This window comes from Lissotriton vulgaris, chromosome 10 (assembly GCF_964263255.1).
Source record: "Lissotriton vulgaris chromosome 10, aLisVul1.2, whole genome shotgun sequence".
Classification (NCBI taxonomy): Eukaryota; Metazoa; Chordata; class Amphibia; order Caudata; family Salamandridae; genus Lissotriton; species Lissotriton vulgaris.
Genome location: NC_141698.1, coordinates 514,511,413 through 514,799,770, shown reverse-complemented (window position 1 = coordinate 514,799,770; position 288,358 = coordinate 514,511,413).

Here is a 288,358-nt window from a genome sequence, read left to right as displayed (position 1 = left end):
AAAAGGAAATATAGACACCCCCAAGTTTGAAGAGGATAGCATGCCTGCTTTACTTTTCACCGACGACACTCTCCTAATCTTACACACACCTATGGGATAACAGCAATTTTCAGACAATTTTAATTCTTCCTGTGTGGCTATGGCTCTTGAGATTAACATTTCAAAAAAACAATTTATGGTAGTCAGACCGAACAGATCATTTAAAAACACCATAGTCTTAGGTAAGGCAGGTTTTTAGATTCAAATATTTGAGCATTATGCTAGATAGTAGGGTTTCATGGTCTTCTCACATCCAGAAGAGAAGGGCGGTGCTCCAACATCAGACATCAATTATCTTTAAAAAAAACATATCATGGGACAAAGTCAAGGGCCCTACTCCCGGCAATGGAGTTATACAGACTAAAAGTCTATTCCGCCTGCTTATATGGCACCAAACATTGAGGCCACATGAATACAGACTCTCTTACTCTTATGAAAATAAATTCCTGTGAATGTTCCTTCATCTCCCCAAGAATAATCTCTTAATACCTATGTTTCTTGACGTGGCTCCCAAACAGGTGGGAGATATTGCCAACCCAGGCTCCTTATGTACAGAGTAAGGATCTGGACTGCAGAGGGGCTTAAGCTATACCATAACACATTAAAGGAACAGCTGTCAATCCAATACATGTCTAACTTTCCCATGGTTTAGGCATGTTCAATCCTGGTATGAAAAACTGAGCCTTGGATCTTTTTGGTCGGATCCTACATCGATGACTCATGCCTCAAAGAAACAGCAAAAAGTCTGCTATTGGCCAATATCCATGCTAATCTCTTCATTCCTTCCGCCAAGGGAAAAAGGTACAGTGTAGGGACCAGCAAGGTCCAAGTGAGTTGCCACAAGAAGAAAAGTCAGAGTAGGCCCAGGCAAACAGGGGAGCCCACTGGAATCAAAGAAGACCCTCAAGAGGACCCGCAGGTTGGGAGGCACTGGAGTCGTAAGAGGACCTCAAGCAGCTCACCAAAGATGCGGGCCCACGGTGCAAGAGATGTGGTGAGGACAAAGATCTTAGTAACAGCCGATGCTTGTGGTTGATGACTACTTGGAGCCTGAAGATCTCTGAGGAAGAGAGCTAACAAGCCTTTGCAACGACAAGTCAACCCGGTGCACAGGGGTTTGGTTCCTGCAGTTCCGACGAGGGATACTGGCCTCAAACTCGTGGAGAAGACAGGGCAGGCCTCAAGGGAGTTGTAGAACCACCACCTGTGTTGCTGAGCCTTCTGGAGTCCATGGGAGCCCAGGAGCAGCAGACCAGTTAGATTAGTTGTGGTGCTTGCAGATGCAGGGAAGTGACTCTTTCACTTCAATGGATAATCCTTCAGGTGTCTTGGATGTCCACAGGCCTTGGAAGGTTCCTGTATGGAGCACAAGCACAGACGTTACAGTGGATGAGCAGGACAACGAGACCAGGAGCAGCAGAAGTCTTCCCAGCTGCAGTCTCGATGTCCAGAGCAAACGTCCATCAAAGTACAGAGTGCCCAGACGGTTAAAGATGAAGTGGTGTCTGATCTGAATCTTGTCCCACAATGAATCTAGGGACCCACCCATAGGTAAGCCCTTAAGTACCCTAAGGAAAGGGTTGGGACGATTCCGGGGTCCCTCCCAGAGGAGTGGCTGCACAATGGAGAGGATACTCCCATATCCTTTGTCCGGTTTCGCGCCAGAGTGGCAACCAACGGCTTCTGAACTGGTTTGAAGTGGACTATGCAAAGAGGGCACCAAGTGTGCCCTTCACGTAGTCTTAGTGGCACTGGCAAGCGCCCCTACCCTGCCCCAATATACTAAGCCCTGTCTGGGAGGAGGTCACACCTCCCTGTGACAAGATATCTATTGTTCTGCCTTCCCCTGCTTGAGCTTGGCTCAACAGCATGAGGGCAGAAACATGTCTCTGGTCGGCAGCAGCCCTAGCATGCTGTCCGGTTCTGAAAGACTGGTACAGGGAGCACTGAGGGCCACCCGGAGGAGATTCACAGTACATGGAGTCATATCTGTCACACAAACAGTGTGGGGGTATGATTCCAACATGTTTGATACCAAACACAGCATGGTTTGTTCTGGCTAATTTAGAGATGGTCATCGTGTAATGATGCATGGCCATTCTATATATCATAATGACTGATGCACTTACAACCCGGGTGAATGGAATCAAAAGGTTGTAGGGGTGTCCTGCTCATGCAGGGGTACCCTCACACTTAGAACCAAGCACCCTGCCTTCGGGATTGAAAGGCCTGCCTAAGGGGGTGACTTATAGGTTTCACGTGCAGTGACCTCAGATATAGAGAAACACAGGCTGCAATGGCAGGTCTACAGTCACACTTTGAGTGTTCTCTCATGAGTGGCATAATACATGCTTCAGCCCATGGGAGGCCCCTAGTGTGCCTATTCCTTGGGTACCTCAGTGCCATATATTTGGGACTTACAAGTGTACACCAGTAGCCAATCTGGGATGTATCCAAGTCCTCACCATATCCAATTCAGGGGAAAAAGCACAGAGACTGGGGTCTTGATTAGCAGGTCCCAGTTAGACTTGTCAGAAACAGCATAACACCAAGCGAAAAGTGGGGGTAAGCATAAACCCAGATCCTACTTTCCTACAAGTATGAGTGGGAATAGCTGCGAATGAGTAAGAAGTTAGCAAAAGAGGATATTATATGGAAGAAATAAGTGTGACAGAGGTGTGTGCTGTATGTGTGAAGAGCAAATACATTATCTGTGACTTTTGAGTGACTAAGGACTGATTCATGAGGCTTTGAGTATTAAGTAAGGATAAGTATAGATTGTCACTGTGGAGTGAGCTAATGGATATGTGAGGGGCAGAATTACCAATAAGCGCAATGTTATCAGTTACCTAACGACACTTGAGTTGTTCTATACAATACCATTTTGATATATAGTTCTTGTCCTATATATATCATAATTTGGGAAAGCAACAGCAAAGGTAGTAGAATCCAAACTCCTGTTAGCTAAAAAGGAAGGACTTGCCAGAAAAGAATGGTGATGTGGAGCTAATTGACAACTCTGGTGCAATGTGTGCATGTTAAAGGAGTGAGTAAGGAGAAATGAGCGAGTGAGTATTTATTGAAGATTAAGAGATGGAGTTTATGTTAGTAAGCAGAGAAACTTGCGAGTATGTCAATACATGAGTGGACGAGCAAGGAATAAGAAATGAGAGCAGACAAGTGAACAGTGAGCTTATAGTGAAAAGTAAATGAGTGGGTGAATGACAAGGGCATGGGTTGGTGTATTGAACAGGGGGTGAGCTTGTATATAGCGCTTATGAGGCACTACTCCCTTACTTCCGGGGAAGGGCAGAGCCAGCACAGAGCCACACGGTTCCACATAGCAGCCTGCAGGAGCACTGCTGAAAACATTTCTGGATGCAGTCTGGTGCTTTCAAAAGGGAGGAATCTACACTTAGAAGTATCCATCAGAAATATACATTTTTTATTTTGTACTTCTTAACTCTCTCCTTGGTCATCATATCTGCCTCATAGGCCAGCCCCTCTCTCCATTAGGAAAATGTTGATAAGGGTGCACATTATCCTCAGGGAAGGACCTCTAATTCTTAAAGTGTCTTTCCCAAGCTTAGAACTCTCTGCACACAGTAAAGGATATATTCAAAGGTAAAATACTTCTGCCTCTTATATCAAGCACTATCTCTTTCTATGGTTTCCTGCCCCTTACATCAGAAACCAGCACCTACTTTCTCTACCCTACAAAAAGGTAAACTCTGTCTTTCATATTAAGATCTGCCCGTATAGGTTCCCTGTTAAGAGATCTCTTCCCAGATTAAGCCCCTATTCATGTCACATCAGGATCTCACTGTGTGTTAGAGGTTTCTTTCCATTATTCTAGGTTCCGCCTTCAGGTTTGGTGGCCTATATATTAAGATCAGCTTCCAGGTTAGAGTTATCTGACTCACGTATCGTGATCTATTCTAATCTCCCTGTGGCACCTGCAGTCCTTGGTTCTGTTCCTCTCCCTATTATTTCAGGTTCTTTCTCAGGTTATAGCTCTCACTACCATTTATGTTATATACACTCTGCTCCTAGGTGATGACTCTATGCATCTGGCATGAGGGTCTGACCTAAGGTTAGGTATTTCCAGGAAACCCCAATATTCTCCACAGATTGGGGTTTTCTGTCCTTCATTTTAGGATCAGCTTGATGTTAGAGATCTCTGACTTTATATTAGAATTTGACTTTGTGCCCTTGGTCTTTACATCAGAATCTGCCTGCAGATTAGGGCTCTCTGGCCCTTATACAGGATTATTTTACTACACTAGGGCAATCTGTTCTTAAACGAGATTTTGCCCTCAAGGTATGCCTTTCTATAAAGGTTTACATAAATAACCTTATGATTATTGTTATAGTGGTAACCTCATCCTCTATTGCTGCAGAATAAGATGTGAAATACTGAAGGATGTGGTAGGAATCGGATACTAATATCTGTAATCTAATGCATACACATGTAATCTCATTTGTGAGATGAAAAGTGTACAGCCCTATTCAAACCAAGGCCATTTGAATTATGTGAGTCAGAAGCTCCAGCATCTTCTGCATAGTTATGGATTCGTAGCATTTGTACATAATCCTTTATCTGCTGCATGTTTGCAGATTTTAACAAAAAATATTAGTGTGGAAACGCGTGCATCTGCGCATTGAAATGCAAGTTGCAAAGACTGGTCACCATTCAGTTGGTAACTGCTGATTCTCAGTATTAAATTGGTAGTTCTGAGATGAAAACTTCTGTAAGACACTGTTAAAATGTATTAAATATTACAAAAGTCAAAATAAAACTGCCTTACAATGTGCCATACTATGCCACATAATTTGTATCTTCTTGCCACATAATTTAGCCAACCATGCCAGATAAATTGGCCCCTCCCTGCCACAGAATTTCAGTGCCCTGATGAAACACATACCAGAGGTTGACAAATTACTCATTTTAAGCACTTGTATTTTAATGGTCTTGATTATTCCTTTCATTATAGTTTTACCTCAAAGTTTAAATAATGACATCCAAATTATCTTTCTGTAAAGGGAGGTTTAGGTTCGATATATCATTTGACTGTGGGCTAAGGAATGGGTTATGTCTGTGACAGCTAAACAGTAGCATCAACACAGAATGTTCCATCTGCTGTGATTGGCTGAGGAACACTGCCAAGTCCTAGCGACAGAGATCTGACAAACGCACAGAAGAGCACCATCCAAGCGACGGTGATCAATGCTGAGGTAAGAGTGCTCACAGATTTCTAGCATGAAAGAGGAGCAGGAAAGAAATACACAATTTAAATAAAACACACTTCAGACAAATGATGACGGATCTATTTTATGGTAGACATTTACTTATGCGCTTTGAGTTTTAGTTTACAAGTGTATTTTCACATGAATAAAAAGATAAGCCCACTAGCGGCAAAAATATGTTTTGTAAAAGCAGGTCAAGAACTTGGCAGCCCAGAGAATCTGGAATGATTCCTTAAATTATTTTATTATTGTTAACTTATTTTAAAAAGGTTGAGGCTTGTCGGGTTTGCATGGCATAATATGGAGGTCTTTTGTAAAGTACCCTGCACAAAAGATGCAACCAGAGATTGCAATATAATTTACCTATCATATGTTTGAATCAAAATAGCACTGCTTTGTAGTCACTTTGAGAAGAAAAACTGCATGTCACTTTAGTTTGAGACATCTGCACCCATGGCTGAATTGTAACTTCCAAAATATTTGACTACTTTGAAAATGAATTGCACTCGAGTACTGCAACATGGTCCCTGCAACCATAAACTGCAACCATCTACTTGCACCTTGAAATCATCCTATGAGTGTGCCTCAACAGCTGTGCTGCAGTCTCTAAATTGCAGCACTTGCAATACAAATCAACACAACTGCTTCCTCAAAACTTAAAGCACAGGCTAGAATCACTACTGAAACCTGCACTCAAATCTGAACCCACAGCAAAAATCACAATCCTGCACTCTGTATCAAAAGCTAGGTATTCTTCAAATATATATATAGATTTCTATCTGAGGACGATTAAATAAAAAATGAAACATGCACCCACTGTACAATGGAGCTTAAATCCAGGTTGTGCCTCAACAGCAGTGCTGCAGTCTCTACATTCCAGCACTTGCAATACAAATCAATACAACTGCTTCCTCAAAACTTAAAGCACATGCTAGATTCACTACTGAAACCTGCACTCAAATCTGAACCCACAGCAAAATTCACTATCCTGCACTCTGCATCAAAAGCTCAGCTAGGTGTTCTTCAAAATAAAGATTTCTATCTTTGAGGACAAATAAATAAAAATGAAACATGCACTCACTGTACAATGGAGATGTAACAACTGTAGAATCTCTCACAAGTCAGTACAACAACTGAATGTCTTCTGCTTCTGGAAAATTCTACAACATCAGTAAATAGAGGAAGGACTACCAAATGGCTCCCATTGCTGGACAAAAGGGGTGGCCATCTTGAAATCAACCACTAGATGTTTCCAAAAACCTAATGTGACAACAGAATATTATTTTGCTTTTGAATTTTCAGTCCCAATCCGTAAACTGTAAAGTGTTTTTTTAACATAACATACGTAAGGCTACACGTTTATACCTTTTTTTTTACAGCTAATGTTGTATTGCTTCTCTTAAAAAAGGGCAAAAGCATAATGAATCTTTGTTTTTTAGAGCACACCTACACAAAGATGGCTTAAAAGTGTGTATCTGCTTAGACTGGAAGTGTTTTATGTAGCCAAAAAGCAGTGAGGTACCGCCTGTGCAAGTGGCTAAGCTAAACTATTTTAAATGTGGCATTCATCTATACCTGCTTTGCATGTCTGCCCCATTTTTGATCAGTAATATAATAAGGTCGCAGAAGAAAAATATTGCTCTTTTATTTATGTTGCCGGATTCTAATAAGGCATGGAGCTGATAATTAAATATGATTTTCTGTTAATTTGTTAGCTTGGCAACACTGAGAGTGCGCTGATAATAATTTAGGAATAGATAGCTCTAAAATTCTTTTGAAGTGTTTTCTTCATGTATTTGTTTTTGATATGTACAGTGAATTGGGAAAAATATCTGTTTTGTTGATTTTCTCATTATTCTCAACAACCTCAGCATAAATAAAAGGCAGCTACATCAGTAATATGCTCGGAAGATGGAAACTGCATTTGTGCTTCCTTAAGTCTAGTATTTATTTTCAAGTACTTGATAAGTAGGATGTCCTGGATTTGCCAGGACAGTCCCGATTTCCGCCCCCTGTCACAGCAGATTTTAGTAAATTTAGCACACGCCCCAAATCGGGTCAACTGAAAAGAAGGGAGTGAAGTTTTCACGTCATGCTTATCAGAAAGCAATTCAATTAACGCACATGGTACTGGATTTAAAAGTTGCATTTAATTTATTCCCTTAGGGGGACATGCATCAAGCCTTTTCCCATTCGCAAACTGGCCGATTCGCAGAATTGGCCCGTTTGCGAATGGAAAAAGGCCTTTTCCAATGCAGGTACCTTTTGTCATTTGCAATTTAGGTCATCAGATTTATCTAAATTGCGAATGCATTTAGGGAATCGCAATTTGCGATTCCGTAATGCCAAGGCGTTTATGCCTTTCCTAAATACAAACTGTGCAATTAGGAAACGCTAATTACCATAAACTTCAAGTTGATGGCAATTAGTGCATGCTTCAAAAAATGCACAAAAATGCATTTTTCGAAGCATGCCATGTAGCGCACTTTGCTTCACATGCGCACACTTACTTTTTTTGGGGGGTGCTTCAGGGGGGCCTTAAGCCCCCGGCACCCTTGGATTTCCATTTGTAATTTACGATTACCAATTTGGTAATTGCACTTTGCAAATGCATTACCATTCATTCCTATGGGCCTGCAGGCCCATAGGAAAGAAAGGAGTCACGTTAGCTAATAGCGATTGGCAACTTCCGAATCGCTATTAGCCAATGTATGTATGTATGTATAAATGTATGTATGTATGTATGTATAAATTATTTTATAGCGCGCTCCGTTACTGGAGAGTATCCTGGCGCGGGTAGAGGAGAGGTAGACAGTCAGACATACAAGAAAAACTTAACTTACACTCTTGAACAGATGAGTTTTCAAATGCTTTTTAAAAACAGCCACTGAGGACATAGATCGTAGCTGGAGAGGGAGAGCATTCCAGGCCCGGGCCCTGATCACTGAGATCGATTGGCCACCAAGTCTTGCTCGTTTGAAGCGGGAAGATACAGTTTGTGCAAGGTGGTGGATCTGAGGGGGCGTGCAGGAACATAACTGGTAAATCTCTTCCTCAGATACGGGGGGCCTTGATCATGGGAAGCACGAAACGCAAGCACCAGTGATTTAAATAGAATGCGTTGGGCAACAGGAAGCCAGTGGAGCGTGCGCATCTCAGAACGAACGCTCTTCCATCTCGGGATGTTAAACAAGAGTCGGACTGCCGCATTCTGGATGATTTGGAGGCGTTTTACCAAATAGGCCGGGATGCCACTGAACAATGCATTTGCATAATCCAGCCTTGCCAGTATAAGTGCTCTAGCAACCGTCTCCTTAGCATCCCTAGGGAGCAGAGGGAAGAATTTGCGGAGCATTTTTAGGGTGGCGAAACAGGTGCCTGTAAGTTTATTAATGTGGACCTCAAATTTGAGATCCTCTGTGAACCAGATGCCGAGGTTTTTTGCTGGTCTCCCCATCTCTTTTGGGCAAGGAATGTTTGGAGGCCACAGCGAGTTCTTAAACGAGGTGGGGAAGGAACCATAGAAAAGTACTTCAGATTTTTCCTCGTTGCATTTCAACTGGGCCTGTGTTAACCAGCGAAATACAGCGGACAAGCACAGATGAACAACCGCTGTATCCAGATTATCATCCGGCCAGGTAAACAACAGTTGGGTATCATCTGCATACCCTATTATCTTGGCCCCAAACTGTTCTGCCAGAAAAACCAGGGGGGTTATATAGACATTAAACAGCAGGGGGCTAAGAGTAGACCCCTGCGGCACCCCTGTAAGCAGTGGTTTAGGTTCAGAGGCGTGAGGAGGCATCCAGACCTGCTGAGTCCTATCGGACAGAAAGGAGGATAGCCAATCTAGGACAACCCCCCCAATGCCAATGGCCGACAACCGACGGAGAAGGAGCTCATAGGGGACGGTATCGAACGCGGCAGAGAGGTCCAATAAAATTAAGACCGCTCTGCCACCTCCGTCCAAACATTCCCGAATTGACTCAGTCATCTCCACCAGCGCCGTCTCAGTAGTATACGCCTCCCTGAAACCTGATTGAGCGGGATGGAGGGCATTGGAGATGTGAACAAAGTTCTCCAGTTGCTGAAGGACCACCTTCTCACAAATTTTTGTAAGTGCCGGAAGAAGGGAAATGGGACGGTAGTTCCCAGGAACCGACACGTCCAGTCCAGGTTTCTTCAGAAGCGGCAGCAGCTTGGCCTGTTTCCAGGCTGCCGGCACCTCTCCAGTGGCCAGGGAGAGGTTAACTATCTGCGTGATCTCAGCGCAGACTGTTTCCGCCACCTCCGACAGCACCCGGGCCGGGCACGGATCGGCTGGGGAGCCAGACTTCAGGAACTGAAGGAGAGGGAGAACGGTACACTCCTCAACTTGCACAAAGTTCGTGAAGTGCTGCCCTGAATTTGGACATAGTGAAGGGTCCAAATCAGCAGCTAGGTGGTCGACTGGGAGGGCCGCTAAAAGGTCCTGCTGAATCCTTGTTATTTTCGTAATGAAAAAAGATGAGAGTTCCTCACACCATTGCGCAGAGGACGGGAGTGGAACAGCATCAGCCACAGGGGACAAACAACTTTTAACAATAGAGAAAATCTCTCTACTATTGTTATCAGCCTTAGCAATGCGCCCTGCATAGAAATTCCCCTTAGCTACCTTGATGGCTGTGTAATAATCTTTCTGGGCGAGTCGCAGAGCGGATTTAGCCTCAGAGCTATATCCACATCTCCAAGCTCGTTCCAATTTTTTACACCCCAGTTTCCGTTCTCTCAGTTCTGGGGAGAACCAGGGTTGGGAGGGAGAGCGCCTAGCTCTGCACACCGTACTTTGCTTAGTAGAGGCGATAGTCGCCTCCCGAGCCCACTCATTAAACTCGCATACTGCTACGTCTAAACATGAGTTAAGTTTTGGGCGGGTGCTGGACAAAGCCTGTCTGAACTCGAGTACATTGATCTTTTGGGGGTGACTAATGAGAGATGGAAGACTGGGTTCGGGCAATTCCCACATGAATCTGACCAAATCATGGTCCGACCATGTAGTCTTTTCCACAGTAACCGACTGAATGGGAAAATTAGAGCAAACCAGGTCGAGTAGATGACCACCCGCATGCGTTGCACCAGTGACCCATTGATTCTGCTGAGCAAGCTCGAGGATTTCACCAAGTCTTCGGGCTTCCGGGGCGTCCGGAACATCCATATGGATATTTAAGTCGCCGACCAGCAGAAACTTGGGAAAGCTTAGGGCACGGGGCACTATGTACTCTTCTAGGGAATCCAGAAAATGGCTAGGCTGACCCGGTGGCCTATGGATCAAAGATCCGCCCAGGGTAAAATGAGGAGAAGTTTTTATAGAAAAGTGAAGAACCTCTGCCCTGGCATCCGCAGTCGGAGGCTCAGAGGTGAAGCTCCACCACTCCCTAAAAACGATAGCTATCCCCCCCCCTCTACCTAAGGGGCGATCAACCCTAGCTATCTTGAAACCCCTGGGGACAGCAAGTTCCACACTGGGAGCGGAAGTGTTAGTCATCCACGTCTCCGTGAGGAACAATACGTCCAACTGGCCTTCCCCTAGTAATTCAAAAATATCAGCGCCATGCCTCACCGCAGATCTGGCATTGATCAAACCCGCCCTGATGTTGGGGGCAGGGGCGTTGGTGACCGGATATGAAGGAAGGGAGGGTTGGGGGAAGAATCCACAGTGGGGGCATGTAGCCAAAGCACCATCAGGGACCACCCGAGGACAGGGTAGACCCTTAGCAGGGGGGGCCAGACTCCACAGAGCACTGCGCGAGTACCTGCGTTTCTCTAACGAAGAGATCCCAGGAAGGCGCCGAGCAGTATGGCCGGCCCTGGGCCCGTCCGAGGCACGGACGGGCACAGACGGGCCCTCCTTTGGCGCTCCTTCGGCGCGCAGTGGGCGCGCCCGCTGCGCGCCCTATGGGGGACCATTATTTATCACCCAAGCCCCTCCCCGAGCTGGACCGCTACCTCCCGACCAGCCAGGGACCGGGCCTCACTCAAGATGGCGCCGCCCGACCTGTCCCTCCACAACAATCGGCACAGAACAGCCGCGGTGGACCAGGGCACAGGGGAACTGAGAAACAGTGCAGGTATTTAAAACGATTTCAGTTTAATTAAAAAAATACATACAACACAATTCGTCAGGCAATTGAGTGTAAGGAGGTAAAAATGAATTTTAAAAATAGCGCTACAGCTACAAAGCAGCAAAGCGAGAGAGCAGAAGAGTTAAACTCGCAGTCTGCTCGTCTTTTCTCCAGCAGCGTTTCTGAGTGCTGCCACCACAAAGATCAGCCACGAGAGTAAGGAGACCGGAGGGTCTATTTAGCACCCAAGCCCCTCCCCGAGCTGGACCGCTACCTCCCGACCAGCCAGGGACCGGGCCTCACTCAAGATGGCGCCGCCCGACCTGTCCCTCCACAACAATCGGCACAGAACAGCCGCGGTGGACCAGGGCACAGGGGAACTGAGAAACAGTGCAGGTATTTAAAACGATTTCAGTTTAATTAAAAAAATACATACAACACAATTCGTCAGGCAATTGAGTGTAAGGAGGTAAAAATGAATTTTAAAAATAGCGCTACAGCTACAAAGCAGCAGAGCGAGAGAGCAGAAGAGTTAAACTCGCAGTCTGCTCGTCTTTTCTCCAGCAGCGTTTCTGAGTGCTGCCACCACAAAGATCAGCCACGAGAGTAAGGAGACCGGAGGGTCTATTTAGCACCCAAGCCCCTCCCCGAGCTGGACCGCTACCTTCCGACCAGCCAGGGACCGGGCCTCACTCAAGATGGCGCCGCCCGACCTGTCCCTCCACAACAATCGGCACAGAACAGCGGCGGTGGACCAGGGCACAGGGGAACTGAGAAACAGTGCAGGTATTTAAAACGATTTCAGTTTAATTAAAAAAATACATACAACACAATTCGTCAGGCAATTGAGTGTAAGGAGGTAAAAATGAATTTTAAAAATAGCGCTACAGCTACAAAGCAGCAAAGCGAGAGAGCAGAAGAGTTAAACTCGCAGTCTGCTCGTCTTTTCTCCAGCAGCGTTTCTGAGTGCTGCCACCACAAAGATCAGCCAATGTTAAGGAATGACAAATTTGATTCCGATTCCTACATGCATAGGCATTTGCACAGGACCAGCATTAGGAGGACCAGGACAAAGGAGACCAGGAATATCACTATGAAGCCCAGGAGGAGCAGGCTCAGGAAGTCTCACACCAAGGCAAGGAGAACCAGATGACCAGGGGAACTAGAACAAAGAGGACATGAACATCCGAGATCGGAAAAGCACAAAAGGTGATGAAAATAATGTTCTGTCTAATCACTTTTGCCCACAATACCATCCCAGTTTGGACCCAGCCATTTGCAACCCAAGACTGGTATCACCATGTTTGGGGCCCTTCAGTCAGGTTTAGCTTGACTCCAGTGCACCATGAGAGAGGACCCATGACTGAGCATACCTATAGCCACTTGGACCATTACAACAAACTCACAAAAGGTGATGAGAGGATGCTTGCAATATATCTAACCACTGGCAAGTGTTCTGGATAGCTTTCCAACCCATTGTACCTTTGCCCACCATGCCACCTGTTTGGACCAAGCCAAATGCAAATCAATCTTGACCCTGCTTCAATAGGAACAGCACAATAGGCACTTATTGCTTCCTTACCTTTTCTAGTTATACACCCCAGAGGAGGTGCACAACATTTTTCGGCAACTATCACTAGTGAAAGAGTAGGTGATCCTGCCTATAATGACTGAATCTGTAATGTTACCTTAAATGTGCAAGATTTTAAAACTCTAGGGCAAGTTTGCACTGGCATGATATGATGATGCTTTCCTGCCTGCAAGATTGCTTATGGTGTCTGGTTTGCCAAATGACCATGGCCTATATTCTGAAGTGCCTAATTTCTGCTGTGCCATGATAAAAAAAAAGCTTACTGAGGATTGCAGTCAGCCTATTTTACTGATGTTGTCATTGCACCAGTGTGAGACTCATATTGTAGGTTTCCTGGAGTCTGCTGACCAGGACAAGGGATATAAAAACAGCATACCATTTTAGAGTTCAAAGTAATGTCCTTTAATCCTGACGCGTTTCAGAGCACTACGGCTCCTTCATCAGAGGAAAATGGTGTTCAACAGCTTAAACGGCTTGAAAGTATTTATGCGCATGCACTCATTTCATGGCACACAGGTGTGCCGTTCTCCCGGCATGCTGATACTTGTAGTCACTGATAGCAAGTCACGTATTTCCCAATGGGCACCGTTGACAAACGGAGGAAAAGACAAAAAGTGGAAAGGGTCTGAGGGGGGTACGAGATTGAAGACCTAACAACACCCTACCCCTAATGGACTAATGGAAAACACAAGGGGTGCTAAGGTCGGTACCGACCTTAGCGCACCGTTGACAAACACCATCTGTTCAAAACATAACATTCATACCCATGTGGCCCTCCGGGCCGGAATGCTGATTCTAATCAAGTCCTGTCCACTGTACCCTATTGCAAACAGAAAACTTTTCATGTCAAAGGCCCCGCTCCTGCTGTGTCATCTTCCCTGCGGAAGGGCATACGTGACATACATGTGCATTGCCCGCATGTGTGGGGGGTGCTGTGCGTGTAAGCGTCCGTAGAATACTGCTATGATACGATTGAATTTTAAAATGTGGATGTCTAACGCGTTTCCATACGTACACGTTCGTGGTCTTTGGACCGTGATTTACAAGTTGTGTGGATATCTAGGTGTGTACATACATGTGCGTGTCTATGTACAAATACACGTCTCTATGTGTGCTAGTGCCCTGTGCAGTGTTCATGCATGCTGTCTGCATTTACATACGGATGATGCAGTTTGTACCCGTGTGCATACATTCGCACAGCTCTGTACAAAGCTCTTCTGCACCTAAACAGAAGTAGGGAGCGCTATCCAATGTGACAGCAGCTTACATGCGGGCAGGGCACACTGTGCATGGATAGGTTTGTGTCTGTCTGTCAGCGCGTCTACTTTGTGTGCCTGCACAGAGTGTGCTGCGCTGCTGCTGTGGGTCCCTGCGAAGGGCGCCTGCGGTTCATTTGTAGTTTTGTAACTGTAGCGACAATTTCAGAGCGAGGAAGGCTGAAAATCTGCTAAGTGTTGCTAACCCCGTGCACACAACTCCTCAAAATGTCTGCCTTCTCTGATGCGCACTTTACCTCACCCGGGCACCCAGACATTAGAGGCTGAGTAGGCACAGAGATCTCAGAGGACTGGGCAGGCAGAGCGCAAGCGGATGAGCAGGGTGGCTGAAGCAGGCAGCAGAGAGGGTAGATGAAGGAGCAGGCAGAGTGCTGAGCAGGCAGGGAGCCCACGCGGAAGAGTAGGGTTGATGGATCAGGCAGCAGGGAGGACAGAAGCCTGAACAGGCAGAGTCCAATTTCATGGTTTTGTTTATTTTATATAAAAACACCCTGTATGAATGTTGTAACATCATACTTTGTCAATTAGCCAGGATATAGAGTCATGCAGGGATGTTTATAGTATGAGCTGGGGTTTCGTTTCCTGATGTATAGGAATTTCAGTGCAAATAGTTTTTGTCCTAAGAGGTAGGAGGTTCCTCAATTTATGTTTAAGCCAGTGGTGAGCACATTTCAAGGGAGAATTTTTGAGCAAGAAAAACTGGTTTATGATATCAATGAATCTTATATTGCCTAGTGGCCCCAAGAAGCATGGACTGCCATTACCAATGATGGATAGTGTGTCTGTCATTACCAATAATGGGTAGTCTGTTTACCATTACCAATGGTTGATAGCGTGTCTTCCATTGTCACTGTTTGATAGCGCGTCTGCCATTGCCAGCGGTGGTTAGTGTGTCTGCCATTATCGTTGGTTGATAGTGTGTCTGCCATTACCACTGGTTGACAGCGTGTCTGCCATTACCTTTGTTTGATAGAGTGTTTGCCATTACCGTTGGTTGACAGCGTGTCTGCCATTACTGTTGGTTGACAGCGTGTCTACCATTACCTTTGGTTGATAGCATATCTGCCATTACCGTTGGTTGACAGCATGTCTGCCATTACCGTTGGTTGACAGCGTGTCTACCATTACCGTTGGTTGACAGCGTGTCTGCCATTACCTTTGGTTGATAACGTGTCTGCCATTACCTTTGTTTGACAGCGTGTCTGCCATTACCTTTGTTTGACAGCGTGTCTGCCATTACCGTTGGTTGACAGCGTGTCTGCCATTACCTTTGGTTGACAGCGTGTCTGCCATTACCTTTGGTTGACAGAATGTCTGCCATTACCGTTGGTTGACAGCGTGTCTGCCATTACCGTTGGTTGACAGCGTGTCTGCCATTACCGTTGGTTGACAGCGTGTCTGCCATTACCGTTGGTTGACAGCGTGTCTGCCATTACCTTTGGTTAACAGCATGGCTGCCATTACCGTTGGTTGACAGCGTGTCTGCCATTACCGTTGGTTGACAGCGTGTCTGCCATTACCGTTGGTTGACAGCGTGTCTGCCATTACCTTTGGTTGACAGCGTGTCTGCCATTACCGTTGGTTGACAGTGTGTCTGCCATTACCGTTTGGTTGACAGCGTGTCTGCCTCTTACCGTTGGTTGACAGCGTGTCTGCCATTACCTTTGGTTGACAGCGTGTCTGCCATTACCTCTGGTTGACAGAGTGTCTGCCATTACTGTTGGTTGACAGCGTGTCTGCCATTACCGCTGGTTGACAGCGTGTCTGCTATTACCTTTGGTTGATAACGTGTCTGCCATTACCTTTGGTTGACAGCATGTCTGCATTACCGTTGGTTGACAGCGTGTCTGCCATTACCTTTGGTTGACAGAGTGTCTGCCATTACCTTTGGTTGACAGCGTGTCTGCCATTACCGTTGGTTGACAGCGTGTCTGCCATTACCGTTGGTTGACAGCGTGTCTGCCATTACCGTTGGTTGACAGCGTGTCTGCCACTACCTTTGGTTGACAGCGTGTCTGCCATTACCTTTGGTTGACAGCGTGTCTGCCAGTACCTTTGGTTGACAGAGTGTCTGCCATTACCGTTGGTTGACGGCGTGTCTGCCATTACCGTTGGTTGACAGCGTGTCTGCCATTACCTTTGGTTGACAGCGTGTCTGCCATTACCTTTGGTTGATAGCATGTCTACCATTACCGTTGGTTGAAAGCGTGTCTGCCATTTCCAACAGTGGGCAGTGTGCCTGCTATAAGCAATGATTTCCAGTGTGTCTGCTGACTGTGTGGTGGAAGTCTGTTTACCACAATAGCTTTGGTTAACAGCGTGTCTGCCATTACCTTTGGTTGACAGCATGTCTGCCATTACCGTTGGTTGACAGCGTGTCTGCCATTACCTTTGGTTGTCAGTGTGTCTGCCATTACCCTTGGTTGACAGAGTGTCTGCCATTACCGTTGGTTGACAGCGTGTTTGCCATTACCGTTGGTTGACAGCGTGTCTGCCATTACCGTTGGTTGAGAGCGTGTCTGCCATTACCTTTGGTTGATAGCGTGTCTGCCATTACCGTTGGTTGATAGCGTGTCTGCCATTTCCAACAGTGGGCTGTGTTCCTGCTATAAGCAATGATATCTAGTGTGTCTGCTGACAGTGTGGTGGAAGTCTATTTACCACAGTAGCAGGGAGACCCCGATTCCTAGGGTTGGAGCTGGGCCTGAAGACGAAGTTGCTGTCTGGAAGACTTCCAGCGACTGTCATGTTTGAGATTTCCGCTGGAAGGGAAGGTGTTTGATGATGCTGTCATGGGAAGCTCATTTGGGTAAAGTGTTTTTTTTTGTGAAAATCTTTTTATTGATTTTTAGAAAACAACCATAAACGTGGTACACATGTTGTCATACACATACAGCTATTTCAATGTGTCATAAACATACATTTAGTGTTCGTCTTGCAAATCAATTATTTCCTGTTACATTGTTCAACGTTGTTATATCAGAGCAAACCAGTCAGATAAATTACACACCCATTACAAAAGAAATGAAACAATAGAAACCCAGGGACTAGAACAGGTCATATTGAGGAAAGGGTAGGCGGGCAAGGGGGCACCTCCACCACAACCCAACAGGTCAACCACTATTGAGGCAGCTAGCACCCAGACCCTCCCTCAGGTCTAATCCAGCTGGTGTGATAGCATAGATCGCCTGCTGTTCCTGACAATATAATAGATCATGAAGCCACAGCTTAAACTTGGGTGCTCTCCCTCTTCCCCAGCGGCATGCCACTCTCCTTTTAGCTAGAAGCAACGTCAAGGCCACACATTTACGATGTTCTGCCCTTAGCTGCTCCACATACCCCAATAAAGCCTTCAGTGGGGACATGTCAATCCGGGCATTAATCATAGTGGACAGAGCCTGAAAAATCTGCGCCCAATACTTATATATCTCCGGACAGCCTCATCCCAGGTGCAGGAAGTCAGCGCCTTCAGCATGACGCCTATCACACGAGTCGGTATCCCTCAATTTGTATCTATACATTCTGGCTGGGGTATAATACAGTCTATGTAGGAATTTATAGTGGATAATCCTAAGCCTACTGCTAGCTGAAATTCGCTCAGTCTGCAGCGAGCAGAATTCCCACTGTTTATCCCTCAGAGTTATACCCAGTTCGAGGTCCTACCTTTCCCTTGCCTTTGCAGGTTGCTCAATCTTCTGTGAGTGTACTGCTTTGTATAGTATTGACACCAGCCGTTTAGCCATCTCGTTCTGAAGTGTCAGCTGTAGCGGTGTAAAGGTCGGTGGCTCCGAAGGGAAATCAGGAGTAATTGAGCGAATTCCCTGCCGCAGGCAAATGTATAGGAAGGTTTCTAGGGGTGTCTGTGTTATATTCTGGAACACGTGCGCCACTGTGCGGAATGACCCTTCTTGATACATGTCCCCCCAGTTGTGTATCCTAGTGTGATCTTCAAACTTGTGGAAAAGTGTCTCCTGAAGAAGAGGCATGGCGGGATGATATACCAGCGGTAACAATGGCGAGTAAATCATAGGTGCATCCAACATCTTACTCACATGTGCCCAGGCCGCCACCGTGCAACTCACCGTGGTCGGCGTCTTATCCCGCATGAGGGTCGGAATGTACACCTCCGCCTCAATGGGGACGGGAAGAGTGAACCAATGCTCCGCCGCCACCAGGGGCATATAACGTGATTGATGCACCCAAAAATGGGCATAATGCGCCTGTGGGCTGTAATAGTTTAATTCAAAATTAGGTACACCAAATTAACCCTGAGAATAAGGCCTCGTCAATACATCTTACCGTAATCTCGCGGTTTTACCCCCCCACACTAATCGCGTTAGTTCTGACCACAACTGTTTAAAAAAAAATGACCCCTGGTGAAAGGGTATATTAAGAAACATATACAATAGTTGAAATAATATAACCATCTTTATCAAAGAGACACGCCCTCCATGGAGAGATGGAGGGTAATCCATTTTGATATATTATCCGCAATTCGAACCATAGCGGTCCCGTAATTAAGACGCATCAATTCATCTCTATCCCTCGTCACACGGATGCCTAAATATTTCAGTTCATCCTCGCACCATGCCATCGGATAGTCCAAGGGAAAGCGACTCATTGTATCAGTAAGGGGAAAGATGCTCTACTTACCCCAGTTTATCTGGACCCCTCAAAGCAATCCAAACACTATAAATTCTCGAAGGATAATATTTAAGTTCTGTTGGGGGTTTCGTATGCAGAGTGTAATGTCGTCCGATTAGAGGGAAACCAATATCTGCCTCATGTTGCATTGCAATGCTCTGTCACGGTGGTGCTGACGCAATTTAGCCGCCAGTGGTTCCACCGCGATCGCGAACAACAGGGGGGACAGGGGGCAACCCTGCCTCGAACCTCTCGTTATTGAAAAACCCTCAGAAGTTTTGCCATTAATCACTATTCTAGCTGTAGGTGAGCAATACAACAAACATATCCAGGAAAGGAAAAGGGGAGGAACCCCATTCAGGACATCAAACCAAACAAATAGTCCCACTCAATGGAGTCAAAAGCCTTTGTGGCATCCAGGAAAACTGCTGCCAAAGGTAACTCCGAAGAAACGTTATTCAATATTGTGAATATGGTCCGTAAGTTATGGGATGTTGCACGCCCGGACACAAATCCCGACTGGTCAGGCAGTATTAAATGTTCCATGAGTAGACTGAGACGATTAGCTATGAGCTTAGCTAATATTTTAACATCACAATTGAGCAGTGACAGGGGCCTATACGAATCACAGTGGCGCGGTGTTTTCCCTGGTTTTAATAGGGAGACGATGATCGCCTCTCTCATGGAAGGGGGGAGACGCCCTACCTCCAGTGCATCCTCATAGACCTCATGCAGTATGGGAGCCTGTGAGAAGTTGGCCTGATATTCAGTGTTCACTATTCTAGTGATCACTATGTATCAGTCCAAACAACCCTTATGGTGATTGGTTGTAAGTCAACCGATAGACCAGCTATCCTAGTAGCATGGACAAGAGCAGTCTTCGGGCTAAACTCTAGAGGGCGTGTTAAGCCAGCTGTTATACCATCACATATACCCCTTGAACACCAAGTGAAAGGACACCACACAAGTGTTATGAAAATAAACAGTGTATTTATTTATATCACAACAGCCCTGTACTCTTTATGAGGACAGGGTACTAAGCACACAACAAAACTCTTACGAAAATACTTTAAGTTGCACAATTTACACAAATGCCTGAGGGGCACGAAAAACCATATACTATGAAAGTGGAATGCGAAATTACTAGCAGGTAAGTACTGGATTAATAGGCTTTGGAATCGCTAGGACAACATTACTGAACCTTCAGATTACTAGTAGGAGGCCTAGGGGACTCGGGTGCAGAGTGTGCACTCTCACGCGGGATGCGGGACAAAGTCTATGGGAGTTAGTACAAGCAAAGTTAGTGTTCTCGGGCGAACCCGATAAGGTAGGTCGAAAACGACAGTGACTCTGGACCCTTGGATAGTGAGGCTATGCTGGGGCACCAAAATGCCGAAGTTACCTAGCCCAGGGGCTGCGGCTGCATAGGTCTGTACAGACGTCGGGAATCCTCGTTGACGAACCAGGAGCCTGAAGAAAGAGTTGCTGGCAGGCGACCAGATTGTTCGAAGTGATCCAAGCCTGGATCGAAGATGGATGACACCTGAAAGCAGAGGGGACCAAGTTCTTAACCACTAGCCAGTGATCAGATGGCACCAGGAGGGCAGCGGATGGTAGTCACCTCGACCAGGTGAGTGGGCAACGCTGGGCTCTGCAGTCTCACGGACCAGGACGTGTTGTCGGCGACCAGGATGGAGGTGCGAGCTGTCCCACGATGGTTGATGCTGTCGACGTCGCTGGACCCAGGATTGGCAGATTCAAGCCCACGCGGTGGACCTAAAATGGCGCCTTGAGTGGACCAGGAGGGTCCGGGGTGCTCCTCTTTTGGAAGGGAGCAAGGGCCAGTCTGGAGCAACCAGACCAGCAGCGTTGTTGTCGTCGGGCGTCGTCGGGAAGGCCATAAGCCAGCGGGCTAGTAGCCAGACAATGCGGTGAGCAGCCAAAAAGCAGAAGGGCCCCACGCAGATCTCGTGGATGCTGGGGGGCTGTACTTCGGGGCTGGAGCTGCTCAGGGTTGGGGCTTCTTGGACCCCAAAGCACTCACCAGAGGATCCCTCGGCGGTCGTGCTGGATAGAAGTCTTGCAGTTCTGATGATGGCCGGTACCTCGAGGTCTCGTCGCACCTACGGTTCTCAGCTTAGCTGTAGAGGTAGGTAGAGGTCAGAGGTGCCAGGGAAGCCAGGTCTCGTCGAGCTGGTCAGTCGGATTCCGGAGGAAGGACGTGCAGCAAACCGCAGAGTTCTTAGATGGTGCCTGCGGATGCAGGGTGACTACTCCTTAGTCACAAGGGAGAAATCTTGAGAAGAGTCGAGAGTTCCTTTCGTGGAAAGTAGTTTCTTGATTCAAAGATGATCTAATTTGGAAGGGTCCCCGCTCCTGCCTTTATCCTAAAGAAAGGGGTGGGTACGCGACTAGGTCCTGCCCTAGGGGTGGGACCAGGAAGGGGCGTGGTTACACCCCTCTCCCATGCCGGACTTTCCCCAGGCCAGGAGCTGGTGTGCCCCTGGAACTGGTTCTAGCCGGCAGATGCGTAGTGAGCACCGGGGTGCCACTTGCAGTCACCTTCCTGAAAAGCCCTGCCTACCCACGATACACAAAACCCTGTCTGGGATGGTGCGAGCATCACCCCTGACAGGAAACCCTTTGTCCAAGCTCCCCTCGCTGGAAGGACTCCCAGCTGTAGGGGGTCAGACTCGTGTCTGTGGTGGCAGCATCCATTTTGTGATGCTGAGGCTGGAGTTAACTTTAACCGGGGTTCACAGTTACATACATGTCGTGTCCCTCTAGAAGGGTGGAATGCTAAACCCGTCGCCAGAATTGGCGAGGGATTAGTATTCCAATTCGTATGACACCTTACTCGACATGTTTTGATAAAGCGATACCAAAGATAGCATTTTACCGCGAGGATTATAATGCACTTAAGAGTATATGGTACGCGTTATCATGGAACAGCTATTAGGACTTGGTTCCGCAAGCTGCAAATGAGCTCAGCTCATGCTAGAGCACCATCTCACACGATTCCAAGCACTATGCTTTCAGGATTGTCAAGGCCTGCCATAGGAGTGACTGATAGGAATCTGTGTGTCCATTTTTAGGGTTAGATATAGGTATACTATATCTAAAGCAAAGGGTGATTACACCACCTTGCCCCAGCTGTCGTGCAGCCAGTTGTGTCAGATTTAGATGGCCAGCCAGGGGTGGCATAATACATGCTTCAGCCCCTGGTAGGCCCTGGGTACACCTATGCCCTGAGTTACAGGGTCTGATAAGGTGGCCCAGTACCAATTGGTAAATGCACCTAAGGTACACGTTGTAATTTAGTGAGAGAACAGCTAGGCTGTGGGTCTGATTAGCAGGCCCACAGCCAGAGAAAGTCGTAAACCAGTGAAACAAAAGCACAAAATCTGGGTGATCATAGGATTGCAGACCCTACTCTCCTACATGACCCCCCCCCCCCAACTTTGGGACAATAAACTAACCTTGACCAGGTGAGTCTTCTTGCTCTAAGTGGAAATACCTGGAGAGCCCATCTGCATTGCCATGATCAGTGCCAGGTCTATGCTCCACTGTAGAATCCATCCCCTGTAGGGAAATGGACCACCTAAGCAGTTTGGGGTTTTCACCCTTCATCTGATTTAGCCATAAGAGGGGCTTATGGTCGGTCTGAATCTTGAAATGAGTGCCAAACAAGTATGGCCTCAGTTTCTTCAGGGCCCAAACCACAGCAAAGGCCTCCCTCTCAATAGCTGACCAATTTTTCTCTTCTGGGGGTCAGCCATCTGCTTATAAAAGCAATGGGCTGGTCATTACCATGAAAATTCAGTTGAGATAGAACAGCTCCCACACCCAACTCAGAAGCATCTGTTTGGACAATGAATGGTTTGGAGTAGTCTGGACTCTTGAGGATAGGTGCTGTGCACATGGCCTGCTTTAGGTCATCGAATGCTTTTTGACAGCTTGCTGTCCACTGAACTTTCTTTGGCATTTTCTTACTTGTCAGTTCATTAAGTAGAGTCACAATTGATCCATAATTCCTGACAAACTTTCTGTAGTAACCAGTCAGGCCCAAGAAAGCTCGAACCTGAGTCTGGGTGGTTGGAGGAGCCCAGTCCCTGATTGACTGTATCTTGCTCTCCAGTGGCTGAACTTGGCCTCCACCTACAAGGTGGCCCAGGTATACAACCTGTGTCTGCCCTATCTGGCACTTTGTGGCCTTGATAGTGAGACCTGCTGCTTGCAGTGCCTCTAACACTTTCCTCGGGTGGACCAGGTGATCCTCCCAGGTAGAGCTAAAGACAGCTATATCATCAAGATACGCTGCACAGAAGTCATCCAGCCCAGTGAGAACATGATTCACCAGCCTTTGGAAGGTGGCAGGTGCATTTTTCAGACCAAAGGGCATTACCACAAATTGATAATGTCCACCAGGGGTTGAAAATGCTGTCTTGGGCTTGGCATCCTCAGCTAACCTGATTTGCCAATACCCAGCTGTCAGGTCAAATGTACTTAAGTAGTTGGCAGAAGCCAATCTATCTATAAGTTCATCTGCCCTTGGTATTGGGTGGGCATCAGTCTTAGTGACTGCATTGAGACCTCTGTAGTCTATGCAAAACCTCATCTCTTTCTTACCACCCTGGGTGTGAGGCTTTGGCACTAGAACTACGGGACTAGCCCAAGGGCTATCTGAGGGTTCAATGACTCCCAACTCCAACATTTTCTGCACTTCTGTTTTGATGCAGTCTCTAACATGATCAGGCTGCCTGTAGATTTTACTCTTAACTGGCAAGCTGTCACCAGTGTCAACCTCATGGGTACACCAATTGGTCTGACTGGGTGTTAGAGAGAACATATGCCTGAAGGATTGAAGAACTTGTTTGCAATCCTTCTGTTGATGTTCAGAGAGGCTGCCACAAAAGACAACACCATCTACTGATCCATCATCAGGATTCTGAGTGAGCAGGTCTGGGAGAGGATCACTCTCTTCCTCATGTCCCTCATCTATGGCCATGAGCAAGCTCATGTCCTTCCTGTCAACATATGCTTTGAGCCTGTTCACATGAAGCACCCTGTGGGGGCTTCTGGGAGTTCCAAGGTCCACCAGGTAGGTGACCTCTCCCTTTTGCTCAAGAATTGTGTGGGGCCCAGACCATTTGTCTTTGAGTGCTGCTAGGGCCACTGGCTCCAACACCCACACCTTCTGTCCAGGCTGATAGACAGTCAGGACAGCCTTTTGGTCATGCCAAGCTTTTTGGATTTCTTGGCTGGCCTTAAGGTTTTCAGATGCCTTTTCCATGTATTCAGCCATCCGGGAGCGGAGACCAAGTACATAGTCCACTATGCTGGTTGCAGGCTTTTTGAGAGGTCTCTCCCATCCTTCCTTTACCAAACACAGAGGTCCTCTTACAGGATGTTCATACAAAAGTTCAAAAGGGCTGTAGCCAACCCCCTTCTGTGGGACCTCTCTATAAGCGAATAAAAGGCAGGGTATCAGGACATCCCATCTACGCCTGAGCTTTTCAGGTAGTCCATGAATCATCCCTTTTAGGGTCCTGTTGAACCTTTCAACAAGCCCATTGCATTGTGGGTGATAGGGTGTGGTGAACTTGTAGTTGACACCACATTCCTTCTACATAGCAGTTAAGTAGCTTGACATGAAGTTTGCACCTCTGTCAGAGACAACCTCCTTAGGGAAGCCCACTCTGGAGAACACTCCAACTAGGGCTCTTGCCACAACAGGTGCTGTAGTGGTCCTAAGGGGAATAGCTTCAGGATACCTGGTGGCATGGTCCACCACCACCAGTATAAACTTGTGCCCTGATGCTGTTTGGGGTTCCATTGGTCCAACAATGTCAATCCCCACCCTTTCAAAGGGCACCCCCACCACAGGCATTGGTATAAGGGGGGCCTTTGTGGTGCCACCTGACTTACCACTGGCTTGGCAAGTGACACAGGAGCGACAAAACTCCTTGGTATCTTCATTCATGTGAGGCCAGTGAAAGTGTGAGACAATTCTGTCCCAAGTCTTGTTCTGGCCTAAGTGACCTGCAAGGGGAATCTCGTGGGCCAAGGTGAGAAGGAAACCTCTCAGAGACAAGGGGATGACCAGCCTCCTGGTTGCACCAGGCTTGGGGTCTCTTGCCTCAGAATATAGGAGTCCATCTTCCCAGTATACCTTGTGGGCACCTGTGGCGTTCCCTGCAGCCTCAGCAGCAGCCTGCTGTCTGAGGGGTTCAAGAGAAGGGCAGGCTAACTGTTCCTTCCCCAGGTCTGCTCTGGAGGGTCCCCCTGAGCCCAGAAATTCAACTTGATCAAGTTCAAATTCCTTAGGCTCAGTTTCCCTCAGTTCCTGTAGGTCAGCCTCCTCTGAGACTTGATCCTCAACCTGGGGCAAGGGGGAAGGCAATGCCTTAACCCTCCTGCTCTTCTTCTTGGAAAGTGTCTGGTCCATTGTTCCAGGATCCAGCACCTGTTCAGTGGGGCATCTTCTGGCCTGTGACCTAGTCACAGCAAGCACATGTGCTGGCAAGCCTAACATCTCCATGTGAGTCCTCTGCTCCACTTCTGACCACTGTGATGACTCCAAATCATTGCCCAACAAACAATCCACTGGGAGGTCTGAACTAACTACAACCTTCTTTTGGCCATTTACCCCTCCCCAGGAGAAAGCAACAATCGCCATACTATGACTGGTAGTGACGTTGCTGGCATTGGTCACCAGGAAATCTGTACCTGGCATGATCTGTCCAGGGTCCACAAAGTTAGGTGTCACCATGGTAACACTGGCACAAGTGTCCCTATAGGCCTGAGCCATTTTGCCATTTATCAAAGGTGTCTGTCTGTATTTGCCCAAAGTATTGGGACTGACATCAGGGGATATATCCACATCCCCTGTACAGACAAGGACAGCCTGAGTGAGTGTGCCAACTAAGTTGTCATACCCCTCAGAACCCAAGGTTAACCCAACTAATCCCTTGGGAGGTGCACTACCACTGCTGGCTGTACTAGGGGGTGCAGTTGCCTTAGGGACTGCAGTGGCAGGAGTTTGCCCTCCTTTCTTGGTGCACTCACTAAACCAGTGAGTTTTACTTTTACAGTATTGGCACCACCTTTTAGACTGGCCTTCTTGATTCTTCTTCTTCTGGGAAGCCTGACCCCCACCCTCTTTGGATTGTTGGGGACCTGTCGAAGACTTCTGGTCATTTTGTTCGCCTTTGGTATCTTTACCCTTCTGGTCTGCTTTCTTCTGACCACCCTGGTTCTGGCCCTGGTTCTGCTTAACCCTTGTTCTGACCCATCTGTCTGCCTTCTTTCCCAATTCTTGGGGAGAGGTCAGATCCGAGTCAACAAGGTGCTGATGCAACAACTGGTTCTGACAATTGTTTAAAATCTGTTCCCTCATGATCAGATTGTACAATCCTGTATAATCAGTAACCTTACTGCCCAGCAACCAGCCCTCCAAAGCCTTAGTGGCACAATCTACAAAGTCAGACCAATCCTGAGACTGAGTTTTCTGGGTATCCCTGAACAGCAACCTGTACTGCTCAGTGGTTAGGCCAAACCCATCTATCAGTGTATTTTTCAGGACTTGGTAATCATTAGCATCCTCAGCTCTAGTAGTGAGGAGCTTGTCTCTACCTTTACCTTCAAAGGAGAGCCACAAGATAGCTGCCCACTGACTCTGGGGGACACACTGTACAGTGCAAGCCCTCTCCAAAGCAGTTATCCATTTGTGGATATCATCCCCTTGTTTAAAGGGGGGCACTATATTACTCAGGTGTCTAGTATCTAAACTCCTGTTCTCTCTTGGGAGAATGCTGCCACCAGCGGAATCTAGTCCACTTAACTTTTGCTCTCTAGCAAAGGCAAGCCTCTCTTTGGCCAGGGCAAGTTCTTCCCTTTCAATCCTCAGATTGGCTTCCCTCATCTTAGCTTCGTGCTCCCTTCTCTTAGGGGAGGACATCCCTCTATGAGAAGAGGCCTGAGAGCCATTGGTTCGAATGGATCTATTAGAACCTCTTGCTAGAGATCTAACTCATCCATTCCCAATGTTAAGTCTGCCTGAGAGTGGCCCTGGGGGTCCCCCAAATCCATTCTAGTGCCTACTTAAGTTGGTCCTAGTGAGTCTGCTGACTTCTACCTGACCTGTTTCTGCCTCATCCCCAGATAACTCGTCTTCCTCTCCCTCCTCAGCACTGTCTGCTGCCTGGAGGTGTCGGTCAGGGTCACCCTGGGTTCCCTCTAGGGGAGGCATGTTCCCATCTGGATGGGAAGGATCTGTGTTAGCAGCCCTCCTAGCATCATAAGTCTCTAAGAGACCAATCAGAAAAGGAATGGTAGGGTTTGAACCCTGTTTTAGTTTCCTGGAGGTACACACTTGTCTCATCTCCTGGAAACTAAGAGCAGCATATCTGGAAGGGACCTGTGGAGGGTCCAAAACCACAAGAGGGGTCTCTGAAGACTCTCCGTGGTTAGACATGCTTCTAGTGTGGTGTGAGTGATGCACCTACCTACACTATTTGTTTGCCCACTGATCCCTTGCTAAGAGTTGTAGTCAAGGTGTGCTAAGCTTTGTTAAACTACAACAGCTGGTTCAGTAGAACTCAGAGTATTCTAAGCTAAGTTATATGTACCTTAACCTATGTGATCTTTCACAAAGATATTCTTAGGATACGTGTGGTAAAACAACAGCAAGCTCAAATCCCAACCGCTGCTCACCAATGTGAGAAGTTGGCCTGATATTCAGTGTTCACTATTCTAGTGATCACTATGTATCAGTCCAAACAACCCTTATGGTGATTGGTTGTAAGTCAACCGATAGACCAGCTATCCTAGTAGCATGGACAAGAGCAGTCTTCGGGCTAAACTCTAGAGGGCGTGTTAAGCCAGCTGTTAACCCATCACATATACCCCTTGAACACCAAGTGAAAGGACACCACACAAGTGTTATGAAAATAAACAGTGTATTTATTTAGATCACAACAGCCCTGTACTCTTTATGAGGACAGGGTACTAAGCACACAACAAAACTCTTACGAAAATACTTTAAGTTGCACAATTTACACAAATGCCCGAGGGGCACGAAAAACCATATACTATGAAAGTGGAATGCGAAATTACTAGCAGGTAAGTACTGGACTAATTGGCTTTGGAATCGCCAGGACAACGTTACTGAACCTTCAGATTACTAGTAGGAGGGCTAGGGGACTCAGGTGCAGAGTGTGCACTCTCACGCGGGATGCGGGACAAAGTCTATGGGAGTTAGTAAAAGCAAAGTTAGTGTTCTCGGGCGAACCCGATAAGGTAGGTCGAAAACGACAGTGACTCTGGACCCTTGGATAGTGAGGCTATGCTGGGGCACCGAAATGCCGAAGTTACCTAGCCCAGGGGCTGCGGCTGCATGGGTATGTTCAGGCGTCGGGAATCCTCGTTGACGAACCAGGAGCCTGAAGAAAGAGTTGCTGGCAGGCGACCAGTGAAGATTGTTCGAAGTGATCCAAGCCTGGATCGAAGATGGATGACACCTGAAAGCAGAGGGGACCAAGTTCTTAACCACTAGCCAGTGATCAGATGGCACCAGGAGGGCACCGGATGGTAGTCACCTCGACCAGGTGAGTGGGCGACGCTGGGCTCTGCAGACTCGCGGACCAGGAGGCGTTGTCGGTGACCAGGATGGAGGTGCGAGCTGTCCCACGATGGTTGATGCTGTCGACGTCGCTGGACCCAGGAATGGGGCAACAAGTCTTGGCAAATTCAAGCCCACGTGGTGGACCTAAAATGGCGTCTTGAGTGGACCAGGAGGGTCCGGGGTGCTCCTCTTTTGGAAGGGAGCAAGGGCCAGTCTGGAGCAACCAGACCAGCAGCGTTGTTGTCGTCGGGCGTCATCGGGAAGGCCACAAGCCAGCGGGCTAGTAGCCAGACAACGCAGTGAGCAGCCAAAAAGCAGAAGGGCCCCACGCAGATCTCTTGGATGCTGGGGGGCTGGATTTCGGGGCTGGAGCTGCTCAGGGTCGGGGCTTCTCAGACCCCAAAGCACTCACCAGAGGATCCCTCGGCGGTCGTGCTGGATAGAAGTCGTGCAGTTCTGATGATGGCCGGTCCCTCGAGGTCTCGTCGCACCTACGGTTCTCAGCTTAGCTGTAGAGGTAGGTAGAGGTCAAAGGTGCCAGGGAAGCCGGGTCTCGTCAAGCTGGTCAGTCGGATTCCGGAGGAAGGACGTGCAGCAAACCGCAGAGTTCTTAGATGGTGCCTGCGGATGCAGGGTGACTACTCCTTAGTCACAAGGGAGAAATCTTGAGAAGAGTCGAGAATTCCTTTCGTGGAGTTTCTTTATTCAAAGATGATCTAATTTGGAAGGGTCCCCGCTCCTGCCTTTATCCTAAAGAAAGGGGTGGGTATGCGACTAGGTCCTGCCCTAGGGGTGGGACCAGGAAGGGGGGTGGTTACACCCCTCTCCCATGCCGGACTTTCCCCAGGCCAGGGGCTGGTGTGCCCCTGGAACTGGTTCTAGCCGGCAGATGCGTAGTGAGCACCGGGGTGCCACTTGCAGTCACCTTCCTGAAAAGCCCTGCCTACCCAGGATACACAAAACCCTGTCTGGGATGGTGTGAGCACCGCCCCTGACAGGAAACCCTTTGTCCAAGTTCCCCTCGCTGGAAGGACTCCCAGCTGTAGGGGGTCAGACTCGTGTCTGTGGTGGCAGCATCCATTTTGTGATGCTGAGGCTCGAGTTACTTTAACCGGGGTTCACAGTTACATACATGTCCTGTCCCTCTAGAAGGGTGGAATGCTAACCCCGTCGCCAGAATTGGCGAGGGGTTAGTATTCCAATTCGTATGACACCTTACTCGAAATGTTTTGATAAAGCGATACCAAAGATAGCATTTTACCGCGAGGATTATAATGCACTTAAGAGTATATGGTACGCGTTATCATGGAACAGCTATTAGGACTTGGTTCCGCAAGCTGCAAACGGGCTCAGCTCATGCCAGAGCACCATCTCACACGATTCAAAGCACTCTGCCTTCAGGATTGTCAAGGCCTGCCATAGGAGTGACTGATAGGAATCTGTGTGTCCATTTTTAGGGTTAGATATAGGTATACTATATCTAAAGCAAAGGGTGATTACACCACCTTGCCCCAGCTGTCATGCAGCCAGTTGTGTCAGATTTAGATGGCCAGCCAGGGGAGGCATAATACATGCTTCAGCCCCTGGTAGGCCCTGGGTACACCTATGCCCTGAGTTACAGGGTCTGATAAGGTGGCCCAGTACCAATTGGTAAATGCACCTAAGGTACACGTTGTAATTTAGTTAGAGAACAGCTAGGCTGTGGGTCTGATTAGCAGGCCCACAGCCAGAGAAAGTCGTAAACCAGTGAAACAAAAGCAAAAAATCTGGGTGATCATAGGATTGCAGACCCTACTCTCCTACAGAGCCATCATATCAATATAGGTTTTATAAAACTCGACTGGGATACCATCCGACCCCGTGGGCTTACCCGACTGCATATGCATGATGGCTTTCCTGACCTCGTCAAGCTCAAACGGGGCACGCACAAATGTCTGCTGTGTATCGTTCAACCACCCCAGCGATATATCGTCCAAATATGCGTCTAGGTTCAATTTTCCCGTCCTAGTGGTTGTATACAATGCCGTGTAGTGCTCAGTGAAGGCATTAAGTATGGTCGCAGTGTCCCTATATACAATGCCGTCCAACCCTTCCAATTCTAGGATTACATTAGAGCCTCATGACCTCCGAATCGTCTCTGCCAGCGCCTTCCCAGGCCTCTCCCCCTCGCCACAGCGGCGGGCCGTCCAATACTTCCCTCGAAATCTCGCCTCTCTGCGAGCCTCATCCATGTAGGCTGTGAGTTTCGATCTAAACTGAGATTGTTTTTGGATATGCCATCCGGCCTAGTAGCTAATCTGCTCTCCAATGACTTAAGTTTGGTCTCAAGTGTACGTAACGTGTTCAAAATATCTTTAAGCATCCCAGCACCCTTTGCTATGCAAAAACCTTGTAACATCACTTTGAAAGCTTCCCAGATAATTTCTACGCTATCTACCAAATCCTTATTACGTATGAAAAAATCTTTGATCTCCTCTCTGAGCTCCTCCTGAAACACAGTGTCTAGTAGTATGGTAGGTTGCAACCTCCAGCTACTTCTGGGAGGACCATAATCTGTGGAGGATAATGTAAGCCGTACCGGTGCATGATCCGAGTAAGTCCTGGCTAAGTGTTGTACTTGTAAAATCGCTGGACATAGCCCGACACTCAAGAAAATATAGTCCAGTCTCGCCCCAGTAGCCGCATGCGCAGTAAAGTGGGTTCCCTCTAGGTCGTTAGGGTGCAAGTGTCTCCACGCATCTATCAGATTGTGGTCCGTGAGTGTGGAATGCAGCATGGCACGGGCTTTTGTGTAATGATGGGGAGCTGGGTGGGACCTATCAATATCCGGACTCCGCGCAATGTTAGTCACCTCCCCACACAATATGGTTGGACCCAATGTCCACAATCATAGTTCTGTAATGAACTGGGGGTCGTCCACATTAGGACCATAACAGCAGGCCAGGGTAACAGAATCACACCCCAACCTCCCCCAAGTCAGGCAATATCTCCCCTGGGCATCCCACGTGGCTCCCGTTAGTGTGAACGGAGTGCCCCTCTTAACCAGAATCGCCTCACCTCTCGCATAGGAAGAGAAAGAAGAAAAGATCCTGTGTGCCGCCCATTTACAAGCAAATGTGATGATACGTCTTGGGTTGAAGTGTGTCTCCTGCAGCATTGCTACGTGTACCTGGTGTCTGTCAAGATAGGATAGTATTTGGCGTCTCTTACGCGGGTCACGCAGCCCCCGTACGTTCCATGTAATTATGTTTAGTTTAGTGCTGTCAATGGGGGTCATGAGCTAGGCCTTGTACATCTCTACAGTGCTCCATCGGATAGCATCGCCTCTGTTCCAGATCCACCACCTTTAGTCACTCAACAACTGCGGCTCCAGTACAACAACGACATTTCAAAGTAATATTAATCGACCATACAGTAAATCCCTTGGATGTGCTTATTGACAACCACATGTACCAAATAACCCCCTCGAACAAACCCCCCCACAGACCTACGTCTAATCAACAAGAACTGCAAATTCCCTCCCCCCACCCACTGAAGCAACCCAATCTTGCCAGAATCCCACGTCCACCCTCCCACCCTACCTCCAAATTGGAACCCCACTTCTGTTACCCTCCCCTCATAGTTCAGAACTTGTACTTCCATGGGGTAATACCCATTGGGGGACCTTCTAGACAGCTATGCAGTCTCCTCACTCCCCTTAAGTTCTCCTCCGAAGGCGCTGCCGGCCCTATCATGAGGAGGGGGGAGCAGGCCTGGAACCACAATGACATGTAAACAATTGAGCCATACTGGAAGGATCTCATCTCGCATCAGCTAGATTGTCCGACCAAGCCTACCAATCCGTAATAGTTTCCTTGGATGTGTGCAGATTACTTTGCTGGAGTCAGTCATTCCAGATCCTCATTTTCATTCATGTCACCATTCCACTGCGAGGCCTCCAGTCGCTCTCCACCCCGGTTTGCTCATTTCAATGTTCGGAGGAAGTCTACGACTTGCTGGGGAGACGTGAAGAATCGCTGCTTCCCTTGGCTGGGTAGAGGAGTGCGTAATCAATTTGCTCCGATCGCAACTTCCGCTTGACTTCCACAAACACTGCGGCGATCTTCTTGCACGATAGGTGTGAAGTCTGGATATATGGAAAAGGTGTTATCATCATATGTCAACTTCTGCTTGTTTCTCGCAGCTCTGAGGGCTACATCCCGGTCTCTATAATTAAGTAATCGTGCAATTATAGGTTGTGGGGGGCTTCCCGGCACCGGACGTGGACTGAGGGTTCTGTGCGCCCTTTCCACAATGAACTGCGAGTAAAAGGCGTCTTTGACTATGGACTCCAGCAGTAGTTTTTCTATATAGTCCTCCATTCTACCAGTATTTGTCGATTCTGGTAAGCCTATGACGCGTATGTTGTTGCGCCGACTGCGCGCTTCCAAGTCCTCATTTTTTGCAGCTATGACGGGTAGCAGTTTATCCATTCTCATAAGTTGCACTGTACGGGTTGCAGTGACGTCATCTGATTCTGATATGTGTCTTTCTGCCTCCTTAATGCAGTCTTCCTGGCCATCTAGCTTATGTGCAATGGCATTCATCCTAGAGGACATCCGGTCCACCTTGTCCACCACTGTTGCAAATCCTTGCCGCATCTCTTGTAGTATATTGGCCATGTCCGAGGCCTGTGAATTGGCTCCCCCTCCAGCGCACTCAGCCAAGTCCTGCTCCTGGTCGTCAGCAGTAGATTTGCTTCCCTTCTTTGCAGCTTCAAAATTTAGTTTCGGTTGACGAGTGTCGGTCTTCCCCATATTTCAGCAAGAGTGCGACGCCTTCTGCGTATGTATCAGGAGTAATCAAGGCAACCACCAGTCTAGGGTGAAGTGTGAGGGCCAGCCCGAGTCACCACATGGCCCTTTCGTCGTCAACAGCTGATCCTGCCCCGCACTCTTGTCACGTCAGCTTGCTCTTTCCAGCGCTTCTCAGCAGCTCTCACCTCACTGGGTCAGCTACTTGCCCAAGACTGTGTCCCGCTGAAGCATCACCAGCTGCCTTCTCCACCAATGTATGGCGATTCACGGAGCTACTTGAGCCCCTTCCAAAGCCCTGTAGGACACAACGGCAGCAGGTTGCTAAGTCCGTAAAACCGCAGCAGCCTGTGACATCCAGCACCCACAATATGGGAGTGGAGTACTCGTGGTGGCCCGGCAGTCACAGTCCCTGTCAAACCACCACCCAATGCTCTGCCGCTCCAAGGGGGTTGATCGCACCTGTCGCAGGTCGCTTCAGGCGCTCCGCACCGGCCAGTAAGGGTCTCACTCCTCTTGCACTCTCGTCTCAGCCGGCTATCCACGCACTGCCACTGCCCATCTCCCCTCTCACCACGGGCATCACACAGACTGTTCCATATCGTAACCGAGGCGTGTAGGGGAAGAATACTGCTCAGTATCTTCGGGAAGCCTGTCCCCACACCTCGGAATGGCTCTCCTGCCAAAGGCGCTTTTCCCGCAGCCGCCATTGTATGTCCGGCCTCCTCAGTATATTTATTATCCTGCCCCGGTGTTCACTAGATCTTCACAGCGGGGGGGGGGACACGCGCCAATCCTCCACCGCTGCGCTATGTGGGCTCCCCACAAATTCACCTACACAGTCCTCCCCGCCTCCGTCAGTATGTCCGCATCCATCAATCAAATCGCAACACCATTATGGCTCTCGGCAAAGTCTCTTGCGCAGTGGCCTCATGGAAAACTGCGCCGCCACCCCCAGCAGTACTATCTCCACAAATGCCTCCTTGGCGTCCTGTTGCACCGGCAGTCCGCCTCTGCGCCGTGACTCGGTTGTTAGCGAGAACGCTGATTCACTGTGTCGTTGCCGGACGCGCGGCCTGGTTGCCTCGTGGTAATCCCCGGCCTTTCCCAGTCACTGCAGCCGAGTCAAAGCTCCATGCAGGTCAGGCGGGCGGCGCGGCTCAGATTTCAGGCGCCCCCCGCTCCGATTGTCCGCCGCCGATCCTTCCGCACTTCACTCCACTTGTAGCCGCGGGGTAGCGCCACCGATCTCTCGACAATTTACCCCAATTAGCGCCCAATTGATCAGGATAAGTGAAGGATATCAGTTCCAGGAAGCAGGAGCCTCACATCAGTGCAGCCATGCTGCTTGCGCGCTCTCTAGCGCCCCCCTCAATGGGGTAAAGTGTGGATTTTTTTGTTTTGCTAAGAAAATGTAAGTGATGTCCAATATGGTTGTTGTGGCCTCAGGGTGCATTAATGGTGTATTTTCTACTGAGGCCATTGTCAATGTTGCTTAACATCTGAAGGATGAAAGGCTTAGATGGCCATGCTGGGATTCCAGGGTGATCTGCTGATTACAGCTATCAGCAGTGAGGGCTTAACTTATTTCCCTTTTTTAAAAATCATTGTTATCTGCAGCCTCTGTTTTGACTTAAAGAGCACGCTTTAGTGCCCTGACTTCAGAATCCGTTAGAGTCTTTGAACTACCAGCCACCAAGAACCCTTTTTGCATGCGTGTAGTTGACTTAGAAACCTGTGAAGGTGGGCATAAAATAGTAACTACGAAACACTATTGTCAGGAAAGCACGGCCAACAGGGTGGCTACTGATGTGGCGCTTTCTGTACTGGATGGATGCAGTTGCTGCTTGTTCGAGCAGTCTCCCTCATCTCACCTGGTGGTACCACACGTCCTCCTCATGTTTGAAAGCCCTTGTGTAGCAAACACACCATGGACCATCTGTTTCTATTGGACACACACAATTGAGTGGTGATGCGCTAGCAACTTTTTGGTAGGTACAAACTATCACTTTGTCTGCTTTATCTTCCTTGCAGTTTTCACAGTCATTAGGCTGGTGGACAGACGGAAAACTGTCACTTTTGAAAAGTTCATTATTATGGAAATGTTCATGTGAATGTTTGTTTAATTTCCAGCTGTTGTTTGGGATTGGTCTGTGTGGAATCCTTGTACACGCATTAGTCTGGTCCTCCTATGACTACTGCCTCCATAGTGTATGATCTTCAGCCTGTTTTTGGTTTCCGCGCCATTGTTCAATTAGGTAGACTAGTATTCTTGGAACATCCCATATTCACGAGAACATCAGAATACATCAGCTCTGTATGCAGCCATTGGACCTCGATAGATCGAGTCGATGAGACGAGGTCCATGTGCCATCACGGGCTCAGCCTAGACTTGTCCAATTGAGATCCATGGTTCAGTGAGTAAACTGGGCTTTTGGCTTCTTCTCACAGATTGACCCCACCATTTGATCCAACTCACAGTAGGGCTGTGGTTCTCATGCCCTGGATGATCGTCCTCCTCCAAGCCTCACAGACGCCTTTAATCCCACCTGTCTGCTCGCCATTGCACTACTGCAGCGTGAAGGAGAGGGCTGTCTAGATATGTGCATTTTACCTGTCTCCAGAAAAAGATGTATTTAGCAATTTTACCACTCTCTCCTTTTCTCGTGAAGGCAGAATGTTCCAGTAGAGTTGCAGTCACTTCAGCAGGGTCTCCTATCTGGCAGTCGAGTGCTCGTAAAATTCCTGTGGCACATGATTGGAAAGTCCCTATCTCTATCTTCACGTCACTGGCTCAGATCTGGCAGGAGTCATCACTTTGCACGGGCCAATTTTCTTCTTCTTACTTTCATTTTTATGTTGAGCCTGCAGCAGCGCACATGCGCTGCACTGGCGAGACTTTTAGTAAGGGGCTTTGAAAAGCTCAGTACAGGCTCGTGCGTGTGTGGCCTATTGCTTGCCGTTACCCACACATGCGCCATATGTTTTGAATTATGGTGCCCAGACACAGATGCGATAATTCAAAACATATGGTCTGGTGCTCGCTCTTGCGCGCGCGCCACTCACTCCATCTTCATGGCTGATTAAGCGCATGGCTTGCGGGCACTCTTATAGCGCGCGCACATGGGCCAAGCGCCACTGCTCCCGCTAGTTTATAAGAATAAAAAGAGTGACCCGTTCAGTTTCTGTGTGGTTGGACCGAAGTCTGTGCTCTTTACATGCGGTTTTCATTTAGCATCTCCTAACCTTCATGCTTCCGTCCTCCTCAATCATTTTCTGTCCACTCGCCATGTTGGGAAAGATGGCTCCATTTCATTTTTACCTCCGCCACTGCGACCTTCACATATGTTTTGGAATTGTTAATGAAGCAGCCTAAATATGCAAAGGGAACCCATGGTAATTAATTAATGTCTCAATAAAATAGTTTCCCTCGAATGCAGCAGTCTTTCAGCACAAAAAATCCATGTTCTATACTCGAACAATGGTGAAAGCTGCAGCGCTGGAAGACTTAATGGCCTGCTTTTCTTGTACGATTTAAGTGCAGAACTTTTCATTTACATTTTGAGGATGGTATGGTGAGTGACTAGAATGCCTTGCCAAAACACCTGCATAGACACTGCTCATAAATGGATAAACATATTCTAGAAACAGTCTCCTCAAGTGTCCCTTCTGTCGCTCTTCTCCATTGAGGAGCAGAACATGTGGTGCATTTGGACCAGTCAATGCCTGTGCTGTGTTTACTTCCTTATTGCCTTTTTTAGAAAACTTCTGAATGTGGGTTGAATGGGAGTATTTTTCTGTTTTTTCACTTATTTGTCCTACAGACACCACCCCAGACATTAGCTCAGAAATCTGAATAGCAAGTGTAGCATTTGGGATTTTCCTTTTTAAATATTCTGTTTTTTTTAATCATATATTAAAGATGCATGCAAGGGCAAAAAAAAAGAAATAGCTCACCTAGCACATGTCAAACATAACATTCGTTACAAGTCCACTATTCACAGATTGAAAGGGTACGATGGGGAGTGGTACATCCATCATAAGAACAAGCCTTCCTCGTCTATTTCAAATGTGAGATTCATCACCTTCATACTCTTCAGGCGCCAGACTGGATAATCTCTCTCTCTCTCTTTCTCTCTCTCTCTAAATCTCTCTCTCTTTAAATCTATTTTTTCTCTCTCTCTAAATCTCTGTCTCTCTCTCTCTCTCTCTCTCTAAATCTCTCTCTAAATCAATCTCTAAATCTCTCTCTCTCTCTGAGAGTTTGCCGTTTGCGGCCGAGGGCCATGCCCCCTACATCTCGGCCACAAAAGACCAGGCATTATAGCATGGAAGCTCTCCTCAGCATAAGGCCGTTAGGAATGAACTGTGGCCTTCATTTACATCATACTACAGAGCTCCCAGAGATCTGTCCAAAATGTAAACTATCGCTCAAACCTAAGCAGGTCCTAGATGCGAAACAGGATTACTGTATGCTCTTATTAAACTGCAGATCCCTGCCCAAACATAGGGTGGAAATAGCCCTTTTGTTAGAGGAACGCATGCCAGACGCAGTGTTTCTCACTGAAACATGGCTCACGTCGGACTCCGACCCTGCATTAGTGACCGCCCTCCCTCCAGGCTTCCAAATTATCCAACAGGACCGCCCTGATGGGAGAGGAGGAGGCCTAGCCATCATCTATAAAGAACAATACCACTGTTGAGTAATCTCTGAAGCAATTCCAGACTGTGAGAGCTTAGCATTTATCCTAGAACTCTCCCCTAGCAACTGCTTTTCAGGAACATTAATATATCGACCCCCGGGCTCCCCCAAACAGTTTCACAATCTCCTCCCATTGATTGTGGCTGACCGTGTTAGCACTGCCTCTAATTACACTCTGCTAGGGGATCTCAATTTTCGTTTTGATACTGCTCTGGACCATACAGCTACAGCACTTACAGACGACCTAGCTGCACTACAATGAGTGAAGGCACCGACTCACGCTAAGGGCCACTTACTGGACCCTGTGTTCAGTAACTGTGCAGACCTTGTGGTTGGGCTACCAATCTCCCTCCCATGGACTGATCATCTACTAGTGCCTTTCACCTGGACCACATTTAAGCCACCCCCCGTGAGACCCACGGTAAGACATGCCAGATCCTGGGCGCGGCTACCAGTCGATGACTGGACTAGCAGACTCGCGATTGACAAACCCTCTTACAATGAGGACCCATGCCTGGCCAACCTGGATCACGTTGACTGGATCACAAAAGCGCTTGAAACCATTCTCCCCCTGAGTAAAATAACGATGAAACACTCCCACAAAATGGCCCCCTGGTATTCAGAGGCTCTCAGGGAAAAGAAATGCGAATGCAGAAAAATAGAAAGACGATGGCGTCTAGACTACTCTAAGGAGGAAAAAACCCGTTACCGAGAGGCAATCAAACTCTACAAAGGCGAGGTCAAATCTGCCCAATCTGTATATTTCTCGGACAAAATCATACTAGCAAAATCCAAACCTAAGGAAATTTTTCAAATTCTGAAAAAACAACAGACCACTGTAATGACTTGGCAGAATTTTTCCACCAAACAGTCAATAAAATCTACTCATCCTTCCCCTCTACAGGTACTGTCCCCATAGCCCAGGATCAAACAAATCTGGGAAACACTTTATCAGAACCCCGTCCTACACTGGACCACTTCCCCCCCCTAGACCTTGAATCCTTGGACTCCATTGACCGCAAGGTAAAATCTGGGTCCCCATGCGACCCAGCATCTCCACAAGACATGATGCTGGCACCCCAGGTCACTTTACCAACCATTGTGGACCTCCTGAACGCCTCCATTACCTCTGGTACTGTCCCTCCCGCTTGGAAGCGGGCCATGGTCCGAGCTCTGCTGAAAAAACCCAATCTAGATCCCTCTGACTTTAGCAACTACCGGCCGATTTCTTTGCTCCCCTGGGTGAGCAAAATCCTTGAGAGGTACATCAATCTCCAGCTGGTGAATTTCCTTGAAAATAACCAGCTGTTAGATGCCACCCAGGCGGGTTTTAGACCCAAACACGGAACAGAGACCGCCCTTCTAACAGTCAATGAGGAAACCAGAAAAATCCTAGATCAGGGGGGGTCAGTGGCAGTGATCCTCCTTGACCTAAGCGCGGCATTCGATACTGTCAGCCATGACACCCTGCTGAGCCGCCTCTCGAGTGTCGGAATAGTAGATAGTGATTGGCTATGGCTCAAATCCTTCTTGAGCGACAGATCATTCCAATTCTTTGATGGAGAGACAGTGTCCATGAGTAGGCCGTTGAGGTGCGGAGTCCCACAAGGCTCCTCTTTAAGCCCTGCGCTTTTCAACATCTATATGAGACCACTGGCTGAGGTCGTTCGTCCATTTGGGGTTAAGATCATTTCTTATGCGGACGACACCCAGCTGGTGGTCTCCTTGGCGCAGGAGGCCGACCTGCCGTCGTCAGGTGGGCTAATGAAGTGCTTAGAGGAGGTAAAGGGCTGGATGACCGCCTCATCTCTCAAGCTCAGTGGGGACAAAACAGAGCTGATGCTCCTGGGCCCTGCAAACCCCACCTTTTTCAATTCCTTGTGGCTTTCTTGTCTAGGTACCCCCCCCCAGTACCCAAGGATAATATCAAGAGCCTTGGGGTGTGGCTGGACAAGACGATCTCATTTAACATCCAGGCTACAAAACTCTCGGCTACCTGCTTCGGAATTCTTAGGATGCTAAAGAAAGTCCTCCCTCTTCTACCTATGGAGGCAAAGCAGGTGGCCATCCAAGGTCTTATACAGTCCCGCCTCGACTTTAATAATGTTCTCTACCTTGGCGCCCCGGAGTACACCTTGCGCAGACTACAGATAGTGGAGAACTGTGCAGCCCGCACACTGTTACAGCTGCCACGCAGACAATCAGCCAAACCTGGTCTGATCAGCCTGCACTGGCTGCCAGTGCGACAGAGAATCATCTTTAAGGCCATGTGTATTGCCCATCAGGCCTTTTGGGACACAGGACCTAGGATTACCCGGGACCTAGTAAAATAGTACCACCCCAGCAGAAACCTTTGATTTAGCCAGGCCTTTATGGCGATAGTTCCGAGAATAAAAAAGGCAAGGGCGGGTGGCAGGACATTCACCCATAATGCCTCCAAGATCTGGAACTCACTTCCTCTTCATCTTAGATCCAACCCTAATCTCCCCTCATTCCGGAAACAGCTGAAGACTTTTTTGTTTAACTCCCCTCAGTAATATCAACAAGTTACCTCTTCAAGCAATTTCTATTCTGGTCTCTAGCGCTTGGACGCCTCTGGGCAGCAACCGCGCTCTATAAATCTACTTTTCATTTCATTCATTTCATTTCTGAACCTCTGTAAAACTCTCTCTCTAAATCTCTCTCTCTCTCTAAATCTCTCTCGCTCTAAATCTCTCTCTCTCTAAATCTCTCTCTAAATCTCTCTCTCTAAATCTCTCGTTCTCTATAAATCTATTTCCCTAAATCTCTCTCTAAATCTCTCTCTCTCTTCCCCCCCCCCCCTCAGCTTCCCCCTCTTCTCAATTTTTCCTCCCCCTGACAGCATTTTCTTGCTTTCAAACTCATCCAGAATCTTTCATTATTTTCCAACTAGCTCTTTGAAACCCACAAGTCCTCTCCCAATCTCTCTCTCTCTCTCTCTCTCTAAATCTCTCCTCTAAATCTCTGTCTCTAAATCTCTTGCTCTCTCTCTCTAAATCGCTCTCTAAATCTCTCTCTCTAAATCTCTCCAAATCTCTTGCTCTCTCTCTCTAAATATCTCACTCTCTAAATGTCTCACTCTCTAAATCTCTCTCTCTCTCTAAATCTCTCTCCAGACTCTCCTTGGGCTACAGAAGTTTATTTTCAGTTTTGGCATAGAATGAATAACCACATGTGTAATGAGTGTACAGTGGGGGTTTAGCTTCCCTTGGCATAGCCATTAGATCTCGCCTTTGGGACCTTATAAGTGTTTAGTTATCCAGCACAATATCCTTGGTGCAACAACATCAACTGTTGCATGGCTAAACACTTATAAGGTCCCAAAGACGAGACCTATTGGCTATGCCAATGCTGGTTTTCGCTTAGTTACAGCATTAATATGTGGGGAAAATGCATAGGGACAATTTTCTCCCTGCGTCTAGGCCTCCTCAAAATCATTGCATATCCGGACTCTGCTTCTGTCTGAGTTTTCTGATTCTTGATTAAAATGTTTACTGAGACTTGGAATTAGCCTGATTTGTAATTGAAAGTAAAAGTTCGCAGGTCGAGCACTTTGGTGATAGAGATGAATTTGGAAAGAAAGATTTCAAATTGAAACATTCCCCTCACTGTTTATTGCGCCGTTTACTGCTACCTGGCTCACTGTCATCAGTACTTAGTCCAGTTGATGATGATACACATAACTATTACAAATGGGTGATGGACGTGTAATGAGTGCAAAGTGATATCTGATACCCTAGGGCAAGTTTGCATTGAATGATATGATGATGCTTTCCTGCCTGCAAGATTGCTTATGGTATCTGGTTTGCCAAATAGCTATGGATTATATATAAGCTGAGTTGCTTATTTTCTGCTGTGACATGATAAAAAAAAACCTTACTGAGGATTGCAGTCGGCATATTTTATTGATGTTGTCATTGCACCATTGTGAGACTCATATTGTACGTTTCCTGGACTCTGCTGACAGGACAAAAGATATATATATTTGCAGTTTATGTCCCAAACGTACAGGTAGCATACAAGACTGGACCATCCCCGTACAAGTTATCACCAGATCCACTGGGGGGTGGCGGGGGGTGGAGTTTTTATATTGCATATGGTTTGGAATAATGGCTACACCTCAAATGTCAGCTTATTACAACATGGAGGTCTACTGTATGTCCATGGACTGAATGTCTATGTGGTGTGTGAGCCAGAGTCTCAGTTGCCACTTCTTACACTAATCATTGTCATGTACATCCTTCCTACTGTCTTCTGTGCTCCTCATCCTTAAACTGTTATAATTCTGACAGCTCTCTTCTACCTCTGACAGATCATCCCAGTCTCTGACAGATCATCCCAGATCTATCCTCCATTCCAAGCACTTTCAGATCACACTAAGCTCTAGTACTTTCCTCTCTTGCTACAGCTGCGCAGAGGTGAGCACCGCTATGGTAAGGAGATGAAAAAATGTGAGCACTGGCCGGCCAGAATTCATCCTTGGAACTGAATAGAAAAACAGTGAAACCACTGAGACATTTCCACATCACATTGTTGTGTGCAGAATCGAGCCTGTGCTTTTAATGATCACATTTTCGTTTTTGACACTCCAAAACCTTCGGCAGGTGCTTTCCAGTGAGAAAATAGCACTTCAATTGAAATTCTGAAGCGTGTACACCTTCAGCTATCTCACTGTAGGAGGGACATTCCCAGTCCCAATTTTGAGAAGTTGAAATGACTATTTATAAAACATATCTTTTTTTATGATTGGCCCTATGTTAGTACTTTTCATTAAAAACACACATCATTGGAGTCTTCAAAACCCCTTCTTCTTCCGAGCCTATGTCACACAAAAAAAAAACCTTTTTAAACTCTGGCTGTTAGGATTTATAATGTTTAGAGCTGGGTTTCCAGCTATAAAATGTTTTTTTTGTTGCAAAAATGATAAATTAAAATACACTTTCTGAAGGTTAGAAGGATATATTCAAACTCTCCTAGACTTCTACTGACGGTATGGGAACCTGCAGCATCACACACACTTTAAGACTTCTATTGATAATATGAGGACCAGGAAGACACACCCCTGAAATCTGATTGGTTGCTTTCTGTCCTTAGCAACTGCACTGTCTGTGTGTGTAGAGAGAGGATATTTTTGTGTGTATAGGAGGGTATTCATCACACACACTGTCTGAAAAACAGGAATTATGAAGCCCTCTTCAAAATTTCACTCAGACAGCTGAGAGAGCTTCCCTCAGTATGTAAGCACTGTAAACGTTATGAGGACCGGCTTTCCGGTCCTCATAGCGCACTGGTCCTCATAGCGTTGGTGTGCAAACATGTTCTGGTCCTCATAAATATAGATACACACACACACACACACACACACACACACACACACACACACACGCACACACATACATACGCCATTATATTGACAGCATTGACAGCCTCGGGGTCAGTGTACCCAAGCAATCAATCTCGAGACGGCACTGATCTAGAGTGAAAAGAGTCATAAGGGGGTCTCGGCCAGGTGACCAAGGAGAAAACATGCAAGGTGCAGGCCCGTCAGGGTCAAACTGATTGGCCCAGAAGTAGTCACAGAGGACAGAGGAAAGAGATAAAACCCACATGATTGAGGCCGACGAGGTACAGTCATAGTGTGGCAAAGACACAATCCAGAAGAGCAATAGGGATTTTTATATTTGTCAGCAGTTAACTACGCCATGTTATTTTGAAATCAAAAACACAGCCCACTAAGTCATAAAGGTGAGATCAGCTGAGCTGCTCACTAATTATTAAATGGCAAGATATTCACCAAGCAGCCACACTTGTCACTTTGAATATCACCTTGTAACTGAACTTAGTAACCAGTATGCATGTACCATTGTGACAGCAGTATATTTAGAGAAAACATTCATAATGCAAACCCTGGAATTTCAGATAATTTCTCATCTGATAGAATGCCAAGTGTAGTGTTTTTGGAGAGAGGCGGGTAAATTAATTAACTTTGCTTGCAAATTTGTGTGCAATGCTAGAGAACCACACCTTAGCAAAGTGCAGGCGGGCTTTCTCGCATTGCCCGAAGCAAAGATTAACTCGCCAGGTCGCCAGCTATAACAGTATTCTGTTGCAGGATGTCTCTTGGGCAAAACATCTTTTGCCATGAAATCCCGCAAAAAAACTCTAAGCATTGGAAGATGTAGATTGCAACAGTGATCAGGGAAGGGTTTGGCAGGCAAGCGGGTGGTGCCAGACACACCAAACAAAGAAATGTACTACAGTACTGTGTGAAATATAAGCAAATCCTGATCAGAGTATCTGGGCATCCCATTTGTCATACACCACGTGTGCAACAGGCATTTACACCAATACCAGATTCAAATCCCCCAGAAAATGAATATCTTCTAAGCATTTATAATGTACTCATCATATTCTCAAATGTAGCACAGATCGTTTGCACATACTTTGTAATTACGCACATAGTCAAATATGGGCTCAATTACAACTGCTTCTGTAATTCCTATATTTTAATTTAAAACTTGGCACTATCTATGTTAGACCTGGGTTCCTTTGCGGGATTTTCATTGTCTTTTTTGCCTCTACCTCCTGTATTCTTTATTTTGTTTCTGCTGGCTTAGGTACGGTGGGCACTTTGTCACTTCTGAGCAGGGTCAAAGTGCAAATGATCACTGGGTAAAGTGTGATTTTGATTGGTTATCCATGATTGGCATGTTTGAGTTGCTGGCAAGCCACTAGTAAAGTGCACTGTGTGTATCCAAGGCCTGTAATCAAATGCTACTAGGGGTCCTGGAGCACTGATTGCGATATCCTCACCAGTAGCCTTTCAAAGGAGTCTCAGTCCTGCCATTGCAGTGTCGGCACATTCAGTTTTTGACTGAGATGTCGACCTGGCAAGTGCACCTACTTGATATTCAATAATATATGAATGTATTGTGCACACCTGTCTTATCAATTTTATTAAGAACTATCAGTTGCATGCTTAACTGAAACATATGCTCCCTGTCAAATGTTTGTCAAAATTATTAGAATAGCCAAGAACTGCAGTGTCCTGTTCTCAGTCAGCACTGCTAACGGAATTTATCATTCAATGTAATTCGCAATCAACACATTTATCAGATTCATGACCTTCATCTAATTATGCATGGTTGTAGTTTTTTGGATCTTGTAAATAAAAAAATTATAACGCACCGTTCCTGCTCTAATACAGAGACTGACCCTGTTGCTTCTGTTATGACTTCAATTACATAAATTGTTTTTTTCACACAATACACATAACACAACACTAAAATGTTGTGTTAATTTCCAGTTAAATGGCAATCTACTAAGACCCAATGCATTTCAGGATTTGATCCCTTCTTCTGGAGTTATTTATACAAAAAAAGTAAATATGGAATAATGATGCTTCAAGTTGGATGAAATTACAGCAATACTTAATTCATGTGTATAATCGTCTGTTTTTCATGCTTTAAACATGAGTGAAATTTCATCATCCTAATTAAAGTTATGGGCCTCACTTATGAAAAGTGATGCATTGCTGCGAGAAAACAGCGATGCGTCACTTTTCATTGCGCACTCCTTGAGACACCACTGATGCGTCTTATTTTCAGTATGAAGCATCATGTCACAAAGAGTTACAGATAAGTCAGTATTTCTGACATATCTGTCAGCTCAAAAATGACACATTGCTGGAGTGTGTCGCAGAAGTGACACAACTCCAGCAATGGGTCATTACACATTGGCAAGTCCCATTTTAAATGTTCCTGCGTCAGTCTTATGTTGACGGATTGCGTCCTTGAAGTGGTGTAGTGAAATCTTATAGATTTCACTGTCACTTTTTACGACACTTTCTTGCGTCGGAGAGCCCCCCTCATACATTATACCTGGCGCAGGTATAATATGGGGCAGGGGTTTACAAAGTGATGCATCTACCTACATGGCGCATTTTTTACGCCACTGGTGAGCCACAAAAGTAACACAAAAGTGGGGAAGAAAGTGATGCAAGGGCCTATAAATAAGCCCCTAGATATTTGAGAGTGAAATTGTCATGTATTGATATTGTCATGTTTAAAAGAATGGTGCAGAACAGCTTGAGTCAACACAAGAAACAGATAAATAATGGACTAACCTAATCAAAAAATAAACATGTGAACCAAGATCTAGTAACCGCGTGTAATACCCAAATACAAATTTGAAATGCTACAATATAAAGCCCAAAACCTTAGTGCCCTTTTGTAGAATCACTGCGTGAATCATAACCTAATAACTTAATATATCATTTGCCAACCTACTATTCATATCATTAATCAAGATAGCATCTGATGAAAAAACTGGAATACGCTGTAAAGAAACTGTTTAGAAAGCAATATTTAAATTAAAATGTGCATGGAACACATACTCATGCTCTATCGTGGGAGAGTAAATCATAACTATAATCTCAATATGCCACCAGATATGCTGATTCCAAAATCTTGATAAGCCTCACTGCAATGGAAACACAAACAAACTGGTATTATCTTATGTGTGCCTAAATCTCTTCTGCCAGTTAATAAGCAGTTCAGCCTCACTGTCACATACCTTTCTCTGCATTAATCCTCAGTTTTCATCACTATGCACCTCCATCTAGTCTCACATTTGACAATCTTATATGCTACCCTCTTGGAAACCAGAGTCTTTCCTATTGGAAACCGGAATAGGACTGCCCGAGCAGTTCCCAAAATACGAAAGCAAACACATTTCTCTTACTTGCGGAACCACCACAAACAAACTTTCTCAGAGATCCACTTTACCTATGTCGTTTGAATACTTTAAATAAACCTTTATGGAGAAAACAATCATGTCAGCCTGTTCAAAATGGTATGACATAAAAAAAATTGCCAAAATTATGAATGGCTTCTTTTGAGGACAGTGCTAAACCTGGGTATTCATTAAAAGTGACTCTAATTAATTACACACAACTCAAATCAAAAAGCAACAAATCCTGAATCTATTTTTGTTATACTCCTTTCACCCCTGAGGCGGAAGCCGGGGGCCCTTGAGCACTCTTGCTCCTTTCAATCTATCGAAGACGAACAGGAATTATGGAATTCTAGCGCAATTTTTAAAAACTTGTAAAATATTTTATTGGAACCGATTTTAAGCCTCCTGTTGGTCCGACCTCTGGTGCAAGATGTACGTTGCCCAGGGCGGCCTCCTAACCCCTCTCCAGCTGACAAGGGTCGCTATTTCAGGCGTTCGGCGCTTAACTCTTTTTGGGCGCCATCTTGGGTAGGGGTAGGATCGCGGTCTAGATGATCGACGATCCCGCCCTCCCAAGATATAAAAGGAGTCCCTTTTCTTCTTAACTGGGTATTTGTTATACTCCTTTCACCCCTGAGGCGGAAGCCGGGGGCCCTTGAGCACTCTTGCTCCTTTCAATCTATCGAAGACGAACAGGAATTATGGAATTCTAGCGCAATTTTTAAAAACTTGTAAAATATTTTATTGGAACCGATTTTAAGCCTCCTGTTGGTCCGACCTCTGGTGCAAGATCGACGTTGCCCAGGGCGGCCTCCTAACCCCTCTCCAGCTGACAAGGGTCGCTAGTTCAGGCGTTCGGCGCTTAACTCTTTTTGGGCGCCATCTTGGGTAGGGGTAGGATCGCGGTCTAGATGATCGACGATCCCACCCTCCTCACGCCCCCTACAGTGGATATAAACATCAAAATCCCCCGTCCGCGCAGCGGGCGGGCGCAGCGGGCGCGCCGGCGGCGCGCCAAAGGCAAGCCCGTCTGCACCCGTCCGCGACCGGACGGGACCCGGGGCCATACCCCCTGTGCAAGGCGGACCAGATTGTGGGAGACCGATGAGGTATGATTCTATCATACTGAAAAACTTAATGCCTCTGACTACTCATGCCTGTCGGCACTCCATTCTCCCTGACTCTCCCTCTGGGATCTGCCCCCACTGTACTTTCTCACTCACTAGCCATCAAGATAAGCACCCTGGCAAATTCTACAAAATGTTTCTTCTAAACTGCCGGTCATTGACCAAACATGCTACGCAAATGACTCTCCTGTTGGAGGAAAAAGAGCCAGATGTGGTATTCTTGACGGAGACGTGGTTAAAAGACGCCTCTGACTCAGATATTACTTCCATTCTGCAAATGGGGTACACCCTGCAGAGATTAGACAGACCAGAAGGTAGAGGAGGCGGCCTAGGCATCCTTCATAAAAACCTCTACCGCTGTAGAACTTCTTCGGCTGATATCTCTAACTGTGAGAGTATGCTATTTACTCTTGATCTCTCACCTATAGACTCATTTTCTGGTGTGCTTATCTACCGTCCCCCCAATCAAATAGGAGATTTCATTGATTCACTCCAATCCAAAATAGCCAACCTGGTGGTTAGCAAATCCTACTTTTCTATACTAGGAGATGTAAATATCCACCTAGAGGACCCTAACAACCCCACGGCCAAGGCATTTTTGGATAGTATGGCAGCCCTTCAGATTATATTAAAGGGCTTTGAGCCCACGCACGAAAAGGGCCATCTTCTTGATGGTGTTCTCAGTAATGACAACAGACTGGAAGTAGGGACCCCATTACCTCTTACCTGGACCGACCACTATTTAATATCCATTCAGTGGACTCCAGCGACGCCATTACAGCCCCTTCCTCGCACTACCCTAACTGGAAGAGACTGGTCCAAAGTCTCTCCAGACCAATGGGCTAACCTGCTTTCGGCTGCCCCCCCCCTAATGGCGACAGACCCAGCACTGCAATATGAGAATTATACCAAATGGCTGTGCTCAGCCTTGGATACTATTGCACCTATTAAGGCCCTTAAAGAAAAAACTAAATCCAAGGGCTCACCTTGGTACACCCCCCATCTTAAAGAACTAAAAAGGGCGTGCAGAAAATTCGAAAGAAATTGGAGGATCTCTCGTAGGAAGGTAGATAAAACTACACATCTCGAAGCCATCAAAAAGTACAAATTAGAAATTAGACGAATCAAAACTTTATACTTCGAGGAAAAAATTTTGACTGCCTCCAACTCCGCTAGAGAAATCTTTCAAATAGCAAAGTTCCTGATTGATATTCCCCTGGTTCCCGCTGACCCTAGTAAAACCCACGCTCGATGTGAGAGCCAAGCTGAGTATTTTTACAGGAAAATACAAAAAATTGCCTCCGCCTTTCTGCCACCTAATCTACCCCAGGACATGGGAACCGGTTTACCTAACGTCACGACTCCAAAATTAGTTGAGTTTCCTTTGCTGGATGAAAACTCACTTGCGGTTATCATGACGAAAATAAAATCAGGATCTCCCACAGACCCTGCCCCCCCCCTCTCAGATAGTAAAAAATTGAGAATATAGTCAAACCTGTAATCCTCAACATACTAAATACTTCCATTTCCACAGGCTCAGTACCCACTGCATGGAAATGTGCACAGGTTAAGGCGCTGCTGAAAAAACCCACACTGGATCCGGAAAATATGGCCAACTATCGGCCTATTTCCCTCCTTCCGTGGATCAGCAAACTCCTTGAAAAACACGTCAACTCGGTTATTACTCAATTTTTAGAGAACAACCATCTCCTCCACGATTCCCAAGCTGGCTTTCGTCCAAAACTGGGAACTGAAGCGGCTCTCCTGGCGGTAACTGAGCTGGCCAGGAAGCAAATGGATCAAGGCGGCACCACAGCAATTATGTTGCTTGACCTCAGTGCCGCCTTCGATACCGTTAACACCAGCATTCTTCTTCATCGCCTCAATCAGATGGGATTCTCGGGGAAGGCCATGCTTTGGCTCCAGTCATTCCTGGAGAACCGTTCTTTTAGTTGAGGGTACTACCTACTCTAAAGTCTGGCCCTTGGATCAAGGTGTACCTCAGGGCTCTTCGTTGAGCCCTACTCTTTATAATATTTATATGCAGCCGTTAGCTGATATAGTCCATTCTTTCGGTCTGGACATAATAACCTACGCCGATGACACGCAATTAGTCGTGTCTATGAATCAGGCAGACTCTTCCCCTTCCAATCTAAGTAACTGCCTGGTAGCAGTGGCTCAGTGGATGGCAACCTCGCATTTAAAATTAAATGGCGAGAAAACTGAGCTTATGGTGTTAGGTAACTCAACCATTCCCATTCCTTTGCTAGACTGGCCACCATGTATGGGCCCTATGCCTCAACCAAAATGCCATATAAAGAGCTTAGGCATTTGGCTCGATTCCAACCTCAGCTTCATGCAGCAAGCTACTACTCTCTCTGCCACATGCTTTGGGCTAATGCGTATGCTGAGAAAGGTGCTGCCCCTTCTCCCTTTTGAAGCCCGCAGAATAATGGTTCAAGCCATCATTCTGTCCCGCCTAGACTACGGGAATTCCCTATACTTAGGCGCTCCTGCTTTTACAATCAAAAAGCTACAGGTAACTCAAAACGCTGCAGCTCGTCTCCTGTTAGGCCTCAATAAACGAGACTCAGCCAGCATTGCCCTTAGGAAACTGCACTGGCTTCCGGTCAGGGCCAGAGTGCTGTTTAAGTCTCTCTGCTTTATGCACAAAGCTATGTGGAAGAATGCCCCTACTATGATCTGTTCCCTGGCAAAACCCTACCTTCCTCACAGGTCCTTAAGATCTAGCACTGCCTTCCTGGCTACTGTCAACAAAATCAGACGGACCAGATGGGGCGGGCGTTCCTTCTCCTGGAACGCCGCAAAAGAATGGAATTCTTAGCCCACCTCCCTTCGCAGTGAACCTAGCCTTTTAAAATTCCGGAAGGATTTGAAAACCCACCTGTTCATCTGATCCTTTCTTTTCTTTTAGTATGACGGTACTTAGCGCTACGAGGCCTTTGTGTTGTTTGCGCTCTACAAAACCCGACTAATAATAATAATATTTCTCAATCTGGTGCAGCACAAATTGAATAAAAAAAAATCCCAAATCAATGAATGACCTATTCAAATAACAAATGCCAAGCCGCCCACTGAGATTACCCTAATGTATTATGTAGGTTGTGAATGGAAACCTCAGGAACACACTGCAACCCTGTTCCAATGACAAATACTATTTCTCTGTCTACTGCTAAAGTGACCCTAATTAAATTGTGTAAACTGTTGAAAATATTGGAAAAATAAATCAACCTCAACTACAGCACAACCCTGCACAGAAGACAGATGCTTCGCCACCCTGTACACCGTGTTACCTATAAGTGCTAATTTGTGATTACTCATGATATACGGGTACATCTTAAGGATTTGGGGGGCCCTGGTAAAAAATTTCCAAAAAGAAGTAAAAAATATAAAATAAAACATTGAAATTTATGAGGTATATAAAGGAATGAAATAATAAAAGAAATGAGAATGGAAATTAAATTGTGAAGTCTTTATGATATGATTAAATGTGTTATTGATCCCTTTGGTGATTAAATTCATAATGGAACTAATAGATAGGCCATGAGGGAGTATTTCTACTACCTTTGGGGGACTCTGGGCCAAAGTGTTTTGGGGGCCCCTGTTCAGAACAGATTTGATTATATGACTTAATTTCTGTGCTCTCTTTGACCAGGTCACTGACAGTGAACGACAAACTGCTCCACATTCTAAATGTGTTTACTTCTAATATTCAGGGGTTGTGACATGTATGTTCAATATTGTAACACAGCAGCAACTAACTAACATTACTGCAAATAATCTCTATGGCACCATTTGTCATTTCTCATATGTCAGGTCTGCAAAATACCTGTAATAAGACTCACACATCATCCACATTCAAAATAAATTAAATGGAAATGTTTTTAAAACAATCTGTTTAAGAATTATTCAAGGTCATCAGGGCAAGACTGTCTGCAGAACAGAGCTTGGTCTATCAGAGGGCCCCCTGAAAGGTTGGGGCCCTGGACCAGAGCCCACTTTGCCCATGCCTTAAAACGTCTCTGATGATAAATAATAGAAGAAATGTTGTTCATGTGTGACAGGATTTTGGTGGTCACCTTTTACTAGATTGAATGCATCCCTAGAAGATGATATCCTGGTATTCCTTCCATTGTTTCGAACATGTGTTCATAAAAAACAACTCATGTTTAATTTCTCATTCAACCCTTTTAGAGACATGGTGTTGAGATGTTTTATCCAGTACACGTCTCTTTGGGAAAGGAACTGAGCATTGTTTTTACCTGATTTGTTCTTTATTAACTCCACTATTTGAAACCCTAACTGTGCTATAGTATCCCTGTGTTCTATCCAGTGTAGAGCAAAATTGGAGTTAACGTTTTTGAGCCAGATGTATTACCCTTACAATTTGCGAGTCGCAAATTGCATTGTTTTGCGACTTGCAAAATGTAATGTACAACAGTGTTTCAGACAGAGTCTGCGATAGTCTTCATCAAGACTGTGTGAGGGAGGTAGGGGTATGGGTGGCAGCCTCCAAGTAGATCCAGCCGGGCTTTCCTTTGGAGTATGGTGTTTGCCGCTAGTCAATCAAGTGATGCTCAACTCCTTAAATGTCAAGTTCTCGATATAGTTCATGTAAAGTCCCAATCTTTCATCGGGATCACATCAAATTGCTTGTAATATCGAGCGAGTTCGCTGATGGTGCATTCAGCTGTGACTTTAAAAGTTAACTTCTTACTGCTTATGATCCTTTGGGACCACACTAAGGAAACATAAGCATTAAGTCCTGATGAAGACCCGCGCAGACGCTTCAAGAACGCGACATTAGGGTTGAAACGTCAACATAACATTTCAGTGGACGATCTCTCTAAGGATTCCGTAACTTAAAACTGACTACTGTGGTATACAGAACACCCTTAGTGAATGTGTAATATTGGTAACCCTCCCCCTTTTCCCATTCCTTACCCCTCTTCTTTACCGGAAATTGGCATTGTATATATTGTACCTGGCACAAAATTTCACTGAGCACTAATTGTCACAAAAATGTTCACGTTGCGAACCACTGTAAAAAGTTGACAGCCTTTTATACCTTGAATGAAAGTACTTATAAATGAATACAATTTATAAAGTATCTTGCAATACTGCAGATGGTTTGGATTCCTCTTTCTATTAGTTATTTTGGTTTGAGTTACTCATCTTGCAATGAATGAATATATTGTGTAAAATGTGAGATAAGTGATGAAATATATTGCGCCTGAATGAACTGTTTGTTTATAATCTGGATTACTGCCCATGTTCTTTGGGAAACTGGGTCACCCCATAGATACTTAACTTTTAGAAAGTGAGCATTTTCTTGTTTAACCATCCTGTGTGCTTCTGCCTGTTTGTGTATTCACTGTCTGGTTTTGAAGTGACAGGAGCTTGGGATGTGCATTTACTCTAGCTAGTCATAAGGTGGGTTGAGGTGTGTCCTGCCTATTCTTGGGTGAGTCATAGCCTGGCTGAATAGACCGTTCTGCATTTATAATGAATGTAGACGTAATCACTAGCAACTGAATAGGCTATGTCTGTTCTGCACAATGCTGTCTCAACTTCCTGTGGTGAATCTGCACCAGGGAGGACAAAACTGGATTTTACTGAGTTCATAGTCTCTTGCAACAAAGACTACAAAGAGAAAATGGGATATAATTATTAGACCTAAAACCCCAGAACTTTAAATTACTTCTGGAATCAAGAGGAGACTCTGCTAAGGAAGAAGAGCTGTGAGGAAGAGACTGCCCCTTTGCTGTGTGTTGTATTGCTAGGTTGGTCTGCAGTTGCTGCTTCTGCCAAGGAAAGGAAAAAGATTGGAACTTTGCTGTGAACCTGCTTGTGAAGAATCTCCAAGGGCTTATGTGTGCTTGCTTCCTGTTCTGAAGTCTGAGGAACACAAATACTTCACCACCAGCTGCTGGTAGTTCTGACCTGCGAGGACATGCCTGTTTCTGTTCTGGACCTCTGGAGGTTGTCCCTGTTGCCGGAAGCTGAAAAAGATTCAAGAAAGCAAGAATATTGACACATCGCCCTTCTAGTGCCCCACTGAGCAGAAAGAATTTCCACAAACCACGGCCATACAAACTGATGCCAGCAGCCTAAACAACCGCTGTATGGTGGGTCCTGTGCATCAATCTCGAAGTCCGAGATCCCAGCTGTGGCTCTGATGCAGGCCCTGCTGTGTGGCTTAAAGAATCGATGAATCATGGGATCACGGCTGAAAAAATCAATGCTGCACCTGTTTGTCACTGCTGTATCGACCTCCAGCGTGCCCAGATTTCCATGCATCGCCCCTGTGTGGCAAGTTTTCCAAACCATCACCCATAGACCAAAAACATCTTGGGACCAACACATCACTTCCACCTACAGTCTGGAATCCACACATCATGTCTGTGTGCAGCAGAACTGTCACATTGCCTCCCCAAGGACTCAGGAACTGACGCATCACAGTTTTTTTTAAGCTTCACTATTCAGCGGCTGTTTTGCCTTGTGAATTTTGGCGCATTTGTGGTACTTTATGTAAACGTTTTGCGTCAATAGTTTTCCATGTACTGAATTGCTTGAGCATGTTTGATTTTTGTTGTGTGCTGCCCATTTGGAGTGTTTTGACTGTGTTACTGTGTGTCTGGGTGCAAATACCTTACACATTGCCTTTGGGATAAGTCTGTCTACTTGTGCTAAGCTACTAAGGGGGTGAGAAGGGGTTATCTAAAGTGTGTAACTCCCTTATCCTGACTAGAAGGAAGGGTCCCACCTTGGACAAAGGTGCCTACCTCTGCCAACTAAAGACCCACATTTACAAAACTATAGAGCGAGGTATCTATAGCTCTGGGATATGCAATAAAGACAGGATTATGAAAAATCCCCCATAGATCCCATTAGCGATCTTGAATAGTTCCCCTCCAAATTCTAGAAGTTGTTTCCGAATTCTGGGACATTTTAGAGGAACTAATTGCTCCAGGTTTGATGTCTTACTTTAAAATGCATGAGTTTACCATTCATGCCTTTGCCACATATCTTTTACCACACATATTTTTATAACACATAGGCCTTTACTCAGTGTTTAATTTGCAAAAAAATAAATGAGTCCCAGGATCCTCTTCAGGAGAACATTGCAGCTTGCACAAGTGTGACAGTTAAGACCATTCCCGCCCCCAAAGCTTTAAGAGTGACTTGGGTTACATTTCTCATGAGTATTGAATTAATAAACAACTGATGTTGTATAATTGCTAAATTATATGTAATCACAGGCGAATGAATCACTAGTCCTTTTTATAACCAGGGTCATGGGTTCTCATAATCTTAACCTCTTGCATGCTCATGACAGAACGGTTCCGTCATGAGCATCGGTCGAGCTGTGCTTATGACAGAACCGTTCCGTCATGACCACGCCCGTTTCTATTAGAGCTCAGCACCGGGGGGGAATCGGCGCCGCACAGAAGGGGTTAAAAACAATCATTCAAGAGTAGACCGTAAGTGCGGTATATTGTGATTCTCTGCTTGGTTGGTTACGTGAAAAGCATCATCATCGGGTCTTTGTTATGCTTTCCTCCACCTGTAGGAAGACAGACTGGTATTTACAGTAGTGATCAGAAATGCTGAGGGTGAAAGTGAAGTGCGTTTAAAATTACCTTCATCGATCAATCTCGATTTTAATGTGTTGAGGATGGGGCAAGGGTAAAAGAAAAAGTGGTGCGAACATAGAAGGGCTACTGTTCTATAGCACTGTAACAACCAGATTTTCGGACCAGATAGAATCAGCTCACCAAGACACCACCAACCCAGCCAAAACGTAACCACCTCCCTCCTCAGGACCTATTACCAAGGCACCTGGGTACCTACCTGAGGATGGGGAATTAGCAGTATACAAGCTTAGATCCTCTAAACCACCACTAAATCTATAGGGATTACTAGGAATACTCACTATTTACTAAGGAATTCCATAGTCCATACCACACTCATACCTTATAGTCTCGCGGCAACTTAGGCCCAGACTATTCTACCCTCCTCCTCATAGTGAAGGGAGCAGTTCTGATCATTTACCAATTCACACTGACCTCAATCAGTGCTCACGCAAGCCACAATCCTGTGGGTATACACATTGACCACAATCAGTGTTCTCACTAATGCCACTCTCTCTAGCAGCAATCTCACTACACACCGTGTCCTTCCGGTGCTCTCACAAGCCACAATCCTGTGGGTATACACATTGATCATAATCAATGCTCTCACTAATGCCACTCTCTCTCTAGCAGCAATCTCTGTCCTATGAATACCTTCAGCTCTCTCTCTCTGTTGGGAAGTTTCTCTATATATCTAATATCTACTGGGGATGTCTCATATACAATTGTTATATTTTATGTTGTAGATAGACAGTTCAATCCTCTCACACAAGAATGGCCAAATCACAACATGTAAAGGTTATTCTTTGATTCAAGTGCTCCCTGCTCCCTTGCTCAGTTACCACTTACCCGGACGGGAAACGCACCCGTCCACATAACAGCATCTGACTAGAAGAAAGGTTAACTATATCATATGAAATAACAATTACACAATGGTTCACTAAGAACTGGGGTCCCTTTATTACACAATAACAAATTATAACAACAATATAATACTGCAATATAATATATAGCCTGAAAAGCAAAGGAAAGAATTAGAATGTGTGTGCACGCTAATAAGAAAGGGTCGACGTCACCTTATGAGTACGAAGTCTGGACTCAGTTGTTATCTGGGTTCCCATCTCGTCTGTGCCTTTGCTCATCATAGGATCACCCATGCAGTCACGGATACACGTCTGCACCGCTATGCTCTGTCTCCTCTGCTCCCTTCCAAGTCACTGGAACCTCCCTCTTGTTCTCTGTTTCGTCTGCTGCACTCTCGCCGTTCTGCACTACTCCTCTCTCCTCTCAACCACGGGCTATCTTCACCTTCCAACTTCAATCTTATAAATCAGTTTCTGCTGCTCTAGTACTCGTTCGCTCCGCTAACTTCTTCACTCTGCATGCTCTGATCTCAGGGTTAAAGCTCACCAGCTTCTCCAACTAAAGTAACTTCAATCTTCGGTCTTTTTCAGACTTCAAAATGGCGACTGTCTGCTTTAAGTTGATTAACTGCAATGATGCTAACGACTAGCTGCCGTCCACTAACTGACTGAATGACATCACTTACTCTCTGTGCTTTCGCTAATATAGAAGCTTGTTCATGCATGGAAATTTCCAGTAAGTAACCTGCCGCCCACCAAATTCTTGTACCATCCCGTGCTAAGGACACGTTCTCAGCCGGCCGGCCTGATGTTATGTCTTCGACACGAAGAAAAATACAGTCGTTCGATAAGGGCCAGCCTGAGCCGGTTCTCTCCAAGCGAACAACACCTTATAACTAAAACATTACATTTGACCTAAAAGCGTCTCAAGCAGCCGATTCAAAAAGAAAGATGGAGTCTCTCTCGTTCGAGGCCTACAAGGCCCAAAATAAGCATATTTCGGGTCTTTTTCAGACTTCAAAATGGCGACTGTCTGCTTTAAGTTGATTAACTGCAATGATGCTAACGACTAGCTGCCGTCTACTAACTGACTGAATGACATCACTTACTCTCTGTGCTTTCGCTAATATAGAAGCTTGTTCATGCATGGAAATTTCCAGCCAGTAACCTGTCGCCCACCAAATTCTTGTACCACCCCGTGCCAAGGACATATTCTCAGCCGGCCGGCCTGATGTTATGTCTTCGACACGAAGAAAAATACAGTCTTTCGATAAGGGCCAGCCTGAGCCGGGTTCTTTCCAAGCGAACAACACCTTATAACTAAAACATTACATTTGACCTAGAAGCGTCTCAAGCAGCCGAGGCAAAAAGAAAGATGGAGTCTCTCTCGTTCGAGGCCTACAAGGCCCGAAATAAGCATAACTCTGTCAGAAATATACTAATATCTTTGCAAAAGGACGGAATAATACTGATACTAAGGAATCTATCCCCTAACATAAACTTATAGGCCCTAGAATAAAGAAAAGAATAAAGAATTATAGCAAACACCTTGTAAATAGGCCTGATCTGAGGTTCTAACCCCTCTATTAGAATGATTGTAGGCTAAAGTCACCTTCACTCAAAAAGGGGGACAAAAACCCGTCAGAACTAGCACCTACTGGAAATCGTCTGTGGTCGACATGTTTCAGCCCATAGTTGCCCTGTCAGGTCAGCAGACTTTCTTCAGGGCCAAATGGTAGCAAGTGACTGAGTCATGACGTACAAAAGTAAGTTATGCACTTACCCTTCTTCTTAAGTGCGCCTATTCACACACTTGCAGGTTGTAGATGAATTGTATCTATAACTATAATAGAAAAAAGAGAGACCATGAAGACAGAACAAGTTGTATTCCACAATTATGCCCAAGTTGCGAGCAGGACCTCGCAGAGATAGGTCAATTCAGGCCGAAGGAACGCGGACACCACTGCGCACCTCACGTCGTAACCTCTCTCCCTTTGCTTCCAACCCACAAAGAGAGGTCATCCACCGGTCCACTGGCGGAGCACAAACGTTTCTGAATTGAGGTAAAAGCATCTATAACTGTAATGACAACTGTAGCCATTTATGGTTAGCTACAATAAGCATACTTCACATCTTGCCGAACATGCTAATCGCTGTGATTATCACAAAACATTGTCATGCAAATACACCTTCTCGCTACAAGGGCTCAGTATCACAGGCAGCAGAGGTACTTCACTCCCTAAGGAGCGCAAATGTTTCCTTATTAAAGTAACAGCTTTTTTAACTATCAAAACAATTGTTGCCAGTAACTGGTGACATGCACCAAGTATTACAAGTGGCACACAATCTATGAACACACGTGGAGACTGCAGTAATTATCAAAATACCCTGACGTACAGATTTTTACTTTCTCGACACACGCGCTTACTACCACAAACGGCAGGCATACTCCACTAACTACCGCAGGTACTAACCACAATGATAGTCAAAATGCCCTGATGTGTATTTTTATTTTTACCTTTCCCGCATGATATTCAGAGTAATGATAATTATGAACAGTTAACTACTGGCTTCACTACTGACAGAAAGCGATCATAATAGATCAATAATTGTTGTATAATCCAATAAGTTCTGTCTTCACAGTCTCTCTTTTTTCTATTCTAGTTATAGACACAATTCATCTATAACCTGCAAGTGTGTGAATAGGCGCACTAAAGAAGAAGGGTAAGTGCATAACTTACTCTTGCACGTCACAACCTGGTCATGTGTAACCATTTGGTCCTGCAGAAAGCCTGCAGACCCGACAGGGCACCTATGGGCTGAAACATGTCGGTCACCCACAATTTCTAGTAGATGCTATAGAACAATAGCCCTTCTATATTTGCACTGCTTTTTCTTTTATCATTACCCCATCCTCAACACATTAAAATCAAGATTGATAGATGGAGGTACTTTAACAGCACTTCACTTTCACCCTCACCATTTCTGATCACTACTGTAAATACCAGTTGGTCTTCCTCCAGGTGGAGGAATGCATAACAAAGACCTGATGATGATTTCACATAACCAACCAAGTGGAGAGTCAAGATATATCGCACTTATGGTCTACTCGTGAATGAGGGTTTTTTAAGATGATGAGAATCCAAGATCCTGGTTATATACAGGACTAGTGATTCATTCCCTTGTGAAACTAACAATTGTCATGTAACATGCATTAGCTAGAACACAGCATATACATAATGTAGTTTGGTTTTTGGAACCTCCTATGCAACAGTAACCTCTACCATTTATAATTTGGTAGAGGGAATAGTCTTGCAAGTTTAGAATGCCACTGATTCCTGCTTCGACTCATTTATACTTTTGAACGGTCTAGCAAGTTGCATGCAGTGTAGTCGTGCATTGTTTTCATTTATTCTGAAATGAGACTCATTTGTGCCTAGTAGCTGGTGTTCCTGGGGTAGCCGCTCACACATAATGCTTTATGGTGTTAAAATATGCACTTTGTTTATATAATCTGTATTTCCAATGATAACAGGAGTATCATTTTTATAGTCATAAACACCCATCTGTTTCCTTAAGCGAAATTCTGTCGTTCAATAATTATTTTTTCAATAAAAATTAAAATTCCCCCCCAAAAAAAGAATACATATCTATTGCATGGAAGCAGAATGAATCCCAGCTTCTTTCTCCCTCACTTGATTGAAAGAGAATGTCTAATTAGACAAACAGCACCACCAGGTGGAAATCAGTCATAAGGGCTGTTGTTGACAATTAAGTGCTCGTGCTGTGCAGAAGAAACCACTGGATGAAATTAAGCACTGCCTTTGCCATGCTTATGCTTTTACCATGCATCCCTTCCAGGTCTAACTCACCAAATTCACCCCACGGAAACTCATGTATCAATTTAACTTCAGGTAATTCTTCATTTCATGCAAAATTGTGAAATTACCTTAAATAATGATTAGGGTTGAAACTTCTGATCCACCTGAATCAGCAGTAAGAAGTCACTGAATATGAGGGCTAATCTGTACATTCATGTACATTCATTATATACTGTCAACTTTTTTCGCAAATAAAAGCCACTGAAAAAGTACTACTGGGGGAGAGTATATCACACTTCTACATGTTCAGCAGTGACTAGTGCCAACCTACACATCAGTCATCACAATGATATCTTGTAATAGTGTACTTAAAGGGAACTGTAAATAGGAATCATTTCTTGTGGTTTTTCTGAAGAATATTTTAAAACGCAATTGGTATAAACTACTCTTTGCACCGTTAGGGCAACAATGTATAAATTATTTGTAAGGAATTATTATTACTTTTAGAAAAGTGCTAGTATTCTGAATTATGTAGCAGTTTTTTACCTGCAGAAACTGGAACATCTCAGACATTTGTCTGTCGCATTTCAGCTAACGAAACGGACTTAGAATGGAATGTGGTTTGCATAAAAATGCAATTTTGGGTCTAAGGATATTTTTAAACCTTTTAAAATGCCCTTGCTAGCGGCCTGCTATCGCTACCATCTCGAAATAAAGCAGTGTCCTTGATGACAGTCACTGGTTTAAAAAAGGCAGATATAAAGCAATTATGAATCGGTCCCCTCTGTCACCGTCCGATCCTTAGTCAGCATAATGCACTCAAATGAAAACGAGGGAGAAGAAAGTGGGGTTCGTCCATTTATTCAGTTGCACATTTGTACTTGAAATAATATCTTCTATGCTGCAGTACTTTTATCTGCAAAATGTCAAATGTGCATAGAATTCAGAGTTTTAGTAGAGAGTTGTTAGTAAGAGATAGCTAACAGTTCTGAACTTAAAGAAATGTCTGAAAACGTTACTAACGAAATAAGTGAAGAGAGACCGCTAATCCAGGCATTTATCTACTGTTTTGTATGTAAAAGTTTATTGTTCCAGAAAAAAAGATAACTATTAAAAAGGGCATACAAATAAAGAAAATACAAACAGTGATAATGAAATACGCCTACAATAAATCGAAAAGCGGGTCACAATCACAAGATTCGAAAAATGCACAGAAAATAATAAGCACTAAAGGTTAGGTGAGGTTTAGTGGTGCAGTGTCCCTGCCAGAGCCGAGGGTCCCCACCATGACGTGTCAGCTGAAGGACAGTACTGATTGAGGAAAATTCTCCTGCCATACAGAGAGGAGCACTCTCGCCGAAATGTTCCGCAGTCATGGTGGACATCTCTTAATTATGGAGAGGAGGGCCTCTGCCGCACCAGTGAGCTGCTAGGCCACCCAGCAGTTTTTCAATGAGCCCCAAAGTCTGCATCGTCTCCACCATCCTCTATCACTTATCTGACAAACACTTGGGGCATCATTACGATGTTGGTGGGTCCACCACCGACAGGCTGTCATTGGTTATCCTACTGACAGATAGCCCTTCAGCCCACCCTCTGCATCGGGAGAAGACCGCCGCCTCCGACAGGATCTAGGATCCCGTTGGGGTGGCGGTCAAAATAGTATTCCTTGAGAGGCGGCAGTGCAGAGGAATTATGATGTCCCATTCTGACATTGAGAAAGGGTCTTTGGGGCCCTCAGACCCTCGAGGGCCATTGTAAAGTGGCCCTGGGGGCACGTGTAGTGCCCCCACTCACATCCATGCACCATGTGCCACGCAGCACAGAGTGCATGGCACACGGTGCATGGATGTGCACTTAATGCTCCTTAACACAGGGGCTTCTGCTGCGACCCTTTTCCTTGGCCGCAATATAAAGGAGCCCTTTACGACCCCATCAAAGCGGTCATATTGTAATTTGGCCCTCCAATATCAATCTCTTGGTTTGTGCAACATGAAACATCTTGTGGTTTCCTGCAGTATTGCATTGGACTAACTGATGATTCACATTTGAGGATGTATTGCAGGTGTTTATTAATCTGTTAATCTAGTAATCCATAGTTCAGTCAGTCAACGAACTTTATTTGGTTTGACAACCATAAAAGACATCGACATAATCAAGAATCATTATTCATTACACAAGTTATGCACTAACCATGTCAAAACATCTAAAACTCAAAGTCCTCAATTGGATACATTAAAAATAGCTGTTAAAATTTCCAGATTTGTGAGCTCTAATGCTCAGTTTTAAAAAAAAAATAGCAATCACTAAAAAATGTGCAATCATACAAGTTACATTACAGTTTTACTTAGACAGTGACTAGGGTGTGATTTATGGATCAACTGGCATATATATCCATAAAAGTGCAAAGTGCCAACTAAACGTAAAAGAATTGATGTCCGTTAAAAAAAGTGTAGTCTACGTGAGCAATTTGTTAACAGAAATTGCAGTGCTAGGTATTAAAATTAATTGTTTCCCTACTAAACTCCTTAATCACACTGTGGCAGAGATGACATATGTCTTCTGTTTGAAGGAGCTGAAGGTAAAATAATGCTGGCCTACATTTCTTAATATTAAGCACCCTCAATAGTGGGAAAATAAATTCTCTTCTTGGTTTAGAGTATAGTTGGCAGGAAAAAAGAAAGTGCAGCATATTCTGGGTTGAGTTGGAGTCACATGGGCAGGGGTCCAGGTGAGAGTTGCGCTATACTTTGCTGGGGTAAGAAACCAGAAAGTGGGCAATACTAAATCTAAATCTAATAATATCTAGGGCAAGACGTATCAAAATAGTTTTTTGCAAATACTTAATAGCGAATATTACCGATTCCTACGCACTCCTTAATTGCGACTCACACATTGCGAGTTGCAAATAAGGAATGGCTTCCCATTCATTCATAAGGGCATCCAACAGGTACTCACAAATTGTGCATGCTATTTCAAGGGTGCAAGGGTGCCAAAATGACACTCTGTTTCACCCCTGAAATATGCATGTGGGCACATGTGACGCACATGGCATCACATGGCACCACATGGCACCTTCAAAAATGCAAAAAAGTGAATTTTGTAGGAATTAGCAAATTACCACCAACTTGAAGTTGGTGGTAATTTGCGATTCTTAAAGCCAGGTCGCAATTTTTTTTTGATTCCTTCATTGCATTTAAGGAATTGCAAATTGCGATTCCCTAAATGCATTTGCAAAATGGGAATCACAACTGTGATTCCCTATTTTGCAAATGCCTTTTCAGATGATATATCCTAAAAGGCGTTTTACCATTCACAAACTGGCCAATTCTGCGAATTGGCCCGTTTGCCAACGGTAAAAAGCTTAATATATCTGGCCCAAAATATTTTAGAGTGATTAAATGGGAACAAAAGATATGGCTCTATTCTTTCTGTGCTGACCAGAGGAAGATAATCAGCTACAAGCTTCTTGCTAACTTCAATACGTTCCCAATGCTTCATTGGAACGGTTAAAAATTCCTGCTTTAGCTCAGATTTTGTGCCGGTATTAATAAGTTGTGGGTTAGTAAAGCAATCTTGCCTCCCTATAAGTTCCAGCTGCCTCTTAATGTAACTAAGCCAGGGAATTTTGTGAGCATAATCCAAACTCAAACAATGTTGTATTATTGCTCGATTAAGGGCTGGGTCTTCATTTGTCCAGATCGAGTGCCATAACATAATAGGAGAAATTTGAATACGATATGTTAAGGAAGTCAGGCCTACTTCAATGTGACATAGGATGCTTGGCAGGCTGGAAGGAACTGACATTAGTCTTCTAAGAAAAATATTTTCACTTATTTGCAAAGTAGAAACATTACAGAATCCCCAGACCCCGGCCCCATACAAGATGACAGCACAACACCGTGCAATATAGATTTTAATTATTGCATCAATGGGTTTGGAGCCCAATTACTTGCGAACGAGAATGGAGCCTAAAGAGATTTATCGAAGATCCTCTTCCTAACCTCAATAAGATGGAGCAGAGAGCCTTTATAGTCAAAAGGGAGACCCAGGTAAGAAAAGTTTGATACCTGGAGTAGCTTATCCTTATTAATAAGAAAAGATCTTAATTTTGAAAGGGCTTTTCCCCACCACCATGACGTTTGACTTAGCTGTATTGGTCTTTAGACCCAGGTTACACATAAATTCATTGAATCTGTCAAGAAGGATTTGTTATCCCACACCAGTTCTAGAAATCAATACACAATATTCTGCATGTAATAGTGCAGGAAGATTTCTCTGACCCACCCTTTGCACATCAGTCACCCCCTCATTAAATAAACCTCCAGATAGTCTTTATATAGACAAAACAAAAAGTGGACTAACACACATCCTTGTCTGACCCTAAAGTTCATTTTAGTCGAAGACGACAGTTCAACTTTGCGCGTATCTAATTCTGCCCATCGCGTCTTGATGCATCTGAGCTAAAAAGTGAACCATCGGTCAATCTATGCAGGGCCGGACTGAGAACCAAAACCGGCCCTGGCAAAGTGCTTGACCGCCCTCCTGGGGGTGCAACCGAGCTCTTTGTCAGAGCCGGTTTTTGGACGATTTTGTTACATGGCCGATTTTGCAGCTATGCTGCAAAAACGGCCCTGTAACAAAAAACGGCCCCAGGGCCCAAAACCTGGCCCCCACCCTTGCGGCGCACCGGGGGATTGCCCGTTGCCTGCAACGACCAGTCCAGGCCTGAATCTATGTCAATTTCAAACACACTGAGGGGTGTTTAAATGTGATGTATAGGGGGTTCGGGGTGGCGGAGTGTAATGATTGACCCTCTCCCCTTCTTTGTGAAGCGTAATCTATGTCAATTCCCAACATCTTTTCCCAGCGTTTCTCTCTCACTATCCAGTCAAAGGCTGAGGTCAGGTCCATAAATCCTAAATAAAGATTGCTGTATTTTGACTTATTACCAAATGGAGATTGTGGCATTGCTCGATGGTGCCCAAACCCCTCCTAAAACCACATTGGATGTCTGAAAATATTTCGAAACGATCAAGTAAAACCCTACTCGTTAGCTTACATGTGGAGTCAATCAATGAGATAGGGCAATAGCTTTTAGGGTCTGATCTATCTCCTTTTTAGAAAATTGGAACAATTGTTACACTCAACTAGGATTTTAACGGGACCGAGTTTGTGACACAGCTTAGGATGTTAATTAACAATGGGAGCCGCAGATCAGGCCTTGCCAAAATACTCAACTGTCCATAGTCCATTAATCCTTTATTCACTGATTTATTTATTTAATCATTGGAAGAATGATTTATTGGTTTACTCCTTATTTTTACACAGCATTTCGTTACATATTTATTCTTCCTTTTATGAATTCCTTGATCTATACATCACTTCCAATCATTGATGTATTCTTGCATGCATCACACCTCTCTCTGTTAATGGAGTAGTAAAGCCCCTCCACAACCGCTCATTTGCCCCGTTATAGAACACTTTAATAAAAAGCCTCCATATCTGGCAGTGACTGCTCACTCTCTGATGCTCTGCGTGCTCATCCATCTCCTTGAAAGCATACCTGAGGGGTTGTCTCTGGGTGCATGGAAATTTATACACATATTGTATATGCATGTTCTTGGTGAGCATAAGTCTGAATATATGTTCTTCATGTGCATGTGTGCCTTCAGAAGTGTGAGTGGTTGCTTGTATGCCTATATATATGTTGTCTATGGGTCATGTATGCATGCACATCATGTTGTCTCTCATAATGGGTGACGCCATGATATTATTTTATATACTATGTGCTGGTGGGAGATGCATGCTTGCCCATATCTTTGTGTGGATGTATGTCGTTACAACGAGATGTTTTACATTGCAGTACTTTACGACGTATGTTTTACAATGCAAGTCGTTACCACGATTTGCGTTGTTGGGGGCTGGATAGTGAATAGTTTAATTTACTATTCCAACTCCAGTCCCCGTGGATAGTAGGGAAGGAGTTGGATAGTAAATAAAACTATTTACTATCCTGGAGCGCCCCCACAGCGCAATTCATTGCTACAACTTGCGTTGTAAAAGTTGCGTCGTAAGAGAATTGCGGTGTAACATCTGCGTTGTAAAGGATGTTCCCCTCTTTGTGTATGTGCTTGGATTTAGCTGTAATACTCAGACCATTTTCTGCATGTATTGCTGGTTGTATTCTCTATCTATCTATCTTCTTTCTCTCTCTCTCTCGCTCGCTCTCTCTCCTCTCTCTCTCTCTCCTCCTCGCTCTCTCTCTCTCTCTCTCTCTCTCTCTCTCTTTCTCTCTGTTTATGAGTTATTCTGAGTATTGTCTCTAAATTCAGATCTACGGGGTAGGATTAGTTAGAGCAGGTTGAACACTGTTGCTTGAAAGTGATCTTTGGGTGGCTATGTTAGAGCAAATGGACTGGGTGATAAAGCAACTAAATGTGGAGAAAAAGATAAGTCTGTAATTGGTTGCATAGCCTTAGGGTGGGATTTGGGAAGCCCAGTGTACTGCATGGAGGCTTTGAGCTCGGCATGTGAAACCATGGGGGCGATCACAGAAAAGGTGGGGTCTAGGGGCAGGAATGGCTTAAGAGGAGTACTTAGGCTCTGAGTATCCGATGTGATAGTTGTGTGGTCTCTATCCAAGGACAGATGACGAGTGACAGGAAGGTCGCAGTGCCAGGAATGGATAGCAAAGTGGTATTTTGTTTTAGCTTTTCATGGTTCGCAGTTAACGGTGTTTTAAAATAAAAAAAACAATTTGTTGCTGTGAGTCTGCTGATCGCAACTTTAAACACTCATAGTTGCAAGAATCCCTTTCTTGGGTGTGCGGTCTATTGCTAATGAAGGTAAAAGGCGGTTCTGTGTGCCACTTACTATGTAACGATATCCCCCTACCATATTGCTCACTATGATGACCCAAAATGCTTTGCAATTGCACAGTTTACACTTGAACTTCAGTCTTGGAATTTCAAATGTCTTTATTTTTCAAATGTTTCCATTACTCAAATTTCTAGCTACACACTTTAAAAAATTTCACATATTACTATTGTTTTTTTGCTGTCTAGAATCATAATTCACAAACTATAATCTAACAACTTTTCTAACTGCTTTTTAAATACCCACTATGCACACAATTATGTGTAATTTAAGCAATGCCTTGTTAAACAAAGCTGCTTTCAGTCAAAGTGCTAAATTCATAGTTGGTTGATTATTTAACCATCCTCACATTTGCGTTCAGTCATGTTGTATGATCGATACACTTGATTATCACTTTAGTGAAGTTACATTTGCATTTAAATCTTGCCGTTTGAATAGCGGACGTGTTTGAGACCTCTGGAGATTTCTCAAGCCTTTTAAACTGTTTCTGTCACTTATGTACCACTGCATACACTGACCTCTCATTGCTTTGACTGTGACAGAGATGCTGTAGCCCTTGATCAACATTTTATTATTTATTATCCTGTTAATCCTGACTATGCCAGGCCCAGAAACGTTCTGCTGAATCCAAACACTGACTTTTCAGTGACAAACCCTTGAAGAATGTTAAACAACTGTTTTAAAAGTTCAATATAGTGTATACATAACGTAGTTCCTCTGCACTGTTCTGTTGCACGCTCAGGCAAATGAATATACTCGCCTGCACACACACACACACACACACACACACACACACACACCCACACACACGCACACACACACACACACAAGCGTACTCACGCATATAAGCCCACGCACACACACCATTCACACAAACGCACACACACAAGCCCAAAAACATACACATACACACCCACCAACACACACACACACGCATACACATTCACACACACACCCGCCAGTATATTGACAGCCCTGAGGTCATCGGGCCCGATTCACAGAACTAACTTAAGACAAAATCCTAAACTTACTACTTTTGGTATTCACAGAAGTTAGGATTTTGTCTTAAGTTTGTCTTAAGACAGACTTAAGACAGACTTAAGACAAAATCCTAACTTAAGTCTATCTTAAGTCTGTCTTAAGACAAACTTAAGACAAAATCCTAACTTCTGTGAATACCAAAAGTAGTAAGTTTAGGATTTTGTCTTAAGTTAGTTCTGCGAATCGGGCCCTACGTATCCAAGCAGTCAGTCTCCAGATGGCACTGACATAGAGGGAAAATACCCAGAAGGAGTTGTCGTTCAGGTGAGTAAGTGAAAAACCTACAAGGAGCAGGCCCATCAAGGCCAAGAAGATTGGTTCAAAACTGGAGTCACAGAAGACAGATGAAAGAGATAAATCCCACAAGAATGATGCTCAGAAGGGTCAGTCAAAGTGTGGCAAAGACACAATCCAGAAGAACAAAAGGGATTTTAACATTTGTCAGCAGTTTATTAAGGCATGTCATTTTAAAAGACATAAACATATCCCACCAAGTCATGCAGGTGAGATCAGCTGAGCTGCTCACTGATTATGAAATGGCAAGATACTCACCAAGCTGCCACACATCACTTTGAATATCAACTTGTAACTAAACTTAGTAACCAGTATGCATGTACCATTGTGACAACAGTATATTTAGAGAAAACATTCATAATGTAAACCCTGGAATTTCAGATCACTTCCTAGTTGATAGAATACTAGGTGTGATTTTGGAGAGAGGTGGGCAAAAAAATGAACTCTGCTTGCAAAGTCAAATGCAAAAGAAGAGAACCACACCTTAGCAACATGCAGGTGGTATTTCCTGCTATTCCCCAAGCAAAGTATAACTCTCCTGGTTGCCAGCTGTAACAGTATTCAGTCACAGAATGTCTCTTGGGTGAAAAATCTTTTGCCAGGAAATTACCCCCCAAACTCTAGGCATGGGAAGATGCATGATACACGAGTGACCGCAAAAAGGTTTGCAGGCAGGATGGTGGTGCCAGGCAGACCAGACTAAGCAATGTGCCACAGTACTGTTTGAAATATTGCAAATCCTGATCAGAGTACCTGGGCATCCAATTTGTAATACACCACATAAACTGCTGTAGGCGTTTGCACCAATACCAGTTTCAAATCCCGAAAAAAAATATTTTTTACCTATTTATAATCTAATCATCATATATGCAAATGCAACACAGATCATTTGCACATACTTATGCACATACATTGTCAAATAAGGGCTCAATTACACCTGCTTCTGTAATTCCAATGAGTAACTCCAATAAGTTAATTTGACACCTGGAATTATTTACACCAAGGTTTCTTTAGCTCTGGTATTTGCAATTAAGACAGGATTTTGAATAATCCCCTATGGCTCCCATATGGAATGTTGAATAGTTCCGAACCAAATTCTGCATGTTGTGTTCAAATTCTGGGACATTTTACATGAATTAATTTCTCCAGGTTGGATTTATTACTTTACAATGCATTGATTTGAATTGGTTTAAAATTTCTAAAGCATGCGATAGCCCACTGACGTCTTGGTACTTGGTAACTCCTTCACTTCAAACCAGATCATTTATTCCACAAGGGGAAAGTAATATCTATAGGGGAATTTTAAAAAAAGCCAGGTTTTTATGGAGTGCAGTGAAAAATCTACAGCCACCCACTGTCACTTTCTTAAATCTTGAGACAGTCACAGATCTAGCGGTTGATGATTGCAGTGTTCTTTTATTGGAAGTACCATCAGACAGAGTATCTGAATTAAGCAGAACACTCGTACCCAGTCAACAGATCAGGGCTTGATCCATCACCGTTTTTTAACTCACTGCACCATCCCAGCTCAGAACCTGGCTACATGCAAATTAGTCTGTCCCTGGCCCAGTGCATCATGGGAACAGGGCAGACCAAACTACCAAGCCAATTCTTTTACTGGAAAGGTAACAAGCTTCCGGGGACCGGTTTCTGGCATTTCAGCCGTCTTCGGCCCGGCTTGCTTGAATCTTTATGGTGCAGTGAGCAGGGACAGACTAATTTGCATGTAGCCAGGTTCTGAGCTGGGATGGTGCAGTGAGCTAAAAAACGGTTATGGATCAAGCCCTGATCTTTGGACTGGGTAGGAGTGTTCTGCTTAATTCAGATACTCTGTCCATCACCACCCCCTTTTCTGAATCGTTTTGCCCACCATAAGCGTGGAAGGGTATACTCAGATGTGAGTCCCTTGCTCACTGCACCATAAGGATTCAAGCAAGCCGGGCCGAAGACAACTGAAATGCCAGAAACCGGTCCCCGGAAGCTTGTTTCCTTCCCAGTATAAGAATTGGCTTGGTAGTTTGGTCTGCCCTGTTCCCATGATGCACTGGGACAGGGACAGACTCATTTGCATGTAGCCAGGTTCTGAGCTGGGATGGTGCAGTGAGCTAAAAAACGGTGATGGATCAAGCCCTGATCTTTGGACTGGGTAGGAGTGTTCTGCTTAATTCAGATACTCTGTCCATCACCACCCCCTTTTCTGAATCGTTTTGTCCACCATAAGCGTGGAAGGGTATACTCAGATGTGAGTCCCTTGCTCACTGCACCATAAGGATTCAAGCAAGCCGGGCCGAAGACGGCTGAAATGCCAGAAACCGGTCCCCGGAAGCTTGTTTCCTTCCCAGTATAAGAATTGGCTTGGTAGTTTGGTCTGCCCGGTTCCCATGATGCACTGGGACAGGGACAGACTAATTTGCATGTAGCCAGGTTCTGAGCTGGGATGGTGCAGTGAGCTAAAACACGGTGATGGATCATGCCCTGATCTTTGGACTGGGTAGGAGTGTTCTGCTTAATTCAGATACTCTGTCCATCACCACCCCCTTTTCTGAATCGTTTTGTCCACCATAAGCGTGGAAGGGTATACTCAGATGTGAGTCCCTTGCTCACTGCACCATAAGGATTCAAGCAAGCCGGGCCGAAGACGGCTGAAATGCCAGAAACCGGTCCCGGAAGCTTGTTTCCTTCCCAGTATAAGAATTGGCTTGGTTGTTTGGTCTGCCCTGTTCCCATGATTCACTGGGACAGGGACAGACTAATTTGCATGTAGCCAGGTTCTGAGCTGGGATGGTGCAGTGAGCTAAAAAACGGTGATGGATCAAGCCCTGATCTTTGGACTGGGTAGGAGTGTTCTGCTTAATTCAGATACTCTGTCCATCACCACCCCCTTTTCTGAATCGTTTTGTCCACCATAAGTGTGGAAGGGTATACTCAGATGTGAGTCCCTTGCTTACTGCACTATAAGGATTCAAGCAAGCCAGGCCGAAGACGGATGAAATGCCAGAAACCGGTCCCCGGAAGCTTGATTCCTTCCCAGTATAAGAATTGGCTTGGTAGTTTGATCTGCCCTGTTCCCATGACGCACTGGGACAGGGACAGACTAATTTGCATGTAGCCAGATTCTGAGCTGGGATGGTGCAGTGAGCTAAAATACGGTGATGGATCAAGCCCTAATCTTTGGACTGGGTAGGAGTGGTCTGCTTAATTCAGATACTCTGTCCATCACCACCCCCTTTTCTGAATCGTTTTGTCCACCATAAGCGTGGAAGGGTATACTCAGATGTGAGTCCCTTGCTCACTGCACCATAAGGATTCAAGCAAGCCGGGCCGAAGACAGCTGAAATGCCAGAAACCGGTCCCCGGAAGCTTGTTTCCTTCCCAGTATAAGAATTGGCTTGGTTGTTTGGTCTGCCCTGTTCCCATGATGCACTGGGACAGGGACAGACTAATTTGCATGTAGCCAGGTTCTGAGCTGAGATGGTGCAGTGAGCTAAAAAACGGTGATGGATCAAGCCCTGATCTTTGGACTGGGTAGGAGTGTTCTGCTTAATTCAGATACTCTGTCCATCACCACCCCCTTTTCTGAATCGTTTTGTCCACCATAAGCGTGGAAGGGTATACTCAGATGTGAGTCCCTTGCTTACTGCACTATAAGGATTCAAGCAAGCCAGGCCGAAGACGGATGAAATGCCAGAAACCGGTCCCCGGAAGCTTGTTTCCTTCCCAGTATAAGAATTGGCTTGGTAGTTTGGTCTGCCCTGTTCCCATGACGCACTGGGACAGGGACAGACTAATTTGCATGTAGCCAGGTTCTGAGCTGGGATGGTGCAGTGAGCTAAAATACGGTGATGGATCAAGCCCTAATCTTTGGACTGGGTAGGAGTGTTCTGCTTAATTCAGATACTCTGTCCATTACCACCCCCTTTTCTGAATCGTTTTGTCCACCATAAGCGTGGAAGGGTATACTCAGATGTGAGTCCCTTGCTCACTGCACCATAAAGATTCAAGCAAGCCGGGCCGAAGACGGCTGAAATACCAGAAACCGGTCGCCGGAAGCTTGTTTCCTTCCCAGTATAAGAATTGGCTTGGTAGTTTGGTCTGCCCTGTTCCCATGAGGCACTGGGACAGGGACAGACTAATTTGCATGTAGCCAGGTTCTGAGCTGGGATGGTGCAGTGAGCTAAAAAACGGTGATGGATCAAGTCCTGATCTTTGGACTGGGTAGGAGTGTTCTGCTTAATTCAGATACTCTGTCCATCATCACCCCCTTTTCTGAATTGCTTGTAGTGTATGGGCATCGGAGGTGACGGGGAGTCCACTGCCCCCTCGGTGCACCTCCTTGATCGCTGTTGGTGGTGTCCTTAGCAGCTTTGGTGCTGGGGCCTGACCGGGGTGCTCATAGCCACCATCTTGAATCCTGCTGGCTGCGGAGAGCACCTGGCTAGCGGGGGTCTTTTTCCAGCCTGGAGTGCACACCAGGGAGCTTCACCAACATGCCTGGAGACCAAGTCGGAGGTGCGGTACCTTGCTCTCGCTGCTTTGGTACATGGGAGGACTCAGCGACTGCCAACATCTTGTTTCTCCCCACGTGGTGCAGGATACCATGCCGCACAGCCCCTGGCGGACTCTGCATTGCATCACCTGTTCCCCGGAGATTCGGCAAGGCTGCCCCACCTATCGAGAAGTGAGGTGGAGCGAGGTGAGTGGTGATCCCCGCTGGACTTCACCCTTGGGCCTATCACCTCCTCCAGCTGAGGGTGCACTCTGGATGTAGGCCCTAGACTGGCTCTGCCATATTCCTGGCTCCGTTTCCCTGGGGACTTGCCTGGAGCATACTCTATCAGCTGTGTATGCTTGCAGCCCTGGGACTCTGTTGGGCACTCGCCTTCTGGCTGGGAGTCAACCACTGTGGGCCCTCCTGCTTCTACTTTCCTGGTCTCTGCTGATGGGACGCCCTGGGGCCCCCTAGAGACCTACAGTACAAGCCTGATATGGTGTGGGCTTCCTACGTGTGCCTTTTTATGACATCCTCTCCCTTATTCCTCCAACGGCCACATCTCCCACCTGGTGTGTGTCTGGTCCCGGTTCCTGAGAGCACCATATGTGATGATTGGGGGACTTACGGCATCTACTGGGACTCTATGAATTTGAATTTTGAATTTAAAAACATTTGTACAGCGCTCGCATACCCAGCGGTTTCATGGCGCTAGTGGTGATCAGTGGATGGCAGCAGCAGAGAGATTAAGGGTAGGCTTGTGTAAACAGAAAAGTTTTGAGATTTTTCCGGAACAAAAGGTAGGAAGGTGAGGTGCGTAGAGTAACCGGGAGGGAATTCCAAAAAGTTGGAGCCAGGACAGCGAGTCTCGCTCCGCCCGCCCTCTGCTTTTTAAAGCGGGGGATGGTAAGGAGGGCCAAATGGGCCGAGCGAAGTTCTCTGCCTGGACAGTATGGCTTAATGAGAGAGCAGATGAACTCGAGAGCAGTGCCCGATCTGGCCTGATACGTGAGGCAGCCGAGTTTAAACAGGGCACGCTCTCTCACAGGGAGCCAGTGCAGTGATTTGAGTAATGGAGTGACCCGATGATATCTGGGTAGGCCATGGATCAGGCGGGCCGCCTGGTTCTGCACCAGTTGTAGTCGATGGATCATGTATGCAGGGGCTCCATTATAGACTATGTTTCCATAGTGTATACGGGACAGTACCATGGCCAACATGATGATTTTTAAAGCTGAGGGGGAAAAGAAACGAGAAACTTTCCTAATTACTCTGAGGGAAAAGAAACATGAAGAAACCACGGAACTGACTTGCGGGTGGACAGTGAGCTGAGGATTAAGAAAGATTCCCAAAGTTTTCACTTTGGACACCGGAAGTGGAGGGACACCAAGGGAGGGGGGCCAGAAGGAAGGGGATCAAGGGCTGCAGCCACCTCCGGTCAGGACCAGGTCGGTCTTGTCCGGATTAAGTTTGAGGTGGCTGCAGTTCATCCAATCTTGAATGAGAGTCATGGTTGTTTGGACGTTCAGGGCGGATGAAGGTGAATGGGACAGATTGAAGATTAACTGGAGGTCATCCACGTAATTGAACACGGTGACCTCCAGTTGCTGTAACATAAAAATGAGGGGAAAAATATAAAGGTTGAACAAAAGGGGGGAAAGTGATGAACCCTGGGGGACCCCGCATTCTACCTTGCGAGAGGCCGCCGCAAAGCCAGCCAAATGGACTCCTTGTGTTCTCCCAGCAAGAATGGACTCCAGCCAAGAGAAGGCTAAGCCCTCTATGCCCGCCGCCTTGACACGGTTAAGGAGGATGGTATGGTCCACCGTGTCAAAAGCGGCGGATAAGTCTAGGAGAATCAAGGCTTGCGGAAGGTTTATGTCGATGCCTTCACGCAGCTTGTCCATGACTGAGATGACAACTTTTTCTGTAGAATGCAGGGGGCGGAAGCCAGCTTGGCAAGGGGAGAGGCAATGGTTTGCCTCAATGTGAGTACTCAGAGTGGAAGTGATGTGAGTTTCAAGAACCTTTGCAAGGTAAGGAAGGAGTGAAATGGGGCGGTAATTGGAGGGGGAGGAAGGATCGGCGTCCAATTTTTTTATGAGGCTCTCTTGTCCAATCTGCCTGTGATCTCTGTCCTTCGTACAGCCCAAAAAGGGGGAGCTGAGAGGGGCTTTGAACGCTGAGGGGACAGGCTGTTGCTCCTCTTCCCTCCGCTGCGGATTATGCTACCACTCTACGCTACAGTGGCCCCCAACTTCATACTGGGGGAGGTGCTCAGCCTCCAGCGTCTTTCGCATTCCATGGCTCTCCCTCTGGCGTGCTGTTGCTTGAGGTGCCATGCCACGTTCTAAGGCTGGGAAAGACATCGCTGCACCCTAAAGGACAATCCTGTGACAGCCCTGTGGAACAAACCTGGTTCTACACCCTCTGTGGCTATGACGTCTTCGAAGGAGGGCCACTCCGATCCACTTATCCAATCCTTCATCGCCAGTTTTTTGCAAGAGCTGAAGTCCGAAATTGGATCTCTTCGAACCGAGGTTTAAACCTGCATCAAGAGACGTCACAGAAATCGGAGGACCTGTGGATGACCTCGAGAAGAAGGTTGATACCCGCAATGAAGATCAGGAGCAAATTTGGCAATGTTTGGCCTTCCTGGAGGAACAACACATTGAGCTCTAAATTAAGCAGGAGGATTCGGAAAACCGGAGCCGCCGCAATAAGATACATCTGAGGGGAGTTCTGACTGGGGCAGAGGGCTCTGACATTGTAACTTCTGTTGCGGAGCTGCTCCATGAAATCAGAGGGGACAATGATGCCTCACTACCTGCGCTTCATCTGGCTCACTGTGTGGCTGGGCCCTCCGGGAACCCTGGCCTGGTTCCCAACATATTGGCCAGGATCCATTTCTTTATGGAGAAGGAGGTCTTCTCAAAGGCAGCACTTTCCAAATCGGATTTAACATACAAGGGTTCCCCATCCAGCTCTTCCAGGATCTTGCTCGTACCATGCTTTGTCGCCGCAGGAAATTCAAACCTGTCATTGACAAGCTTCGTGAGTTGGGCATCCAGTATCAGTGGGGTCATCCCTTTGCGCTAATTTTTCAATGGCAATCCAAACGCCGTGTGCTGTGATCCTTCCAGGAGGCCACTTAACTGCTTCGCCTCCCGATCTCCTTTCTTCCATCTAGCCCTTCATGATTACTTCCTCTGGATCGAGACCTGCAAAGCCACAAGAGGTTAGAGCACTGAGACCGCGGCAGATGTCTCAGAATGGGGGGTGGTCCACCTCTAAGGCCAAACAGGACATTATTCACCATCTGCGCTCTCTGGATAGAGGGCGATCTCCCACTCACACCAAGCCAAAGGAGGACTGATTGACCTGCCTCGTTTTAGAGGGGCATTGTTCTTGTCACCAGCTGTTCCCCACAGAGACAGGGGTGGACTCTCATGCTCTCTTTTTACTTCCTCCTAGCCCTGACTTTAGCATGGCAGTGGCGCCAGTGTGCTCCTCCTGACAGCCGTGCTGATTTTCTGAGACCCCCCCTCTATTCCTAAGAGAGTGACACCTCTGGGATGGCTTGTGTCACTGTGCCTAGCCTGCTCCTAGACTGGAAAAGGTCTTATTGGCCACATTGGCCATTGTTCAATTTTGACACTTTACTCTCCTTTTTCCTTTTCTTTTCTTCCTCCTGCTCTCTCTTTTTCTCCCTGTCTGGAGGGTGGGAACGCTTCACTATTGGGAGCGTGATGTTTCTCGACCAAGTGCTGTTCATTTGTGCATCAACTCTCTCTTATATGATGCAGGGTATTGAGATGCATTCTGGCTGTGTTTGCTTTCCATGGAGGTCTTTGGGGGTGGGCGGGGGGCTCTGCATTGCATTTTGCTCTCATCACATTCAATGGTGGCTGCCTGTAATCAGCATTTACCATGACCTCTGTACCCTGTTTGAAATGTAAAGGGTCTTAATTCCCCTAACAAGCATCACCAAGTTTGGCGCTACTTATTGCAACAGAACCCAGACATTTTTTTCTTTTTACTCATTTGATAAAGGCAGATACTTCCCGTATGGCCCTACCCAAATATCCCTTTCAATGCTGGGCATTTGCTCCTACTAAAAAGGCTGGGGTGGATATTCTCTGAAAGCAGAGTATCCAACAGGGGGCTGCTAGAGTGATCGGCGGCAATGACGGTGGATTTCCCAAGGTGGAGGTGCTTGTTGGGGTACAGACACTCACTCTATGCAATATTTACGCTACCAATCAAGCACAGGATCTCTTCATGAGGGAACTCCTATGGGAACAGATAATATAGGACGACCATCAGCTCATTTTGTGGGTGACTTCTGTTTGGGGTGGGATGCGGGATCGGATCGTTTTGCTTGTACGTTTCATGGGGCAGGGGCCATGTCTGCTTCCCGGAAGAAACAGAATACTGAACTAGGATTGCTGGATTTATCGCACTATCTCTCCCCAGCTACTCAAGATTACTCTTATTATTCTCATGTCCATCGCTCCTATTCCTGCATTAGCTATCTATTTGTTTTCCACTCCTTGGTACGTAACGTCCTCATGGCTTCTATGTCCAATATTTCCATTTCGGACCATGCTCATGTGGAGCTTCTGCTACACAATTGCACACCTCACATACGCTACTGTCCTCCCCGGAGACTACCCCCCCCATGTTCTCCAGGACCCCGTGGACATAGCTGAGATCCGTGATGCTATCGGGAGGCTTGCTTATTTGGGGACAATTTGTCCCGGGACATCAAAGTGCTGGAAAAAATAGATAGGAACACCATCTGGCGCTTACTAAGCGGCGTCTGGCCATGCTTCGTTGCCAGCTATGGGCTCATAGGACCAATAAGGCAGAGAATGCTCTTTTAGCATTAAAGCAACAATACTATGCAGGTGGGGACAAAGTAGGATTGGTCCTAGCTCATCACTTCCGGAAGTGGGAAGCAAAGGCTCACATTTCAAAAATAATATTGGACAATGGCACGTGGGCTACTACGGAAACCGCCAAGCTAAAAGGCTTCCATGTTTATTATACTTCTCTTCATGTGCAGGAACTGCCTAATTAGGATTGGATCCAGGCAGTAGTGGGGAATACAGCTGGACTCCGATTGATGCGTATCATGCGCAACTTCTTGAAGAACCGCTTACGTTAGACAAACTTACTGGTGTGTTAAAAGACGTCCCGCTCGGTAAGTCTCCGGGCCTGCATGGTCTCCCGGTCTCTTTCTACCGCACTTTTCTCTCGCAGATACAATAATATATGCTCCACTTCTCTAACTCTTTTTCGCATACTGGAGGACCCTCCACCTCGATGGTGTTGGCCGAGACTTCTTTTTAAAGCAGGGAAGGACCCCACGTAGTGTTCCTCTTTTCACCCCACTGCACTTTAAAACACAGATCTCAAACTCTTCACTAAAATTCTGGCCAAACGGCTTGATCAGCATTCACCCGGGCTTATTGAGCCTGATCAGGGTGGCTTCATTCGTCACCGGCAGGGCGGGGATAATGTACGGCGAATTGCTCTAGTCGGGAAGGCCCACCACTGGAACATACCTGCATGCCTGTTGTCACTTGATGCTGAAAAAGCATTTTACTGGGTGGGCTGGGCCTTCCTGCGGGCCATTTTACATAAGATAGAACATGCTAGGATTGCTAGGATCATGTCACATTACCTCTCGCCTCAAACCCAGGTCCGGGTCAATGGCCTGCTTACTGGTCCTATTCATGTTTACGGGGGTACCTGGCAGGGTTGCCCTTTATCCCCCCTGTTGTTTGCACTTGTTGTTGAACCTCTTGCTATCTTGATCCGCCAGTCTCCTGACATCATTGGCATTGTTCTCGGAGGGGTGGACCAAAAAATCGCTTTGTATGCAAACAATCTTCTTCTTACATGGTCTTGGCCACGCTCCTCTTTACCTGCCCTTCATGCATTGCTACAATCCTTTGAACTTGCCTCAGGCCTTAAAATCAACCATGCAAAATAGTGGGTCTTGAATCTTACAATTCCGGTATCAGAGATCCCCATGCTCCAGTCTCTTGTCCCATACCAATGGGCCTCACATTCCATCCGGTACTTTGACCTCAACTTGACTTCTACCCTTAATACGTGGTCACAAGCAAATTGGCAAGAATGTAAAAAGGCAGTGGTGGAGGATCTACGGACATGGAAATCTCTGCCTTTTTCCTGGCTGGGCGCCGTGAAAATGTTGCTGTTACCGAAAATATTATATTTATTCCAAACTTTGCCCACACCTTTTCTGCTACACCAGATCCAGAATCTTCAACGCAAGCTTATTAACTTTATGTGGGGAGGGCAATGACCATGCTTTTCCATTAAAATACTTATGCAGCTTCTGGACAGGGGGGGGGTTGCTTTCCCCAACTTAATGGAGTATTATTGAGCTTCACATCTCTGTTTTATTTCAGAATGGGTCGCAAGAGAGTGCGAGAAGGGTTGGTTCCATATGGATAGGGCGGTGGCCTGCAGACCTATATGGGATCTCGCCTGGCTCTCACGGGAGGCTCTGTCATGCAGCGGCTATATGACTATACCTACAAAAACTGCAGTGGACATCTGAGACAAGCTGGCATTATCCAGGGGTATCACTTCCTTCCTGTCACCTCACACTCTCATTACTTGCAATTCACATTTTCCACCTGCCCTGCATTCACACTCTTTCCAGGCCTGGTCATATGGGAGGTGTCAGACTCTCCAGGACCTTTTCGAAGGGACAAACCTTTAAAATCCTTTGACCAATGCAAACAGGATTTCCAGCTCTCTGAGGGGGCTCGATTACTGTATCTCCAACTTCGGCACTGGGTAAAGGCATCGTCTTCCACCCCGGGAGCCATTTGTCCTTTCACCACCTTCGAACGCTGGTGCGCTCATTTGACAATTCCACGGGTCTGATATCCCACACTTATTAAGTCCTTCAACATGCCTCACATCTTCCTCCTCATACATATCAGTCACAATGGCAGTCTGGCACCTCTGTTGATATCACACCCAAACAATGGGAGTAACAATGGCGCGACATCCCAAGGGTTCTTCGCAGTGTCTCTCAGAGGGAAACCGCATATAAAGTCATGACACAATGGGATTACACTCCCCATAAGTTGCACAAAATGTTCCCCAACTCCTCCCCTGTCTGCTGGCGCTGTACAAGTGCTGCTGGATATTTTTTCTACATTTGGTGTCACTGCCTGCTTTTGACCACTTACTGGAAAGAGGTCCTCAGTCACATCAAACAGGTGATTGGCTACCCACTGCTCGAAACACCGGCCACACTCATCTTAGGCCTCAAACCCACAAACCTCCTCGCCATGACACACAGGGACTGGCACCTAATTTTACATATGCTTGGCACAGCTAAACAAATAGTAGCATTATATTGGAAGAAAGCTTACACATCTTCAGTGAATGTCTGGTTCACCCGCTTATGGCATACCATGGCAATGAAGTTACTCACAGCGCAACTACAATTCCGCAACACCAAATTTACGAAAATTTGAAAACCATTGAAAGATTATTTTTGCAAGCATCACAGACCCATCTTCAGCCCCCGAGGATTCGAGTTTTGCACCTCTTTGAAGACAGCGTGTCTCCCTGTGACGCGGGTAGACTCTGGGAGCCCAAAAGAGAAGCTTTCTAAACTCTCACCTGCAGGGTACTGTTCTTGTGCATTACCATGACTTTGCTTGGGTCCTCCCTTACTATGATGTCTCCTCTTCAGGGGCTCGATTCCTTGTTTTTGGGTATCCCGCACACTTTGTCTACACTTCACACAGGTCCTCAAACTGTGGGGCGTGACCCCCAGGGGGGCCGTGGAGTGGTGTGAAGGGGGTCGCGCATTCACAGTCACAGTCTGCCCTGGCCTCCAGGGCTTCAACCCCCCTCTTCCCCCGTCCTCTGTCTCAGCCCGGGCTGCTGCAGTGAAACTCGAGCTGCTAGGGCTCGGCTGGGCTGTGTCTGGAGTCTTATCTCCGGCATGCTCGAGTTTTTCACAGATCTTTAACCCCTTTGATGCGGATGACAAAGCCAGCTCGTCATGGGCGTTACCTGCGCTGCGCGCATGACGAGCTGGCTTTGTCACGTAACCCGCGATTTTTAAATTTCAGCGCGCAGCGGGAAAACCCGCTAGCGCGCATGCGGTCAAAGACCATTAGCATCTTTACATGCCTTTGTAAACTGGTTACAGAGGCTTCATGTTTTTTTATGGTTCAAGTACCCCCTGGGCCCCACTCTGCCTATTCCTTACATTTATATGTTTACACTTCTTGCTGTAGTGTGAGAATGCATTTAATGAAAAGAAATATAAAGTTGGGTTGCCAAAAGAAAAATGCCTGCTCTTGACACTAAATAGAGTTATAAATAAAAAAGTATGTATTAATTAGTTATGTGACTTTTCTGTCTTTGTTCTCTTTAATTTTCAGTCATGGATCATTGAGGCAGCCCTAGAACACAATTAAAAGTGACAAAATTAAAAGTGCTTTCTATTTATATTTGCTGTTCTACGTATTCACAGATAAGAGCTAAAAATACAGCTTTAGGTGACTGCTTATTTCTGGGCCATCAAAATAGTGAGCTGGTAACCTTAATCATAAGACTGGAAGTTTGTTGCAGGATCAGCACATTATTTATTTCCTCCACCCTCAATCCTTGATTAATGCCATTATAGCAATAGTTTAACCTATATCTGAAACCCTACACTTCAAGTTTCTGGGAATGCACCCTGCTTTCACACAACTCACTTCTCATTCTCGCATTCACTTTCATGCTCACCCTGCACTCGCAGCGATCACAATGCACTCACACTGATCACAATGCACACACTGATCACAATGCACTCACACTGATCACAATGCACTCACACTGTTCACCATGCACTCACACTATTTACCCATTCACCCTGCACTCACACTGATCACTGTGCACTCACACTGATCACTGTGCACTCACACTGATCACCAAACACTCACACTGATCACATGCACTCACACTGATCACCATGAACTCACATCATTCACCCGCTCACCCTGCACTCACAGTGATCACAATGCACTCACACTGATCACAATGCACTCACATTTACCCACTCACCCTGCACTCACAGCGATCACAATACACTCACACTGATCACACTGCACTCACACCATTCGCCCGCTCACCCTGCATTCACAGTGATCACAATACACTCACACTGATCACCATGCACTCACAACATTCACCCGCTCACCCTGCACTCACAGTGATCATAATGCACTCACAGTGATCACAATGCACTCACACTGATCACCATGCACGCACACCATTCACCCGCTCACCCTGCTCTCACAATGATCACTCTGCACTAAAAATGTGCTTGCATTGTTCACTCTGTACCTCACCCTGCAGTCACACGAGCACACTTCTCATCCAGCACTCATGTGACACTTCACTCACCTGTCCCCCCCTCACTGCTCAATCTGTAGCTCACTCAAACAAGGCCATCACTAACCATGCACTAATTTGTCCCACTCTGTACTTACAGCCGAACCCAAATTCATATGGTCACCTCACTCAACCTGTAGTCACTCCATTTACCCTACTCTCACACTGTTGCATTGCTCTCCATGCAGTCGCATGGGCACTCTTATCACCCACACAGTGCAGAAGGTTAAAGTACCTGGTACACAGAAGATATACCATTCACATCACAGAAGTGAGTGTGAGTAAACTATGAGTATTTTATCAGACAGGTGCTATAGAGAGATGAGGTGTATTGTTCGTGAGTGGTAGTGAGGGAATTCATGGAGAAGGTGGAAAGACTGTTGCACCGTGTGCAACCAGTGCTAGGGCCAGCCCTGGCTGGGAGTGTTAAACCCCCCGAAGTTTGGGTCTAGTGGATCCCCTGCTTCTGCCTATTATTATTTACATTTGTAGTGCGCTACTGTTACCAAAAGGTGTCCTGGGGCTAATAACCATCTGCCTACAATGTGAGAGAGGGATCCGGGGTTGGGAGAGGAGAGAAGAGAGGGATGGAAGGAAGGGGTGAGAGGAAAGGGGCATGGGTAAACTGCTTAACTCTGCACAAGACCGCCAGGGTTTGAAGGGACCCTTGCTGCTCCCGGCCATGGCCAGGTGAGCTTCTAATGTGGCAGCACGTATTTCTGTGGAGTGGGAAGCCCTTCACAAAGGTTGACTAGACATCTTTCTGATGTTAATTGCTGTATTTTGGTTATAAACTAGTACTGATGAGGTGAAATCTTTCCTCAGTGTTACTGTGTTTAAAAAAATTCAAAATAATAAAGCAATGCTATACCAAAATACGCAGCATCACAGAACATTATTTAAATTTTCTACTTACACAATTTAGTCATTCCTGTCGCATAATTTGGTGCTCACCTGCCTCATAATTCCAGTAGCCCTGCCTAGAGGTTTAGACATTTTTGTCAGGAGGGGGTCCTTACGCCTGTTAATGTTGACAGGAGGGTCTCGGCTTCCAAAAGTTTGAAGACCTCTGATCTAGCTCCTCCTCACAGTTTAGATGCCTTTTCTCTCCCAGAGTGCTGTCCTTTATAAATGACAGCTTTGTAATTCACCATGGCTTTATCTTTTGTGTTTTCATTTTCCAACTTTTTTGGAGTTGTTCATTCTACGCCCCTCTCCTTCCTCTCCCTTTTTCTTCTCCTCCCCTCTTCTTATCCTCTTCTTTCCTTTTTTCCACTTTCTCCTTCTTCATGATTGATTGATTGTTGGATTGTTTTTTTGATGTGTCACTTCAATAAAACAGATTTGAAACAAAAATACTGGGGTACGACTCTGTGAAACACTTTATATGTAAGGCATAGCTCACTAAAACAAATCCTTTTCCTTACGGAGATCCAATGAAGTTTCACCAATGCAGCTGTCATGGACTTAAATTTGGGTATCTTTTTGAGCAGACAGCAAGTTGTATTCTGCAGCATCTGAAGCTCATTTAGAGGCCTCTGTTTAAGCCAAAAAGAGGGCATTACATTAATCGAGCCTAGAAAAAACTAGGGAGATGAGCACTGACTTTTGCAGATCATGGGGAATAAAGTGCAGCACCTTCCTTAAAGTTTTGAAATAAAGAAGGATGAAGATGTACATTTGTTGACTTGTTCCACAAATGATAGCTCAGCGTCAAATATCACGCCTAGATTTCTTACTTTAGAATCTGTCAGAGCAGGGGGAGAGAGGGGCTGTGGCTACCAGGAATTATTCCAAAAAGGGACACCTCTTGCAAAAAGGAGAATCTCTGTTTTTTGAGTGTTTAATATTAAACAGTTACTTCTCCTAAAATTTACAATGGCATGCATACAGTTATTGAACCTATTTTCAACTTCATCAACGCTACTTGGGATCGACACTAATTTCTGGGTGATCAGTGTGAAGGTGTATGCCTAGGTATCTAACTGAATCTGTGGTCCATTTCAGGGGGTACTCCATGTCAAAGGGTTGGGTCACGGGCGTAAGTGGGAAGGCAATTGATTTATCACAGTTCACTTTCAATCCGGAGAGAGCACCAAAGCGCACAACCTCCCGTAAGACGGCGGAGAGGTTCGCTTCCGGGTCGCGGACGTATAAGAGAGTATCATCAGCATACTTCGAGATGCCTATTTTGTACGTTGGGAAACTAATACCTTCCAGGCTGTGATATTCTCTGATTGCACAAGCTAACGGCTCCGCAACCAGAGCATATAGAAGGGGTGATAGCGGACATCCCTGTCTAGTACCCCTGCTAATTTCGAACTGGTCCGTCACTCTATCCCCAATCTTCAGCCTCGCTGTGGGCCGATAGTACAAGGCTCCTAGCATCTGCAAGAAAGGCTCTCCCAGCCCCAACTTCCTAAGTACTCTGATCATGAAAGGCCACTCCACTGAATCAAGGGCCTTTTCCATATCCATAAAAACCGTTAAGGCAGTGTTTTCCTGACGAACGTGCTGCATTGTTCCCAGCACTGTGCGAATATTATATGTCAGGTTCCTGTTGGGAACGAAACCGGCCTGTTCAGGGGCTACCAGGTCCGGCACTAAAAGCGGCAGCCGTGTGGCCAACACTTTAGCAAATATTTTAGCGTCCACATTCAGCAGGGATAGCGGCCTGTAGGAACTGCAAGACTCCGGGGGTTTCCCAGGCTTCAAGATGGTGATGAGTAGGGCTTCCCGCATTGAGTGGGGCATACTACCCTCCTTGCAGATATCATCGAAGAGGGTGATCAGATGGGGGACCAGCTTGTCCTTAAATGCCTTATAAAAGCCAACCGTCAGCCCGTCCGCACCCGGGGCTCTGCCAGATCGCATACCCGCCAGTGCCTCCAGAATCTCGTCCTCCTGTATGGGAGACCTCAAGAATTCCCTGTCTGAATCTGGTAAAAAAAGGCATGGCGATATGCTCGAGATAGTCGTCGATCTCGTCCTCAACTCGCAGCGATCTGGACTTGTATAACTCAGCATAGTACTGTCAAAAGGTTTGGAGGATCTCCTCCTCGTCCGAAATAACCCCACCCTCTGGCGTGAGTAGTTCATCCACCACAAGAGGCCTCCTGGAGCTGCGTAACATTCTAGCCAGTAAAGCGCCCGGTCTCTCCCCCTCCCCGTAAGTTCTCGCCGTAGCGTATTTGCCTATGTGCTGCACTTCCCTGTCAGCTAAGTCGTGGTATTCCGTCAATAGGTGTTTAATTTGTGAGTCAGCACTAGTATCGGAGTCGTCCTGTAAGCGCCCCAACAAGTCGGACAGTCGGGATTCAAGCTGTTTCAAATCCCGTCGAATAGTTTTAAGCACACTTGAGTGTTTGGACATCGCCATACCCCTGATATAAGCCTTAAGGGCATCCCACACTGTTTGGAAACTGTCTACAGTCCCCAGGTTCGTTTCAAAAAATGTGTCTATGTCTTCCGCTAATTCACCCCGAAATGCATCGTCCAGAAGGGAGTAGGGGGGAAATCTCCAAGTAAAGGGGGGATTGTCTTCCTTGGGTCGCCAAGTGCAGCAGTACCGGAGAGTGGTCTGAGAGCGTACGGGGCAGCACCTCGCATTTCCTAATGCTTTATAATAGGGCCTGAGACACTAGCCAGTAATCTATTCTAGTATGAATATTGTGGTAAGCTGAGTAGTGCGTGTAACCGCCTTTCGTGGGGTGCCTACTTCTCCACACGTCTACCAGATCCAATTTAAGCAGTTCTGCCTTCATTTGCAAAGCCGAGGCTACTGGCCTCCGGGTAGGTCCCGCCGACCTATCTAGGTCTGGGTCGAAGATAAAGTTGAAATCACCTCCCCACATCATTCTAGAGGAAACGTGAGTTCTGCACTGGGCAGACAGCATTGTGTAGATGTCAGGACAGTCATAATTTGACCCGTAGACATTGACCACAATCAAATCAAGTCCACGGCCCACACATTTAGCGATAACAAACCGTCCCTCCGTGTCCGACACCAGAGGCTCCAGTTTTAGTTGAGAGGTAGAATTGACCCAGGTGGAGTGTGTTGTGAACCCCGCTGCCACCGTGTGTCCCCCAAGACCCCTGGTCTGCAGCATCCTGCTGGTAAGTGGAAGGTGAGTCTCCTGGAGGAGAGCAAGGTCAACGTGGTGTCTGTGCAAGTAGCTGAGTACCTTCCGCAATTTACGATAATCATTGAGACCTCTCACGTTCCATGACATCTTCATTTCCTGCAAATTTCGTGACACATTCCCATCATTGGCATTAGTCATCTCAACAGTGGTCCCGGCAGGGCGCTAACAGCTGTGATACTGTACCACATACTCCCTCTAGTTTTGAAATCAGGCAACACATTGCTTGGCATTAGTTTCAAAGCCCAACAGACAATATAGCAATGACAATCCCCAACTTGTTTCCCCCCCCACACAGAGCCAGCCACCCCCAACCTGGCCTGACAGTCCCCAGCCCACCCACAGCCGACCACCCCCAACCTGGTCAGACAGAACCCCATACCGCCCCCCAACACTCCAAAAATACAGACTCAAACAGTCCCTTAACAGGCTCTCTCAGGAGCCGTAAAGCCGAAAGCACAAGGGCAGACGTTGCCAGTCAAAAACTTTAGTGTACCAATCCTTCACTGCAAAGCTGACTCGCCCTCGTGCCTTGCCCCAGCTTAGAGTTCAGTGCCAATAGCGAGACCCGAGTTAATAAGGGCATAAGTACGTTCCTCCCCCCTCTGTCCTGCACCTTAGTTCCATACTGGGGCATCTGCGCTCCGCTCCACATCCCCAATGTACTAATTCTTAGGCGTGAGTCAGCTGCTCAGGGTGAGGAACCATCTCAGCCCCCCTAAACACGTAGAAAAATCTGAACAATCTCACCCAGTAGGGAGTCATCAGAGTTCTTTCAGGATTCCGCCATTTGGGAGCTGACCGTGCTGGACAGTCCCACAGCCAGCAGCTCAGGGCAGCGTGTGAGCAAACAGTAGGGGGATGATCCAACAATAACTGAGCTATGCCCATGAACCCCTGCAGCTGTACGCTCAGTCTTGTTCATCCATTGGCGAGGAAACGTTGGCGTCGTCACGGTCGCTCTCCTGGCCAGCCCTGCGTTCTCTGGCCCATTCCTTCAAAGATTTTTGTAGTTCCCGAGGGTCCGTAAAGAAGTGCGAGTGACCTTGTTTGTTTATTCGGATGCTTCGCAGGATATATCATGGCGTAGTCCAACCCCAAGTCGCGCAGCTGTTTTTTGTAAGGGGCAAATTGCCTCCTTTCCTCCTGCACTTTGGCGGTGAAGTCAGGGTAAAGTGAGATATCCATGCCTTCATATTGCAGCTTGCCTTTATCCCTGGCCAGGCGGAGCGCCGTGTCTCTGTCACGGTAGTTCAGGAGTTTCGCAATTATGGGACGGGGGAACCCGCCTGGCTTCGGTCTGGGTCCAAGCGTGAGATGGGCCCTCTCAACTATAAACATAGGTGAAAAAGCCTCCTCTCCAAGCAGCACCTTCAGGAGTTTCTCCACAAATAGCTCCATTTTGCCAGTCTGTGTAGTCTCCGCCACTCCCGTAATACGGATGTTGGATTTCCGAGACCTCGCCTCCAAGTCTTCCGACTTGTCTTGAATCACCTGTAGGAGCCTGCCAAACTGCTTACGGTCTTTGTCCCACTCTGACTGCGCCTCCTCCGCTTCTGTCAGTCACCGCTCCGCCATGTCAAGACGTTCAGCATGCTTGTCGACGCGTTCCAACATGCGGTCCATGCGGTACGTCAGGGCGTCGATTTTAGTTCCAATGGTCGCTATACTCTCTTGCAACCCTTTTTCCATGGACACGAGCAGTTCTCGAATGTCCACACCCACAGATCCGTCAGAGGTGGCACCCCTCGGAGATGACTCTGTAGCAGGCACCTCCGTCCCCTTGGTCCGGCGCTGCTTAAAGGTGTGTTTGGCTTGCGTTCTGTCATTTTTACCCATGGCTAACCTGCTGGACATCAATGCACACTATTACGCCGGTTCCAGCGCGCAGCCAGAGCGGTATAGCGTAGTCCCGCGTACTTCCGTGGTATACTCTCCCACCGCACCTGGATCCAGCCAACTCGAGAGAGCTCCCAGGTTCGTGCACCTCCGCTCTTGTAGTTCCGCGATCCGCTACACCACCATGGCCTCAAGTAGTGGGCAACTGTGGAGATCTCCCATCAGACACCCAGCGTTTGTAATGTGTGGCACCGCACTCCTGCACCATTCACCCCCCGCAGGGGACCCAGCCTGGCTCCAAAGCAGTCTGTGTTCAGAATCCCCACAACCCCACGAAGATTCAGGGGCAGTTCTCTCTCGGCTGGGCCCTCAGTGCTGTTCACGGTTGGCCACCTCCGCGGCCAAGGTCAATACCGTCTCACTCCACTGTCTGCCAGTCGATACTCCCAGCCAGCTTTGCAGGCCGCGGGCGCCACCGAGACAGGGCCACCCCAGGTGCGGCCAGGCTTCAATATGGCGGCTACCACGAGGGCCGAGTCTCGGCAACAGGTCACCACGAGTAGCCGTCTTCACACAGCCACACAACAGCGTTCGCTGATGAGGCCCTCAGGCAGCATGTAGAGCACAATAACGGGGCCACAATAGGCGCTGTCCCCATCTCGCGCGCCGCAGAGCAGTCCGGTCCCCGTGAGTACTCACTATTGATTCTCCGTTTTACAGCGTGGGTCGCAGCAGGACTCCCGTTGCACTCACGAGTGTCGCTGTACCCCGGGACACACTCTTTCACCGGGGCAGTCGCCTGCTATGCAGGCCCTCTCGGTACCAAGTCGTCAGCTAATGGCGGGGCTCACCAGGGCTCACCAGGGTCAAACCTTTGCAACGTTCCCAGGATCTCCGCTCCGCAACCCCACAAAACGGCCAGTATGGGCTCAATGCGCCGCACTTCGCGGCATCCGAGGCACTGCCCGTCACAAGGGGGGGTCACACCAGTCGCCGCCTCAGGGCGTCTCGATTCCGTCAAGGGGTCCGTGCTCCCGGCTCGTGCGTCTCCGCCCCAGCCCGCACGTCGCGTGACGTCTCTCGGCAGGAGATTCAGGCTAGGCCGTGGTTTCAGGCCCGGTCTGCCGCCGCAGATCCCTTTCTTCTGGGACAGTCCTGTTTTTGGCTAGTAAAGTCGCCAAGTCCTCGCCGCTGGCTCCCAGGGGCTACTGGGGAGTGGGCAGTGCCGTCAGGGCCTGACTTGGCACAGCTTAGGATGAGTTTGCAGGATATTACTGGGGCTAAGGCAAGGAGCCAGGCGCTCGCACGTCCACCATAGACGCCGGCAAGCTCCGCCCCATGCATACAGTTATTGAGCCTATTTTCAACTTCATCGACGCTACTTGGGATCGACACCACTTTCTGGGTGCTGTCAGCATATGCAATGGTGGCAAAGTAAAAAGAATGAACAATTTTGGCTAAAAGGGATAGGGCTGAGAGACGACCCTTGTGGAACTCTGCAAGGCAGAGTAAAAATGCATGAGTTTACCATGCTTGCTTTTGCCACATATCTTTTACCACACATACCTTTACGACACATAGGCCTTTACCCAGTGCTTAATTTATAAAAAAAAACATAATACCAGGGCCCTCATCTTGAGACCATTGCAGTTTGGATAACACATTACCCCTGCCAGCACTGCCAATGACAATACAGACATAACTAAGAACCATCACACTACTGCAAGTGTGACAGTTCAGACTATTTCAGGCCCCCAAAAATATGAGAGGAGCTTACATTTCTCATGCACATTGAATTCATAAACTATTGTTGTTGCATTATCTCTAAATTAGACAAACACCACCACCATGTTGTAGTCAGTCATGAGGACAAAGGCCGCTATTGATAATTAAGTGATGGTGCCGTGCAGCAGAAACCATCTGCTCAAATTAAGCACTGCCTTTATCATGCATGCCTTTGCCACACCGATGCATTTACCACGCATTCCTTCCAGGTCGAACTTACGAAATTCAACCCACAGAAACTCCTGTGATAATCTTACATGCTGTAATTCTTCATTTTATGTGAAATTGCAACATTATTTTAAATAATTTTCATGGTTGAAACTTCTGTTCCACCTAAATCAGCAATAAGAATTCACTCAATATGAGGGCTAATGTATACATTCATATACATTGATTAGATTTTTTTTCTACTTTTTTCTCGCAATCAATATCTACTAAAAAAGTACTACTGGGCAAGAATATTGCACTCATCCATATGTTCAGCGGTGACTAGTTCCAACCTAAACAAGGACATCACAGTGATATATTGTAAGACTTTACTTTATCGGAACTGTAAATAGGGATAATTTATTGAGGGTTCCTGAAAAATATTGTAAAACACAATTGGTACAAACGACTCTTTGCACTGTTAGGGCACCAACGCATAATTATTTGTAAGAAATTATTATTATTTTTGGAAAAGTGCTAATATTCTGAATTATGTAGCAGTTTTTTACCTGCAGAAAGTGGAACGTCTCAGACATTTGTCGTCGGAATTTCAGCTAACGAAATGGACTTGGAATGTAGTTTGCATTTAAAATTCTATTTTGGGTATAACATATTTTTAAACCTTTTAAAATGCCCTTGCTAGGGGCCTGATATCGCAGCCATCTCGAATTAAAGCAGAGCCCTTGATGACAGTCACTGCTTAAAAAAGGCAGATATGAAGCCATTATGAATTTGGTCCCCTCAGACAGGCAGCGTCCGATCCAAAGTCAGCAGAATGCAACTCAAATGAAAATGAGAGAGAATGAAAGTGGGGTCGGTCCATCTTATTCAGTTACACATTTGCACTTGAAATAATATCTTCTATGCTGCAGTACTTTTATCTGCAAAATGTCAAAGCGTGCATAGAATTCAGAGGTTTCGGTGGAGAATTGTTTGTAAGAGATAGCTAACAGTTGTGAACTTAGAGGCACGTCTGAAAACTTTATAAACAAAATAATTGAAGAGAGACTATTAATCCAGCCTGTTATATAATGTTTTGTATTTAAAAGTTTATTGTTTCACTAAGAAAAAATATGACTATAAAAAGGTCAAATAAAGAAAAAAAATACAAACAGTGATAATGTACTACGACTTCTATAAATCTAAAAGGTGGTCAACAGTGGAAAAATTGACTGGAAATATTAAGCACTAAAGGTTAGGTAGGTTTTCTGGTTCAGGAGCACAGCCGAAGCCGAGGGTCCCCACTATAACTTGTCAGCTGAAGGACAATACTAATTGGGGTAAAATCATCCTGTCATACAGAGAGGAGCCCTTTCGCGGAAACGTTCTCCAGTCATGGTGGCCATCGCTAATTAAGGACAGTAGTTCTTCACTGCGAGCCACGGGAGAAGGCCTCTACTGCACAAATGAGCTGGCAGGCCACCCATCAGTTTTTCAATGACCCCCACAGCCTCACTGTCCCCACCAGCCTCTGTCACTGAGCGGACACACACTTGGGGGCCTCATTTGGATGTTGATGGGACTGCCACTAACAGGCCATCACTGGCGGTGCCACCGACGGGCAGCCCTTTGGTCAAAGTGCTGCATTAAGAAGCAGACGGTCAGTCCATCAGTGGGAAGACAACCCCCTCCGACAGGATCTACTGAAATGGCAGCAGTGCTGAGGCAGGCACCGCCATCAGGATTATGAGGTCCCTTTCCGACAGCCTTATCATGGTGGTCAAACTGTCATGAAAAGACTGTTGGAAAGGGACTTTGGTGGCCCAAAACAGCCCCCCATCCCTCGTCCCCTGGCCCCCTTTTATGGGGCCGCAGTACAGGCTGCGGTGTAAATGAGCACTTTCTGACTGCCATAACTGCATGTGTGGGAGATGCATGCTCACCTGGGTCTTTGTGTATGTGCTTGAATTTTGCTGAAAATACTAATTTCTACATGTATTGCTGGTTGTATTTTCTCTCTCTCTCTCTCTCTCTCTCTCTTTCTCTCTCTCTCTATCTTTCTCTCTTTATTACTCAGTATTGCCTCTAAGCTCAGATCTACTGTGTAAGATTTGTGAGAGCAGACTGAACACTGTTGCATGAAAGTGGATCTTTGGGAGGCTATGTTAGGGTAAATAGACTGGGGGATAAAGCTCTTGAATGTGGAGAAAAAGATGATTCTGTGACTGGCGTTATAGCCACTGGCTGGTATTTGGGAAGCCATGTGGGATGAATGCCTTAAAGTGAATGTACGGTCTATGGATGGGAGAGAAAAGATTTATGGGTGAAATAAGGTAGAAGATGGGAATGTTAAAAGTGAGTGCAAGTGGAGATAGGTAGGCCTGGCAAAAATGACAACATTTGTAAGTCAAGAATAAATAATAACCAATTCAGAACTGCAGTCTTTTCTTGCCACGTGGCTGTGCGATACATTAACACTTTTTTGTCAGCCACACTTTAAATGAGCCGCTCTCCATATACATTGCAAAGTCTTAGATTTGAAAACAATGCATGACAAACAAAAATTTCCGACACCCCTATTATTTTTAAGAAATATTTTTTAAAAATCCAATAGAGAAACTACCAATTTTTAAAAAGACTATCAGCTAGATGCATCAAACAAAAATCTGCTTGCAAAGGGGCAGATTCTCAGAATCTGCAGTGTTTTTGCATTTGGGATGCATCATCCCAAATGCAAAAATCGCAAATTGAGAAATCGCTAAATTGCGATTATTTGCATTTAAGGAATCTCAAATTGAGATTCCTTGAATGCAATGCATGAAAGTTTTAAAAATAGTGAATTCGCTAATAGGGCACCCAAATTACCATGAAGTACAACTTCATGGTAATTTGCAAAAACTTAGAAAAATGCACTAAAGTGCATTTTTCAAAGTTTCATGTTGCGCACACACATGCCCTAAGGGCATATGTGTGTCCAACATATGTGCACAGATAAATTTCAGGGGTGCAACAGGGTGTCCTTTGGACACCTCTGCACCCTTGAAATCGCAATCTCAATTTGCGATTCGCTAATTGCGATTCGCAAATTGAGATTGGCTTCCCATTCATTCCTATGGGCCTCTAGGCCCATAGGAATGAATGGGGAGGTATTCCTTAATAGCGACTAGCAATTTGCGAGTCGCAATTAAGGAATTCTAGGAAATCGCTATTTTTTAGTGTTTTCTTGATGCATTCCATTTTGCTATTCCTTAATTGCGAATCAGTATTTTTCGCTATTAAGGAATCGCAAAATGGGTTCTTGATTCATCTGGGGGTATATTTTTTCCTTTTGAACAATGTACAATGGAAACAAAACTGCACTATTGAAGCGGTTTAAAGAGGCCAAAAGCAGTCTTGGTTTGCTGTGTTCTCGTTCGAAGAGGATCTTGACGTGTGGAGAAGGAGCTTTGCATATGCCGGGTCTAATCTGAGGTGGGCAAAAAAATCAGGGTCTTCTGTGATGGGGCCCAAATAAATACTAGTGGCAGAGATAAATTTAAGAATTTCATCCATCCTTTCTGGTCTTTGTTTTTTCATGAAGTTAGCTCCTTAGGACCTCGCTCGATTGATCTCCCCTGGTTCCGTTACTTGTGACTTCTTATCCTTAACCTATAATGGTGCACACTGCAAACCTTATACATATTGAAATATATTATTGCTGTTATTTTAAGCCATATTCTGCATATTGATATACTGTGTCTACTGTTATCCGTATCCATTTTCTGCAGTTTATTGTGGTGTGTCTCACCGTAGGTGGTGAACTAACTTCAAAGGGATTAGTGGAGACTTCTGAAGTCCGCGGGCTACTCCGTTATTTCACCTTTCACTAACATTTCGTCCCATTTTCCTTAGGGTCTTATACCTTGTACTTGTGTCTAACAAAGTATTTGTACTTGGGCTCATGAGGAGGCATGAGACTGGCATTGTCATCCATCTTATGAAATTCCAACAGCACTCCCTCTATTTTCAGTATGTATTCCTCGGAGTAATTTAGTTTCTCTCTTCAATATATTCTGTGTCAGAGATAGGCTGCCAATCTCCAGTGATATTGCTTTGTAAATTTGATGCCCAGCTACAAAACATCTAGGGGCTCATTATGGTGGCGTAACAATCGCCACCGCCGCCCCCCAGGCGATGGCAATCATTACGCCATTGTCATGAGATTTACACCCACCATATTATGACATTTAAAAACTGGTATAGCTTACTAGCTCGAAATAACTTTATTAAGTGCTTTAAGCTTTCCCAATTAAAAATGGTTTCAGTCAAACCATAGTCTGTTTTAATAAGTCAACATGTTTCATTGCAATACAATCATGCGACTTCTTCAGGGCTAGGGGGTTCCAATAACAAACTTCCTGTGAGATTCACATCAAACCTATGATGGTATGACAAACAAACAGAAAAAGAAAATATGTGCCATATGTAAAAAGCTATCTAACTTTTTGAAGACCTAGTACAATCAACAGTCACTGTCAAAAGTAAAGCAAATCCTTCATTACCATTTGGTTGCAGAGACTCCTCATACTTTCAACCCTCTTGTGGTGAGGCACGCGTCAGCCGTTCATGTGCCCACGGGGTAACTGCCCAAAGTCTAGGCCCCTGCAATTGTATGCAAAACAGAGTTACTTCACACATCAATTCATCTCATTCTCTTCTGACTTAATTTGGCAGACCACAATGAGGGCACCCAGATTTTTGATCAACGCCCCCTTCCCCTTTGAAAATCCTGTCTAATCTATATCATATCAGTGGACTATAGTCGTCCCTCAATGCCTACAACTGCTGTTAAAATTGTTGCCATCTGCACAAGCCCACAGCACTGTCTTTCTGCGTTCATACCAAGTCGGGTAGAGTATAGGTTTTGGCCGCGATGCCTGCCATCTGCACATGCACACGGAACGTTCTTACCGCGTTCATATCAGGTCGGGCAGAGTAGAGATTTTAACTGCAATACCTGCAACTCATGCCAACATATTACCATACGTAAATGCATACATCAGGACCACTATTTTCACATTTATACCAAATGGGGCACAATAGAAACTTTAACCACAATGCACACGGGCCTGCACGTCTACATCATTCCCTTGCTGAGTGACTCCGGCGTCTGTGGTGCTCCATCATGGAGGCTGATTCACTGCCCGATACAAATGTGGAACATACCCCGCCCTCGTTCTAAGTGGGCGCCATACATAATTGATAGACAGGCTCTACCCACAACAGCGGCCATATTGGAGTGGAGGTCAAGGCTCTGTAATACACATAAATGCTTACTACTCGTTATTGAAACCAATGAATTTATTAGTTTTCATAAACAAACGCCAGGGTAAGATAACCAATTTACGAGATCAACACATAAAGGTGTAGAAAGGCTAGAGTGAACCGTTTTATTGTGGGACAGAGTTCCAAATGTCAACATAACATATCAGCAATTAAAACTGATACTAACCCAATCACCACGGTGCATCAAAAAAAACTTCTATTCTAGGAACATTATTTTTTAAAACCAGCCGTCCATCACTAATCATGTGCTCCCTGGGACGTCAGCGAAGACAATCACATCATGTGTGTCAGAAAAAGTTACCTATACTTTTACCGCGCCCATGTGGTGGACCAACAAGCTTGTTTGGAATTATACAGAGCATTTATAAGTAATTAATGTACAGTTAAACAATGTATATAGCTACTCAATGCATCATATCTGTGTCTTGATGGACAACAGGCACAACCCAAGTGGGTATTGTCATGGGTATGCCATTATGTGACGAACTGTCAGACTTAATTGTACATCGTCAAGACCTCATAATGTGATGCATTGACCATCAATGTAGAGGAATGGTAGGCCAGAGGACCATGAGGTTTCTAGCGGACTATCAAGGTCTACTGACTTTATTTCCCTCAAAGAAATCGTTCAGTCCATACTGATCCGCTTGTTCAGAAAAAATCTATTTCGCTTCCTGCCTTGCCAAAATGAACTCGATGTTATGTGTCTCACCCATCACCCTCTCGAGAACAGTCCATCTCAAATCCCTAGGATCATGTTGTTTCTCATGAAAGTGTTGCACCAAGCACGCTGTAAATTTTTGGCTTTCAGGGTACTCAGTTGTTTTTGTACACGTACTTTCACCTTTTGGGAGATCAGTCCAATATAATGCAATCCACACCAACACGTCAATCTACAGACTCCTGAAGGTATAGTTGGTTCTTATACTCAAAAAAGTTTCTAGTGAGTGCCAATTCAATACATTGCAGGACGAACTAGAAACATTTTTGAGCATAAGAACCAACTAAAACTTCATACATCATGCCTCCAACCCCTTCAAAGAGAATATTTCTCTTTTGGAGGGGGTATATTGACAATGTCCTCTCTGTCAGGACTGTATCAGAGGACCGGATGTCATCATTTTTGACATGGCTCAATCAAGCTGATGAGTGCTTGTGCTTTACCTGGTATTTTAGGAATATGTCTGCTGTGTATCTGGTTGTAGATATTACAGCCATGGACCATGGTTTGGTTACCAATGTCCACCAGAAGCCCACAGATAGGAACTCCTGTCTTCATTATCGTTCGTTCCACCCGAGATCTCTAAGGGATAATCTTCCGGTGTGTCAATTTTTGCGATATTGCCGCAACTGTTCTACAACCAGCAAGTTTGTGGAGCAATCAGAGCAATTAGTGACCAAGATAAAAGAGAGAGACTAACCTATTAAAGTCATCAAACATGCACGCAAACATACTTTGAATACTCCACTTGACGCATTATTGGAGAGGAATGTGAAGCAGAAGAACGAATGCCTCCCAATTGTTGCAACATTTGTCCCACTATCAACAAAAGTGAGACAAGCACTGGTCCATTTTAGATACAGCCATCAACAAGATGCCACCCACACTGTTTGCATTTAAGAGAGCTCCCAATCTAAAAGATAACCTTGTCCACACCCGCTCCCTCTCGATATTGCAGTCATCAAACCTTTCATCTGGCCACTATCCTTGTGGGGGTTGTTCAATTTGCAGCCTGACTCAGGCCACCAAAAGTGTTATCTTGAGAGACGGTGGGGCATGGTTTTTGAATAAGTTCAGTAATTGCAACACCACCAATGTCATCTATAGATTGACATGTAGTTGTGGGTTGCATTACATTGGACTGACCTGCCGAAGGGTGAAAGTACGCGTACAAGAACATCTGAGTACCCTGGGAGCCAAAAAATTGACCACGTGCTTAGTGCAACACTTTCATGAGAAACAACATGATCCTAGGGATTTGAGATGGACTGTTCTCGAGAGGGAGATTGGTAAGACATATAACATCAAGTCCATTTTGGCAAGGAAGGAAGCTAAATGTAGTTTTTTTTGAAAGAGTGGATCTGGTTGGCTTGAACGATTCCATTGAGTGGAATAAAGTCAGTAGACATTGATAGTCCGCTAGGAACCTCATGGTCCTGTGACCTACCATTCCCCTGCAGTGATGGTCAATGCATCACATTATGATGTCTTGACAATGTACAATTAGGTCTGACAGTTTGTCACATAATGGCAGAACCATGACTATACCCACTTGGGTTGTGCTGGTTTCCAAGCAAGACATAGATATGATGCATTGATAGCTAGATATATTGTTTAACTGTACATGAATTACGTATACATGCTCTGTATAATTCCAAACAAGCTTGTTGGTCCACCACATGGGCACAGTAAAAGTATAGGTAACTTTTCCTGATACACATGATGTGATTGTCTCTGCCGAGGCCCCAGAAAGCACATGATTAGTCATCAATATCTGGTTTTAAAGAATAATGTTCCTAGAATAGAAGTTTTTTGTATGCTTCGTGGTGATTGGGTTAGTATCAGTTTTAATTGCTGCATATGTTATTTTGACATTTGGAACTCTGTCCCCCAATAAAAAGGTTTACTCTGGCCTTTCTACACCTTGATGTGTTCATCTTGTTAAATAGGTTATCTTACCCAGGCGTTCGTTTTTGAAAACTAATAAATTCAGTGGTTTCAATAACGAGTTGTAAGCAATTATGTGTATTACAGAGCCTTGAGCTCCACTTCAATATGGCGGATGTTGTGGGTAGAGCCTGTCTATCAATTATGTATGGTGCCCAAGTAGAACGAAGGCGGGGTCTGTTCCTCATTGGTATCGGGCGGTGAATCGGCCTCCATGACGGAGCACCACAGAAACCGGAGGTACTCAGTAGGGTTAAGATGTAGACGTGCGTGCCCGTGTGCATTGCGTTTAAATTTTCTATTGTGCCCTATTTGGTCTGAACGTTAAAATAGTGGTCCTGATGTATGCGTTTACGTATGGCAATGTGTTGACAGGAGTTTCAGGCATTGTGATTAAAATCTCTACTCTGCCATCACCTGATATGTGTTCCGAGTTCCATATGGCAGGCATCGCAGCCAAAACCTCTACTCTTCCCGACTTGGTATGAACGCGGATAGAGCGTGCTGTGGGCTTGTGCAGATGGCAACGTTTTTAGCAGCAGTTGTAGGCATTGAGGGATGACTATATTCCACTGATATGATATGGATTAGGCGGCATTTTCAAAAGGGAATGGAGCGTTGATCCAAAATCTGGGTGCCCTCATTGTGGTCTGCCAAATTAAGTCAAGCTGTGTTGCGGAGATAATATCGAAGAATGGTTTTGACAGAATCCATTGGGAGAGTGTCAGAGCAATGCAATTTCAGAAGAGAATGAGATGAATTGATGTGTGAAGTAACGCTGTTTTGCATGCAATTGCAGGGGACTAGACTTTGGGCAGTTACCACGTGGGCATGTGATCGGCTGACACGTGCCTCAGCAAAAGGTGGTTGCAGGTATGAGGAGTCTTTGCAAACAAGTCTCTGCAAACAAATGGTAATGAAGTATTTGTTTTACCTTTGAGAGTGACTGTTGATTGTACTAGGTCTTCAAAAAATTAGATGGCACATATTTTCTTTTTCTGTTTGTTTGTCATACCATCTTAGGTTTGATGTGAATCTCACATGAAGTTTGTTATTGGAACACCACTAGCCCTGAAGAAGTTGCATAATTGTATTGCAATGAAACATGTTGGCTTAAGAAAATTGACTATGACTATGAAATAATTTTTAGTTGGGAAAGCTTACAGCACTTAATAAAGTTATGTTGAGCTAGTAAGCTTTATCGGTTTTTAAAGGTGAGAATTATATGTCTGTGTTCTCACAGGGGTCCAATGGCAATCTGTAAAGACATTATGCACTGACAGGTCATTTACACTTGGGTTTCACTGTCCTCCCCTTTTTACTTCATTGGGTTTGAGATTTTCACGATAGTACACACACTTTCCCTTTGTTACTTCGGAGAGAAATTTCCCTATGATGATAAGTGGGTATGCCGGTGAGAACCAGCCACCAGTCCCCTTGGTGTTTCAACCGTGAGGTGCTTTCTCTCCATTCCCACACTTTTTGCCTTACTTTTGGGTGGGATAACCTCTATGATGGTCTTATGACATTGGTTTTGTAAATTGCTACACCATGACACGTTGAAAAGTGGTAAGGAAAACACCCATTAGGGAGTTGGGAAATATTGCAAACCCCTTCAGTGTCTAAGATTGTAGTATCAGGTGTATACTGGTCGGGCCATCTGTTGTTTGTAATGTGTTGAGTGGGGGGCGGCCTGACCTTTCTTTATCCCTATAGCTCCTATTGTGTTGATGAACCATGCGGTGCCTGCCATGTGGTGCAGTGAAATGCCTGGCATGCAATTTTAACATTGGGGCAGGTGCTGCTGTTAGCAGCACCCGCCGCAATGTTTAATTGCACAATGCTACCCCCATGGTGGCGGTTGCATCCTAATTTGCGGTGTGGAACCGTGGCATTTCTGGCGGCCGTTCCCAACAACGTGGGGATTGGGGGTGGGCTCAGGTCCGCCCACCATCCAAAAGAGCCCCCATGTTATTTTGATATTTTGAAATAAAATTCACAAAAAATGTACGCAAAACCTGTTGCAGTCAACTAACTGCTCCTATAGCCATCTATCATGCAGATCTCTGAAATCATTGCTATGGAAGATGGGTCTATACTAAATAAACAGCAATACTTCTTCTATGGATGCCACTTATTAATATTGGGCCAGGTGAATCATTACCATTTGCAATCTTGAGAAGTGCACTGTGCTCACCAATTGGCATGAAAATGGGAATGCATACTACAATGTGACCTATGAACTGAAAGATCATGTAGTCAATTCTTCATTCACAGAGGTTCACAAAATGACCTGCCTAATGAATATTCAGAAATTATCATGAAGTCGGAAAGCATTTTCTGACTCACAAAATGACTTTTGCACATTATGAAAACCCCTTTTGTGGTTGCAAAAATGCATTTTTGTAAATCATAGGATTTGCCTCTGCAAAGGTGCTTTTTTCCTTCTAGCTCATTTTCTCAAGTCCCAATTCTTTTTACTGAACCATGCAAATATCCTTATGAAATCTAATGATGTCCAAATTACACCTTCACATTTTTTAATGCAGTGGTTGGACCATGAATATTCACTAAACCAAACACAATGATCAGTCTTATTCATTACACAATTTTCAACACTGTGTTACTCATGTGTTGTATCTTGTTCACAGCCTGTTTCTGAAATATGCCACACTCACAGAGATGCTTGTTTGTGATCGCAAGGTAGGCTAACACTCCAATCATTTGACCATGGTGCACAAAGTTCTCAAATTATTCTAGCAATGGCGTTCTCCTAGAATGGAAAATGCTTTCAGAGGTGCCCACTCTCTGGAGATCAATGCTCTCTATGCTATAGCAACTCTTGGAACTGATTATTCAATGACAGCACAACACTCAAGAACTCTGGATTGTACAGCCCTAAGAAGCAGTCCGATGGGAGCCTATTCTGCTTGTGTGTATGGTGCTGTGGCCTTTTGAATAAGCAGCCATTAGGTAAGCAGCCTTGATAGTGATCTCAGAAAGAGTCTGACTTTAATTTGCTTGATGGAGAAAGTCTTGGCAAACTTTCCCCTTTGCAAAACTGGACACACCCTGACTGAGATCAATGGCCTTGCAGAGAAAATGATTGTTTGCTTGCAAGATCATGGGATATGCAGAAAACAAGGGCAGTGACTGCTACTTTCTGGCCATTTTTCTGGACTGATGCTTCAGGGAAAGTGTCTGTTCCTTGTTCACTGCAGAGCAAAACAGTGCTGACAATCTAGCAAACTGCAAGTAGATATTAAGGTTCTCTTTTTAAAGTGAACCGTGCCTTCAGTGGGAATCTGATGTGGCAGTAACAAGTACAGATAGCCCAAAAAATAGTCCAAAGAGCTGCTAGTGTCTGTGGAAGGGTGTGTGCGTGCCATTGCTAGTCTGTTTGCAATCTGTCAAGTGCTCATCTTCTTTCTCAGCAAAGGTTATTTGCTTTCAAGACTCAAGGAAGACCAAATGCTTTGGTCATGGGCATTGCATATCTAAATGACTGGAGAAAAATGGTTGCTTTGGGGAGTCACTGCTGCACTGGAAGAATATAAGGCAGATGTGGTACCTAGTAGGATGGGTAGTGATGGAATCACTCAGTTACCCACATGCCAGCATCCGTCAGAGAAAGTTTAGTGCTGCTGGCCGAATAGTGACTGATAAAAGGACCTGCTTAAAGGCCAAAAGTACAGAGTGACGTACCCACCAGACAATATTAGAAATGTACCTGTTTCAGAGGATGACGATTGACACATGCTTTACTGTGCAAGAGGATATCCCTTTTGGCTGATTGAAGAATAATTAAATAAAAATATGTCCATAAATTTCACCTGGCTCTCATGTGAAGTTTTTTCCAGATTTGGGGGTTGAAAAAATGTCTATGTTGAGGATATGACAAAGACTTTCCTTTTGGAGGGAGTGAAGAGAAAACAAATTGCCTTCAAACACTCACAGCCTACTGGTCTAGTCGCCACTCTCCCTGTGCAGCCTCCCAGCAAAGAGGCACCGCCAAGTCCTCCTGCTCTGCGTTGTTACCAGTTCTCAGTCCCGGTGCTGCTCTCCCGCGTTCGCAGGTTGGGAGTTCCTTCCACCATTTAATTGCAATTATTGCCTGTGTTTAATTTTGTTCTGCCTTAATTTGTAATTTTGCCTGTGCTCAATTTTCCTGAGCCTTTATTTGGAGTTTATGCCAGTGTTTAAGTTTTAGCCTTAGCGAGTTCTTCACTGTTTATCTGTCAGTGTTGTCTGTGCATCACATTTGTTGATTTGGCCCGTGTTGTTTCATTTCTTGTTGTGGCCTCCTTGCTGTTATTTACCAGCTTACCTTGGTTTTTTCCCACGCCGTCCTCCCACCCAGCCCCTTGCCCTCCTGCCTCCAAGCCTACCCCTTCTATTTCCCAGGGCTACCAAATGAAGACTGCTGCATAGCGGAACAACCAGCACACAAAAGGCAAGCCCGTCTATGCTTGGACCACGGCCAGCACCGGGACCCCTGGTCCTTCAGCCCCCCACTGATACTTGTCAAGACGAAGACACAGGATAACAACTGCAGCAGGACCTCTCTATGCTCCACAAAAGGACCTTTCACCTGCCACCAACGCGGCTTCCCCTACGACGTAAGAACACTCAAAACCTCCAACTAGCAACATGCATCCCACCAGCTATCACAGCGCCACTGCACAGTACTCAATGTCAGATCACTCTGCAAACACGCTCCGGAAATCTGGAACACCATTACCACCCTCGCCCTCAACTTGATGTTCAGGCTCACCCTGGCGTCTGTACCCAATATAGATGATTCACAGCGACTTCCCCAACAGACCTAGTCGAGGAATTTCCATCACTGGCAAGTACTCCCTTGACTGCAGCACCCTGGATGATGACACTACCCTGTTCATGGAGTACCTCAACTTCCAGATCCAAACCAACGTCAAAACAACCATCAGAGGTACCCTTGCCTACAGATCGTGAAACCCCCACTCCAGCTGTTGCAACACCATACCGGACTTCATTGCCCCCCTGTCTATTGACTCCACCCACCACATCTTCCTGGGAGACCTGTACTTCCACCTTGATGACCCCAATGACACCGACTCCCCCATGCTTTTCAAAAACATAACCATTATCGGCATCTCTCAACTGGTCACCACCCTGTGCAGAGAGCAGGACATACCTTGGATCCCATATCTCCCACCAGCGACCAACTTCTCCCACACCACCAAACTGGCCTGGACAGACCACAGCATTGTTCACTTCTCCATCGACAGCCCACTGGAACTCTGATGAGACACCCCTACCTCGACACCACTGGAGCAAAGTCACTGAAACTCTCTAGACAGATGACCTCAAGGAAGCATGCCCAGCCCCGCAGAATCCCTCATACTCGACTTACAAAATTTCTCCAACTGGATCTCTTCAGCAGCCAACACCATCGCCACTGGAAAACCACCACCAGTAGAAGACCCACAAATCAAGCAAGCTGGTACATCCCAGAGGTTCTGACCCTCAAACACCACTGTAAGAAACTGGAGAGACACTGGCGCTCCAACAAACTCCTGCCAACTTCGACTCTGGCTCAAAAAACCCAAGAAAGAAGCCATCAGCATTTGCTTTGAAGCAACGTCTGAGAATTCTCCTGCCCTACCGCCTCTGAGAACATGATCCGTCCCTCCAAATCCCTCTGTGTCACTCTAGCACACTACTTTCACTAAAAGATCTCCAACTTCCACAGTAACTTTGGCCCCCAACCCACCGCCCTCAACCACCACAGCACTCTAACCAACACCTCCCACCCCCATTGAATCACCAACTGAAAAAAGCTCTCAGCCGAAGACACTGCCTCCATCATAAAATCTATTCCATCCGGATTTCCCTCAGACCCTTGCCCCCAACACATCTATAACCTACGAAGAGAAATGATCAGAGGGCTCCTCACAGTACTCCACGGCACCTCCATCACCAGCCACTTTCCCAGATGCTTGGAAGCATGCAGAGGTCAAACATATGTTGAAGAAACCCTCAGCCAACGACCTCAAAAACTACTGACCCATCTCTCTTCTCTCCTTTCCTGCCAAAGTCCTGGAGAAAGTGGTTTATATATATGGGGATGATTCATTTAGGAGAACAGGGGCTTGAATCAAACTATATTTATCTCCAAACACAATTACCCCTGACACCATCGATCACAAAAATCTTTTTGTAACAGTAGTCCCTTTTATTGACTCTGTATATATTTAATTATTTTAACTTTTCTTTACTGTTTTTTATATATCACATTTCCAATCTTCCTTTTCACTTTACATATGTTTCATTTACAATATTTACAATGTTCTCACTGTACATTCCTATACATAAAACATTCCTATACATAAATTTTCATATTGTAATGCTGTATATTTACAAGAACACCTCTGGCTATACACAGTGTCCTACTTGATTTTAAGCTGACGAGATATAACTTTTTCTTGGTCTTGTCCACACTTACTGGTGTTGGTCCTATCTCATATGATCAAAGCAATATCTCTTTCCCTTTGTTTTTTTCACTTTTATGGCACAAAATATATTTCTTTTGTATACCGTGTAAGTAGTACACACTATCTTACTTTTAACAAAACATTTTTTTGCTTTATAGTTCATATATATCGCCGACGCGTTTCGACCTTGTCGTGGTGGGACCTGCACGTATACTTTATCAAGGTCTTCCTCAGGGCTGTGATTACAATGTTTGTAGGACAATCTTCCAATCCGCCTGGATGTTATCGCTGGGTATTTTGGTCTGTTCTCACCCTAGGTATCTTCTGTAGATCTTCCTTGAGGGGATCTGGATTAGACTCTTGTTCTTGTCTGGCAGTATTTTCTTTGTGGATTACTTTTTTGCTTGGTTTTCTCCGCTTGGTCCTTTCGCAATTCACTTCCTCGTCCAGCGTCTTTGACAAACTTCCGTGTTTGGGCGTCTTGAGACGCCCAAACACGGAAGGAAGATCTACAGAAGATACCTAGGGTGAGAACAGACCAAAATACCCAGCGATAACATCCAGGCGGATTGGAAGATTGTCCTACAAACATTGTATTCACAGCCCTGAGGAAGACCTTGATAAAGTATACGTGCAGGTCCCACCACGACAAGGTCGAAACGCGTCGGCGATATATATGAACTATAAAGCAAAAAAATGTTTTGTTAAAAGTAAGATAGTGTGTACTACTTACACGGTATACAAAAGAAATATATTTTGTGCCATAAAAGTGAAAAAAACAAAGGGAAAGACATATTGCTTTGATCATATGAGATAGGACCAACACCAGTAAGTGTGGACAAGACCAAGAAAAAGTTATATCTTGTCAGCTTAAAATCAAGTAGGACACTGTGTATAGCCAGAGGTGTTCTTGTAAATATACAGCATTACAATATGAAAATTTATGTATAGGAATGTTTTATGTATAGAGTGAGAACATTGTAAATATTGTAAATGAAACATATGTAAAGTTAAAAGGAAGATTGGAAATGTGATATATAAAAAACAGTAAAGAAAAGTTAAAATAATTAAATATATACAGAGTCAATAAAAGGGACTACTGTTACAAAAAGATTTTTGTGATCGATGGTGTCAGGGGTAATTGTGTTTAAAGTCCTGGAGAAAGCCATCAACCGCCAGCTCACAGACTACCTCGAAGAAATAAACCTGCGCAACCCTTCTTAATCAGGCTTCAGGCCAAACCACAGCACTGAGACTGTCCTAATCGCAGCAACGGATGACAACAGACATCACCTTGACCAAGGTGGAGCGGCCGCCCTTATCCTACTTGACCTTTCGGCAACCTTTGACACTGTCTCCCACCACACCCTCGTCACCAGACTCCACCACTTAGGCATCCAGGGCAAGCCTCTCGAATGGATCTCCTCCTTCATCTCTGGGCGAACTGAGAGGTTCCACATTCCACCCTTCTCCTCTGCACCCAAGGGTATCACATGCAGTGTCCTCCATGGCTCCTCCCTCAACCCCAAACTCTTCAACACCTACATGACATCTCCGGCAGACATCACCCATTACCAGAGACTCAACATCATCTCCTACGCAGACAACACCCAGCTCATCCTATCTCTCACAGAATACGCAAACACTGCAAGAAGCAACTTCCAAACCACCATGACCAATGTCGCCACCTGGATGAGGACCAACTACCTGAAACACAACTCGGACAAAACAGAGGTTATCATTTTGAGAAACAGGCACTCCCCCTGGGACGACACCTGGTGACCCTCCATACACAGCCAGCCCTGCACCCACTTCCACTGACCACGCACTCAACCTCAGAATCATTCTAGGATCCCATCTTACCATGAAGCAGCAGATCAATGCATCATCTCTCCCTGCTTGCACACCCTCCACATGCTTTGCAAGATTTTCTGATGGATCCCAGTCTCAAACAGGAAGATAGTCACCAAAGTCCTCATCTTCAACCGACATGACTATGGCAAAGGACTCTACACAGGAACCACCAAGCAGCTCCTGAACCACCTCCAGTCCATCCTGAACTCTGCAGCTAGACTGGTCCTTGACCTTCCCAGACTATCCCACATCTCCTAGCACCTCAGAACCCTCCACCAGCTCCCAATCCAGAACATATATCTATTCAAACTTCTCATGCATGCCTACAAAGCTCTCTACAGAACTGGACCCACTTACATCAACAGCTGCCTGACTTTCCACCAAAACACCAGAGAGCTCCACTCTTCCACTGTCACCTTGGCCTACATACCCCGTATCCATCTCAACTGCTGCAGAGGTCACTCCTCTTCCTGGGGCTGGGGTGAGTAGAACGCCCTTTTCTGAGTTCCCTGCCCATGGTTGGGACCGCTGACCCTGACGGCCTCTGTTTTCCCTGCTGCTACGTCGTGCCAGCGGCCGGACCTCAACATGGCCGCCAGTATTCTTTGACTAGAGCTCGCCCAGTACTGTGGAAGAGATTATCAGGACACTAGAGGACACTACCACTACTCGGTCCACTTATAAAACATTACCATTGGTCAACAGATCAAGTACAGCTGCGCCGCAACAGCGCAGGCATCTGCAACATTTCTTCTTATCTATTTAAAGGTCACATTGAGTGCCCAGGCGGCCTTTCCCTCATGTACAGCTGTGCAGCGAGTAGTGCCAGCTGCACCGTTTAGGAATTTTACAGCTGCGTAGCAAGCAGTACCAGCTGCACCATTTAGGATATTGACAGCTGTGCAGAAAGTAGTGCCAGCTGCACCGTTTAGGCCTTTTACAGCAGTGCAGGAGGTAGTGCCAGCTGCACCGTTTAGGCTATTGACAGCTGTGCAGCAAGTAGTGCCAGCTGCACCATTTAGGCCACTTTATCCATGGGGACACTTATGTTTGAGTTAGGAGTGAGATGCACTCCTTTGCCCCATTCCCTCACAGCTGCGCAGCACTTAGTGCCAGCTGCAGCGTTTAGGTTTGCGCAACTTCGCATCCTTTGACTTTCGCTGTAATGGCAGCAGCCCTGACATTTTGGATGCAGGGCTTTTGAGCTCCCCTCTGAGATGGCCATTTGGCCAGGGAGACTGCTAGGTTTGTTGGGGGCCTGGCCCTTTTATGATTATGTGGTGCTAGGAAATGTTTTTCAAGTAGTATGATTTACGCACCCTGTTCTGAGTATCTCTAAAGGTGGTTTTATGATGATGAAGTTGTCTTGCATATTTTGGTTATGCTAGAGAGACTTTGTTCCACCATGTGCTTTATGCCCCTAATGTTAGTGATTCTCAGGAGGTTAGGGTCCAATATTAGTCTGTTGAGATTATGGGCGTACAATGCGGTTTGTGCCGAATGTGGTTTTTGTTACAGGCTGATGCTAAGTACAGTGATCACCAGGGGTTAATGGGTGTTCGCTTATGATCTGTTTTACTTTTATTAAATTTGCCTTGTGATGTTTCTGACAGTGGTCCAGTTGCCCTGCCATATGTTGACAATTCCCTTGTAAATATTATCTAGTGCCAGGTGGCATCTTACATACCTAGATGAAGGGCCCAACAAATAAATACCAGCGGAATCACAAAGACTCCCAAGCCCCCCTTCTTCTTCTGCTCTGAAGTAACAGCCTGTTCCTAATCGCCGCACTTCCCGGACTGCACATTAGTTCAGATATCTTCACCCCTGGCGTCTGAATATGTGCCCCCTTTAAGTCCTTATACTTCTCCTCACCACTGCTCTCCTAGTAACACCCTTCTCATATACCCACCCTCCTCCTCCTGACTTTCCCAAATGGCCACCACTCGAATTAAGGCTGGAATTAATTGCTACAAAATCAATTATCCTCCGGACCAGACTAAAGCTTCAATAAAACAATTGAATCATAACACTATTGAGTGTTTTTCTGATTCCCTTTTTGTTGATCAATTTTACAAAGGTCGTTTAGGGAGGCTCAAAAACGATTTAATTTTTTTCACTCATGACACCCCCTCTTGGTCCACCAGCCTATATAATTCCCTTAACATCACCTCCTCCTCCTCTATCCCTCATGGGAAAAAACAAAAAATTTCCCCCTTTGCGTGTTTCAACGGCTCCCCCACTATCTCACTCTATAACAATGGTACAATCATGATCCAAGGCAAAGACACCTGTCTCTCTCTCTTTGACCACCTCTTCCCCTTCCTACTCCCCTCCTCTGCAACCGGGTTATCCCCTGACTCCTCATCTAGCTCCACCCATTACTCCCCTTCTCCTCCCCTGACCCCCCCTACACTCCAATAGGCTGCACCCTCGAGAAGCACAGGTCAGCCCTCTTCCCTCCCCCTCCCCTGTGTCCTACTCTCCCATTCCTCCCCCCGCACTGTATGCCCCCCTTCATCACTTCAGCCTTACCTCTAGCTAATACGCTCCTCGTCCAACCTGAACTGTCCCGGTACTCAAACCTCATCTCCTCCCCCCTATTCCTACCCCCTTTTTAGTTCACCTCTCCTCCATCCCACTCCCCTTGTTAACTTTCCTTATGCTCCCTTTATTTGTCCCGCTCCCCCTCTTCGCTCCCCACTCCTCCCCCCGCTATTTACCCCTATTTCTCCACAAACCCATTGCATCTCTCTCCTTCCCCCGACTACTACAGCGATGCCGTGCTACCCCCTTTCCCCCCTAGGTAACCCTTTCCATCTCCCCCCCTCAGGTCCAAAAGAACCACCTCCATTCTTCAACTTCCCCATCTCCCACCCCCCCCACTCTGCCAGATGCCCGTTCCCCCAGAGCCACCTCTCCCAACTGAAAGGACTTTTCCAACCACCTCCTCTCTTATCCTCATAAACCTCCTTCATTCCTATGATTCCACACAGTCCTCCCCTCTCCTTTTGCACCACCGCCTCGATCCACACCCATCTCCCCCTAACTATGTCCTTAATTCCTCTCCTTCTTCCAACGCCAACAAAGACAACTCAGCCTTCATCTCTGACACACCAACTCCCACTCTCCACCTTCCTCCACCTATGAACCCTATACCCCAACTCTCCTCCTGTCCCACCACCTCTCCCTGCCCTCCAACACCAATCCCATCCCCTCCTGTTTCCATCGAGTCACCCAACCTTCCATGCTCTGCCCTTCTCTCTCTGGAAAATAAGCTAAGCTCTCTTATCACCACCATCTCCCAGCTTGTAGCTCCCATCTCACTTTTAAGCTCCAAGATTTCCACTTTTCCATTCACCTCAACTCCTTTGAAAAACCCTCACCTTCTGATCGCCCCCCACCCTATCATAGCCAAGCACAACCTGTTGTCTGCAAATATCATTAACTCACACAAGCCCCGAACGCCACCCTTCTTCAACTTTCATCTCCTAGTAACCCTACTATCTACACTATTCCGACCATCTCCTCCGTCAGAACCAAGCATCCACCTGAACCCTCCAGAGCCCCCATATAAGTACAATATCCCTATCACCCTTCATAGCCCAAGTGCCCCTGTCACCAAAACAGTCTTGACAGAACTGCGCTGTCTGCTCCAAAACTGCAGATATGTAATAAAACACAAGCTTGAAATCTCCGACACCATCACCCTTCACAATATTGACATGCTCTTCCTCACAAAGACCTGGTTCAACGATACCTCTCACTCTGTGTTTGATCTCCTATTACCCACAGGCTATTCTATATTTAGGAACGACAGAATTGACAAAGTTGGGGGTGGTGTTGCAGTCATCTTTAGAAGCACCCTTCAACTTAAGACTTTTCCTATCAGCTCCTTGCACACTTTTGAATGCCTATCGCTTGAGCTTCAATTACACCACCGCACACCCCTCAGAATCCATGCCATTTACCGCCCGCCTTGTAGTGGCCCTTTGTTTATGGCGAAACTCACTAACTTCATCAGCGACTAATACTCGCAAAGTGACAATCAGACTTTTGTGGGTGACTTCAATCTCCACCGGGGCTCACCGCAAGACTCTTCTGCGAATTTGCTAGCCACCTTCCTCTCTGTAAATGATCTTATCCAACACTGCATAGAATCAACACACTTTAAGGGCTCAATCCTGGACATTGTTATTTCTAAAACAGGCATGCTTTCTATCGCTACCCCCTTCATGGAGACTGGCTTGACCATCTCCTCATCCCATTCTCTCTTCACCTATCACACTCTATAACTCTTGGCCAACCTAAGAGGGCTACCTCCTGGTTCTGTGACACTAAAATTATTGACGTCGGTTCCCTCTGTGATTCAGCTTTGCTTTCATTTCCAAGGCTAGACCCGAACCTAGATGTTGACGAACTCACCTCCCAATGGCTCACAGTCCTTGCAGTCAAAATCAATAACTTCGCTCCTCTCCAAAGCAAAAAGAAAAGGCCCACTCCCTCAGCACGTTGGTTCGACAAATTCCTCTATTAAGAAGGGAAGCACCTAAGATTCCTGGAGAAACAATGGAGGCAAGAGCCCCCCAAGGATAATTTGGTCACGCTTCGTTCAGCAAGATCCAAGTACCACAAGCACATCTTCCTTGGGAAAGCATCACACTTCAGAACCCTCCTTGACTCAGCCAAAAATAGACCCAAAAAACTATTCGATCTCATCAAGAATCCTAACTGCTCTCCCTCAACCTCAAATTTGGAGGATTCTACAAAGAAAGCAGCGGATTTCGCTATATTCTTTGACGAAAAAGTGAAATCTCTTGTGGATCAGGGCGCTCATCCTACCCCTCCAGAGGAGCGCAAATCCTTAGCCATTTGGCAGAACTTTTACCCCATCTCTGAAGATGCCCTCCTTTATTGCATCCGTGAAACAAAGCCCTTCAACCATTCTCTTGACCCCATCCCTAGTGCCATTGCCATTGACTTCTAAACCAGTTCACTTTCCTATTGGACCACTCTGGTCAACTTCTCCCTCATTCAAGGCTCCCTTCCTGTCTCCTTCAAAACTTGGCAGGTCACCCCTCTGCTTAAAAAACCCACTGCTGATGCAAATGACCTCAACAACTTCCGCCCCATCACCAACCTACCCTTTCTTGCGAAGATCACAGAAAGATGTGTAGCGAATCAACTTTCTCGTCATATCAAGGACAACAATCTTCTTGACAATTTCCAGTCTGGCTTCATCCAAAACTGCATCACTGAAACAGCCCTGCTGCAAGTGATTGATGACTCGTTGCGAATACTCTATTCGGGGGGTCTTGTCCTCTAATTCTCCTTGACCTTTCTGCAGACTTTGACACTGTCAATCACAACACTCTCCTCAACACTCTTCAACAGAGAATGAGCATGGAGGGCACTGTGCTTAATTGGTTTGCTTCCTTCCTCTCGGATAGATCCCAAATGATCAAAATAGCGAACAGTCTTTCATCTCCTTTAGTGGTAGGTCAAGGTATTTCTCAAGGCTCTGTTCTTGCACCCACATTGTTCAATCTCTGTTTAGAACCACTGGGAAATCTCCTAAGTAAATCTGGGATTTACTATCATCTCTATGCAGACGACACTCAAATCTACCTTAAGGTTACCTCCACTCACAATCTTTCCATCCTAAGCTCTACTTTCGATTCCATTCAAAACTGGATGTCAACTCATAAACTGATTCTGAATCCCTCCAAAACTGAATTCCTCCTCCTCTCCCCCTCACTTTCTCCTCCCCCGGTTCAATCATAGATAGATCAGATGAATCTACGTAACAATAAACCCATCATTGTCGACAGCGCAAAATACCTTGGTGGCATACTCGACAAAAAACTCAATCTAATCTCCCACATCAATTTCATTGAAAAGTCTGCTCGATACCAACTGCGCCTTCTTTGGGGAAATTGTCGGTTCTTCCTGGAGCAATACCTTAAAACCCTGGTCCAATTGCCTGTCCTCTCCAGACTGTACTACTGCAATTCTCTTCTTACTGGCCATCCCAAATCCCACCTGTCCCGCCTTACATCTGTTCTCCATTCAGCAGCTCACTTCATTTATGGGGCCAAAAAAGCGACCACATCACACCCATGTTATCCACCCTCGGCTGGCTTCCCATAGAGGCAAGATCTATCTACAAGACTGCCTGTATCACCCACAGAGCCTTGCACTCTTCCTCTCCTCGCTACCTGGCGAATAAACTGAAACTCTCTGGAAGCTCAAGACCATCTCGTAATGCGGAAAATATACTGCTTGAACCCTCCACCTTCAAGAAGGAAAGATCGATGGCCCAATCATTTTCAGGCAACGGGGTGGGAATCTGGAACTCACCTCTGCCTCAGCTCTGGACCACCACCTCTTCCCAGACTTTCAAAACTGACCTCAAAGTTCTCCTCTTTCAAAGACACTTCCAAATTTAATTCATGTCCTCTCTACTATCTGAAGGAAGAACTTCCATAATAGAAAATTCTATTGTCCTTAGACTATGAAAGTGCCTTCCCAGTGGGTTTTTGCAGTTTGAGTGTCTGCCATTTATTGCAGTATTATCCTACTACCTGTGTTTGGTACTCTTTTGTAACATGCACATGTCACTTTTCTCTTGTAACATACTGGTTGCTACCTCTTGCATTTTTTTTGCTTTAGACATTTGCACAAGTGCCACCATTGCCTATGTAATGTTTGTTCTTGTGCTTGAGTGTCTGCCATTTTTTGCAGTATTATACCTCTACTTGTACTTTGTACACTTTTGTAACTTGCACACATGCCACTTTTTCCTCCTGTAATGTACCGTTTGCTACCTCTTGTATTTTGTTTGCTCACAATTGTCATTTTTGCCTCGTGTAACCTAACGTTTGCTTTTGTGTAATTTGTTCTCATGTAATTCTCTTGTCATGTATCATTACTGTTCCAATTGTGAAGCGCTCTGACACCTTCAGGTAAAGTCTGCGCTGTAAAAAAACACATAAAATAAATAAATTAATAAAATACTTCTCAGCACAATCCTGGAACAATCTCCTCCTCCACCTCCACATCGCCCTATCTCTAAAGAACATTAGAAAGCAGATCAAGACTTGGTTCCTCGACCACCATCTCTCCAAAAGAATCTTGCTCCTCAACCCAGTGCCTGGAGACTCCCTGGGTGACAGAAAGTGCTCTGATTGACTTATTGAGTAACCACCCGAAAGGGACACCCAAGAACACCATTACTAAAAACCTCTGGCTGGGGAAATGTGCACCATCTTGCAAGGCATTGTAAAGGAATGTAACATGGCCCAACTGCTTGCACTGGGTTAAATTACATTTCTATCTGAAAGGCATTCCATTGGTAGAGCATAGGCATTCCCATACATTCACCCATACATTTGGAGCAATTCCAGATTTACAAAAATTTCAAATCAAATTGGTGCACCTCCTTCTCCTTATGATGTCCTTTCTCTATGCATGATCCATTCTGCATCCCAGACAGAAAGAGGAAAATGCCTCTTTGTCTAGTTTTTGTGCAGGAAAGTATCCCTTCCTGCACACAAACTATCCTGTCAGTTATGCCCGCACTCTTGCACTATGGTGCAACAGTGCCTGCATAGTAGCTAGGGAGCAAAAAGTGTGCCAGTGCAAGGAAAAGGCAGAAATGCTCCATATCTTTGTAAATTTGGAGCATTACTACTTTCTCCCTTTCAGGCAGCACAACATGTTACCTTGCTGTCCCGCGTTTCATGAAATAATATTAAATGTGCCCAAGTATTGTCCAGATGTTGTGCACAACGTCAACTCTGTTTCTTGGTCTTTCGATTCCTTTGCCATTTCATCTCATTCTTTCAGGCAACCAGTCATTTGTGATCACAGTTATTTCCTACCAGAAAAAAGGAAAGAATTAGTGGCAGGAGAGCAAAGACAAATTACAAGGGGTGCAAAGGAGAGAGCAGGGTAGAAGAGAAGGTGAGAACCTCTACAAACTAGAGAGGTGTAAAGAGAGGAATAGTGAGGTAGAGAGAGAGCTTGAGAAAGTGGTAAAGAAGGGGAAAACAGATAAAAACTGGAAGAGGAGGCAGGTGAGGGAGCAAGTACCCAACATGCTCATTGCCAACTGCACTGGCAATTCACATCATAGTCAGGTCATTAAGCCAGGTGAAAAAAGTGAAATTATTAGTAGCAGAAAGGTACAGAGATGGCAAACCAAGTGGAAGGGAGTGAACGGAATAGAAAAGAGGACAAGAAACTAGAGAAAGAAGAGAGGTGGAGAGAGAAAAAGAATTAGGAGAGAATGGGAAAAACAGAAAGGGAACTAACAAGAGAGAGAAAAAAGAGGGAGCATGCAAAATCAAGAAGAAGGTGAAAGAGTGAGTGGTAGAGGGAGGGACACTCAAGACAGAGTGAAAGAGAAATATAGGATACAGGGTTCAATGATACAACATCGATGTTAAAAATATTGCTGTAAAAAATATTGAGTAAAAAATATAGACAACAAAAATATCGACTCCTATACTGAAACAGGTAAGTAAAAAAATACAGAATATAATTTTAACTAAATGAAATACATTTAATGCACATTTTAATAAAATATAACAGATGAGTTTAATTTAAAAAACAAACAAAAATGTATACATATATTTACTTTAAAACAATTAATAAGCTATTATTTTTAATTCATATTAAAGGTTTAAAATAATATAAAAAATAACAATATATATAAATGATTTAAAATATAAGAAAATAAAAATCTATAATTAATTAAAACATGAAACTATTAAAAAATATTTAAACTTAAATTCCACAATACAATCAGTGCAACAGTAGGGAAAGTGTTGGATAGCTGAGGTGTAAAAATTACTATACCCACTCTAGTGAGTGCAACAGTAGGATAAGTGCTGGATAGAGGAGGGGTTAAAATTACTATTCCCACTCCAGTGAGTACAACAGTAGGGAAAGTGCTGAATAGTGGAGGGGTAAAAAACTACTATTCCTACTCTAGTGAGTGCAACAGTAGTGAAAGTGTTGGTATAGCATAGGGGTAAAATGTACTTTTCCCAAACCAGTGAGTGCAACAGTAGAGACAGTATTGGATAGCGGAGGGGTAAAAATTATTATTCCCACTCCAGTGAGTACTACAATAGGGAATGTGCTGGATAGCGGAGAGGCAAAAATTTCTATTCCTACTCCAGTTACTGCACCATTAGAGAAAATGTGGAAAAAAATTACTATTCACACTCAAACGGTTAAAATAAAACTTTTTTAAAAAGTATTGAAAATGTAACAAAATAATAAAAATAAACACACAGTATTTAAAAAATGAAAAATTAAATGTATTAAATATACCAAAAGAAAACATATTATACATTACATATAACAAATACCTACACATATTATATAAAATAAAATAATAAATACATTTATAAAAAAATATTCTTAAGTGGAAAATATTTACAAACAAAACAAACTATTAATACATAAATGTATTTATTTTATTTCCTTCCCTATATCACCAGACCAATAACAAAAGACTTCTTCATATCTAACATAATTAATAATCAGTTAATAAAATAATATTCATTAAAAATCTAATAAACATTAATTGACTACACACACTTTTATAATATCTACATCACACACCTAAATAAGAATATAAAATAATAAAACACAATTAAAACATATTTTTAAATGTAAAACTTTTACTGTAAACAACTAATAATTAAGTAATTAAAATATATTTAACACCCACCCTTTACCCCTTTAAAAGTAAGAACACGCACTATAATAAATATTTGCTCAAAATAAATATCAAATAATTAACATTAATTAACAACTATATATTATTTAATTAAATAGAAATTACTTCCCATCCTTTACTCCTATAAACACCACAACACACTCCTAAAACTAACTACACAAATACCACAATTAATTATCAAATTAAAAATAAATTACTTCCCAACCTTTACACCTATAAACACCACAATACATACCTAAAATTAACTACACAAATACAATAATTAATTACCAATTATTCAATTAAAATGAATCGACAACAAATTATGAATTAATTGATAATAAATAACTTTACACTTTTAACACAATAATATCTCAATTAAACAAATATTATTAAATAAAAAATAATCAATACATTTAATATAATTAAATTACCTTCCAGCCTATTTCCCTACAAACCCACACCTGCTACAGAACTAAAAACGCTAAATTCTAATATTTTCTTTTTAATAACAACAAAAAATGTAACATATATATTAAAAATACGAAAAATTCTCTTCTAAAAAACATACATTACATACATATAAAATATATACTAAAATACATAACAATAATAAAAAAGATATTTTTAACAACTTTATTTTTGTTAACGACATTAAACACTTCAATATTTTTTATATTGATATTACTTACCATAAGTCGATTTTCTTGACCACAATATTCTTGCTGTCGATATTTCTGAACCACAATATTAATGACTTGATATTTGTACAACTCAATATTTTTTAATCAATATTCTGTCTCTGCACCAGGATACAGTAAGTGAAAGAGCGAGACACAGAAACACAAAAACACATCTTCCTCATTAGTGCCACATGCCACAGCGTAACATCCCTAGGAGTAAAAAAGGTTGGGTTAAGGTGTCACATTGTCATACTTACTGGAGCCTCAACCCCTCCCCTCATTTAACTCTGTATATCTCCATCATCACTACCCCCTGGCCTTTACTCTAAAAACAAGTGAGGTGGCTCTCAGTTCTTCTCGTTTACTACCCTCCAGGTCTCTGTGATGGCTGATTGTCTTTGCGACCAGGGTGGGAAAAAGAACACAAAAATGCATAGTGACAAATAGAACAACTGGGGACAAAGTGAAAAATTAAGAAAATGGGAGGAACAGTTCAAAAGAGAGCGGAGGGGTGAGGAGACCAGAGAGGTAAGAGCAAAAAATAGAAAAATAGAGAAAAGAATGGCAGAGAAAAAGAGAAGGAGAGAGAGATAAGTAAAAACACAGAGATGAAAAGTGACAGAAGAGAGAAAAACTTGTAGAGCAAAAACAAGGAAAGACCAGAAGCAGAGACATGGAGGATAGAAAAGGTGCAACAACAGTGAGAATAGGAAACAAGAGAAATAGAAAGAGCATAAATGAGGGCTGGCAGAAAGGGAAGACATGAACCAGACGGAGGAGAAACAGCAGCACCACAGCACACTGTATTCCACAATAAGGATGATAGTATGGGAAAACAACAAAAAGGAAACAACAATAGTGTACCAGTGCAGGAGAAGCTGAACATCACATTGGGTTTAAGAATGTGGATGTACCAGGAACACAACTAGATATTAGAATGCCATATCATTCAAAACACTCTCAGTTCATCATCTCCACCTGGCCATCATCCTCACACTTCCAAAGAGCTGGGAGGTCACTACTGGAACAAATCTCAGCATTTTTTCGAGAGAAAATTGGAAGTATTGCAGGTGCATGATGTTTATGTTGTTGTTGCTGTGGATAGAGATGTCTCTGGTGGCACTATCTCTACTGGTTCTGTTGGATATAATATAAATGTTGGTACTGTTGCAGGTGATGCAGGTACTGCTGTTGGAACTCTCCTGATTGATTAGTCTCTGGTGGTATTATCAGGGTGGATCGTGCTATTGACAAAATGGCAAACAATTCTACGGATAGTGCAGCTCCACTGTCACAGGTGGTATGGTAGGTGGGTGATGCTGCTGTCAGTGCTGAAGGTGATGGCTTTGTCACTGGTGATACTGTTGTAGGGGCTGCTGCTGGAATTTTTTTGAATGAAACTGTCACTGGTACCATTTTTGCTGGTGCTCCTTCACTGGTAGCATTCTAGATGTTCACTTTTGGGTTGTGGAGTGGTGCTGGAATATATCTTCCTTCCTCAGTCTGAGATACCATATCACAGGCTGAGGTGATGCTGACTGCTGCCGCTAAGAGAGGTGTCTTCTTCAGGATTGCTGTAGGTGTTGCTGTTTTTGGTGCCACTCTCAGGCCAAGGTCGTTGCACGGTGACATCAAAGTGATGGAGATGAAAAGGGACTTCCTTCCTGCTGAGGTTCTCTCTCTACTGGAATGAGCCCAATGAATGCTTACCATCAGCTTAGGAGCTGTTGTAAAGATGGAGGGACTCTGCATGAGTGAGCTGATCTATGCATGCCCACTGGTTCTTGTGGTAATAGTAACAATTGTTAAGACACTGATGATGGTACTACTGATAATGGCAGGGTTGGCGAGAGCATCTGTGTTGGCAGTCCTGTCCACTGAGGCCGCAATGAAGGTTGTGGGAAATGCAATTCATAATGCTGCACGGAGAAGAAGAAAAGGTAAAGAAGTGAAAATGAAGGCCGTGAAAAGGGGAAACAAAAATTGAGGTGGGAAGAGAAATGATAGGCAAGGCAGGGAATGGTAGATGAGGGACTGAGACTTTGTGAATGGGAACAGATTTGGTAAGAGGGGGAGAGGGCATGGGGAAGACTAAAAGTGAAAGTGGAAGGAGAGAGAGGGAGGTGGGGTGAAATGCAGATATGGGTAAAGGAAGAGGGTTAGCAGAGGGGGGTTGCTTCTGGCTGCTGTGGAGTGCTGATTGGCATCCTCCTGGTTCTGTGCAAGGGTTCTGGTCCTGGCTGTGCTGTGCTGCTGAAGCTAGATGGCTCCAGGCCCTCCCATCCTTGCCCTGGCTCAAGGTGATATGTGCTGAAAACTGGCTTTTTAAAGCCATAGAAATAAAAGGATCACAAAGAGCCACAAGGAACTTTCCTTGCGACAAGGAGAGTGCACTGATTGAAGCAACACTCTATGTAGATAGAGGATCCGGAAGACTGCAAGAAAGTCAAGGAGATTGCACACATAAATGTGCGCTGATGGCACTACACAACATTGGTGTAAGTAACAAGGAAGCCTGACTAGGTTAAGGCGTGTGAGAAGTACACAGTACATGGACTAACAAATGTGCACTGATGAGATGGTGTGAACCACCATGGGAGCAAGCCAAGATGAAGTCCAAGATTGCTGGAGAGCTTGAGATGGAGCATGCAATGTTTAAATAGTATGAAGTATCTTTTGATTGAAGACAAAGCCTAAGAGGCACGGGAAGGGAGAAGAACATGGATCTAGGAACAGGTCCTGTTTGGAATGCAACATGATGTGGTAGCAATGACAATGCCATAAAATCCTGAGAAACACAATGACCTGGCGCACTGTGGAGGTAAGTGCTAGAATGAGCGAGGGAGGGGTGCGAGAAGCTAAGAAAAAGTTCTAAAAAGCCAGTAATGTGCTTCTTCCTCCAACCAGAAATGGGAGGGAAAAAACTCAGCTTCACTTTTGCCAGCTGAAATGAGAAAAAAAATTGCTCCCATCTCTCTTGATACCATATAGAATGGCAAAATATCTGCAAGCGAAAATGGGATGTCAGGTACTCTGTGAATATGCTGGATCAAAAATGATTGAAACCACCTCAAAGTTGAGTAGTAAACCTGAACTACTGTGTATAGCCTATTTAGAAGAATAGTATAGTCCACATTATCAAACAATGCAAAGAGATTTAGAATTGCCTGCAGACATTATAAGCCTTCATCCATGAATCTTAAGGAGGCATCCTGTTTGTCACTGGGGCAGGACTGGTGTTAAAATAATTGCACGTCACACATGCAGAGAGTTGTTGGAAAGGGCTTCTTTTATGACTTGGTTCGCTGAGAGATCCTCAAATGACCCTGTCCTAAATGTAATGCTTAGTAAACAGCACACAGCTTCCTCATAGGCTTGGAAATGATTTTACTCTATAGCAAAATAAAGCTCTTTGGTTCAGAACAATTGGATTGCTTCAATTTGTGATTTTCTTGCCTCAGTTCTTTCCCCATGGTGATTGCATCCAATTCTCATTGCTACTATTCATGGCCATTGGTTTGATTCCTTAAGCTGTCTCTTCGAGGTGTTCTCTGCTGCTGATTTGGATCCTTGGTTTGCTAAGGATTTCCGACAGGCTAAAGCTCATTTGATAATAGCTGCAACATCGTTGAGTCCTTCACTGATATGCAAGCCCAGAAGCCACTACAAAGAGATGCTAGCAACTAGTAAAAAGGGCTGGATTGACCAAAACCAGCAGGATCTGTTAGAGGCTTCCAAAAGGAAAGATGTCTCTTCCATTTGGTATATAATTGTCCATGGCAGTTTGGCTTAGACTTTTTTCCATAGAGGACACCAAAGAAGCAATAGTGTCCCGGAAACCAAGGAAAGGTTAGTGTCTTGACCTTATTCCAGCTGGCTTGTACCATTCAGAGATAGAGATTTGGGCCTCATATATAAATATTTTGCCTAACGCCATAATGTCAGGTACTCCTCTACCTGATTCTGGGAGAGTAGGTGTAATTATACCAATCTTTAAAAAGGGTGTCCCTAGTAGGTGATCCTAGTAATTAGTGTAATTGACATTCTTCAAAAGGTGTTTTGTCGTCAGATTTTAGCCAACTTCAGGATTGGGTCCCTGACAAAGATGTACTTTCTCCCTTCCAGGCTGGGTACAGATTCAAGTTTAGAAAAGTGGATCAAGTTTTTAGGTTTATGTTGATTCTCTGGAAATACATTAGGATCCAGAGGGAACATCTTTATGTATCCTTTGTTGACCTGAGAGCTGCATTCGACATTGTACCCAGAGATTGGAGGGATTTATTAGCATGAGCTGAAAGCAATTTTGTATTTTGGCAGCCATTTTAGTTAGCCATGTGCTCGCCTTGTGCTGTTTCCCTCTTCAGAGCCTTGCCCATGCTCAGAATGGCCTAGCTAGTAGAATGCACCTGCTTCTCTTGTATAAGTGTCAGGCTATTTTTGCTGCTGTATGGAGAAGTAACTCTCCTTCCACTTTGTTGAGCAAACAGATCTTGTATGCCCATAGTAGGCATTTTGCATGCTCTCATGAGCCAGGACTGCCCCTTGGTCTTATGCTGACTATGTAACCCTATTAGCAAACACAAAAAGCCTGCCCCAACCTTTTCTTTTAATACTTATTCAAACCAATAGGACAAACACAAATATTTATGTTTGACATGGTATTTATTTTATACCCATCAGCTTCAATTCTTTTCAATATTTTTTGTACAAAAGTTAATACAGAAAAGAAACAAAAACATTCAATAAGTTTCACTTAGACCTGTACACTACTATTTACAAGACTAACATTATATACATTTAAAAAACATTAACATTCTCATGCATTCTATATATAGTATACATTACAAAACAGAAACAAAACAGGAAATTATAACAAATTATTATTCAACAGACCTAATCTGTATTCATAGACAAGGAAAATAGTGAGACAAAGTAAAAGGAGAAAGAGTGAGACTTTCGTTATAGACAATATCTTAACACTGGCCACAGCCAGTTGGAACGCTTCGTGTGACAAATTCGCTCCTTCAGATGTGCTGACGCGTTTCTAGTCCAAGGAAACCAGTTCCTGGACTTTCATCAGGGCTTTGTCAGTTGTCTATATCGAAAATGCAGAAAAACAATAACGTTTTTATTATTTGACTGCATTCCTCTTAGCCATCAATATTACACTATCGCTTATTTTCCATAAGAAAGTACCTGGGATCTTTTGGAAAAAACTCTGTACTCTTTCAGTTTCTTCAGGCTCAGGTGAAAAGAGGGGGGTCTGCGCGCTGTTTAATTACTTGTAGGGAAATGAGGACAAACCGACCTACAAACGAAAGGAAGCTACATTGTAACTTCTGAGAATTCAATCCCATGAGGGCTTATTGAGGTTAAAGCGGAGTAGTGCCTACCTCTCATGAAGAGGGTCCAAAAGCCCAACGCGGCTCTATGTCCAACCTTGCTTCAATTTTACATCGGGATCTAGTAAAGGAATAGGTTGACTTGTTAGCCCCTTGGATTTGGAGATGTTCGCTGGAATACTTTGTATAGGGAGATTGAAAAACGTACCTTATTTTCCAACTCGTGCGAAGTAAAAAATCATTCACTTCCGCCCGTTAGGGGGCTCCGTTGTGGAGCGTGAAGTACGCAAATTAATATGCACTTTTTCCTTTCCTATCGTGGCTTATTTCAAGAAGTTACAATGTAGCTTCCTTTCGTTTGTAGGTCGGGTTGTCCTGTGCACTTTAGTAAATGGAGATATGCAGAGCGATTTTTTGGTGTTCTCCAGCCAAAGCTAGTGAATTGGGTGTATTTTGGCTTCTTGAAAATAAAACAGTCTGTGGGGCTGTTTTTTTGCAGTCTTTTGGAATACTATTGAGAAGCTCTTCTTGTAATTATGACTTACAACTAGTATTTACAAATGGTTTGGTTAAAGTACAGTCTATGGGTTGTCCTTTGTTTCTGTCCTAAGTGTTGATCTGTGGGTTAGATGTGTGTTTAAATGTCTATGTGGTTTGTGGTTTCACATTAGTGGAATTTCTGTGAGTAAATAGTGATTGTGCTACTTGTGAAATAATGGCTAGCCTTAAGCACGCTGTATCATGTGTTCTGAGTGTATGACCCCTTCTGTATATGTCTGGAATGAGCTCAATGTGTTTGTTTGTGTTTTTCTGCTGTCATCAGTGTTTCATGCAAAATGTCATTTAATTAATATTAGAAAGTACCTGGGGTCTTTTGGAAAAAACTCTGTCCTCTTTCAGTTTCTTTAGGCTCAGGTGAAAAGTGGGGGGGTCTGCTCGCTGTTTTATTACTTGTAGGGAAATGAGGACAACCTGACCTACAAACGAAAGGAAGCTACATTGTAACTTCTATAAATTCAATCCCAAGAGGGCTAATTGTGGTTAAAGCTGAGTGGTGCCTACCTCTCACGAAGAGGGTCCAAAAGCCCAACGCTGCTCTATGTCCAACCTTGCTTCAATTTTACATCGGGATCTAGTAAAGGAATATGTTGACTTGTTAGCCCCTTGGATTTGGAGATGTTACGCTAGAATACTTTGTATAGGGAGATTGAAAAACGTACCTTATTTTCCAACTCGTGCGAAGTAAAAAATCATTCACTTCCGCCCGTTAGGGGGCTCCGTTGTGGAGCGTGAAGTACGCAAATTATTATGCACTGTTTCCATTTCTATCGTGGCTTATTTCAAGAAGTTACAATGTAGCTTCCTTTCGTTTGTAGGTCGGTTGTCCTGTGCACTTTAGTAAATTGAGATATGCAGAGCGATTTTTTGGTGTTCTCCAGCCAAAGCTAGTGAATTGGGTGTATTTTGGCTTCTTGAAAATAAAACAGTCTGTGGGGCTGTTTTTTTGCAGTCTTTTGGAATACTATTGAGAAGCTCTTCTTGTAATTATGCCTTACAACTAGTATTTACAAATGGTTTGGTTAAAGTACAGTCTATGGGCTGTCCTTTGTTTCTGTCCTAAGTGTTGATCTGTGGGTTAGATGTGTGTTTAAATGTCTATGTGGTTTGTGGTTTCACATTAGTGGAATTTCTGTGAGTAAATAGCGATTGCGCTACTTGTGAAATAATGGCTAGCCTTAAGCGCGCTGTATCATGTGTTCTGAGTGTATGACCCCTTCTGTATATGTCTGGAATGAGCTCAATGTGTTTGTTTGTGTTTTTCTGCTGTCATGAGTGTTTCATGCAAAATGTCATTTAATTAATATTAAATAAAAATTAAATACAAATCCCGAAATGAACCATATGATATTCTAAATAACTGCATGTTACTATTAAATTGATAGGGTAAGCAACTATGCACATGTACAAACTGCATATGCTTAAAAGATAAAATTAGAATACACATTGAATAGGAATAAAATAGGCCTAAAAAATGAAATTGTGTGTTTTGCAATAATTAAATGTTACAACATTTTCCTTAGATACATTGTGGTAGATATAAACAGGCAAATACATCATCTGAGTAAATTGGATGTTGCTGAACTAAAACACATATTATAGAACATGCATTGAAATGCCTGAGTTTTAAATAGACTGTCACCCTGCTTACATTTCAACACTAAAAAAAGCTTTCCAAAAGCTGTGTTTTAACTGCCGCTGAGCAACAGCTTTTGTTTTGATTGTAGGCCTTAAAGAGACAGGAATGTTGACTCAGCTAGGATTTTGTCAGTTAAACACGGGGTAAAATCCTGTATTTCAGACTGCTGTTTTAAAAAGTTACAAAAATTAGGTTCATTATTTTGGATAACAGGAAAACATTTAAAGTAGGGATTTTCTTTCTTAAGGCTTTTTTACATAAACACATTCTTGGTTCTGATGTGAAATAAGGATTGTCCTTTTAAAAAAGTGGCAAAAACTTTTTGTGTTTCAAGTTAGGCTTCTGTGCTTAGGCTTATGAAGAGGGGGGGGGGTTTACCTGCTTTGGGGTCACAGCCTTTCAGCACACCGCCTCGCAAGAGGTCTACGACCAGCGTTGCTCGCCCCCGGCACCGCAGCACATCCGCGGCCGCTGAGAGGGGCAGAGGCGAAGGACTACACTTCCCAGCGTCCCCTGCCTGACGGGGACGCCGCCTGACAGCAGACACTTCTGCCCGGAGGCGCATAAACTCCAGCACTTCCTCCCGTGTCGTGGGACACACATGGGCGGTGCTGGGCTAAGCCCGGGCAGAGGGCGGGCCATCTGTGGCCATCAGATGCCAGAGGAGGCCGGGCCGGGCCACCCCCCTAAGAAGCAACAATGGGTAAGCGCAAACAGCTGAGCAATGATGATCATGGGGGTAAAGACGCTAAAGTACAACGAAAATCAGAGTCCATTATCTCATATCTCACGTCAGCAGTGGGGGCTATTAATCAAGAAATTGCCAATGCTGAGAAAGAGTTGAGGCTGGAAAAATTGGGCACTGAAGGGCCAATCTGCAGGATTGAATATCATGACTGTACCTTGTGGTAAATATTTGATTTACCGTCTTAATTTCTATGCAGGTAAGTACTTAATCAATAATAACTCAATCGGAAAGAAAAAGGCAGAGTCCGTGGTGTTAGAGTTCTTAGGGGTTTTATTCCTTACAAAGGAATGGTCATGACCTGGATATCATGTTCCTGCAACCACAGGGGTTCAGGAAGGGATAGAGCAATATTTTATTGACAATACATAGCTTATATACTTAAATCATACAGTAGAAACCAATACAGTAGGCGTAACAGCTGAGAGAAACAAGATAACAGCATCCACGTGGTAGTGATACGTAATTAGAAGGCGTGAACTAGGCGTGAACATAGAGGTATGTACTAGAAACGTCACAGGTAGGTGTCATAAGTGGGTGGCACAAAGCAGAAATGTTGCAATGTCAGCAGAAATCTGAGGCTTGGATGCGCGCGCAGCTGCATGACGTGTGATTGACGTGAAACTGGAGGGTGCAGGGGACTTGACATTTACACTGGCGGAAAGAGACAGAAGTCTGGCATGTCAGATCAACTCGTACTTCTATCATATCTGATATCTGATGTTTGGGAACCATATTATCTGAACGGAAAGGTCTCTGGGGCAGAAGCTATTCCATACTGACTGTGAGTGCGTGTATAAGCGCCTAAGTGTCTACATGAGAATGCGAGGGGCATGGGCCTACCATGGTAACAGAGGCTATGAATTACTTGCACGGAGACAGTGAGGCCGGGCCCTTTGCTCTGCAGCTGGGGGAATGTTTACTTAAACTAGTAGGCAGGAATGCATTTTCGAGGAGCGGAACAGATAATTCGAAGGTTGAAGTCAGCCTTGGCAGGCAGCAGGCTGTGCTAAGCGCCGGGTGCCGCGCAGAAAGTAAGTCAGAGGTCACGGGTACAGAGACAGCCTGGGCTGAAGTTTTCGGAGTCAGAAAGCAGGAAAAAGAGGCTCGATGGCAGAATTCAGGCCCTACTTTGCCAGAGCTGAAAAACGTGTAAAGTACACTACAAAAAGACGTTGGCATAGCATACTTAGGAACGGACTATTCAACCCATTCAGGGTGGGTCTGAAAGAGGACATGTTAACGTTGGACGCAAATGTATTTACGTCTTCATAGCTGGCACAGGAGGGAAGTTACATGCACTTTAAGCTGGTACATGGAGACGGTGGGGTACACGCAAGGGAACACAACTTGACCATAAAATTTATATTTCCTCATTCCCTCCTTGTTCCCTACGGACCCTTCATGATATATCGATCCTCATGAATCGATCAGTTTGTTCTGGTAACATCATTTGTTCTTCTTTCTTTCTTTCACGTTTTGAGAGAAAACTGGAATGTTCAATGCACGATGTGGCACACAGTCCACAAATCGCTGGCCCACACTGTAGGCACAGGCAGCAACTGAATACTATGACTAGGCCAATGCCTAGGAAGGATAGGATCTTCCATCCCCAAGCAGTTAACGTTGTCCAGAACCAACCGGACCAAGTCCAGGTGCCTGGATTCTGGTGTATCAAACTTGCAATCTTATGAAGACGTGTAATAGCTTTGTATACGGTTGGCGCATTTTCTGGGATGAAAACACAGCAACTTGACCCGATGACCTTACAAGCTCCGCCTCTATCTGCCAAGATGACGTCAATAACAAGACAATTCTGAAGAACAACAATCCGCATGGCGGACTGCTCTTCTGTTAAGTTACCTAGGGCGGAGGCAGTTTCATTCACTACTGCTTCAAGTGTTCTGGTTAATCTGCGTATTAGTTTACTATTTTGGACGGGGCCTGTGAAGAAAAAGAATCCTTTATTGAAATCTGTGTACTGCTCCCATGCCGTTTCAGTGTAGTCGACAATCGGGAGATCTCTTCGGAGCCTATTCTTTACTAGATTTGTATTTCTGTGATAATCGGGAGGGGCTAGAAAAACAGGTGGCAGAAGGAATGCAATGTAACAGGTACCATCCCAATCTAGAGGTAAGCGTACGTATGCGGTATGACCACAAACAAAGTAGGAATGACGGGTAGCTCTAAAGGAAGATTTACCTTGATCACTGAATTCGACCACAGTAGTACATTTACTATGACCTAAGTGTACTGAACCTTTCTTACTGACACATAATTCACCAGTGACTGGTAATACTGACATAGCAGGGAGAACTGGTGCAGCTTCGGATTCAATAGTAAGAATCATAAGGTTAATTGTGTAATTACCTAATCCATATACTTCATTTTCTAGATCAGTTCCTATTCTAGTGGGGAGTCCCTTCTTGTCGGGGTAACAGACATTAAGCAGAACTAAGTTCAAGTTTCCCCAAACCCAGCTCCCTTTGAAAACGGCAATATCAGGATCTAAGGAATTAATTATTCTAAACCATGCACCACAGGAGCCATTGTGAGTGAATGGGTACGGAAAGAGGGGCAGAACTCCCTTGTATTTCTGGTAGGGAGGGAGTCGGCCACATATCCAGCAATTTGTAGCATTGTTAGTCTGATGGGAATGATGTAACATACTAATGAATGTGTTGTTGCGCAGCGCAAGTCAGTAAGAAAGTTCGTGTGGAGGTAATTCACTAAAAGAATGTTCAGCAGAAACATTGTAAGCAGATTGTTCACGCTTGAAAATAGGGTAGTAGATAGGAAGCAATATACTCGCAACAATAATCAGAAGACTTAGGAAAAACATACTCAATAATGTCACTATACAGTGACTGCGGAGTGATTTGCAATATGTACGTTTCTTGAATTGTCTCTCTCTCTCTCTATCTCGATCTAGGGGATACATGTCAGAAACTATTTAACCGATTCACCTAGGGGAGGACTTAAACAATTAAACTGTCTGACTTGCTAGATCGAAGTTTCAGTTTGTACTCCTCTTGGGGAGTTTTCTCTTGTTTCGGAACTTTAAAGTCACTAGGTTCGATACAGTCTTTGGAAGGGGTGGACGAGTCTGGGTCTGGTTTCAGTTCGTTGCACTTTTTAATATGACTCGTATGTATCCACCCCTTTCTGCCTTCCACCTTTATTGCTGTCCTCGTAGTAAAAAGGACGGTCTTCGGCTCTTTCCAGCGGGGCTCCAGCGGACTTTTCCTGTCGAAGTTCCTAATTAGGACCAGGTCTCCTGGACGGACATCATGCGGCTTTACATCAGTGTTGTCAGGGAAAGCTGCGGCAACCTGTGAACGACATGATTGGAGTGCAGACATCAAGGAGGCAAGGTAATCTGTCAGCATATTACAATCGACATCGGTAATTTTCTTAGGTAAGGGCGTCCCCCACATATTCGGTGGTCTGCCAAAGACCACTTCATACGGGGATAGTCCTGATCGCGAGTGGGCGACCATCCTCATATAGAACAATGCAACTGGCAGGGCGACTATCCAGTCGACCCCTTTCTCTTTACAAACTTTAGCAAGGCGGGTCTTTAGTGTCTGATTATGCCTCTCTACAAGGCCAGCGGCTTCGGGATGTCGGACACAATGGAATCTCCACTGATATCCTAGCAGCAAGGAAACTTGTTTCATTAATTCGGATGAGAATGGCTGTCCGTTATCTGAGTACACGACACGAGGCAAGCCGTACCGTGGGAAAAATTCTCGAACCAGCTGCCTGGCAGTGGTCGGAGCAGTGTAATCTGGGACTGGATATGCTTCGGTCCAACGGGAAAGTGCACAAACAATTACGAGAACATATTTGAATCCTCGACAACGGTCCATCTGGATATAATCCATCTGGAGGACTTCAAAAGGGTCATCGGGAGGATGAAATCCACCTTGCTCTACAGGGACGCTTTTACCTGGATTGAACTGACAACAGATCATGCAAGTACGCACTTTCTGTTTTGCTGCTGCTCGTAAGTGTTTATTACACCAGAGATTCTGTAAACTGTCTAACATTGCTTTCTCTCCTAGATGTGCTGGACTATGTGCTGTATTGATTATGACTTGAACCATAGAGTCGGGGAGAAACCATGTAGATTTTCCCTTCGTCATCCAACCTTGATCTGTCTGGATCCCTCCTAGTTCGGTCCATTTCTTTATTTCATCTGCAGTAGCATGTGTCTGAATATCGATTACATCTAGGGCGGGATCCCTGACTGTCATACACTGTGTCGGTACTATTGTCTTTGTCACGTCAGTTGTCTGAGTGTGAGTCAGTGCTGTATGTTTTGCTGTCTGGTCTGCCAGGTCGTTACCCTGGGAAACAGAATCTGTAACTTTAGTATGCGCTTTACACTTCATGACGGATATGCCTGAAGGCAGATGTATTGCTTCTAACAGTGCTTGAATGAGGGGACCGTGTTGAATCTTGCCACCATGAGAGGTCAAGAAACCTCGTTCTTGCCATAACATTCCGAAGTCGTGTACAACTCCGAACGCATAACGGGAATCAGTGTATATGTTAACATTTCTGTTCTTGGCTAGTATACAGGCTCGGGTCAGAGCGATGAGCTCTGCCGCTTGAGCGGACAGTGTGTCAATACGATGTGTTTCTTTAACTTCGGTTTCAGTGGTCACTGCATACGCGGCCACTAATTCTCCTGTACTTGTTCTCATGCATGAACCATCCACATAAAGTGTCAGGTCGGGGTTTGTCAATGGAACATCGGTTAAGTCTCGTCGAGGCTTTGTTACTGTATTAATGATCTCTATACAATCATGCGGGGCTGAATCTGTCATAATTGAGGGTAACAATGTTGCGGGGTTCAGAATGCTGCAGCGTCTGATTTCTATGTGTGGCTGGAATAGCGTTAATTCATAACCTGTCAGTCGTGCTATGGTCAAGTGTTGAGTCTGGGTTCTGTTTAAAAGAACCTCTACAGAATGTGGAACTTGTACTGTTAATTGATGTCCTAAAACAATTGAGTCGCTCTGTCTGATCGCTAATGCTGTTGCTGCTACTGACTTTAAGCACGCAGGGAGTGCCTGGGCTACTGAATCCAATGTACTTGAAAAATAAGCGCAAGGCTTATGTGAACCTGCTTGATCTTGAGTGAGGACAGACAATGCTGTACCATCACGTTCTGTAACAAAAAGTGTAAAAGGTTTGCTGTAACATGGTGTCGCTAAAACTGGTGCTTGGCATAAAGCTTTCTTTAATTCTTCAAAGGCTTGTGTGTGTTCCTGAGTCCAAGGGAGGGCAGTCGAAGTCGCTGCCTCCTGTGTCGTTAACTGAATGAGTGGTTTAGCTAGAAATGCATACTGAGGAATCCATTGTCTGCAGTACGAGGTGAGGCCTATAAAGGCCCGCACTTCCTTTTGTGTCTGGGGTTGCGGCATATTTACAATTAACTGAATGCGATCGGGAGTGAGCTGTCTCCCCACTTTGGACAGCAAGTGACCCAAGTACACAACTTGCTGAACACAGAATTGTAGCTTCGAAGGGGACACCTTGTGTCCCTTGTCGGCCAGGAAATGTAAAACTGTCAGTGATGCTTGTTCACATTCGGGCTCACTTCGTGCGGTGATCAGCAGATCATCGACGTATTGCAGTAAAGCGGTGTTAACTGGCATTTGAACACAATCTAGTTGTCTTTTCAGTGCTTGACTATAGATGCTGGGGCTTTCTGTGAATCCTTGAGGTGCGCGTGAAAATTTGAAACTTCGTCCATTTAAACTGAATCCGAAGAGATATTGGCTCTCTGGGTCAATAGGTACACTAAAGAAGGCGTTCTTGAGATCAATTACAGTAAAGAACGTTGCTTCAGAATCAATAGCAGTCAATAGGGAAGAGATGTCGGGGACCACAGGGTACTGTGGTACAATGCATTTATTCAGTTCTCGTAAATCAATCACCAGCCGATATACCGGCGGTGCATTGGGATCAGTACGTTTAAGAATTGGAATGATAGGGGAATTACAGATATTGGAGTCGGTCTCTACGACCACTCCTTGGGCAATGAGCTCTTCAATGATTTCCAGTAAAGCCACTACAGCATCAGGTGGTAACTTGTATTGTCTGATTCTGGGTAGAACAACACCTGGTTTGAGTGTAACACGGTATGGTGTGATATGCATACAGCCTACATCAGTTGGGCCTTGTGCCCACAAGTGATCTGGTACATTTTTCAATCTGACATCAAACTCTCGTAATACATAATGACCCTTGAAATCCCGCAGAAAGAGTCTAACTCCCTCCGGGGAACAACATATCACTGCTCCTAGAGCCTTCAATGTTTTGATACCTAACAGATTTTCTGGACATGATTTCGTAAGTAACAAGTCTGTAACACGTGATAACGGACCCACAGCCAGGGGAACGGGTTCTGATACCTCATTTACAATAGGCTGTCCTGAAAAACCAAGGGAAACATTCTGTGAGCCTGAGAGGGGTGCCCCTGGGACTTCATTATGGCTGATTGTTGTGCGGCTTGCCCCTGTGTCAATTAAAAACTTTCTGTCTTTTCCCAATACTTGACTGTGTACGTAAGGACCCTCTTGATCTACAGGAATTTCAATAAGAGGCAAGCCAAATTCCCTCTCTAGGCTGTTTCATGTGTATCGTGGATAATCGGGGTAAGCAGATTGGGCATACTGGTACATCTGTTGGGAAACTTGTTGAGTCGTGGCAATGGGCTGTGGCTGTGATACCGCTACTGTCTGTGCTGCATGTGGTGAAGCATGCATAGGCTGTGAATTCTGCATGGGCTGTACATTCTGTGAAGTCTGTTGCTGGGCCTGATCTTGTCTAGGTGGATGCGGTCTTTCTTTAGTTTTACCTGTTGATATATTATGTTTCAGAACTGGACATTCATGTACATAGTGACCTGGCTGCTTGCAATAATTGCATGTCCCTTTAACGGGAGCTGCGGCGTGACCTGTCTGGGTCGTACCCTTTCTTTGGCCGTCGGCTGGAACCGATTGGGCCACTAACATTTTCATTTTCGTGTCTTTCATACGTTTCTGTTCATGATCCTGTTCTTCTCTAATTCTGTTCTGATGGTATTGTAACATCTGTAGCATCTGTGATGGCGTATTTGCTTGCCATGTACTCTCAACCTTGTATACACGGTTTTTAACTGCTAACAGGGAATTCTCCACTAACTTTGATACAAAAAGATGCGGGTACGACTCGCTACTTGGTTTAAGACCACTATTAATAATGAAACATTTCTCGAATCTTGAATAGAAGTCACTAGTATCTTCATCTGGTTTCTGTTTACAGGCCGAAATTGCGTCCCAATCTTCCTTTCTAGTTGTCAGTAATCTTGGCAGAACCTGTACTATCAAACCTGGTAATGTTTTAGTTTTCTCCCCAAGGCCTAGCCCTGGGGTACGTTTATCCTCCTCGTCTTCTATTTCTGCCCATACAATCTTTTTGTCTCCCACCTCCCATTCTTTTTCCTTGAGTTTCTCGTAGATGCCCGTGGGCAACAGTACTTTTAACATTTTCATGATATCTTCATATGTGTAATCCCCCATCAGTAACATGTCTTTAAGTTCTCTGTAAAAACCTGCAGGGTCTTTATCATGACAGGGTACTAGTTTCTTCATTTCTAACAGTTCTAACTTAGTCAGAGGCGTGTGTACATACACACGTTTCAAGGTCTGATCGGCACCCATAACTGGATGTACTTCTCGTAAGGGGTTCTGACTTTCAAGACCATGCAGACGCTCCATATGATACATTTTTCTTTCTGGGGGCGGAGCGGGAACATATTCGGCACTTAAGAAAGTGTTGTATCTATGTCGTTGTTCTAGAATTATTTGTATTAACTTGGTACTTAGACCTCTCCATCTATCCATGAGTAGTGCTTCTAATGTATCGTGTAAGGGACCTGGATCGGAATGTTCGTTTCTGTATAACGTGAGAAGGTGCTGAATCATGTATACACCTGCTAATTTCTGCTCGTCTGGGGAAAGGTTCAGAAATGTCTGCGCTACTGTGTCATCATTGTATATGTTCGGATTGTCAGCCCATAATACTGCTGACCGGGCTAGTTCTTGTTCATCCATAGAATTTAGTATGTGGTACCCTATTCGGTCTCGAAGCCTTTTATCAGTCTCCTGGAACTGATGTTCAGGAGAATTCGGTTTTGTTATGCCAGAGAGAAAAACTCTCTTGCTTTCCGGACGAATGCCTTTCCTAAGGTAAGTTCCCTTACCTACATACGCTATCGTATCTGTAGTCTTTTCTGGTTCTTCAGGTTCTTCCTCCTCCTCGGAGGAAGCTTTTTCTTTCTCTTTTTCGTGTATTTCTATCACTGCTCTTCTTATTCTCTTGTACATACTGGCTATGCAACCTCCTTTATCATGTTTTCCTTCGGATATATTTTGACCCCACTTGTTGAGTCCATCTAATTCCTCCTGTTCTGTCTCAGGCCTGTCTCGTTCTCTGATTAGGCAATTTATGAAAAAACGTAATATATATGCTTGAGTGTCAACTTTCTGATATGCCATGGCCTCCTTAATACTGTCAGGATCTTCCCCAGTCTGGACAAAATGATATATTCTATCTAGGTGCTCTTTCATTCCTGAGAATAATGTTAGGTAATCTGTAGCTTGTCGCAATCGTAGTGAGGCTATCAACATCCTATCGTCTTTGCCGGGTACTGGATCGTATCTGCAAACTGGAAGCGGTTCTTTGAGTCTGTCGAGACGGGGTGATTGAAGCGTAAAAGGGTTCTGCATATCCCTAAGCTGTAATCTGTGTGTTGGGGGCGGGGTCTGGTGACCCCCGGTCGCACCTCCTGAGGCGGAAGCGTGGACATTATTTCTCTGTGGAGTCTGTATCTGTACTTGAACTTGTCTTTTAGTAGGATCAGGTAGAAGCAGTTTCGGTATATCAATTTTAGGTGCGGGGAGTGGTGGAGGTGGAGGAACGGTGGGCTGTCGAACGGGGAAACCTGATTGCAGTAACGGTGGGATATGGTCTGGAGGCGGGTTGCCACCTCCGTCACCGTCAGTAGGCGGGACGCGGACAGGCAGATTAGTGTAAGCGGGTGCTACATCCTCTAGATAGGAATTCAGAAATATGTCTTTAGTAGTCCTATGATTTACTTTAGTTGGAACCAATGGTGGCGGCAGATTTTTCGGTATTTCTGAAGTGGCTTCAGGCGAACCCTCGGCCACGAGATACATACCATTTACGAGATTGTTTCGTGCGCGGTCTATTTGTTCTGATTTTACTCGGATCCCTTCAGTAACTAATTCGTGTTCTTGGGCTTTATCTGATTCTTTAAGTCTGTCTTCTCTACGGAGTGCTTTTTCAGCACGCTTATGTGATTCCTTACGCCAAAATTCTATGGCGTCCTTCTGAGATTGTCTGGCTTTCTTTTTCCACAGTGCTTCTTCTACCTTCATGATGCACTCGGCATCCCATGTTCCGGTAACAGGCCATCTGTGTCTCTCGTCTAGATGCTTAGTATAATCGGCCCATAAATCTAGATACAATATGGCATCTAAGCCATGCTTGTGGTACATAAAATTTCCAGGAGTGTCCCTAGGGGGGATAGGAATTTCTTCCTCTAGTATCCCTTTCCTAGTTCCTATCTGCTTTAACTTGTTGAAAAACGGCATCTTGTTTACTTAATACTGAACTCTCAATCCTTGCTACTTAATTTTGAATACAGCTAGTTACACAAGAACACAATAATGCACATTAAAAATAGTCACACTCATACCACAACATTAATCACATGAAAAGACATTTGAGACATATATGACTACCCCCTATACCGGATGTACTGCTAAACAGCACAGATACACTGTCAGAGACAATGCAAAAACTTGAATGACTGATGTACTGCTAAACAGCACAGATACACTGTCTAAAACAGTGCAGACCGAATTTGTGTACCCAAACCCGTCTTGATACGTCCCAGCAATGGTACTCACCGGGAAGCACGGAAACAGAAGGCCTCGGAAAACTCGACTGGACCGGACTGGACTCGACTCGACTCGACACGTGGATACTTCGGAAACTGGTGGGCCTCTTGACACCTCGGACCTTGCTTCTTTCGGCTAGGCTCTGGTCGGGATCCTCCGCACTCCTCACCGCCTCGTCTGGGTGCTGATCGCAGTCTTCGTCACCTCCGTGGGCCAGAGGGAGATACAGGAAATCCTGCCAGTACGCGTAGTTTCCGTCTAACTGATGGCAGGGGACAGAGCTTGCAACGCACCAACCGGCGCGTGGGGTGGGGGAGGGGTCCCTATTCGGGCGCCAAAATGATGTGGTAAATATTTGATTTACCGTCTTAATTTCTATGCAGGTAAGTACTTAATCAATAATAACTCAATCGGAAAGAAAAAGGCAGAGTCCGTGGTGTTAGAGTTCTTAGGGGTTTTATTCCTTACAAAGGAATGGTCATGACCTGGATATCATGTTCCTGCAACCACAGGGGTTCAGGAAGGGATAGAGCAATATTTTATTGACAATACATAGCTTATATACTTAAATAATACAGTAGAAACCAATACAGTAGGCGTAACAGCTGAGAGAAACAAGATAACAGCATCCACGTGGTAGTGATACGTAATTAGAAGGCGTGAACTAGGCGTGAACATAGAGGTATGTACTAGAAACGTCACAGGTAGGTGTCACAAGTGGGTGGCACAAAGCAGAAATGTTGCAATGTCAGCAGAAATCTGAGGCTTGGATGCGCGCGCAGCTGCATGACATGTGATTGACGTGAAACTGGAGGGTGCAGGGGACTTGACATTTACACTGGCGGAAAGAGACAGAAGTCTGGCATGTCAGATCAACTCGTACTTCTATCATATCTGATATCTGATGTTTGGGAACCATATTATCTGAACGGAAAGGTCTCTGGGGCAGAAGCTATTCCATACTGACTGTGAGTGCGTGTATAAGCGCCTAAGTGTCTACATGAGAATGCGAGGGGCATGGGCCTACCATGGTAACAGAGGCTATGAATTACTTGCACGGAGACAGTGAGGCCGGGCCCTTTGCTCTGTAGCTGGGGGAATGTTTACTTAAACTAGTAGGCAGGAATGCATTTTCGAGGAGCGGAACAGATAATTCGAAGGTTGAAGTCAGCCTTGGCAGGCAGCAGGCTGTGCTAAGCGCCGGGTGCCGCGCAGAAAGTAAGTCAGAGGTCACGGGTACAGAGACAGCCTGGGCTGAAGTTTTCGGAGTCAGAAAGCAGGAAAAAGAGGCTCGATGGCAGAATTCAGGCCCTACTTTGCCAGAGCTGAAAAACGTGTAAAGTACACTACAAAAAGACGTTGGCATAGCATACTTAGGAACGGACTATTCAACCCATTCAGGGTGGGTCTGAAAGAGGACATGTTAACGTTGGATGCAAATGTATTTACGTCTTCATAGCTGGCACAGGAGGGAAGTTACATGCACTTTAAGCTGGTACATGGAGACGGTGGGGTACACGCTAGGGAACACAACTTGACCATAACATTTATATTTCCTCAACCTGACTCTCATCCTGTACTCATAGAGGCAGTACCACAATGCCTAACTACTGAGACCCCCAAGGTAGTAGAGACCTTGGAAAATGTGTCTTCTACCCCTCTTCGATTACCCGATGAGGCACCAGGCCCAAGTAGTATACAGATTCAGGCCAGGCATAACAACCCCAAGAAATGTGCAAGCAAGGTTAAACACCCAAACAAAGAGCCTGAGCACGCCATCATAAATATTCTGGGGGACAAGATGGAAGAGCTGTTCAATGCCCGCATAGATCCTTTGTTGGTGGGCATTGCCAAAGACATTGTTGACTCTTTGAACACATGTGTGGCAGGATTACTTAAAAGGTGCGAGATAATTGACTTGTTCATAAAAGACTATCGTACCCATAATCAACATACCGTGCAAGACTATAACACTAACGATAATGGTGGGTGAGAGAGTATGGAAATTGCAGTGTCCAATGCGCGCCCTGCTACCCCTCGAACTATTGTACCTCAGACTCAACCCCCATTAATTGCCAACCGGGGTACTTTGGAGAAGAACACGGGGAAGGTCACAACACATTCCAGCCTGGCTGCCACTGCTATGAACACCAATAAGAACCAAGTCTCACAGGCTATCACCAAGAAATCAGCATCTTTGCCAAGTAGTTTTACGTTGAACCTCCGACCTGACACTGCCCCTTTTGTGGCAGTGCTGACAGGGGTTCCACCGTTAGAAATTAATTGCAGTGAGACCACTGAGGACTTAATAGACAAAACCAGGAAATAGTGTATGCAGTACTCGAGTGGGGAGGATGATATAACACCACTCATTAACATGGTTAGAAGGGTGGGCTGGGTAGGTCACCAACCCAAAACTTTGGTAGGGGATTGTATTATTGTAAATTTCAGCAAGAAGAATTTAGCTGATAGACTGTTTTGGGATGGGTCAGATCTCAAAGATACCGGTATCAGAGCTGTACCTTTGGGTTATTTCTATCCCCCGCTAAACAACCTGGCAAACACTGTCCGCCCAGTCCGATGGACCTCAGCAAGGAAAGCAAATCTTACCCGGGGGCGTGATGAATTCCCGGGGGCCCACATGCTGGACTCTAATCCCTCCTCACTTTTGCCTTTACAACATGACATGTGGCAGGGACAGGGACTACTGAATTCACAGAGTGGGGGCTTGGTTTTGTCTAATCGTTTTTCCCCTCTGAGCTCATTGGAGGAGGTTGACTGACTTGACAATTCAAGTAACTCACTGGAGGTTATTGCCCCTAAACCTCCGAAAGACAACATCTGCAGAATCATTAGTTGGAATACTTCTGGGATTTGATATAAATTGCAGGACAAGAACTGGTTGGGTTTTGTCAAAATGTATGATATTATCGCATTCCAAGAAACCTGGGACACAAAAAACAGCCTTATCTTGGACGGCTATGCTCATTTTAATATTCCGGCTATTGCTGAATTGACAGGCAGAGCAAAGGGAGGTCTGGCTCTTCTAGTTTCATTGAACATGAATGGATCGTTAAAACAGCTCAATTCAGGTTCCCAAAATTGCCTAATTGTAGAATTGTCTGTCACTAAACTTCCTACTATACTATTTATCAACTTTTATCATTCTCCTGATAGTGTCAGTCTTAATCAGCACCTGGTGTCCCTTGAGAAATTCCTTGAAGGCTATAAAAACAACCAGAATACTTTTGAGGTTTCCTCATGGGCGACTTTAATATTCATCCATGTAGCCTGGAGTGTATCCCGGAAGATAGCGTGGGGCCCCCACACTCGCGTCTAACGCACTTCCAACTTACAAAGCAAGGGGAAGCTCTGGAGAGCCTCTTGGCCTCCTTGAATTTATATGAATCAGGCTGCGGAGTTGATGGACCTAGGCCTATAACATTTAAGGGCAGCCACATAGGAACAGTCATCAATTAATTTTTTTTGTCTTCTTTAGTTTTGCCAAATGTTTTCAATTATATGGTAGTAGACTAAGTTTTTAGCGATCATAACCCTGTGAAATTAGAGCTGGTCCCAGGGGGGATTTGGAGTTTTAAAGATACGCATGTCCTAACTGATATGGATCTCCGACCAAAAGATCAAGGCAGAAGATTAAAATGGGCTAACTTGATTCCGGAAAATTTCTTACATGAGGTTTTGGGCAAGGTCGAATCGGAGGTGGGAATATAAAAATAGCAATACTAAGGAAAAGCTATAAACAAGCTATTCATGCTCGTAAATCCCAGATTAAAATCGAAGCCTGGACTGATTTGCTATCAGAAGAGGCCTTGCGGGATAGTGCAAAATTCTGGGCCATTATTAACCAGCCTTTCCTTTCTGGGGTAGAGAATAATAACATGGAATGTACCATGGCTTGCCCACTTTGGAAATATTTATTCCCATCTGAGTCACGAGCCCTCTCAAGTGGCCCAAGCTTCCTGTCACTTAGGGCCTATAATGGCTTTTGGGGAGGCAGATGTTGAAAAAGTAATCAATGATACACAAAAAAATAAGGCCCCTGGACCAGACGGGGTCCCTGCGGACCTGTATAAGAGTGCTCTGAAATTCTGGGCGAAGATACTCACAAATGTCTTCAATGCTGTAGGGGTAAATAATATACCTGAGTTGTGGGCCAAGTACATCATAATACCAATTTTTAAAAAGGGACAACGGGGAGACCCTGCCTGCTATAGGCCCATCTCTCTAATTGACTCTGCTTTTAAAGTCTTAGGCAGAGTCATATTAGGCAGATTGTCAGACTGGCTTGAGGACAGCGGAATCATGTCTAATGCGCAGTACAGTTTCAGGGCTAGAAGAAGCACCTTGGATCAGTGCCTAAATCTCCAACTCATAATTAGCAAATGTACTATCGCTAAGGAGGGGTCTCTATACATGGCCTTTATGGACCTCTCCTCATCGTTTGACCTAGTCAACAGGTCAAAACTGTGGAAGATCCTTTTGGGATTAGGCATCGATCCTCCTTTAGTTGGATTTTTAGCTGACCTCCACTGTGGTTTTCCTAGCGTCAGTCAGAGTCACTCAAGCGGGGAGGTGCACAAGTCACTTTAAATTGCGATTCTCCTATTAACATGCCTAGAGAATCTAGATTTCATTAAAGACACGGAGGCTCACATTATACATTATGCAATAACTTTTAATTGCAGATCCAAGCCAGTCGCATCACAATATAAAGGTTCTAATAAGAACACAGAGATGAAGTAATAGACAGAACATAGCAACCAAAAAGCCTCTTTTAAATCAGGCGAAGAAAGAAGATGTAGTAGATTCCAGAAGATTCGAAGGTAAACGAGAATGAAGAAGTCAAACAGACGATTCCTTGAAGATGAAACATCCAAAGAAACTTATGTAGATGGATTACCTGAAAGAAAGGAGACAATGAAAATTGTATCCTAGAAAAAAGGTAATCATAAACTAACAAATCCTGAAATAAAAGGAAAATAATTGAACTGTCATAAATAACATTTCAATGCAAAAATAGAATACATAAAATTCAAATAACATTTCAGAATAAATATCCACAACCAAACAGGGGACGGGATGGGTGGGATAATGTGAGCCTCCGTGTCTTTAATGAAATCTAGATTCTCTAGGCATGTTAATAGGAGAATCGCAATTTCATTACAAGAACGGAGGCTACATTATGCATGTTGGTAGCCCTGTAAAACTACATTAAACATGTGTTCAATAGGTTTACAATAATGCCTTGCAAAGGTATTAGCGTTAGACCAGTCAGCAGCTTTAAGGATATCATCTAGCTTACCTCCGGACCAAAGAGACTTACTTGCCATGGCACCTCTAATGGAATGAGCTTGAAATTTGGATATATCAATACCAGCTAGAGACATAGCAGATTTAACCCATCTGGCGATCGAGGTGGAGGAAATAGCCTTATGAGGTTTTACAAAGGAAATGAGGAGTTGATTCTCATTAAGTGGACGAAGGTTAGACATTGTCATATCATACGCTTTCTTACATTCAACTACACAAAGTTTTGGAGAAGGATCGAAACGAGGATAGAAAATCGAATCAGACATAGTCTTTGTTCTTCTATAGACCTCAAATGTAACTCCAAATAAATTGTATGACCTATTAGAAATCTCTAGAGCTTTAACATCAGAGACTCTTTTCTGGGTCCATATTAGGGGCATAACATGCCTTTTCGTCAATTGAGGGTCTTGAACATTCAGCCCTTAGAATATTCCTTGTTCCTCTTTCGAGAGGGAAACGAATCCATTTTTTAATAAATTTAGATACGTGTTCTTGGGGGGACCATAGAGTGGAACGAGGATGCTTAAGATTTAGGGGGGAGAACATCTCTTCTCCCAGGGGATTTAGGATAGTATCTTTAGATGTAGAGGGTTGTTCGTCCTCTTCATCAAAATTTCCAACATCCTCATCATCCAGGTCCAGAATGTATTCATCTGGATCCATATTATCGTCATCATCTGATCCCTCGTGGTAATCTTAAGCACTTTGAGGAAGTGAGCCGCTAAGGGCATCCAAGTTATTTGGGCCGTAAGGGGTACCCGAAGGAAGTGAGTCATAAAAGACATCTCTTTTATTTGAGGTGCGAAGACCTTCCGACAATTTTGTGGTGCTTAGACCACCAACAATAAAAGAGGTGCTTGGACCTCCCGTGCTCACATGTGTCTCTGTAGTGTTATTACTTTTCTTGGTACGTTTTGCACCTACCTTCTCACCATTAAAATCGTCAGACATAACCTCTTGTGGAGGCATTGGTCTTTTATAAGGGGTGAACTGGGCAAAAGTCTCTTTTAAACAGGATTTCATTTCCTTTTGGATCAAGGATCGAAAATCTTCCCTAGTAAAATTGGGGATTGATGCACTGTTACCCTCTGAATCTGAGTCAGATGGGTTTTCCATAATGCCCTTAAATATAAGTACCTATAGTATAGTATGATATGTAAATACCCCTTAGTGAATTGGTGCTCTCTCACTGATAATTGTAGACCTCTTTTTTTTATTTTTTATAAATCTACAGGAGGAGTCATCTCACCACATCAATTTCCTAGACCTTACTGCTGGCCTATACGCCCTTATGAGTTTTAAACACTCAATTCAAGGGAGATCAGTTGTTCTGAAAATGGACAATGTTTCAGCAGTGGCTTACATCAATCGATTGGGAGGTACGAAGTCTGCCGACCTTTCGAACCTAGCAAGGAAACTCTGGATGTTCTGTTTAGAACACACAATTACCCTCAGAGCGGAATACTACCCAGGGAAGTCCAACATTTCTGCCGATTGAAATTCCAGATTCCTTTCAGATTACAGCGATTGGAAACTAAACGTCGCTGTCTTCGACTCACTAAATTCTTATTGGGGTCCATTCCAGATAGACCTATTTGCGAGTCGTCTCACCTATCAACTAGAGCGTTACTTCAGCTGGATGCTGGATCCTGGCGCATAAGCAGTGAACGCATTTCTCCAACCCTGGTCAGGGATCAATGCTTATGCCTTTCCCCTATTTGCAATGATCCAGAGAGTCTTGCAGAAAGTGAGTCAAGACCGCTCCTCTCTAGTCCTGCTAACTCCCTTCTGACCATCACAGGCGTGGGTCCCCACTGCTCTGGAACTGACCTTCGAAATTCCATTTCTCATTCCCTCCATGAAACATCTTCTTACAGACATAAACGGAAATCCACACCTAATGACCCTATCCGGGAGTTTGAACCTTCTTGCCTGGAGAGTGTCAGGCGATCTAACGAAGTCTCAGGACTTTCGTCATCAGCTTCTACTCTCCTCAGAGAGTCATGGGCACCGGGAACTCACTACAGATACAATAATATCTGGAAATGCTGGTTTCGTTGGTGCTTGGAGAGGAATTTGGATCCCACTCAAGCACCTATTGTTGATATAGTAAATTTTCTCGCTGAACTCTTTGATAAAGGATTGAGTTATAGATCAATCAACTGTTATAGATCAGCTATCTCTGCTGGTCATGTCCTTATTAATGACAAATCAATTGGTAAAATTTTTATTGTTTGTAGAGTAATGAAGAGCATTCGTTTAAAGAGACCCCGAGACCAAAATATGATTCTCTCTGGGATGTAAATTTAATTCTAGATCTCTTTACTAAAAATCGAGTAGCTCCGGTGTCCAAAGCAGTTGATTTCAACTGTCAGAGTGATGAGGAAAGTCCCTAGGCGAGCTACTCACGAAGCGTGAGGCTCGCCAGGGAACCTTCCTCTAATGCACGTTATGCACGTCGTGAATGTTTCAGTCCGATCGAGAGGAAGACTCAAGGTATTTATTCATTTAGCTAAATTAAATGTTAAATGTTCATTTAGCCAAATGCCTTTGTGAAAGTCGCGTTACTCTGTGTCTGAGCGCAGAGTGGTATTGGGTTCACGGAGCGTGTTTGTTTATAGTGCGAGCCTCCTAAACTAACGGAGCGTTTTTCATTTATTTAATAAAAGCGGGCGCGCGGTGAAAGGTTGCTCCGCTCCGACGACAGAGTTCTTTTTAATAGCACACACAGAAGAGCCGATTAGAGGGTCATACGAGGGGCGAGGGGTGAAGGTTAATAAAGCCCAATAAATATCTTTCAGAGGCAAAACGAACTCGCACTCGAGGGGGGAAATGACCAAGAGAGAGAGTGAAGGGAGGGAAAGGATCTCCGTAAATTGCAGATCCGGGGAGGGTAGGAAGTGGGGTAAAGCCACACGAGATAAACATAAGCAACATAAGCAAGTCTAAACATCATTAAGTGAGGATTAACTCACCATTAAATTAAACTTCCCCATAAATTAATAACCATTCCCAAATTAAATGACAATAATCATGAAATAAGGGAGAAAGAAATTAGCTACTTATCTGCTTGGAGCCGCATTTAAAAGAGGCTTTTTGGTTGCTATGTTCTGTCTATTACTTCATCTCTGTGTTCTTATTAGAACCTTTATATTGTGATGCGACTGGCTTGGATATGCAATTAAAAGTTATTGCATAATGTATAATGTAGCCTCCGTTCTTGTAATGAAATCGGAGAGGGGGGTCAGGCAAGGCTGCATCCTGGCCCCCCTTCTCTTTACATTATAAATAAAAGCTCTAGAGCCAGCTTTAGCTGAGGCAACTGTGGATGTACCGCGTGTAGGAGCAACCAACATACCGATCCTCCTATACGCGGATGACGCAGTTCTTCTAGCCCGATCTGGTGTGGCCCTGAATAGACTGTTAGCTACCTTTGGTGATTTTATGACTTCACTAGACCTGAAAATTAACACCTCAAAATCCCAGGTCATGGTGGTGGGCGATTGTAGTAGGAAAAGGAAATGTGAATCTTTTTTTTGTAGAGAGGAGGAAGTTAAGAGGGTGCCTATTTTTACTTATCTGGGTGTCATCTTTGATGAAAAAGGAACTTGGAGTCCCCAACAGAAGTCCAAAAGCACCGCAGTAGCCAGGTCGTCTGCGGCAATGCTGGGATTCGCCAAACGGTTGGGAGCAAGACCAATGGAGGTCATACTTAAAGTCTACAAAGCCAAATGCTTGGCAATAGCCACATATGGCTCTGCTATTTGGGGATATACAAAACAGGATAACATCCAGAAGGTGGAGAATAAATTCTTAAGATCACTTCTCTCCTTACCACAGTGCACCCCTACATTTTCAACTCACTCAGAGTTGGGGCTGGAGTTTGTTACAGACTTATTGAAATCCTCTCCTGTAATTTACTGGATTAAAACCTGGCTTAACCAGGAAATCTCCCTAAATCATATGATTCTTACGGTCTGCCTTGCTCTGGATAGAGCTCATAAGATTCCATGGCTGGTCTATATTAAGGCTATTTTGACAAAACTAAGAGGACCAGAGCTCTTTCATTCCCCAGGGAGCATTAAAAAGGCCCTGTTAAATCTGTTTACAGTTGAGCGAAAGGCAACAGAGATGGAAAAAACGTTTGTTAGAAGAAACTATGCACTAATAACTGCCCCGGGGCTTGAACCCTATCTTACTCTGGTAACAATACCGTTTCATCGGTTCCTTCTAACTAGAATTTTTTAATTTAATACATTTTATGTTAGGCTCTTTTAATACATGGGACACACCAGAAGAGGCCAAACCTTGTGATTGTGCTAACTTTTCAATACAGGACACGCAACACTTAATGATGTTTTGTGATCATTATGCAGAAACCAGGAAAAAATATTTGCTGCAGATCCTTAGAGAGGCTGGTTTTCTCCAGGTGAGGCCCGCTCTCCTGTTTCTGCAACTCCTATCTAGTGCACGTGTCACTTTCCATGTAGCAAGTTATTTGGTTGCGTGTGCCCGTATTAACAAGAAGCGATGTAGGTTACGGGGCACACCATTTAATACATGAATTAATTGCACATTGGTTATTGCTGTTTTTAAAATGAAATACTGAGAACGTTTTTAAATATGCTAATTTTAATTCATGTGTAATTTATATTTATTCTGTATTTGTATTCGATGGTCTGCTGCAGTTTTTATCCTGTGATGTATTTGTATCTATGTCTTTTTTTGATTTCTAATAATCGAATAAAAGTATTTTGACTGACTGACTGGCTTAGGCTTATGAATGAATGCGTCTAAATATGATAGGCAAAGAAGGAAGCTTGCTTTTTCTATGTGGAATTATGAAAATGATCGGTTTTATGATTTTTTTTATTAATTATGAAAAAACATTTTTTTAAAATACGTGCTTTTAAATTAGTTTTTTAATATTTATAAAGCTTAATAATCATATTGTGACCTCCTAGCATTAAAACTTCATTTAAGTTGTGTTATACCGCATAATGAGGAAATTTGCATATGAAATATCACTCTGCGCAGGCGTAAAAAACTCATTTTCTTAAGGGTATAAATGATATATTTCTGATGCCCAATCCCTGGAATTCATAGAGAACATTCTGAGGATGACTATTATGCAAAAAAAGTATAGTATATTTATTTTTATGTGTCCCAAATATTAAAGTCGAAATTGGGCAAAATTCACTAATTTAAAAACAAATTCTGCATTCAGAGCACCTTTTAAAATGCCTCAAGCTTCAGTAAATGCATACATTTAGTTATAGTACAAACAACTGTCCTCTATATAGCTAGACAAGTATACTGCCCACTGCTTATAATTGAAAATGTATAAAACCAGTAGAAGTTATTCTTTTAACTCTAAACTGACAAACAGGGGAATGGGCTGCATTCCAGCTTTCTGTCTTAAGGGTGACTTTGAATTAAGGAACCGCATGGGAACACCTTTGCATACAGAATAGGACAGCTGGGAAGAGTTAAACGTCAGTTCTATATTTAGAAGCCTGGCACGGCTCCCAGAGCAAGGTCTGCTTTGACATTTTGACATCTGAAACTTTTTGAAAGACAAGATGGCAGCGCAGGGAAAGAAGGAGGATTTGTGCTTACTTGTTGTTGTCAAAAGCAAGTTTTTATGCACTCATATGAATATACCACAATAAAATTGTATATGTGAGCTTGGCCATATATACAGCACTAATGCTTTTAGTTTGGCGCTTACTAGGACTGAGGCAATGAAATTTAGTTTGACTTCATGTTCCCTCATGTTACACTTGTACATTTGCTAAAAGGATTGGGGTTTGGGTATGCATGTTTTTTTAGCTCTCCCAAAAGTGCTATGTACCTCCTATAACTTTGTTTATGCCCAGTGGCTACAAATAGGGGTTGATAGTGTTGACAGAAGTGAAACCTGTTTCAGGTTTCCTACTGTCAAAATGGGGAAAGGAGACTACCTCCTCTACAAATTAAGGCTAGGTAAAATGTATGTTGCTCTCTCTTTTTCTAAATAGTTTTTTAGCCTGTCTAAGCTGTCTGTGAACTATCAATGAGACATTTAATTGGCTATTCAGTAATACTGTTTTAAACATTGTTAGCATTACTAAAATGAATAAGTATGTATGTTATGTTACTGCCCATCCTGTTTGATGAAATTATGACAGGATCAGTAATCTAGGTTGTTGTTCCCTTATTTTGATCTGTAAGGGGAACTAGATGTGGGTAGTTTTTGTTCTACAAGTCTTAGGTGATAACACCATTATTGAATGTTATTCCCAAGCTACATAGTTTTGCAAGGGCATAGATTTGTTTTGTATTAGCTGGTCTGTGTAAATAAACTGACAGTCCTTATTAGAGCTGATGCTGCATCGTTTGGATCATGAAAAGTAGAACGCAGGGAAGATGCCCATGTGATCCTTAGCAAAATTTTTTTGAAGGAAATGTTGTTTTATAGATAAGAAACCCTGTTAAATTAGCAGTTTTAGATTTTCCTGTTGTTCCTACAACATGAGAGCATGGTCCTAAGCATGCAATGTAGGTGCTTTTATTAAGAAGAAGAATTTTGGAAGTGTCTGCAGTCCTATTCAAGTAATGTAAAGTTTATGAGCAAAAGTGTAGAATATTTCCTTTTTTTAGGGTTTTCAGATTAGTACACAGGAATACACCAATGTAAGGATTTAGGGTATGTCTGTGTTGTTTTTCTCTTTTCCTCTGAATTTAGTAAATTAATACAGACTTCCTTGGCTGCTTGGGATTGGGTGATGTTTTGCTCTTGTCAGTTCACCAAAGAGTTCATTTTATACTTGCCAATAGGTCTAGGCTGTTGTTTTTTTTTTAACTCTCCCATAGATAGATGAAGGTGGTTCTTGGGTGCCTTGCTAATATATGAGGCGTCCCAAGACTAGGAAGTATTCTGAGACTATCCTCTCTGTTGATAGACTGTTTCTGTGCCTTGTCTAAAGACATTTTGTTCTGTCCAACAATAGATATTTTCTGCCTCACAACCATTGCCAGAGGGGCCCGGACATCAGATTCAGCCTGGGGAGTCAGCGTCAGCACCACTCCAGCTTGAAGCCAAAGTGAAGATAACCAGCACAGGCATATCTAGCAACTAGGACCTCAGTAAAGGCGGAAGCCCTGGGATGTATTGTGTACCCCTGCCACTGTCTTGGGCGAAAGACAGGGTCAAAAATCAGAAAGGAGAAATCGTGGATCAAGTTTTTAATATCCAGTTGAGAGTCACAGACCGACCAGAATGGCGAGGAGGCTTTGCTTGAGGTGACCCCTTTCGGAACAAGGGTTGCTTCAGAGATCCTAGCATCAGGCCTCTGAATCCTGGTCCCAAAGTGAATGCAACTTTGCTCCTTTGTTTGTTGGTCAAGAGATACCTGAGCACACTGGATGCAATGTGTGGCCCCAACGAATGAGCAGAGCGCCAGCAGAGCAATACAGGAGTTTGGGAAGGACTTGAGTTTAGGGTACAGATGCTGTGTCTCTGGTGCCTGTTAGATTGAAGTGAAGAAAACTGGTACACTACCTGAGATACTGAACAGGATCCTTGAGAGCATTTGCCTTGGTGGCTGACTGCCCCATCCTGAAAGAAGAGACTTTTTCCTTGAAAGTGGACTGTGATTCTTTAGTTGTGAGTTGTGCAGCTCCACCATGGAAACAACAAGAGCCCGCCTGTGAGACTCAAATGAACACAGGGAGAAGATTCCCCTCTGGTTGGTTGTACAGCGGCTTCAATTTCCCCAAGAACTTCTTCTTTTTCTTGTTAATAATGTACCCCTTTAGTCGTCCCGTTTTTGAGGAGGAGTAGCCCTTTGCAGCTCTTCGTCCTAATTCCTATGGCCCTGTGGGGTCCTTTTGGTCCCAAATATAATGGATGTTCTAGCCCTTATAAAGGGAACAATGGAAAAGTTTACTAAAAAAAGTTTTTATTAGATATGTCCTGTTAGTTATTCTGAAACTGAAATGCATAGGAGCCCTGAAAATGTTTTTACTAGACTGTTTTAGGATTTCCTTAGGACTAGGAGAACAGATAATTCTGTTTGTAATAGTGGTCATTACTCTCTCCTGCAATGTGAATGTTAATTATGACCCGATGCTTTGTTCCCTTTGTATTCATGCTTATACCTCACATATTTCCGCTTAATGAAATGTTTAGAATGGAAAATGCCCACCTAGCAATGAATTAGGAGATTGATACATTTATGAAAATTAATGTGCAAATATTTTCTATGTTCCTACTGGATCATAGGAATGTCTTTAGCTCATGATAAAAAGGACCATCTGTTAAAGATTGGAGGGATTTGTTAGCATGAACGGGAAGCCATTTTTTATTTTGGCACCCATTTTAGTTAGCCATGTGCTCGCCTTGTGCTGTTTCCCTCTTCAGAGCCTTGCACATGCTCAGAAGGGCCTAGCTAGTAGAATGCACCTGCTTCTCTTGTATAAGTGTCAGGCTATTTTTGCTGCTATATGGAGAAGTAACTCTCCTCCCACTTTGTTGAGCAAGCAGATCTTTCATGCCCATATTAGGCATTTTGCATGCTTACATGAGCCAGGACTGCCCCTTAGTCTTATGCTGACTATATAACCCTATGAAATTGTTCTGCATTCGGTCCATCAACTGTTGTTTTTGCATTTGTCACCCTGAATGGGATGGGTATGCTCAGACGTGAGTCGCATGCTCTCCACACCACTGGAGTCAAGCTATCATGGCTGGAGATGGCTGATAGCCAGAAACCGGTCCTAGGATGCTTGATTCTGGTCCAGGGAAGACATGGCTTGGCAGTTCGGGCTGGACTGTTCCCATGAGGCACAGGGTCAAGGCTGATTTGCATATGGCCATGTCTGAACTGGGGTGGTGTGGAGTGCAAAACAACGATGGATTTAGGCCCAGGTCTCTGTACTGGGGTGAATGTATGACATTGTTCTGCATTCTGTCCATCAACTTTTGTTTTTGCATTTGTCACCCCAAGTGGAATGGGTATGCTCAGACGTAAGTCCCATGCTCACCATACCACTGGAGTCAAGCTATCCTGGCTGAAGAAAGTTGATAGCCAGAAACCAGTCCTAGGATGCTTGATTCCGGTCAAGAAAAAGGCATGGTTTGGCAGATCGGGCTGGACTGTTTCCATGAGGCACAGGGTCAAGGCTGATTTGCATATGGCCATGTCTGAACTGGGGTGGTGTGGAGTGCAAAAAAACAAGGGATTTAGGCCCAGATCTCTGTACTGGAGTGAATGTATGACATTGTTCTGCATTCTGTCCATCAACTGTTGTTTTTGCAATCAACTATATAACCCTAAGTATGTATAAGGCCCCAGTTCTCTGTACTCCTTAGACTGCCTCATTCAGTTGCTAAGGCTTCTTTGTGACGTAGTCTCCCTCATCTGAGGTGAATAAATGCATTCTTTTATATGTCAGCTTCTCTGCCAATTTCTTCTTTGTTGGTTTAAAAGGACCAAGTATCAGTGAGACCCCTGAGAAGGTTTCTATTTTCTGAAGGACTCCCTCAGGTTGATGGGACCTCCCTTCTTTCTGGTAGGCATTCTAATGAGGATCCATGAGAATAATTATGCCTAAGTACGGTGGGCTTAGCATGGGGCGTTAACAGAGAGGATTAGAGTTACACAAGGGGTCCAGCAGGGATACGTCCTTGCGCCAATGCTTTTTTTCTCTGTATATAAATGATGCATTCAACCATCTAAATGACATGCCCCTACACTTTGTGGTATTTCAATCCCCATACTATTGTTTGCCAATGACACCCTGCATATCTCAAGAACCCCTGTTGGAATCCAAAATTTGCAATCTAAGGGGACTAGAGATTAATGCCCAGAAAACACAATATATGACTCTCAAACTGCATAGATCGTTTCGTAGAAATCTGGCACAGGGGGCTTTGGTATTCAAGGAAGTTAATGATTTTGATTATCTGGGAATTAGAATTAGTAGCTTCCTGTCATGGTCCACTCCGAAGAGGCGACCGAAGAGCAAGGCTATTCTTTTGCATGAATCAGCTGCTATAGGATGAATGTAGAGGGCCACTGTCCAGACGGCGGTTTCTCCAGCCGTAGAAGTGTACACGTTTGCTGCCCAGTCTTTTATAAGATCAAAACTTTCTTTACCTCAGTCTACCCCACTTGTCCCAGTATACTTTGATTTAGCCTTAAATCGAGTTGGTGACCTGGCAGCTTTTTCAGCGTCGCTTTACTGGGTTAGGATATGCTCTACCCCAGAAATAGAATCCTACAGACAAGGCCTCCGGGAACATGTTTGGCTTGATAGGAACATGATTATTGTATGGCTGTCCCACATACAAAAATGGCTCTGTATCCTTGGCCTGGAGGCTATGTGGATGGATCGATCTTTCCTCCATTAACTTATCATAGAAAGTCCTTTGAATAAATAATTTTGGGGGTGTATAAAAACAGAAATCTTGCAGAACTCCAATAGTGATAGCCTCATCTGCCCGTTTCTGACTTAAAACCCCTCTACGAAGCTTATAGTATTAGCTTGATTAGGGTACTGCGCACTGGGCCAAAACACTCTTTATTATGTTTAGCGTTGGCACCTGGCACTGAGTAGCTACCCTTGCAAATGGAATAAGGCATGCCCTGACAACATTTTTTGTATTTTATGTTTGAACCAGGTAGAAACCATTGAGCGCGTTTCATTTAAGGTGCCTGCTGTATCTATGCGCTAGAGCAAAATGGTTGAAACCCTACTGATGGAATATGGGCTCCTGACATTATTCTCCTCCTCTCTGAATTCTCAGTTCAGATATGAGCAGGGTAAGGTCTTTTGCTTGAGCAGATTTCTACTGCAGTGGGAGAATGGAAAACACTTGGGCCCCTTACTATAATTTATGTTTAATTCTGTATTCTGTGGCATCAAACCAACATGCAGCAGGCTAACTCAGAGCTGGGAGATATGGATGCAACCCAGATGATTGTCTCCTAGCTCGCCTGTATTGTCCCTTGAACTGTTAAAAATTGTTTTAATCCTATTTTTTGTTGCACATCCTTCCTGTGAGGCTCGCTTATAAATTAGGTCATTGTGGATCCATATCATATGTAATACGGATATCATCAGATAGTTGTTTAACTTGCTTTTAATCTAGGTTTGTCTTTTGTAGCACTTGCACTTTATCTAATCTGTTTGACCTGTGGAATCATGGGGGACATTTATCTGTTGTACTATTTTGTGGCACAAGAGTTAGTACGCCGGATGCATGCTGTTTTAGGATGCATTCTGTTGTATTTTAACTTGTGCATTTTTTATTCTGTAACTTAATGGGTCTAGTGATGCTTTTTGTATGGTGCATTTTCCTGTTTATACTGCTTTTATGGTCTCTATGACTGAAATAAAGTATTATGACTGACCTGATGGCATCATCCATTGATTGGCAGGGTTTGATAGGCTTTGAGGTATGGTAGTAGTTCAACAACCAGTCAGTTAGTCAATAAACTTTATTTCGGCCGTAGGCCATACAAGCAGTACACAGATAAACACAGTAAAATTGTCTGACATAGAAAACTAAAAAAGAAAAAAAGAAACATTATAAAATAAAGTCAATGTGTATGACGGAATTATAACAATAAAATCCTTTTAAAATAGTTGTTAGAGATATTAATAAGAGTTTATCACAAACAGTTCTAGTTTGGGGGTAATGGCATTAGATGTAAACATAAAAGCTAGATTTAGATATCTGATCACTTGCCAGGCCCCACCTTATTTTATAGAATATACCACCTAGGCGTTGTGCACAGGTTCTAACGCCTTGAGCTTGGCCCTTCTTTGACACCACATATAAAATAGAAATCTTGAAGTCACAAATATCATCAGGGGGGAGGGGTCGAATCTTAAAATTCAATACACTTCCTGGTAATTTCTGATACCTAAGTTTTTACATAATTGGAAGATCCATTTGGCTCTTGCGATCGCGTAGGAAGGGCAGAAAAGTAAGACGTGTGATTTGGATTCTACACAAGCTGAACAGCTAGGGCAGCCTTTAAGTGTAGAATTTGCTCCAAATCCACTTGTTTGTAAAATCCCTTACCGGAAGTGTTCCAAGTCTAAATTGCACATAAAGTTTTTATGCAAGGGGGGGAATGGATGGTATCCAAAATTTGTTCAAATCGATATGTGCACTTGACCTCCAAAAATCTAGAGCTTAGCGCCCCTACGTTACCATTACGATGTAGAATGGCCAGATGGTGATCCTTGAGCGCTAGTGCAAGAGATTTATTGGAGATACAAGGACATGTCTGTTCTGGGGCAAGCCATAAATCGGCGCTTCCCATGTGCATAAGCCAGGGGATCTTCCCTGCCCCCCGCGAAAGTAGGAAGTCCTTCAGTTCCTCCCTGTAATGACTAAGCTCTGGGGTACTCCAGAGATGCCTCAAGTAGAGTAAGAGGCTGTCAATTATTGTGTCCCTAATTGGGGTCAGGCCAACGTCTAAATGTAGTGGGAGTAGGGGAGTGCTCTGTGGGAGACGTAGTAGGCATCTCAAGAAGCTGTTCTCGGTCGCGTCCAGAGTGATTACGTTAGTATGGGCCCAGAGTTCTACTCCATACAGTGCTCCACCCCTTGCTTGGGCCTTGTGTATTTCTATTGGGGTAGCTAAAAAATTTTGGGGGCAATCATTATGTACCTTTAGGATACCCCCTGATACCTGAGCTAGTTTAAGGTTGGCTTTGGCCACATGAGACCGCCAATCCATGCGGTCGTTTAGGGTGATCCCCAGATAGTCAAATGTAGATGTTCTGCCCAGGGCCATACCCTTCAGTTGGGGATGGGGACAATTTATCGTTCTAGCATTATAAACTATGTATTTTGTTTTGTCAAGGTTTATCTCCAGATTCCTGAGTGAGCAAAAGTTACAAAATGCTTCCAATGTATGCTGTATACTCATAGATGACTTGGATATAAGTAACGTATCATCAGCGTACATTAGAGCTGGTACAAGACGGTCTGCCAGACGTGGAGAATCTAGATCTTTTAATCCTAAAAGATGGTCGATCAGGCCATTAGGAAAGAGGGAAAAAAGTGTGGGGGCCTGACCCCCTTTTCGACTCCAAAAGGAGCCGAGAGCTCTCCCGGTTTTCCATTGCGGACCCCGGCATAATTGCCTTGATGCAGACATTTTATTATTTGTCAAAGGTAGTGGGGGATGCACATATCTTGCAGGATGGCCCAGAGCTTGTCTCTTAGCACGAGATTGAACCCAGTTTGAAGATCTACGAAGATCAGTTACAAGCTGCCTCCCCCCTTGATGACCACTTTCCAGTGGATCAGCTGTAATCGAAAAAGTTGGTCCGTGGTAGAGACCTTAGCGCTAAACCCCGCCTGAAGGGGGGTAAGAATCTCATGGTCTTCAATCCATGACTGTAGCCTACAGAATAGAATTCGGGCAAACAGTTTTTGCAAGATATCTATAAGGCTAATCGTTCGGTAGTTCACCGGATCAAGGGGGGAGCCCTTTTTGAGGATAGGAATAATTTTGGCTCTGAGCCAGGTGAACGGAACTTAGATGCCCTGAAAGATGGCATTGAATAACAACCAGATATATGGTGCCCAAACCTTCTGCTCGCTAAGGAACAGGTCGCCCGGGATCCTGTCAAGGCCCGGCCCTTTTCCTGACGGTAAGGACCTCAGGGCAGCTTGGATTTCTAGCATGGTGCATCTAGGGCCCCCCTGGACCTGGTTTTTAAGGGTTTACGGTCTTTACTCACTTAGAGCTCAACTGGGGGGCAAGTGATGGCCTATGTAGGAGCACCATTAGTTAAGGAGTACAAGTTTTTATAGTGCATGATCCAAGCCTCTTCCCTTACATTCGGGGCTATAGCTGAGGTGCCGTTGGCCTTGCCGGATTTTACCAAGTTCCAAAAGGCCCTATAATCATGGTTAACCAATGCTAATTCAATGTCAGCCCATTTGTCTTCCTTCCAGTGTAGTTTGGCCTTTGCAGTAATGTTCTGGTAGTGAGATCTGGCTAGTCTAATTGATTCAGTAAAGCCACTTTTAACCTCCCTTAGTAACAGAGATTTTGCCTGTCTACATGTTGAGCTATACCAGTTGTTTAATCAATGAGGCTGATCCTTCTTGATGACAGTGGAATAAAAGAAGGTGGCCATTTTGTCAGTAAGCTCTAAGTGGATGTAATTTATTGCGTTTAGGTGGACAGTGTCTAATTTGTCCACCGAAAAAGGGAGTACTCTCTCTAGAGTGTTTGCGACTTGGTGGTACAATTCCGCTACCTTGTCGTGTGATTGCGCAAAATTACCCCATCTGATTCTTCTGACTCCAGCAATTAAAAATAGGTTATGATGGTTACCACCCTCGTCTCTACGAGAATTGGACAACGAACCAAGTGAGTGCTTTAGCTCTAATGAAAGGAGATTATGGTCGCTGTCCACTCTAGAAATGACAGTAAAAACCATGATGTGAGACCTGAATTCTAGATTAACCATTATGTAATCAATTGTTGTACTTTTTTCTGGTCTATTAAATGCTACTTTGCCGGGGGAATCTGTGTGGAATCTTCCATTACAGGCTCTAAAGGAATGTGAGATGGTTAGACTATTTAATTTTAGAACAACCAAAGTCAAGCTCTTTGTTGGGTACATAGAACACTTGGGGATGGACCACACTGTATCCTCCTCACAAGTGAGAGATGTAATGCTACCTAGGGGTTTGAAGTGGCAGTTAAAATCGCTCCCTATGATTTTATGGGATGAGGCTGGGAGTAATAATAAAAGTTCTTCTAGTTGATTTAAGATAGACATGGCCTCTGTTGTTTGTGAAGGGCGTAAATAAACGTTGACAATTGCCACCTGTTGGCATTCTGGAAAGTTGAGAAGAATAAAAAGAATATCTGGAGAGTGGGTATCTAGGACCTTCACAGAACAGCCCAGGTGGGTAGCCACCAAGATACAAAGTCCCCAGTATGGTCTACCCTTTAACCCCGTAGAGCCTTTGTACAAAAGGTTGCAAACCCCGCTCTGTGTGGGGCATCCAGAGCCCAGGTCTCTTGGAATATACACAGATCTTACTGATCTATTAGATTCCCCCACTCTGGATGGTCCAGTTTAGAATTGATCCCAGCTAGGTTCCACGAGGTGAGTCTGAAAGTGGGTAGCTCCTCTAGTGGTGCTGTGAGAGCTAAAGGAGAACTGTTCTCACTATTTGGGGGCACTGAATCAATAGGGTTGTTGTCGCTGTGTATGGGGGGGTCTAAATACGGGACACAATTGTATCATTTCTAACCTCCCAACGTTAACGATGGTGCTGGTACGGGGGTCCCACAAGTGGGTCCCTCCATCACCCGGTTGGAACCTTGGCCTGATGTAGTTGGATTGCTCTTGTGGGTAGGTGATGAAATTAGTCAATCTACAGTATTCAGGGAACTGAATCTATTTTCTAATGGAAGAACAAAAGCTTTTCCCTGGGGTTCAAGAGGATTATGAGTTCTGGGACTGGGGCTATTTCTAGAATTTACTGCGGGGGATAAAAAATATGCAAGATGTATTGGGCCGTGTGTGTCGGCATCAAAGTTATCCCATTTGAGTATATGTTTGACCACTCCTCTGTCTCTAAAGTTAATTACCACACAGTCCGCGTCTATGTCTTTATTTTTTATCCTAACCACCTAACTCTACGGGCAAATAGAATTTCTGCTTGCCCTTGTCCTGTCAGTGGTCTGTTCCTGCCTAGCCAGTGTATGATCTTATTTTTAAGCTCAGGGTATGTTTCACCCTGATCTGAGGAGAGTGGAGTTACCTCTGCAAGAACAACTACGTATAGTGAAGCTGCAGGTGGTAGATGTAGGCACGGTAATGTGTTCCGAGAGGCAATAGGATTTGTATGTGAATTGTTGGCTTGAGTTGACACGGCAATTCATTTTGCCTAGGATGGCTACGTTAAGAGTGCCTTCCCTGGTGTATATTCTTTGTGAGTGTGGCCAAATTAGTAGGGGTGGGAGCTATTTGATTCTTACTAGTCACGATAAAATGCGTATTCCCCTCGGTCGTGTCAGGTACAGAATATGCTGTGGGGCAACAGCTGTTGTTATGAGGACTGGTGGGTGAGGAGGCAATGTGGTCCAGGATGGTGTTATCTCCACTGGTCCTATTGGTAAGGGACGGGATGTTATTGCCCTCCAGCCTATTATTCAACAAGGAAACAACCCTGTCAATTCTACTAGTAACGGACTTGAACTGAGTCATAATGAATTTCTCTAGCTGGTTTTGCATGTCAAGAAGGAAATGGGTAGCCCAGTGAGGGGGTTGCGGGGTATGGTCTACAGATGTCGGGCAGCAGGTATACCCTTTGATTGACCAGTTGCATCTGTGTGGACTGTGTTTGTGTCTGTCACTTTTCTAGAGTTAGTACGGAGCTTATGTTGCTTTTCGGTGAGTCGCAAAACTAAGGGGGGATAAGGTGGGGCTGAGGTTAACATAGTGTGGGGTCTGGACACTGGGAGATGAATTAGAAAGCGGGTCGAGCAGAGGAACCAATATGTCCAAGGTCGGCACTAGGGGAGACCCTTGTGATGGTAGAGCTTCGGGGAGTCCGGGAGTAATATAGAGGCGTCGCTCAGTGTTCTCTATCGCTGAGGACACTGCAACAATTGCCTTCTGCAGCATTTTATCAATGGCTGTTACACTAGGAGATTTGGAAGTTAGTAGGGTCTTTTGCCGGGTCTGCAGTCTGCTGGTCAGTGGGTTTGGTTTCCCCATAGTCAACCAATAGTGAGGATAGTAAATGATTGAAGTTTCCCTTTAAAGTATAAAAGTTTGAGCGTGTCTCGCTCGGTCACTAATGACTATACTGATCACTCACACGCTTCCTAGCCTAATAGACATAATGTTAACCAGCATCCCAGAATTAATAGCAGTTTAACAAGTCTCATTACAATACCGGGTGTTAAAGGGGTGTGGCCCAGTCTAGTCACTCCAGTTCACGAACAGGCACAAACAGGGCCGCCCTTTGTCCCGGGCTTCGTCCCGGCTGCGGCCTGCGCCGTGGCCTGCGCCACGGGACTGGAGAAGTGGCTTATGTGAGCGATGTTCACGCCTCTCCTGGAGCCAGAACAGGTGTGCGGTCACAGGTGCAGTCTGGGGAGTGTGGTCGTGTCCCCGGGTGTGAACGCCATAGAGTCAGGTCCAAAGCGGCAGGCAAACCCCTGTGTCCCTCGAATTCCGCGCTCCTCTCAGCCTCGGGAATGAAAGTCGGCGAGAAGGAACCCACGCTCAGGGGTCGAGGCAGCGCTTATGTGCGCAATGTCCACGGCTCCCCCTGAGCCAGAACAGGTGTGCGGTCACAGGTGCACCCTGGGGAGTGTGGTCCTGTCCCCGGGTGTGAGCACCGTAGAGTCAGGTCCAAAGCGGCAGGCAAACCCCTGTGTCCCTCGAATTCTGTGCTCCTCTCAGCCTCGGGAATGAAAGTCGGCGAGAAGGAACCCCATAAAGGGAGAACAACTTGGCCCCTCTGAAGGCTCCTGTCAGCTGGCCCTGCGGCTCTCTCCCCGCGCACACAAGTTCGCTGCTGCTGCGGCTGCACTCCAACGGTTCAACAACCTACATATGTGCCCAACATTGGAAAACAAATACCTGATATTGGCTTATGCTTAAAGAATCGTACAGAAAAGGTTGTATATCTGTTATGTCACCCATGTTTGGCGGTTTTCAACATTTTGTTCTGGTATACACTCAGCTAAAAAACAAAATCCCTCAATAGACATTAAAAGGGTCTTCTAGTTTTTAAAACATAAGCAACTTCTAAAAAAGTGTGAATTCAATACACAGCCTGATTGATTCACCCTCTAACACACCTTAAGAGACCCAACATTTTGAGACAAAAGGTTGCAGGTGTGCATTGGCTACTGGTAAGGCACCTTCAGCAATACCCTAAGGACAATCCTCTGTTGTTTAGTAAATTACACTCCACACATTACTGATATGAACACAATGACATGCAACCTTAGAGCCATGCTTACAACTCCAGTGTGAGGTAAACCACCTCTAAGTGGGTCACCACTACATTTGTCATCCTTCAAGTACGGATCATTTCTCAAAATATTCACAAGTGTTTTGCATGTTATTATCCAAAACTCATGCACCTGCACTTTACAGGTGGAGAAGTGTGGCTCAATGGTTAGAGCGGCAGACCCTGAAGCAGAGGTCTAGACCGGGACCAGGGTTCAATTCCCCACATCGGCGGGTCTTGGGCTCAAAAATTCCATGGACCTGGTAATTCTCGCCTCTGTGCCTATTCTAATCATAGAGTCCCACTCTGTAACTCTGGGCAATAGCTTGCTTAATCTCCACAACCGCCCCCACAACGCTAAGGATGCCTGGCCTTCACCCTGGGGGTGCCCAGGAGTGGACGCCTCACAGGGAAAAGTCAGGACGGGTTCCACAGCGGTATTCGTACAAGCGCCTTGATACCCTTGCGGGTGAGTAGTGCACTATACAAGTATCAATTTACATTTTTACTGTATAACATATATTTAAAAAGAAGGCTGTGATTTAATAACACATTTGCACTGGATCTGCATCATGAAAGCGATACAAACCATCCAAACATTTTGAATGTTGTCTAGGCATAGCATTTTGTGCAGGAAGCTAACCCTTTCAGTACAAAACCTATGCTAGACTCACGCACACACCCTTTCACTATGGCATAAAGGTGTGTACATGGCACACAGCATGAAAATTCTTCGCAGCGCTAGGGAGAGGAGAGAGGCATATCTCTGTATGAAAAGGGCTCTCCTTCTCCATCCCTGTCATGCAATGCAGTGCAGCATTTTTGGCTACTGTGCTGCATTGGATGACCCATTAGTAAATCTGCCCTAAGTACTTTTTAACTTGGACGTTTACCCAGACAGCCCCCAATAGATTAAAAGAGACATTTTACAGTGACCTTAAAAGGTGGAGAGATGCAAATCTACTCAGTCTTGACCAGAAACATTTTCTGAGGGTCATACATCCAAAATTGACTATATTGTATATTTTACCAAGGATACACAAAAACTAGGAATGTCCTCCCTGTATACCGTTTTTTCAGCTATCAGCAGCCTATTGGAAAATGTTTCTAAATCCGTAGACCATTTTTTGCAACCCTTTGTGTTAGATCTACCCTCTTATACCAGGAACAGCACTGACTTTTTAAACAAATCTTTGATGTACACTGGTAACCTGATTATTTGATGGTTTGTCTAGATGTGAGTTCTCTCTACACCAGTATTAGATACACTGTTGGGATGAATGCAGTGCGACATTTCCTGAAAACAAGATGGATACAATACTGCAAAGACAGTGAGATGCTGTTAAACATGATTGAATGATGCCTGAAAAGTTAAATATTTCTTTTCAATAAGGATCTATTTCAGCAACTACAAGGGAGAGCGATGGGCACCTGCTTCAAAAACAGCTTTGCGAATTTGCATATGGGCTGGTGGGAGGAGCAGATGCTCGAGCATGGGAACACATTATTGGTCATCAAACATTATTATATGGCTCGGGTACATTGATGACCTCTTTGTATTATGGAAAGGAGATGACAGCTCTGTTTTAGAATTTGTCAGAGAGATCAAAAACAATGATTTCATTCTTTCTTTTACAAGCCGTCTAAGAGACAAAAGCATTGATTTCTTGGATGTCAGACTAGAGGTAGTATATTGTACCATTACATTGAGAGTATATAGAAAGGAATGGCTGGAAATACAACAATACATGCATCTAGGAGCACCTAAGAAGAATAACCCTTATGGGGAATTATTAAGAGCAAAGAGGATTTGTAGTACACAGAGCCTTTTCAACCAGACGGCAGATGAGATGTCAAAAATACTAAGCGGGAGGGGCTATAGTGAATTTAATCTAAGACAGGCGAAACAACTGGTAGCCATAAAAACAAGGACAGATCTGTTTGTTTAAGAACCTAGATCCGAGAGACACACACAACAGAAGAGTCAACCAAGTTAAGTAAAACTGCCCACCATCAGACGAGATTTATCACGACATACAACTCTGCACATGGTAAAGTGTGACAAACCTTACAAAAACACTGGCATTTAGTTCAACATGACCCAGTGGTGGGGAGAGATTTCAAAAAGAGGCCCTTGATTACTTGCAGGAAGTCATTTTCAATTAAGGATACTTTAGTTAAGAACCAGATTAGGAGCCATAACACTTGGCTCAAACCAACAAGTGGGTTTAAAATTGCAGTAGATGCAAAACATTCTTACAAGGAGTGAATATCATAGAGATTTATACTGATCTGAGAGAAAAAATAGGAATTAAGTAATCCCTCAATTGTAAATCAGATTTTGTGATCTATGTGTTATAATGTCACTAAAGCAAATGTACATAGGGAGTAGTATCCTACAAGACAATAAATTCATCCTGCAACACATACGAGCAATAAGAAATGTGGATGAGACATATCCTGTAGCAAGACATTTTGAACAACAGCATGACTGTAACCCACAGCATTTGACCTAGAGTGTGATTGATCAGATAGATAAATCACAACGGGGAGAGACATAGGAGCAAAATAGAGGCAGTTAGACTGCAGGTACATTTTACGTCTGAATACAAATGGACCAAAATGCTTGAATGCAGATGAAGAGTTGTATACATATGTATAATAAAGAGTTGATCAATCAGCCCTTGATCTCTTAGACAGTAATCCTGGGTTTTTTAAAATTTCACAGTGAGAACATGCACTAAGTACTGTGGGTGGAATATGTTCAACGTATATGCTGTGTATCCTTTATTCATAATGTAAAGTTGTTTTTGATATTTTTGTTTAGAGGGCCACTGTTTACAAACACATAATTGTGGAGTGTGGATGTTTTCAACTACACGAGATTTGTGTCATGTGAACTCAAATGAGATAAGATATCGATTTTTAGTTATTTCAGTTCTGGTTCATTTTTAAGTATGATGTTTGTACTAGTCAAATTTCATGCATATTAGTTTCACAATTGGGCTTGATACCACCTCTTATATTTCTAGCTTTTAAATTGCTTTTTCTTAATTTGCATTTTTTTCTTTGACAACAACTGGACAATCCTAATATTATTTGAGTATGCCACTTAGGCTTACATTTAAAAACACCTTATTTGCCCATTGGGACAAGATCAAGACTGTTCTTGTATTTTCTTTTCTTTGTTTCTTTTTATTGAAATATGCAAACAAGCAAGGCATGAAACATGTTATACAAAGTGCCAGTTCAATTAAGAGAGGAAAAATACACTGAACAGCAATCGATAGAAAGAAAGGGGATGGGGGGAGACAAGGGTGAAATATAATAACAATACAGGAGAATGGTCAAAATGTATGGGTCAGGGGAAGGTGGAGCATCAGTGTTGTCGATTGCAGGCGGTATACATATATGTCCACCATAACTATTCCAAGGTCCCCACACTCTGCACCACTTCCGGGGATGGCCCCTGGCTAGGTACACAGTCTTTTCCCTGAACATACACCAGTCCATAGGTCCACTGTAGAAGGCCTCTGGGACCCCCACAACTGAGCAATATCTCGCTTGGTAATCATGGCCCCCAGGGATGTCCACTGAGTCTGAGCTACATTATAATCCATAGGTTCCCTGACATTCAACAAGCAGCGTCTGGCCTCCTGCAGGAGAGCAACACCAGTCACTTTCTTCATGACCTCATGGACCCCACTCCAAAAAGCAGCAATCTCGCGACATTCCCAAATAATATGAAGAAAGGTGGCAACCTGCCCACATCCTGGCTTAAATAATCCCTCCTCAGAAAAGCCCATCTGGACCAAACGGGGGCCCGTGACGTAAATTCTGTGGAGGATCTTAAGTTGTACCACTCGGAGTCGAGCTGAAATCGCGACCTCCTTGAGAGAGGAGATCGCAGATTGCCAGTCCTCGTCATCCAATTCCAGGCCGTCACGGGTCCACGAATCCCAGGGATGTAGCAGGAGATCAGGCCTATTATTAATTAATTTCTTGTAAACAAGGGAGATGGTGCTGTCTGGGACATGGCCATTTGTTCTTGTATTTAATCTTTGAAATTATATATGTAAGCCAAATTGGGCAAAAAGACATAAGGTTTCTATTTATGTCTTTTTCAACATTCATGTTGATTTCAAAAAATTATTTTAAAATTCAAGTTGTATTTTATTCAAATCGATTCTACACAGGCTGTACATGAAGATTAGACAGTGTTGATTTATATTATTTACACTCAACATGGGAATGTCAAATTGAGCCAAACGGAATGCGTAAAGGCAAAAGCACATTATAAGTTGGACGGTGTAAAAATCTTTATTGTCTGTTTTCTATTTGTCCCTTTGTACATGACGTTTTATGCGTAGTGCTCACTGTGTCATGGCGCAGTGAGAAAGGCTATCTGTCAGGACATAGGAGCACTCTGCAGGTTCTAAAACTCTTCATTCAACCCATTAGATGAGTCTTTCTCAATACTGGTTAACAAGAAGAGTATCCATTTGCAAAAGTTTTTAAGTAAGTCAGTTCTCATTCTGATTGGACAGTGTGTCATGGATAGCAAGGAGGGACTGCACATTGGTCCAAAGTTGATTAATTTTGTCTCCGACATCACAGTGTGTCTTTTTAATATTAATTGTTGTCACTGGAGATGTAATGCGTGCTGATTATTTGAATCCTGTTTGAAAAGCAATTGGCACATCTATTTCACACTGTGTCAACGGTATTTCTGAAAGAATGTTACCATCATGTGAGATATTGATTGGGGAAGCTGAGGGACTGTATGCACTGGAGGGAATCCCCATGTTGACATGGAACATATGATGGAAAACATGGGGAATGATAGTAGATCAGCGAGTGGGAGGGGTTTCAGACTGAAATCATGTTACATTCCCCTAACCCCACATGATAATTTGGATATGTTCCATGAAATGGTAATCAGAGATTTGATGAAACTGAGAAAATCTGGTGGGGTTGTTATAAACAATCTAACTGTAGAATGTAGGAAAGCATTACACTCATTAAAAGATGACACCTCTATGGTTATTAAATATAGTGACAAGGGAGGTAACATGGTTGAGATGGATGCGGACTAATACCACCAGGAAGCTATGGGACAATTGGGGGGTGTGAATTGTTATGAGGTGATAACCATGAATGATAATAGGGCGAGTGTAGATTCTTATCAAGTACAACTTAAAAGATGGTTTGATTAAATGATTTTGGAGCAGGATGAATACAATTTTTTAAAATCTGAATATCCGAGAATCCCATTACTTTATTTATTACCTAAGGTACATAAGGTTCTACAAAATCCTTCAGGGAGGCCCATTGTTTCCTCCAATGGTAGCTTTTTAGAGAATACTGCCATGTATATCAACTCGTTTTTATTTCTATTTGTAAAAACACTCCCGTCATATTAAAGGATAGTGGTGATTTCCTTACCAAGATTAATAACCTTGTCTGGGCAGACTCTGTTTCTGTTTCACACAAGTCTTTATTCGGTACATTAACCATAAAAGACATCACAAGATAAAAAACAACATTTTAAAACGTACAAAACATTGTTAAAACCAACATAATACATACTTGCAGGATACATACTAGTTTTCTCTAGTTGTTCAAATAAAAAAGAAAGAGCGATATTTCTACAGACGCACTTTAAGGAAAAAGACAGCAAAAAAGAAAAACCGACCATGCTGTGAATTTTTGCGTTTCAGCTAGACATATAATGAACTGGGATAGAAGTCACATATGCTCCATGTAGAAATAGGACCATCACCTATTTGAGGCTGCCAGGATTGGAGAAATGGAACCACACAGTTAGACCTAAATTTAACAAGAACCAGATCGCCCACCAAGTCCTTGCGTAGGGGTCCCAGCCAGCCCACATTTCTGACACTAAGGGGGTCATTAGGATCGCGGACGGACTTGAGTCCGTCCGCGACCCCAGAGCATGAGGGAACGTCCGCATGGGCTGCGGCGTTCCCTCTGTGCAGATTAGGATGTGACCGCCGGGGTGGCGGTCACATCCTCTATTTTTAACATTGCTGCGGGTGGAGCTTCAAGCTGCACCCGCAGCAATGTTAAAAATGCATGCACAGCATTTGCGTGCACAAAGCGGCAGGCACCGCGCGGTGCCTGCTGCATTGTGCACGCAAATGCAGGGGGGTACCATAGGTACCCCCCATGTGCACCCCCCACCCCCCACTACACCTAGGGGGCCCGCAATGGGCCCCTGCAGTGCAGTTACACATGCTTTTCCACGGCGGAAAAGCCGCCGCGGAAAAGCATGTTTCCATGCACATCCTAATCTGGCTGAAGGTGTCTAAGAGACACCTTCACCATTTTAGTTCTTTTCCGCCGCGGTTGTAAGCCAGCCGCGGCGGAAAAGCTGCGGACCTAAACCATGACCCACCAGCCATCCTAATGTGGCGGTGGGTCCTGGTGGGTCCGCAGAGGATTTTCCGCATCCTCCGGGCCGGCGGTGGCTTCCGCCGGCCCGGAGGATGCGGAAAATCCTCCATCCTAATGACCCCCATAGTATGGTCCCATTAATATTTGGCGGTAGAGGTCTGTTTTTGGTTAGCCAAAATGAGACCTTGTTTCTAAGGTCCGTATGGCTTTCATGTTTCACCCTTGTAAGTTCAGGTACTCCCGAAAGCACACACACAATAGGGGCGGCCTCTGGAGGCAAATGTAGGTGCTTAGAAGTGGGCGACAGAGTGTTACGAATGACCATGGTTTCCTTAATTAGAGGCAATTGTTTATTTAGCCCTACTGTAGGGCGGGAGCTATGTACATTTTTAACAAGGGGATCCAAGCTATTCACATTCCGAGTTGCTAACTGATAATGGGTGGTCTTGCTTTGTACGGGGTTTTCCGGCATTTGTGTGGCTACTAAAGGCTGTAATTGAGTGGGTGTAGATACAGTTTTTACAGGTAATGAATTGGCCTTAATTGCTTCCTCGACGGCCATAAGCCTATCCCCTAAACTGACCATTTTGACCATCAGGGAGGATAATATAGATTTTAATAAGTTCTCGATTGAAGCCAGAAAAGAAGCGTGGATAGGTGGATTCAATGTGTCAGTGTTAGAGGTTTTAGTAGATACAGGATGAGGATTTGGTTTCTGTAGCTTGGCCCGTCTCCCAAGATGATTAACCCCTCCTCGCTTCCTTTTGGCAATGATAGGCTGGGCAGGATTGGCGATCAATGCCAAAGGCGAATTTACTTTTGATCGTGTTAAAGGGGGCTCATTCTGGGTACTAAGGGTTGGTTGGGATTGATTGCAGGGCCGAGGGCTAATATTTGATATGGCGCAGATGGGTGGATTAGTTTCCACATTGACAGGTTTCACGTGTTCATACTTAGTTTTACACAGGTTGTTTAGTTCCTACAGTAATGATATCTCGGGAGCAGGGTCAACAAACTGTAAAGGAGAGTACATATTGAGCGAACTATCCAGGGCGGGAGATCGCTCTAATCGCTCTAGGTCCCTAACAATGGGGAGCGTTAACCTCCTTAGATAGTGGTCCAGTGTTCCTCTGATCATGCCACTATGCGCAGCATCGTTCCTGTAACTCCCCGTGCAGGTGAAGACATCAGCCATCTTTCCGACCTAAACAGTTCAGAGATGCCACTTTGTAGACAAAATAGGAGGGACCAATTTGTTAAGGGGGACATGTAAAGGGAAACAGTACCTTTAGTGCATATTCCGCATCTCCTCGAGATGAGCCAAGGGGAATGGCCCCGCCCCGACCTCCTCTGGCCTCTGATGGCCTTAGATGGCCCGCCCTTGTCCCGGGCTTCTCCCGCGCGCGACTCGCGGGGGCGAGAGGCGTTCCCTCCTGATAAGGCTCCTCCGGGCGCGTCGATGAGGTCACGGTCGCGCCTGCCTGCAGCCAAAGCACGCTGGGTAGTGTAGTTCCTCACCCAGCGGCGGCAGCGCGATGATCGGCGCTAGGCAGGCAAACGGGTCCTGGGTCCCTGGGATGTAGCAATGAGTTTGGCGTTGCTGGCCGTTTCCCTCACGGCAGACTGGTGAGTTAAGCTGTGGCCCCCTGGAGCTCAAGGTGCTCCCTCCTGATAAGGCTCCTCCGGGCGCGTCGATGAGGTCACGGTCTCGCCTGCCTGCAGCCAAAGCACGCTGGGTAGTGTAGTTCCTCACCCAGCGGCGGCAGCGCGATGGTCGGCGCTAGGCAGGCAAGCGGGTCCCGGGTCCCTGGGATGTAGCAATGAGTTTGGCGTGGCTGGCTGTTTCCCTCACGGCAGACTGGTGAGTTAAGCTGTGGCCCCCTGGAGCTCAAGGCGCTCCCTCCTGATAAGGCTCCTCCGGGCGCGTCAATGAGGTCACGGTCGCGCCTGCCTGCAGCCAAAGCACGCTGGGTAGTGTAGTTCCTCACCCAGCGGCGGCAGCGCGATGGTCGGCGCTAGGCAGGCAAGCGGGTCCCGGGTCCCTGGGATGTAGCAATGAGTTTGGCGTGGCTGGCCGTTTCCCTCATGGCAGACTGGTGAGTTAAGCTGTGGCCGACTCATATATTATGATTACACTGGAGGTAACTGCTCTGTATACTACCACTTGCCATGACTTTGGGTTACAGGCCTGTGAGTATTTTCTTAAAAAGAGGCAGGCCTGCTTTTTGGAACACTATTGGATGCATCTTAAAATGATTAGCATCTGTTTGGAAGATAACATCTTTATACATGATGGGACCCTGTACAGACAGAGGATGGGGACTGCAATGGGGACCTGCTTCGCCCAAGCTTCGCCAATCTGGTGATGGGCTGGTGGGATAAGAAGGTAGCGTGGTCCTAAGTGATTTCTGAATATGTCCAGAATACTTTGATCTGGACCTGTTAAATTCACAACTTCTTTTTGTTATAGAATGGGTCCTGATCTAAAGCACAGGAGTTTGTAAGGGTTCTGAGCAACAATACTTTTATCTCCACTTCACATCACATATGAGCTCAAGTAAGATCTCTCTTTTGGACATCTTGTTACAAGTAAATGGGAGCATTAACACCATAGTCCATCGCAAACTAACTACAGGAAATAGCACTTTGCACTTTAAAATTCAGCTCCCCAAGATTTTGAAAGGGAGCATTCCCTATGGTGAAACCGTGAGACTGAAAAGAATCTGTAGTCAGGAACAAGAATATGAAGGACAGGTGATGAAAATGAATAACAGGCTCCAAAAGAGAGGCTATCACTCAAGAACTTTAAATATTGCAAAATCTAAATCCAATAATATAACCAGGAATCAGTTACTTTATCCAAATACAAGGAGGGCAAAGGGTAATTTGGCAACTAGATTCATTACGTCCTTTAATTCTATGTCTCTCAAGGTTTCTCAGATAATAAGAAATCATTGGAAACTGGTGAAAAGTGATACAGTGATAGGGAAAGATCTGCCATCAGTACCTTCAGTAAGCTATAGGATAAAAAGGGGGACAGTGGGAGACAGTCTGAGACACAGCTACTTTGTGAGGAAACACAAATTTGATATTTGTCTATCTGCCATGAAGGTTTTGTTTAAATGCAATATTGTAAAGCATGCAAGTTGACCAAAACCGTATTGACGTTTCAGACCTCTGATGGCAAAAAAAGAAGAGTTAATGGTTTTGATAATTGCAAAATGGATCATTGTATGTATGTATTATCATGCCCCTGGCCCCTCCTGTATGTGGGTAGTACCATATTCCCCTTGAAAAATGAATTTTGGAACACCAACAAGCTATAAGAAACCATGACTTTACCTACTCAGTGGCCAGGTACTTTTATGACCATCATGAGAGTGATACAGGACTAGTGAATTATTTTGCAGTAGGCAGAGTTGCCACAAATATAGGAGGCAGGAACAGGGTGAACAATCTTAGAGGCCTTGAGTCCAGGTATATCTTAGACTTACATACTAAATTCCATGCAGGACTAACCAGGGATGAAGAGTTGGTAGTACCCATTTGGGGTGATTCCACTGATGCCCCCAGTATATGCTATTTTAGAGTAGCTCCTACCTGTTTTATTGAGTAAATGGATTAGGAACTGTACACAGCCCCCACAATGTAACAAACAATTTACAATTTAGGTGTTGGATATTCAACAGCACCTATTTATGCCCTGGGAAATTATTAATTTGTGGTGCAAGGATCAAAAGAATGAAGACCTCAAGTTTTAACTGTGAAAATAATTACTCCTGCACCGTTTCCAGAAGGAAGGAAGGTCCTGGCCCCTGGAGTGATAATCAGAGAGGCAGGCTGATCTCCATCTTATCCTGCACACTTTCTGCAAGCTAAAGGTGAGGCGAGGGGGAGCTAAAAAGAGACATTAAGGCTGTACATTAAGCTATTGCTATTCGCTGTGTCTGCCCTGATAACAATTTTTGACACCCGCGGGGTGGCATGGGGAGGCAACTGAAAGACAGCAAAGACAGTGTGGAAGCAAGTAAAACCGCGAAAATAGAGCTAACTGCCCGTCTAAAAAGTAAAACACGTTTAGCCCTTGCCAGAAAAGCTGCACGGCTAGCTGCTAAAGAAAGGGAGAAGGCTAAGAAAGGAGAGGGAAGCTCAGTTTCGCCCGATTTGGGGAAGGATTCTACGGTTGAAAGCTCTGAAGATGAACTCCACACTACTCTAACATCTCCCCCTAATGGAAGGGCCGGAGAACTAGGAGAAGTAGGAGAAAAAGATAGGGGAGGAAGCCACATGGAAGATGCGATGGAAAATACTCCAGTATCAACTAAAAATGTTGCGGGGGTCGAGTCACCTCCAGGTGAGAAAAATATGAACAGAGTGAAGGAGAAAAGAGACTTTCCCTTATTTGAAATAAAGATAGTGCGCACTCCCCAAATTTCAGCTGTCCTGCTTGAAAAGTACCCGGAAACGGAAACTGAAACTGAAACTTCAGCTTTATCCCCAGTAACAGTGGTAGGGAATGACTCTCTCATACAATTGCCCGAGATTGTCACACAAATGATATTTGTAGCTCCCTCACCGTTAAGGTCAAGTGGCTCCATGGCAGAAAAGCTTCAACCAAGTAGTATAGCATCTGAAACGGAAGCAAGTCCGATCCTGATTAGTGAAGATCCTAATATAGAGACTTTATCCGAGCAGAGTTCACCATACGCTGCAGCTCTTCTATCTCACTCTTGCCCACTTGTCGGAGCGCTTTAAGTAGGGAACTTAAAGGGCTTAACACCTGCAATCTCAACATCAGCGACCCAGATGCTTCAAAAGGGGGAAAGTGGCAGCCCCGAGAAGGAAGTATGCTATCAAATGGACATTCGCAAGATGTTAAACTTAATTCTGGATGAGATCCGGGAGATAAAGTCAAATCAGCAAGTTGAAATAGCCGCTCTACATTCTATATTGGAGAAATTCGAAGAATCGATGCAAGGACTTCCCACAAGATTGAACGAGGCGGAGGAAAGAATATCGTCTCTTGAGGATCACATCAATCAAGCAAGAATAGAGGCCAAAAAGACTGCAAGTAAAAAGAGCCTCCTGGAAAACAAACTTGAAAACAAGCTAGAGGAGCTTGAGAACCATTCCCGAAGATCCAATCTCAGGATAGTGGGGGTACCTGAAGGACTGGAAGGCTCAAATATGCTCCAGTGGGTCAACTCCTTTATTCATCAAAAAGTACTACCAGAGTTTAAAGGAGATCTGTCCATTATGAGAGCACATCGGGTCCCGGCACAGAGGTTTGCCAATTCAACTTTTCCTAGAACTATCCTAACGAACTTCGCTGATTTCAGGATCAAGGAAGAGATTCTATCAAAAGCATTTCAACAAAGGCAATTTTCTGTTACTGAGACAATTAAATGCAGATTTTTTTGGGACATGACTGCTGCAGCTGCACGCCACCTGAAAGAATTTGTCAAAATTCTCCACCTGTTTAAAAGGAGCTGCGCCCAAGCCTCAATCGCTCAGCAGTCTAAGTTAAAAGTTCTCATAAAGGGAAAGTTTTACATGTTTTCCAACCTTGAAGAAGCTCAGTCTCTCCTAAAAGAGATAACTTCAGAAACGAATGTTTGAGCAATTACTACCAGCTTGCTGAGTAATAATGGTTGAGCATGTGGAAAAATTGCAATTACTCTAAAATTTAGTTTTTCTCGTATATAAAATAGAATAGGATAAACTTTCTTGACTGTCGAGAGGGGCATCGGGCTTATAGGGTCACTAAGGGTGTAACAAGAAGACACCCAGGCCATCAGAGGGGGGGAAATGTGGTTAGGGTGGGGGGAATGGAAGGGGCCACATCTCAGGGGAGGGTGGGGGTTCATTCGGGGAGGGATAGGGGGTGTCGGGGAGAAAACAGTAAAAAAGAGCAGAAGTTGTAGGTAGGGAATGTACCAAATTTTGAATGAAGGATTTAATGATGCGAAAAATTTATTATGGAAATGAACAAATGTAGTATCCTATCAGTTAATGCCAATGGTGTTTTAAATAAACAAAAATATGGTGCTCTTATAAAATGGGCAGTCTCTCAGAGTCCCCATGTGATATTTCTCCAAGAGACCCATCTAAAAACCAACACCCCCAATTTATTTATCCCGAAATATTTCTCCCATGTGTTTTTCGCTTCAGCTGGGGTGGCCCAGAGAGGAGAATATCCGGGGAAATCTTAAAAATAAGAAGGGATCCCAAAGGTAGATGGTTATGGGTAGCAACTAAAATCCAAGGGAAAGTAATGAATTTTGTAAACTATTACGGGCAAATATCCGACGAGGTGTCTAGTATTTTAGAAATCAACGACCTTCTAAGGGGACACCTGGACAGATTATCATGGGAGGAGATTTCAACTACATACAAGACTTAAAAAAGAGACACCTCTAATAAAAATAAGAAACAACTAAAGCCTAACACTAAAAAAGGTGTGGGCGCCTTTATCTTAGAATACCAGCTTATAGATCCATTGGATGCACTAAACCCAGAAGGGGCATCCTTCACACCGCTTCCAGACGGCATCATGAATCGATTACTTTTTGATAACAAGATCGATTCAGATTTTAAGTTCATCTATTGGATGTAATCCCTTTACCGATCATGGGAAAATAGAGCTGGAAGTTAATTTAGGTGTTGGGGGCAGGGACCAGTCCAAGTGGCAGCTGGACCGCTCCCTGCTCCAGAATCAGGACTGGGTGGTTGGTTTCGGAGAATGGATCTCAGAATACTTTAAAATTAACAATGATACAGCAGAACCATTCTCGGTTTGGGAGGGATTCTAGGCAGCAGCACGTGGTCAGATAATATCTTTTACATCCGCCCAGCCCAAAAAGAGGAGACAAAAGATATCTACGCTCCAAAAGGCCGTAGATAAAGAATATGTTTTACAGTTCCTCCTTTGCCCGAAACACCTGGAGCAAGCAAAGGCAGAGTTAAGGGATTCCTTTGTTTTTGGAAGAGATCAACAGTTCTAGAACCTTCCAACAAAGGATATTCGAGGATAGCTAATTGGTAGGAAAGCTCTTGGCGGACTCTGTGAGGAAAAAACAAGAGTCTGCTGCGATAGTTAAAATCAGAGACCCGTTAAATGACCAAGAGATAGTAGACAATAGTTCGATCCAAAGGGCTTTTCTGGAGCATTTTAGTCGCATTACACCACTGAATATCAAGTAGGGGAAGGTCAGATTCAGGATTATTTTATGAACTTAGATATCCCAAAGATCACGCCCAATCGGGCTTTGCAACTAGGGTTAGAAATGAATACAGGGGAAATAGCTGATGCTATTAAGGCAACACCAGGGGCGAAAGCCCGTGGGCAAGACGGGTTCCCAATCGAATTCTATAAAATCTTCATTAAAGTACTAGTAACTTCCCTAATGAATCTATTTAACTTCATCAAGCTAGGAGGGATGGTACCCGAGTCCTTTAAAGAAGCAATAATAATATCTTTTGTTAAAAAAGACAAAAGTCCAGAAGATATTAATTCTTATGGGCCAATAAGCCTTCTGAATTCTGATTATAAAATCCTAATGAAAATCTGGGCCCATAGTTTTATGTATGCGGCGCAAGAAGTCATACATAACGATCAGTCAGGAGTCATAGCAGGGCGTGTTATGGCTTCTAACACCGAATTCCTAATTCAGGCACTAGACTATTTTAATGTTAATTCAACCTCCGCCTGTATCCTAATGGTCGAGGTGGAAAAAACGTTTGACCTAGTTAACTGGGCAACCCTGTTCTATTCTCTTACCAAATTCGGGTTCCCAGAACAAGTGATTAGGATGCTGCAGAACATCTATCAAGGTGCATCAGCACAGATTATAATAAACTCAGTAAAAGCTGGTTCAATCCGAGTTAACCACGGGACCAGGCAGGACTGTCCTTTGTCTCCTCTCCTTCTTACTTTTTTTATTGAACCCTTGGTTATTAAAATTCGAAACAACCCCGACATCCTCCCCCTATCTCCGGGATGGCGAAGCTTAAGCTTTTTGCGGATGATATTATCCTTTATGCTAAGCCAAACAAGGAGAATATAGAAATCATATTAAAAGAATTTAAAGCATATGAACAAATAGGAGGTTACAAAATGAATACAAAAAAAAGGAGGTCCTCACTTTAAACACCAGTCTTAGCCATCTTCCATCGTGCTAGCATGTCCAGGCCGTAAGTCGAGATCCTATTAGATATCTAGGCATATACGTGACCTGTGATTATCATCAGCTCTGTCTCCTTAACTAAGTGAGAGTGAAGAATAAAATCAAAAATCTTCTCTCCCAATGGCTTTTAATCTCTCTCTCCTTGATTGGTAGAATATCTCTGATCAAGATGTCGATTCTACCTTTATTAATATTTTTGTTTAGTAATGTTCCTATTAAATTGAATTCCATTTTTTTTAAAGATATCGAATCTATGATCAGAAGTTTTGTTTTGGGGGAAAACCCCAAGGGTAAAGCTATCCGTGATTCAACTTCCAGTTGAGCAGGGGGGACTTGCTCTTCCACACATAAAAACATATTATGAGGCAGCCTTTCTGCATTTGGTGGCAGGTCTGATAGGTTTAAAAAACAAACCAGATAACTTCTTCTTAGTAAAAATGCTACAGGAGTCCGATTCTCAAACCCAGGTATTTTTAAAGACCGCAAAACTTCCTAAAAGGACGAGATATAAGACCTTGAAAGAACATCTATCCAGATTACAGTCCTTTTTTAAGAAAAATCTAAGTTCCTCAGCTTCCCAGTTTTTAAGCTTACGAGAGTGTTTCTGTCTGGGCCTCCAAATTAGTAATAGCCGAATATTAAATTGGGAGAATTTGGGATTTCGGGAGTTAAGACACTTCTTTCTCCAGAATAAAATTATTTCGTGGCAACAAGTACTGGCTAGAATAACCACTCCCATTCGACCAACGCTTTTTGAATATCTACAAATTGTTCACTTCCTGAGAAGAACTATTGGTGGACATCTCCCCACAGTGGGTGAGCTGGTAACACTCCTTTATGAGGCCAAAACCACCGGCATAGGAAATTGGTACAAGAGGCTTCATTGTGCCGGGCAATTAGACACGGTGGATAGCCATCTTGAGAAAATACTTAGTCAAACACAATGTAATTTAACACATAAGGAATGGGAAACTATAAGTTTGTTAGGCTATAAATCACTATGTGCCGCTAACTTCAAGAGGATGGCCTTCTTGTCCCGTTGGCTAGCGTACTGGACTCCGGAAGCACTCGAGAAAAGGTTCACAGAGGTCGAGAATAAATGCTTCAGATGCCAGGCCGCCGGCCAGGGGGGTTGCCTTCATACCTTTTTTTCTTGTCCTCAACTAAAATCTTTTTGGGAGGCCATACTCACAGACATTGAGGAGGCTATAGGGAAAACACTAATACCCTCAGCCGAATTGGCCCTCTTTGGCATATCCAAAGATAGAGGTACTCTCAATGATAACGAGGAAATATTTGGGTTCATTTCTTGTACAGTTGCTCGCTCCCTAATACTCCAAAATCGGAAATCTAAGGAACCTCCATTCCATCTAAAATGGTTTAACAAAATGAGGAGGTCCCGGAATTTTGAAAAAGCCTATGCCTGTAGAGTGGGAGCAGTCAGACGTTTTGAAAGAAAATGGAAGTATTTTGAGAATCTGGAGGCAATAAAAGGGGGGTTAAGTTAGAAATTAGATTGAATACTAAAACTGAATTTATATGATTTTAAAAGCAGTCATGAAATGTTGTTAGACTCAATTAACAAGCAAAATGCTTAGCACAAGCACTTTATTCTAGGTTGGATTGCACTGTATCGCCTTGCACTTTATTATCAAAGTTTGTGGATTTTGCACATTGCTTGTATTAGGTTGGATTGTACTGTATTGCACTTGCACTTTATGATCAAAGTTTGCGGATGCTGCACATTGCTTGTATTAGAAAATTAATTAATATTTTTTGTAATAAGGATTACAATAATGACTGCTTTCGAGTTTTAAATATTTCAAACCTCTCCCCCTTTTAACTTGGTTTTCTATCATGTTGTTCTCTTGCGTTACTCTATTAGAAGAAGAAGCTTTTAAAAAAAATTTAAAACCTTGTATTCATTTCCATTGCTCAAATTGTTCATTCATGAATTGTACCTTAACCACGATCTGCTCAATAAAAAAAGTAATATAAAAAAAAAACACTGTACAACTGTTTAATCAGCAAAAACTAGCTTGCACAGGCAAAGACATAGGACAAGTATAATGGCAGACAGCTACAACAAAGTTTTTTTTTTATAAATGTTCCTTTATTCTTTATTTTTATGTTCTCCACATGGTAGCCAATGTGTTTCGTCCTTTTATAGGAATTCTTCAGGGCTACAAAACATACGTATTATTTAAAAACAAATTATTTTGCACAATTTCAAAACATTTTCACTACATATATATATATATATATATATATACATTCCAGTTAATTTTCTATTTACATATTTACAAAACCTGTCCACTGTTTAAATGTTTGTATTGTTAAAAGGCGCAACAGATGCATTTCGTCAAGCCATGCCATTTGCATTGGTACAGGTCCTGCAGTAAAATACATGCCATTGGCCTTAGTGCAGATCAGACAACTATAAACATATCTGTTGGGCAATACAGTATAACCACATTGAAAGTTGCACAACTGATTGATCAGAGGTTGCTACAGTATACTATTGAACATAATTGCATGAGCAAATGAGAGAAAAAAGAGAAAAGAAGAGCGCAAGTAGCAGTCAAACAGTGACGGGGAGATCAAAACAGTTGGTATATGTTTACTGGGGTTGTCAGTCCATGCTAAGACATAATTACCTCATGAAAATTCTTTCATGCATACACATGTATAAGCTCGGCAGGTTAAGTTTGGGGCAAGAGTCATCTTCTGAAATTAGTACAAAGTAACCAAATGTCAGAACGCTAGTATATTCTTAATGTGATTCTTTCTATCTGTTTTGTACAGTTTTCTGTGAACTCATAAAAGTAATTCTACCTATGAATTCTGCGGATGCGGAAAGCAAGAGGCATCTAAAATGTTTTAACTGTTGATTTGAACTGCTTATTGAGGTACCGTGAGCCGCAATACGCAATGATATAAGATTCCTGAGTAACATAGGCATACAGATTGGGATGCTTAGTGCACTACATCTTGAATCATGGATTCACTTTTAAATTGTGAGAAGGCGTATTTAAACTTTGATACATGTGGACGCACAGGTGGTTGTTTAAATAATGGTTTTCATCTTTAACATATGAGGGGTTAGATACACGGTGATGATGCTCTCGCATGGCCGGCTTGATGTGGATGCAGTGAACGCGTCGAGTCGTATACCTCGTACACGTTCAAATAATGTTTATGTGGTTGAGATGCAAGGCTTTCCCTATATTGAGATGTCATGGGTCAAAATGCAAAGATGCGTATTTTGTAATGCACAATAGATTGTACTCTTATGATATATATTTTTCCTTAAAATGTGAGATAAAAAAACAGACTTTGAGCTATTAGTCACATTGTGGTCAGTAGCGATTGCGACAAGTCAGGTATATTTTAATTGCTCTGGCTGTCAATATTCTAATTTTTCGATATAACTTGAGATAACATATCAAAATGAAATTTTTGTCTCTGGACACGATGATAAAATGGATAAACTTACACTGTGTGTATATTTGGCCTGGTGGTTAGGAGTGGGCTAAATGTGTGGACATAGACTGATCATTGAAGGGAATCAGATGTAGGGTTGTCCTTTCTGGGTCACATGTAAAGCATAGAACCACCCATGTACCAGAGGCAACCAAGGATCTAAAATTGAACATTGTAAAGGCAAGCACAGTAAAACTCAAGTAGGACAAGGAGCATTATTTTAACATTAAACGTAAATACATACATGTAACATATTACAAGTGTATAAGCCATTTTTAAACATTTGTTTAACTTGAAAATAAATATTTACACATGTTTATGTTAAATATTAATGTAAATTAATTGTATGCACTCGCTGTAAATGCAGAATAAAATAGAGAACATGCTATAGCTTTAAGAAAAATTATTTTGAATGAAAGCTCTAGTTAATGGAAAAATATTAAAATAAATCCCCAACTGAAGAAGACAGTTTTTTAATGAGCATTAGGAATTATTAAAATTGATGCACATAATTAATTCAAATAGATGTCATGATTTTTTTTTAAAAAAAGGCAAATTAGCAGTAGGTTATTAAACATGTTTCAATTAAATAAATATGCACTATTGTTATATTTTTAACATAAATGTAAATGTATTTATAGTTTTAACAATTTCAAATAGTTTAATTTATTTTAACATTATTTCCAATGGTGTTTTTACTTTAATTCCCTACCACCATTTCTTTCAAAGTGAGGTTGTTGCAGCACCACTGGTTGGCCTGTGTTGTGATGGACTTACTACGAAAGTGTAAGCAACTTCAAAAGTGCATTGGCATACTCATTTATATACGGGCTCCTTTGGTTACCTCTACTCCGTGCTTGCAGAAATAGAGGCCCATTAAGATCGTGGACGGACGCCGCATGGCCTGCGGAGTTCCCTTCTGTGAAATTAGGATGTGACCGCCAGCCTGGCGGTCAGATCCTGTATTTTTACCATTGCGGCGGGTGCAGCTTTAAGCTGCACCCGCCGCAATGGTAAAAATGCATACATTGCATTTGTATGCAGAAAGCGGCAGGCACCTTGTGGTGCCTGCCGATTTCTGCATACAAATACAGGGGGATTTCAAAGGTACCCCCCCATGTGCACTCCCCCACCCCCCCTTCACCCAGGGGGCACGCAACGGGCCCCCGCAGTGAAGTTCCACATGCTTTTCCACGGCGGTAAACGCACCGCGGAAAAGCATTTTTTTAAACACATCCTAATGTGGCTGGCGGTGTCTGAGAGACACCGCAACCATATTAGAGCTTTTCCGCCGCGGTTGTAAGACAACCGCAACGGAAAAGTAGCGGACTGAAACCAGGACCCACCAGCCATCCTAATGTGGGTCTTTGGTGGGTCCGCAGCAGATTTTCCGCATCCTCCGGGCCGGCGGTGGCTTCCGCCGACCCAGAGGAGGAGGAAAATCTGCAATCCTAATGAGCCCCATGGTTGTGACTTTCTTCATCCAGACCTAGCCAGTTATTTTGATAATCTCCTAGCAGATCTGATCAACTTAAAGATAGCAATATATGGAATACTAACAATTCTGCATGTAAATAACATCATGTACTATTGGACTCCTAACGAATCAAGAAGTTGATATGCAATAGGCCATAAGCAGTAGTTTGAGATTACATGAAATGCAGAACGCATAAACTCATTGCTCTGGAAATCTATTGAATTAGGCAGAGCACATTTTCCAGCGATAACGTGATTTAATTAGGACAGACTATCAAAGCTGTTCAAAATGACAAAATTCATCTGAAGTTTAACAAGTGAGCCATTTCCGCCCTTATTAGTAGTATGTATTTATAATGCTTTTTTGAGGCATGCAACAGCTCATTATGCCAATACGACCACAGTTGAAGGGACGAAGCAAACTGGTACAGAAAAAGCATAATTACCAACAACATTGGATCTGTGAGCAGGAAAATCTTTACAGTTTTTAAATACCTAGTAAGAAATATGCCATGGAAAGGGTTTCTTACATTCTGAACTGTTAAAAGTACAAAGAATGTAGCCTTTTAGTCTGCATGTCCCGATCCAATTGTTTTTTTCGCTATTTGAAAATCTGTTCACAGATTCCTAAAAATATGCCATTCGATGAAAATATCAAAATAAGTAATTAGGTTTAAAAATTCAAATAAATGTAACAGCATTAATTTGTGTTAAAACGCTGTATGAAATGTTGACATTCGCTCAGACTTAGGGTCTCATTATACGTGACCTGCTAAATTCCCATATGAACAATAGCCCTTGCTACCACACAATATTGCAATTATGAGTTTTGAAAAATGTGGTGCATTGGGTAATTACCGGTTGAGGTAAACATAGCATATACATTTAATGATAAACCTGTTGATACTCATCAAGGTAAGATGCCTGGTAAATACCAGGACATGAGAAATTTGATGCGGTATTTACCAATATCTGGATGTTATTCTCCATGCTAGGCGAAACTTTGTAACTGGTGATAATTATCACACCTGACAAATAACAAACCCAATCATATCTTTGTTTATAAGACATTATAAATATTATCCTAGAATCTAAGCCACTCATTATGAGTGCTTTAAACTGCAAGAATTACCACTTTTTTGCCAGTATTGAAAAATGGAGTGCAGAACAGTGGCACGAAACAATCTAGGACATTAGGTGGCTGTTTGCACAGAGCAGAAATGTTTTTATAGTGGGTGCTAGGAGTAATGTTGGCCAGTTGCTTCTGTTCAGTCCATTTCTAGAACTGTCATAATCTACTTAATGCATCATAATACATTATGCGTTCTCACTGCCCTCTTTTAATGGGAGCAAATAAGCACTCCAGCAAGGAGCTGGTAGTGCAGAGCGGGAGCCACTGTAGCATACCTTGGCACTCCGTTGATCTCCTTCAGCACTATGGGGGCACACAACACTTCCCCTAACATCACGGGAGAATGTCCTTCACCTGAGACCCTCCCCACCCACAGTCTTCACACAAAACACGGTTTGACATGTTGGAGTTGAGCCTGCAATCCTGGATATGCATCTTTTTCCTCATTCTGAGCTCAACAGCTTCAGGGGTCTGGAGACGAAATATCAGCCTGAATGAGTAATGCTAGCCCCAGTATCCTGCTGTCCAAACTGAGGCCCTTGGTAGACACATCTAATAGCTAGCAATAACACAAAGACACATCAATAGGACAAAGCACACTAATCACATTAATCTTACTTCAAAGACCAACATTTCGAAATGAGCCATCCTGAAGTGACACCGAAGCAACAACCTTTACCCCATTCTCACACCCCTGAGGTCACTTTATATGAAGATAACATTATGCCTTCCACCATCAGGCAGTCTCTGTGAAAGCACTAACATTCATGTGTGTGCTCAATGATGGTAGAGGATATATACTGCCTCTTCACAAGGCTACAAGGAGACCGACAGTAGGAAGAAGCTGCGATTCTTGTGAGGGTCATAATTTTTCACTTGTACCCTTTGGAGTCCAGTCTTCAATCCTTTACTTGTAAAATATGTTCTTTCCATAATAACTTAAGATTATTCACTTCCCAGCAAGTGTGGTGTGTGGTATGTCACATGTTGGGTGTGCACGTATGGTGTGTATTATACTTTAAGAGTCCATAATCTGGGTGAATGGTGCCCTCTGCAAAGACATGATGGCTGTAGAACTACATGGAGTGTCGCTTAATGAATGAATGAATGAATTGGATCTTGTAACGCGCAAACTTAGCCCAATGGGCGTCAAGGCGCCTATACCAAAAAGGAACTAGCCAGGTCAAGCAACAGTATCTCATTGATAAGCTCTGATGAAGCACCAGGTTTTGAGGGCCTTTTTAAACAGATCGATGGAGGGTAGAGTTTTGATCTCCACCGGGAGGGAGCTCCAGAGCTGAGGGGCGGCAACAGAAAAAGCTCTCGCTCCCCATCTGGACCTCCTAGCACGAGGCACTACCAATTGGTGTAGCCCGGCCGATCGTAGACATCTAGTAGGTGCATAGCGGGTAAGCAGAGCACCAAAGGCATCCGCCGGACCAGCCGCAAGTGCTCTATATGTAAGACATAGAAGCTTAAAGGAGATTCTGAGTTGAATGGGGAGCCAGTGGAGATTTCTCCTAGCAGTGGTGGCAGAAGATGCTATGGGAAGGGCCAGAACAAAGCGCGCTGCGGCGTTCTGTACTGTCTGCAGTCTATGAATGAGTCCCTTGTTGGGAGATTTTTGGCCGATTGGGAGGGAGTGGGGCAGGTGCCAAGAGATGAAGGCCACCAATCACTCGACCAAGCGTGTTGGTCTTTACCGAAGACCAAGACCTCTGTCTTGTCACCATTCAGCTTTAGGGAGTTTAGGATCATCCACTCTGCCACGTGTTGCATGCATGATCTAAAGCTGAATGCGGATGTATTGACAGAGTGGGCCAGCGACACCATGATCTGGGTGTCGTCGGCGTAAGACACCACCTCCATCCCCTGCGATCTTACTAATCTAGCAAGGGGGGCCACGTAGATGTTGAATAGGGTTGGGCTAAGGGCCGACCCCTGTGGCACCCCACATTGCAATGACTTGGCAGGGGAGAGGAAATCTCTGAGCATGACTCTCTGTTCTCTGTCACGGAGAAAGGAGTTGAGAAGGCTCAGGGCTGGTCCAGTAACTCCTTCCTCCCTAAGCCGAGATGTTAAAGTGGCGGGAGACAGAGTATCGAACGCAGCCGTGAGGTCTAATAGGACCAGCACTGTAGTTTCGCCAAGGTCAACCTTGCGGCGAATGTTATCCACCACGACAGTGAGTGCGGATTCAGTGCTATGGCGTTTTCTGAATCCATGCTGCGAGCTATCAAGATACTCACTAGAATCCAGAAAGGTGGAAAGAATGAATAACTGACAGAGTCCAAGTAGATTTTCAGTGAAAGCTCCACTAATGACCATGCTGGGTACATACAAGATTACACATTGTCCATCTGCCATGATGATGATCTGAATTTACTCCAAAATTGGTTTGGCTGCTCGGTGGCTCCAGAAGCTGACTTGCTAAGTGAAGTCTTGTGCCGGTTTGGAATGTCCATACAGTGTCATCTCTTATTTCCCTCCTTGTCTTGCCCTAGACTTTAGAGGAGGTGTGTTCAAGTGGCTAGAGCTGCCGACTTTGGAACTGGGGACCAGATTTCAATCAAGATCTTGATGTAATGTCCAGCGATTCTGAGGAAATGACTTAGGACCTGGTTTAAATTTTGATGGATGGGTTACAGCATCACAAACTTGACAGATATTCCGTCCGCCTTATTACAAGAGCAATATATCTTAGAGTACTTGTAGTTAGGTGGATGGAATATCCATCACATCTGTGACAAAGTGTCCATCCACCAAACTCTATATCAGGCCTAATAAAAACATGTAACTGTAACTGGTTCTGTTGTTAAGCAATCTGATGTCCTCAAGGCAAGATCACCCAATATAAAATGGCAAAAAAGTCTGGTGGCCCCAATTTGGATTTCTTTCAACCAAACGTAATTCACACTACAGTTCAAGAGCAATTGAGATCTACATCTCTGATCAGACATCATTCTAAAATAAGTTCCACTGGTTTCCAATTGGAATTATTGGGGTCAGCATGTGCCCCAACATTTGAGAAATTCAGCCAATTAGTGTGGGATCTAATTTGTCCTTACCTATGGGGCACCTAATTTGTATGATAATTAATTTCAGGCAATAGAGCAGTATATTTCACGGTTTCAGTTACAATCAAAGTATCACACATAGCTTTATGCATTCTCACTGCAGTGCTAGGATTGGTTTGTGAGGGTATATTCTCCAAGACCAAGGGGGTCTTTACAATGGTGGTCAAACCACCTGGCAGTTTCACCACCATCGTAAAGCACTTCTCCGCCTGACAAATTACAATGGAGGGAGGTGTGCTGGCGAACGCAAAGTCCGACTGCCATGGTCCTGCCGCATGCAATCGGTACGATTACCTGGTGGACCCACCCTGCATCAACAATATGGTGGCAGTGCCTTGCAGGCACGGTCCACCATATTACGATGCTGCCTCCCCACCAGCCGATGGATGGCGGGGAAACCTCCATTCACAGGCTGGTGGGGATTGCATTTGGGGGACTGAAGCGGGCCCCCCTTGTGTTGGGGGTGGTGGGTATGCACTGGGGGTACCTAAGGTACCCTCCTACATTTCCCTTCACCAGGTGGCAGGCACCGCGTGGTGCCTGCAACGTAGTACGGGGAAATGCACACACAGTATTTCTAACATTGCGGTGAGTGCTGCAGCCAGCAGCACCCGCCACAATGTCAGAGATACATGATGGGACTGCCACGGTGAAAGTCGCATCGTAATCGTGTGTGCTGGACTGCCACAATACAGGCGGACTTTCTCAAGCACAGGCACAATGGCAGGTGTAATTTGAGTCGGATTTTGTGCAGGCCTACGCTGCATGCGGAAACCCTGCCCCAACAGTGTAAAGAATGCTCCCATGACTTTGGAACTACTTGGGAGACTGAGAGGGAGATAGAATATATAAGAATGGTACAGGTTAATTGTCGCTCACTAAATATGCATAAATTGGAAATTTATGACCTCTTGACAGATCTCCAGCCGGATGTGCTCTTTCTAACAGAGACATGGCTTGACGAGCTATCCGCCCCGGAGATTCTGGAAGCCCTTCCCCCAGCATATGGCCTACTGAGAATAGACAGGGGGCCCAGAGAGGGGGGGGGGGATAGCACTGGTTCATAAACTAGAGCTACCTTGCACGTTAGATTCAGTGAATATTGCGAATAGTGAAGCGGGCTTCTTCGCTATCAAAGTGGCCCCGAACAGCACCGTCAATGGCTACCTCATCTATCGCCCCTCGGGACAGCCACTCAATTTATAGATAGCCTGGTGGAGGTGGTAACTCAACCCGCATTACGGTATAATAGGCTCCTTATCCTGGAGACTTGAACATCCATCTGGAAGATGCAAGCTGCAAAGAGGCTCGCGGGGCTATTTCCTTGATGGAATCTCTGATGCTTGATCTTCAATCTATGGCACCCACGCACCAACTGGGTCATCTGTTGGACTCTATCTTTGCTAATTGGGATGGAGTGGAAGTTCAGCCCCCCATCAGGGTTCCCTGGTCAGATCACTGCTTAGTTCCATTCTCTGTGTTATACAGTTCTAGAGCACACAGAAGGATACAAAGTTCCCCAGGGGAGAGAGTACTACAGTGTGGAGAGGGAAATAGACGTGCAGAGTCAAGGAACTAGGGAGGTTCCTTTGTCGGAACTAGAGAGCCTCACACACCCAGAGCGTTTGGTGTGAAACACACCCTGACTGTAGGATGTCCAGTTTCATCATCGGCTCACTGCTCCTCGTCAGACCGGCGCTGCAATGTCTGACGGAGTGCCGAAAGACACTCTTTTGGCGGAGTTCTTTTGTTCCTTGCCGATGGTGTGTGTGAGTGAAAAAGAGAAGAAGTGTAGTCGGTGCAAAGTGAGTGAATATTTAAAACAGGGTAAGCAGTCCACAATGGGTTTTAATGACATGGCTGATTCCCTGATTAAAAGGGGTGAGAGGGGAGCTAGAGACTGTGTAGGGATACAGAAAAGTAACTCAACCCCCCGGGTGTGGGTAACATGTTTCTCGCTAACCGGCGATTCGTCAGGACCTAAACAAGGTACTACACAAGAAGAAAGGTGATACAATGCTCATTCAGGAAGTAAAAAGCAAATACAACCTCACTGGGTCGGGTACGAAGAGGGCCAAGGGGTCCTGCTCTAGTTAGGCGACCCTAAGGGAGAGTAAGACAGGCCTCGCAGCATGCTCCTGTGAGGCCAGCGCTGTCTTGTGGGTGTACCTGTGTACAGACGCTGGGACGGCGGAGACACCTACCCCTCACGCTCACGGCACCCAGAGAACATATAGTGAAGAAACTCACACTTCCTAGATGCAGGAATTTGAAGAAATTCAGTGATAAATCCTTTGAGCTGGCTCTGAAGCTCAATGCCCCTCCCTTAACTGATTCCCTTAGCACGGCTTGGATATCGTATGAAGAATCGATGACCAGGGCACTTGACAAAGTGGCTCCATGGACGAATAAGGCACCTGTGAGGCACACTAAAACTGCCCCCTGGTTCAATGAGGAGCTGATGGCAGCCAAGTCTGCCTGTAAAAAATTAGAACACAAATGGCGTAAAGGTTATGATCTTAATCATAAGCAGCAATACAATGACAGCTTGAAGAACTACCGCAAACTGTTAAAGTTAGCAAAAAGAAGATTTCTTAACGAAAGAATTGAGTCAGCTGCAAACTCTTCTAAAGAGCTATTTGCAATATATAAGGAGCTCACGGTGCCCACCAGGATAGTGGCTCAAGATACCGTCTCCGAGGAGGTCTGTGAGTCCATTGCTGACCACTTCGAGGCAAAGGTAGAGAAAATGCATCTCTCTTTCCAGATTGGGACGGAAGGGGTAGGACTGATCCGGCGAATTGTCTTAGGCAGATGGAGGATAAAATCCTTAGCTATTTCGAGATTCTATCAAGACAGGAATTGATGACAATTGCGTGCAGCATCCAATCAGGATCTCCTAGTGATGCTGCCCCACCTAAGAGGTTTAGAGCCAACATGGAAGTTCTGATTGACCGGATAGGTCATATGGCCTCTCTCTCTTTCCAAGAAAGCTATGTTCCTGATGACTGAAAAAGGGCCCAGGTCATCCCCTTGAAAATGAAAGCTAATCTGCCCATATCTCAACTGGATAATCTCCGATTCATCTCGCTCCTGCCTTTTTGTATGAAGGTAGTGGGAAAAATAGCCAATATCCAGCTCATGAAATTCCTGAAAGATGGCTGTCGTCTCCATCCATCACAATCCGGCTTTAGGGCCATGCATTCAACAGAAACCGCCCTCCTTTTCTCCACGGAAATTCTCCGGCAAAAAGTGGACGGGGGTCAGACAGCGGATTTGATATTATTAGACCTGAGTGTGGCCTTTGCCACCGTGTCGCACACCACACTGCTGACTTTTCTTACGGAAATCGGAGTGGGATGAATGGTTCTGAAATGGCTCTGCTCGTTCTTAATGGACAGATGTTTCCAAGTGCACTGCCCCCGTACAAATCTACACCTCGGTGGTTAAGGCAGGGGGTGCCGCAGGGCTCAAGCCTGAGCCCCACGCTATTTAATCTGTACATGGAGCCCCTGGCACGGATTGTGGAATCTTATGGGGTGGAGATCGTGTCATACGCCGATGACACACAATTGGTGATCACCCTCTCCAAGGATCAGACTGAGGCGGCTGCCAATTTCTCCTCCTGTCTTTCGACATTAGCTGGATGGATGAATGACAACTGCCTGCGTCTTAATGGGAATAAAGCTGAGCTACTAGTGATCGGAAGAGCCCCATCTATCTGGTTGCCAGTTTGGTGGCCTACTGAGCTCGGACCTTCACCTACTCCCTCAACCCATGTGAAGAACTTAGGTGTCCTATTGGACACCAATCTTTCTTTTGAGCAGCACATTGGTAGATTGGCAGGCAAATGTTATGGCATTCTGAAGACCATACGTAAAGTTCTTGATCTTCTCCATATCAAAACAAGAAAAATGCTGGTGCACGCCCTAGTCACTCCTCACTTGGACTATGGGAATTCCCTGCTCATTGGACTGAACGTGAAAAGGGTGCAACAACTTCAGTGTGTCCAAAATGCAGCGGCACGACTTGTCCTGAACATACCGAGAAGGATATCAGGGAGGCGAGCCTTGGCAACTCTCCATTGGCTCCCCATACAAGAGCATATCCTGTTTAAGGTGCTGTGCATTGCCCACCGCATAGCACAAGGAAAATGTCCTGCCTATCTCCAAAAGCTTCTGGCAATTCATCGCCCTAAGTGTAACTTGAGATTGCTTGGAAGTATGCAGTTTCTGGTACCTTGCATCTATAAAGCACGTATGGGAGGGCGCTCCTTCAGGTACTTAGCATGTAAACGTTGGAATGAGCTCCCCGTTGAACTTCGTATGGAGCCGTCTGCAGCAAGGTTCCGCTTGATCCTTAAAACGCACCTCTTTCCAAAGGACTAACCATGTAGTGGTGTCTCCACTTCCCCCTTTCTTTGGTTGCTGATCAGTGGTAAACTACTTGCTCCTGGTTGGACTGCATCCATAGCCCGGGGACACACTGATATAGTGTAACCAGGTGCTTTAGAAATGATTTTATTGTTATTATTATATTGAATCAACTTCATAAAAAAATGTTCTTGATGTTTGGGCTAATTTGTTGGCAGTGGCTGAGTGGGTGACCATAAAGAAGGTGATATTGTGACCTTATTGGTCAAACTTTTTTATTAATTCCTCCTTTCATAATATATCCACAAGGCAAACTCCCTTACTGATGGACAGAATGTTGATTACAGTTATTTGTCATTTGGATGCAGCCACACATGAAGGGTCAATGAACGTCCTTGTGGGATTTAATTGGAAGTGTGTCAATCTTTCTGTTTTGCAATCACAAGTCAAAGTAATAGTTTATACAAGGGCTGAGAAAAGTTATTCTGCTCTATCCAGCTCTTAAACATCAGGCAGAATCTTTTCCTTGACTCACTATTCCTAATCAAAATAAATGTGATCCATCAAATTGAAATGGCTCCTGTTGCATTGAACAGTCTATACTATCCAGTTTTTAGTGCAATAACCTTTAACACATAATAGAAATATTCAACTGTGAGAGATACATAGGCACGTAATAGGCTTGAATGTATTTGAAAAAATGAATCCCCACACACAAAATAACATCAACTCAAACAATGTACAATCTATTAATGTTAAAAATGGAGTCTAGTTGGCAATGGTTTGCAGTTTGCACCTTTGTCCAGATAGGGACCCTTCCTTCTAGTCAGGATAAGGGGCATAAACTACTGAAATAACCCATGATCACCTCCTTGGTAGCTTGGCATGAGTAGTTAGGATTATCTCAGCGGCAGTGTGAAAAGATTTTGCCCATAATCAACAGTAATAGATTGAAAACACTACAAAAGGACACCACAGCAGTTTTAGAAAAATAACCAACATATATGTGTGAAAGAAGACCAAAACAATAAAAGACCAACATACAGCAATCAAAAATAGGCACTTTTCAAGTATGACTAAAAAATGCAGTTCCGTGAAGCCAGAAGCTCTGCTCGGGCTATAGATGTGCTGAAAACAACAGACTCCAACAGTTCCAGCTGACAGCATTGGTGCGGGCCGGTGTTAGTGTCAGCAGGGTGCAGAGACAGAATATCGAGTAAAAATATCTATTTGCACAAATAGCAATATCCTTTTTCAGAAATATTGACAGCAAGAATATCGGGGTCAAGAATATCGACTTAAGGTAAGTAATATCAATTTGAAAAATATCGAAGTGTTTATTATCGTTTGGAAAAATATTGTTGTTAAAAATATTGTTTTTTTATTATTATTATGCATTTTAGTATATAATTTATATGCATGTGATGTATGTCTTTTGTATAAGAATTGTTTATATTTTTTAATATATGTGTTACATTTTTAGTAGTTATTATTTTTCATTTATTCGAATTTTGCATTTTTTATTCCGTAGCGGGTTGTGGGTTTATAGGGGAATAGGGTGGGAAGTAATTTAATAATATTAAATGTTTTGATTATTTTTTAATTATTAATATTTGTTTGATTGAGATGTTACAGTGTTAAATGTGTAAAGTAATTATTATTAATACATGAATAATTGGTTGTCAATTAATTGTAATTAATTAATTGGTAAATAATTATGGTAATTGTGTAATTCATTTTAGGTGTGTGTTTTAGTGTTTATGGGTGTAAAGAATTATTAATTGGTTGTTAATTATTTGTAATTAATTCATTAATTGGTAATTAATTATGCTAATGGTGTAATTCCTTTTAGGTGTTTATTTTGGTGTTTATAGTTGTAAAGGATGGGAAGTAATTTAGTTTTAATTTATTAATTAATAATAGGTTTAGTATAATTAATTAATTGGTAATTAATGATGGTAATTATGTAAATAATTTTAGGTGGGTGTTGTGGTGTTTATAGGAGTAAAGGGTAGGAAGTAATTTATATTTAATTAATTAATATATAGCTGTTAATTAATGTTATTTATTTGATATTTTTTGGGGTAATTGTTTATTTTTGTGTTGTTTCTACTTTTAAAGAGGTAAAGGGTGGGTATTAACCCCTTCGCTGCTGATGACGAGCTGAGCTCGTCATCAGCCACGGTGGTCGTGTGCGGATGACGAGCTGAGCTGGCCATGTAAAGTGGCTTTTAGAAAAAAGCCGCACAGCGCAAAAATAACCGCCGCAGCGATGCGGTTAAATACATTTAATTAATTTATTATTATTTGTTAATTGTTTTTAATTTAAAATACATTTCAATTGTATTTTATTATTTTATAGTTTAATTTAGGTGTGTGTTGTGGATATTATAGTGTAAAACTGTCTGTAGTCAATTAATGTTTATTAGTTTTTTATCGAAAAAATCTTAATTGATTATGAATTATGTTAATTAGGGAAGTAAATTTAATGAAAAATGTTGAAGTGTTTTGTTATTGGTGTGGATAGGGTAGGAAATAAAATAAATACATTTATGTATTAAAATATATTTTGTATGTAAATATTTTCTAGTTTAAAAGAATTATTTAAAAAATGTATTTGATATTTCATTTTATATATTATTTGTAGGTTTTTGTTGTATGTAAATATTATTATGATATGTTTTCTGTTTATATATTTAATATACTTGATTTCTCACTTGTTAAATATTGTTTATTTATTGAATAAGTTTTTTAATTTTAATATTTTTCATTTTTGTTTTAACTGTTTTAACTGTTTGAGTGTGAATAGTAATTTTTGTCTCTCCGCTATACTTTCCCTCATGCTGACTTCACTGTAGTGGGAATAAGAATTTTTACCTCTCTGCTATCTAGCACTTTCCCTACTGGTGCACTTACCAGAGTGGGAATAGTATTTTTTCCGCTCCGCTATCCAACACTTTCCCTACTGTTGCAATCACAGGAGTTGGAATATTACTTTTTACCCCTCCGCTATCCAACACTTTCCCTACTGTTGCACTCACTGCAGTGGGAATAGTAATTTTTACCCCTTCCACTATTCAACAATTTCCCTACTGTTGCACTCACCGGAGTGGGAATAAGAAAATGTTTACCCCTCAGCTATCCAACACTTATACTACTCTTGCATTCAGTGGAGTGGTAACAGTCATTTTTACCCCTCCGCTATCCAACACTTTCCTTACTGTTGCACTCACTGGAGTGGAAATAGTAATTTTTACCCCTCCGCTGTCCAGCACTTTCCCTACTGTTGCACTCACTGGAGTGGGAATAGTAATGTTTACCCCTCTGCTATCTAACACATCCTAACGTTGCACTCACAGGAGTGAGTATAGTGATATTTACTCCTCCGCTATCCAACATTTTCCCTACAGTTGTACTCACCGGAGTGGGAATAAAAAAATGTTTACCCCTCGGCTTTCCAACACTTATCCTACTGTTGCACTCTTTGGAGTAGGAATAGTGCATTTTACCCCTTTTCTATCCTACAATTTCCCTATTGTTGCACTCACTGGAGTTGGAATAGTAAATGTTACCCTTCCGCTATCCAACACTTTCCCTACCGTTGCCCTCACTAGAGTGGGAATAGTAATTTTCTACCCATCCGCTATCCAGCACTTTACCTACTGTTGCACTCAGTGGAGAGGGAATAGTAATTTTGACCCCTCTGACATCTAACACTTATCCTACTGTTGCACAGGAGTGGGTATAGTAATATTTACCCCTCCGCTATCCAACACTTTCCCTACTGTTGCACTCACAGGGGTTGGAAAAGTAATTTTTACCCCTCCACTATCCAACACCTTCCCTACTGTTGCACTCACTGGAGTGGTAATAGTAATTGTTTTCCCCACAGCTACATAACACTTATTCTAGGGTTGCACTCACTGGAGTGGGTATAGTAATTTCTATCCCTCAGCTATCTAACACTTTCCCTACTGTTGCAGTCTTTGGAGTGGGAATAGTATTTTTTTCCGCTGTGCTAGGCAAAACTTTCCCTTCTGTTGGTCTCACTGGAGTGAGAATAGTAATGTTTACCCCTCCTCTAGCCAGCTATTTCCCTACTGTTGCACTCACTGGAGTTGGAATAGTAAATGTACTTTCTTTCCTGTCCAACACTTACAGTTCAATATTTTAATGTGTTATATATTTCTGTATTTTTATATTTTAAATCATTAATATATATTATGTTTATATTACTTTAAGCATTTAACATAAATGAAAAATATTAGTTTATTAATGGTTTTAAAGTAAATATATGTATACAATATTATGTTTGTGTGTTTATTTTTTATTACGTTTATTTGTTATATTTTAATAAAAATGTACATAAAAAGTATTTTAGTTTGTTAACATTATATTTAATGTATGTAATCCATATTTTTTATGTTATATTTGTATAAAAGTCAAAATGTATACACCCATACTTTTTACATCAATATTTTTTGGTCAATATTTTTGTACTTACCCGTTTTAGTATGGGGGCCGATAATTTTATTGTCTATATTTTTTACTCAATATTTTTTACATTGATTTTTTTTACATCGATGTTGTGTCAGTGAACTTGTCAGCAAACTCGTAAACAGTACCTTTGGTTCCGGCATACCGTGTTTGTGCAGGCTGATCGTGGCAATCATTGTGGCTGCGATGTGAAGTGTAGCGGTACACATGCAGTGCCTTCGAGTTGCATAGCAGGCAGCAGCTCAATGACAGTCGTCCAGCAGTGTCGTGGAGACCAAGGACGGAGTGAGGCAGTGCTCATTGACTTGCTGACAGGTCACGGTACAAGCAACAGGGTCGGTTGATGGGAGCTGGCGTCGGTAGGCCCAGTCTGCGGGGTGGAATTTGGTGGTGCGTCATGAGACTTACGAGCGGTGTCCCCATCCCACGGTTCGGTCACGGGTGTCTAATTCAGCGGGCAGCAATGTTTTTAGTGAGGACGGGTGGCGGAGTGAAGCGAGGTGGTGCAGAGTGCAATGCCCAAGGGGCGTGGTGAAAGCAGAGGCTCAGTGGTAGCTGTGGTCATCATCGTCGGTGAGACCAGGGTTGCATTGCGATGTGCAGCAGTGCTCTCTGCAGTGTCTTTAGGACACAGAGCCAGCAGCAGCATTGGTGATGGTGTTTGCTGCTTTCCCTCTCTTTGGCAACTGAAAACGCATGTTTCCAGAGCCGGTACCCAGAGGTAAGTGTTGTCTTTGCTGTCCCTGAGACTTTGTGAACAGGAGGCAAGCTCTATTTCAAGCTCATATAGATACTCAGCAATAAATGAAGAAAGTTCAGTCCAGTCCTTTCACTGTCCAAGGCAGAAGCAGCGACTGCATGCCAACCCAACAAAGCAACAACACAGCCAAGGGGCAGTACTTCTCCTGGCAGTTCTTCCAGCTCTTCTTCTTGGCAAGTTCCTTGATTCCAGCGAGTTCTGAAATTCCGGGGTCTGGGCCCCAATATTTATACAACATGTCTCTTTTTTCTCTTGGGCAGGGGATGTCTGTGCTTAGTCAAACTGGTTTGGTCCTCTCTGGCAGCTTCCCAGCAGGATGTAGAGACAGCATTGTCTAAGGCTGAAAAGGTCCATTCAGGTGCAAGGAAATCCCCTCCCACTACTCTAAATGCAGCCCAGGTCTATTCAGCCCAGCCCTGACTCATCCTGGTAAGGCAAGACACACCTCACCCCCCCACCCCCCAGTGGCTTTTTGAAGAGAATGCACATCCCCAGCCCCTGTCACTCTAAAGGCAGACAGTCAATCCACAACCCACCAGAGGCACACAGGATGGCTAAGCAAGAAAATACCTACTTTCTAACAGTGGGATTTTCAAACAGAGAATAAAAAAATCAGCTTTACTAAAAGATGCATTTCTACATTCTGAGTTCAGGCATACTAAACTCAATTGCTCTATCTTGTCCCAATGGGAAGATATACTCACAAAATGTTACCAAGTATTACCCATTCTTTCCTATGGGATGGATAGCCTTTCAACAGTGAAAAAATAATTTCACTGTAGTTCACCATCAGGACATGTCACACACACCAGGACATGTCCTGCCTTTCACATATACTGCACCCTGCAGTATCTTGGGCCTACCTTAGGGGTGACTCACATGTAATAAAAGGGAGGGTTAGGGCTTGGCAAGTGGGTGCACTTGCAAAGTCGATATGGCAGTAAAAGCTTGGGGCAGACACTGCAGTGGCAGGTCTGAGGACCCTTGGAAAGACTGCTTGTGTGGGTGGCACAACCAGTGCTGCAAGCCCACTAGTAACAGTTGATTTACTGGCCCTGGCACTCTCACCAGGGACTTACCAGTAAATCAAATATGCCAATTATGGCAACACCAGTCCATAATCCAATTTACAATAGGAGCACATGCACTTTAACACTGAACAGCAGTAAGAAAGTGCACCGAGACACTAAACCAACAAAAACAGAGTGAAAACCAGGAGGTCAGAAAGCAAAAAGACACGGGAAACATGCCAAAATATGCCAGGTCTAACAACTAACATGCAGAGTTATGCATGATTAATCATTCAATGTAGTATTAGTGTTGTACAAGCAAAGGTGAAAAGAAATACCAAGATGGCATAACAACCTATATCTCACTGAGTTCAGATATACAGATAATGTTGTAAAATATACATTTATGAACTATGCATGGGTTTTTTAACTCAAAACATGTTCCCACAGTTTCTAAATCTGTTCCCATATTTTATCCCTATCCTGACTACATTTGTAGAAGTTCTCATGAGGACAGAGGACAATACCCACTCACTAAATTTCAGTTCTTTCCTTTCACAAATGTGAAGAGAAGAGAAGAGAAGAGAAGAAGAAGAGAAGAGAAGAGAAGAGAAGAGAAGAGAAGAGAAGAGAAGAGAAGAGAAGAGAAGAGAAGAGAAGAGAAGAGAGGAGAAGAGAAGAGAAGAGACAAATACGTAAGTGTGAAAAACAATATTGTTGAAAATGTTTGTCAAATTCTCCATCTTAGTGATTTTACATCTTGGAGTGCTATACAAAAGCTGTGGTATATAGCAGGTTTTAAGATCATTCAGCATCCAGTCCCATTGCCCGGAACTGAGTGCCTTAACGTAATTGATAACAATCACCAAAATATTTACCTTACAGGAACATTACTGGGCCCATATATTTTAGCCAGTTTCATCATGAATACAAGATCACCTCACTTAAGAGCGTATTTCAATGTTTTCACTTCATTTCCACACCACCTGAGACCTACAATATATAGCAAATGACATATGGGATGTTTACATGCAAGCTTCATTGCTCTGAAAGGGTATCTTATTTTACAAGTTAGCTTGGCTGAGCGACATTATTTTTTTCCTAAACTTCGATGTCAAAATGTGATTTGTTTCATAGAAAATCCTTGCATGAATTCAATTTCTTGACAGAAATTGTATGAAGTTAAGCTTTATCTTGTTTCCTTCTTAACCCTTTCGATGCTGATGACGAGCTCAGCTCGTCATCACCCATGGGTGGCGTGTGCTGATGACGAGCTGAGCTCGTCATGTAACGCAGCTTTTAAAGAAAAGCCGCACAGCGCAAAAATCGCTGCAGCAGCGATGCGGTTAATTGACAAAAGAAAGGGCAACTTCACCGAGTAGCCACAGTAACATCAAGCACTTACCCTGCAATTAAAATGAGTCACATGTTATCTTTAAGAAGGTCCCAGTGAGAAGGACAGAACCATACATGGAAAATAAATCTACATGGCAAGACGGAAAGTTCTTGATGGATAATGAAGATTTTTACGTGATTTAGGAAGCAAGACACCAAATTTACCCTGAGACGAAGTAGAGAAATTACTTATAAGCAGGCAATGAACGCACCCTCTTGGAAATGGAATGGCAATCTTGGTAAGCCTCAAGCAAAATAAATGTAAACCAAATATGTTTACTTCTAATTTAGTCATAAATCTGAAGCTAATAGCCATACAATATGATGGGTACATACAGCCTTGAAATTGAAACATTTAAGAAATTCTAATCCCAACAACATGAAAGAACTCTAAAAAAATTAATTAATCAAGGGTTTCATAAGAGAGAGCATGAGAGCTGTGGTAAGATAATGATACAGGGCTCTCAAGAGATTAGAACACAAGAGACATTTAGCAATATGGAAATGAGAGGAGTTAATCATGTAGCACCAACATAACCTAAATCCGTTTTGCACATAACAGATCTGATGATAAAGCTAGGTTGAAGGAGGGGCCAATTCACAAACTGTATTTTATACTACATTTAGTAGTAGTATAAAAGTATTATTCATGTGTATTTACTAAGCTACTTCAGAGGTCTCTGCCTCGTCGATCCTTTATGTGTGGAGATCTCCGCCCTAAATGCAGACTGAAAAGTCCATGATGTGCAGGAACAGGTCTGCATGCACACAGGGTGGAACATGTTGTGCCCCATTGTGTGCATCCACAGGGCACACAACAAATTAACATATTAGAAGTTTCCTCTCTGCAAGGGTTTTCATGGAGGAGAAACTGCCATGGAAACTCCGATTACGCTTGGCGGGACCACAACTGTCTGGGCAACCATATAAATGCCTGTACTCCACTGCAAAACCACCAGGGACAAGCTGTTCCCTGGAGGCTGCGGCGGGGCTATGGCAATCCGATTGCTCTCTCATAAAGGACAGTTGAGATGCAGTCAGCGCTGCTCTACCACAAGTCTAGCGGTCCATGGACTGTCAGACTCGTATTCGGGCCCTTAGAGGAGACGTGCTATAGAAACCCTGGAGGAGTGTGAGCCAGGCACGGGCCGTGCCGGCGTTCTACTGGGGCGGTGACGTCAGGCAGGGGAGGGTCAGGGTGGGGGGATGTAAAATACAGGATAAGGACCATTAGAGGTAAGTATCGAAAAAAATAAATACAACGAATTTCGTTGCCCACTCTGCATCGCCAAATGTGATGCAACGTGGGCAACGAAATTTCTTTTTTTTTTTTCCATACTTACCTCGAATGGTCATTATCCCGTATTTTACATCCCCCCACCCTGACCCTCCCCTGCCTGACGTCACTGCTCCAGTAGAACGCCCGGCACGGCCCATGCCTGGTGTGAGCATCACACTCATATAGGTAAATGTTAATACGCATTCTCCATCTGATGGCACTGAACAATGCTAACTTATGTACACATTTTAAGACTCATACATACAATTACAGTGAAAATCGATTGTTATGTAGTAAAAGGCTTTAAAGATGGTTAAAAACCTTCACATATCCAGCTTTTGTTTATTTAAAGTGTTGTAATTATGCAAGTGTAGCATAATATTATTTGGATTTGCAGGGTGATTGCCAAGAAATGAGCTTGTACAATGTTGCAGACACTACTGCCATGGTTTATGACATTATATGATATGATATGACATGAAAATGGAACGCTTTTCTTGATACATTTGCTCTGTAATATGGATATCACTTCCTATTTACCTGGTTGTATTCTTATGCATGCTGCACAGCGACCCTCACCTTGTGGAGTTTGTATAAAAGAATACAAATACAAAGTAGTAAGATATAAAGGAAATGTTACATTAATTAGCTTGGAGTTTATCTGGATGGCAGGTACCAGTCTGCTAGGAGCTATGAATCTAAACGAATTTAGGTCGAAAATCAATTCAAGTATTCCTATTAGGGGATGTGTTTGGTTAATGCATTTTAGTAATTGTTATTTTTGTTTTCACAGATCATTTCCCACAAAGACTTCAGGCTCCAATCCAGTTGAAGCTTCTAGTGTTCTAAATCAAGTAGAAGGCATTTGCACATGTTGTAAGGGAACTCATTAGCCCAGGTGTGCTCCAGCCGTGACATTTTGCTAGTTTGAGAATAAATGCACCTCTGATTAGATTGAGTGGAACATTATTACTAGAATTAAGAAGGTTGTACATCAATTAAGTGAAGATATAAAAACTTAAGGACTGATTCGTAAAGGTAAACTTACACTTCTGCGCAAGTTTACTACGTTTTGGTATTCAATTCAAATTTTTTTTAAAAAAATGTCTTTATTGTGAATATTCATCTTAAAAGACAGGCCAGTCAATTAATTACAACGGGTTCCAACCATAAATACATCATGAATTTGCATAAAACTGGCCGTACAAAATATATCAATAAAATTAAGAATAAATACGTATATTAACAATTTGAAAACAATTCTTAAAAAGAGATTAAATATATTGCACGCACAAGACTTAAGACACATCATGATAAAAAGCCAATAAAAGTTTCCAACTCCACACATTAAATTCAGTAGCCCGACAATAAGCAACATGGCTATTTCAACCCCCCATTTTTCTTCCGTAATACCCAAGCCCAACTCAGGAACTTAGCTACTCCTATTACTGCGATGTCGTTTGGACCAAATTTCAATATCCTCTTTGCGACCATCGTAGAGCTAGTTCCCAAGGACCGGCATACTGGTTTCAACCAACTATGTGTATGGCGTTCCCTACACTTGGAGGCTAAGCTGTCAGTTCCGAGAACTCCACCCACATAAGTATAGGGAGTGTGGAGTCGTAAAACTCTGCACATAGTTTGTGGGTACCAAAAGGTATTAATATTCACAAAAGTGTAAGTTTACCTTCTTGAATCAGGCCCAGTGATACGAATGAATAACGTCTGGAGATGAATACTCATTACAAGAACGTATTGCTGAACTGATATATAAGAAAAAGTCATGTGCCCCCCATCCGCATCCATCTTATGCAGCATGCCATGTGAGTGAGGAGGAGGACTCAGGGCGATGGTGATCAATTTCATGACAATGATATATTCAAGAATGATTCAGTGTTTAGACTGACAAATGGTAACCATCATTTCAATTGGACATAAAGTGCCCAATGGAAATAAACTGATTTAGGCAAAATGAGGTGTTTTGCAAAAACTGAAAACTGCAAAGAGTTGGAATCAAAAAGGCGATGTCACTACATCCTTGTACAAGTACTTCAAGGATATGACCAGGACAAAGGCAAGACGAGCCTTATTACCATCAGGAATTTCTCTGAAACCACCTATTCTTCTCTGCAACGGAACACACAGGATACTGGAAACACTGATGATTGGTAGTGACAACTTTAGGAGACGTTAGGATTAGTCACAAAGTTGGGCAACCAAAATAAATCCTAAATGGAGATTAATGTGAGGAAGCAGAACCAAAATAGCAGAGGAAAACCAAACACACATCTTACTACAACATAATACTGCTCAGCGGGGGCCAGGACAGGTACACTCAGTGAGGCGGGCAGGGAAGCCTACAGACGACAGAATATGTATAATTAATTAAATAAATAAATAAATAACACCTATTCCATCGACTGTCGGTTTCCCCCTTGCGCTACGTGCCCCACCCCAGCGCACTTACATTGTTCCGACGGCAGCTGGTACTGCTAATAAAGGCCTTGTTTTTGGCAGTAGTCCACGTGTGTGCAAACAATGAGCTTTGCAGTTCAGTGTTTGAGAGAACACTCATAAAATCGTACATCAAATCCATTAGTAAATATATTAGGAGAAATAGAAGATTTAAAAAAAATACAATCTGTGCAAAACTTAACATCAAAACAAATTTCACAAGGCCGTACAAACAATATTTTTATTGTACTTTCTTTAGGTTTTATAAACCAGTTTTTGAAAGTCGGGGGTCAGAGCTATTCTTGAATGTTCACCAATCGTATGATTTGTCACTGTAGAATAGATGCTAAAAGATCTCGTTATCTCTTGAACAGAGGTGGCAATGCTTCTACGAGCTTGCAATACCACTCACAAATGTCTCCCATGTCGTACAACAGTTTGCCTAAAGACAAAACTTTAAAAAAATGTGGGAGTAATTATTTAAGAATTATTTTAGAAATTGCTGCAATCGGGATAGAGAGCATTAACAGACACATTCTTTCCAAGTATTTTTGAAGGTAAACTTCTAAGATCTTTCTTAGAAGTCCAATTTTGCATTTTCTCGATTGACGTTTTGCTCAATGCCTTCAACTAATTTGTGGTCCTCTAGTTTCCCCCAGGATAGTAGTGAAGTTTTTAAGCTCGCCTAGGTGTTTTCATGACAGAATTACTACCACACACTATTGCCCTACGTTGCTGCAATATATTAAAAATATGATCCAGTGAAGGATGTTAGATATGCATGAAGGGAAACCTCCATGGATCTCATATGTGACTTCCTTTACTCATTCCCTATACCCACTTCCTTTTTTGGAGGAGCTGATCGATAACACTGTTGTGCTCGTCTCTACAACTGCCGCAGACTTTCAGAAACTCTGTACTGCCTGCATCTCTCTTTGTTGACCTCTGTAATCACTTGCAGGAACAGTACAAGCGTTGGGTGGGTACTAGGTGCACCTTTACACCATGAACCAAAGGTTTACTATAGGAAACACAGGGCAGAAAATATATGGTTGTGTGTGTTGCCACATTTAGGGGCATATTCTCAAGCATTTCTCGCTGAGTTAAATGCACTTCATCACAGTCAAAGTTGCGATAAATGTATCGCCCCATTCATAAGCTGGTGCTAACAGCCCGTACCACCAGTTTACATCACCACAGATGATCCCCGCAACTCTCGCTAATGAGATGCAGAGTAGGTGTTCCCGTGAAAAAATCCACAACATCACCACTCCTCAACATTCATAACGACCAGCCAGAATGGTGATAAGATCCCAAAACAGGCGATAAGGCGTGTTAGCAGCAGGAAATTAAACCTGCTCTGACCTGGTAAAAAGTCGGACGACAGCCCCGGGCAATGACATGTCACTTCAACTTCAAGAAACCATGTACAAAATAATTTGCACGATGTCACACAATCACAACAGGTAATATGCATGTGTCGTCACAAAAAATTAGCATCACACAACCACCTTTGAATCACTAAACAAAACATTTTATTCAAAATACTCAAAACAACAATATTGAGGACCCATGGCGGGTCAATCTGTAGGTCACTACCTGCAAGACAAAATTCCGGATAAGAAGGTGTGTCATGCGCACATCAAAGGACAGATAGAGAGCGAAAGAGAGAGAGAGAGAAAGAGAGGAAGAGAGAAAGATGGAAAGTGAGAGAAAGACAGCGAGAGAAAGAGAGAGAGAAAAACGGAAAGAGAGGGAGAGAGAAAGAAGGAAAGAGAGGGAGAGAGAGAAAGATAGAAAGAGGGGTAGAAAGAGAGAAAGAGATGGAAAGAGAGGGAGAGAAGAGAGACACAGTTAAAAGAAGAGAGGGATAGGGAAAGAGAGTGCCGACACTGTGCAACCAGGCCTCACAGCTCACCTGCTGGCACTCACTGGTGTGTCTCCAACCACGTGCCGGCATGCACTGCAGTTCACCAGGTCCCTCATCTGAAACAGATCTCTCATCTGAAACATAGTCCAGATACATGAAAGGCAGAGTACATATAACTGTACATGCAATCACCGCCTGTCTGCCCTTGCGCACCCAGGCAGCTGCACCCCAGCCCCACCTTCCTCCCAGCGGTGCATGCCCGCCCCTGCGCACCCAGGCAGCTGCAACCCAGCCTCTCCCACCACCCAGAGGTGCATGCCTGCCCCTGTGCACCCAGGCAGCTGCGTCCCAACCTTTTGCTCTGCCCAGCGGTGCATGCCCGCCCCTGCACACCCAGGCAGCTACACCCCAGCCCCTCCCACCACCCAGCGGTGCATACCCATCCCTGCACACCCAGGTTTCACTGCTCACCTTCCCCCACCGGCGAGTCCCCAAAAGGGCCTACCTTGTGCCGTGCAGGCCCCAAGCCTGAGGCCCACGAACCTGGCACCCTCCACATAATGCAGCCCCACTCCTAGGGCCACCAGGTCTGACACTTGATTCTCGGTCTTGATTTCGCTATGGCAGAGGACAGATCAGTGCACATGGCATCATCGCAGGCTGCACACCCGCCCAGCCCTTTAGGGGCCAATAACTCTGTGACCCGCGAGTCAACGCTACGTGGTGGTAGGCCCGCACTTCCTGCTGGCTCGGGCCTACACTGTGGTCCAGCAGGGCTCACAACAATCAACACCAGTCCGGGCCACTAGGACCGGGCATCATCGCAGGCAGCACACCAGCTCTGCACTTAAGGTGCCCCTACCTCAGTGCATCGATTGTCACCGTCCCATGGTGGTGTGCCTGTGTATCCAGTGCCACCAAGTCTGTGCCCCGACGTCATGAACCCTCTATGATTGAGTCTTGTGGTGCGAACGCCATCATGTCACCTCCGGCACTGGAAAATGTGATTTTGCAGGCCCTAGGCCCTCATCCATAAATGTGAACCACACGCATACACCCAGAGAGACAGTTGAAATGGAGTTGAGCATATGCGCCCGGCCCTTTTTATTGGCAGGGTCACATGTCCTGTGACACGTGTGCTGGATGGGTGTGGTGTTGGTGTAAACCAGCCATGAGGGAGAGGCTGTGGCATGCTGACAACTAGACTAGTGATGTGCAGGTCAATACAGGGTAGCCCTGGCACATGTAGCGTTGTCCCCCCCTGTGAGCATAAGTGGAGTGGGCTGGCCTGGCGTATGCCAGTCCAGTGCAAAGGTTTGAACAATGACCCTGGGGCTGTGGGCGTGGTTCCGTACTGGGCTGGAGAAGGAAGTAACTAATGCGTGTGTCCCTTTTGTTGTGTCAGCGCCACCTGGATGTCAATCGGCAATGTGTCACCCTCTGACCCAAGTGGTTGTATGACATTAGAACGCACGCTTTTACTACGCATGCCTTTACATCGCAAGTTTTACAATGCATGCTATTACAATGCATAGTGTTTAGGGGTGATGGATAGTGAATAGTTTAATTTACTATTTCAACTCCAGTCCCCGTGGATAGTAGGGAAGGTGTTGGATAGTAAATTAAATCTATTTCCTATCCTAGAGCGCACCCCAGCGCAATGCGTTGTAATGACATGCGTTGTAAAACTTGCGATGTAAAGGCATGCGTCATAAAAGTTGCATTGAAAAGGATGTTCCCCGACCCAAGTCCAACGTCATGAGCAACATGGACGTAAGGGGAAATCTCTGACCCTACTTAAAAAAAAAATGTTTTAATTTTATTTATCATTTTCCAAAACAAAAGACATTGATGCGTTTTACATTACATAAAGCCGCACAGTTACAACAGCAATATGGAATAAACATACATTGATGACACATAATATAGACACTCTGGAGTTTTTATTAAATTGAAGGTTTTTATTAAATTAGCGCAGTTCATTAAAACCATTGCTATAAAATATCAGCAATAGCACAGTTATCATATTAAAAAGAAAAAACTGGAAAAACAAACAATCAAGATTTTAGATCTTATACATATAAAAAGCAATCTTGTTGTTACCAGTTTAATCACATTACAGTGCTGGGCCTAAAATAAAGTAGATTAAGACAGGAGGTGCTAAACCAAAAGTCTGTAATGAGTTTTTGGGGAGGAGGAACTGAAAGCACGGGGTCCAAAGAGGGTAAAAAAATGTTGTCTAAGAGTCTCACAAATTTTCCAGTCCTTCCAAGCACTTGAGTAATACGGAAGTAAAACACAGGGCCGATGCCTCCCAACATGATCTAATGCCCCATTTTTAATATAAGGGTTTTAAGAGGAATCTTCAGGGGGCGTCCAGGGCAGGACAGCAGCACAGAAGATGCAGCCATGATTCGGTTTGGTAGTTGCAAAGTCTGCAGGCCCCCCCCTCACTTGTTGGAGCCCATCGGTTAAAGGCCGTGGAAGGCAGACCTAGGAGGCGCATGAGCATTATATTCTTCCGAGCCACTGCATTTAGATTTTCCAGGAGATAAGATTGAGGTACACCGGGATGGTATGAGATATTCAGGGGGAGCAAGACAGTGGATGTTTTTAAAGCCTGGAGGTCCATCCGGTGGGAGATTAGTTTGACCTGCTTATTGATAACCTTTTTCCAGACTGTGTATGGAATAGTGTCTGAAGTTAGTAATGAGTTATCAATCTCTAGCGTTTTTATGGCCTTTATAATTTGATGATTCCATGGATTTCCAGGACTGGCAAAAGTTTCTTTTAGCCGGGCTTTTAAGGTGTTATCTGCAGCTTTTAATATCCTTAAAAAGTATTTCAGAATGTCACCCTCACAATAGATGGATTGTCTTTGAAGGCCCAGCTCCAGACGTAGTCTTGCCCTCTGAATGAAGTTCGGAAGATGAAAGATTTTTTTATAAGTGGAAACTTGGGCAAGGTCAAGATTAACAGGGCATGCGCCAGGGAAGGCCTGATGCCCATAGTTTAAGGCGGGAAGAAGAGTGGCTTTAATCACCTTCAAAATGGGTTCTGCAGAAGGGCTGCTCAGGGACTGGTTAAGTCGGGCCAGGGAGTATGTTATTGCTCCTGCTCTCTTTTTCAAGGCGGCTAAGTGAGTTGATGGTCTTGAAGACTCACTAAACCAGACTCCTAGATAGTTATATTTTGAGGTTGTATTGATCTTTGCATTCCCAATATGCCACCTTAAACTTTTCTTGTTCTTGCAGCCACCGAATATCAGAACCTTGGTCTTTTCTTGGTTGATTTTTAAGGCGTTGGCGTTACTATATTTATGAAGCATGCTTAACGCTCGTTGGAGACCCGATTTTGCCTGGTCCATTATAACATTATCATCAGCATATTGTAGTATGTGCAAGTTCCTTTTAGCAAGGCCCAATTTTGGCGGGAGAAGATTACTGTTCTCCAGGAATGTTCCCAGGTCAGCAGTGTAAAGATTGAACAAGAGAGGGGAAAGAACGCAACCTTGCTTTAGGCCGTCTCCGATAGCAATTTTTGCAGACACTGTCTTTAAACCAGTTTTAATTCGCACCCATGTGTTCTTGTGCAAGGACATAAGGGCTCCTAGCAGGCTCTGAGGAATCCCCCATTTATCCAGTTTCCTCAATAGGGTGTTGCGAGACACTTTATTAAAGGCGGCGCTGTAGTCTATAAAGCAGCAGTAAAGTGGAAGATGATTTTTTTGTGCTGCTTGTTGGCTCAGAATGGCTAGGGTGGTGATGTTATCTATTGTGGAGGCCGAGGATCGAAACCCTGTTTGGAAGTATGGTAGAATGTTGTTTTCTGCTACCCATTTTTCTAGCAACCTAAGAAGACACCGGGCATATACCTTAGCCTTAAGATCTAATAGGGCAATGAGTCAGTAATTAGCTGGAAGCGCTGGAGTCTCCTTTCTTAAATATGGGGCATAAGATCGAGCCTAACCATGAGTCTGGTAGCTGACAGGTTGTAAACGCGTTGTTATATAAGGGGGCCAAAAGTTCGGCCCACTCTTCCAGAGCACATTTAAATACCCCGGCTGGAAGGCCATTGTATTTCATGGCTTTCAAATGCTCAGACAGCTCGGCTGCAGTAGTCAGTTTGTGGAATTCTGTCTGGGTAGTATCGACACGGTCTCTTAGTTCGATCACCACTGGGTTCGGGGTGTCCCAGCAGTATAGTTGAGTCACATGCTGGGCCCAATCTTCTTCACGAACCGCGTTCCCTCTGTTCTTAATGGAGGAATGGAGCTTATTCATGTGGTTCCAAAATTGGGACATGTTTTTGCCCTTTAGCAAGGCGAATATTTTTTTCCACTCATTCTGTTCTTTTAGTCTCTTATCATCCCATGATGATTTTTTGAAGGACTTGCGCAGTAAGGCCATATTATTGGCAGAGTGCGCAGTGCAGTTCAATTTGTGCAGATGGACGGCCCTCCTTTTTTCTCTTCTTTGGCTGGCTAACACTGGGTCGAAGGTCAGCTTCGGACATAGCCCATGGGATCTATGTTGAGCCTCGGGACCTGTTAAGAGTTCTCGTAATTTGACGATGGCGTTGTCCCACGGATGATGAAAGTCTATGGGAGCGTTGTGTGCGAAATTTGGAATTTCTCCCATAGGCCAAGTACCCACCATGACAGAGCCCGATGTGTCCCATTTAATTCTTCTGACTAAAGTGTGGAGTTCGACCTGCATTGAGTGCCCCACTTCAGTTATTTCTGAGGCGGCTGGCACTTGCAGGTGCATTGTTACCGTTTAAGGATTATGGTCGCTCACGGGACAGGTGGGAATTTCCACCCTGATTAATTTATTCACCAGAAATAGTGATAGGAAGATATAGTCAATAGTTAAAATATTCTTAAATGTTGGTGAAAAATGAACACCAGGATTGTGTTCCAATGTAATTTGCTTTGCAGAGCGTAGATTGCAATTAATTAAAAAGGTGATCATGGCTTCTTGCTTTTTGGTATTAATGACTGAAAGGGCGTTGGTAGCCAGGTCTTTGATGTTAAAATCCCCTAGTAACAGTACCTCTGCGGACGCAAATTCCAATAAAAGATCTTCCAGATGTTTAATCAATAGATCTGTTGCAGTTGATTTTGTAGTTTTAGCTATATTGTGGTAACAGTTGATTAACAGCATGGAGAAGGCCCTACCTGAAGATGAAAGGCCAGTAATTAGTACAGTTTGCATTGTCATTAAGTTCCGAAGAATGGAGGTAGCCACAATCTTACACCTATGCTTGATGAAAATAGAGAGGCCCCCAGAAGGTCTTCCATAGGAGTTGGCCTGGGTAGCTGATTGAAAGACTTCATAATAGCCGAGGAGAGGCGATGGAGATGGAGACCAAGTCTCCTGAAAGCAAATGATGTCACGTTTGTTCAGAAATTCCACGGCTGATTTAGATGCAAAGGTTGACTTTAGCCCAGCCACATTCCAAGACGAGATAGTCAGTTTGGAGTCTGACCAATTGGCTTCCTCGTTAGGAGGAGTGCAGCTGAGCACATGCGGTTGAAGGCTCTCGGTCAGGATGCCCATAGCAGCTATTAGTAGCGTGGGAAACAGAGCGGCTGGATTTACAGCTTACCAGGCGTTGGTTATTGATAAATGAAATGTTTATGAGATTATCCACTTTCGACGCTTCTGGAAACCAGACATGGATTGCACCCCGGGACCCCTTCAGAACGCTGATGTGCGGCCTCACAGGGACCTCCGGAAGAAGAACATGGGGATATTTTTGTTGTGTAGGAACCCACATTTCTATGCCCCAGTTTTCAAATAGGCTGGCTTCCCCGAAGATTGCATCCCTTAAGGATTCCCGAGACCACGTTGTGACAGTGGCCTCCGAACCCCCTTTGCCTTGTAATGAGGAAAACTTGACCGATGTGAGATCTGAAGAGGTGATCCCGGACAGTGCCGGGAGGTGGTTAAATAGGCGGATAAGGTTGTTTCTGTTGAGGATGTCATGAGGGCCCTTATAAACGTAGTGAGGAAAAAAAATAAACAAGTTCTGCTTCATTTTCCGGACTTTGATAGTTCTGCCTCCTAGCTGTTTCGATTAGAGGTGTAGACGCCTTAAAATGTTGGGGTCGTGCTTCAGGTGAATGGTTGTTCCCCCCCAGTTGACTTTTCGCTCCCGGGACATGCATAAATTGGGGCTGAAAATACCTCTGCATTTGTGTAGAGTGGTCCCAATGGATTTTGGTTGGATCCTCTGACGAGTGACATGCAGAACGGCCCGTCACTTCACCCTCTGTTGTGATTTGGAAGTCTGCGTTCAGTCTTTTTACCATTCCCCGGCCTTTAGTTGGGCTTTTCCGTGTGTCTGGTATTTCCGTTGAGGGCTGTGCTGTGTTGTTCTGGCTGCCCAGGCTTTGGTCATGAATGGCTATTCCTTTAGTTTTATTTGGGAAAAAACCATACGTTGCCATTGTGGAGTATAATTCGGTGATTTTTGAGGCTGGAGGCGATCCCTTAGGCAGTCCCTGTGTCATTTGCCCAAGATTTTCAGTGGCATCCTTATTGACCACGGGAATAATTCTTGTCTCTGTGGTTTTCGTTTTAGGTTTTGAAGGCGGATTAAAAATGGGAAAATAGGAGAGCCCCCTTGCTTTGATAACTGGAATAGTAAGTGCCCCTGACCCATCGAGCACCACTCTCCTTTTCGCAAGGCGTTGTTTTTTAGATTGTTTTTCAAGTTTCTTTCTCTCCCTCCTTGACAATGGAGGTTTCATTGGAAGATTGGAAGACATGTGAATCATATTTGAATGGGCAGTGTCAGTGGGATCAGGCCGCAGAATCTCTGGTGGAGTCGGCATTAGGCTGCTGATGTCGGTGCGCTCCGAGCCAGCTTTGAGATTGCCTGTGCTGGTCCCTAATGACGAGCAAGCCGAGGTTTTAAGGTCTGATTCAGAAGAAGAAGGGATAGTTTTTCTCCCTGATGATGGGCTGGCCAATGTAGCAGTACGTAAAGGGCTCTTCAGAGGAGAAAGAGTTTTGGGGCTCTTGAGTGGATTTTGCTATCCCGTATCCATTGATTTTACCCTTCACACTGTCCAGGAGTGTGCTCAGATTTTCTGGGAGGGATGAAATTTTATTAATTAGTGGAAAACAAGAACAGGAATTCAAGTTATCCAGAGACCCTGCGGATCTTTCAAGAAAGCTTAACTTAGAGCCCAGGTCAGATAATGCTGAAGCCAAAGTTTGAATTAGGTCAAACTGCAGTTCCATTTTCTGAGATTGCCATATCATGGCTGTAGCAATTGTGTCTTGCTTTACTTGAAGGGATGCCATCGAAACCGAGATAGAGCTTATAGATCCCGAGGAGGCAAAACACAGGTGGATCCTGTTCTTCTTGCACAGTACTAGAAGAGTTAGAATTCGGGCTGAAGCCCGGTGTTTGAGCAAGGGATTCTTCGATTCGGGCTTCTAGAGAAGCCAAGGATCGATCGGATAGATTATTAGATAACAGGGGACTTTCATACTTTAGGCTCTTTTTTAAAGATAGGGGGTCATTAGGACTGATTTGGAAAACACCTGGGCCTGAGCTGCATCGTGGTGAGGGCTTCAATACTGAGTCTACAGCTGCCCGATCTGTGCAGCTATCAAGATGTTTTGAGGGAGTGGACAGGACGCTGCCGTAGACTTGAGCTTGGACTTGTAGCTTGGCTACAGTATTTATTGCAGTAGTATTTATAGAGTCTGAGCCAGAGACTGGTGCACAAGGGTTTCCCGGGCCAGTGGGGTAGGCACTTAATGAGACAATGGAGCTGTCATGGATCGTGATGGCGTCGTACGAGGAGAGCGAGTGCAGCTGGTGGTTCTCATGTAGGACATGAGCTTCGGGCGAGGATAGGTGAAGATTCTCCGAAAGTGATCTTTTGATGTGAACAGGGCTGGGAGAGGAGAGATTACCGTAGACCTGGATTTCTGCGTCTGCGTCCTCATCATGCTGTGATGTTGGAGTTGGGGGAGAGCCAATTTGAAGAGCTGGTTTGCCGAAGAACTCACTGATCTGAGGTTGCAACAGTGAGCCACCTGAGTGTGAGGTTTATCTTGGGATGACGGCGACTGCTGTTGAACATCCCCAGGGGAGACGGCAAGAAGGGTAGTGCCCTTTCTCCAAGGGAGTTTCCTAAGTGGCTTGGAGGTCTCCATGACGCTTCCACAAGATGTTGCTTACAAACTTGGCAAAGTCAGAGCTTGCACACTCCCTGTCGGTGACCCTGGAGTGATGGAGAGAGAAACTACAGGGACCACAATCCACCAGAAGTTAGGCCACAATAGCCTACAACAGCCCAAGAACTGTTTATGAAGGTCGCCGACGAGAGTGCAGTTTAATGTTGCCAGTTGCCGCTCTTCCTTGGGCCGGTGGCCCCAAGAACCAGTCCGTCCAGGTAGATGTCCACTCTCTGGTACACGCCGCTCAGCGCCTCTATGCATACTTTCGTATGTCTGCCCCGTAGGCAGCTGCACCACCGGAGCTCTAGGTGATGGGCAGGCAGGCTAGAGGCCCCTGTGAGCAGCCTCAGTTACGGGCTGAACAGCCTGCGGCAGACGGTAATCAGGCAAACAGGCAAGCAGTGAACTGCGAACACCGAGGACGTCTCACCTCGAAGCTCTGGGCGGCTGTACAAGTCCAAGCGGCCCCAACCTCAGCTCCGACTGACCCGAGCCAACAGTTAGACCGCAAGACTTAGGGAGCGGTAGCGGGACACAGCAGTCTTTTGAAAGCCCACAACAGCAGCAGGTACGGCCGCAATTGAGCCAGTAGATTTGGCAGCTGTAGCAGATAATGGAGACGCGGTGGGAATGGTCACGGGCTCAGGACTCCTGCTCAGGACACCGCTAGGTGTAGTGCTTACCGGGTGCTCCTCAGTTCGTGGCAATTCACAATTCGCAGTTCTCAACAATTCGCAACTCCTCGTTACTCGGTGGGGTCAGTGGGATCAATGGGTCTTCTCTCCCTCTGACACTGCGGCCGATTCACATGCTCAAAAACCTCCTACCATCCGCTTCCATGGTAGCCTGTCGACCCGCTTCACCTCGCTTCACCTCGCCGGACTGGGCCAAAGTCGCGGATCTCTCCTTGACACCGAATTCAGCCCTGAACTCGGATGCTGGACCCGCCCACGGCCCGCGGCCGGAGCCGCAGCCGGAACGACAGAGGATCGGATGGGGTGCTGCATTAATCCCCCCGCAGATTTCCACTGATCACCCCCTGGTCTCCTTTATCTCCTCCTTTATCTCCCCCTTGCCGGGTGCTCAGCTTGGCGTGGTGGCTTGCGGCTTACTCGCAGTTCGCAGCTCGCAGCTCACGGCTCACAGATTGCAGCTCTCTGTGGTGGAGTTTGGCGTCTGACGTTTCTGGCGTTCTGCTCTCTGCTGCTCTCTGCTGCAACAAAGGTCAGCCAATAGTCCTGGCTCTGGATGACAGACTCTGGAGTCTGTTAAACAACAGCATACGTTCAGCCAGAGGAAACAATCACTGGGAGACAGCACCTCGAATGCAAATTGTACTTGTAGCATAGGTATTAGCATACAACAACTCTGACCCTACCTTCATCCATACTTCCACACTTGAATGATCATAGACATTACACATCTGTGTGAAAATTAATGTTTCATGCACATTCAGTTGAGTGTTGCAATTGGAGCAATACAGGGCCATGCTAATACCACTTTACAATGTTGGCCTGAGGAGGGCCATCCAGAGTCCTCCAGGGGAATGACAAGTCCAAAGATGAGGAAGAGTTCAGTCCACAGTCTGATTGCTGTGTCATTGGTGATCAGACAGAATATGGCAGTGTAACAACCGGATTTTCGGACTAGATAGAATCAGCTCACTAAGACACCACCAATCCAGCCGAAACGTAACAACCTCCCTCCTCAGAACCGATTTACCAAGGAACCTAGGGTTCCTACCCTAGAATGGGGAATTAGCAATATACAAGCTTAGATTTTCTAAAATACCACACTTATACCTTATAGTCTCGCGGCAACATAGGCCCAGACTAGACTACCCTGAGGCAGTTCCAATTACTTACCATTACACACTGATTACAATCAGCGGTCACGCAAGCCACAATCCGGTGGGTATACGCACTGTGTCCTCCCAGTGCTCTCACTATTTCATACATACACAAGCCACAATCCGGTGGGTATACACATTGACCACAATCAATGCTCTCATTAACGCCACTTTCCCTAGCGGCGATCTCATTATACACCGTGTCCTTCCGGTGCTCTCGCAAGCCACAATCTTGTGGGTATACACATTGACCACGGTCAATGCTCTCATTAACGCCGCTACACAACAACAATCACTTTCTTATGAATACTTTCAACTCTAGTGGGAAGTTTCTTTAGCTACTGGGAATATATTATTATAGGTTAGGTGATGGATAGACAGGTCGATCCTCTCACACAGAAATGGCCAGATCACAATGTGCAAAGGTTATTTTCCAATGTAAGTGCTCCTCTACTCCCTTGCTCAGTTACCATTTACCTGGACAGGAGATGCATCCGTTCACATAACAGCATCTGACTAGAAGAAAGGTTAACTTTATTATGAGTAATAACACCTACACAGCTGTTCACTAAGACCTGGGGTCCCTTTATTATACAATATCAAATTATAACATCACAATATAATACTTCAATATAATATATAGCCTGAAAAGCAAAAGGAAAGGATTAGAATATGTGTGCACACTAATAAGAAAGGGTCGACGTCACCTTATGTGTATGAAGTCTGGACTCAGTTGTCATCTGGGTTCCCTTCTCGTCTGTGCCTTGGCTCATCTGAGGATCACCCTTGCAGTCACGGATACACGTCTGCACCGCTATGCTCCGTCTCCTCTACTCCCCTCCAAGTCACTGGAACCTTCCTCTTATTCTCTGTGTCGTCTGCTGTACTCTCGCTGTTCTGCACTACTCCTCTCTCCTCTCAACCACGGACTATCTTCACTTTCCAACTTCGATCTTATAAATCAGTTTCTGCCGCTCTGGTATTCGTTCGCTCCGTAACTTCTTCACTCTGTAAGCCCTGATATTAATATCAAAGCTCGCCAGCTGCTCCAACTAAAAATAACTTCAATCTTTCTGAGAGAGTATCAGCGCTTGGTCTTTCTCGGACTTCAAAATGGCGACTGTCTACCTTAAGTTGATTAACTGCAATAATGCTAACGACTAGCTGCCGCCTACTAACTGACGATTCAGAAAAGGGGGTGGTGATGAACAGAGTGTCTGAATTAAGCAGACCACTTTTACCCAGTCCAAAGATCAGGGCTTGATCCATCACTGTTTTTTAGCTCACTGCACCATCCCAGCTCAGAACTTGGCTATATGCAAATTAGTCTGACCCTGGCCCAGTGCATCATGGGAACAGGGCAGACCAAACTACCAAGCCAATTCTTATACTGGGATGGAAACAAGCTACCGGGGACCGGTTTCTGGCATTTCAGCCGTTTTCGGCGCGGCTTGCTAGAATCCTGATGGTGCAATGAGCTAGGGACTCACATCTGAGTATACCCTTCCACGCTTATGGTGGACAAAAATGATTCAGAAAAGGGGGTGGTGATGAACAGAGTGTCTGAATTAAGCAGACCACTCTTACCCAGTCCAAAGATCAGGGCTTGATCCATCACCGTTTTTTAGCTCACTGCACCATCCCAGCTCAGAACTTGGCTATATGCAAATTAGTCTGACCCTGGCCCAGTGCATCATGGGAACAGGGCAGACCAAACTACCAAGCCAATTCTTATACTGGGATGGAAACAAGCTACCGGGGACCGGTTTCTGGCATTTGAGCCGTCTTCGGCCCGGCTTGCTTGAATCCTGATGGTGCAATGAGCTAGGGACTCACATCTGAGTATACCCTTCCACGCTTATAGTGGACAAAAATGATTCAGGAAAGGGGGTGGTGATGAACAGAGTGTCTGAAGTAAGCAGACCACTCTTACCCAGTCCAAAGATCAGGGCTTGATCCATCACCGTTTTTTAGCTCACTGCACCATCCCAGCTCAGAACTTGGCTATATGCAAATTAGTCTGACCCTGGCCCAGTGCATCATGGGAACAGGGCAGACCAAACTACCAAGCCAATTCTTATACTGGGATGGAAACAAGCTACCGGGGACCGGTTTCTGGCATTTCAGCCGTCTTCGGCCCGGCTTGCTTGAATCCTGATGGTGCAATGAGCTAGGGACTCACATCTGAGTATACCCTTCCACGCTTATGGTGGACAAAAATGATTCAGAAAAGGGGGTGGTGATGAACAGAGTGTCTGAATTAAGCAGACCACTCTTACCCAGTCCAAAGATCAGGGCTTGATCCATCACCGTTTTTTAGCTCACTGCACCATCCCAGCTCAGAACTTGGCTATATGCAAATTAGTCTGACCCTCGCCCAGTGCATCATGGGAACAGGGCAGACCAAACTACCAAGCCAATTCTTATACTGGGATGGAAACAAGCTACCGGGGACCGGTTTCTGGCATTTCAGCCGTCTTCGGCCCGGCTTGCTTGAATCCTGATGGTGCAATGAGCTAGGGACTCACATCTGAGTATACCCTTCCACGCTTATGGTGGACAAAAATGATTCAGAAAAGGGGGTGGTGATGAACAGAGTGTCTGAATTAAGCAGACCACTCTTACCCAGTCCAAAGATCAGGGCTTGATCCATCACCGTTTTTTAGCTCACTGCACCATCCCAGCTCAGAACTTGGCTATATGCAAATTAGTCTGACCCTGGCCCAGTGCATCATGGGAACAGGGCAGACCAAACTACCAAGCCAATTCTAATACTGGGATGGAAACAAGCTACCGGGGACCGGTTTCTGGCATTTCAGCCGTCTTCGGCCCGGCTTGCTCATTGCACCATCAGGATTCAAGCAAACCGGGCGAAGACGGCTGTAATGCCAGAAACCGGTCCCCGGGAGCTTGTTTCCTTCCCAGTGTAAGAATTGGCTTTTGTAGTTTGGTTTGTCCTGTTCCCATCATGCACTGGGACAGGAACAGACTAATTTGCATACAGCCAGGTTCTGAAACTGGGATGGTGCAGTGAGCTAAAAAACGGTGTTGGATCTAGCCCTGATCTCTTGACTGGGTGAGAGTTTTCTGCTTAATTCAGAGACTCTGTCCCTCACCACCCCTTGTTGTAAATATTTTTGTCCACCCTAAACGTGGAAGGGTATACTCAGACATGAGTCCCTTGCTCATTGCACCATCAGGATTCAAGCAAACCGGGCCGAAGACGGCTGTAATGCCAGAAACCGGTCCCCGGGAGCTTGTTTCCTTCCCAGTGTAAGAATTGGCTTTTGTAGTTTGGTTTGCCCTGTTCCCATCATGCACTGGGACAGGAACAGACTAATTTGCATACAGCCAGGTTCTGAAACTGGGATGGTGCAGTGAGCTAAAAAACGGTGTTGTATCTAGCCCTGATCTCTTGACTGGGTGAGAGTTTTCTGCTTAATTCAGAGACTCTGTCCCTCACCACCCCTTGTTGTAAATATTTTTGTCCACCCTAAGCGTGGAAGGGTATACTCAGACATGAGTCCCTTGCTCATTGCACCATCAGGATTCAAGCAAACCGGGCCGAAGACGGCTGTAATGCCAGAAACCGGTCTCCGGGAGCTTGTTTCCTTCCCAGTGTAAGAATTGGCTTTTGTAGTTTGGTTTGCCCTGTTCCCATCATGCACTGGGACAAGAACAGACTAATTTGCATACAGCCAGGTTCTGAAACTGGGATGGTGCAGTGAGCTAAAAAACGGTGTTGTATCTAGCCCTGATCTCTTGACTGGGTGAGAGTTTTCTGCTTAATTCAGAGACTCTGTCCCTCACCACCCCTTGTTGTAAATATTTTTGTCCACCCTAAGCGTGGAAGGGTATACTCAGACATGAGTCCCTTGCTCATTGCACCATCAGGATTCAAGCAAACCGGGCCGAAGACGGCTGTAATGCCAGAAACCGGTCCCCGGGAGCTTGTTTCCTTCCCAGTGTAAGAATTGGCTTTTGTAGTTTGGTTTGCCCTGTTCCCATCATGCACTGGGACAGGAACAGACTAATTTGCATACAGCCAGGTTCTGAAACTGGGATGGTGCAGTGAGCTAAAAAACGGTGTTGGATCTAGCCCTGATCTCTTGACTGGGTGAGAGTTTTCTGCTTAATTCAGAGACTCTGTCCCTCACCACCCCTTGTTGTAAATATGCCTACTAACTGACTGCTGAGCTCTTCATGCTTTCGCTAATATGGAACCGTGTTCATGCATGGAAATTTACGGCCAGTAACCTGCCGCCCACCAAATTCTTGTACCACCCCGTGCCAAGGACAAGTTCTCAGCCGTCCGGCCTGATGTTATGTCTTCGACACAAGGAAAAATACAATCCTTCGATAACGGCCAGCCTGAGCCGGTTCTCTTCAAGTGAACAACACTTTATAACTAAAACATTACATTTGACCTAAAAGCATCTCAAGCAGCCGAAGCAGAAAGAAAGATGGAGTCTCTCCGGTTCGAGGCCTACAAGGCCCGAAATAAGCATAGCTCCATTAGAAATATACTAGCAACCTTACAAAAAGACGGATTAATACTAATACTAAAGAATCTATCCATTAATATAAATTTATAGACCCTAAGATACGGGAAAGGGTAGGGAATTATGTCAAACACCAGATAAATGGGCCAGGTATGATGTTCTAATCCTCCTATTAGAATGATAGCAGGCTAAAGTCACCTACACTCAAAAAGGGGCAGAAAACCCGGTCAGAACACTTTACCCTTGACGTTAGACTACTAATAATTCGCTAAATGGAACTAACATCTGTTGAGGAATAATATGAAACAAAACTAACTGACCTATTTCTAGTATTAGATCTAAAAATATGAAGTAAATAAGGAATACACTGAATAAAACAGCAAATAGCAACTAAAATACAAATAGTAAGTAGGATACCCCCAAATATATGACGTAAGGAAAATAAGTCTGGTAACCAGTTAAAGAGCCAGTCAAACCAGCCCTGGTCAATGGGTTTTCTAACTTCTTTGGTCAAGTCGTGAAGTTTGTCAATATGAGCCTGAATGGATCTAGTATGATCAGATAAATTGAAACAACAAAGGCCCTCAAAGTCAGAACAGTCCTGTCCATGTTTAAGTAAAAGATAATCTATTGCGGCCCTCTTCTGCAAAATAGCTCTGCATTCACCCTGGGCGTCCAGTAGCATGTCAGATAGAATTGTAGAAGTATGATTGATGGATTTGACCATCCAACAGGCCATCTTCCCTATAGATTTAGCATTGTAAACTGCTAAGGCAGGGACACCTAGAATAGAAAAAGCTAAGGCATTCAGACTTAGAATATAAATGTAGTGTAGAGTCACAATCATCTTTTAACATAACTGCATCACAAACAATACAGGAATTTGCATGAGGATGTGAAGAAAACATTAGTAAGCTCAATCTGGTAATAGCACAAGGTCCTCCAGTAATATTTGCAGGAATGTAAGGCCAAGATGTATTACCACAAGAGAAAAGCCATCCAGAAGGTAATAGCATAGTACGATAATGACTAGGGGTAACTACAAGGCTTTTACAGGTCATATTGTTCCTAACAGAAACACACGTTTTAGGCGATCTTCGGGAACACAAAGTTCTTTCATGATCGGTAAATGAAGTAGCACCTTTTAGCTTTAAGCGAACACATTCAGTTATGGCATTTGGATCACATGTAAGGAAAAAGCATAAATCACCCTGCGTGATATTGTAGGTAGTTATTTGAGAATGAATCGGTGGTACTGGGTCTAAGAGCACAGTACATAAAGGACAATATTCATGGGTCGTAAAATCACCAAGTATAATATTAGGGCGGGCATTTGATATATTGAAAATATGGGCAAGGGTCTCCAGAGAAGCTGGGACGGCAACCAAACAGGTTGCTAATATGTCAGTCACTGAACGCATCGGTGTTAAACAGAAATGTGGAGAATTTGTCACCCTTCGTGCTAGAGTAGTCCAAAAGTTAGAGGATGAATCCCACGCAGCAAAGGAACGTGGCACTCTGATTCTCCAATCAACCAGAGTCTGGGGGTCCCTTCCTCTCCCGACGTAGCAAGCCCAACGCCGGCACATCCTGCAACAGCAGTCCAGAGAATGATCTGAAAGAAAATCAAATACAGGCATTATTCATTCTCGTAAGTAGCATTTGTCAGCTGAGACAGCTTCCCAGTTATCTTTCCCTGGTCTCATGACAAGTACGGTATTATCATGACCGGTTGCAAAAATTTCAGCTTGTTCAGGGGGATTTTTAGGCGATTGCACCCACACTCTCGCTCCTGGATTATCAGTGGAGCCAAAACCTTTCTGTCCTCGAACAGTTAACAAAGTTGGGGCAATGCCTTTCGGAATCTCACCACTAAAAAAAACAGGCATGATTAGCAATTGAGCAATACGGTCAGTCTTTTGAATTGGTAAATCCAATTCACTGCAATTCAGCAGGAGTACCTTAATCTCTCCCTGATAATCACTGTCAATGACACCTCCAAGCACTTGGATGCCTTTTAAGGCCAGGCCCGATCTAGGAGCTATTAAGCCAAAATTCCCAGTTGGTATACAGACACCAATGCCAGTCTCAATGATAACTCGATCTCTGCTTTTTACAATAATGTCATTCATGGCATGCAGGTCCAAGCCTGCAGAACCTGGGGTTGCTCTGCATGGAGCTAGGGCTCCAGGGGAAATCTCCCAATACATTACAGTATGTTTAACTGTGTTTGGTTTAACATCAACAGCTGGAGGGGATAAACGCATTAGTGGAGATTCAGCATTTAAAAAGGGACGATTATTCAAAATCAACAGCGCCTGGAATAAATATTTTTTCCAATTCTTGTATTTATTATCAGTTAATTTATGCAATTGATCTTTCAGCAAACCATTCATTCTCTCTATAAGACCTGCTGCCTCTGGGTAGTACGGTATATGAAACACCCATTCAATATTGTTCTCCACACAAAATTCCTGCACCAATCTTCCTTTGAAATGGGATGCATTATCAGATTGAATTTGAAATGGGACACCGTAATTAAGCATAATCATTTCCAATGTTTTAATAGTGTTTACTTGGGTAGCTCGTTTACAGGGAAAGGCCACGAAAAGGCCACTGTATGTATCAACAATGGTGCAAATATATTGGCAGTTTTTACTCATAGGGAGTGGACCAATATAATCAATCTGCAAAATTTGAGTGGGCAATTTTCCTCGATGTAAATGTCCTCTAACAATTTGGAGCACTTTACGTTGTCTAGAATGTTGACAGATGGGACAATGCAGTATAGTATCTTTAATCAAATTTAAAGGAATATAAATTCCTCGATCAGTGGCCCACCTGCTAGTGGCTCTCTCTCCAAAATGTCCTTCTTTCTGGTGGGCCCATTTCGCCGATCCCACCAAATCAGAATCCTGCATGTCCACCACTGCCTCAGCAATTTTAGATTTCTCATCTGCAATATTATGAAAGAATTTGTCAAGGGAGTCTATTGGTGTATGAGCATCCACATGAAAGATTGTAACAGTACTTTGCGGAAGCAACTCCCAAATTTCCTGCCACAACTCTTTACCCCAAAGTTCTTTGGAATGCAATTCCCAATTACGAGAATGCCATGATGGTAAACCAAACTGCCAATCCATTAGCAGTGGACCAGGAATCAGTAAAAATGTGACACGTACCAGGTAACTCCTGCTTCAAAACTTGGTAAACAGCATACAATTCAGCAAATTGACTACTTTTTCCTTCACCAGTTGTATTCAGCAATTTCTGTGTGATAGGATTATAGGACACCGCCTTCCAATGCCTCTTCTCTCCTATGTACTTTGCTGAACCATCCGTAAACCATACATGGTTTCTGTCCTCCGCGGACAGATCATCAAATGGTTTACCCCACTTAACAGGGGATTCCTGTACCATAGGTACGGAGCAATCACTTCCAGTCTCATTCGATGGCGCCTGCGCCACTTGCTCATGTAACATCGCAACACCTTTCAGTCCCACGCGTGCCCTATCCTGTATGTACCATTTCCATTTAATCACACTCGCCTCTTGAGCATGTCCAATAAGATGAGTTTTTGGCGAACTCAAAACCCATTGCATAATAGGAATTTCTGGTCTCAACATCACATCATGTCCCAAAGTCAATTGCTCGGTATCCACCAGAGCCCAATAACATGCAAATAACTGTTTCTCAAAAGGTGTATAACGCTCACCAGCATCGGGTAACTTTTTAGTCCAGAAACCTAGCGGTTCTTTATTTCTGCCTTGTTTTTGCCACAAACTCCAAGTCGCATAAGGACCTTACACAGACACATTCAGATCCACAACACCATCACGCACGGGCCACAAATCCAAAGCATACTGAATTGCTTCTTTTGCCAATTCAAACGCATCTTGTTGCAATTTACCCCATTCAAATGCATTCTTTTTACGTGTGACTCTGTACAAAGGGGCTAATATCTGACTCAAATGTGGGATATGTTGACGCCAAAAACCAAATAAGCCAATAAATTGCTGCCCTTCTTTCCGGTTCCGAGAAACCGCAAAATCAAGAATTTTCTGCTTCACCTGTGGAATCACTTCTCTGTTACCTCGATGCCAATTGATGCCTAAAAATTTCACACTTTGTGACGGACCTTGTAACTTGTCAGGATTGATTTCCCAACCTTTTTCACGTAAATGATCAATAACCTGATCTAACTGAGTCTGAACTTGATCCTGTGTCTCACCTTGAATTAAAATGTCGTCAATATAATGACAAATTTGTATTTGTGGGCGTGTGGGTATTTCAGATAAATGTTCAGCCACCATCCGGTGACAGATCGTAGGACTGTGTACATAGCCTTGGGGAAGACTTCTAAACGCCATCTGATGTCCATTCCATGTAAAACTGAATTGTTCCTGACACTCAGGGGCAATTGGGATTGAAAAAAAAGCATTAGCAATATCAATAGACGCATACCATATTCCTGGATGCTTTTGAATTCTCTCAATTTAAGTAATCATATCTGGTACTGCAACCGCCAAAGGGGGTGTATGTTTATTTAATTTGCGATAATCAACAGTCGTACGCCAAGAATTATCACTTTTACGCACAGGCCAAACAGGAATATTCCAAGCAGAGGTAACCGGAGTTATAACTCCTGTGTTCACTAAATCCTGAATTGTAGAACTAATCTCTTTGTGACCACCTGGAATGCGATACTGTTTTTGGGACACAACTTTTGTAGCCTAGGGAATTTTTATAGGAGGCATTCTCAAACGACCAACTCGTACAGGTCTGAATGATATATATCCTCTACTTCCAAATTGATAACAACCGTCATCTAAATGCAATGTCATACCTTTTAGGATGCCAATTCCAACTATGTATTCCAAAAGTGGCACAACTAAAACAGAGTATTCTTTTCGAGGAATTCTACCTATTTTCATTTCCACATTTGTTTGCACTGCGGGGGTTTCCTTTCCACCTAAACCAGTAATTGTAAAAAATTGTCCTTTAAATTTCTTTGATTTTCCATGAATTAGAGTGGCCTCCGCTCCTGTATCTACCAATGCTCGGGCCCTTTGTATATTACGATGTCTCCAAAAAATTTCAATATCTACATAGGGTCTTTTGTCTTTGTGAGCCCAACTGCGTACTGGAGCTTGACCAATTTCCTAGTCATTTTTATTACGTTCTGATAACCAAGACAAATCAGGGTAAATGCTCTCAAATTTTGTGGAGGATGTAATTTCCTGTTCATATCCATCCCCATTACGAAATGGATTTTTGTTATCTGGATGGTATTGTGAATTTCGTTCAGAAAATCTATATCGATCCCCCCTTCTCCTCATCTCGGGGGACTGATACCTTTCATCTCTGTATCTGCTCTCAACACGGTCATCTCTCCCCCTTTCTCTTTCCCCCTCTCTCCCCCTCTCTCTTGCACGCCGAGGGGAAGCATCACGCTCATCCCGTCGTCTATCACGCTGACCCGAATCATCACAACGTCGATCATCCCCACTGTCATCAGAATATTCACGATCACAGTCATTCTTACGCACACGTCGAGCACCCTCCTTCCGATCCAAACCACGCTTGCGAAACATCTCCCACAAGCGATTATTAGGTTCACCATCAATGTCTTCTCTATTCACGCCGTCATCCAACAAAGCAAGAAACATATCACGTCTAGTAAACTTATAATTGCCAGCAGTACGACCCTCAGGTCTAGACTGTATTTCAGGTTTAAGCCACTCGCCCAGTTCACCAAGCTGACATACAGATTCGAGCACCATAGACAACGCATTGCCAATCTGATTGATCAACAAAGTCATCATAACTTGCTTATAAGCAATATGGGAAGAACGAATAATGTGGTTCCGCACAGAAGATGTCAATAAACCATCCAACAATCGGTCGGATGTGCTCAGAAAAATCGCAGTTTTCATTACCTCCTCTTTCAATCTTTGTGCCGCATCACGTAACGGTTACCATGGCTTGTCATTCAGAGGCCAATCATATTCAGTAGGGTATTTGTGATTACAACCATCAGTCGCCAATTGAAGCAGACTAATTTGACCAGCACCATTGTAATTCCGAAAATGATCTTGTACAGTAGAATCAGAACTCAAAGATCAAAATTTCAAAGCATCTCCCCCATCTAACATGATGCCAGCAGCACCCAGTCCATGTAAGTAAGGCCTCACCGGGCCGTTGTCGAAATCGCTGTAAAATGTCACTAACTTCCTGTTGTGTAAAGTCTTCTAAACTATCCAAAGGAATACCATTTGGATTACCAGAGGCCTGCTGTAATATACGTCGAAAAAAACGGATGCGCAGAAATTTCAGTACGAGCATCAGAAGGAGCTCGATCAACAGATTTACAGGGACAGTCAGATCGAGAAACGTCATCAGAATTAGAACAGCGACCGCGGTCGCTGGAATCATCATATTTGTCAAAAGTATTAGATTTACAGTCACGTCCAGTGCTAGAATACTCGCGTCTGTCAGACTCCTCAGCCGAGGAGCCAGAATCGTTTGAGTCCCAGATATTACCGTCCCATTTATCAGGATTCCAATTCAGTCCAGCTTTCGCTTTGACCAGACGCACTTTCCGTTTAGAAACACGACCACGACGATTCTTATATTTGTATTTAGCAATACGAACAGCAGCTCTTTCCGCAATAGTCTGATAAGTCTCTAGTTTGTCGGCAAGCAATTTATTCTGACATCTCAAAAGAGTGTGAGCATTTTGCACTTTGACAAACTTCTCTTCCATCTCCACATATTGTTTCTGTAATTTCAAAAATTTCTCATGTACAGTCTTGTACGCAGATAAAACAATCCAACCTCTGCGCCCCAAAATAGGAAGCTCCTCACCCTTCACAACCGGCGCTTTCTGTAGACAAGCAATCACATTAGTTGGATCCACCAGTTCCAAACAAGAACTCCAATTTTCACTCAACCCAGTAGAATCGGCCCACTCACGGAACAATGCCTCGTAAGGCGTTGATTCCCAGCCAGGAATTTCAACAGGCAATTTAAAAGTAGATTTCGACTTTCTCAAAAACATCGTGACAAAAGAAAAAGATATATACAACTATAAACAAAAATATACAAAATGTACTCCGTACACGCTGAGCGCAAACCAACAAGATAGAAACAACACCGCGCTAACAGGCTTACGTAAACGGTTCGTGACGCCAAATGTAACGACCGGATTTTCGGACTTGATAGAATCAGCTCACTAAGACTCCACCAATCCAGCCGAAATGTAACAACCTCCCTCCTCAGAACCGATTTACCAAGGAACCTAGGGTTCCTACCCGAGGATGGGGAATTAGCAATATACAAGCTAAGATCTTCTAAAATACCACACTTATACCTTATAGTCTCGCGGCAACATAGGCCCAGACTAGACTACCCTGAGGCAGTTTCAATTACTTACCATTTCACACTGATCACAATCAGCGCTCACGCAAGCCACAATCCGGTGCGCATACGCACTGTGTCCTCCCAGTGTTCTCACTATTTCATACATACACAAGCCACAATCCGGTGGGTATACACATTGACAACAATCAATGCTCTCATTAACGCCACTTTCCCTAGCGGCAATCTCATTATACACCGTGTCCTTCCGGTGCTCTCACAAGCCACAATCTTGTGGGTATACACATTGACCACGGTCAATGCTCTCATTAATGCTGCTACACAACGACAATCACTTTCCTATGAATACTTTCAACTCTAGTGGGAAGTTTCTTTAGCTACTGGGAATATAATATTATAGGTTAGGTGATGGATAGACAGGTCGATCCTCTCACACAGAAATGGCCAGATCACAATGTGCAAAGGTTATTTTCCAATGTAAGTGCTCCTCTACTCCCTTGCTCAGTTACCATTTACCTGGACGGGAGATGCATCCGTTCACATAACAGCATCTGACTAGATGAAAGGTTAACTTTATTATGAGTAATAACACCTGCACAGCTGTTCACTAAGAACTGGGGTCCCTTTATTATACAATATCAAATTATAACATCACAATATAATACTTCAATATAATATATAGCCTGAAAAGCAAAAGGAAAGGATTAGAATATGTGTGCACACTAATAAGAAAGGGTCGACGTCACCTTATGAGTACGAAGTCTGGACTCAGTTGTCATCTGGGTTCCCTTCTCGTCTGTGCCTTGGCTCATCTGAGGATCACCCTTGCAGTCACGGATACACGTCTGCACCGCTATGCTCCGTCTCCTCTACTCCCCTCTAAGTCACTGGAACCTTCCTCTTATTCTCTGTGTCGTCTGCTGTACTCTCGCTGTTCTGCACTATTCCTCTCTCCTCTCAACCACGGACTATCTTCACCTTCCAACTTTGATCTTATAAATCAGTTTCTGCCGCTCTGGTATTCGTTCGCTCCGCTAACTTCTTCACTCTGTATGCCCTGATCTTAATATCAAAGCTCGCCAGCTGCTCCAACTAAAAATAACTTCAATCTTTCTGAGAGAGTATCAGCCCTTGGTCTTTTTCGGACTTCAAAATGGCAACTGTCTACCTTAAGTTGATTAACTGCAATAATGCTAACGACTAGCTGCCGCCTACTAACTGACTGCTGAGCTCTTCATGCTTTCGCTAATATAAACCGTGTTCATGCATGGAAATTTACGGCCAGTAACCTGCCGCCCACCAAATTCTTGTACCACCCCGTGCCAAGGACAGGTTCTCAGCCGGCCGGCCTGATGTTATGTCTTCGACACGATGAAAAATACAATCCTTCGATAAGGGCCAGCATGAGCCGGTTCTCTCCAAGTGAACAACACTTTATAACTAAAACATTACATTTGACCTAAAAGCTTCTTAAGCAGCCGAAGCAAAAAGAAAGATGGAGTCTCTCCGGTTCGAGGCCTACAAGGCCCGAAATAAGCATAGCTCCATTAGAAATATACTAGCAACCTTACAAAATGACGGATTAATACTAATACTAAAGAATCTATCCATTAATATAAATTTATAGACCCTAAGATACGGGAAAGGGTAGGGAATTATGTCAAACACCAGATAAATGGGCCAGGTCTGAGGTTCTAATCCTCCTATTAGAATGATAGCAGGCTAAAGTCACCTACACTCAAAAAGGGGCAGAAAACCCGGTCAGAACAGGCAGTCCATTTCGAGGTCCAAGGGGAGTGTTGCAGAGTGTATTGACAGTGGAAGGTGATGATGCAGATGGCAGAACCAAGCAGACACAGGCCCTATGGTGGAGATGAATGCTACTTTGTCCTTCTTACCACAAATACAGATTCATCCTCATCTTCGTCCTCTGCTGTTTCATGTGCCTCACATGTGGCTGGTTGTGTTCTGTCCCCAGCACTGTGTGGCAGTGACACATCAGTGGCTGGAGGTGGATTGTCAGCCGGACTGTGTGGGACTTACACTTTAGGGGGTGGAGAAGGTGAATGTAGTAGTAGCAGCAGCATGCATTAGCCCCAGGCCTTGTGGCAGCAATGCCAGGAGGATGGTCCTGAGTTCATTGAGGAACCCAGCTATCTCTCGCTCCATGGTCTCCATTAACCTCTGCATGTGTCCCAACTCCTGTGTGACATATCTAGAGCCACTCTTACTGGACAGTTGTTCTAGTCACTGAGTCAGAGCTCCAGGGATGTCAGCCATGGTCCATTGGAGAGCGTCCATTGGAGAGCATGGAGCAGACTGTGGGTGTCCGGTAGGGACAAGGAGTGGTCCCTGATGGGACTTAGCCACCCATGTATGGCATATAGTTTGGCTGCCATGTGGTCAAACTCCACCTGCACCTGTTCAGCCAGATTCACCTGGCACCCCAACACACGGCATTGGAAGGCCAAGTGTTCTTCGGGGGGTCCTTGAAGGCAGCCGTAGTGGTGGGTGCTGCCTGCTTCATGGTCTGTGCAGGGGCTGGGGTCTCCTCATGGCAGTTGGGCTGCTCTGCTCCTGGAGGTGGGGTGCAGAGGCTCTTCACGAGCTGCTGGATGGCGTCAGAGTCGAAGCTGTGGTGGTCCTCTTTGTCATCAGAAAAGAGAGGTTCGGGTTGCTCTGCAGGAGATGTTGGATTTCCCTCTGTAATGTGAATGGGAGATACAGTTTTACATTGTGTTCACATGTATGTTGATGCATTGTACATGTATACATTCAGACTGCATGACAGTGTACATTGCGACTGTTTGGGGAGCTGCCTATTTGATACAGGATAGTGGACATTTCGACAACATCACGGATGTGTGTTAGTATTTTACAGTATCAACTTACATTTCCCTGCAATGCCAAATTTGTTGGCCAGTTTCGACACACATGCGGTTATTTTGTGGACGTGTTGCGGTTTGTACCACATCGTTGTCAATGTTGATGGCTCTGCATGTTAAGTGTTTGTGATGCATTTTGGGGGAGTCGTCCTTGCACCTCTGATTTTGCAGCCCCTTCTCCCTCATATGCAGAGTGCCTTTGACTTATGTGCTTATACGGTGCTGTGATGTTGCATACTTGGGTACATTGGTCTCTTGGTGGGAGTTGGGGGTCTGGGGGATGGTTTGGCTGCAGATATGCTCTACTTAATTGTGCGTGTGTGCCATTGTGCCCAACTCCCCCTCCTCCCAGTCCCTGGTTGTTACTCACCCTGGCCCTGTTGTGTCCAGTCATGTTGAGCAGTGTCCAGTCCTCCAACTCCTGGCACCGTTTCCCACTGATGACTGTGGACACCATTTTCTCTTGATCGTCCAGCTCCGTCTGTGCCACAGGACTCCCACCTCCAGTCTGCATTGCTGCCTTCTGGTTGTTCGTGAGTTTCTGATTGGTTTTGTGCTTGACATCATTCCAACGCCTCTTGACCTCTTCCATTGTCCTCTTCTGCACTCTGACTGCAATCACCTTGTCCACAATGGACTTCCATTTTCCATTTTATGTTGCCAACGTCACAGTGGAGGTGAAGAACAGTTGCTGATGGTGTTCTACCACCTCCGTTATCAGGATCCTGTTTTCCTGCGAACTGAACCGCTTCTTCCTACTCTTCTTCTCCTTGTCCTTATCTGACCCGAGGTCCCTGGCTGGTCCACAGAGGGGCTTGTGGGGCTCTGGCTGTCCTCTGTATTGCTCCAGCAGCCTCCATTGTCCTTCGCTGTTGTTTGGCTTTTGTTTGTATGTTTTTTTCTACTTTTATGGTGATTGTTCCCACCTGACATGTGTGAATTGCAAGCCTGTCGCTGGTTTTCGCTGATTTTTAAATCGCGATTGGCCCCATCGCAACTTTTTGTGCGTTCGTGTTTCGCATTTTTGCTGCATGGCGGTGACTTTATCACAGACATTTAACATGTTATTGTGGGCCTATCGCATGGTACCGCTGTGTTGTGAATAATGAGTTAACATAGCATTATTTTCCCATGATAGACCGCGATTATTAAGAGTTACGTTAAGCTAATTTTGCGGTACTTATCACACGTTCTTGTGAATATCCCCCTTAATTTTGAGCAATGCATTCTCTGTGTTGTTGCTATTCACCTGTTTAAGGGACTTGCGGGACATGTAGTGTTATTGCTGCAGCATCAAGAGTGACTTCCACATGTCTGGTCTCTGTCTAGAGTGTCATAGTAGGTGAGAAACAAAGGGCTGGGATGCGACTGGAGCAATGCCAGTGGCTGAGATTAATTCAAGCATCCTTCTATCATCTTTTTTGTGTGACGGTTACAACTAGTCGTGGTTCCTGTGCTCACTGTGCTACAGCACTCAAGCTATGCAGCACCAATACGCCCTATGTAGGCAGAAACTGGTCTGTGGTTGCTTGTATTCCTAACTGGTGGGGACATTAACTGGCAGATTGGGCTGGACTACAACAACAACAACAACAAAGGAGTTTATAAAGCGCCTGGTGACGCCATCACGGCGTGTCCCCGTGCTGAGGAAAGAAGTCAAGTGCAGAGTAGGGAGTTACAGGGAAAACAGGTGAGTTTTTAAGCTTTTCCTGAAGGCGGTCTCCGAGTCCGCTAGTCTGATCTCCATAGGGAGAGCATTCCATTCCCTGGCGGCCATAACCCGAAAGGAGCGGCCACCCATTCTGGCCTTCCTGATACGAGGTACTGTGAGCAAGCCAGTTCCCCCAGAGCGAAGAGTTCTATTGGGCTCATAGGGAATGGCTAAGTCATTCATATAGGGAGGAGCTTTTTGGGAGATGATCCTATGGCACATTAGTAATGCTTTAAAAAGAACTCTTTTTTTTATGGGTAGCCAGTGGAGGGTATCTAGGGCAGGTTTGGATGGAGCTCTCTTGGGAAGTCTGAGGACTAGACGTGCTGCTGTATTCTGTAGGACTTGAAGTCTCCTGATGTTATTTTGCGATGTTCCAAGCAGAAGCACATTCCCATAGTCTATTCTGGAAGTCACGAGCGCCTGTGTCATAGTGCGCCTTGCTTCAAGAGGGAGGAGATCCAGGGTACGGTTAAGGGTCTTCAAGACCCCATAGCATTTACCGACCACCCTGTTCACGTGGCAGTCGTAGGAGAGTTTAGGGTCAACCCAAATCCCCAGATTTTTGGCTGCTTCACAGGGGGTGGGTAGCGGCCCTAGACATGAAGGCCACCACTCCTTGGTCCAGCTCGTATCCCTACCTCCCATAACAAGAACCTCTGTTTTCGAGCCATTAAGCTTCAGGCAGTGTTGGGTCATCCAACCTGCCAGAGCCTGCATGCAAGATTTGATGTTGTCTGGAGAAACAGAGGGGGCTTGGGATAGGGAGATGAGAAGTTGAGTATCGTCGGCATATGAAACTAATTCAATGCCGAACGATTGAACCACTTCAGCCAGAGGGGCCATATACAGGTTGAACAGGGTAGGGCTCAGGGCAGAGCCCTGAGGCACCCCCTGTTCCAAGGCAATGCTGTCAGAGAGAAAAGCACCTCTCTGAACCTGAAAGCAGCGGTTGGTAAGAAAAGCCTTCAGCCAGCCCAATGCTTCCTGGGTGACCCCGGCTTTGTTCAGACACTGTAGCAAGATGGAGTGTGCTACAGTGTCGAACGCCGCACTCAGGTCCAGCATTATAAGTGCCATGGTCTGTCCTGCATCTACAGTATTCCTATTAGAGTAGGATTGAGACTGAATTGCATTTGGTTGGTTTACGTCTGGAGTGCCATGGTGGAAACAAAATGATAGTATGGGTGATCACTAGTAGTTGAGAATAATTCAAGCATTCCTTCTATGCCCTTTTTTTGTGGAGGTCCTCTTGTCATTATTAATGGCACATATTCTGCTGAATAATGTGCACATTAATGTTGTTGAAGCAGTATCAGTTGCATCTTGAAGTTGGGACATAAATAGGCAATTTTCTTACACGGGGCAATGTGCCAGGAGAAAGGATGGTTATGGCCATAGTCTCCTCTTAGATAACTATCAAACTGAAAAAGCTTTTAGCGGGGACTGGATTTGTGAGGGGGAAGTTATCAAGCACAGCATGCCCTATCTGCTGTCCCCTGTCACTCTGGCTCTCTAGGTATTAGTAGCTTTCTCTCACATATTCACATCTCAGATAAGCATACATGCTAATACATTCGTTTTGAATGTGAACAGATGCTTTTATCCTCTTTATTAGGAGTGATGTTTAACATAGGCTCACAAAAAGTATAGTTCAGACTTTAGAGTTTTACTGGTTGTCGAGAGAATTTATAATTGCTTCTAGACTTTGATTTCTGAAGCGCTCAATCATTATGGCCCTTTATTAATGCGTATATCAAAATAATTCACATACAAAGGAATTTGCTTGCAATAACTTTGCATTGACTTAAACTTTACATTAGTGTTATGTATTCCTTACATGTATTTTAGCCACTAATTAGAATTTTAATAAAGCCATATGGAAAAAGCTAATCATAAAGTCTTTAGGGAAAACAGTCCTCACTCCTCTGAAATCTAAAAGACTAAATAGCTTCGAGGACTCTTTAGAACTGTTGATGCCTTAAAATAGATACAATTAATTTTTCACAAATTATGGACATTTCTTTCTGATAACATAGCAATTTCCACCAGCAGACATATTAATGCTCATTCTTCATTAATTGGCAGCCTAATATATGCAAAGATGTCTGAGGTTATCTAAATTCCCTGCATTGCTATTGATAGACCCCATTCAGAGGGGCACATTGCAAGCAAGGACTGCTTGGTCTCAACTATGGGGGTTAGGGTTGTTTGCCTCAGCTGTCCCTAGTTCCGTCCTACTATGGCTCTCCATGTTGAGCTAAGTAAATCTATTTCGACATCTAAGTGTCAGAGGTAGAGATAGCAAACAGTCACGGGCTGCTTAGGGATGTACAGTAGGGATACTTGAGCTCAGCATTTAAAAAACACATGTTAGTATAATAATTTATTGCTCAACCCAATACTTGAAAGAAATTGACTTTATTCCATACTAGAAACTTAACGCTACTTATATGAAAATGTAAGCATTGCAATTTAGTATCCCAATGCTGAGGCATGTCTGAGCCTCTTTGAACTCTTGTTCCCAGTCCTCTGTTATCATCCAGAAAGTTATCTCCCCAGGCCAATATCTAGCATGAGGGGCTAAGGTGCAGATTACTCCTGTACGCTTGTTATTGCACATGCTCTTTTGATAAAAGTTGGGGTTTAAAGCCATCAAGGTTAATGTCATTAAGCCAGGTTGGTACTATTTCTTGCATGTGCTTCTTGGCAAACACCAGGAATTCTGTCTTGGTTGTTTGATCTTCAGGTGGGCTGTTGATGTCTAGGTCTACATGAGGCTCAGGCAATGTTTGAGGGATAGGATGTCTGGTGCAAAAGAAAGTTTCAAGTGGAGTTGCGTATTGTCTGCTTATTGATGAATCTTGATGCTGTTAGTTATCTGTGAGCAGCGCCTCAAGGGAGAAGATGACTGGAAACAGCATGTAATCCTGGGGGACTCCGCAGATGATTGAGATCTTCTGGGTCATGGAGGTGCCCATGTAAACAGACAGGGTTGATTGGAAAGGTAGGAGGAGAACCAGTGAACGACATTGTCATTGGTTTCCATTTGTGACTCCAGGGTGTGGATTAGAGTTTTAATGGACAGCTGTGTCAAGTACAACTGAGAAGTCCAGCAATATCAGAAGACACAGCCAATCGTCATCTGTGGTCTTGTGTGATCTTGGAGTTATTTGCTTTTTCAAGGATCTTGCCAATGAGAGGTAGGTGAGTGATGGACCGAGAGTTAGTGAGGAGTTTATATTGATTGATTGATTGGTTGATTGATTGATTGATTGAGGTGATCAGGGTCTTTTGTAGTTTACTATAGAAGTGAGAGATTATAGCCTGTCTAGAGAGGTTCTGGGGAGATGCCTTGAGTGAGGGAAGCATTGACAATGGCACGGAGTCGTGAGAGAAGTTCTCCTGAGAGAGTTTATAGAAAGACTAGGGCAAAACTTAATCTTCAAAGGTAGTTGCTGTGAGACAGTTGATTATGTTATCAAAATGTGGGAGAGACATGGCTTTGATTTATGACTATTGTGGGATTCTACAAGAAGGGGTGGGCATACGAGAAGAAGTGGGATTGGTGTTGTCTATATGTTTTGTATCTTCTTTTTCTTTTCACTGAAGAAGAATAGTCAGCTGAGATTTTCTCACTGGATGCTAAGAAGGTTTTGAATGGCTATACATTTTTGTGGTTCTTTGAAAAATGGGCATGGAAACATATTTTCAATCCTGTGTAATACTGCTGTATATAGTTCCTAGAACCAGTAGAGCTTTAAGAATTTGTAGCACTTTCATATACAATATTGTACATGCAACCAATACCAGCAACATTTACACAGAAGCATGTTGCACAAATTAATCCTATGCACAATGGGTAAGTCACCAGTGCCATGATCTTGTACCAGAAACCTTACTACAGAGCATTTTGAGCACAGAATATTATACCATTAGCCTTTGTACACTATGAATCTGATTATAGTAGTCAGGCGCCTCAGTGATCTCCAACACTGGGGTACGGCAGTTGAAGTTGGGTGCCCAGTTCTTGTTGAGCAGATGAGTAACTATATAGGTGCACCAGATACACATATCAACCATATTGTTACATCAGAAGTCACAAATAATAATCATTTGAGATGCAGTTACTAGAACTCTGATCAAGGTGTGCGAGTATCAGATTTGGTCTCTACTTTGTATCGAAAGGCATCCCACATTTTGAAGCTTGTGCCCTCGCCAGTCATATTATGTGATCCAGCACTTTGAGGTATGCTTCAAACTTCTCAATTTTCACAAATCTTTGAGCCTATCCAAGATTGCTGGAGCAGACGGTGTCCTCCTGGTCATAGCGATATGCCCTTTTGCCAAAACCATTGCAAATCTTCAAAACTGCACACATACGTTATCTTTTTAGTGTGCATCATGAGCTCTAAGAGACACATTCTTGCTTCCCTTGATATTGGCATGTCAATCAATTCAGCTACACATTCCTGTGCTTCATTCTATAATTGAACTATAGTAGGACATTGCCATACCAAGTGAAAGGAAACTGTATCAATGTGTGTGCAGTGATTACATCGTCAGTAGAAAAATAATGCGTGACAAAGAACATCCCTACTGAGTGCCCCTTTTTATCTGTATACTGTCTGGGATCATCCTCTCTGTATGGGCTCTAGCCACAGGATCAGCATATAACAATTGCATCCGTTGTAGAAAATCTAGACTAAATCCCACATATCTGTGCTCCGCCATTTTGTAAGACAAGGACACTTCTTTGAAGACCTTTTCTATATTAATGAGGCTTACCTTTGATCAGGGGTATGTGAATTAGATCAGCCCATGACTCTGAACAACCGCTTAAGGTTTAGCAAAGTATTTCTTCTAAGAATAAACCTGTTTTGGTTGGGATGAATCACAGTCTGGACTACTGGTGTCAATTAATTTGTCAACACTTTCCTGAGGACTTTGAACTCTAGATTTATTATGGACAATGGGCAGTAAGAGCTTACCTGTAAGGCATCCCTGCCCTCCTTCAAAGGTACCAAAATCAATGCCTCTCCCATGGAGGATCACAGTTCCAGCCCCCTTCACCCCTCTTTTTGATGTCTCATATATCTTTAGCAATTGTGAGGATCAAAGGGTTTCTATGCTGGGCATAAAAGTAGACAGGTAAACCATCCTCCTGGGTCTTCCCTCTAGCTATCTGTAGTTTTTCCTTATTTATCTCATATTCTCAATGGTTCCTCCGAATTTAGTCACTGCAACTAGGTAATACTGTGCAAAAGGACAATATCTAGATACCCAAAAAATGGAATGTTCTTAAGGCCCATGATAGCAGCCATAAAGATTTCCATAATAGTCTTTGAAAGTGTTTTTGTCTCTCTTTGCATTTTGATGATTGTACCTAACTCATTACACATTGATAATCAGTGTCATGGTGGTATTATATTTCAAAAGCCAAGCAAGTATCCTTCCCACCTTGTCCCCCACGCCCAGTTGCTTGGCAATGCCTCCTCGGAAATCTATTTTGCTTAATCTATCTGCAAGGGTTTATATTCCAATCTCGCCTACATTAGCAATTTCACATCCTGACCTTTCAGGATTTAGGGCCCAAGTTAGATTTCAGTGAATGGATTACTCTGTCACAATTTTGATGGAAATCCCATCCGCCCAAATATAAATTCCATAGGATAATATGGGATTTATATTTCAGTGGATGGATATCCATCACTAAGCATGGGCGGAAAATCCATTCCGCTCGCGGGTTTTGCGGATTTTCGGTAAATTCGCGATCCACGAACGCTCGCGAATTTTCCGAAAATCCGCAAATTCGCACGCAGCAGATTTTTTTTTCTTGGTGATACAATTTTGAGGCGTGCGGCGTAAGTTCGCAATTGCGAACATGTAGGTGCGGCGGGCAGCAACAATCTCGCACTCGCGAAATTACAAAATTTGCAATTCTGCACAAGAAATCCACTAGCAAGCAGCATAGACCTTCTGAAAATGATGATTTTTATCAGAATAACTCCTCAGGTTGACATTTGCCTGCCCTTTTTTGGATTTGAGGCCTTTTGACTTTCTTTTGGATCACTTTTCGATTAGAAATCAACTTTCACAAGTAAGTTTGTTTGGGGCATTACATTTGCTGTTCTGCAGAAAAACGAGTTTTGCTAAACTGAAAGCACTCAGCAGGTGCAAAAGTTCAAATTCATCATTAGTAACCATTCCCTGTAGTGCTTCCTGACTGGGGCCCCTCCAGAGTTCAGTTGCTAGTTGCAACAATTGTATGACCCTGCTCTGACCCTCAATGCCGGATCATAGAATAGCTACAAGTAGGCCACAAAGGTCCTGGAAAAAATAATTGCACGGCAACAGAAAGCAAATTACAGATAAGGAAGCAGGTGCCAGACTGGAATTTTAAAACAGTGACACATTAATAAATCAACCCCAAATAAATTCATGTCAGTTGAAGCAGGACAGGTGTGCTTGCTTTTTCCCCCCATAATCTACAGTGATGATGATGAACCAGAGGGTGGCATTGATGTACCAGAGGGTGGCATGGGTGAAACAGAGGGTGGCAGTGTTGAAACAGAGGGTGCTGTGAACCTGTGATGATGAACCAGACGTAGAAACAACATAGTCGCGACCGTTGCGTGCCGACAAGTAAGTTCGCAATTGCGAACTGGTACAAAATCCTCGTAAACTGGCAGAAACCCTTGCGAACACTATAAAAACAAAAAAATCCGCAAATTCGCGAGAATTCGCGGATTTTGCGGATTGCGAGTTCACAAATACGCAAATTCGCGAACGCCAGATTCGCAAAATTCGCCCATGCTTATCCATCTTTGTAGTGACAGAGTAACCCACCTCCCAAAATCTAAATCAGGCCTTTAAAATCTAAATCAGGCCTTTAGTCTCTAAGGACTATATTTATAAAAAATTCACACAACGCACTGCAGCATGCCACTTTTATTTGATGAGCAGCATGAAAGGGAAATGGCAGGAATGCACCATATTTACCATTATACAGTACATTTCTGTCTTTTCCTAGCACTGGCACACTTTTGGCTGCCTAGCGCCAAAAAAGACACCCTTGTTTCATGTTGCAAGGTTGCCTGCATTGCAGACAGTATTGTTTTTTTTGCAGGAAGGGACACTTTATTGCACAAAAGCAATCCTCACAACCATTGTCCTCTTTGTAAGTTTGCTACAGAATGCAGTACTTAGAAAGGAGAAAGAACAAGGAGAAATAAATATATTTCTTCGCATTGCACCTCTGGTGCGGAGGCCTACAATTCTAACTCAATCCCCGGTCTACCAATGTTGGTAAGTCTGTGAATGTGTCACAATCCATGGGTGGATGTGTGCAAACACCCACGCTCCCCCCATGGCATGCCTCCTTGCTGCAGAGTGGCTCAAGACAGTGATTTGCACTGACATGCATTACTCTGAATTTATCAAGTCACTCAGGGGCATGCAAGGTGGCCTTGAATGGCTTAAGAAATCTCCATTAGGTTTTGTGTCACACTTGCGTCTCCTTGTGTGGCACATGGGTGGTGCAAACCCATGACAAATATGTGCCTAAGTCTTTATTAAGATCATACTTGTTCATTAGCTCCTACATTACTGCCTGCTTTTACCCCACAATATGTTTATATGCAGACCCCCTTCCTCACCACTTTAAAGGTGTTACGTTGGATTTTGGGATATGTGGCTAAAACCTATTTCTCAGCAAATTACTGATCTATGCATTCACCCATGGTCGTCCAGAATACTGAATCCTAGCAAGTTCCTAAAGACAGTCCCCATGTGAGTATTTGTGGGTTAAGCTCAATCCTACGCAGGGATACTTTTAAAGGATTATAGTCGGATGGCATGTGTCCTAAAAACTCAATGTCAGCCATCCTCAATCCAGCCTCATCATTTCAGTAAACAATGCCTATCCTGATGTGCAGAACATTTAGCATTGAGTGATAGGAATATTCATTTCTAGAGTGTGCATTAATCTCATATTCATGAGCACCAGATTTATTATTGCCCAATATTGAAGATGTTGTGTAACCACTAATCAGTGTGGCCCTGGGACAGGTGGCATGGATCTATCCTGTTCCACATCCAAAACGCAAAGGAAGTCACTTACACAGATTTAGGGCTTCTGCATATTGGTGATTAGAGAAGGACTGAGAACAGCCAACGAATGCAGCAAGGTGTGCATCAGGGGCCTATACCGCAATCAAGGAAAATAGTACCTTATTATGTGTTCTCTCCACCACTACTAATCTGCCCTCAGGATCTATTCTTGCATGAAGTGTCGTAAATGGAACGCCTGGAGCAATCCAGATAAGAACCCCTTTGAAAAGTCTGAGTAAGTGATGCCTTTCGCAGTGCCCCAACAACTTTTATGTAGCATTAAAAAAACTGATGGATGGAACGCTTGAATTAATCTCATCTACTATTAATCACTTGGGCAGCATCCCAACCCATTGTTATTTTGCATACCATGCCACCTCAGTTTGGACCGATTCATATGTAATTCTGTCTTGAAACTGCTCCAAAGGCAACAGTCATCATGAACTGCCAGGCTAGGTCCTCCCTGAATTGGAACACAAGCGATTATTAGGGCTCATAAGCTAGGTGTAGCTTGGTTTTAGAGGCACTGTGAGAGTACCAGGTGAAGTAGGCCACACCTTCAGTCACTCACACTTGCCATCCTTTCCATCATTTGAGAGTGTGGCATCTCTCCAGAGTTCATGCTTCTGTGCAGGCAGCAGTCCTTGGGCTTCATTGCTGACTCTGCAAAGCATCTCAGGCGCCCCCAACCCTTCAGAACAAAGTCGTTCTTTCAAGAGGGTCAACATAGGGCAGTAGCTTGTGCAGGATATTTGAATCTGAGCGATCTGGCCAGAGCACACTAAAGCATGACTCACCTGGTCACCATATTGACCATGACCCCAAAACAGAGTAAAGGTTAAAAGGGTGTTGTCGTGTGATTTGAGCTGAAGAGTAGGATTCTCATCTCCCCTTGTATATTCCCTTAGCTGTAGTGCTGCTGACTGCTGTGGCTTGTGGATGGAGATGAAGATAGTATTACAGAGTGAATTTGCATGCACATGATCTTGGCGTTTACTTTGCCCACCCTGATGAGACTATTCTTAGGTTATTGGAAATGATAAGCATCTGGCTTTCAGTTTAACTGGTGTAAATCAATGACCTTCCCACTCTGGGACTGGGTCTCTACCCTCATAGTGTTGAGTGCCCCATTAAGAGTATCAGTCAAGTCTTCTAGCACCTGACAATTTTCTTGACTGGTTAAAGGGATGTTTTTTTAAAAGTGACCTATTAGCTATTTAGTAAAAGTTCAACATAAGTAGGACACGACTCACTGAAGGATGCTTTGTCTTTCCCTATTGCAGAGTGGCACTTCACAAAATGCTTGCTTGTGACACTTCACAAAATGTTTGCTCTCGCTAATCTTTTTTATATTCCACAACATGCCCCATGTAAGGTAGCTGATGATTTATTTATTAAAATGGAGGCAGTAGTTGATACCTGCTATGGGGTGTGGTGGCAATAGATATCACAGGTGCCCCTCTGTGGAGGGCTGTATTACTCGAGCATCACAATCAATGGTATGGGGAGGTATTACGGTTTTTAACACTTAGTACTCTTGAACTGGGTATATTCCTCAGAGCAGGGCCCTTCTGTGACAATGGAGCAGGACTGCTGGCAAGTGGTCGGAAATGGGTGATGAGCTTTGATACTTCCCTTTTGGAATCTGTTCTCCTGTTTAGTTGTGGGTTCTATCAGCAATTAAACTTAACTGGGATTTCGAGATGACATCTGTCTGAAACAACTTGGGTTATTAAAGCCTTTACGAGTCTCTGTATTGAGTTATCCTTAGGATTCTTTTACAGATATTGATAGATACCATTGAAATATGTCCTGCATACGTACGCTAATAAACTTCATAAGGTGGAAAACACCTCCTTAGGCGAATGTAGTAGCTTATTGAACAACTGCTTCTTAGGAATGCGGCATCTATATAAAAATCCTGGTCAATAACGCACCTGCCAATTTGATAGAACTGTGGGATATATGACAGGCAGACTTAGATCAGATGATAGAGGAAGAGTGGAAAAATGTAAAAATGTACCCCAGCAGGTTGCCATTAAATTAGGGTTCTGACTAGTGCAGTTTAGAATCCTGCGTGGAATATATGATACTTCTACATAACTGTCCAGGTGAGATTGTTTGCTATTTCTACCATTTTCAATGCTTTGTGCCACTGCTCTTTGGTCAGGTTGTTCTGGGGAAATCTGAAAGATGCCATCTGTAGGGTTCAGTGTTGTGCTTTTGGAGAAGACTGCATCACTGTTTATGGGGGATGCCACGCCCCAAGGACTTAATCAACTGCTTCTTACCACAAACCTCACGGTGTTGTGGAAGAACTTTGCATAATTTCGGGTTGCCATTTTTCTGCTAGGGGGGATACTTGAGGCCTACACATATACTTGTTTATAATGAGAAATGGGTGGTGTATGCTGGACATGGTTGTCTGGGGAATTTTGAGACTATGCGGCACCCTTGGTTGCAGGACTGATAGCTTGCATACCATTTGCACCTGCTGAGTAGCTCTCACTAAATTCGTGGTTACATGATCTCCAATAAATTTCTTATGTTTGTTATATGCCTCACTTGTCAGTTTTAACTCTGTGATGATGCTGATTATATCTCTGGGAGTTTTATCCCATTTGTAAATGACTATGCCGACTAGTGTCTGTGTTAAAAGTGAGCTTTAAACCTAATCACATGCATCACTGGTTGTGTTTCATAATTTAAAAAAATAAGGAAATAACTTAATCTCCAGACAAATCTTTAATCTCTTCCTGACAACTGAGAGACTCTGCATGGTGCCCCTTTCAATAGCTATTAAAAAAGAGATCCATGGTCTCCGTATTCAGATCATAAGGTTTCTTACTCTGCAGAATTTGTGATATGTAGCAAACCATAGTACTCTGTGAATGCTCTAATATTTCATTGTTGAGCCCCATAAACATTTCTGTACTCCATATACCTTGAATGCTATTATCACCTTTTCCCGTCATGAAAAACCTTACCCAGCTGGTGACCTTCACCATACTTTCTGGTCGACCTATGAAGATCCAGATTTTTTACTGACTCTACAGACCCCCCTGAACAATATAAAAACCTTATCAAGTGAAAGTCGAAGTTAAACTATGGGGCTTATTACGATGGCGGTGAAACCACCACCAGCAGCCTGCCAGTAGCGGTTTCTCACCATTGTGAAGCGCTTCCCTGCCCGCCAAATTACGATGGCGGGCAGTGTGCTGGCGGACGTAAAGTCCGTTCACCATGGGTCCACCATAGGCAATAGTTGAGATTGCCTGGCATACCCACCCCTCATATACAAAAAGGAGGCAATGCCTAGCAGGCATCGTCTGCCATATTACGATGCTGGGTCCCCACCGGCCGGTGCATGGCGGTTCAACCGCCATTCACAGGCTGGCGGGGATGCTCTTTGGGGCCCTTTGCGCCCCCCCCCTTGTGTTGGGGAAGGTGGGTGTGTACTGTGGGGGTATTTCCCTGCACCAGGTGGCAGGCGCAGCCTGGTGCCTGCCATGTAGTTCAGGGAAATGCAAACAGTGCATTTCGGACATCGTGGCAGGTGCTGCAGCCAGCAGCACCCGCCGCAATACCAGAGATACACAATGCAACCTCCACTGTGGCAGTCGCATAATAATCTCATGTGTGGGACGGTTGCCTTACTGGCGGCTGGTCCCAAGCCCTGGCACGATGGGGGACAGACTGAAGTCCGTCCGCCATCATAATGTGCCCCTATATGTTTATCTGGATTAGGAAAATAATACTTTTGAACATAGATACGGTGCTCATTTTGAGCCAGTGGTTAGAGCAACTGTTCTTTATGAATAAAATATATATTCAAAATTACTAAGACCTGCCTCCTCAGCCATTCCTTTAGCTTTGGGGACCTGGAATATTCTGAACTGTTGCACTTGCAGGTGAGAGAGGTGGTTAGTAGAGGTTTTGGCAGTGATAACAGGGGTAATGGGTGGTGCAAGCTGCAGTGACCTCCTGGACATGGCCCTGGTACTTTTTACTTTACAAATTAAGCATTGATATAGATATACATAATACAATACATTTCAAACTGATTTGCACTACTTTCATAACTGAGGATTTGAAGAATCTTCTAACCGTCCTCACAATTTTAATCAGCGATCTCACAAGAATTTTCTTTAGGCTGTATGTTTATGCCGCATATTTGATGCAACAAGAATGACAGGGAGCCCACCAAACCCTTGCCTCTTCGTCACTGTTGATCAAAGTGTAAATAGGAACAACTCTGATCATTTATATGGGGAATATGGCAGGAGAGAAAAGAGCGGGAGAGGTGTGTTGAGGCTGCCAGGGCAGCTAACTTTGGAGCACAGGGTTCACAGTTCAATCCCTGGTTCTGGCGGCAGTTCAGCTCAGCACCATGTGACTCTGGGCAATAGCTCACTTAATTTCCACAACAGCCCCCAGCGCCTTGAGACCCATAAGGGTGAGTAATTCACGCTTTACAAATACTGATTTATTTTTGTTTTAACCTCTGTGTGCTCCTGCTTCTCTTTGTTGATTGGTCTAGAGGAAGTGATCTTCGTCGATCACTGCAGCTGAGGTATTCTGAGGTTACAAGATGATACAGAGATAATCTCTCATCAGACTTTTCCCTCTATTACCACTATCCTCAAGAAAAACCCTTGTACAAGCCCTGGTAATAAGTCGTCTTGATTAACGCAACTCACTTTTAGCCTCCATAAATGAGAATTCACTCTCTAAACTTCAGGAAGTCCCGAACACTGCTGCTAGACTCGTATGCAACCTCCCCCTGGGCAAGTCAATAGCCCCTCTTTTTAAGTCTCTACTTTGGCTTCAGGTGACAAAGAGAATCATCTTTAAACTATGCTGTCTAACTCACTGCACTCTGCATGGTCAAGGACCCTTTTACTTAGCCTCCAAGCTCCTGCTCTACACTCCCTCAGGTTTAAGAAGGCCAGAGCAGGCAGTAGATCTTTCTCTTTCTTTGCCCCCATCTTTGGAATATTTTGCCTATGCAATTACGTCTTATTGAAAACCATTCCCATTTCAGGAAGGAGCTTAAGACCCAGCTATTTTAGGTTCACTTTAGCCTGTCCATATTGCCCTGGTCCGCGCCGGGATATCCCTTGTCATTTGAGATGTCATCAGCGATGTCATGAGTGATGTCACTGACCATGTCATGAGTGATGTAATATGTGACGTCATCAGCAGTGCATTGCGGGCGCGCAAGATATAGTTAGCTGAGCTAATTATAACAGAGGAATTTCAAAGGTTTTGTATGAGAGAAATGTTCAGCTAACTATAACGTGTGAAACCTATGGTTTTTTTCAATGAATTTGCATGGTTTTTTAAATGCTAATTCCTAACTATAACATGTGTGAAACCTATGGTTTTTTCAGTGAATTTCATAGGTTTTGGAAATGATAATTTATAAATGTATTAATTATTATGTCTTTCTTTTTATACTAATTTCTTATACTTTTAATATAAATATTTATATTTATTTTATTTTTTAGACTATATTTCATATTCTTATTATAAAATAATAACAAAACTAAATTGCTAAGTAATTTTTGGATGAATTATTGCTTGACGTCGGTTGCAAGCATAACACAGCTCCAGCAATTCTCTTGGGGCCCTATGCTTACAATGCTGTATCAATCCTTACACCTGCTTCAAGCATGTGCAAGGTTTTGACGCAGCATAAGCTCAAAAGTCACTGAATAACATGTTATACATTTCACTCAGTCACTTTTAGGAGGCCTTGCTGCACCCCCTTCTGCACAAGAAAGCATCTTCTAGCGCAGAGCTTTACAATGTAATACAACCTCCAGATGCGTCACATTGTTAATACCACACACCATGGCACATCTTTTGCACCACCGCTGTGTCACAAAAGTGACACAACGGCTGTGTAAAAGAGGTAGAAGGGGATTGTAAATCCACCCCTAAGACATACAAATTCACCCAGGCACTTTCACCGGCAGCGCAAATTGAAACATAGACTTGTAACATATTTATGTACATATGATACTTTCAAGTGGTTCGGACATACTACAGTACACTATAGATAAACACCTTATAGATTTATGCTGTAGCAGTTCCTTATAGTTCTGCACTTTCACATTCTCCATACACTAGTAACATATTCAATTAAATTATGAACTACACATTCATTCTGACAAACTTTTACACACTAACATAGAAATATAGTTCTTTCTTTGACCAGTGAAGGTAGTTCTAAAAAGAACTGTTTTTTTTTGTTTTGTATTTTTTTTTGTGTTTTCTCAACAAATTCCAAGCGGAACAAAAGAATGAAAAAAAGAACAACTAATGTCGAGGACAGCAATGATCCTGCATCCTGCATTTCATCAAGTCTACAGACTGTTCCCCATAACACAAAAGTTTATCGCAATAAATGCATAGAATTTTAACTTTAGCAAAGTCAGAATCAATATGTGGGTGTGAACTGCTTGCTGAAAATGCTGCTGCCGCAGTTGATGTGCTTGGTGTAGCAGCAGGTGGGTTCTCGTGCAACCTCCGTCTTGCTGCTCGAGCAAAATTCTTGGGGTGCAAATTCTTCATGTGTAGCACCATATTTGCGGTGCCAAAGGAGTATTTTTTACATGGATCACCCCTTGAAAGAGTTGTTTCGCAAATTTTACAAGTTACTTTTGGAGCATTAACCTTTTTTTGACCTTCTGGAAAAGTGAAAAACTTCCAAATTAGAGCTTCTTTTCTCTTCTTTGGAGGTTCTTCGGAATGAAATCTCCCTCTGAAGAACTGCTGGAATGTGACTCCATTGCTCTTATTATTGTGATCTTCCTTCTATTTGAGAAGATTCTCAGAACAAATGCTTCTTCTTAGAAAGTCAAAGTCGAATAATTATAATGGGACGGAACTTTCAACAGTCGCAATAGGAAAAGTTATGAACCAATCAAATCTCTACTTTTTAAGTCACATGGCTTTGCGTACGCTTATGATGCGCTTGCTCAACTCTTTCAATACAAGTACGCATGATGTTCTACCGCGATTTGTGCAATTCTTTTTAAAAGTAATATAAGTATTAAAAAAAATTCATAGTTATCCCAAATGTCTGCCCTTAGTATGTACATTAGATACATACATGTTTTAACCCCTTCAGCGCTGCGTGAATTTTCGCGCTGTGCTGAAGGTTCTAATGAGCCTATCGGCTCATGACGGAACGGTTCCGTCATGAGCACAGCTCAACCGGCGCTCATGACGGAACTGTTCCGTCATGAGCATGGAAGGGGTTAAACCAAGCAGAGACATTGCCCCCTTTCGCATACAGAACGCTGTACATGACGTCACACCGAAGCTTTAATGCGATGGGTAACGTCAAAGCATATTCGTACTGTATGTTCGGGTACACGCTGAGTATGATAAGCAGTACAAACTATGGTGCGATCACCCTCTCAGTGACAAATCAGAGCTCAGGGCGCGCTAAGGAGAATGATTCATTGCAGATCTGATTCTGGGCCTGCCTCTGCATACATGATAACACCGCCCCATCTCTCTCTGTTGTTAATTGTTAGTGCACACACTCATACTTGCAAATGCGCGCCCGCCCACACTACACACATGCCACCACCAAGCATGCTTGCTATCATTTAGCCTGAAAACCAGTACATTAGCCAATGGGCCATCATTCTTGCAGACAGCGAAAACGCTACCAATGACAGCCCTGGGCTTGGTGTGGTCAGCCCCCGCGGTTCCCATATAATGCGGCCACTGACGTGAGCACGCTCTCTTTTGCCTGCCTCTGCTGCAATGACACACAGACTGTCAGAAACACCCTAGACTCAGCGAAACCACAGCCTTTCAAGACACGACAAAAGACGACAAAAACAAAAGTAAGAGAAGACGTCACAACATCAGCCTCTACTGTAAATTGTATATGCATAATACAATTGTTTTATCCTTCATATGGCTTTCGTACCCCTCAATCGTTTTAAATTGTACTTAAATAATTGAAATATTTCTTTATAAGTCACGAGGTCCTATACACCTCTAATCCTAAAAATTGTGCTTGCATAAATTTCTGTGTCGTATTTCTGTACTACGCCACATGCTTAGGCCTCTAATATTATTAATTGTGCGTCCATGGTAGTATTTTTTTTTCTGCATCACGAGGCCGTCCCAGGCCTCTATTAACCTATTGATCTTCCTTTGTTTGCTGGAGCTGCAACAGTCTTAACTACGGAATATTAAGAACCCACATTAAAATTCACATTTGATAGTAGTTGCGCAACTCCGTTTACGATGACTAATCAAAATGTCCTTTTGTTTCCTTCAGCAAACATCGTTCAGAAGCAACTATGGCCTATCGAGCAACAGCAATGGAATTCTCTGCAACTTATTGAATATACATTGACGTATAGAAGCAGAGTGCAAGTGGAGTGGTGAACTCCGGTGGCCGCACTCTTTATACAAGGTAAGCACAGCAGCCTAGATCTACAAAGCATTCATAGGAATACATTAGAAATAAGTCACCATAACGGGCATCAGTAACGCAGTAGGCACTTCCATATAGACACCACTTGAATGCGGCACTATAGCAACTGAAATATACCAGGTACACTGCACTCGTAAAACTGTAGTGTTAGCTTTATTTGTGAAATGAAAGAGGGCCATATTATCAAGCCTGGGCGACAAAATTATTGCCACTTTATCGGCAGGAAAGTGGCGATAATGAGTTTGATAATATGCTCTATAGAATTCCAATCGAAGCTCATGTTAGATGTGAAGGACATCAGACATGAGCTTCGATTGGAATTCCATAGAGCATATTATCAAACCCATTACCGCCACTTTAGCGACACTTTCCTGCCGATAAAGTGGCGATAATTTTGTCGCCCAGGCTTGATATTATGGCCCAGAGAGCGTACTGTACAGCAGCTTCTTGGTAAATTCTATAATTACCTCTGAGCAGTGACAACAGATAGGTTACAACAGTCTGACAAACAGATCTACAACATTATTACGCCACTTTTGAGTCACTTTTAACATGGTTAAAGTGATGCAAGGAAAAAATCTCAACTCCAGACTCTGTGACACAGTTTTAATGTTGTTTTCGCTCCCTCTCACTCTCTGTGACATCATTTTTCTTTCTCTCTTAAACTTAGACACTGCTGTCTGCTTAAGCATGTAGAACAGGTGTTGAAATCAAGTTGTCAATCCAACTGCCTGAAGTGTTTGGCCGCAAGGTTTATACAACGGTAAGCACAGAGGCCTAGATATACAAATCCTTCATAGGAATGCGTTGGAAATAATTCGGCATACCGGGCGTTAGTAACGCAGTAGGCACTTCCATATAGACACTACTTGAATGCGGCACTATAAGAAATAAAATGTACCAGGTACACTGCACTCGTAAAACTGTAGTGTAACTTTTATTTATGAAAGGAGAGAGGACCATATTATCAAACCTTGGCAACAAAATGATCGCCACTTTATCGGCAGCAAACTGCCGCTAAAGTGGTCATAGTAGGTTTGATAATATGCTCTATGGAATTCCAATCGAAGCTCAGGTTAGATGTGAATGACCTCTAACATGAGCTTCGATTGGAATTCCATAGAGCATATTTTCAAACCCATTATCGCCACTTTAGCGACACTTTCTTGCCGATAAAGTGGCGATAATTTTGTCGCCCAGGTTTGATATTATGGTCCAGAGTTTTAATGTTTTCTCTTTCTCTCACTCTCTGTGACATCATTTCTCTTTCTCTCTTAAACTTAAACACTGATGTCTGCTTGGAAGTGTAGAAGAATTGTTGAAATTAAGTTGTGAAGTCTACTTCCTTATGTGTTTTGCCGCAAAGTTTATACAATGGTAAGCACAGAGGCCTAGATCTACAAATCCCTCATAGGAATGCATTAGAAATAATTCGGCATAACGGGCATTAGTAACGCAGTAGGCACTTCCATATAGACACCACTTGAACGCGGCACTATAACAAATAAAATGTACCAGGTACACTGCACTCATAAAACTGTAGTGTTAGCTTTATTTGTGAAACGAGAGAGGGCCATATTATCAAGCCTTGGTGACAAAATTATCGCCACTTTATCGGCAGCAAACTGCGACGATAATGTATCGCCTTTTGTTGATAATATGGCATATTATCAAGGACCCGTGTTACAATTATCGCCGTTTTATTGGCAAGAAACTGCCGATAAAACGGCGATAATGACCATGATAATACAACCTTGTTATTTCCCATAGAAGCCCATGTTAACACCAGAACATAGGCTTCTATGGCAATTAACAAGGACATATTATCAAGCCCACCCTCCCAACATTCTTAAAAAACCATAGGCCCTTGTAAATTCCCATAGCAGCCCAAGTTCTGATGTTAACCTGGGCAGCTAGGGTTATTCACAAGGGCATATTATCAAGCCCATTATCGCCGCTTTATCGGCAGTTTCCTGCCAACAGAAGCAACGGTAATGTATCGCCTTTTGTTGATAATATGGCCCATTGCTCTATTTGTTGAGCAGTAAACTTAGGTGCATATTATCAAGGACCGGTATTAAAATTATCGCCGTTTTATTAGCAGGAAACTGCCGATAAAACGTTGATAATGAGCTTCATTTTACGACCTTGTTATTTCTCATAGAAGCCCATGTTAACACCAGAACATAGGCTTCTATGAGAATTTACAAGGACGTATTATCAAGCCCACCCTCCCAACATTAATAAAAAACTCCAGACAATGCAGGTACCCGGAGCTGGATTTCGCACGCGGTCCCAGCACTTTAAATAGAGCATTGATTTTACCGCTGCCGTACGAGGGACCCGATGGAAAACGTCCGCTCCACGTACCCGGCTATATGTCTCCAAGTAGGTGTGTAGGCTCGTCTGTCAGAGCTACATTATTGTTTAGACTGTTGAGATTACCGCTATCATAGTGAGAGGGGACTTCATTTTCCCTTTATAGCTCAAGTTACTCTCCACCCCCGTTATTTTGGCATTTGTACCATCTTGCGCTTTTCTGTTTTTATCTTTATCTCCAGTCTTTATTAAGAGATGTAATGGACCCCGGTTTTTGAGTCATTCCCTTCTGTTATGTAAAGATTATAAGTTATTCGTTTTGACAGGCAGCCATTGGAGCACTCATACTTTAAGTGGAGTCTTCTCTTTCCCAGATTGGCGTTGAGTGTAGTTGTGCTGATTCAAACCAGAATTGGCGATTCTTTTTGGCAGTTAGTCTTTGTTTCTAACCATATGGCAGAGTCAATTACCTGTGAATCGCGGTAAAATGAGGTTGCTGTGATTAAATATACCTATCATCCCCCTTAGATTGTGCAAATACAGGAATGATGACGGAATTCAGACATCTCCAGTAGAATCAGAACCCCATGCTTAGTCAGAACTATTTATCAAGTTAAGGTAGGAGGAGCTTTTAACTTGTTGGTTGGTAATCAGTTCCTGTCTTTAGAACACCGGCCACTCACATTATGTTTGTATTCTTTTCTTTTTTATTATTTTCGTTCCTCAGCGTTCCTTCTATGAGCTGGCAATGATCTTCTCCTCCATCCACTAACCCTCGTATTTTTCGTGTTCATTACCTACACTCGACGAGGAAATCTTTCCAACAAGGTACATAATTAGAGGTGCTATAAATCATTAGAGAAGATAGCTTTCGCCAACCTAAGCTAACCGCACCCTCATTTTGTTATGTTTGTATTTTATATTTTCCCATTGCCACGGTAGTCACGATGCAACATACACGAGAGTCATGGTGATATTTATATTTGACATACCTACAGATTAAAGTCATCTCCATTGAATCCTAAATTCAGGTACTGTCATACTTACAATGTCTACTGTTTTCATGAACCAAGCTAGTTAAATTAGCTATTCACTAAAGTCCACCATTTGCATCGGGGGCAGAACCGTTTGTAACTTTGCATGCCGGGTCCCCTGCCACTTAGTAGGTACTCAGACATCTTTTGGTCAGTCCCTTTCACCTGTTGTATATCATATAAAGGGGATGGCTGTTCTTTTCTTGGGTCCCTCCCTTTATATCATTAACCCCTCAGGTTAAATATGAATTGTTTTAGTGTTCCATCTATAAGCATGTATTGTCATTTCCTGTGTTTATCACCATTTCCTAGACATGATTAATACCAAAGCATATATGTATATATTGTATAGATGATAAAAGGTCATCGGTGAGATATAATCATGCACTGTAAATATGCACAGCAATGTATTAATATGTATACATTTAATATGTATATAAATGAATTTTTGGCTCAGCTAGACTATTTTTACTTGGTGTTGATAGGTCTTTTTGTATGAATAAATTATAAGGATATAGTGCTTTTAAATCATGTAAATACTGAAGACGTTGTGATAGAGTTTGTAGTACATCAAATGCTAATGACATTTATTTTTTATTTCATAGTAAACGTTTTTGTGTAAGAATACAGACTTCCTGAAGAAGGCTCACGCCGAAACGCGTTGAAAGGGGAATGTACTTCTGTATTTTATGAATTATTTTGATTGTTTGCCATCACATTTGTATTTTTTATTCACAACATTTATGTCACATGTATTAGAACTTTATCTGCACAAACTTTATATTAACAAAAAAAAATTCTACAAAAAAGATGAAATAACAATTAATAAAATATTAGAATATATCAGGAACACACGCAGTGTCAGTTGATTCATTAGCACAACGTTCTTCCTTACTTTTGTATAACAGGCACAAAACCCGGCGCAACTGTGCTCCTCTTTTTTTAAAGTACTGTTCCCCTGCTAGGGTTTATCTTATAAGGCATGGGCCCCTTTCTTCCTAACCCGGATCTGGAAGGTCATTTTATATATCACTGCCCCAGAAATGTGGCGGTCCCCGCGACATGTACGGGACGGGGAGAGAGAGAGCTCAAAACATATATATTTTTTTAAAAGACCCGAGGGGTGCCGCTCACCGAGACTGCGGGGAGTACGACCGTAAACCCCCCCGCACACTTCAAAATAAAACAAGAGGAGTTCCGTTCCCAAGTGCTCGGGGCACCTTACAAGCCCCCATTATGCAGAAAAATTGCCCCTGTAATTCGCCCCCCGGGACCTAATGAATAAAACAGACTTCTACTTATTTAACCTTTTCCACCGCATACAACTACTGCACGAGGACCCCACCATTTTTTATTTAAAAAAAACAGAATTTAGCCTAAAGATCCATGTACCACCCCCTGACCAAGACTATAGGCTCAGAATGTTTCTACCCTGCCCCGTTTCCTTATTTCTCAACTTTGTTTTACTGTTTTCTTGTGACTCCCCTCTCCCGACAAACAACATGGCTGCCAACACTGGTTTGGAGTAATAACACTTAAAAATGAGAGACAGGGGTGTCCCCACGCGAGAATAGTCTAAGACTGAGTTTCACACCTAGTTCTTGGGTTCTAGGGTTAATGTTCTATTTTCAAAGAGACATATTTGTGAAGCATGCCATAAATAAGACGGCAACAAAGTTCTGAACAGAAAGCACTGTCCTGTGGGGAATTTAATCCACTTGCCCTAAGGTATGCAATAAATTGAGAAATACCTTGAGTGTATGAATAGGAGCCTGTGGGGAATTTAATCCACTCGTCCTAAGGCATGCAATAAATTAAGAAATACCTTGAGTGTATGAATATTAGCTTTTGCTTCTAAGTGACATAAGCATTGGACGCTACAAGTCCATGGGAGAGGTAAACACTATTAGTTTTGTTCGAAGTGTATGAGCAGTAAAAACATGGTTTATATGTCGCATAACCCAATGTTTTAAACGTGAGAAAGAATATAAAAAATGTTTTTACCAAAAAAACCCTTAACATGTAAAACGAGTAGTATTAACATGCAAATGAAAACCCTGTGCTAAAAGATGTATGCTTGCTTTGAACTAGAGATGCCCAAAGATTAGTTTTAGGTACCACGATTATGATTATTCATAAATCTGTGAATACATAATGTACTGCACCATTGCAATTTAGAGTAACTCTGTCTTTTTTTAAAAATCTTTTAAATCCGATGTAGAATCTGTCCTGAAGAAGGTAGAAATCCAAGAAACCGAAACGCCGCGTCGACCTGTGATTCTTCTTTTTTTAATTGTATTTATTCAAATGTATTTAACGTTGATTTTTGATAAATTGTATACTGTGTAATGATGAGATTTTAAAATGTGTATATACAATAAATGTTTGACAGAGTAACACATGGTGTGGTAAATTTTACTTTTCCTTTTATATTTGTAACATTGTTTCCTGTTTATACTATTGTTTAAAAACTAAAAATTGTGTTCATGGTGGGTAGTACTAAATAACTGTAGTCCTGAACTAGGGTGTATAATAGTCATTTCTCTATAACTTCGGCATCATTGAGGATATAAGCAAGTAGAAGAGTGGGTAAACATAGCTGCTCTTACCATACACGGATAGAAGTTGAGTACACATTATTGTAACTTTACCTTTCCCGCCATATTAGTGGCATGCTTCACAAATATGTCTCTTTGAAAATAGAACATTAACCCTAGAACCCAAGAACTAGGTGTGAAACTCAGTCTTAGACTGTTCTCGCGTGGGGACACCCCTGTCTCTCATTTTTAAGATTTACTATCCCCCCAGTCCCCTATTAGCCTGTGCGGGGTCCTCCTTTATTTTTTAACTTGGAGTAATAACAGCCAATCAGCATTCAGCTCCTTCTCGTCATTGTACGTATTTCCATACGTGTACACCGCGATTTTTCTTTAAAAAAAAATAGAGCCTAAACATCCATGTACAACCCCCTGAGCAAGCCTAGAGGGTCAGAATGACTCTACCCTACCCCCTTTCCTTATTTCTCAACTTTGTTTTACTGTTTTCTTGTGACTTGGTTCTAGCGAATCACAAGATGGTTGCCAACACTTCCTGGTTTTGAGTGTTGATTCCACAATTTTATCCAAATCCGCCTAAATTCTAACCCCTAAGTATATTTCAGATTCCAGTACTCGATTATCCGAACATTCTGCCTTCCTGTTCTTAATTATCAGCATCTTGGGTCTGTTCAAGGCATATCCAGAAATTTGTCCAAAAGCTAGTCCTTCCAGCTCCACCTCGGTTATGGCCTCTGTAGGTGCCGGGGTAATAATTGCCACATCATCGGCATACGCCAAGATTTTACATTCCCCACCAGGGATCCTTATAGGAGGAATCCTATTGTTCACTTGCAACTTACGGATCAAAGGGTCTACATACAATGCAAAAAGTAGTGCCGAACACGGGCAACCTTGTCTCGTGCCGAGTCTGATCTGCAAGGGCGTTGTATGGCCGGCGTTCACGCGAACACGAGCTGTGGGGGCTATATATAATGCCTGAAGAGCTTTAATAAATCACAATGATTGCAGTGCACACCTCAGTTCTCCTGTTTTTTTACATTCTGTTCTGATCATCAAAGTTGATGCGGCATGCGAAGCTGAAAAACTCATTTGCATCTCACGTGTAAAAGAAATTGAAGAAATAAATGAAGTTTTATTATAACGTTGGAGTATTCATGATGAATAATCGCTAAGAGTTAAAGAAACGTAAAATATTGGGTTAATCATCTTTCCTAAGCTGTGCACTGGGTCTGGAGTGTAACCACGCTCCATTTGCACATGAAGAGCTTTAATAAAGCCTTCTCCGACTCCATACTATCTTACAGTGGACCACAGGTAGTCCCAGGAGACCCGATCAAAAGCTTTCTCAGCATCCAGTAACATAACTGCCATCGGGTCTCCTGGAATCTCTGTGGCATCAAATAAGGTGATGACTCCGCGAATATGTTGTGTTGTGGCCCTTCCTGGAACAAAACCATGCAGAGTTGCACTAACCATTATATCTATAACTTTTGCAAGCCTAAATGCAAGAGCCATGGAGTAGATTTTGGCATCGGAATTCATCAGCGTTATTGGCCTATAGGACCCCGGCGCTGTGGATGACTTACCCTTTTTTAGAATAACTACAATATCTGCTCCTGACCAAGAATTAGGGACAGATGCCCTAATTTGAGCCTGTTGTATCGTAGCAATCAATTCAGGAGAGATCTCGTCAAGAAAGCTTTTATAGAATTCTATCAGGATTTGGTCAGACCCTGCCGCCTTACCTGACGGTAAACTTGCCAAGGCGGCAAGAATCTCTTCTACCTCCAAGGGGGCATCTAAAGCCTCCCTACTCTCCTGAGAAAGGGATACATTCCAGTTTTGAATAGGCCCAGCAGATGGCACATCACATTTTCTTATTCTGTAGTCCGTCCAGGTAAGGGGTAGAACAGTTGTAGTGTACACCAGGAGAGGAGAGGAGGAAAAGTGTCAAGAGTGAGTCCTGTAGTATGTGTTAGGCAATAAAACTCCTGATAAAGACCATCGTCTGACATAGATCAAATTATAGAGTGCAGGCCAGATTATAAATATTGAGGGATAACTGCATTGCCAATTCCGCACTTAAAATTGGTAAAATTGCGGAAATCAAATTTCAGAACTCTGGATTCAACTTCAGAGTATTTTCCTATCAAGTAGAAACTCATCTTACCTTGAGGCTTGGCAAATCCATCTCTGAAATTCACTATATTATTAAAGGGTGTCTGTCAGAAATCCTACAATGTGTCAACAGTAACTTCTTCAGACATCGTGCCTCTAATACGGAATTACTATTGTTGGAACATAGTTTTGCCTGGTCCCCAGCTATCCGGTAAGCCTCTATGGGGATAACCCTGAGCTCTGAAGGGAAGGTTAAAAACCTCAACTTTTGGATTGATAAGGATCTCAACTTGTCTTCTCATATGAAAGCAATAGTTTCACCTTCTCACTATCAAATTAGCATCTTGAAGAACATTTTGCTCCTCTTTTCTGTACATCATATCACCAAAAGGAGGTGGTCAATTTCAGTGATATCTACTGAATAGAATATGTTAACATTTGATATATTTATCGCCCCAAACCCTCCAAACAAGCATTGGAATGGGTGCTAAATACAGCCATGGAGCCCGTCTATAACTTTAGAAAGTTTGGTAAGGTGTTGGACACTCGTCAGAAACCTTCTGCACACCAGAGTGCATAGCATTGTAATAAGTGATCTCAAAATCAGAGCTAAAGGCTGTGTAAGAACAAGTGGCTTAATGACAATCAATACAGTTATGAAGATCACACACAAAAGTATAAACAAAAAGGAAAGGCAGCGTGATTCACCAGGTACTTCAGTGGAGATGATGGTATCAAGCCCCAGTGGCACAAGAAAAGACCTAGAGATCTGGAAGCACCCGGAGGACTGTCAGGCAAAGCAGCTGTGGAAATGGGACCAAATTGACCATAATCATGGAGCACAGGGATTTAGAAAAAAAGAAGATAGGGTAAAAACTGGCCAAGGGCTATCATACAATCTGTGGAAAGTAATGAAACAAACTTGAAGGAAATATACTATGGTGGCAAACTAGGTGAAACCTAGGGCCATGTAATAGGTGAAGAGTGCCAGGCACCATCTTGCTAGTTCTTTGTGTTTTTATAATGACCAAGCAGTGCTGACATCTTTGTATTGGTCCTAACCTGAAACTGTCAGTTCTTGACCTTCTGTGTGTGAGTCAGCCACCAAAAGCTGGCAGTCCACAGCCTCCAATCCTTTTCGTTTTTCATAAATCTCTAGGACAGAAACAACAGACTTGCACTTTTGCCTCTTTCCTAGCATGTCCCTTCATGAAATCCTAACACATTTCTAAACCATTGCTTAATTCAGTCACTGCCCAAACTAGCAGTGCCTCACTTTTTCAGTTTGAGGGGGAGGGGTGCTGTTTTCTGTGGTTACATATTCTCTTTGGGGCACCCTCACCCATTAACTGAGCAAAATACATGACCATAAAGGTTTTAGGAAGACATGTCAAACTAATTTATTTTACTGTTTAGTTTCCTTTGACTATGAATATCAATTCTAGCACCAAGATGCCATAGGGTGATAGTATCACACTTTATAAGTACACTCTTTTAATCATACATTAAGTCATTCGTTCATTCATATAGCTCACTTATTTGGTGCATTTTCAAAAGCTCCATCTCCAAATAAAACAGATAATTGATCTTGATACAGAACACATTTTTCTTGATACTATCGCTAAAATAGCTCAACATGTTTGTAATGTATGTTTGGAAACACATACATTTCAGTGCATATATTACATATTAGCTGTTATGTGTGCATCTCAAGATTCTTCTTCTATGTTCTTTCCTGAAATCTCCTGAGCATTTTTTCTCCTTTATGGATGTAAATATAATGTTTGAAAATGCATGCTGGATTTAAATTCTCCACCACAGAATGTACCCTGGAGTAGAATTCCTTACAGCCAGCAAGCAAAATCAGTCAAGAAAAAACATGGCAGGACCATTGCAAAAATGAGCAGTTTCTTACACATATGTTAAGAATGATTAAAAATCCTTTATCACAATATTTGCTCTGCTGCAATTGTCTTTCTATATTTTTGGCCGAGACAAAATGTCTGCTATGTCGTATAACACAAACAGCAAAATACATCTGACCTGCATTTTTGCACAACTGCGAAGGACCTGACATACGGACCATAGCAGTAAAAGAAATGCTAATCTTAAAATTAAATTCTGTCTGGTGTACAATTCACATGTGAATTCAGACAGTGATGACTCAGCATGTGAAATATGGTCTTAATATTGTGAAGGAACCCACAAATGTTGCAGGCTTTGACTCTGTACTTATTTCCACAATCTCTATTTATTTAATTTACCAATCCCAAAACAAAGGTTAAAATCTGAAGTCTGCAGAACTTACATATAAGTCTGTGGAGGTAATTTGTTTCAGGCACATAAAACTTTCAGTTATTTCTAAAACCTTTCTATGTGAAATTCAATATTGGCAAATCATTTTTTTTATATTATTGGCGTTCCAAGTCAAAATGAGTTGCTTCACAGGGGATGTCAAACAGCAGGGAAATAAAAATCAGCACAGCTGTTTAATCACACATTTTTCCCTTTCAGCAATTCTTCCACAGAACGACATTTTTCTGATCTGAGGATCCCTTACCCCCACAACACGAGAAATGTTGCTATGTTCTAATCCCCTTTCCACCCTAGGAGAAGATGTAAACATTTGCTTTCTTATGCAGGTGTATGACCATTTTCAGGATGGGAAAGGGTGGTTGAGGAAATACTGCCTGCCTGAAACCTCACAGTTTTGTGTGTATTCATAAACACTCAAGAAATATTACATCCTGATTTGCCCACACTACACAGCCCACGTGACAGGCAAGCCTAATTACTCTGGTTAGGTTCTGTAATACAGCCATAATTGGGGCGCTAAAGACCACACACAATCTTGCCCCAGTGATCATGGCACTTAGAGGCAGATGTACAAGCCCCTATCACCACCACAACATCACTTTTTCTGACGTTGTGGTGGCATTTGGGGCTTAGCCGTATTTACAAGGCCGCTGTGGCTTAACGCTGCGTTGTAAATAAGGCCTCCTTACACGCTATGGTTAGTTTGAAAGGGGTGGGTTGAGGGTGTTGCAGTGGACATTCCACCGCAACACCCATTGCTTTTTTGATTCTGCCCCCATGTTCAAGGGCAGCGTGCATAGGAGGCAGTACCAAAATGAACCCCTTCGATGCTGATGACGGAGCGGTTCCGCTGGCGCTCCCCCCCTGGGGCATCGATTGTGTGCATTTTAGAAAGGGTGGCAGCGGAAGACTTTCCACTGCCACCCCAGGCCCCCCCACACTTCCTGGTGACGTCAGCACGCTCAGCTCACGCCGACGTCATCAGGAAGCGCTGGACGCGCTGGAAGCCATTTCTTTCCAGCGTGTCCAGGCATAGGAGGTAAGTTTGGTCCTCTGGTGGGGCGGGGGGGTTTGTTTCTCGGTGCCTTGAGGCATCGGAGGGGAGGAAACACTGTTTCCTCTCCCCTGATGTCCCAATGCAGGTCATTCCTGGTGCAGGATCGCGCACAGGGTCGCGATCCTGCACCAGGAATGCCCCCACTAGACACCAGGGATGTTTTTTCCGCAAAAAGGAAGCGACCCCTTGGGCAAGGGTTGCTTCCAGGGGGGCATATAATTTTTCAGACTTTTCTGCAGATCGTGCCTTTTTTTGCCAAATCTGGACCCGGGGGGGGGCAGAAAAGCCCACTAGACACCAGGGATTGTTTATTTTTGAAAAGGAAGCAACCCCTTGGGCAAGGGTTGATTCCTGGGGGCAAAATTATTATTTTAGACTTTTCTGCCCGGCTGTTTTTTTGGCCGAATCTGGACCTGGGGGGGTAGAAAAGCCCACTAGACACCAGGGATTGTTTTTTTTTTTGCAAAGGAAGCGACCCTTTGGGCAAGGGTCGCTTCCGGGGGGAGAAATAATTATTTTAGACTTTTCTGCCCCCCTGGTGTCAGATCGGGCATTTTGTTGCTGAATGTGGACCCAGGGGGGGCAGAAAAGCCCACTAGACACCAGGGATTATTTATTTCTTGAAAAGGGTCGCTTTCTTGGGACAAAATTATTATTTTTGACTTTTCTGCCCCGGACACTTTTTTTGCCGACTTTGCACCCAAGGGGGGTGGTAGAAAAGCCCACTAGACAGCAGGGATTGTTTTTTTTTTTTGCAAAGGAAGCAACCCCTTGTGCAATGGTCGCTTCCAGGGGGCAATGTCAATATTTTAGACTTTCCTGCCCCCCCTGGGGGCATCGCTGTTTTTTTGGCCGGTTCTGGACCCGGGAGGGGGGGGGGTAGAAAAGCCCACTAGACACCAGTTTTTTTTTGTAAAGGAAGCAACCCCTTGAATAAGGGTCACTTCCAGGGGGCATTGTAAATATTTTAGACTTTTCTGCTCCCCCTGGGGGAAGATCGACTGTTTTTCTTCCGATTCTGGACCCAGGGGGGTAGAAAAGCCCACTAGGTACCAGGGATTTTGTTGCTCTTCAAAATGGAAGTGACCCCTTGGCCAAGGGTCTCTTCCTCGGGTCCATAGTTTTTATTGAATATATTCTGCCCCTTAATTTGGCCTTTCTGCCATCAGGAGGGAGCAAAAAACCCTACTAGACACCCGGGAAATCTTTTTTTTTTTTTAAATGGAAGCGACCCCTTGGGCAAGCGTTGCTTCCAGGGGGCCCAAATTTTAAAAGATTTATATTCTGTCCCCCCCCCCCCCCCCCCCCCATTGGGACAGACACCCCATTTGTGACATACCCTGTGACATAGCCTGTTGTAATGTGCATTGTTTTTGTTTTGTAAAGTGCAATGTTTTATTTTCTCTTTAGACTGTTGCAGTGTGCGGTTTCGTTACTGGTGGTTCTGCTGTTTGTGTGGTTGCATGTGTTTGGTAAGAGACCTTTTTTGTACAATTTTAATGTAAATGTTTTTTTTGCAAAGTGTGTAGTAATACGAGTATGTTTGGTTTCTGTTTTTTGTGATTGTGAAACGTGTTTTGCATTTGTGCTTGATGTGTATTTTGCTTTCTGAAGATCTAAGTTTTTTTTTCTTTCTAGTGGGATATCGTTGACTGTGTCTTTGCAGAGTTGGCGCTGGTGAGTGTGGCTGTATTTTGTAAGTGAATTGTATAGTTTTTCAGTTTATAGATGTTTGTGATAAAGGCTTAAATTTTTTACCTACTTTGCACAGTGTTGGTTGTTGAGTTGTTTGTGCAGTCTCCTTTCTTAGTGAGGATAATGGCTAGCTGTCGGATTACTGCTCAGCAAGTTGTTGGAATGCTTTTTGATTCTTCCTCAGACCATGGTGCTGAGACTGACTCTGATTCTGAGGCAGAGGCGGGAGGTGAAGATTCTGGTAGTGAGTTTTCTCTCCACATGGCATCGTCTGATGATGAAGATACTCTGAGTGCCGATGAAGCTACTTTTGGTGTGGATGAAGTGCCTGTGTTAGAGGAGGACATTGCTGTGCCAATAGTGCGGCAAGAGGCATCTGGGGTGCAGCCTGGGGCTGCTAGACTTCACGTTGGTACAGTGAGGCAAGAGGCAGCTGGGCAGCAGCAGGGGGTTGCAAGTCTTCCAGTTGAAAGTTCTGACCTCTGGGTTGCCCCAGGCATGGTGCAGCCGGCATTGCCAGACTTTACTGGAGTTCCAGAGTGTAGGGTGAACACTGAAAACTTTTTGCTGATTATTTACTTTCAGTTGTTTATGGATGTTGTGTTTTTGGCAGAGATTTTTGAGCGGACTAATTTGTATGCAGAACAGTTTTTGAGGGAGAACAGTGCCAGCCTTAAGCCCCACAGTAGAGCTACCCGGTGGCCTCCCACAAATTTGGAAGAGATGAAAATGTTTTTGGGTTTAAATTTTTTGATGGGCTTGCTTAGGAAACCATCAATGGCTTCATATTGTTCTACTAGTCCCTTAATGGCAACAGCTATATTTCCGCAGTCATGAGTCGTGATAAGTATTTGCTTCTGCTTCAGATGATGCATTTTGTCGATAATGGTTTAGCTTTGCCACGAGATCACCCCGATTGTGACCGTCTTTTCAAGATTCGGCCTATCATTGATCACTTTGTTGATCGATTTTCTAAGATCTTTGCTCCTGGGAAAGAAATTGCAGTGGATGAGTCTTTGGTGTTGTTCAAGGGCTGCTTGGTATTTAGGCAATACATTCCTAGTAAGAGGGCACGCTATGGAATTAAGCTTTATATGCTGTGTGACAGTCGGACTGCATATGTCTCTAATTTCAGGGTGTACACCGGTAAGGAATCCAGGATTAACCCCCCTTGTTGTCCGTACACTGTTGGAGTGACTGAGAAAATTGTGTGGGAATTTGGTAGAGGATTTTTTAACAAAGGCGATCATTTATATGTAGATAACTTCTACACTGGTGTGCGGTTGTTCAGGGAATTGGCCAAAGTGGACACTGTTGCTTGTGGCACAATCCGCTCTAACCGTAAAGTTTTCCCAAAAGAACTTGTATGTCAAAAGCTTGCTCGGGGACAGTGCAGTGCATTGCGTTGTGAGGAGCTTCTAGCTGTGAAGTTTTCAGACATGAGAGATCATAGATGTCTACATGTTGACTTCCATAAATGATGAAAGCACTGAACTGGTGACTGTTTGGGGTCAGGTTGCAGAAGCGCGCAAACCTGTATGCATTTTAGACATTTGAAATTCTGTGAGGGGCAAAGCAGAGCTACCGCATCACTTGCTGCCACACTTGCTCCTGGGGCCCTGACGCTGTGTGTTTCCCCCGCCGCCGTTGCTCGTGACACCGCACGGCTGCTGTGGGGGGAGACTACAGCTCCCAGCCTGCACAGCGACCAGCACCGCCCACTTCCACCTCAGCGCGCCCGGAGGCGCTTAAACAGCAGCAGCTCCCTCTGTGGAGCGGGGACATTTGAAATTCCTTGAGGGGCAAAGCAGACCTACCGCATCACTTGCTGCCAAACTTGCTCCTGGGGCCCTGACGCTGTGTGTTTCCCCTGCCTCCGTTGCTCGTGACACCGCACGGCTGCTGTGGGGGGAGACTACAGCTCCCAGCCTGCACAGCGACCAGCACCGCCCACTTCCACCTCAGCGCGCCCGGAGGCGCTTAAACAGCAGCAGCTCCCTCTGTGGAGCGGGGACATTTGAAATTCCTTGAGGGGCAAAGCAGACCTACCGCATCACTTGCTGCCAAACTTGCTCCTGGGGCCCTGACGCTTTGTGTTTCCCCCGCCGCTGTTGCTCGTGACACCGCAAGGCCGCTGTGGGGGAGACTACAGCTCCCAGCCTGCACAGCGACCAGCACCACCCACTTCCGCCTCAGCGCGCCCGGAGGCACTTAAATAGCGGCAGCTCCCTCGGTGGAGTGGGGACATCTGAAATTCCGGGAGGGGCAAAGCAGACCTACTGCATCACTTGCTGCCACACTTGCTCCTGGGGCTCTGACGCTGTGTGTTTCCCCTGCCGCCATTGCTCATGACACCGCACGGCCACTGTGGGGGTGACGACAGCTCCCAGCCTGCACAGCGACCAGCACCGCCCACTTCCGCCACAGCGCGCCCGGAGGCGCTTATACAGCGGCAGCTCCCTTAGTGGAGCAGGGACATCTGAAATTCCGTGAGGGGAAAAGCAGACCTACCGCATCACTTGCTGCCACACTTGCTCCTGGGGCCCTGATGCTGTGTGTTTCCCCTGCCGCCATTGCTCATGACACCGCATGGCCGCTGTGGGGGGAGACTACAGCTCCCAGCCTGCACAGCGACCAGCACCACCCACTTCCGCCTCAGCGCGCCCGAAGGCTCTTAAACAGCGGCAGCTCCCTCCGCGTCGCGGACGCACACGGGCGGTGCCGGGCTAAGCCTGGGCAAAGGGCGGGCCATCTGTGGCCATCCGGGGTTGGCCAAGGCTGGGCTGGGCCACCCCACTTGGCAGGACATATCATATAGTTGTTGGACTACCAGGTCAGTGATAAATCTGGACCTATATTTCTTGACCCTGTGGTAATTTGTGTCCCCTTGTTGACCGGAGTTACTCACTGTCCTATTTTCTCTGTGACTGTATTTGAACAACATACAATATGGGGAAGAGAACACCTGTAGTGTTAGGGCCGAAAAACAGGCAGAAAACATCCACAACAACTACTACTACCCCATTACCAAGCCTAACTGCAATCGATAAAATGTTGCAGAAGACCATCGGGGTTGTGGTAACAGCCATAGAGAACACGGAAAGACCCCTATCGCTTCCCCCAAGTGTGCCTACGCTTATGCACCCAGATAACACATTTATGGTTCTGGCTACTTCATTAGACTCTTTGCTTGCCGCATCATACGCAGGGCTACCTGGAGCCGGATCTAACGAGAACTGCCTAATACAGGGATATGATGCCATCAGACCATCCTGATACAGGAAGCAGGCTCTCATCTACTCCTACCATGTTGTTACCAAATATGATTATGAGCCAAGACTAGCTCCCATTCATAGTAGATGATTCGGTAGAACTAGAGGGCACAGAAGCTTGCCCAAGTATTGATTTGGTAGACATGGAGAAGGAAAACATTGACAGTCCATTAGTACGAACTAGGGGGCAAAAAGCTAAGACTAAACTGAAACACACTATTAACGAGTTACCAACAAACAAGCGAAGGGGCAAAGGTGGGCGTAAGCAACGGAGGGTGGTACATAACCCAGTAGGGCAGAGAGGGGACAAGGGCGATGGACAGCCCAATGATATAGATACCCAAACCTCAGAGGCAAGAACAGAGATGGTGAACAAAGGTTTCTGGGGGAGAATGGAGACCCTGTTTTCTACCTTATTAGGGCCCATTAGTTTAAAAATCTCAAATATTGAAAAGAGGCTGGGAGCTATAGATGAACAAGTAGCAAAATTTAGCACAGGGCTTAGTCTAACAAGAAAAACCAACCCAGGGTCAATTACTGGAACTAAGGTCAAAAATAATATAACTAATACAAAAATAGATACCCGTAATGAAGTCCCCTCCCTAACTCCAAGTACAATCAAAAACATAGTAATCACACAACCCCCAGTGAAACAGGTGCCTAAATTAAGTCTGACAAAGACAACTAGTTCAGGAGGTGTAAACCCAGCCTCAGATAATAGCAAAGTGGCACCCGCTGGACAAGTTAATAGGGGCACTAAGTTCCCCCAGCAGATAAGGAGGGACAGACCCCAGTAACCAATGTGAGACAGGTACCGGCTAGTATCAGTTTACCCCCGGAATGCGGGGCCTATGTTGTGGTTTTGTGATGGGATAAGTACACAAAATGATCTGCATTTCCTATTTTTCTGTAAATTTTATTTAAAGTATATTAAATGGTTTCATCATATTTTAGAAAACGTAGACCCCTTTCTTTAAGGGATTCTTATCTAATGTTGATTTTTCTTGACACCGATAAATTGGTTTTTCGCACCAGCACTTTCTTGAGATTGATAACTCGTGCACGTAAAACGATGGAAAGCCTGTCTATATTTGATGTATGAGAGCTGCAACACATTCTAAGTATTGTAAATAGATTTGTAAAGAGATTATGGGACTGTTTTTTGTATGTTGCTTTTATGAATTTTATGCAATTTGAATAAAGGTCTTTTGAATTGAATTGAATTTACTATAATAGGCACATGGGTGGTGTTGACAGAGTAGATCAGAGGTTAGAACCGTATGCTGCTCTTCGTAAGGCTTACATTTGGTACAAGAAGTTGGCTATCCATCTTTTCCACTTGGCAACCTTTAATGCTTTTGTTGTGTTCCAGCAATCTTGTCCTCAGTCAAAGATGACTTTTGTAAAGTTTCAGGAGTCTGTAATAGGCAGCCTTGTTTTAGTGGAACAGGCAAGTGTTCCTAAATTTGGATTGGTGGAGGATGTTGCCAGATTGAAAGATCACCACTTTCCTGATCAAATTCCTCCTACATCCTCAAAAGACTTTCCCAGTCGGAGGTGTAGAGTCTGTTGGCGAAGAGGTTTGCGGAAGGAAGTTCGTATGTACTGCCCCGACTGTCCTTCTAACCCTGGGCTGTGCGTACCTGCTTGTTTTAGAATGTACCACACGCAAAATAATTTTTGGGAGCATCTATGAGTGGTAAAGTGAACTGCCTTGTCTCTATTCTTTAAAAAATTTTGTTCAGTTTCAAAGTTTGCATTTGTGTAGTTTATTTAGTTTTAGTTGTTGTGTTAGTAGATTTGTATCAATTTGCAATTTGTTTTTTATTTATATAAAAAAAACTAAAGTATGATGTTGGTTTGCGTGTAGTGTCGATTGTCTAACGTGTGCATGGTCTGGCGCTTGGCTGGCGGTGTCTGTGGACTGGTGCTTGGCTGGCGGTGTCTGTGGACTGGTGCTTGGCTGGCAGTGTGTGTGGACTGGTGCTTGGCTGGCGGTGTGCGTGGTCTGGTGCTTGGTTGGCGGCGTGCTTTGTATTGTGCTTGCCTGGTGGTGTGTTGGGATTGGTGCTTGGCTGGTGGTGTGCCTGGGCTGGTGCTTGGCTGGTGGTGTGTGGAGTGGCGCTTGCCTGGTGGTGTGTGTGGACTGGTGCTTGGCTGGAGGTGTGCGTGGTCTGGTGTTTGGTTGGCGGTGTGCGTAGTTTTGCGCTTCCCTGGTGGTGTGTTTGGATTGGTGCTTGGCTGGTGGTGTTCCTGGACTGGTGCTTGTTTGGCGGTGTGTGTGGTCTTGTGCTTGCCTGGTGGTGTGTTTGGATTGGTGCTTGGCTGGTGGTGCACCTGGACTGGTGCTTGGCTGGCGGTGTGTGTGGAGTGGTGCTTGCCTGGTGGTGTGTGTGGACTGGTGCTTGGCTGGCGGTGTGCATGGTCTGGTGCTTGACTGGCGGTGTCTGTGGTCTGGTGCTTGGCTGGTGGTGTGCGTGGACTGGTGCTCGGCTGGCGGTGTGTGGGAAGTGACTTAATGCTGGTTACTACACACAGTGCTAGCTGAGCTCCACTCCATGCAATCCATGAGTTTGTGTAGTTGCTGTGTCAGGAATGTGGACGTGTGAAAGTGATGGGCCCTTGATTGGCATTGTCTGCTGGTGGAAGTGTAGTAATGTGATGGGTCCGCGGCTGGCGGTGTGAATGTTTTGTATGTGTCACATGTATGAAAGGTGTATGAATGGCCTGTAATGAGGTTGGTGCCTTGAAGTGGCTTTACAGCTCCCGAGCTGAGAGTCATTAGTTCAGTTTTTTTGTCCATGTAATTGACAGTGCATTTCATTTTTGTGAAATCTCTTGTTAATACAATTATATATACTAAACCATCACTCGCCCTCATGCCAAATCCAACCATTATGTGTGTGTGTTTGAGGAATAGATGGCTGTGCAGGGATCTTATTTTTTTAGTCTCTCTGCCAAGGTGTACATTCCACTTACGAATAACCTACCAATTGTAGATATTGTTGAAAACCCATGGGAGTACATGGTGATGTCTCTCTGGTGAAATCTAACAATTCATTTTATCCACAATATCCTGCAAAACTCACAATGTCCATCATATTTCCTTGCAATATTGCGCCCACATTTTCTTGCTGCACAAATAAACAACTAATTTTGTCAAAATTAATTGGTTTAGCTAGGGGGTCACATGGGTTTTTCACTCCTTCCTCGTGTGCCATCTAGGGAAACCTAGCAAACCCGCACACTTCTGGAAAGTAGACACTCAGGGGCTTTCAAGGGGGTAGGGCTTGCGTGGATCCTCCAACGTTCCTTTTCCCAGAATCCATAGCAAACTTTAAATGTAGTTAAAAAAAATTGTTTTTGCACATATTTTTGTGTGTAAAAGTGTGGCATCACTGTGCTCACACTAATTTCCACCCACCCAGTGTTCCTCCAGGTCTCCTGATAAAAATGATACCTCACTTTCGTGGATGCTTCAAAGACACGCAACAGGCAAGGGCCCAAAACCTAATGAGGCGACATCAAAATTACATATCACAAAGCAACCTGGTTTTGCATGGGGGTTCCCATGCGTTTTTGTCCCTGGGCTCGGTGGCCATGTAGGGAAACCTACCTAACCCATACATTTCTAGAAACTAGACACCCCGGGGACTCCAGAAAGGTATGGCTTGCATGGGTCCCTCATCATTCTCCTACCCTGAATCCACTGCAAAGCTCAAATTACGCAAAAAAAATGCTTTTTTCTCACATTTTTGTGTGGTAAAGTTGTGGAATCTACGTGGATCCTCAAATTTCCTCCCACCCAGCATTCCCCCAGGTCTCCCGATATAATTGATACCTCACTTGCGTGGTTAGGCATAGTGGCTGAAACAGGAAAAGGTCCACATTGTACGGTGGAGACTTAAATATTACCTATTGCAAAACTACCTTATTTTTTGGGGGGGGCACCTGAGTTTTTGGCCCAGGGCTCAGCGGTCATCTTGGGAAACTACCAAACCCAAACAGTTCTGAAAACTAGACACCCGTGGAGTCCAACAAGGTATGGCATGCATGGGTCGCCCAACGTTTTCCTACCCAGAATTCCCTGCAAACCTTAAAATTAGGTTAAAAAGCACATTTCCATGCATTTTTGAGTGGGATCTCCGTGCCGGCACAATTGTCCTACCACCCAGCGTTCTCCTTGTTCTCCCGAGTAAAGTGATACCTCACATGTGTGTGTGGGCCAAAGGCCTGGAACTAGGATGACCCCAAAACAGTAGAATTCTCGGTGCTTTATTTGTAAATACCGAACGCTACAATTTTTTAAAAATACATTTTCGACCTGTTCTGCTGTGGCCCACCCACACAAGTGATGTATCATTTTACTCAGGAGAACAAGGGGAATGCAAGCCATACCTCGCTGGACTCCCCTGGGTGTCTAGTTTCCAGAAATGTGTGGGTTACATACGTTTCCCTAGATGGCCGCCGAGCCCCCGGCCAAAAACTCATGGGAACCCCCTTGCAAAACCAGGTTGCTTTGTGATAGGTAATTTTGATGTCGCCTCATTAGGTTTTGGACCCTTGCCTGTTGTGGGTCCTTGAGCCACCCACGCAAGTGAGGTACCATTTTTTTTGGGACACGTGGGGGAAGGCTGGGTAGGTGGAAATTTGTTGATCCACGCAGATTCCAGAACCTTCCAGCACAGAAATGTGAGGAAAATGCATTTTTTTTTACACTTTTTTAGGTTTACAGAGGATTCTGGGTAACAGAACCTGGTGGGAGGCAGTCGAGTCATCCCATCCTGAGTTCCCCTGTGTATCTAGTTTTAAAAAATGTATAGGTTTTCTAGGTTTCCCTTGGTGCCAGAAGAGCTAGGGTTCAAAAACTGCAGGTAGGCACTTTGCCAAAAAAGGGCCAGATTTTACTGTAAAATTGAGGTGCAACCACGTTGCGTTTTGTGCCGTTTCCTGTCGCAGACCCTAGGCAGAACCAGGCAAGGGGTGATGTCTCTTGCTCCATGCAAGTTAGCATATATGGGGCTTGGGCCTAAGCGTAGGGTAACTATAAGAGATTATGGCCTCCAAATGATGTTTCCAACACTGTGATCGTTAATATTAGATCTATTAAATGAGGGCACTAGGCAGACCCAGGCAAGTGAGGTACCATTTTTATTATAAGACTTTGGGGAATACAGGGAGGGTGGAAATGTATTGATCCACGCAGATTCCAGAACTTTCCACCACAGAAATGTGAGGAAAATGCATTTTTCCCCAATTTTTTAGCTTTGCAAGCGATTCTGGGTAACAGAACCTGGTGGTAGGCAGTCGAGACACTCCATCCTGAGTTCTCCTACTTGTCTACTTTAAAAAAATGTGTAGGTTTGCTAGGTTTCCCTAGGTGCCGGCAGAGCTAGGGTTCAAAAACTGCAGGTAGGCACTTTGCCAAAAAAGGGCCAGATTTTACTGTAAAATTGAGGTGCAACCACGTTGCGTTTTGTGCCGTTTCCCGTCGCAGGCCCTAGGCAGAACCAGGCAAGGGGTGATGTCTCTTGCTCCATGCAAGTTAGCTTATACGGGGCTTGGGCTTAAGCGTAGGGTAACTATAAGGGGGTTATGGCTTCCAAATAATGTTTCAAACACTGTCGTCGTTATTATTAGATCTATTAAATGAGGGCACTAGGCAGACCCAGGCAAGTGAGGTACCATTTTTATTATAAGTCTTTGGGGAATGCAGGGTGGGTGGAAATGTATTGATCCACGCAGATTCCAGAACTTTCCACCACAGAAATGTGAGGAAAATGAATTTTTTCCCAATTTTTTAGCTTTGCAAGGGATTCTGGGTAACAGAACCTGGTGGTAGGCAGTCGAGACACCCCATTCTGAATTATCCTACGTGTCTACTTTTAAAAAATGTATAGGTTTGCTAGGTTTCCCTAGGTGCCCGCAGAGCTAGGGTTAAAAAACTACAGGTAGGCACTTTGCCAAAAAAAGGCCAGTTTTCACTGTGAAATTGAGGTGCGACCATGTTGTGTGTTGCGCCGTTTCCTGTTACAGGCACTAGGCAGAACCAGGCAAGTGTGGCACCATTTTTCTCATAAGACTTTGGGGAACGCAGGTGGGTGGAAATCTGTTGATCCACGCAGATTCCAGAACTTTCCACCACAGAAATGTGAGAAAAATGCGCTTTTCGCGCAATTTTTAGGTTTGCAAGGGATTCTGGATAACAGACTCTGGTGGGAGGCAATCGTGTCACCCCATGCTGAATTCCCCTGGGTGTCTAGTTTTCAAAAATCTATAGGGTTGCTAGGTTTCCCTAGGTGCCGGCAGAGCTAGGGTTAAAAAACTACAGGTAGGCACTTTGCCAAAAAATGGCCAGTTTGCACTGTGAAATTGAGGTGCGACCACGTTGCGTTTTGCACCGCTTCCTGTCGCAGGCACTAGGCAGACCCAGGCAAGTGAGGTACCATTTTTCTCATAAGATTTGGGGGAACGTGGGGTGGGTGGAAAGTTGTTGATCCACGCAGATTCCAGAACTTTCCACCACAGAAATGTGCAGAAAATACGTTCTTTCCCCCAATTATTTAGGTTTGCAAGGGATTTTGGGTAACAGAATCTGGTGGGAGGTAGTCAAGTCACCCCATCCTGAATTCCCCTTGGTGTCTAGTTTTCAAAAATGTATAGGTTTGCTAGGTTTCCCTTGGTGCCAGCCGAGCTAGGGTACAAAAACTGCAGATAGGCACACTGCCAAAAAGGGGTCATTTTTCAGTGCGAAATTGAGGTGCGTTCACCTTGCGTTTTGTGACGTTTCCTGTCGCAGGCACAAGGCCAACCCACGCAAGTGAGGTACCATTTTTCTCAGAGGACTTTGGGGAATGCGGGGTGGGTGGAAATATGTTGATCCACACACATTCCAGAACTTTCCACCACAGAAATGTGAGGAAAATGTGTTTTTTTCTAAATTGTTTACGTTTGCAAGGGATTCTGGGTAACGGAACCTGGTGGGAGGCAGTCGAATCACCCCATCCTGCATTTCCCTGGGTGTCTAGTTTTCAAAAATGTATAGGTTTGCTAGGTTTCCCTATGTGCCGGCCGAGCTAGGGTACAAAAAATACAGCTAGGCACTCTCCCAAAAAGGGGTCATTTTTCAGTGCGAAATTGAGGTGCGACCACCTTGCGTTTTGGACCGTTTACTGTCGCAGGCACAAGGCCAACCCACACAAGTGAGGTACCATTTTTATCGGGACACTTAGGGTAAATATTATTTGTAAAGCAACTGTTATTTCCGGTTGAGTTTTGATGCATTTCTGCCTGCCAAATAAAAGACATTGTGTAAAAAAGAAGTCATTTTGAAAAATTACCAATATTTCTCATGCTAGTATGAGTATTCTCAATTTTGAAAATGTGCAAATATGTACTGTTTCTAAACTTTATAATCTGTACCCATTTCAGAAAAACATAGGTGTCTTTTTTACAGATTTTTTGAATTATACATTTTGAAAGAATAATTGCTCTAAACCCGGTACGTAATAAAATTCCATTGCAAGTTTCTGCGCAGTTTTTGGCTCTGGGTTCGTTGGGTTCTTGGTGAACCTACAAGTCCTATATATCCCCACAACCAGGAAGGTCTGGCAAATGTAACGGTATATTGCTTGCAAAGAGATGTCATAATTAAAAGAAGTTACAGGTGAAAACGTTGAAAAAAAGGCTGTTTTTTTCCACTAATTTGAATTTTTTCCTATATTTAACTGTTAGTTTCTATAAAGAAACCATCATGGATTTAGACAAATTACCCCTTTATAAATTCAGAATATTGTCTACTTTAATAAAATGTATAGCTTTACAGGATACATTATTGCTTTCATACTCATTTTTACCATTAACTGGAAGGAGGTTGGAAGCACTAAAAATAGCAAACATAGGCTATGTCCCAGAAAACTGCCAAAACTGTGTCAAAAATGTTGGTTCTCTGACAAAAGACTGTCATTCCCTAAAAGCTGAGAAAGTGGTAATTTCAGCCCCACAACCTCTTTTTGATAACATTTGCAGGGAAAAACCCAGATGCCTTCCTTTGCAGCCTGTTTTCCCTTTTTTCTGAAAAAAAACAAAAAAATATACTGTATTTTGCTTAATTTCTGATACCCCCTCAAAGGGGATCCACAAACCCTGGGTCCCCCTAGAATCCCCATGATGGTGGAAGAAAAGGACGCAAAATTGGCATGGATACCTTATGTGGCCAAAGAGTTACAGGGGCCTAAGCGTGCACTACGCCAAGTAGCCAAAAAAAGGCTTAGCACAGGAGGGGAAAAGGCCTAGCAGCGACTGGGTTAAGACCAGGAAAAACTACTGTGAAAATTACTTAAGCCAATATGAAGCCATATAATTGATGCTTGATTTGAAGTTGATCCATACTGGAAATGTTGAAAAATCTTCATTATAGAACTCAGATGAAAGGTGACCATTGCTGTTTAGCAGTTATCTACAATGAATTTCATACTTTTGCGAATTTGAAATGTAACAATTCCATTACATGACCGTCAAATGAGGGGAGGACTGGGACTTGTGCCTGGGTTTCTTCTGTGATGTGGCAGAGGATTTCGGCTGGCATAGTCAGTTGCTTTAATCACTTCACACCTAATGATCATTGTAGGAAGGTGGAATCTGACTACATGGTTGCCCCCACTTTTGTCTGGTGTTTTGATGGTTTTCAACTAATTCTGGCTGGGGCCCTGCTATCCTGGACCCCAGCCTAGCTGCTTCCTCTCCAAATTGATTCCATGTATTATAGGTGCACTTCAGTTTGATTACTGGGATACACTTGTGAGTCCCTAGTATATGGTACACTAGGTACTAAGTGCACAGGTACCCCAGAGGCCTACCAGGGGCTCCAGCATGTGTTATGCCACCCCTCGGAAGCCTTCCAAAAGGACACCACAGGACTGCTATTGCATCCTGGGTAAGGAGGTGCATGCACCCCTTACTTAGATATTGGTTACCTATATCTACCTTTAATCACTGCACATAGAACCTATCAGTCACCCCGATGGCAGGCCTTATCAATCCTAAAGGCAGGGTGCTTGGTTTTGTGTAAGAGCGTGCCCATGCATGATCTGGGCCCCTCTGTAGCATTCAGAGCCTATTCTCTGAGGCTGTTCTGGGATGCAGCCAGACCATATACTCTTAAGTGCATTATAACCTCACAGTAAATGCTAACTTTGGAATGGCTGCATGGAAACATGACGTGTTTGACTCAAACACTTCAGAATCATACCCCCCCCCCGCCAGTCCTGGCAGAAAGAATTTGACCCTTCTAGAGGGAGAGACATTTACACACCGGTCTACCCGGTACCTGTTTAAAAGAGCCATGGCATCACAAAATGGATGCTGCAGCCACAGACACAAGTCTGCTGCTGACTGAAACTCTGCCAGGGGCGGCCTGGACAACAGGAGCTTTATTTATGAAGGCCTTGCGTCGCTGGTGCGTCACTTTTAAAATGGGAAAAAGTGACGTACCGGCGGCGCAAGGTCTTCATAAATAAGGCCCCAGGTTTCCTTTCACAGGGAGGTGTAACCATCTCCCAGAAAGGCCTTAGTGGATTGGGGCTGGGTGGGTGCACTCTGAGAGTGTGGTGTCCCTGTGCAAAGCCCAGTTCAAACCGGTTGCAGGGACTACTAGCCCCTGCTCTGGTGAGAAACTGGACAAAGGAAATGTGTGTAGCCACCCCTCTTTCCAAACCCTCCCATAGGTGGGTCCACGGAGTTAGTCCCACACCTTTCATAGGTATACGTAGATTACACCTGGACGAAACTCTGCAACTGAATCCTGGAACTTCAGCGCTCTACTAAGCATGGGCGTTCCGCGAATTCGCGGAATTCCCCGCGAAATCGTAAAATAAATATGTGAAATTGCAGATTTTTTTGTGATTTGCCCTGGAGTACTTTCTACTGGCTAATCCAGTAAGTGCTCCCTCATTGGGTAAATATATAGTGCTTTTACCACACTGCAGCTGCGTAAAGGGCCAGAAGATGTGTCTCCAGTGACCATGTGTGCCTGTAACACAGGCACACATGGTCACTGGAGACACATCTTCTGGCCCTTTACGCCTTTACGCAGCTACAGTGTAGTAAAAGCACTATGGGGCAGATTTACAAGCCACTTGCGCCTCTTTTGCGCCGCAGTTGCGTCACTTTTGTTACGCAGCGGCAGCACAAAAGATGCTCCATGGTGCTGGGTATTAACAACGTGACGCATCTGAAAGATGCGTCACGTTGTAAAGCCCTGCGCCATCAGGAGGCGTTCCGGCGCAGGGGAGGGCGTTCATGTGCAGGATTGCCTCCTAAAAGTGGCTGAGTGAAATCTACAAGATTTCACTAAGTCAATTTGAGGCCAATGCTCCATCAAAACCCTGCGCCTGATTGAAGAAGGTGCAAGACTTGAGGCAGCATTGGGGAGATAGGCCCCCTCAGAGCATTGCTGGAGCTGCGTCGCGCTTGCAACGCAGCTCCAGCAATGCGCTGCTTTTACGGCACAGATGCATGACGCATCTGTGCTGTTTTTGCCAATGCGGTGCACCATGGGTGGCGGAGCTGCGGCGCACAATAACTGGCGCATCCCTGGGGATGCGCCAGTTATTGTAAATCTGCCCCTATACATTTAGCCAACGAGGTAGCACTTACTGATTAGACAGTAGAAAGTACTCCAGTTGAGTAGAGGTATTGCACAAAAAGGTGGCATCTTCGTGGACAAACACGCAGGGCGGGATTCATTCTGCCCCCTGTTAGACTCGTTTTTTGTGCCCTTCTGCCCTCTGTTAGACTCGTTTTTCCCTTGTTTTGTGCCCTTCTGCTCTCTGTTATACTCGTTTTTACCTTGTTTTTCTGCCCTTCTGCCCCCTGTTAGACTCGTTTTTTGTGCCCTTCTGCCCTCTGTTAGACTAATTTTTCCCTTGTTTTTCTGCCCTTCTGTCCTCTGTTAGACTCGTTTTTTGTGCCCTTCTGCCCTCTGTTATTCCCTTGTTTTTGTGTCCTTCTGCCCTCGTGCCCTCTGTTAGACTCGTTTTTTGTGCCCTTCTGCCCTCTGTTAGACTCGTTTTTCCCTTGTTATTCTGCCCTTCTGTCCTCTGTTAGACTGGTTTTTTGTGCCCTTCTGCCCTCTGTTAGACTCGTTTTTCCCTTGTTTTTCTGCCCTTCTGCCCTTTGTTAGACTGCTTTTTGTGCCTTTCTGCCCTCTGCATCACCACATCATCACTCAGCGCTACCCCAGCATCACTCAGCACCACCACATTATCACTCAGCACCACCACATTATAACTCAGCACCACCACAGCACCACTCAGCACCACCACAGCATCACTCACCACCACCACAGCATCACTCAGCACCACCACAGCACCACTCAGTGCCACCACATTATCACCACAGCATCACTAAGCCCCACCACATTATCACTCAGCACCACCACAGCACTACTCAGCACCACCACAGCATCACTCAGCACCACCACAGCACCACTCAGCACCACCACAGCATCACTCAGCACCACCACAACACCACTCAGCACCTCCACAGCACCACTCAGCGCCACCACAGCATTACTCAGCGCCACCACAGCATCACTCAGCGACACCACATTATCACTCAGCACCAACACAGCACCACCACAGCATCACTCAGCACCATCACAGCACCAATCAGCACCACCACAGCACCACTCAGCGCCACCACAGCATCACTCAGCACCACTCAGCACCACCACATTATCACTCAGCATGACCACAGCACCACTCAGCACCACTCCAGCATCACTCAGCACCACCACAGCATCACTCAGCACCACTCCAGCATCACTCAGCACCATCCCAGTACCACTCAGCGCCACCACAGCATCACTCAGCACCACTCAGCACCACCACATTATCACTCAGCACCACCACAGCATCACTCAGCACCACCACAGCATCACTCAGCACCACCACAGCATCACTCAGCACCACCCCAGCATCACTCAGCACCATCCCAGTATCACTCAGCACCACCACAGCACGACTCAGCATCACCACAGCACCAATCAGCACCACCAAAGCACCACTCAGCGCCACCCCAGCATCAATTTGCACAACCATTCAACAACAACTGGTTCAAATATGTTCTCTCAATGTTTCAAGCTTTATTACAAATGTCACAAAAAGATGTTAATATTTCACTTCTGTTCTTGGATTTTCGTCACAATAAAATACACTGAACATAATCTTCACAAAAGTTATTTACAAAAGTTTAAGCTATTGCCATTATAAATTAAAATCACTTTTATTTAAGTATTAATTATTTAAAAAAATTAAAAGCCATTGTAATTTGTAATATCAATACACCTAATTCACATAAATATAAAACATGTTGCATTACAAATGCTATAGGTGTCACATTTGCGAAAGTTATAACTATTGGAATTGTAAATGACAAAGCTATTAATTTAGCTATTTTCAAAATCAACACATAAATTAAAAAAATTGTCATTTACAAGACCAATAGCTCAAACTTTCCTAATGCGAGACCTATTGCATTGCAAATGCTTGTTTTTATATCTGTCAGTGCTTCCTGTTGAGGTTTAATTTTGGTGATAGGCACCTCATTGCCTACTTGTAACTATTCTCTGACCCTGCTTCAAGGGTCAGAGCAGGGTCAGAGAATAGTTGCAAGTAGGCAACGAGGTGCCAGGAAGCACTTACAGGCTTACAGCAGCAGGTGCCCATGTTGAAGTTAATTTCTTTGTAACCCTTTTGTAAAAGGTTACAAAATATTTGCTTCAACTTTTGCACCTGTTGCTGTAACCCTGTAAGTGCTTGGCTTAAAATTCATCCCCGCTGATTTGCGGATTTTACAGCGATTTCGCGAGATTCGCGGATAGCGAAATCGTGGAAAATCTGCAAATTCCGCGAGTGGAACGAATTTTCAGCCCATGCTTACGCTCTACTCAAGACTAGAGGACGGAAGAATCTCCCTTGTGGTCAAGTAGTGACACACCTGCTTGGCAGGCACCAAAGGGGCATCTTGCTGGTCTGCATATCTGAAACTGACGGACGCTGACGACTTTGCAACACCAGAGGTGGATTTCCAGACTTCTCAGAGTCTGACCCGAGTTCCCAGCAAAGCTGAGACCCACAGCCCTCGTGAGTGACGTGGCACCGAAACTCCTGGACACCGTGCAAATTTGCAAGTGCATTGACTTCTCAACGTCTCTTGAAATTGTGATTTGAGTTACTTGTAACCCAAGCCACAAGCACCTTTTGCATTGAAGATTGTGGGCCGACACTCCACGAGTGTTCCAAGAGCCTGCTTCTTGCATTTCCACTTGAGGCTCCTTCGCAATCCCTGGTCCGACGAATGGTGGGTCCCTACGAAGGCAACTCTGATTTTCCTTGGACTTCCCTGGTTGCTCAAGATGTGCCCTGACTTCCCACCATCTGGTGAGTCTCTCGGACCTTGCTGGTTCACACCGAAGCATTTCTTTGCTTTCTGCGTGGGTTGCCGTTGTCCAGGCTTGTTGGGTCCAATACAGTCACCGACACTGCAGCACTCAACAACCTTTGTGGGACAGCTTGATTCCAGATCCTGGTTGTCGTCGACGCCTCCTGGTCCTCGTGGCTGAAGAGTCAAGCTTCACCTCTATCACCTGAAATCACCCGACATCGGTGAGCATTCGACTATCGTGCCCCTGGTCACTGGCAAGTGACCCAGACTCTGTCCCCTCTGCTTTCAGGCTCTTCTCATCTTCAATCTAGGATTGGATCACACCGGACACTTTCCACTTTGACGGCAGCAGCACTTTGCAGCAGATCGCCATTGAAAACAACGACGATTCCTGACACCAAAAGACACCTATGCACCCGGCTTCCCTGGTTGAGGGAAAAAAGAGACTTGTAGGGTGTGTTTAGAATAAATATATATATGTTATATATATATATATATATATATATATATATACATACATACATACATACATACATACATACATACATACATATATATATATATATATATATATATATATATATATTACCAGTTATAGTTAGGATTTTTTTCAATGTTAAATCTCAAAATTCTATTTGGAATAACTTTGGCACCGGTTGACGAATCTGCCTGAAAATTTCCTGAAAATGGCCTCGTCGAGCTCGGGTCCTTCCTTAAAAGATTGGGGGGGATACGTCAAGCGGGGGCCGAGATAAAAGGGGGGTCCCAAAACGCGTTTTCCCCATGTTAATTTCCATAGGGCGGTCGATTTCACTTTTAGCCCGAACGGCTGAATGGATTTCCACCAAACTTGGCAAAATTGTAGGGACTGGTAGCCCGATGTGCCTTTGCTATGTCTCAAGATATGTGCTGCAGTGGATTTTGAGTAATTTAGGTTCAAAAAAATATATATATCTATAGGCGCTCTCCGGTGTGCGCACCGGAGTGCGCTCCAGGCGCGACACGCGACTTGCGCGCAGGAAGCTGATTGGCTCTTGGGTGTCTGTAAACATTCTAAACAGTCTGGAGCGGCCGCCATCTTGTGTCTCGGTAAAATCGAGACACAAGGGGTTTGAAAAAAAAAGGGGCAAATGACCATAAGGGGGAAGAGTAGACTCCCTCTGATCCCCTAGGTTTGATGTAGGGGCTAAAATAGGGTCCTGCAGGGCATTACATTTTTTTTTTTTTTTCGTTTTGCGCGGGGGAAGCGCATGGTACGCGCACCAACGAAGCACGGGGAAAATCCAGGACCATATTTATGAAGGCCTTGCGCTGCTAGTTTTGCGCCTCCTGTGCGTCAATTTTTGTGACGCACCAGCGGTGTAAAAAAATGCGCATTGTTATGCAATATTTAAAAAGTGACGCATCTATCTAGATGCGTCACTTTTTAAATATAGTGCAACGAGGCACATTTTATTACACTGCTGGTGTTATGCGTCACTTTTCTGTGCGCACTCCTTATGACATTCCAGATGTGTCATATTTAATGTATGACGAATCATGTTGCAAGGAGTTACAGATACGTCAGTATTTCTGACATATCTGTAAACATAAAAGTGATGCGAGGCAGGTGCAAGATTTTGACGCAACAGCATCCTAAAAGTGACGCAGAGAAATCTTATAGATTTCAGTACGTCGTTATTACCAAGCTTTTTGCGGGGGAATGCCCCCTTTGCATACATTATACCTGACGCAGATATAATGTGGCGCAGAGTTTTAAAAAGTGACCCATGTACCTAGATGCGTCACTTTTTAAAAATAGCGTCAGGTATAATGCATGCAGAGGGGGTGTTCCCTTGCAAAAAGCTTGGTAATAACGACGCAGTGCGTCACTTTTAGGATGCTGTTGCGTCAAAGTCTTGCGCCTGCTTCACAGCAGACCTTTCACATGGTGCTTTTTCCATGTGAAAGGACACATTACTGGAGTTGCGTCACTTTTGTGACGCACTCCAGCAATGCGTTACTTGGAATGTCATAAGGAGTGCGCACAGAAAAGTGACGCATCGCACCAGTGGTGTAAAAGAATGCGCCTCGTTGCGCTATATTTAAAAAGTGACGTATCTAGGTAGATGGGTCACTTTTTAAAATCAAGCGCCACATTATATCTGCGTGAGGTATAATGCATGCAGAGGGGGTGTTCCCCCGCAAAAAGCTTTGTAATAGCGACGCAGTGAAATCTTTGAGATTTCACTGCGTCACTTTTAGGATGCTGTTGCGTCCTTTAAATATAGTGCAACGAGGCACATTTTTTTAACACTGTTGGTGCGATGCGTCACTTTTCTGTGCGCACTCCTTATGACATTCCAGATGTGTCATATTTAATGTATGACGAATCATGTTGCAAGGAGTTACAGATACGTCAGTATTTCTGACATATCTGTAAACATGAAAGTGACGCGAGGCAGGCGCAAGATTTTGACGCAACAAGCTTTTTGCGAGGGATTGCCCCCTCTGCATACATTATACCTGATGCAGATATAATGTGGCCCAGTTTATTCACTGTGTCATAACTTTCTTTTCTAACACTCACCTTCTTTCATTCCTCCTACTTCACTTCCTTTCACCTCTCATACCTTTCTGTTCTTTCTTACTCATTCTCCTTTCAATTATCAATACACTATATTTCACTTACTCTTCATTTTTTAAAAAATATAGCTCTTTGATGAGAATTGGAGGTAGTTCTGAAAATAACTTTTGGTTTTCTTCTTTTAACTGAACAGGAACAAAAACAGGGAATGGAAACTGCTCAACAGGAGCAAAAAGAAAACAAAAAAATTAGGGGTGGGAAGGGCAGCGATGGTTCTCCAATGCTCGAACCATGAGCAGGACACTTTGCTCCCCATAGGTGAGGAGTTGATTGCAGTATCTGCATTTGACGACCCCATGGTTAAATGCAGGTTGTATATTTGCCACCTGCTCCTGCGATTGTTCTCTCCCAGAAGAAGTTGCTCCTCCTGTTGATGTAGAGGCCCCATCTCTGGGAACCTCTTGTGCCAGAGCCCTGACACTTTCCCGGGCAAAATTCTGGGGGTGCCTCCTCTCCACATGGCGAATCATGGTGAAGTTGCCAAAAGAGTATTTTTTTGGGGGGTTACCCCGTGACAGGACCTGTTTGCAGATCCTGCACTCTACTTTTGGTGCATTCACCTTCTTCTGGTCTGCTGGAAACTTAAAAAATTTCCAGATGAAATGTTCTTTGACCTTCGGCTGAGGAGGCTCTTCATCAATGAAATCATTGGAGTCATCTTCACTGCTGGATGGTCTGGCAGCCATGATTAATCAAGAAATATGGAACAGCAAAAAAGGCAGGTCTTTCAGTCACAAAAGTGAAAGAAGAAATGAAGGAAATGGGTGGGGATTTCATTCATTGTAAAAAAAACTGTTAGCAACCAATGAAAAGTGTTATTTTAGGGTCACATGACCCGACGCGTTTACGCTGCGCGCTCCGGAGCACTTCCGGTGCGTTTACGCAGCGCGATCGTAGGCGCTTCCGGGGCGCAAACGTGGCGCGATCGTAGGCGCTTTTGCGTGCGTTTATGCGCCGCGAACGTAGGCGCTTCTGAGGGCACTTACGTTGCGCGCCGAAGTGACGTCATCAAACTTTTACAGAAATGCATAATCATTTTCCTTATTAAAAAAAACTAATTTTATTTGTATGGTACGAAATGTTTTGCATTATTATTAACTTTTCATTCATATTTTTTTTCACGCACGACAGTTGCGCTCTGGGTGCGCTTTCAGATGAGCTCACGGAAAAGCTTACCGGAGAGCTTAGCTGAAAGCTTCCCGGAGCGCGCACCCAGAGCGCAAAAGAAAAAAATTATATAAAAAAAACATGAATACTTTAAAAAAAACAGCAAATTGTAAAAAAAAAAAAAGGTTAGAAACTCGATATACAAAGGAATTAGCATTTAAAAAACCTATGAAATTCACTGAAAAAACCATAGGTTTCACACCAGTTATAGTTAGGAATTAGCATTTAAAAAACCTATTAAATTCACTGAAAAAACCATAGGTTTCACACCAGTTATAGTTAGCTGGAAACTTTACTGATATAAAACTATTGAAATTCCCACGTTATAGTTAGATGGACTCACTATAACTTGCGCGTGCAATAAACTGCTTATGATGTCTTATTAAGCCAGTTAACCAATCAATTTTTAAAAACCATCCATTTAGACACTTATTTAAACATTTATTCTTCCATCAACTTTTACATATACATATATAAAATATATTTATTTTTCAGAAAGACACACATTCACTGGATGGTGTCATCAGTGATGTCATGAGTGATGTCACTGACCATGTCATGAGTGATGTAATATGTGATGTCATCAGCAGGGCATTGCACGCGCAAGTTATAGTGAGTCCATCTAACTATAACGTGGGAATTTCAATGGTTTTATATCAGTAAAATTTCCAGCTAACTATAACTGGTGTGAAACCTATGGTTTTTTCAGTGAATTTAATAGGTTTTTTAAATGCTAATTCCTAACTATAACTGGTGTGAAACCTATGGTTTTTTCAGTGAATATATATATATATATATATATATATATATATATATATATATATATATATATATATATATATATATATATATATATATATATATATATATATATATATATACATTCACTGAAAAAAACATAGGTTATAGACCATATATAGTTAGGAATTCGCATTTACAAAACCTTATTTTACTCACACAAAACCATTGAAATTCCATATATAGTTAGTTGCACTAACTATATATCGCGCACCCGCAATCCACTGCTGATGATGTCACATATTACATCATTCATGACATGGTCAGTGACATCACTGATGACATCACTGATGACATGGTCAGTGACATCACTGATGACATCACTGATGACATCTCAAATGACATCACTGATGACATCTCAAATTACATCACTGATGACATCACTGATGACATCTCATTTGACATTACTGATCACATCACTGATGATATCATTCATGTGATAATACGATGAACCTCTTCAGACTCTAATATAACCTTAGATACAATCAGTGTAAACAGACACTCACAGACTGTCACTCATCCATGGAGTTACTCACACACCTAGTCAGTCATGCAAAGAATCAATCACACCTCCATTTCCTCAACTATACAGTTATACAAACTTTACTTATTCAAACATATACTAACACATATTTACTCTCTTATACAATCCCTGATACAAGTTCACAATGATCCATACAGCCACTCACACATTCACTGGCTCTTATGCACAGTTATTTATATATGTCAACTCTCACATGTACTGTGTTTTACATATGTACTTACTTTGACATGTAGCACTGAGATATCCATTCACTCACCAATACACTCATGCACACAGTCAACCGCCCATACAGCTGTTTCCACATGCACTTTTGAAACCATACATCTAGTGAATCAACTGCTCACACATCTATGCACAGAGTCATACACCTCCCAGCCACCCACACACACACTCAGTCTCCCATACAAATACTTGGGCAACCAATCAATAACCCATATAGTTACTCATATAGCTACTTATCAACACATGCAACAGTTTACAGAACAACAGACATAATGATGCACAAATTAAGACAGTTTAGTCACTAACCCATGCACTCAGTGAGACACATTTAATCACTCACTCATACAGTCAGTCATGCACCTACTAAATCCTTCATCCAGACACTTATACATCCACTCATTCTTCAATATGTAAAACATATTTTAACTTTACAGAAACATACAGTCACTGGATGTTGTCATCAGTGATGTCATCAGTGATGTCATTTGAGATGTCATCAGTGATGTCATCAGTGATGTCACTGACCATGTCATGAATGATGTAATATGTGACATCATCAGCAGTGGATTGCGGGTGCGCGATATATAGTTAGTGCAACTAACTATATATGGAATTTCAATGGTTTTGTGTGAGTAAAATAAGGTTTTGTAAATGCGAATTCCTAACTAAGGGGCCGATTAGGATGGAGGATTTTCCGCCTCCTCCGGGCCGGCGGAAGCCACCTCCGGCCCGGAGGAGGCGGAAAATCCTCTGCGGACTCACCAAAGACCCACCGCCGCATTACGATGGCTGGTGGGTCTTAGTTTCTGTCCGCTGCTTTTCCGCTGCGGTCGGATTACAACCGCGGCGGAAAAGCTCTCATTTGGCTGGCAGTGTCTATCAGACACCGCCAGCCAAATTAGGAAGCATTAGTAAACATGCTTTTCCGCGGCGGTTTTTCCGCCGTGGAAAAGCATGTGTACTTTTGATTTTGGGGGCCCGTTGCGGGCCCCCAGGGTGTTGGCGGGTGGGGGGTGCACATGGGGGGTACCTATGGTACCCCCCAGCATTTACATGCACAATGCGGCAGGCACCTCGCGGTGCCTGCCGCTTTGTGCATGTAAATGTAAAACATGCACTTTTAACATTGCGGCGGGTGCTGCTTGAAGCAGCACCCGCCGCAATGTTAAATATCCAGGATGTGACCGCCAGGGTGGCGGTCACATCCTAATCGCACATGAGGGAACGCCGCAGCCCCTGCGGACGTTCCCTCATACTCTGGGGTCGCGGACGGACTCAAGTCCGTCCGCGATCCTAATCGACCCCTATATATGGTCTATAACCTATGGTTTTTTCAGTGAATTTTCAAGGTTTTGTAAATGCTAATTCCTAACTATATATGGTCTATAACCTATGGTTTTTTCAGTGAATTTTCAAGGTTTTGTAAATGCTAATTCCTAACTATATATGGTCTATTACCTATGGTTTTTTCAGTGAATATATATATATACATACATATATAAACATATATCATCTGTATATCTATATAAATACAAACATAAATGCATGCATACATATACTTATATGCATACAGATGCATGTTATTTACATGAAAGTTGAAAAAACACTAATAAAAGCAAAGCTAAAAAGCCACCTCATTACAAACAGAATGGCTTTAACTTAAACGAGGGCGAGATCTATTGCATTTTCAATGCTTGTTTACTTTGGTTCCATCAAGAAGGCATTCAGATGTGTCACACATTTGCCATAAATTCTGAATGTTAGCTCTCTAGTTGCACATTAGATCACTGTAGTAAAGCTACTGCTCACCAGGGACGTCTGCTGCTGGTATTCAAAGTGCATGTTTCAGTCTGCATGTCAGAATTTTTTTAATGAAATAGAAGAGGATTTGAGAAGTCACTCAAAATGATCCCTAATTTTTATTTCTGAAGCACTAATCATACTTTCTATGGCAAAATTAACCCCCTCATGTTGTTCCTTTTTAAATTGAGTGTTTTCAGACTTACCACTTCATTCCAATCAAGATGGCTTCTGGTGTGCCATACTTTTGTCATAAGTAAGACTGTTAGCGCTCTAGTTGTTCTTTAGAACACTCTGGGACATTCTGTCATTGGGCTATACTTGGGGTACATCTGGGTGATATTTGGGCTACATTTAGGCTCTTTTGTCTCTGGTGGCCATCTTGGGAGACTGTATGTCAGAATTTTTTAATGAAATTGAAGAGGGTTTGAGAAGTCACTCAAAATGTGCCCTAATTTTTCTTTCTGCAGCACTAATCATAATTCATATGGCAAAATATACCCCCTCATTTTGTTCCTTTTTAAATTAAATGTTTTAAGAGTTACCACTTTATTCCAATCAAGATGGCTTCAGGTGTGCCATACCTTTGTAATAAGTAGGACTGTTAGCGCTCTAGTTGTTCTTTAGAACACTCTGGGACATTCTGTCATTGGGCTATACTTGGGCTACATCTGGGTGATATTTGGGCTACATTTGGGCTCTTTTGTCTCTGGTGGCCATTTTGGGAGACTGCATGTCAGAATTTTTTAATGAAATAGAAGAGGATTTGAAAAGTCACTCAAAATGTGCCCTAATTTTTCTTTCTGCAGCACTAATAATACCTTCTACTGCATAATATACCCCCTCATTTTGTTCCTTTTTAAATTAAATGTTTTAAGAGTTACCACTTTATTCCCATCACGATGGCTCCAGATGTGCTATACCTTTGTAATAAGTAGGACTGTTAGCGCTCTAGTTGTTCTTTAGAACACTCTGGGACATTCTGTCATTGGGCTATACTTGGGCTACATCTGGGTGATATTTGGGCTACATTTGGGCTCTTTTGTCTCTGGTGGCCATTTTGGGAGACTGCATGTCAGAATGTTTTAATGAAATAGAAAAGGATTTGAGAAGTCACTCAAAATGTGCCCTAATTTTTCATTCTGCAGCACTAATCATACTTTCTATGGCAAAATATACCCCCTCATGTTGTTTCTTTTTAAATTAAATGTTTTAAGAGTTACCACTTTATTCCAATCAAGATGGCTTCAGGTGTGCCATACCTTTGTAATAAGTAGGACTGTTAGCGCTCTAGTTGTTCTTTAGAACACTCTGGGACATTCTGTCATTGGGCTATACTTGGGCTACATCTGGGTGATATTTGGGCTACATTTGGGCTCTTTTGTCTCTGGTGGCCATTTTGGGAGACTGCATGTCAGAATGTTTTAATGAAATAGAAAAGGATTTGAGAAGTCACTCAAAATGTGCCCTAATTTTTCATTCTGCAGCACTAATCATACTTTCTATGGCAAAATATACCCCCTCATGTTGTTTCTTTTTAAATTAAATGTTTTAAGAGTTACCACTTTATTCCAATCAAGATGGCTTCAGGTGTGCCATACCTTTGTAATAAGTAGGACTGTTAGCGCTCTAGTTGTTCTTTAGAACACTCTAGGAGGCTGCAGTAGAACACAAAGGAATCAACTGACAGTCTCTGTCCTTGTTGGATGTACATGTTTTACTGAGAATGTCAGACTTCATTTTCACATGACTGAGAAAGATAATGTGAATTTACAGAAAATATGCTTTCAGTTTAGCTTATAGATCCCCTTCCAAACCACTGTGGGAAAATCATGAGATATTAGTTTTCTTTCAAACAATATTCATGATATCACAGCAGAAGGTTTTTTCACATGGTAAAATCACCTTAGAACCCACCACAATTCCTAAAACGAGTATGGTACCATCAACAAATGATTTATAATGTAACTAAAGTCCTAAAACCCTCTATTAACTACAATGCTTTTTAATGAGGTGCTATCATGTATATTGGTCCCAAGATGGCTGCCAACACTTCTTGGATGAAGTGCTGACAGCCAATCAGATCAGATGTGTGGTCAGGCTCCGCCCAGATATATATCTTTTTTTGAACCTAAATTACTCAAAATCCACTGGAGCACATATATTGAGACCTAGCAAAGGCACATCGGGCTAACAGTCCCTACAATTTTGCCAAGTTTCGTGCAAATCCATTCAGCCGTTCGAGCTAAAAGTGAGGCCAACCGCCCTATGGAAATTAACATGGGAAAAACGCGTTTTGGGACCCCCCTTTTTTCTCGGCCCCCCCCTTGATGAAATCCCCCCAAATTGTCAGGGGCTGCTCAGAAACAAAATGTTCCATTTTCCTGAGAATTTCAGCCAATTCCGGCCACAAACGCCAAAGTTATTAGACATAGAATTTTCAAAAATCCCATAGAGAAAAAATCCTAACTATATATACCTACTGGCGACCGCCAGTAGGTAATATATATATATATATATATATATATATATAAATATATATATATATATATACATGGTGTGGTTCTCCTTTCATTGGGTCATTTAAGAAATTATTGACTAGTAAAACAAACTGCTTTACATTCCTTCAACACTTAGCCTGAAGGCTGCTCTCTATAGCTACCACTAGGATAGCTTTCAATAAAGGTTGTCTTTAACCTATCACCTCTAAGGGGTTGTTTGGATTGGTGCAAGGTGGCCACTATATCTAGTGGACAGCATATACCAGGCCAACTTCTCACAATCATTCCGTAGGTTCACCTACAATAACCTTGTTACAACATTTACTTTCTAAAGATAGTCAAGTTTGAGTGTCTTCATGGCAGTCCACCAGGGCCATTTTCAACCCTGACGGGGCCTATCCGAGGATATCACTAAACCAATAAATTAGTTTAGCGATGAGCTGTTTGTGTATAAAAGGCAGGGACTTAATCAAATCAAGCTTATGAACCGTACATCCTGGGAATTCCTTGGTCATGGAAAATTTCTAGATACTCACATTTGAAAGGGTTCAGCTGATTACCTGCACTGGAGAAAGAGGATTAAACTCACTACAGTCTGCCTTCCGCAGCTAGCAGAAGGCCTTTCTGGTAAGTCCAGTGGGGGATGCAGTTCAGTGCCAGGGTGAGCACATCCTGTATTACATTTCTCTTTCTCACTTTTTTGCTTGATGATCAGGTGACATTTCTGACACCCCAATCTCCTCAATCAAAAGACCCAACCAGATTAGGAGACAAAAAACTGAGAAAAGGAATGGGGTGGGGTGCTGCACCATCATGGCATCTTTCAACGCCTCTTTTCACTAGACACTATCTCTGCCCCTTGTGGAAGTAGGCAAATGGAGTTTTTTTCCCAATCACCTCATATTATAAAATGACACACAAAGAAATACCAGTTTTCTTTCTGTTGTCACAGTGAATGGATATATTTGTCAGTATCTTGGTCAGCAGGCAACCAGGGAACCATTCTAACCTTGGGCACTTCTGTTACCTAGAGACACAGGGAAATCTAGGGTGGTGTGTCTTTCATGGATCCCAACATGTTTTCTAACCCAGAATTCACTGTCAACATCAAAGTACTTGTCATAAAAGGCTACTTTTCCATGTGAAATATCTAGATATATTTGAGTTGCACTTGGAGCCATTCCTATCACGGGCGATAGGCCTAGACATGCAAGTATAATTCCTTTTTTTCATGAAAATTATGGCAATGGTGGGGGGGTTGTAATTTTGTGGATCCTTGAAGCTGGAATTTCTCTCACAGAAATGTGAGGAAAATGTGCGAATGTAGGTACAGTTTGAAGTGTGAAGGGCATTCTGGGTAGTAAAACATAGTGGAATTGATACAAGTCACTCTTCCTTGGATTTCCCTGGGTGTTTAGTTTGGAGAAATATTTGTGTTTGGTAGGTGTCCGTGGTTGGTGACTGAGCCCGGGCCCATATCCTGCAACTGCCCACATTGTCAGAATGGGTCAATAGAAAGCCGAAATTGTGATGTCTTCATGTTGCTTTTTAGGGTTTTCCTGTTGTGCGCATTATACAGAGTCATGTAAGTTGAGTAGTGTTTTTATCAGGAGAAGATAGGGAGCTCGAAATATTAGAACATGTATTATTATTCATTTAAGTTCTCCCCATTTTGTGCCTGCAAACATGAGTCAGTGAAAGAACACATTTTGCCAAATGGCCTCTCAATCACATGATAGCATCGGTACCCCCAAATTCAGACTTAAACAAGTAACCACTACTCCTAAACACAGTATCTCGCACAGGTTTCAAATACATCATAGGATTTCGTCATACTCATTTTTCATTAATTAAATGTTGCCATATATATTGATGCATGATTAGTACACAAAATAAATCATTTTAAGCTGCAGCTCACTTGCTGGCTCTGTGTATTGCATGCTTTTGGAATAACAACAAACCTGATAAATCCCTGAAACCAGAGTATATTACTTTTGTACTTTTGTAAAACGGCCATCAAAGCAAAAATTGATAAATGGAAATGCTATCTATTTTTTCTTACTCATTAAGTCATTTTTTTTAAAACTCAGCCAGTTTCTATGGGAAACCACGAGCTTATTACTGAATTACAAATTGTAGCTACTTTGCAGAAATGTATTGCTTTCCGAGCTCACCTACAGGTTTTACTCGAGTTTCACCACAGACTGAAAGTATGTAGAAACAACAAAGTAATAGTAAGAAATCAACTATCCCTTAGAAAAATGAAGAACAAACTGTAGTAGATTTTACTTTTTTACAAGTGACTCTTCTAAAAGCTGGCAATAGTGAAATATTAGCACCACAAATCTCTTGCCGCAGTCATTTAAAAAAATAAATATATATACTTCTCTGCACAGAATTGTATCCCATTTCTCAAAAAACCCACAAAACAATATTTTGCTACTTTTTTTAATTCCCTCCAGAACCGTGAGTGCTATTACAATCATCAACATGCATGGAAAAAAGACACACATTTGGAAAAGAACTTTGCGTAACCTTTTGTGAAAACGTTATGAAGGTTTTTGCGCAAAGTGCCTCAAACATCGAAAAAAAAAAGGCTCAGCAAGGGAACGGGATTATTTAGTAGTAAATGGGTTCATGTTCCTTTTTAGTTGAGCTGGAAGAGGGTTTGGAAGCAAACGAGACTGTAGAGAATCCGAGATACAAGCGCTTATCAATTTATAACTGCTCACATGTTGATCTCTACACAAACTAGAACAACTTCCATAGTACCATTCACCAACCTATGCAGCAAAACCTGGGTGGGGGTCTATTTTATTCAAGCGTTTCTCCTGTACTTATTTGCGATGCTCTCCAAACTAGGGAGGGCGTTTGTTCTGTCAGAGTGAAAAGAGGACCTGTCAAAGATGTGTGGTCAGTTTTGAACTGGATCTACTTTCAAAACCATTTTCAAAGTGCCACAAAGTGAATCATCTTCAATGGATATTTTATAAACTTTGTAATCTTTGTTGAAAAAGTAAATTGCATCTCTGTACTTTTAAAAACTGCTCGGTTAAGTGTTTTTTTCTTTTATCACCTTTAGATGGATAAAAGCCTTCATCTTAATTGCCTGATTTGCCACTCCTGGGTGCCTGAGGCCTTATTAAGAACAGTGCTCTGTTGCATGTTTCCTCTCTTGAAAGTAATGGAAGGCTGTAAAAGCAAAACTGTGTACACATTTTGCATCTGCTATTTCAGACTAATAGGTTTTTGTTGGTAATACTGCGTCTTTAAGAATGCTTCATTTGTTTCCTTGAACAAGACCGTGTACTTGGGTGACAGCTTGCTACTTTTAAAGTAGGTTTTTCTGTTTCACAGGAATTTCTCAGGCAAAAGGCCATTTCTGACAATTCCGCCGCTATACAATGTAATATGTACATGTTGAAAGAAATAGAGTGGAACATTGTTTTTCATGCATGGGCTCTTTTGATAGACTTTTTCATCTAGTTTAATGAATACTGCGCATTCCTGTATCTAGTTCAGAGTAAATTGGCTTACAGTTTAATCAAGTAGATAACTACAATGTCAAAATAAGATTAGATTTTCTTTCATATAGTAAAGCTATACTGTGCATGATTAGAGTGGAAATTATATCATTGGTCAAGTAAATATTTATATATCAAAATCAGTTGTGTTGCGCTAGCCCCCTAATTTGCCATGATGAAAATGTTAGCTAGGCACAAAAAGAAGAGATGACATTATTTTCAGTATTTCACCACATTAAAAATAAACAACTAAATCAGCATTCCTGGTAAAGTAATAGCAGTATTGCATCTCTGTCGTTTTTTTCATTTATACTGAACCTGTTTTACATAGAGCCCTGTCTTCAAGTGGTGGAACATTCTGCAGTTAGACATTACTCTGTGAAGAACTTGTGTTCATTAATGTTCAGTTCATATATTTAGACTATATGTGTTCTCAGTCACTCAGTCTTTCACTCACTCACTACACCACATACGATATCAGTCATTGACTTGCTCCCATGATGAACACTTTAATATCAAACCTACTAAGCTTTTCCTTAAATCTAGGGACAAAATATATAATTTGAGGTTGGCAGAGTAGGTACCTAGCCGTAAATCGGTGGGGCTTCTCACATGTGAAACTTGTGATCATCTGGCAGAGCATCAACTGTGTTTGCCACAGATATTTTCGAAATGACAGCTGATTTGCCACTGGGCCATCAATGTTATAGTGACGGATGCCCCGCCAGACCATCTTGGGCGGGGCAATGAAACAGTGACCTTGACTATTAGGGCCTTATTCCGAATTTGGTGGTCTTCGCCAGACCCATGGTCCCAGGAAGACCGCCAAACCTGTGGTGAACAGCCCGCCGGATTACGAGTATAATCCGGGGGGGGGGGGCGGGTTTGCGGCGGTGTCAAAGTCGCAGGTTTGTTAGGACAGCAGATACAGCATACAGCCAACATGACAGCACTGAATGCTCGTCAGCGCAGGCTGTGGCATGCATCATGTCCTGCCTGCCACACAGTGCACGCACGACCATGCACTTGTGTAGGCACATATATGCTCCCCCCTTCCCTTGTGCAGAGTTTCCCAGGTGTCCTTGTTAGGGGGCACTTGTTGCCCTTCCACCAGCTATTTCATGGCAGGATCAACGTCAAGACAAGTCTTATAGAAGGGCAAGTCATAATATGGACGGCGGTGCTGGGATTGGCACCACCTCCATTTCTCCTCATTTCACACACTGCTGGCATCGCAGGATCCAGAAAGTGCCGGCTTAGTTGTAGCAGGCTGCTGGCAGTCCGAACACCGCTCTAGTGATATGGCGGGCAGACTGTGGTGGTCGGACTGACACTTCAGGTACGGAAGTCCCAGTTTGCCGTATTTGTAACGTAATACGACCCTTTATGTTAATACTCCTTGCACATCAGAGCAATTGTTTATGTTTTTGAATAACAAATTCCTACTAGGGAGTTTGCTTTTGAAAGCAATTAATATTTGCTGAATGGGACCTAAAGAACATGTTACCTAGGCGATAAACTCTTTTGCCTTCAAAACAACTGCCACACATACAGAAACTCTCAAGGTGCGATCCCCAATAGGCAAACGAAGATGTCACATTAGGCAGGTGGTGCTCCATCAGGAAGCACACGCCATAACCATCAAAGTTTAAATGACCCTCGAGGCTTCCTGAGATTGTGAAGGAAGAAGCTTGACTTTTTTGAAGCTTGTAATTAAGTAAGATTGGCAACACAGCGGTCATGCAGAAAGTGCATTTACTGATCATTTTAAATATAACCGGCAAAGTGAAAATCTAATCAATTCTCCATGCTCTTCAAATACAATGGACGTGTGCAAAGAGACCTCAGGAGATGAATACCAGCTGTAGGGAAAGGCAGAATTTATATGGATTAAATAACTTGAACAATACATATTGTCAGAGACTGAAGGTCAAGCTTTTGTAGTAAATGAAAGTAATTATTTGCTGATTGCACTTTTGTGTGGGGTGTTGTGAAAATCGGTGAACAGGTTCGTTAGAGAATGATGAAAGGATAAGCAAGCCAATATATATAACTGCATGTTATTGGTTAATTGAGTGGGTGTGATGTAGCAGAAACCGCATTTATTTTTATGGTTACAATCACCTGTATAGAGCGCACCTGCGTATCATTCTTTGTTGTATTAACATGAAGTGTTACAGTTTCAAAAT